The sequence below is a fragment of the Actinia tenebrosa genome, unplaced genomic scaffold (genome assembly GCF_029948245.1).
Source record: "Actinia tenebrosa isolate PJP-AT-01 unplaced genomic scaffold, QUT_ActTen_1.0 PGA_scaffold4__44_contigs__length_22323623, whole genome shotgun sequence".
NCBI classification, from domain to species: domain Eukaryota; kingdom Metazoa; phylum Cnidaria; class Anthozoa; order Actiniaria; family Actiniidae; genus Actinia; species Actinia tenebrosa.
In genome coordinates this window covers 6,507,917-6,796,274 of record NW_028292581.1, presented here as the reverse complement: position 1 = coordinate 6,796,274, position 288,358 = coordinate 6,507,917, and the positions used below count along the sequence as shown (strand labels likewise).

The 288,358-nt window shown below is 36.8% G+C and overlaps 14 protein-coding genes and 2 long non-coding RNA genes across 21 annotated transcripts in view; 9 read left to right on the top strand and 7 right to left on the bottom strand.

Moving 5' to 3' along the window:
• Window positions 1–30,016, top strand: part of LOC116288075 (uncharacterized) — a 160,771-nt gene extending 130,755 nt beyond the window's left edge. The window contains 28 exon segments of the mRNA XM_089036454.1: window positions 1–46; window positions 123–189; window positions 482–666; window positions 1,114–1,426; window positions 4,727–5,008; window positions 7,954–8,042; window positions 8,044–8,199; window positions 8,201–8,240; window positions 9,498–9,609; window positions 9,778–9,978; window positions 10,443–10,581; window positions 11,125–11,254; window positions 11,389–11,437; window positions 11,708–11,734; window positions 12,415–12,567; window positions 12,737–12,782; window positions 13,295–13,369; window positions 13,542–13,779; window positions 17,983–19,992; window positions 24,546–24,642; window positions 25,223–25,423; window positions 25,850–25,988; window positions 26,718–26,835; window positions 27,010–27,085; window positions 27,360–27,512; window positions 27,818–27,863; window positions 28,181–28,264; window positions 28,685–30,016. The exon segment at window positions 1–46 is cut by the window's left edge and continues 65 nt beyond it. Of these exon segments, the coding sequence (XP_088892580.1) occupies window positions 1–46; window positions 123–189; window positions 482–666; window positions 1,114–1,426; window positions 4,727–5,008; window positions 7,954–8,042; window positions 8,044–8,199; window positions 8,201–8,240; window positions 9,498–9,609; window positions 9,778–9,978; window positions 10,443–10,581; window positions 11,125–11,254; window positions 11,389–11,437; window positions 11,708–11,734; window positions 12,415–12,567; window positions 12,737–12,782; window positions 13,295–13,369; window positions 13,542–13,779; window positions 17,983–19,992; window positions 24,546–24,642; window positions 25,223–25,423; window positions 25,850–25,988; window positions 26,718–26,835; window positions 27,010–27,085; window positions 27,360–27,512; window positions 27,818–27,863; window positions 28,181–28,264; window positions 28,685–28,792 (5,380 nt within the window). The 3' untranslated portion in view covers window positions 28,793–30,016.
• A 2,564-nt stretch (window positions 30,017–32,580) lies between these two features.
• On the top strand, window positions 32,581–42,858 carry LOC116288077 (death-associated protein kinase 3). Its single transcript, XM_089037227.1, has 10 exons — window positions 32,581–32,740; window positions 36,224–36,347; window positions 37,461–37,537; window positions 38,100–38,238; window positions 39,214–39,334; window positions 39,676–39,751; window positions 40,534–40,686; window positions 41,190–41,235; window positions 41,853–41,933; window positions 42,577–42,858. Exons 1-10 carry the CDS (start codon window positions 32,643–32,645, stop codon window positions 42,661–42,663), a joined length of 1,002 nt encoding a protein of 333 aa, XP_088893353.1. The 5' UTR covers window positions 32,581–32,642; the 3' UTR covers window positions 42,664–42,858.
• Window positions 42,859–50,661: 7,803 nt separating this feature from the next.
• On the top strand, window positions 50,662–62,669 carry LOC116288101 (hematopoietically-expressed homeobox protein Hhex). Its single transcript, XM_031694839.2, has 3 exons — window positions 50,662–50,991; window positions 59,952–60,092; window positions 60,515–62,669. The coding sequence occupies exons 1-3, from the start codon at window positions 50,769–50,771 to the stop codon at window positions 60,838–60,840; spliced, it is 690 nt and encodes a 229-aa protein (XP_031550699.2). The 5' UTR covers window positions 50,662–50,768; the 3' UTR covers window positions 60,841–62,669.
• An 8,692-nt stretch (window positions 62,670–71,361) lies between these two features.
• On the bottom strand, window positions 71,362–77,573 carry LOC148906927 (uncharacterized). Its single transcript, XR_016121179.1, has 2 exons — window positions 77,006–77,573; window positions 71,362–71,502 (listed from the first exon to the last, which is right to left on the bottom strand). It is a non-coding gene; the product is annotated as an uncharacterized LOC148906927 (long non-coding RNA).
• Window positions 77,574–81,798: 4,225 nt separating this feature from the next.
• On the bottom strand, window positions 81,799–87,893 carry LOC116288080 (forkhead box protein A2). The gene is given in 3 exon segments (XM_031694812.2): window positions 81,799–82,688; window positions 82,690–83,501; window positions 87,739–87,893. Coding segments are annotated over 2 exon segments (921 nt in total). The 5' UTR covers window positions 83,428–83,501; window positions 87,739–87,893; the 3' UTR covers window positions 81,799–82,505.
• A 31,079-nt stretch (window positions 87,894–118,972) lies between these two features.
• On the top strand, window positions 118,973–123,336 carry LOC116288081 (eukaryotic translation initiation factor 3 subunit K). Of its 2 annotated transcripts, none has more exons than XM_089036711.1 (9): window positions 118,973–119,078; window positions 119,481–119,529; window positions 119,906–119,955; window positions 120,516–120,636; window positions 120,800–120,874; window positions 121,454–121,520; window positions 121,619–121,696; window positions 122,318–122,443; window positions 122,995–123,336. In XM_089036711.1, the coding sequence occupies exons 1-9, from the start codon at window positions 119,026–119,028 to the stop codon at window positions 123,024–123,026; spliced, it is 651 nt and encodes a 216-aa protein (XP_088892837.1). In that variant the 5' UTR covers window positions 118,973–119,025; the 3' UTR covers window positions 123,027–123,336. The 2 variants fall into 2 exon arrangements, with proteins under 2 accessions (XP_088892837.1, XP_088892836.1); XM_089036710.1 differs by having other exon boundaries at window positions 118,974–119,078; window positions 119,906–119,958; window positions 120,519–120,636.
• A 2,492-nt stretch (window positions 123,337–125,828) lies between these two features.
• LOC116288074 (dynein axonemal heavy chain 7) lies at window positions 125,829–180,114 on the bottom strand. The gene is made up of 88 exons (XM_031694792.2): window positions 179,894–180,114; window positions 178,368–178,533; window positions 177,691–177,859; window positions 177,230–177,332; window positions 176,968–177,072; window positions 176,698–176,776; window positions 176,502–176,574; window positions 176,253–176,378; window positions 175,681–175,800; window positions 175,041–175,224; window positions 174,251–174,346; window positions 174,037–174,120; window positions 173,699–173,764; window positions 172,960–173,046; window positions 169,103–169,162; window positions 168,883–168,936; window positions 168,543–168,670; window positions 168,355–168,433; window positions 167,303–167,386; window positions 167,087–167,227; window positions 166,553–166,699; window positions 166,289–166,425; window positions 165,845–165,980; window positions 165,055–165,318; window positions 164,496–164,644; window positions 163,826–163,957; window positions 163,370–163,424; window positions 162,934–163,020; window positions 162,587–162,693; window positions 161,902–162,100; window positions 161,203–161,343; window positions 160,668–160,824; window positions 159,936–159,991; window positions 159,747–159,856; window positions 159,310–159,478; window positions 158,705–158,807; window positions 158,079–158,206; window positions 157,535–157,618; window positions 157,325–157,453; window positions 156,612–156,710; window positions 155,782–155,916; window positions 155,520–155,633; window positions 155,294–155,443; window positions 154,634–154,723; window positions 154,438–154,530; window positions 153,807–153,986; window positions 153,283–153,414; window positions 152,877–152,972; window positions 152,361–152,486; window positions 152,058–152,117; window positions 151,356–151,493; window positions 150,548–150,700; window positions 148,747–148,844; window positions 147,369–147,566; window positions 146,609–146,756; window positions 146,178–146,246; window positions 145,645–145,961; window positions 144,974–145,115; window positions 144,283–144,515; window positions 143,667–143,847; window positions 143,037–143,266; window positions 142,441–142,507; window positions 141,783–141,905; window positions 141,410–141,550; window positions 140,856–140,973; window positions 140,494–140,579; window positions 140,152–140,294; window positions 139,748–139,820; window positions 139,427–139,534; window positions 139,207–139,277; window positions 138,511–138,625; window positions 137,944–138,107; window positions 137,337–137,490; window positions 136,680–136,813; window positions 136,204–136,261; window positions 135,727–135,860; window positions 135,392–135,524; window positions 134,463–134,665; window positions 133,966–134,041; window positions 131,919–132,097; window positions 131,479–131,545; window positions 131,262–131,354; window positions 130,167–130,343; window positions 129,564–129,725; window positions 128,962–129,162; window positions 128,378–128,539; window positions 127,427–127,981; window positions 125,829–127,007 (listed from the first exon to the last, which is right to left on the bottom strand). Exons 1-88 carry the CDS (start codon window positions 179,906–179,908, stop codon window positions 126,366–126,368), a joined length of 12,030 nt encoding a protein of 4,009 aa, XP_031550652.2. The 5' UTR covers window positions 179,909–180,114; the 3' UTR covers window positions 125,829–126,365.
• Window positions 180,115–182,125: 2,011 nt separating this feature from the next.
• LOC116288096 (RAS guanyl-releasing protein 2-A) lies at window positions 182,126–193,338 on the bottom strand. Of its 2 annotated transcripts, none has more exons than XM_031694832.2 (18): window positions 193,189–193,338; window positions 192,611–192,766; window positions 192,095–192,200; window positions 190,929–191,018; window positions 190,510–190,641; window positions 189,832–189,988; window positions 188,870–189,043; window positions 188,370–188,486; window positions 187,515–187,612; window positions 186,817–186,994; window positions 186,227–186,322; window positions 185,640–185,759; window positions 185,135–185,250; window positions 184,346–184,484; window positions 183,998–184,034; window positions 183,766–183,843; window positions 183,161–183,306; window positions 182,126–182,505 (listed from the first exon to the last, which is right to left on the bottom strand). In XM_031694832.2, exons 1-18 carry the CDS (start codon window positions 193,202–193,204, stop codon window positions 182,335–182,337), a joined length of 2,127 nt encoding a protein of 708 aa, XP_031550692.1. In that variant the 5' UTR covers window positions 193,205–193,338; the 3' UTR covers window positions 182,126–182,334. The 2 variants fall into 2 exon arrangements, with proteins under 2 accessions (XP_031550692.1, XP_031550693.1); XM_031694833.2 differs by lacking the exon at window positions 193,189–193,338 and adding an exon at window positions 192,844–192,955.
• A 334-nt stretch (window positions 193,339–193,672) lies between these two features.
• Window positions 193,673–200,667, top strand: LOC116288070 (uncharacterized). 2 transcript variants are annotated; one of them, XM_031694788.2, is made up of 10 exons: window positions 193,673–193,855; window positions 194,141–194,235; window positions 194,312–194,408; window positions 194,513–195,083; window positions 195,344–195,499; window positions 196,154–196,271; window positions 196,753–196,880; window positions 197,461–197,731; window positions 198,336–198,408; window positions 199,070–200,667. In XM_031694788.2, exons 1-10 carry the CDS (start codon window positions 193,745–193,747, stop codon window positions 199,292–199,294), a joined length of 1,845 nt encoding a protein of 614 aa, XP_031550648.2. In that variant the 5' UTR covers window positions 193,673–193,744; the 3' UTR covers window positions 199,295–200,667. The 2 variants fall into 2 exon arrangements, with proteins under 2 accessions (XP_031550648.2, XP_031550647.2); XM_031694787.2 differs by having other exon boundaries at window positions 196,750–196,880.
• A 47-nt stretch (window positions 200,668–200,714) lies between these two features.
• Window positions 200,715–204,447, bottom strand: LOC116288071 (AP-2 complex subunit sigma). The gene is made up of 5 exons (XM_031694789.2): window positions 204,388–204,447; window positions 204,071–204,220; window positions 202,474–202,587; window positions 202,012–202,071; window positions 200,715–201,825 (listed from the first exon to the last, which is right to left on the bottom strand). Exons 1-5 carry the CDS (start codon window positions 204,388–204,390, stop codon window positions 201,724–201,726), a joined length of 429 nt encoding a protein of 142 aa, XP_031550649.1. The 5' UTR covers window positions 204,391–204,447; the 3' UTR covers window positions 200,715–201,723.
• A 159-nt stretch (window positions 204,448–204,606) lies between these two features.
• On the top strand, window positions 204,607–208,671 carry LOC116294726 (uncharacterized). The gene has a single exon (XM_031702377.2). The coding sequence runs from the start codon at window positions 204,809–204,811 to the stop codon at window positions 208,445–208,447; it is 3,639 nt and encodes a 1,212-aa protein (XP_031558237.2). The 5' UTR covers window positions 204,607–204,808; the 3' UTR covers window positions 208,448–208,671.
• A 5,104-nt stretch (window positions 208,672–213,775) lies between these two features.
• LOC116288068 (uncharacterized) lies at window positions 213,776–252,237 on the top strand. The gene is given in 33 exon segments (XM_031694778.2): window positions 213,776–214,266; window positions 219,174–219,231; window positions 220,533–220,636; window positions 221,025–221,096; window positions 221,494–221,610; window positions 222,012–222,099; window positions 224,116–224,198; window positions 224,389–224,516; window positions 224,634–224,765; window positions 225,307–225,381; window positions 225,501–225,619; window positions 226,283–226,427; window positions 226,802–226,909; window positions 227,755–227,781; window positions 228,786–228,937; window positions 232,559–232,703; window positions 233,217–233,324; window positions 233,722–233,852; window positions 234,228–234,266; window positions 234,558–234,871; window positions 235,112–235,253; window positions 235,738–236,063; window positions 236,944–237,085; window positions 240,126–240,653; window positions 244,730–244,843; window positions 245,665–245,706; window positions 246,599–246,695; window positions 247,147–247,210; window positions 247,720–247,794; window positions 248,983–249,015; window positions 249,017–249,068; window positions 249,988–250,073; window positions 251,405–252,237. Coding segments are annotated over 33 exon segments (4,080 nt in total). The 5' UTR covers window positions 213,776–214,053; the 3' UTR covers window positions 251,426–252,237.
• Window positions 240,890–243,877, bottom strand: LOC116288072 (uncharacterized). The gene is made up of 3 exons (XM_089037187.1): window positions 243,276–243,877; window positions 242,158–242,222; window positions 240,890–242,067 (listed from the first exon to the last, which is right to left on the bottom strand). Exons 1-3 carry the CDS (start codon window positions 243,584–243,586, stop codon window positions 241,997–241,999), a joined length of 447 nt encoding a protein of 148 aa, XP_088893313.1. The 5' UTR covers window positions 243,587–243,877; the 3' UTR covers window positions 240,890–241,996.
• A 1,999-nt stretch (window positions 252,238–254,236) lies between the features above and the next one.
• LOC116288084 (uncharacterized) lies at window positions 254,237–265,847 on the bottom strand. Of its 2 annotated transcripts, none has more exons than XR_004196141.2 (3): window positions 265,702–265,847; window positions 257,417–257,574; window positions 254,237–254,854 (listed from the first exon to the last, which is right to left on the bottom strand). It is a non-coding gene; the product is annotated as an uncharacterized LOC116288084 (long non-coding RNA). The 2 variants fall into 2 exon arrangements; XR_004196142.1 differs by lacking the exon at window positions 265,702–265,847 and adding an exon at window positions 260,545–260,661.
• On the top strand, window positions 259,600–274,934 carry LOC116288083 (uncharacterized). 2 transcript variants are annotated; one of them, XM_031694817.2, is made up of 7 exons: window positions 259,600–260,672; window positions 267,729–267,823; window positions 269,237–269,393; window positions 269,836–269,899; window positions 271,768–272,087; window positions 272,533–272,710; window positions 274,213–274,934. In XM_031694817.2, the coding sequence occupies exons 1-7, from the start codon at window positions 260,064–260,066 to the stop codon at window positions 274,440–274,442; spliced, it is 1,653 nt and encodes a 550-aa protein (XP_031550677.1). In that variant the 5' UTR covers window positions 259,600–260,063; the 3' UTR covers window positions 274,443–274,934. The 2 variants fall into 2 exon arrangements, with proteins under 2 accessions (XP_031550677.1, XP_031550678.1); XM_031694818.2 differs by lacking the exon at window positions 272,533–272,710 and having other exon boundaries at window positions 274,213–274,400.
• A 1,579-nt stretch (window positions 274,935–276,513) lies between these two features.
• LOC116288085 (putative Bax inhibitor 1) lies at window positions 276,514–284,383 on the top strand. The gene is made up of 10 exons (XM_031694819.2): window positions 276,514–276,721; window positions 278,812–278,920; window positions 279,802–279,892; window positions 279,985–280,014; window positions 280,847–280,895; window positions 281,484–281,581; window positions 282,016–282,095; window positions 282,703–282,803; window positions 283,330–283,402; window positions 283,768–284,383. The coding sequence occupies exons 1-10, from the start codon at window positions 276,660–276,662 to the stop codon at window positions 283,789–283,791; spliced, it is 717 nt and encodes a 238-aa protein (XP_031550679.1). The 5' UTR covers window positions 276,514–276,659; the 3' UTR covers window positions 283,792–284,383.
• The last annotated feature ends 3,975 nt before the right edge of the window (window positions 284,384–288,358 follow it).

Here is a 288,358-nt window from a genome sequence, read left to right as displayed (position 1 = left end):
GGTAGGCAGCTCCATGGCCAACGCCCTCGTACTTCACACATTCGAGGTAAGTTCATTTTAATTCACGACCACACCTTTAGAAAATGTACAATTCTAATTTTTAAAACCTTTTCCCCTCATAGACAAAGTCGACATGGTCGAAGGAAGCTTGGGTGCGAGATCTCAAAAGACTGTTAAAACTTGATGTTGGTAAGTTAAGAAAATATACATTTCTGCCAATTTTGTTTTTATTCCCGTCTCGCTTAATTTCCTTAAAGATTGTTACACTCAGTATGAAGGTGCAAGCTGGATACCACTTTCAAGATAACTTGTCTCTGATGTTGTTGTTAGTGGTGTACTGCTGGTTTCTTGTTGTTGTCTTTGTCTGTTTTTTTTTCTTCGCTCTTGCATAATCGTTGTTGCCCGTTTTGAGGAGGATAACGAACAAGATCACCATTACGCATTGTTAACTCCTTTTCCCTAACGTTCTTTTTTTAAATAGAAACAGTAACAACCCAGCGATCCCAAACTATTACAGTCGAACAGAAAACTGAAAATACTGGCCCACTTGTGACGGCATTCAAAGAAACTGTCACCAGCTCTGCTTCGTTGGACATCGTTGCGGAGGTAGAAAAGCAATACGTTGCTATTACACCTCCTGATTCGCCTGAACCTCCACCAAACTTGGTGAGTACCAAACTTACTAATGGTAATCATATTCGTAGAAATATCGTACCTCACCAACCGCTCCCTATGGATTCTTCGTACTTTGTATAGGAGTACAAGGAATCTTAAGATTAGCGTGTTCCTAACGTTACGCAAATAGGCCTGTCTGTACAGCCATTGCTTACAGATAGATAATAATAATCTTTATTCAAGATTACATAAGTGTTTTACGGTAGGGTCCTGCAAAACTTAAATAAATTGAATAATCAAAAGATAAAAACATATTGATATCATATATGAATTTCCTCCCTCTAATCTATCATGCTATAACCTATACCCATGACTCCTTAAGCGTGTATGTAAATCTCTTTAAAATCTTTAGGTATATATATATCGATATTAAAAAATCTTAAAATTACAGCATGACGCAGTTCTTCAGATTCATTCTTATTTCTTTCTTTCTTTTAGAACGTCGAACTTGGTGGAACATATCAAATTCATGAAGACACAATTGAAAAAGACACCCAGGAAGTCGTGATCGGACGCGGTGAGACTGTCCGCGTGCTTCGCTCAGGAAAAGACCTCTTCTTTGTCCAAACCACCGGAGATACAAAACAAGTCAAGGAAGGTTGGATTCCAGCCTCCTGGTTGGTAGGAGACGATCAAAAGCAAGAATTCCAGCTTTCTTCGCAAATTCGTACGGGTATGTCAACGTCAACGGATACCCTGTCTTCCGAGGCGTCCGAACCTGAGCTCCAGAAGCTAGCCGAGTCAGATGAATGTACGTAATACTGATTTTAATATGTGGTTAATTAGACGTTTGTTGCGCAATAAATATTATATAGCAAAGGAATAATTTGCCTTAGAAATATGTTGATCATATCAATTATCATTGTTTTAAGATAATTTTAGTATAGATAGATAGTAGTTTTACTAAAGCAATTGCAAATTTCGACAAAATTGCAAAGAACTCAGAAAAAAACCCTAAGGAATTTATTGCATCAAATATTCATTCGATTACAATTAGGAATTAGTAAAAAATAATTTGGATTATTAAATCTTTGTCGTAAGAATTTAAAACAGTTTTTTAAATAATTTGCTGCGGATCTTACTGCCTCAAGTTTCGCAACAATTTGTTTAAGAAAGGTACAAGAAAAGCCATAGATTGACCATTTAATACATTGATATTATTAGCTTAATCTCATTAGTAAGCAAAAAATGGATGTCTTAAACGCTTTGCTGTGTTCTTACTGCCTCAAGTGCACAACAGTTCGTTCAAGAAAGCGTCCCCCGATAAATTTTCTTAGATGTCATGAACTAATACATTAGGATAACACAAGAATTTTTTGCACAATTTTCGCTCTGATGTATTTTTTTGCATTCCGACCAAGTAATGAATGATGCTTCGCTTTTTATTTATAGAATTTCCGTAATCTTAGTAAAAATGACCCGCTTTTTATAAACATTAATTAACACAATTTTGTTGAGTATATTGAAAATAAAGAAGTATGAAGAAGACAACGATGTGGTGGAATTTCTATCCACTCGTTCATTCGTGAATTCAATACGCGATCCATACTGACATTCAATACTGACCTTTGCTATTAATATCTTTATTTTTATTCTTAGTAATCATAGACTAATTTTATAATCCTTGATTTTAATTCACTGGGTTGCCTGTGGCGCCCAACTCTTTATACTTGAATCATCAAAATCTTATTTTCTTACCTTTCAGTTAAATCAGCTCTCGTACTTCGTTCATTTTTAACGATAGTAATATCAATTTGGATTAAGTTGATAAGGAAAAGATGCATAGACTAATGTTATCATTCTTCACATTGATCAGTTGGGTCGCCTGTGGCGCCCGACTATTCGTACTTGAATCAAAATCTAATTTTCTAACCTTTTGTCAGTTATATCAGCTCGTACTTCGTTCATTATTTAACGATAATAATGTTAACTTGGAATAAGTTGATGCAGTGCATTAAAGTCAACGAAATAATATACAATTTACGAAGGTCAAGATTGGCCCATTCGCATACGTATTCACTATCTGATAATCTAACCTTTCGTTATTTCAGTTCATTCTTTCATTCTTTCAACTCATACGTTAAAATTCAAGATGATGCAGTGGGGGGGGGGGGGGGAATGCAGTGGAAGGGGGAACAAGATGTATAGGTTATCGGTTTAAAACAAAAAGAACATAGATAGAAAGGAATGAGAAATGTCTCCAGACCCGCATTGGGAATCATAATTTATAATAGTCGAAGTAATCCTTCGTCAGCTTTCAACTAACTCGTACAATTGTACATATTCCACTGTTTTGCGAAAGTCTTTTCGCTCATTCATTCATTTATACTGCATTCGTTACGAATTCACTACAATTTATGATTTATAGCTATCATTGTGTAAACAATGCAACTCTATGGATATATAGCTCACTTATTCCATGCATATATACTCTTATAGAATATTTAAGATATATAGTGTGCGCTGATTGGATGGCTACCATGCTTATATCAGGATACCAAGAAACGCCCGCGCATAATCGCTGCTTTTATCTTAGTATTATGATATAAACACTCTGGGAGCTCATGTTTCTAAGCTTGCTTCGTCTCGTGCTCTATAGCTCCCAGCGTTTCTATATTACAATACAGACACACGCGCGTTTTAAACAGGTTTTTTCAGAGCGCAAGCAGGTAAGGCAGGACAAAAATATCCAAATGCATCATGGGTGATTATAAACATATGCCATTGTTTGATGTGTTTAGAAACTAACATCTTGAATAATTCATAATTGATGTAATCTAATTTAAGTCAGTCTTTCGTTACGAGCAAAAAGTATGATGAAATATCAATGCTTCGCTGTCTGGCGGATTCTTTTCTCATAAAATTTTAAGGCCACGTTTTAATCATGTTTAAATTTGGTTGTTCTCATGAACACCATTTTTAGCACCCCATCAATGAAACAGTGTCAGTTTGTCCCCTAAATTAAATCTGCATTGCATTTTACTGAATCCTATCGTGCCGTGACTGGCCCCAAAACAGAGAGAAACCAAAATACCCACAGAACAACGGTCTAGCCCTAACTCTCTTGCCTCAGTATCAGCCACAAGATCATTAGACAAGTTTCATTTACATATGGCCTATTGTTCAAAAGAATTAAATAAAAATTAAGTACAGGACAGTTTTACTTAAAAGGAACCCTACAAAATCAATGTAAACGACAAAATTAGACTTCCGATAAAATGTGCGAACAAACTTTAATAATTTGGATATTCTCAGCAGAATGTTGAATTTTTCAAGTAATTTGAATATAAGATATAATCTACTCAAACGAGCTTATATACTCGCTTAACTGTGTCTTTCATAAAAAAGTACGATATATATGTGTGGTTAAAGCCATCAAAACCAGTCCAACTGGCTTTCACAATCGCTTGATATTAGCGAGTCGTCCACTTGAAATTTCGTGGTTATCATTCGACGTTATGTAATAACAACATACATAATTTAGATGTTCCAGGCTACTACTCCCTTTGTTTGTTTGATTATCTCATTTAGTGATTTCTTTTATTGTGTCATCTTTCATAAGAAGGGTATTCAATCAAGTTGCGGTTCTGTTAATAATTCATCATTACATTCGGTGTGTCCTTCATCTTTACATACAAATCTGTTGTCCTAAAATCGTTAGTTTTACACTCTTCAAACATTTTCCTTTTCTAATATTCGTACTTATTCATGGATTGTCATGGAACATCACCTTGAATACTCTTCTTCCAGTACGTTAAATAATCCGTAGCAAACATATTCTAGAGTTTTGTTGTTGTAGAAAATAATGAGTGAGATAATATCAACATTCCAGAATGGTTCTCGTCATGCACGTCTGATTTTTTTTAAGAAGTCTGTCGACTAAGAATAAGTAATACTTTTTAAAACTGTTAATTTCAACTTAACCTTTTTTGAAATTATCTCAACTACTGAAGCGATGTACTTATAACTTAGAAGTAACATGTAATATGCGATTATATAACGGTAGACAGTTTTAACAATGCTAATCTTTGAACGTAACCCTCTCTTGCAGACGAGCCAATATTCTCCAAAGAGCTCGAGGATACTCATGCTAACGTAGGAAACCCAGTTCGACTCGAGTGCCGTAACAAAGCCAAACCAACGCCCAAGATCGAGTGGTTTGTCGATGAAGACAAGATAAAGGAAGGGAAGAGGTTTACTTTTGTTTATGAAGAACCGGATGTTTATGCTTTGTGCATATCTGAATGTGTCATTGAGGATGAAGGCGAGTACATGTGTAAGGCTACGAACAGGCGTGGGACGTGCATGACTGTTGCCGAGCTGACAGTGGACGGTAAGATGATACCTTATACATCAACCGTTTTATAAATTCTGATCTTAATTCCTAGACTTATAAATAAATCAAATACTCATTACTGGCTCGTTAGGGTTTAACTGAAGTACATCACTTGACAATTCCGACCTCTTTGTTTTTAAATCGAAGATTCTGCGTTATTATATTTTTCTCCGCCCAGGAGGCTCCGCACATCAACACATAGTGCTTCTTTGATATTTTCAGTCTCTGTTTCGCTTTCCTGTCACTGGTTATTCTTTGTTTAATGTACCTTTATTTTCTTTCATTCAATTTATTTTGTTTATTGAAATCCATACATTCCAATTGTATTATGTTTGAAATGATGAAAACAACCTCGCAGTCCTGAGTGGCTCACTCTAAGTAAGCAAGTTAATGAAGATGTTGACAAAGCTTCCTTCAATTGCTTTTCATCGTGTCTTTTTGTAAATGCTCTCGACTCCTGCTAATTAAGCTGCTTACAGGAACGGAAGGAGTTAGGAATTTAAGGATTTTTATCCTGGCATGACTTTTTTTGGACAGAAAACTGAGGCATTTCATTCATGGACTTGAACGGAGGGTTTTAAAATTTGTTGCTGAGAAATACTTAATTTCTTTTCTTTTTTTTTTTTTTTTTTTTTTTTTTCTTTTCTGGTAGACAACACGTAGCTTTACATATTTATTTTATATGTTTCTGGTTTACGTTTGGCTTATGGTAAACAATCCCTCGTAAAAAAATCGTAACATGTCTTATCATTGGTGTGACATTAAACTAGATTGCGTGACGTCCAATGAGAATGAGGCTCCCAAATTTGGCGTTGTTCACCATGACAGGCGTGGTATACATAATCATTGATTACATGCACTTGATTTCCCGTGCTCCTGTTCTCGAGTTTGTATATATGATCAAGAATATTCTGCTTTAGCCTATCTGTGCTTCTCTTCTAGGATTTTCAGCAAAATGTCCGCATGTGAGTAGTATAACAGGCCCTATCAACGTCCATTCATCCCACTCTTTCGTCAACCCATTTAGCCAGATTTTTACCCTCTGTCGTACACACGTCCTAAGTACAATATTTGAAAAATTAATTCTTTTATTTCTATATGTATATGCTTTACCCTTTCCTTGTCCGTTTTCTTTCTGTTATCTAAACATTGAACTAAAGATTTAATTGCTTAATTTTATTACAACAATTTTTTTCGGTCCTTTGTAGTTTCTGATTGTTATTTGAAAAAAGTCATTTTTTGATGCCTTCATATATTTTCAGAGGCGTCATTTATAAATTACTGCTTTTGGTAACCTTGTTTTCTCACTGTGAATTTACTAACAGGGTGAAATATCAAACAGCACTCCACGGTAACCATATTATTCGCTTAATCTCAAATAAGTCCGTTTAGAAACATTGACACAATAGCATTTGATATACTGGTCAATTGCTTAAGCCAATCTTCCAATCATATAGCGATCTGAATTCATTGTAGTGCAAAGAGTGTCTCTTCAATTAGCCTTTTGTTTTTGCTTTGTTATTATGAATATATGATCTTTTCTTTGTTGCTCTTTTTTCTTGAATTCTTCTTTCTTACGTCTTCTTCATTTCCTTTTTTCTTGATTTTTTCCTTTGATTGTTTCTTCGTTCTTTCTTTCTTTCTTTTTACCTCAAGGCCAATAATAAGTGAAGACTAATTAGTTGTCATAAAAAGTTTGATATGTCTTCAAAAAAGACATGTCTCTAAAAGCAAGGTAATACAATTGAAGATTCCTAATAAGTAAGGCATGCAATTTTTAAGTGTGACAATTCTGAAACGTCAGACAGAGAAATAGTTTAATTTCATGTAAGGAGCATCAAGTAGCCAGTTGTGGAACTATGAATGTACATGTAACTTTTCAAATAAAAGTAATAGTTTTCGTTTTTCGTTCGCTCATTTCTTCGGGAAATGAACAACTCCTATAAAAACAAGTTTTGAAACTTTTTCTAGTAAGACACTAGAATAAGAAAAATTGCCTCAATTTCTTGTGGAATTCAGTAGCCAATGTGTAACTTCCCGAATAAAAGTAACATTAAAGAAAACAACTATTGCATACGTGGATATTCTCAGTCTATAGATCGGTTGGAGTTTCCAAAATCGTATCGTGTTCTCTTCTCTCTAGGGGATTAAAAAATATATTCCAGCAACTTATAATTTTTTGTTTCAAGTTGCTGGACAAGATGCTTTTAAAAGATAACACTGGGGGTAAATCACGGCACGTGCCGTGTTTGAGCCACGTATTTCGGTATCTTGCTTTGTCTGATTATTGGACAATTTTAGTTTTTATTTTTGACAGAGATCTCTCGGGTAGCCTCACAGGCGATAATTGCTGCTTTCTTTAGTCAGGGGACCTCATTCATACTTCGACTTCCTTCACTCGTTTTCAAACAAAATACTTAACTATTTATAACCTTATAGCCTGATTAATACTGTGCTAATTCTCTCCTGTGGCCTTGCATTTAAATTGTGCTAATTATTTGAAGAGCTCTTTTTTAGTTGAACAAAACACGATTCATCGAAACATCAATTTAAATTGTGCTAATTATTTGAAGAGCTCTTTTTTAGTTGAACAAAACACGATTCATCGAAACATCAGGGGTTATTTGTATACAAATATATACGTGCATGAATACAGTCAATGTAGCTGCCAATTCGAATACAGTGATCACAAACGTTGTCCGGCTTAGTTATTAGAAAGTTTTACCGCAAGGCATTGCAACACAGTGTTCAGGCGGTGTTTATCCGGCATTGATCTCGGTTTTTATCCGCTTTAAAACCAAACCTGGTTTACAAAACAATTTTGAAAATATTGCAAGAGTTCTTTAGAATCAGAGCCATGACACCAGAGGTATTCCTTGTCCATTCAAATACACCTTTGATTGTCAATTTGTTTAACATTTACTTCAATGTTTTATTTTCAGCTCCGGCAAAAGTCGAGAAACCGGCAGATCCAGTAACGGCAGACGCTGGCGGTAAGGCAGTTATTGAATGTTCAATATCAGGAAACCCAGGTGCCAACTGCAACATGGTACAAGGGTGACAAATGCTTGCAGAACGACAGTCGTATTCAAATCCAGACCCAAGACGATCGTACCACCTTAACAATCACCAACGTTCACTTCAGAGATGAGGGCAAATATAAATGTGTCGTTAAGAACGACGGAGGACCATGACACTTGTCATATCGAACTCATTGTTGATGATCCAGGTGAAACGTTCATTCATATACGCCATTCATCATATAGTATCCTTCCTTTTTTTGAAATACTTTTTTTCTTTAAATCCTAGGATTAAAATAAGGAAAATCTTTACAAAAGTCGGAATTTGTTTAGTAAAATGGTCCAATGCCATCTTGTTTTATTACTCGTGGAAGGATTTTTAAATCTTTGATTATTCGCACTGATTCTTTTAAAATTAAAATTATTGATTTATTGATTTATTCCGTAACATTTTGGATTTGGCGGTAATGTTTTCAGAATGAAAGAAGTTAACAGAATATATAAAATTAAAAATATAACCCAGGTAAACCAGCAGCAAAATGATTTCAGCTTTTACAAGGCTAACCAGGTTTGATTTTTCAACATTGTAAGCTGATCTTAAATGCTAATCAGAATTGTATTGCATGTTTCTTATTCTTACGCCTAGGTGCATGTTTACTATGCTTATCCCAATGCATGTTTGCCATACTTACGCATGTGCATATTTCCCATACCCAACTGCATGTCAGTTTTAATTTCAATCTACATTCAAATGCATTTTTTTCATTCCTATCCCACTGCAAATCTCCCATTGTTATCTCATTGCATGTTTTCCGTTTACATTGCATGTCTCCCATTCTTATCCCACTGCAAGCCTTCTATAATTAACAAAACCGGGATTTCGTGCTGATAGTTTTAGCGTACTGTTATGACATTTATGTATTGTTGATTGCTTTATTCACACAACGAGAAAACAAGACCTATGATTACAAGGGCGGATCCAAGGGGAGGGTCGGGGGGGTCGCGACCCCCCTGTCATTCCTGAGTTCAAATGGGCTTCCTGTGGTAAAAATGCGACTGGGATTCCTTTGCCCACAAAATTTACCCCTGAGACCCCCCCTTCAAAAAACCCTGGATCCGCCCTTGGATTATGCATGTGTATTGTTCAGATAAGAATAAAAATATCTCAATCTACCGGCTAAACTTGGGCACAATGTTTTCCTATTTCACAAGCCATGAGTCTATATTTATGTCAATGTATCTTTTGATCCGTTACTGGTGAACAAAGAATTGGTACTGAATAATAAAAGACCCAAGCTGAATGGGTCTGTTTATAGCCTATCTTTTTTTAAGTGAACTGAGTATATCGGCAACAAACTCAATCTCTATTAGCAACAGTACGTACCCCAAGGAATGGGACAGGGATTCGAATACAGTATACAGCTTTGTCGACTCTTCTAAATAATTTTACTATTTCTGAAATTCAGATGACGAAGATGTCGATCCAAAGACATTTGACCTGCCTAAGCGTGATACAATCTACCTTGCAACAGACAAAAAGTTTGAAGAGAAGTACGATTCCCTGGCTGAGCTGGGAAAGTAAGCGTAATTTTTGAAGTGTAATCTCTTTATCGGCACTTAACAGATCTTACGCAAATCAGTTTGCGCACTACACTACGTTCAATGCAAAGTATTGAAGTACAATTTAAGTATATTAAAATTATCAGTAAAAACATTGTGATTGAGTTTTATTTATTTTTTAAATAGGGGTAAATTTGGTGTCGTGAAGAAAGTAAAAAATAAAGAAACCGGGGAAGTCCTGGCTGCAAAATTCATAAGAACTTCAGCAGAATCTAAAAAGGAAGTATTAGGTGAAATGGAAATGATGAACCATCTTCACAGTCAAAGGCTGATCTACCTGGCCGATGCATTTGAAAGACCCGGAGAAATGATAGTAATAATGGAGCTGTGAGTACTTTTGTTCTTAGCGCCGTTTGGATTAAGTAAGATGGGGTCACCATGCACTCCGCTATAGTGTCCTCTTGGTGTCCTTACGTAGGGACCGCCCTACGTTAATGGTTCGTCCTCTCGAAAATATAGTCACATGTGCGATGTACCTCGGGCAACAGTGTCTCACCGGAGCTCTCCGAACTAGTTGCCATATCAAGAAAAGAGTACCTTAAGAGCAGAAAGCTCAATGAATATGATCATAAAGATTAAAGTTCAGACTAACACTGTCCGTCATGCTCAGTTTTTAAATAGTTATCTTTGAACTGTTGTTTTTTGAAAGCAAGTATCGAATAGAATCTGAGACTGGGAAAAGTTGTATTATATTGCCTGATATTTATATTTCCCCTATTTAAAGGGAGTCACTGAGTCATATATAGAGGATTAGTCATGTTTGATGCATTCTTTTCTTTATTCCTTTAAAGTGTGACCGGTGGAGAGTTGTTTGAAAAGATTTGTCAAGACGACAACTTGACGGAAAAAGAAGTCATTCGCTACATGAGACAGATTCTACAAGGAGTCGAACACATGCATCGACAAAACATGGTTCATCTTGATTTGAAAGTAAGTAACCATGAATGATAACGTACGACCTTTTCAGTATCTGGCATTGGTAAAGGATCGTAAAGGTGGAACTGAGATGGGGTGGTTGTGCACAAAGGTGGAAATATTACGTTCAACATCGGCAAATAATTGCTTGCTAGCCACTAACAAATCACGATATTTTATTCAACCTCGTTTATCAAACATACCAAGTCACAAGGAGGCGAGCCAATGTGACAAATGCATCGTTACTGCGCATGAGCAGACTATTATTTCCAGGTAGTTATTTGCAGTTGTCTTGGTCAATCAAAACGACGGAAAATATAATTTAAATGATAAACTTCATTGATTTAGGTTGAAAAAAGACTACGGTTTATGGCCAATAAGGGGAGGCTTTTGCTAGAGTGGATAGTGAAGAAAAAGATCTACTCTACGTGGTTTGCCCTCAATTCAATAAGAACACACACAAAAAAAAACCTCGCCCGCCTCGTTGGTTGTCACAAAAGTGAATTAATAAATCATTTAATGTAAATTTAACCAACATTGTGTCCTTTTCCTTTCAAGCCTGAAAACGTGCTGTGTGTTATCCGACCAGACGGGAAGGAAGATTTAAAACTCATTGACTTCGGAATGGCTCACATTCTAGAGAAGGGAAAAGAGCTTAAGCTTGCATGTGGAACACCAGAATTTGTTGGTACGTTTGCTGTTTAATTCTAATATACTAGATATATCATTTTGTTAAGAAACAAGTTTTGTGTCTTCATTTCATTTTTTTTTTTTTTTTTTTGTCTTTCGTTTTAATTGTTTTTATCTCGCGTGTTTTTATAGCCCCGGAAGTTATTAGCTACGAGCCAGTGCATCTCTCCAGTGACATGTGGTTAGTAATGAAACTATGTATCCATTCTATACTGAACTTCAAGTGCGAATCCCCAAATCCACATTTTTTGAAAATAATAAATAAAGTAGGAACAGGATAAATAAAACTAAAGGAATAGATGTAGTTGAGATGAATGGAAACTGAACTTGAAATTGTATGAAAAGGCATCCATGGGCATACTATTAGCTCTCATGCATCTCCACAAATAATCGCCAAGTACTTTACCTTTACATATTCGTGGCACTTACATTGATTCTTTTATTTGTGTAGGAGTGTCGGAGTTATCGCCTACGTCCTGTGAGTAGTATACTAAATTTATTATTTGTTTTATATATTCCCCTTGTAGCACTTTGGAATGCGGCTCAATCTGGGGGACAGGAAATTGGAATTCTTTTCTTTTGTCCCCCAGATCGAGCTGCTTTGACGTCACATACAAGGGGTCTATATATATATATATATATATATATATATATATACTGTATATTAGTACTTCATAAGAAGGCTGCTTTGATAAAATATTTATGCCTGCTATCATTATAGCAAGTGTGCAGGCAATCTTAACCCCAATCCGTAGTTCGATCCCAAGTGACCTCAGAAGATTAATCTATTTATTACTTTCTTCTCATCCATTAAGCCTTTCTTTTGAATATCCTTTTAAACAGAGTACTGAGTAAGGGCGATAGTTCGAATTTGTCAATCAGTCTAGCTGGGGCTATCGTATCAACATTATATAGAAAAGGGTTTCACGATTCTCAAGCTATAGGGCACTAAAAGCAATAGAAATTTCCTTTCGATGTAAAATGTAATCTTTCTTTTGTTGTTGTTGTTATTGTGCAAAAGTATTCTGGAATCTCTCAGTTCCCAAAAAAAGTGCCCACCTTGACCCTCTGTATTCTTAACTCTTCCCCTTTAACACGTTTTTAATTTGTAGTTACTGAATATGTATATTTGTTTTTCGGACTCCTGTTATTATACAGATTGAGTGGTTTGTCTCCATTCATGGGAGATGACGACAACGAAACCATCATGAATGTTTCAACAGCAGAGTGGGACTTTGAAGATGAATCATTTGACTTAGTCTCAGATCTTGCTAAGAAATTTATTGAAGAACTTTTACTCAAAGACCACAGGTAGGTGTGGCCACCCTTATCATCAGTCAAATGCAAGGTCCAACTAACTGTCAATCAAATCTTAATAAGCTATTTTTACGACTGCTTAGGAACACCTGCAATGGATATTGTATGTTAGCACGTTTTTTTAATTGAATTTTAAGTGTGTTTTCTTCTTTATTACAAACAGCAAGAGAAATGACATTCACCAGTGTCTTAGCCATGAATGGCTCAAGGTAAGTTCATAAAATGCAGTGCACTTCTTCAAATCTCACTCTTCGACCAAACAAAACATCAACTACAGTTATCATCGAATATGACCCTGCATCATTTCTTTATTCTCGCGAACACGACTGTTTAACAGTAATCTAAAACTTTACGTCATTGTTTTCTCAAAGTCATCCAAATTTTAGTCTTGAAACGCATGCATGCAATCATATGTTATTAAAAAGAGGAAAAATGCCAAAAAACTCAGTAAATCAATTTTTTAAGTACGATACTTCGACTAGCCAGTACTAGTCTTCCTCAGGCGCTTTCTAATGATTTAATGACATTTGTATGTAAAGCAAAATCTATTAGCTTTCATTCTTTTTAGTCACCTATATTTTACTATTCTAATCACTTGTTCAAGAACTGAACCAAAACGCCGTACGCGCCATTTTTGGGTTTCATCTTCAGTTTTCTGTGTTTGTGCCCGATGCATTCCTGCTTCGTAATCTTCTCTTGACAACAATGTTTTGAATAACAGAAAGGAAAAACTATGGAGGCTAAGAAGCTGAGTACTGATAACCTGAAAAAGTTCATTGCAAGACGTCGTTGGCAGGTATGATGTTTTTTAATGGCCTTCCCTTAGTTCTCTCCGTGCCGCCCCCCCTCCCTTCCCCTCATTATTCCTTCCTTCCTTTTTTTTCTTGCCTGCGTGCTTCCCAGTCTGGCAGCTATGCTTCAGAGTTCCGATCTGGCTTGAACTTGTCATACTTTTGTCTTGTTTTCAGAAAACATCCAATGCCCTTCGTGCCTTAAGTCGTTTGGGATCCCTTGGCTTAGGCGGCGGTGCTGCATCAGGTGGCGGCGGCGGTGGACTTCTTGGAAAAATGAAAGGTAAACTACGAACAAAGCAAGGCGGCCATCTTACGCCGGGAGAGTCGCGTAAGCCTCCCGAAGTTTCAATGGCTGGGCGTAGAAGTCCTACGCTGAGTGGTAGACGTGGCCCTGTACAACGAGAACCAAACTGTAAGTGTAGCACTCCCAAACACCTCTCCACGAACACCTTAATTTATTAGCAGCTAATTATTCACCGCATGTGACTTGTGGCTCAAAGTGATTGGTGTGCTAAAATCTTTAGGGGAGTTCCCAACTCAATTATTTTCAATACCTAAGCATTCATTTTGTATCTAAACAAAGGCAGCTGAGCTTTATTTTCCATAACAAGGCCTGTGTCTGAAGCCTCAATGTTGGCCCCAGTCCATATTCAAGTTACAATTGTCACGCTACGCATACTCAAATGATTGACTTTGTTTTTTGGCTCGGTCCCCGTCAGATGAGTTTTCCGGTCGCTTCCCAGACATTCTTTCTTCTGTTAAAAAATCCCAACTTGACCCCGTTTAAACGAGCCTAAACAATATGACCAAAGCTTGTTCCGTGTGGGTGAATATATAAATTTATCCTGAACGGTTTTGAAGGATATCTGAATTAGACTTACAAAACCTTTTAGAGATGGTGCTGGACACGAAAGGAAGTTCATAGTATTTAGCCTTAAGACATGTTAGTCATCTCCAAGCTCATAATAAACTCCAAAGATTATCCATATCTGATTACTAACCCCCCCTAATATTTTCTTCCGCGGCTGTATTTCCCTTATAGTTTTGTTTTTCGTCTGCTAAAATGGAAGTCTGAAAAATCTCCCTAACTTGACAAACCCATTCAGCGATGAAAGGTCTTTCTTTTTATGCCGACATGTGACGTTTTTTGAACTGGAAATCCAGGCTCTCGAGGCCAGACCACAAGATCTATCTATATATATTTACGGATTTCCTAATGATCTAGAAGTTTATTTTTACCCTTGGCGAGCGTCAATAGACCGCAATTGGTTCCCCTTCTTTGGAAGGTCTTTTAACATATGTGGCTACCGCACCCTTGTGGATAGAAAACGATTGTCTATCAATCATCTTTTCTTTATATTGTGGACATTTGTGTTAAACATTTGTCATTCATGATGTTCTTCGTTTAAAAAAGGGTGGAATGGAGTAGTTGCAGGCTGTTACCTGTTTTATGTTGCAGGAGTTTCGGTAGACTCTTTTATGGTTTGAAGAAGCTGCTTCAATACTTTTCCTAAGCAAATTACTTAGTTGTGACTTCAAACGATGACATATTTCTTTTGCTCAGAAAACCCCGCTGATTCTTCTCATAGAGTATCTCATTACCTCAAAAATGTGATTTCGTCTTTCAAGGCTATTCTTATCTCAATTGGTTGTAGTACTTCCAGCCAAAAAGCAAATGACGTCTATCTAATACTCTCAAGCTTTGTAAATATTTCGCCGTGTTTATTGTAAAAACACATTTGCTAAAGCGTTACCTTTGAACGCTTTAACAGAATGTTTTGTTATCCCTATCCTGATTTAACCTGTGCACATAATCATTAATACTATTTTATTAGAGGCCAATCAGTCCATAAGTTTTCGTGCTTATTGTCTATCTACACCCGAACAGAACGACTTTGTTTTAATTCCAAACTTGAGACGTGGAACTAAGAAGGCCGATTAGCAGGCTGATATAGACGCAAGATCCATTTCTTGCACTCTGTCGTGAAATACAGCAGAGTCAAGAGCCTATTTCGTGGTGCTGAGGCCGTGAGTTGGTGTCATTTGTTTTGAATAAATGCTTCTGTCTTTCTGCACCTTTGCTCGAGCATAAGTTTTCAGATTCCAGAGACATTCCTTATCTTTGGCTTTTGGATTGTCCACTATCGGGAGACTGTAATTACTGAAATTGTCAACGTGGGCTTGCTCAATAGACAAGAATGGTATGTGTCACGCAAGGACTAAGTGACATGTGAATAAACTGCTGGCGTCCAATGCTGTCAATCTTTTTGGCTGTGATGTTATTTTGCAGTTCGTATTTTGCCATATATAGGTTGGATTTCCAGTTCAGCATCATCGTTAATATTATTGCTGCTGAGCGCCGCAAGCATCAAGATTAAAAAAGTCATAAGGTTTGGCTACTACGTCGGCTTATTTACGTGTCTTGAATAACTTCACCCTCAAAGGTCGCATCGAATTCTGTACTACGCCTCTAATCAACAGCATTTCCGTTTTTGGCTTTGTCGTTTCTACTCCGTGGAGAGTTTGGTGACGAGGCGATTCAATTATAGGAATTTTGAAAATATCGGAAACGTTCAAGTCAAATTGGTGCCTTAGTCGCTTCATAAGCTTCAGAAAAAAAGCATGTACAAAGGGAGCCGTTTCTCAAATCGGGAGAGTTCTGTTTCTAAGAGCGATTCACATGGTTAGTAATGTTAATCTATGATACCTTATCTTATGTCTGTGCAATGTGAAGCAACTGGCATCTGTTCACTCGAATACATAGACAGAAGAATAGTCTTCGTTATGTATAACTTTTTTCTATAACATACTAGATTACAGTTTCTTTATACACGGTTCTTATTCAGAGTCTTAAGCTTTTAATGAATTGGTTTGTTACGGATCGTTGTTGTTTTTTCTTTTGTAAGTAGTATTTGTGTTATGCTAATTTAAAGTATTGTAAGTAGCAACATAATGTTGGCTCGCCCACCAGCGTGGATCATCTCTGGATGCAATGTTCTGTTCCATTGATTTGGTTATTTATTTATCTATTTATTCGATTCATTGTGATTGATGCCTCCATGCAAATTGTGTTGTGTACATAAAAGTGTTACGTGTTACTCACTGGAGCCCAGTTGTCTACATCTAAAGGAATACAATGAACTATTCAAAAGTGATTGCTTAAAGTTCATTTAAGATCTTTTCTTAAAGAAAGAGGTCGTCCTTGCGAAAACAGAACAAATCACGGAAACCTTTGGCTGGAAGCTCAAGTAAAATTATTTTCTACGTAGGATCGAAATGCGTTATATTTTCTATTGACCTTTGACCCTAACTTGTATGATTTACAAACGTATCATGTTGGAATATGAAAATGATACATAACTATTCCAGAACTTTGGCAAAATTTTTGCTCCAGAACGTCACTTAGATCTTCTTTTATCTTCTTCTTCTTTTATGTTCCCTTGCTTCTATTTTAACTGGCTCATTTTGCAACACATTCGATGTTTTTGATTATTTGATCCGATTAAAGTTGAAAACTCTATACAGAAAGAACTGCATTTGGTGAAAAGGTCAGTCCTGGCCGAAATGACAAAACCATTGAGTTAAAATATAACTCATAGAACTTATAATTGATATTCTTACTAAATATTTTCGATGAAGAAACAACACTCAACATTGTTTTAAATAGAAAAGCAGCTGCAAGTCAAGAGATTTTTTAGAAATATTTCAAACCAAACACTGAATAGTCAAGTTAAACGTTCTCCAATCAAAAACCCTTTGGCGCGTGCGCCTACTTCAAATTTCAATCACTGCGAGAAGTGGGAACTAAAAACTTCCGTTCTGTTGCCATACGAAATTTATAAAATTTGCAAGGCGGACTCGTACTTGGTACATTTGTGTAATTCAAATGTAGTTTTTTTGTACTTCGAAAGCGATATACATCCCCAGGACGTAGTTCTGGATGTGTACAGAGCTGCAGACAAGTGTAATTATTTAATCATAAAGCAAGCCATTCATTTTTTTTAGCGTGCTAGCTGAAGAACTTAGAAATTGTATTAATTCATGGTAGCTGAAATCTTAACATTCAAAAGAGGTCAGGGTTGTGGCACGCTGAATATGTAGACGATGAAATTACCAAATTGAATTTTTCTGTTTTGGTAACGAAATATTTGGCCTTTTCATTTCCAATTGCAGTAAGCATAACAGCCTGCAGCTTAAACAACAGCGAATAAATTCGATATATTTATAGCTGTATGGACTTAGGTACCACAATGTAGCTTCTACACATCTGAAGCGCACAAACTAAAAGAAATTAAAATCGATATAAAAAAGGAAAAGCTGAGGAGATTTTGCCAGTTGCTTTACATGCTTTGTTTTACGAATAAGTACACAGTAAATCTCTTGGTGCTATACAGGCTAGCTTATTGAATGTTTTGACACCTTTTTATTCAGTCTGCGAAAACGGAACTTTCAACATTGAATGTCGCCTTAGGGAAAAATCGGCTTCTACTTTTGCTACTTGACATTTAGCTTTACAACTCCCCCTTTAACTACATTTCAAAATGGGAACTCCCCTTACCATACCAAAGCACTTTTTTGCCACGCATTTGCTAATTGATATGTTATTGCTGCATAGACGGCACTCCTGCAGGTCCGCCTTCGTTTAGGTTGCCTCTCAAGGACTGTGAGATAGTGGAAGGCACCGCTGCTAGATTTCAATGCCAAGTAACTGGAAACCCGGAACCAGATGTAGAATGGTACAAAGACGGGAAGAAACTCCGTGAGAGCAAACAGTTAACCTTCCTGTACGATGAAAATGACAATTGCAAGCTTATTATCACAGAAGGTAGACAAAAAGATGCTGGAGAGTACAAGGTGGTAGCTGTCAACCGTCACGGGCAGGTGTCTTGCAGTGCTAAGCTGATCATCAAGGAGCATGCGTCAAGCGACGAGGAGTCAGGTGGTGAAGCAAGTGATTCAGAGATATCAGATGATGCCACTGATGACGAAAAAGACGTAGGAATACGAAGTGGCAGTATAACCAAATTCTACAAGATAAAAGATGAACTTGGGAAAGGAAGATTTGGTGTTGTATGCAAATGTTCACGTATTAGTGATGGAAAATGTTTTGCAGCTAAGTTTATTAAATGTTCTAAGGAGCAAGATAGAAAGGATGTGAAGCATGAAGTTGAAATCATGAGCGTTCTTCGGCATAGAAGGCTACTGAGGCTTGCAGATGCTTTTGAATCTCCTACAGAGATAGTCCTTGTGATGGAGCTTGTGACAGGTGGAGAACTCTTTGAAAAGGTTGTCGAGGATGAATTTATATCCGAAAATGATGTAATACACTACATGAAGCAAATCATACAGGGTGTTCAGCATATGCACTCCAAAGAGGTTTTACATCTCGATTTGAAGCCAGAGAACATTATGATAGTTCGACCACAGAGCAGACAGATTAAACTTATCGACTTTGGCCTAGCAAGAAAGTACGACCCCAAAGAAAACTTGAAAGTTATGTTTGGAACACCAGAGTTCGTAGCTCCAGAAGTACTTACCTACGACCGAATCACTCCAGCTACAGACATGTGGTCAATTGGAGTGATAGCATACGTTTTGCTAAGTGGACTCTCGCCTTTCATGGGAGATAATGATGCTGAGACTTTGGCCAATGTTCAAATGGCCGAATGGGACTTTGATGATCCTGTATTTGATGACATTTCCGATGACGCCAAGACTTTTATCTCTAACCTTCTGGTACTCAAAGCAACCAATAGAATTACTGTAGAGAAATGCCTAAAGCATCCATGGCTTACAGAGAAAAGAGAAACCGGCAAACGACTAAAAACGGATCGGTTGAAAGCATTCACCGCCAAAAGAAAATGGAAAAAGGCGCTAACTGCCATCCGCAGCACAAATTTCCTGAGCAGGCTAATGGGAAGTCGTGGGGCATCTGAAGCTATCAAAAAATCTGACGGGGAAGAAGAAGGCGGAGGAGGTGGTGGAGGAGGTGGACTTTTAGCTAGAGTAAAAGCCATGCACTCAGCTGGTGTTCAAGCTCCAGGAAGTGGTCCTTCGTCATCCCCTTTCTTGTCGCCTTCTTCCGCTGAAAAGGCAAACCCTTCAGCTCCTGCAATGACAACAAAGAGCACTACACCCAGTAGTAAATCGCCAACCACAACTACTGCACCTTCTGTAACAAAGAAAGAACCTTCCACAACAAAGAGTACGACACCTAGTAGTAAATCGCCAACCACAACTACTGCACCTTCGGTAGCAAAGAAAGAAACTTCAAAATCTGCAGCAAACAAGACAGAAACAAAAGCCTCAACGAAAACAGATTCTAAAGCCACGACGTCCAACAACGTGTCCAAAGAATCTAAAGTCACGGATACCAACGGCGTGTCCAGTAAACCAACTGAATCAAACAACAACATCTCCAACAAAGAGCCCGAGAAAGCAAATGATCTTACAAAAACATCTACGCCTGCAACGTCTCCACCAAAGACAACTGTAAACGACACAAAAAAGAACTCGGATTCTCCCGCATCCACCAATCCGAGCAAGACTCCCACATCACGAAAGGGTGCTTCCGGCAAGCTTCCAGTGTGGCCACCACCGCCAAAAGAAAAGCCTCAAAAACGAGGTCTGTTAAACAAAACGTTATAAGTCACTTGAGACTGATGTGTCTCAAGTGGTTTAAAATGTTTGTTTCTTTCTTTTTTTTTTAGATTTTGATATATTCTTATATAGTTTTATGTTTGTTTTGTTTTGTTTTTGTTTTTGTTTTTTTTTTTTTCGTCGTTATTGTTTTGTATCGTGTAGTCTTTCGTATCTTACGTGTACTAACTCGCTATTGTTTTTGCAAGTGTCTGGTGGTAAGTAAGTACCTACTTCTAAGGAGTGCTATACTTTAGTGTTTGTTAGTGTCGTTGATTTTTGGCTTCGTTTCTCTCTCTCTCTCTCTCTCTCTCTCTCTTTTCTTTTTTCTTTCTTTTTTTTTTTTTTTTTTTTTTTTGTATTCGTTTCAAACGTATTTCTGAAGTTTTTTCCCAATCAATTTTCGTGCTTTTTACCTAGTTTGAGTCGGTTTCCGGATTCTAGCTCTCTCCAGTTTTCCTTTCCCAAAAAACGTACTCTTCACTCGCTTAGATATTCAACATTCTGGGATATCAAAGCAAATCATATCATATTTTCTTGTCAAAAAATAATTTCGTTGATGCTACTGAAAAATAGAAATATCCTGCATTTTGATTACACTCAATTCTTTTTTTACAAATCAAAACTTGCTTATGTTCGTGCTCTGGCTGTTCTTGTTTTCCATTTTGCACCTGTTTTTAAAAAAGTCAATCATTAGTTAGATCTTACCGTATATTATTTCATTTGGTAATTATTTTTTACAAAATAGTTTTTCTGTTTAATCATTACATGAAAAAAGCTGTTCGGCAAGTTCGGCACCTGTAAGCTAAGCTTCTGAATTTGCTTTACTCATGCGTACAAGACTCGTACTTGTTGACATACTCATTCTCATTGTCCAATAGCCATCCATGACGTAATATCTCGTTACTATTGACGTCGAATCTGCTTTTTCTTCTCTCAGGGAAGTAAATCACCATGGCTTCAACAAGTAGAGCAAGTTACACCTTTGGCTGCTGGATAACGCCAATTCTCTTGTTTCTATAACAATATAAACTTTCTTGTATCATATTATTATCTTTTGTAGCTCATAGTGTGAACTATGTGATCCGTTAACAATTTGGTAATTTGAATGAAATCATATAAAAGAATTGAGAAAACATTTTACTTCTAGCGAAGATCATTTCAACCGTCTCGAATTATTCCCACTTATGTAATGTTTATGTTTTTGTCACTCGTATGATTGGAGGTATTAGTATTGGTTGCCGGAAATATTCGGCTGATATTTAAAACGAGTTGCTCCAGTTTTTGTATTTTAAGAGCTTATTACGGGCTCCAGAATTTCAATGTTCTTATTGTCAGATTGATTTGGATAATTCGTTTCGTTTTTGTTTTTGTTTATATTGGTGACCTTATGACATGATGTTATTGAACGTATTTCTGTTCAGATATATTGATTGCAGCTTCATTAGTATAAATGTCAATTTGATTTAGTTAATATAATAGATTTATTGATTCTTAATCTGAGTGATTCTGCTGTTGCGTCTTGTTTAGCTCTTTGGGACAGTAGTGGGCGTGGTTCTCTCTAAGAAAGAATCTATATATAACCCTTACCCACCAAAATGAAATAATAAAACTGCCGCCAGTCATTGGCTATGCAGATATATAATTCCGATCGGTCTCTGGGAATATTGCTTTTCCCTTTTTTCTTAATGTGCAAGCACCTTGCAAATCAAGAATTCATGACCCAAACTAAAACGTAAAATGTTAGCTTCGAGCCATTCATGTACTTGTTTTTAGAAACAAAGACACCTAGAAAAGTTACAACTGATTTTTATTGTCAATTGTATTCGTTCCTTGAATCTCTGTGTTTACAATGAAGAATAATAAAACATAAGTATGTCGCAGGCTCATCTGACCAGATATAGAAAACCCATGTTGAGCAGTAAATGGAATAGTCTCGATCAAAAAGGGGAGGCTAAGTTATGACAGTTCTTGATCCTCATACATGACAGTAACCAAAGTGTCCCTGTTACTTTGCTATACTTGCAAATAAAAAAATATACGGTCTTGTGAAAAACATTGATGATGATATTCTTTTTGGATACATTCATGTATAATTGTATGAGATGTGACGTCTTTATTTCGTGTGTTGATCACATATTAGTAGAAAGATGGTCAATCTAAATCATCCAGTACCGATTCTAGAAAGTGACGAGACAACAGAATGTGTCAACCATCTAGCAGATTCGATCTAGGATGTTTCGGCTGTAGACAAGTAGCGTCTTTTGGTATTTATGAAAGTAACGTCACGAACGCATACCGCTGACATGTTATTGCGGGCTGTTGTGAAAGACCAAAAACATTTTGGCCGCACTTCAAATGCTTTATCTCAGCAATGCAATGAAGAATTTGAAAAATATAACTTTTTTTCGCACATAGATTGACATCTCAAAAATTGTTTGTGCATCTTTGAATCAAAGCAATACTTGAAACTTTCTCCTTGGAAAATTTTTCTGGAAATTCTTCGAGGCAACTTATTATTTTTTGATAAAAGAAAAATACGAAGTTTTTAAAATCTCCATTTATTGCCATAGTGGTTGGGAAGTTAGAGATGGGATAAGAGTATGTGACTGTCCCCCTGTCGCATCCCTAATGTCACGCGGAAAGTTAGCAAGGGACGGGGTTTAGGTCGTGTTTTTGTCTCCTGTCATCAACTCTTATCTGTAGCTCACGCACTGTGGGAATTCACAGCCAGAAAATGACTATTTTAACCTTTGACAATTCGGAATGCAGACAAGTTATCTTTTCTAATCATCGGAATCTCGTAATGGTTGGCTTATGTGTGCTAATAGTATGTAAAGATCCACAAAGCTGTTGACGCTGTCCAACTCGTAGTATTTTGAAATTCAATTTCATTTACTCATTTTCGTTTTGACTGTCTTTCATGAATTACTAGATATGGTTGTTTTTATTTAGAAACACATTTTAGGGCGAATAGACATTGACAGATTGCGAACTCGGTCATAGGTTTGGATTGCGTGACCAAAACGTCTAAGCTCCTTAACTAGAAAAACAAAGGGGTTGTATTTTCATTCTCTCATCAGATAAATCCATACAAACGATGTTGGCAGCGGAAGCCACGCCGGTATCGACGAAGAGGTGTATTTCCTTAGTGCTTTACGATGTTGTCGTGTTTCGTCAAAGGGAACCCAGACAGTAGTACCACTATTAAGTGACTTCCATATAAAAACGTCGAGCGTTATAAAAACGTCACTCTACTGTAAATCGCTTAAGCGGCATTTTCAATCGATTTTATTGATTGTGCGGATTTCGTATCTGAGTTTATATATTTCTTTATATATAACTATCAAATAAATTTTCATTTTCACTTCTTTCCACTTTTGTTATTCATTTTTTCTTTTCTTTTTGAATTCTGCACTTTTTTATTTGTAAATACTCCAAATTTGGAATTGTGTTTCGTTTTGTGTCGTTTCGTTTTGTGAGTTTTGTGTCCTTTAATTTTGTGTTGTTTAGTGCTTGTTTTATTTTGTTGTATCTATATGTCAATATGGCTGTCGCTTTATCTCAGTCGGAAGAATTTAGATATTTTTTACAAAATTCATATGTATTTTTTAATTTTTAATATACTTCCTAAATTGACAAAAATCTCAAAGCAGGTTTCCCTAACCTGTCAATCTAGTGATAAAAAATATATGGCAGCCATATTTGCAGTGTGTAGATTTTATGTATGTACACTATCGTAATAGAAATCTATAGAAGTAAAACGGTAAATAAACGTCATATTGACATTTTAGGATACTTATGTCTCGAAAATAAATGATAATGAAACAGCCGCCATCTTGGTTGATCTATGGAATGGCTGGAGGAATGGCTCGTTAGTGTCAACCAACATGGCGGCTATGACGTAGCATGCACCCCTAGAATGCTCTGGTATCAACGACGTTTACAAACATTTTTTACAAGCCAGGGTACAAACCATACAACTTATAGACCCCTTACACTAATCCTAATCAGGGGCCGGTTAAGACGAAAGTGTTCCCTTCACTTAAGGATTGAAATATTTTATTATGTTAATATAGTTTCAGTTGTTTTGACCTCCATTTGGGGATTTAGTGCGAGGGGTCTATATTTGAAACGGCTGTTTTTGTGGTTTTTTTTTGTGCATTATGGCGTCATTACCTATAACAGCATAACTACCAGAAACCCTGGTACGTTTTATTTATCCAGTTAATTAGCAGCAATTGTCTTACTATTCTCATTAGAAAATACAAATTTGAATAAGAAAGAAAATTCGCGAAGCATTTTGGTAGTGGTAGTAAAATGACGCCATTGCATCGGCGAATGGCCTATTTCGGAAACCAGAGTGAATTGTATTTGTTTTTTGATTCTCTTTTTCTTTCTTTTTCCATTCTTCTTTTTTTTATTATTATTTTATTTATTTATTTATTCATTTATTTATTTATTTGTTTGTTTGTTTGTTTGTTTATTTTATTTATTTATTTATCATTCATTCATTCATTTATTTTTATTTTATTTTAGAAATACAAGTACTCGTAGAAAGATACAGCATGAGCGGAATACCGCTGACAGCCGATAACCCAGAAACTGAATATGACATCAAAGATGAAATTGATAGGTAGGTAACCGTACCATTTGATTCAACTAATATTAACAGTGTAGGGTTGTACGTTATTGTCAAAACTGAGGTTCTATTTCCCATCATTCTTGAGTTCTTAAAAGAAGGGTTAGTAGCAAACGTTCCCCTCCCGCATGGTAATATGACAGGGTCGGACTTAGGGGCGTTAAACGGTAAGCTTTTTATATGTCTCTTAATTTTGAGGTCGTAAAATTCATTTTCACAAAGAAGCGTTGGAAATTTAGGTCAATATTTACACCCATTTTCTCAATTACCAACTCAGCCCAAGTCGTCTGGGTTTTTGGCTTCCACAATGAATCAAAAAAACACGAATTCAAACGGTTGGGAATTTGATTGACTGGAGTCAAAAACCCAGACTTCTTGAATAGACCATTTTCGAGTTCAAAATTGCCACACAGTGTTCCTTGATTACAGACTCATTTACTAAGAGTTAGTCGGCACAAATTCGAGGCTAGCCCTGAGCAACAGAAAACTTGGAACTAGAGTATTAAAGGTAGTTGTCTGGGGCGCGTATTTATGAAAACAGATATAATTGTTACTCTTTGTTATTTCATTGTAGAGGAAAGTTTGCCGTCGTAAAGAAATGTGTCGACAAAGAAACTAAGAAGGCATTTGCTGCAAAACTGATAAAGTTCGATGAGGATGAAGAGAATGAGACTGTACAAGAGTTTGATGTCCATCGCTCCCTAAAACACAAGAATCTGGTTACGCTGTTCTCGGCTTACATTGTGCAGAAATACTTGGTGTTAGTTATGGATTTGTAAGTCTATATCGTTATTCAGTACTGATGCGCACTTAATGTTATATGAGAGAATCCTTTACTAAATGTGACCGCCTTCTTTGGCCCTGAACTACAAAAGCTCTTTGCATTTCTTCGTTTTGCTTTGTTTTTGTTTTGCTTTGTTTTGTTTTGTTTTGTTTTTTCTTTTTTTCTTTTTTCTTTCTTTTCCTATCTTTTCCTTTCCTTTCCTTTCCTTTCCTTTCCTTCCTTCCTTTCTTTTCTTCACTCCCTCACTGTTTTATGGAGCAACTTGAAGTCTGAGCATTAATTCTTACCATTTCTGTTATACCTATCTTCTATATCCTTTTATGTCTCTTTTCACAACTTCCCGCTTTCCCATTCTTTCATTTCTCATTTCTGTTTTGCTTGTTGTATTCTCCTAACACACTTATCTCATTAATGCAGGATTGATGGTGAAGATGCTTTGAGTTCCTTGGCATCCAAATCAGAAGTGACAGAGAATGACGTCACTAGCATAATCAAGCCAGTTCTGGATGCTTTGGATTACCTTCATAACAAGGACATACTGCATTTAGACGTAAGGGTAAGTATCAACCAGATTCCGGAACCGTAGCATATACTAAAAAGCCTATTTGAGACGAATATAGTATAGTATGTATATATATGTAAGTATCAATAAAACCACGTGTTTTTGTCCTCAAGCGTGAGCCTTAAATCCAGGGAAGGAAGAGCTAACCAGTTGTCTTCTTATGCCATTGCTGAATTGCATATTGGTCATAAAACTCTTACTCCATGTGCCCTGTGGAAAGGAAGCAATTACAACCGCCGTTTGGATGGAGGGAGAAAACAAATGAAAACAATTGCTGACAATTTCATATGCTGTCTCCTTCTGCGGCTTTCTTCTACCATCCTTTTTACCATCCTTTTTACCATCCCAAACTATACCAACCATGGCAAGTCAAATCTTGCTTAAAGAGAACCCAATACCAGTATCACAATTGTTTATAAGTTATTGCGATTTATATTGGCGACTACTTGGCAAAAAATATATTACTTATTGGCTAGAGTCTTTTAGGGTGTGTTTCTTGGTGGAAAAGCACAAGGAACTTTGGTTATGAGAACGCCAAGAATACGCTCATATAGACCCCTTGTGTGTGACGTCAATTTGGGGAACGAAACAATGAAAATGAAATATCAAGAGAAGAAAACTTTTTTTTGACCCCAGGGAAGAGAATTACTGCAAGGCCTCTATCATACAGCTTTTCTCTCATTAAATACAATAATTAAAGTCTTGATCTGTATATCTTCACAGCCTGCAAACATCATGGTCAACCAAAGTACCGTCAAGTTGATTGATCTAGGCTGCGCACGCAGACTGACAAACAAGGAAGGAGAGGTCGGTGCAGTGGTTGGCAACACTGAGTTTTCAGGTATGATGGAGACAATCTTTCATCATGAGAAATGACAAACCTGTGCAATCTTATACTTTGTACCTAATGAGGTGTGCTTAATGAGGTTATTTTGAGGTGTGCTTTTTTTCCCCTCTTTCTCTCTTTTATACAACAGACTCATTCATATTTTTCAATCTTTTTTTATCTATTCAGCTCCGGAAATGTTATCGTTTGAACCTGTTAACTCTTCTTCGGACATGTGGAGTCTTGGCGTGACAACATACCTACTGTAAGTAATGACATAATAACATGGGGGTGTGGGGGGGGGGGGGGGGAGAGAATAAGAGGACAAATCGCGGGGCAAATGACATGACCTCCATGTTGGTTAATTAAAAAATAGAACAGTGGTCAAATATTTTGTTAAAATCAGTCTTTGACTTTGATCTTGAAAAACAGCTGAGCTGTTATGCTTTTTCAGTTTCGTCCTTTTTATTAAAAATCATCTTATGACAGATGTATAAACCAATTTTAAAATATCTTTACCACTAAATACCGTGACACAGGTTGAGTGCAGAGCTGCCATTTTCTGGAGATGACGACGACATGGTGGCAGAAGCTGTAAAGACTGGCACCATCATGATTAATGACGATCTGTTTCCCTCGACAACACGACAAGCTAAGGATTTCATGAAGAAACTGCTCAGCAAGATTCCAAGGTAATTTTAGGCAAAGCTCGACCTAAGGTTAAAAATATGAGGGGCAAAAAAGACCCCAGTTTCCTGTTGTTTGTTTTCGTTTTTTTTCTTTCTTTCTTGTTTTGTTGTTGTTGTTGTTTTGTTTGTTTTTTTTTACTTTGTGTTTAGTACTAGTACATCGGTGTAATGAATGAAAACTAAAATGATGTTGAAGCTAAAGAGTTCCCGCCATTCCAACAAACACAGGCACAATTCAAATTCTTATAAAAGAGATTAAAGCAGTGTCAAAATTGGACTTATAACATCTTTGTCTTCTTCTCTCATAGAAGACGAATGGATGCAGCCTCAGCTAAAACCCACGACTGGCTCTCGGTAGGTGGTGTTGATAATAAAGATTCAAATGCAGCTTTACTTACTACCTCCGATAGATATTTTCCTGCACTGGGCGTGATGTTTTTTCCATTTCAGACCACGTGTCACTCTCTTGAGAATAAGATTCTTTGTTTGAGTTGTATCCATATTCATGTGTCTTCTCATACCCCAACCATTAAACAAAGAAATGATAATCTAGGGAATGTGACGTGGTCTGAAATGGAGAAAAAATTGCTTCCGGTTCCCTCGACGTACCTTGCTGTGACCTAGAATCATTCGTCTAACTGATGTTGATTCATATTTCTATTTGCATTTAGCCTTCATTTGGTCGTGAGCGCAGAAAAACACCCGTTGCAGAACCGAGAAAGTACAAAGACGTTTTCGATGAGCTTCTCTTTCAGGTAATTTAAGCGTGCACGAATTGAGCCTATGAGCCTAGAGAACTTGGTCTGCTGTTTTTTACTATGCAGCTTGCGTATAAACACTAATTTTTCCATCTTTGACATTGATTAAGCAACAGTTTTTCGTCAAGTGGCTATTCATTTCTATAGGCATGGTTTCCGCAGTCACTCAGCAACGTATGTCACGATGCGATCTTCTATTCCATTGCGCATTAGAGTTTCTAAAACGTTATTTCTGCTGCGCTTATGTTATTGTTGTAGATTATCGTTCTATTTTCCCGTCTCGATATGCTTCATGATCTTTACTTCACATTAAAAAATACCACCAAAAAATGTTTTTTTACATAAATGATAATAATGCAAGAAAAAATACTCGTTAATCTTTCTTAAAAGGATGACTACTGAATTTTACGCTTACAGGAAGAAGACGAGTTGATAACTGCCTCTTGCGTGCTGAGAACCTTTGAAGAAGAACCGTATGATTCACCAGAAGAAGAAGATGATAATGATGAAGAGGAAGAAGATTAAAAATTACTGACTATGTACATTACTGATGATGATAATCAAGAAGATTGAAAATAACTGATGATATTAGATCTATGAACCTTTGAAGGAAGAGGAACCGTAAGAATTACCAGGAGAAGAAAAAGAAGAAGAAGATGATGATGATGAAGATGATAAAGAAAATGATTGAAAGTGATTGACTACAGCAATTATCCTAGTAACTGCCTCATAATAGGATACCTTGCGCATAATAGAATACAGATGTCTCTATCAAATGTGTAAAGACGAATCATGACTAGAATTGTCATAACCATGCAAGAACATCTATTGGACTTAATGATGAGGATGATGATGATTGAAAATGATTGACTATACCTAGTAACTACGCCCATTATCCTAGTAACTGCCTCATATTAGGATATCTTGCGCATAAAAAATACAATGTCATACAGTGCCATATAATCAACAAACTCGATAGGGCTTCCAAATAAAGATATAGGTTTTTTAAAGTAGTTGTAGGTTTCCATTATTACATATTTCCAATTTTTCTAAGCACCATGTCATATACAATCTTTTGTAATTGTCGAAACTCTATTAGAGTAAAATTAAAGCTAAGATGCACTTAATGCATCATCATTTGCAATATCTGCCATATATTATTTCATATATAATTATTTTATGTTATAGCATATTCTCGTATTCCATTTATCGCCAATTAGTTATATTTATTATCACTATTAGTATTAGTGTGTATTAGTATTAGTATTAGTATTAGTATTAGTATTCTATTACCATTGTTTATTGTAATCAATGTTATTAGTTTATGTAGAGGATTACCATTTTAATGGTAAAGCAGATTATGTCGAAATAGCTAATTGTAATTACTGTATTACTAATAATCAATAATTTATTCACTCTAATAGTTTATATTTCCGCCAATTTTCTTTGTTTTGCTTTAGCAAATGTATTTGCAATTAGAAATTCAATTGCACAATAGCAGAAGAGCTATTAATTTATTACTATTGAATTATTGACATAATCCAATCATGAGGAATTACAATTTTATTATCAACTGATTATTTAGTATTCTATCACCGCGATACCATTGGTCAGCGGTCAAACATTGCCAAAAAAAGTCTACGTTCGTATAATAGTATCTTACAAAGCATGTATTTTCAGCACTTGATTATTTATTGATTATGTTTACGTGAGAAATGATGATGAATTCAATAAAAAATTACGATACAATTTTGTTGGCATTTCTTTAACTAAGTAAGAAATATGAATTTACAAAGTTTGAGTTTAATTCAACGTGGCAAAAAAGCAACAATACCTATTCAGAAAATTTTCTATAATTTTTTTCCTATAATTTTCGGTTACGTGTGATATTTCATAAACCTCCAAGGCATCGCTAAGCAAATTAAATCTCTGCCAGCTAAGGGAAGAAAAACATTCTCGATTTAAAATTTTAATGAATGGCTAGCTTCTGAAGTGGCATTGGATATGAAAACACAAGCGACAATACAGTTGCAAGAAACTTGATCAATGCAAGGTGTTCAGTTTGCAAGTCAATTGAAATTAATAAATTAACCAGTTATTTTGATATAGATAAGATTTTAATTGACAAGTGCATCGATTTCCTGGTTTTATTCCTGTTCTTTTAAGCATTTCTTAAGAGTATCCTTGAACTCCAATTTACATAAGTACACTCCAATGTGTTGGTTTTATCAGTTTCCTTTATTCATGGAAAATCGTCTTACATCAAAACAAAGCCAGTGCGAACAGATTCTGAAGAAGACTATGAAGCCTTGGTACAATAGTCGTTTGTACGGTAAATTCTTCCAATGCCAAGCCAGGCTATCATTCATGGGTCACCCAGTATCTTTTTTTTACCAAGGGGAGGACGGGAGTTACAAATAATACATAACCAATACTAGGAAGATTACTGATGGCGTAGATGCACTACTCTTTCCCTGGGAAGTTATACGACAAAACGTGGGCCATTACTCTCCTATACCGAACAGTGCAAACAAATTTTATCATCGTCAAAACTTTAGATCCGATGACGAATACGAGTTTTTAACTTTTAAAGAAAGGTACTATCATTTTGTAGTCGTGGTCGTACACATAGATTGAAACTTTAGATTGTAAAAAATCGGGAATTTACTACGATTCAATGTTAACCACGCGCACAGGATCAATTTTAAACTCGTACTAGATCTAGTACTCGTCGTTGGATCTAAAAGGTCGACTCTCATGCGGCCACTACTTAGTAGCGATGACAGACAGACAGATTTATTTTTTTGGAGTTTTGCCTAATTGTACATCAACTTTAGTCCAAATATAACGAATAGGACGTTTGCATGATGGCTTCATTTGACTCCCACTACCAAGATGCTTTGCGAATTTTCTTTCTTATTTAAATTTGTATTCCCTCATGAGAATAGTAAGACAATTGGTGCTAATTAACTGAACAAAAGAAAGCGTGCAAGGGAGTCTGGTAGTAGAGGTCAATGACGCCATCGTGCAAACGTCCTATTACATCGATTATTAATACTAAATTTCAAATCTACTGATACATAGCTTTTTAATCCCCCCATCCCTCCACCCCTCCCTCCCTTCCTCCCTCCCTCCCTCCCTCCAAAATTCTCGTGGTGTCTTTCCTCCCGAACTGACAACTTTTTTCTAGTATATTATTTACTCCACTGTAACTTGGTATGAAATAGTATTATCACTCTGTTCTCGGCGATAAAAGAATTTTTAGTACCATTATCTTAAAAACCTTCTGAGTCTGTTGAATGTTCTTCATTCATGGCGTGATGAATGAATAAGATGTAAGACCCAAAGAAAGGCCTCACAACTGGACTACTTACATCAAGCATGTACGCTTTTATGGTTCAACAGTTATAATGATACGTAGTCTTGTGAGAATTAGACATGTTGAACATGCGCAGTGCTTAGACTTGTCATTCTTCTGAAATGAGTCAATGAGCATCTGACTCCTTGAATTGAGAGAATCTGCATACATATTAATAAGAAGTCAAAAGGGAAATTTGCTGTTCTTCGAATTTCTATTAATAGCGGCCTTGAAATCATATTCTATGATACAGCGAGGTTTTTGTCACCGAGAAAAAGAATTTTGACTCGAGGAGTTTTGATTCGAGTAAAAAAAGACCGAATTTTGCGACAGCAGAACCTCGTACCACATGACACGTGATTCCTCAGTGGAGTTTAAAAGGGCGTGGCTTTGATTCTCATGAATAAAGTCTTTCACTGTTCTTACTAATGCTGATCTGTGACAAATTAGTCTTTTTTGAATAGAATTATCAATTTCAAAAAATATATGATAAATTTCTGGATTTTTTTTCAATTCGTTCAAAGGAGCAACAGGAAAGCTAGCTTATGATTTTGAAACTCTGGGTTCCATGACAAAATCCGATAACATCTGAGCTGTAGCCTGTCTTTACGTTAAGAACATTTGAGTGACTTTTTCAATATTGTTTATTTTTTTCGAGTAGACAGAGAAAAAACATCTTACTCCCTGGAAACTTTGTCATGATATGACATATGACAATCATTGCGTTATGAACATTTAAAAAAAAACTTTTTAAATATTGGATTTTTCTGTCTAAAATTGTCTATCTTAAATTTGTGATGATGGATCAATATTAAATTTGCCAAGATTTCGGGCCATTTTCATTATTTTTATAAAATTTTTAACATAGCTAGAAGCTAGGAGACTGGGCAATGTCACAGACTGGCGTGACTGAGCTATAAATATTTTCATTTGGGTCGGTGAACTGTCAACAACAACACTTTTAGTCTGTCTATCAGCAAGTAGAACGCGGGCGTCAAGTACGAAATAGTATCCGCAATGTCTAATCTAGCCGCAAAAAAGTTTGGCCCGCAGACGATGGAGCTGAAGAAGGAAAGCCCGGAGACGTCCTACCAAATTAAGGCCGAAGTTGCGAGGTAAAACCACTTATTCTAGCCATAGTAGATTAGCAAGTAGGTAAGGGTGTGACAGATTGTTGCTTTGAAGTTCTGTGACAAAGAAAAGTCCCAAAAGTTTGAAACATCTGCGAAACTCTAGGTGATCAAGGAGTAGCCATTACTACAAAACTAGGAGAGGCTCGCGTTTTAGGGGTCTTGTCTTTCATTATGGGGGGAAAAATTTCTTCATTTTCGCAAAGAAAAATCTATAAAATTCCAGACTCAGGTCACTGCTCGCTGCATTTGATTGTGTGGAAATACTGTTGTGTTATTTGTGGTTGAAACTCGTCTTTCCAAGTTTCTCTTGCCCATAATTCTCGCGTTCTGGGGATGGTTCAGCGTTGTTGACCTTTCTAGGTTATATTTACGAGTCTTATTAGGCGTCTAGAGCAAGAGTATGTTTTCCTGTTTCTCATATTTGCACAACTCTATACAGAGATCATTACTTGCAGTGAATGGACTTAAGGGCTAGATAAAGCGATCATCAAATATTCTTTACTTCTAACAGAACGTCTAAACAAACTCCAGGATGATTCTCGTCAATGTGAGCGACTTACGCTAGCGTAAAGCTCTCATCAGTCAACAGCAGTGCGTATAAAAACTATGCAATACATTTACATATCTTGCATACTGACTTCAAACAAAGAAACACACAAAAATCTCAAGATTTCTCGTTTTCAGTCAGCACGATTTGTTACTGATAAAACGTCGATTTTTCACTTTGTTCAATTTTAGAGATTTTTTTATTTTATGCAAGCAAAGTTTAGTTTTCAGCAAACATATTATTTAATCACATTGTGTATCACGCCAATGACCTCATTCAAGCAAACCAAAATAACCCATGATAGAAAATCTTGTCTTTGTGTTATTTGGAAGAGATTTGATTGACTTCTATAATCTCAAGGTCTGCTTGCAAACCCGAAAGCAATAAATTGTCGGGTAAATTGTTAACTACTCTACCTTTGGATGCAACAAAAAATACACCAGAAGATTAGTGACCAATGATCTGCATTCTTTTGGAAATGAGATATCTTGGAGTAAATATGGCCGTCACATTTCACCTCATTAAGTGGGATATTCTTAATAAGGTAATAGTGGAAATGTTTGTGTATCGATACTAGTGACATTATTAAATGTAAAAGAACAGAAATGTTATCCCAGGCAGATACTCTAGAATTGCGTTACGTGTTCAAGAATTCATCTTTGAAAAGTTTGTATCGTCAACACAGAAAATGAAATGTCGAACAAAATACCCCATGAGGGGGTCTTGTCAGTTGAGGGTCATTGAGCTCACTTGGAGTAATTCCTTGAGGGTATATGTAGATAAGATACAAAAAATGGCATAAATTAAACCAATACATTTTGATAGCGTGAGATCAATTAGAGGAAATAGAAGATTGATGATATTACCGGTAATTATTTATCTATTATAAGCACTGGTAACTGTAATTTGTTTATACAACGTTTCTGTTATTAAAATTCAATTAACTGACTTCGTTGATGAAGCGCAACAAAATTCAGTTATGTGATTCATGTAAGTTGTGAAGAATTCACCAGTTTCGCATTCGATGCTTACGGCTGTTCTTGAAGACCACAGACTCAATTACACAGGCTTAGCATCGTTTATGAGTCATTCACAGATACCATTAAAAGTCCGTGGGATTTCTAAACATTCTTTACATTACAGTTGACTTTTCTCAGTACAGTAAGCAAGGCCAAGCCTGTACAATGAAGTCATAAAACACAGCGGTATTTACCAAAGGAGAAAAAGGGACTCTTCTAATGACAGTAAACAGAGAGGGAAACGTGGCTTCCTGATTGACAGCTTAACTTTTTGTAAGACTTTTTTGTCTGTCCTTTTTATATGTTTGCGGGACAACACCCTCTTCATACCACAGGATGCCCAATCTTAGGATACTCTTGACCTTAGGAGCAGACAGCGAAAGAAAATATTTGGATATGGATTATCACAGTATCAATATGTACATCGAAACGTAAACAGTCAAGCTTATTCTTGTTCGTATTACAAAGTAATTACTGGTCGACAATCAAAATTAGAATATAATATTTTTTCAGTGGCGAGTGGTCAGTTATCGGCCAAAGCTGAAGGTAGATTATTCGTAGTTGAATAAGAGATACTGCAATGCACCTATTGGAAATTAACTAAGTATTATTTCCCTTCGGGTATTTGCATTAGGATCAACTAATCGAAATTTAGAATAGATTGTAGTAAAATAATGAGTTTATTGTAAAGATGGCAAAAAGACCAAAAGAAAAATGATGGCAATATTATTTATTAATAATGATATAAATCTAATAGTTATATAATAATAATGATAATAATAATAGTAATAATAATAATAATAATGAAAACTTTATTGAGTTTTTCCCGAAATACAATCGTAAATCTCGCTACTTATAGATAATTTACAATTGCCTACTTGAATCGAATACAAAATGTGACAAATAACAAAAAGAAAAAGAAAATAAAATGAAGACTATTAATACTGTATTAATAATAATAATAATAATGATAATAATAATAATTACTTAAATGTTTTCTGGTTCAACGGAAACCAAAAATAACATGATGGCAAATGTTTTATCGATAATCATCATCATCAAATCTAATAATATCTTCAAAGTGTATATGACACGAAAACATTCCATCATTTAAAATGTATAGTTTGTTAGTAATAATAAATATATCGTAACAAAATTTGTTTCAAAAGCTTATTTCTTGAGATATTTGCGAAAGTTAATCCCAATTTGTGACGTCATTTTGTTGACACGTACTCTAGATTCAGTAGTAATGTACTAAATATAAATTGTAATTCATATAAATTAACAACAAAAGACATATTTTAGTCAGCTTCATTTGATAGCTTACGTAGTACTCTTCCAATGTTGGGAAATTGAAAAGTGTACTACTTGAAATTAAGATTCTATATTCAAACATATTTCGTGTATTTGCAACTAAATCTGGAGACTTGTAAACAAAATGACGTCACAACTCGTGCTAAAATTTTTTGAATTTCTAGACTGAATACGTTTTTGAAACAAATTTAACCGTGATATTCTTATTAATGCCAATAAACTACACATTCTTAACATTAAAATTTTTTCGTGTCATATACACTTTAAGTAATATATACAATATTCGTGTCCGTGTTGTATCTGATATACAACCACGAGCCGAAGGCGAGTGACTATTGTATATCTGATACAACACGGACACGAATATTGTATATTACTTATGAAACGTCTAAGTGTATACATTCATGTTCTACTATAATTTTGAAGAAAAAATTGAATTTGGCTAAGAAAATTGGAGTTAAAGTTTATGCAAATCAGGACGATTGTATCAGATATACAACCTCCTCCACGGACAATGATTTCTATTGTGTTGTCCTCATTAATTATTCATGAGTTTGATAATAGAGTTAACTGTTTGTGATTCAGGGGCAAATATGCCGTCATTAAAAGATGCATGGACAAGAAGACCAAAAAGAATATGATGGCAAAGCTGATCAAGTATGACAGCGACACGGAGAAGCTTGCCATCCAGGAGTTCGAGATCATGAAAGTAAGTAAGTCAGGACAATAAAGGTTTTCTTAGTTACAGAGCAAGAGGTAGCTATGTTGACAACTGCGTGTCAGTGGGGGGAGGGGGAGGGATAGTTGAATAAAAGCCAAAGCGTCATCACTTGACTTGAAGTTTTGTGTTGGGACGAGCTTCTGCAACCCTACCTCACTAAATACCCTACCTCAAAGGACCCTCAATAAGCAATTATTGGATGAGGTTGAGCATGATATCGTAAATTATCAATACGACGTGTTATCTGCTGAAGCCGAATAATTGCTTATTTTCATTTTGTATACTGGAAAAAAATTAATTTTTAATTTTTAATTTTTAATTTTTAATTTTTAATTTTTAATTTTTAATTTTTAATTTTTAATTTTTAATTTTTAATTTTTAATTTTTAATTTTTAATTTTTAATTTTTAATTTTTAATTTTTAATTTTTAATTTTTAATTTTTAATTTTTAATTTTTAATTTTTAATTTTTAATTTTTCATTTTTTCATGTTTACATTTTACTTTAATTTTCCTTTTTAATTTGTCCTTTTCCTTTTTAATTTGTCCCTTTTAATTTTTCAATTTTTAATTTTAATTTTTCCTACTTTTTTCCTTTTTAATTTTACTTTTAATTTTAATTTTTAATTTTTAATTTTTAATTTTTAATTTTTAATTTTTAATTTTTAATTTTTAATTTTTAACTTTAACTTTAACTTTAAATTATAGAGACAAGAATTATGAACGCCATGGTGTCGCGTGAAAAACGCAATATTTTTAATTCAGAAATATTTCGAGAATTCTTCATAAAATATATGAAAATAAGTTAAGGATTCCTTAAATAATTGTTTTTGTACATAATTCTGGAAATAAATACACATAATGAATAAAAACAAAGCTACCACAGCGTGACCTTGAATGAACTTGACATGATAAATGTATTATCTGTAGGAAAACCTACAGATAATACAGTTATCATGTCGAGTTCACACGATATCAGGGATTGGCTGAGGGCTCTCGACCAATCAGAATTGAGATACTAAGTAAAATGTATAATAATACGAATTCAAGGAACAAACATCGTTGACTAATCGTTGATTGAACAATGACATGTTTGTCTGCAGGACCTCAAGAACGACAAGCTCCTCACTGCTCGAGACGGTTTCCATGTCAGAAAATACGTCATTATCATGATGGACGGGTAAGTCTGTCTTAATTAACATCACTATGCATCATGTGTTTAAATCATTAACACTGTGGATAAAACCACGGAAATACGGATGTGCTGTTCCGTTCCGTGTCCTTCATCTTGACCATGACGCGGCGTTGTGTCAGAATTTTTCTAATTGTATAAGAAGTAAGCTTGCGAATGTTTGTTTTTGTTGTAAATCCGTGACCGTACCGTGTGCACTTCCTTCCGAATCGTGTCCACTAATGGTTACACGTATTGGTCTGGATGCTTCACATACTTCACTGCTTGCCGTTTCAACCCCGTTGGGCTGTGCCACTGCTGTACTTTGCGGTAGTGATTCTTTTTTTGTGTGTGTGTTGCCAAAGTATTATCATATACAGTTATAGAGTCATTGCTACTACGAGCTTAGAGATTTTTTGTCACCGATATTTGCGGTAGTGATTAGGGTTGATAATTTGTTTTTTTGCGCCATCTTTGTTGAGCTAGAGTATGATCATATCATATTACACTGGCCGATACAGTCATTGCTTCTACGAGCTTAGAGATTTATTGACAGAGATATTCCTTGTAGTGTTGAGGCAAAAAACGTTCTGGAATTCCTCGGAGAAAAACCACGGGCAAATGAAGAAGACGTCGCGTTTGTGATGAGACAGACCCTTGACGCCCTCAAGTACCTCCATGGCCTAAAGATCGTCCATCTTGATGTCAGGGTAAGAACGATTACAGGTTCCTTAGCGTTAATGCACTTCACTTGATCTCTTCTCATGAAGCTATTTCAAAAAGGGTTGAAGGGGCGAATGGTGATAGGCAAAAAGCGATAAGTCCTTCCAAGAATCAAGAATACCTGGAATGACTGCTGCTTCTTATTATCACTCTTGTCAATAACACAATTAGTTGTTATTGCTGAGATATTTAGTTTTGTTAAGACGGAAAAACAAAAATTTCCAATACCACGATTATTCGTGTTTTAAATGTATACCCACAGTTCAAGTCCTTTCGGTCATGCAATCGCCAATCACCGATCCCCATTCACCTTTTCCCATTCAACCTTTTTTGCAATAGATGTATATCTTGCCGAGATAATGTGGATAGTCTACTTATTTATTGCAACTTACGATTTCTTACTTCTAAAACAGTTTATAAAGTAACTGTTCTAAATCTCGCGTTCTGATTGGTTGGGAGCGCGTGCTTTATGAGAGCACACAGCACGCGCGTGCACTTCAGTTTCTTCATTCGTGATATTTGTATTTTATAAAAGAAATAAAAAACTTGCTTGCTGTGCTGTGTGGAGTCACAAAGTAATTGGGGATTAGCAGAACACTCGAGAAGCGTCGAGAAGCACTGCGCTACGCGTCATGCTTCTTCTTCTTCTAGAGCATCGGTAGTACAATTCCGAAGGTCGTGGGTTCGATTCCCAGCGAAGTCGGAAATTAATTTTTCCCAATTTATTTCCAAGGGTCTTTCGCCCGGAATAACCTCGTTCCCAAGCAATATAACTTATCTATATTTCTATATTTTGTGCTTCTTCTAACACTTCTCTTGTGTTCTGTCAACACCCGCGTGCTTTATAACTGCACACAGCACGCGCGCGCGTTTTCTATGTCTTTAATACTTGCCCTATAGCGGATATAAGATTGAACAAAAAGTAAAGAGAATGTTTATAGCATGGTATTTATCTCTATTAGCCCGCAAACATCCTGGTAAAGAAGGACTACACTCTCAAGCTGATCGACTATGGATGTGCTCGTAGGATCGTCAACGACACTGGAGACTTGGTGGATGCTATTGGTGTCACAGAGTTTTCTGGTACGTGAATGAATTATACTTTGTATATTATCAGTAATTATATTTTATATTACTGTTTCTGAGGTCTGTATGTATATTAAATCCCAAAATCCCAATACACTCGCCCTTACTGAGCTTGGAGGGGAAAGTGGGACCGCTCGCAGTCTAAAGTAGCCCCAGTTATAATAGTCGCACCGTCAGTGTCAACCTCGTTAAATGAAGCCTCTTCATCTTATTTCATTTCAATAAAAAACCTGTGGAAATTCTTCAAATTTCCTTCTTTTCAGTTTTTATTTTCTTCTTTTCCTTCATTCCTTCATTCCTTCTTTCCTTTTTACTTATTTTGTTTCTTTCTACTTCAGCGCCTGAGCTTCTGAACATGGATCCCGTGTGCTGGGCAGCTGATATGTGGAGTATCGGTGTACTCATGTACATTATGTAAGTAAATGATATCGTTCTCTGCAAAGCTGTTGCTGCGTTTCAATCAGCTGATAAAGGTCTTCAAATCTGACCGCCATGTGTTGCCATCCAGAAAACATTCTATTGTCGTGCCGTTCGCCGTTTGAAAATTGGCTTAAAATTTCAAACAACTTTCCGTTTATCAAACTACCTTGTGCGCATGCCTAGCTTTTGTTAAGAAGTCTTGTTAAATGAATAAAACGCCTCCCACATGGAATAACGCGATCGCAGGAGCTTGGACGCCAGAGAACTTTTTTTTAAGTCGCTGGTCATAGCAAGGGGTTCATCATCTATGGTCTAGGGGCCGACTAACCTCTCCCTTAGGCTTCGGCCGAGCTCCCTGATCAGTTAATGGATAGCGGTGTCGGGGTCGAACTCTCCGGCGTAGCCGTAAATGCTTCGCGCTGCCATACGACGGTTCAGCACTCGGTGTCTGGAAGTATGGTCCCTAAATGATCAATAAAAAAATCGTTTAAAAAAATCAAGGGCTGTGTAAAGGTCGACTCTCGCCATTGCGATTAGTGTTCGATTCATAAACTCTGTAACCCATGTGAGAAGCTAAGTGTTTGTATGGTGTCTCTCTTGATTCGCGAGTTTTTCCGGCTTTCCTGCCTCCGCAAAACCCATGATGCGATGCGTCTAATTTAAAATTCATTCGGCATATGTGAACCGATAGCTTACCAATTCTTAACAGGCCCGGACTTCACAAATTGGGGTTCGTTTTTGTCATGTTAACAGCTAACGGACTTCTGTTGTATTAGGTTGAGTGCCACTTTGCCATTCACATCAGAAGATGAGGATGAAATTACAGCGGCAGTTACAGCAGTGGACTACGACATGCCCGCAGACAAGTTTGGAAAAGCCACCGATGAAGCCAAGAATCTTGTCAAGAAGTGTCTGGTGCGAGTCCCTGAGTAAGTTAGGAAAAAAAATGGAACGGGAAGAGGAAAGAAAGGAGGACCGAGGGAGGCAGTGAGTGGTCAAGGAATGGAGAAAAGGAATGAAAGAAGTGAGGGAAGCATGGGTGCGATGGGATGGGACGAATATAAGGATGGATGGATTGGAGGGAATAAATGGAAGGATGGATGAGAGGGGATGAATGGAAGAATGAACGATGAAGGATGAATGAATGGATGGATAGCTGGAATGAAAGGGTGGACATAATTGGCTATATGATATCGGATGAATAAAAAGATAAAGGATGAATGAGAGATGGATGTATAGCTGGAATAGGGTGGGTTTGGAAGAATGAACAAATAAAGAATGAATTGATGGTTGGAGAAAACGACAGATCGATATTCTAATTTATTTTCTAGGTCCTCTAGACCCTCTTTGTATAGCATCTAATTACGAAATGGCCCAAGATTGTTGTAAGTTGCAGTTGAATCAACTAACCAATCTATTCTGTTAATTCCAGGAAGCGTCCCACTGCTGTTCAAGTACTGGAGGGAGATTGGTTATCCGTAAGTAAAAGCTATCTGATTTACCTTTATCAAAATGGAGGCAAACTTTCCTTATGGTTAGGGCTTTTGGCTCGCTTATTTCATGTCTCCCTTCTCTACCTTAAGCTGATCAAGTTTTTTTCAGTCTCAAAAAATTACAGTTCATTTTACTTTATTTTGATTACTTCGTGTTAAATTGTTGTTTATTTCTATGAATGGCAGTTTTCTTTACGATCATCTCTCTTCTTCTCTGAAAAACAATTTATTTGGTAAAACAACTGCAAAGTAAGACCGTTTGATATACCTAAATAACATAATCCTGGCATGTGACTAGCTTTCAGGGGCACATCCAGGCTGATCATAGAGTGACTCCCTTGTTCCAAATGGTGATTTCCTTGATTTTGCAAAAGTTTTTGATAGAGGGGAGAGAAGAAAAAAGGATGATTTGTGGAGATCGGTGGTGTGAGAAATCCCGGAAATCCTGGAATGCGCTCTTAGTAGTTATTACAATGTACAAATATTAATTCCTCACATAATCATTAAACTAAATTCCTGGTACTGTACTATCAACAATCTTTTTTTCGCACTTATGTATATCTGCAAATGGGATTAAATGATAATTATTTTGTTTTCTTTAGAATAACAATTCTCAAAGAAGGAAGACAACTGATATTCCTTCGAGTAAATTCAAGGAACTGAACCAAGCTCTACAAGACGCGGTAAGTGGAAGAGCTTCTCCGAGAACACCGACACAAAACACGTTAGGTTTTTTTCCTAGAGCAGTTTTCGCATGACTGTGAAAAGGCTCACGGCACGAACACGTTCTTGACACGGCTAGGGATACGCCAGACCAATCACATTGCTCGAGAATTCACTCTCCATCCAATCAAATACCCAGAACACGGCATAAACACGGCGCGGACACGGTCACGCCAAAGTCACGGCATTTTCAGACCAATCAAATTGCGCGAGAAAAAAATCAGCCAATTAAAATTCACGGTCACGGCACGGCACTGAGCTTTTCACAGTCATACGAAAACTGTACTGTTTCTATTTTCGTGTCATTACCTGGACTATTGTTTTCTTTCTTTGCCAGTAATGGTGTCCTTTTGTAGTTTAATAAAGAAGGAAAGTTTGCGTTTACAAAAAAAAATTTGTTCACAAGCTTTTATTAAAATCATTATTCTTTGTTCCGTGGTGCGTTTCATTTATTTAAAAAATTCTTTCTTACTTTCTTTCTTTCATTTTTTATGATAATTTTTTTATGATTCATTACTATAGTTATTTGACGTTAAAAGAACCAAGTGAACGTTTACGATCTTTGCGTAGTTTCTTATCTTGTTGCTCTTTCTGTTATTCCAGGACAAGGAAGAGGCTGTCGTTGCGTCATGCACTCTGCGCACCTTCGAAGAGCAAGAATACGAATCCCCAGATGAGGACGAAGAGTAAACCCAACATCTTCACTCTCCCCTCCCTCCCTGGAACGAAATTTGACCCTGCAACAAAAACATGACTTTTTGATGTTCTTTCAAAAGAGGAAAAATTTTCAAGATATTTTTGTATTAGAATGAAATATTTCGGCTTCTAATAGCTAATGAAGAAAATTAATAAATATTTAGCTAATAAATATATATTCTTGTCTTAGTGAGGTTCAGCCTGTTGATAGATATGACTAATTAGTATTTTAATAACCTTTCCTGTCTCTAACCCCAGACACTTAAAGAATAAAATAATTATAACACTTCAATATAAGAGCATTTTGTCTCTGGTGTTGTTCATTTTGCGCTTTTTTCTGGTGGTGGTGGTGTTGGTGTTGGTGATGATGGTGGTGGTGGTGGTGATGGTGGTGGAGGTGGAGGTGGTAGTGGATGTCTTAGAAAGGGGGAAGTGTTAACTCCTTCAGAAACAGGCTTGGCCTAGTACCCTAGCGTCTCTAGTATGTGTCCAGTGTTACCAGCCCATTTCACTTTGGACGTAATTGATTTGGATTTCAAACCATATATAATTCTCAATTCACATGATCGTGTATGATTATAAAATGTATAAGTCAATCGGCCGGGAACTAATTGGTACTGCGTCGCGCATCTTGCTGCGCACGTCATTTCAGTAAAGTTAATGGATACTAATTACGAATATCAGAGGAAAATTAATCCTAAATGAACGTTTTTCGTTTTTATTTTTGTGTTTAGACTTGATGGCATAGAGTAGAAGCATGAGAACTAAAACCCACTTGAACATGTTTTAAAAACTAAGGAGTTTCTTCACGAGAAAATTATGAAAAAGATGACTAGGAAGTAAGACACGTTCAGTTAAGCTGCGACGGCGTAATGTAAATGATAGGAACCGCTATCATTTATCCGAAAGTGAAAAAAATAAGTTCAAAGAAAAGATTAGAGTGCATGGGGGAACGTACGGTACTATGTTACGTTACAGCACGTACACGCGGGTGCGGAATCTGGGTTAACACTGACATGGCTTCCCATAGTTTTCTTATGAGTCGTACGATATCATCCTGTAAATACATGGTACGAAACGTAAATCTACGCTATATATATATTTTTTTCGTGTCTTTTACTGTCGTTTCTTTTCTTATTAGTCTTATAAGAAAACTGCATGCATTATCAGGTTGCTTATGTAGCTTTTTTAAAGGTCCCCATTTCTTCTTTCTCTCCCCCTCTCCCTCCCTCCAGATCTCATTCAGAAGATATAACCTTCACCACTAAACAACAATGTAATATGCAAAAAAATATAAAAAGAAAATTAAAACAATGTTGGGAATGATATCGATATATAGCCACAATGCAATAGTTTCATTATAGAACCAATTAGTAAGATTACCGAATAAAAAAGACTAACATATATAGTAATAATAAACTTCTTTTGGTATACAAGCTATCTGAAATAACCGTAAGCCGGATAAACAAGTGAGTTAACCACACGAAATGTCACTGTTTGAGTCTGTGAAGCCACGAGAAAAAAAAACTGAAAGCCCATCGGAACTAACTGTTTCACAAATCGATTTTCCATTTTGTCTAATTTTCACTTCAACTATGAAACGTAGCATACAATTAAAAGCAGGTCTTAAAATCGCTATTGGTGGCTGCACGTCAAAAATGACGCTCAAATATTGACACAATGGACTAATGGGCTATTACGTCGGGTATGATGCAAATTTCAAACAGTTTCAGTTGATTTTCCGCCTTAAACGTTCAGCCCTGTCGTTCACTTGGCTGATCATTAGAAATAATAAAATCAATTGGAAATTGAATGGAAACTATTTTGGAAGTCTGACGTGGTGTTAATGTCAAAGAGGTGGAAAGCCAAACACATTTTTGCTTAATTGAACTAATGTGTTTTAAAAGTCAACTTGTTTTAATCGAATGAAAAGTTATTAGGACAAATAGTCAACCAGTTTCCAAGAAACCCGAGAGGTTTTGCCAAAATATTTGGGATGGGTATATGCAATTTGCCTAGATATTTTTGCCCTGTGTCAGGTATGTTAGGATCCGTATGTCATTTTATTTTCTTGTCTCTTTTCTTCTATATCCTTATCTTCTCTCTTCATTTCTCATTAACATTAAGGCACAGTGCTAAATGTGAATGAAACACCCGGAGTATAGAACCATTTCGTTTTTATTTAAAACGATGTAAGTCTCAATCAGGCTGTTAAATAGCGGGGTGTAAGAAAGACCCATGTGATGAAGATCTGAGCTTAGAAAACAATATGGTTGATGCATCTACGACCAAACTATTAAAAAAGCTTTAGCCTGTTTTTTTTTTTTTTTTTTTTTTTTCCAGCTTGTCAGAAAGGAACTTGACCGTCTAGTAACCATGACTTGCCGCCCCATCAACTTATTGGTCATTCTCCTGCACTTGGCTAGCCTTGCATGTTGCTAGCTTTTAACTCTAGACAGCCACCACAACCCCTTTGACATCTGTATTGTTTACCTACGACAACCTCTTAATTTGCCGAGTAAACAAGAATGGAAAGAAAAACAAACTTTTAAATAACTAGTGTAGTGACGACTTCCGTTTAAGTCCCCAGTTGCTTTCCAAAACCCTTGACCCGGGTTCAGTGGGACAGTTTTAGAATCCATTCAGCTGAAATGTTCAATGGGTCAATAATATTCCATTTGGTTGGTTCTCATCATTGAATGTTTTATCAGTTTTTACGTCATTCAAGAGACACGAGCGACATCTAATCGTGCGGAATTATCTTTTTCGTATGTCCTGTGCAGCTTTTACATGCTGCAATAATTGATCATATGGTGCTTGCAACATTACCGCGGTAAATCGATCCAAAACCAGCTCCCAAATCATAATAATTTAATTTTATCGATATATTTGTACGGATATACTCGGCTCGTGCTTTAAAATGTTATGAACAAAATTTAAAGCTTATCGGTAACCTTGCATTTATTCAGCGGTGAACATGATCCAATCTAGTTTAAACTATAAGAGAATATATTTTCCAGGTTCGCCTCCAATCAGCCATGATAGGAGTCGCATAGGAGCTGTTGTTATAGAAACGTAAATTTTTCCAAACGTTTTTAAGATAATCTACAGAAAAAGAGAAGGTGGAAAAAGAATAACATGCTATAAAGTAATCTTGACTTTTGATCAGTATTAATGCGAAATAACCTTTTGTTGGGTTTATCAAGAGGAAACAAATATCCCTTGCTTTTCATCGAGAAAATAAACCTTGATTGTGTTGCGAGTCCTTTCGCTTTTATCGAATTAGCTTATCATTGTGTAAACTACTGGATGGAATGTTATTTGACGTCATAGCCTTGACTCAAACTCCGAGTCTGACATATCTACATCTTACAAAAATATCTCACAGCATAATAGAATTTAAAATGAATCTTTATAGATTATGTATGCATGGGTGTTTGCTTATGCGTCATAGTATTATGGCCAACTATTCAAGTTACTCAAGTAAGGAGCTTTATGTAGATGTATTTCTACGATTACTCTCCCAGGCTTTAATGGATTCTGACATATTTGAGTGATATGTGGCCATAAACTCTTCACTGTTGGCTGCGTGCTATCTGAATTTCAAGCGCCAGCTTTGTTTAGATTTGTTGACCTGACTCAAGCTGGTGGAGGAACAAGTTACAAGCATTGTGTTTGTGCCGTGTAGCTTGTTGTTGGAGCAACAGATCACTTGCAGCATTTTTTTATGAATGTAACTCATTGTCTGTGACAAAGAAATGAATAAAATGATCCTATTAAAAATGAAGTCTGTTTTTGATAATAAGTACTTTTGTATTTTGTTTAAAACTACTTTGGGAATTGGGGCGACGTGGAGTCGATAGGTGGTCCAAAAACTGGACAATTTAGTATACAAGACTCTATTTACAGGTGAGCAGTTTGAGCTCAGTCCAAAGTGAATAACAAAAAACTATGAATTGTAGAGTTTAATATCCATGTTGAATGATAAAACTAATAAACCAAACATTACTGCAGGATTTTATGAATTGATACAGTTGGCTAAAGTACGGACAACGTCAGTGCAAGAAGTAGGGCTGGGACAACAAATGGCCCGGCAAAGTCGTTACCCCTAACACTGCAAAGCCGACATTAAAAAGAATCTGTCTGACAATGCCAACTTCTATTGCTTTAATTCCCCTCCTTTCCCCCCCTACATTCGTCATCATGGCTAGTCACCGGACACTCCTCAGACATGTCAATACCAACCTTTATTCCCTTATCGAGCAATCGCTTTTATTCAACACTTCCGTTTTCTATCTTGTCACAAGATCCATCGAATATGTCTTACCTCCCTGAGCCACCCTATGTGTTTTTTCTGCGGTCGGAGGAAAGGAAGTGGTTGAAGTATCTTCCTTTTCTTTCTTGACTTCACAGCACGTGGCAGAGTGGACCTGATCGAGTTCTTGTCAAAAACAGAAAAGAATTTGCAGTTGGTCGTAAGCTCCAAAAGATGTGGATGGTGTAACCTGAGTGGCTGTCGAGGAACGTCAGTTTTTATACTGAATTGATGTTATCTAGTGTTTTCACTTGCTGTTAGTGCTATCTGATTCTGCTTAGAATCATTAGTAACTTTAGTAATTGACTTTTAACGAGTGGAAGAAGTAGAACGAATCTAATTTGATAGTGTACATTGTTGCACTCGTTTTTAAAGATGGTCTGAGAGAAGGAAAATTGAAGGACAAAAGAACCAATTAAGAACAAAAAGAAGAAGATAATATGCCATTCAACTCACACCTGATCACGTTTGTCAGTCACTCATTAGTGCCTTGCATTCGTACTTTGTTTGTGTGTTTATCCATTGATCGTACTGATCCCACGCACAGAATTCATTCTAACTCCACTCTGACGTGTTCCCACGATGTCACATCACATACAACAAAATGTGACTTGGGCTCCGTTTCTTGCTGAGTATCGATTGCCGATTTTCGTTTTTCTTTTGTTAAAACTAAATGTTTTACTTTTTTGTCGCTGTCCAACATTGTGGAAGTTCTGTTTATCGTTTTGCCAACGATTAGAAAGTATTCAGAACTGAACACTTTAAACCTCGTTTGGCCTCGTTTAGTATATCTATATTTACTTGCAAGTATTCTTATAAAACACACAACGAAAAGAAAAGAAAAGTTGAAAAAGCTAACTTTATGGAACGAAAATTGATATAGTACAAACAGTGTACATTTATTACAGCATTGATGTTTTCCATTTTATTCTTTATCGAAGTAATAACTCTAGAGGCAGATTTTAAATAAAAAGAAACTAGACAAACCTTGACAGATAGTGAGACTAAGCCTTGAAAATAAATCAAAGAAATCTATATAGTTGTGTCGTAAAGAGTGACTCAGCTTTATCTCTCTACTGTGTTCAACTCTTCCTCGTTTTTTTGATTTATTTTCAATTATTTCTATGACAGTATATCAAACTTGATGACCATTGTGGTATCAAATTTCCTTTAAAAGAGAGTCAACGCCAACTTTGATCAACACTTCAAACATTTTACGAGTTCAGTATTTTTTAACCTAGTAGCCCTTACTCTTATGTCCATTATTGTAAATAGCCATCTAATAACCACAAGTACTGAAATAGCTGATGATTAAATGTAAAGAGCAATGTTGATGGAGGAGTAGAACCTTGATATCTTCGGTATTTTCAATTCAGTTCGACCGCTATGGCTTAAAACACAAATTTTCTTTGAACTCGATGAGAATGAAAAGGTTTGTGTATTTTTTCGTTGTTCTTTCTGTTTGCCTAAGTACTGTATGGATAATGCTCCGCCTCTCATTGCCATAGTTGTGGATCCAAGTCGTTCAATTCCCTGGATCTGCCCCATTCAGTGCTTCTTGGTTCTTCTTTTGCTTCGAGGATTTATCTCCGGGCTCCCCTGTTTTCCTCCCTATGCCCAAAAACAAAAACAAAAACAAAGCAAAAAACAAACAAAAAATATCTAAATTCCAATTCGATCTGGCCTCAAAAGCCCTTAACACGAGCTTCTGGTTTGGGAGAGATTGAGCAATCACTCCCTACACTCTTCGACGCTGAAATATAAAAAGAGGGGGTTTTGTGCAGTCCTGTAAATCAATTGTCAGTCGTGGTCCTTTTTCTTTATTCAGTTGCTATTTGGTGTATAGAGAGAATGTTTAAGGGTATTAGTGTCTGAACGACATTGCCTTGTTTTATCAGTTGTACTTTTTACAATAATTATCCCAACTTAAATAAATAATTAACAATATATTCCTAAGTGCTTTTTATATCCTGTCAAAAATGTTCTGAAAAGACCGTTTAACGACAATGTGTTTCTCGGTACTCTATTGTGGAAAATTAAGAAGTTTGTTACCAAAGGCTTCACTTTGCTTTGGTCGGTTCGCGCCCAAATACTTGCGGGCTTGCTGGGCGGGAGCGACTTTGAAAGTACGACTCAAGCAAACAGGATTACAAACGTTTTAGCGGGAGAATGAAACGGTTTTCCAAGTATTTGGATATCCTGATAATAATCTTAAATAAATTCACATAGAACAATAGCTAGACTATATCTCGACTCAGTCTTGTCTTTTGATAATATCATTAGTCTCCGTCACTTGATCACTTTCTTACAGTCGCCCTAATACATCGAACTATAAAACGTCCAAGTTGTCTGTCTTGGGGAGTTTGACTCATTTTCCCTCATAAATAGATACACAAATATAATCCATTTAGGAGCGAAAGTGACATTGTTATTACCCCAGGTGTGATGTGTGATCGCATAACGACAGAATCGTCAAGCATTTTGACGGATAAAGCCGATTATTGCAGATAATCTTTGGCCTGGCCTCACATCTATATCTAGCGATCGAGTGAGAAATCTGTACACTCCGAGCTACGTTCTTCTAGTCATAACACTAGAAACATTCAAGCTCATGTTAATTAATTGCTGCTTCAAGGTTTAATTGTTCTAAAATAACCACTTAGGACTTGAGAGCGTGTTCACGTTTATCCCACTACCGATACACCAATACTATACGTGGCTTAGAAGTCTCGTAAGTGAGTGCTTGGATTGAATCAGAAGTAGCTTGATTCAAGTGATCGTATAAATGGGATTTAAGCTATAGCTTTGTTGTCTCAACAGCAGGAATCACAATAAAAAAGGCTTTTATTTTGACTATGTTTTCAGGGTTCTTGAAAACAGATACACTATAAAAGTCTGCCATTATCCACGCGTGCTTTTGTCAGCGTGCGTCCGATAAGGAACTACAGAACCTTCTAATGCGAAATTAAACGACTTATCGAGTCATCTATAAGTAAAAACAGGCGAGTAATGAGTTAATTAACCAGCCGTAGCGTAAATACTGTTGTTCTCGTTAATCATCACAGTGAAACATGACTCGACTTCTCCAAATAGCTGCTAATTGTAAACTTTGTTTAAAGTACCACCCATGACATCCCTCACACCAACCTAGAAACAACATTAAAAAACACGCTAAAAAAACCTCCATGGAAAACACTTCATGGAACTTTTGCTAAAATACATGTACATAAAGGACGGGGGTTGTTTTTATTTTCGTACACTATATAGAGAGGAAGGAAGTAGATTTATTCACGATTTTGCCACCCTCGTTGTACGCCTCTATTATTAACTAGCCGTTTCCTATGTTTGATAATCCAATTTTCGGATTACATCCCTTGTTATTCCGAATCACTAGACATTATTGGTCTCTAATCCGCCTCAGCAACGAGCACGCCAATTTAGCAGAGGATTACGACAAGCTATAACACTAAACTCCTTCTTGATTACAAACGATATCCATCTAACCTAGGTCAGGCTTTTTTGGAGAAGCAAGATCTTGTTTTAAAGGATATTGCATATATCAGTAATAAGTATATGTCTGCCCATCAATATGATCTAAATCAACAAATCGTCATCAATGGCATATACCCTGACAATCAACATTGCCCTGTCACTCTCACCTCACCTGGAGGCTTTGAATTGAGCAGCGGCAGTTGAAGGGCCTTCTTTTGTTCTCAGTCCCATACATAACTTCCCGCATAACGAGAAGCGATTTCAGCGTGCTCTGATCGTCCTGGCCAAGAACATGACCGCAAGAGAAAACAGCGCGCAAGAAAGACGTGTTTCTTCGTTCCGTATAGACGATATTCTAGCCACACCGTCTGAGTCGCGGCGGACCGAGACACAACATGCTGCCGATGCAGACCCTACTTCTTCCAGTGATTCACTCGCACAGTTAAGCTTTGGCGTTGACCAACTTCTCGCGAGTAGTCGAGAACCAGAATCAAGAAATCAGCTCCCGTGTTATGGTAAGGTTTAATTGCCCAGAATTGAATGTAGCGGCCATTTTGTGTTCAGTTATTTGGCACATCAAAAGAATTTGTTATATTATTATATTTGATTGCTAAGTGTGATGTATTATAGATATCAGCCATAAGATACGCGATAACATTGCTAAGGCTTACTCATTTAGAGCAACAATAGAAAAAAATCGATCGTTAATGCCATGACCTCGTTCAGTTCTCATACAAGCAAATGATTGCCGCGAAACTGGACAAAATACATGAACCTCTGATACTAAATGACTAGCTGAAGCATCGGAGCAACATCCAACCGTGTACATGTTTTATGTACAGCAGGAAGAATTGACCTAATTCTTCAAACACATTAATAATGTAGAATCATCTTACATAATTTATCAATTCCTACATAGAAGCAAACAGCTAGAATCGATATAGTTTATAGGAGGGTTCCATTTTCCTACGAGTTTGATAAGATAAAACTTCTCGGTCTTTGATGTTGTCTTTTGTATAAAATGACCAGGTTCAAAATACCATAGCCACTCGCTGCCAAACCTAATACAGTCACTCAGATCTTAAAGATGATAGAATTAGAGATATCTATCTATGAATCGGAGGTCCTTGGTAGTAATAAACGCTTGGGTGAACGTGAGAAGCAGGCAACATTGTTTTTACAACGCTGTGTTATCCTTACTAAAGAATAGAAGGCGGGCTGTTTGTGACAACATGTCGACGTCTCATTACTTTTATTGATCCTCATAACTTCTCCCTTAAGAAAAGAATTCGTCTATTTTTACGATGGGAACTATTTTGAACCCGATTCTGACCATTTCACTGTCTTTCCTTTCTCGTTGATCAGAGATGATGGTCGAGTATGCATAAAGAAGACGTCTTGTACAACAAACAGTATGTCTACTCTTAGTATTGTATCCGAAAAGAACCATCGGAAGTCAAGGCTTCGCTGTATAATACCAGTGAAGTGCTTTAAAACAGCAAATCCAATATGGTTCTTTTTACAAGGCATTTTTAGGTGAACGCGTTTCCCCATTAGCCTCGCTTGTTGTCGCTAAAATGACCTTATCTTGGGTGTTCTTTGTCAACTAATAAAGATCCTACTAATTCAATTAGAAAGTGTTATTCCCTACAACAAACTCAACATACAGCTGTAAGTGCTAAACTAAAGATCCTTTGCTTGGACTGATCTCTCGTATCTTTGGATAAAAGTACAGCAATGAATCAGGATTAAAAGCAATGTGAATTGAACTCAAGGCCTTGTTCATTTGATGCACTCTTGCAGCACATTATTAAAGGTGTAGTTTGATCATTTGAGTATCCAAGGCACCCTCACGCTTCACGTCCAAATAGAACTCTTAAAATCTGTTACCTTTCATTTACCAACAACGATAGCTTTCAGAAACTCTAGTTTTTACAAAAATCTGAAACTTTGAGAATTTTTTCAAGGATCGTGTGAAACAAAAATTTGAGACTTTTTTCAAGAGTCGAGCCGCGCTAAAAGAAATTTACAATTTGATCAATAGACCATTTAGTGTTTTAAAAATCAGTCAATCTTGGACTCAACGCAAGATCAGAGGAAAAAATCGAAAGAGGAGGTTTGATTTTGTTAGTGAGTCTCTTGCTATCCCATCTTCGAGGATGAGAATTCACAAATTAAGAAGTTTTAGTGAATTGTTGTGTGTCCCCCGCCCATGGTCCGTGGCTGTAACGTTGCAAGAAGTAGCCATTCGACCACAGTGTTTCACGCTGGGTACACGATGGACTCATACCTATTTATTTCAGCTCATTCAAACAGAACAAGAAAAAAAGAAGGAATAAAAACTAGAATTTGCAAATCAAATTTTTGTCACTACAATATTATTCCTATTCATATTTTCCCCAGAGATAAAATCCTTAATGATGTCCTATTTGCTTTATATTATATCCCAGTATAATAGTGTGTGAGTGTGTGTTAGTCATGTCTGTTAAAGGCTGGTCGGCTGCTCTTTGTCCAAAAGCACACAACAAGAATTTTTTCTAGTTGGAGAAAATAATTCCAAAAACAACTTGTATCCATTTGTCTGTGTTGACTCTTTCTTTGTTTAGTTTCTAAAAAAAAATAATTTCTTAAAACATGTTATTTTAATGGTTGGAGTCCAGCAAGCAGGTGTAGTTTGGTTCATCGTTTTTAACTCCAGAGGGATTTTTTCCATGATTCGTAGTTGAGATTCATGGCACCTAATGAATAAAAAATCCCCTGAGTCCTCCCTACCTGAAATAACTATTCAACATCTTTGTTTCTTCTACTTTTACATCTTAGTATTAATAGCCCCAAAATGACTGAGAATGACTTGTTCTAAGAATATAAAAGTAATAAATATTACCATGCAAACTTTGGCTACAGCACCCACTAGTGGTCCAATCGTTTTATAACTTCTTGGTGTAACTTGTCTTCATCTTCCATTACAGGTATAAACACACATATAAACATATAAATATATTTGTTTTATTTTTAACACCTTTTAATACCAATAATATACTGAACATGAACCATAACAAAATGATGTTTTATTGGATAGGACCGCGTATATAGCATTCATAGATCACTTTAATAGACCTTTGAAATCTCGATATTCCAACTAACTGCCGTAGGATTATTGTGGTGCAGTCAGTACATATTTGATAACTAACATTGCTTTTTAAATCAAAAAGTCGGAAAGCTAAAGGCCACGAGAAAAAAAAAAAAAAAAAAAAAAGCCGAGAATTTCTTTAACGGCGTTGGTTGTATACTTTGTTTTTGAAGAAGAAACGACATTTTTTTCACTAAGCAAAAGTACAGGGCAAAACATCACCCCTTAAACTCCACTTTGAAATATTTTGCGTTCAAAAAGTTTATTACTTTGATAATTTAAAAATAAGACGCTACGATTGGAAGAGAAAAAGAACAGTTCACGTAGGTTCTATTAAGGTGAATACTGGATGACTGAATACCTTATAAATTGTATTTTATACGATCTTTAGTTAGTTATGCTTATAATAATGCTTCACGAGGTTTTTCCAACCCTTTGCCGGTCATAAAATGCGTCTAGCAATGATCTAGTAACCATTGTTTTTGCTTTTTAACAAGAATTTTCTCGTAAACTCTCGAGACTTTCATTTGCACCACGAGTATATTGTATAATAACATTTCAGCATGCTTATTTTGGGCAAAAATTGTCCATGGTTTCTCGGATTCGGAACCATGAAAAACAGGAAAAGTTTAGATGTGAGGGCGATAATTACTATGCGTTGCTCTTATGTCTCTTATAATAGACTATTTACGAGAGAACCAACACACCCATTAACCGTTATTTCACTTTATTGCTCAATTTATGTACATTACATGTATATAGATATATATATAGACATATAACGTACTGATGATATACAATATAACAGAAGCTTCATTGAGTACGATTACAGCTGATTTACATCAGAGAAATATGAAAGCAACTAGCAAGATGATTTTTAGTTATATCGATAGGTTTTTCCAAGGCCTTTTGTTGCTCCATTTTCTTGGAGCTGATCTAAAGAAAGCATTAAATTGACTGTCAGTTTATTTTAAGGACAAAATGGTGTGTAACAGGGTGTAGTGTTTTCGCATTTCCGTCGTTATTAGCAGCCCATCTAAAACATTCAAAAAATTGTTTTGATTTAAAAATATATGAAGGCATAATCCATCTTTTAGAAGCTAAGTGAATCTTAGAGATAAGGGGGATAATGATAGTAATAGAGCTATGATAGTTTGGAGACTACGTTTCCGGAGTTTCATCAATTGTTTTAGAGAAAATTATCCCTTGGGTGAGAATGACTTCAAAAACGCTGAACTAATTGTTGATGTGAATTGTTGATGGGATTAGGAATATCCTTTTTTGTTGAATTAATCAATAAACACGGGCCATTGATGATTACTTGGGTAACTTTAATTGATGTCAATTGAACAATGAAAACTGTTGTTCCTGTGCAGAAAGGGTTCCTTCCAATCCTTCGAAACAACGATACAATGTATTTGTTGTACAAACTTTGTAGATAAGAACTTTGGACTCGGACGCTCACACACAATGCTAATTAAGGACTTGAAGAATTAGAAAAGCAAAGAAACCTATGCATTTAAAATTGTCAAGGAGGGGTAATTGTTGAAACCCGGTAAATTTTTGAAGAGCGACGAAAAGCCTTTATTCCTCTTTGGATAGATTTTCAAGGATGTGGCAATAAGATAAACGCATTGGCCAGACATCAGAGGCGTTCAGCCAACAGAACGACGGCAGATGACACTAAGCTACGCTTTTTCTCCCATTAGCGGCTAAATGAGCCCTAGTTTACACAAATATGTCGTTAGACATCTGAAAGCCACCTTCGTGGTTGGTGGATGGCGATGGATTACAAAGCCATATTGACGCATTTTCGCTCTCAATAGCTTTCAATGGAATTTGTTCAAAAGCTTAATGCTTCAGATAATGGCTCTTGAATGCTCTGGATTTTTGCTGTGACACTTTCAAGTGGTTTGTAAGGCTTTTGGTTCCTAAATTTGACGAGTATTATGTTTCAAACTCAATTCAAAGTTCCTTGAGCTGTCACGTTTCAAAACCCAATGCATTTGATTAAGCCACGATATTAACCTATTCTTCTTCAATACTCAAGTTGATGAACTCATCGTCAAGATGAAACGGAATTTGTCCAATTCTAGATTGTGGGTCATTAAAGAAACCAAGCATACCCCCTTGAATTCAAAGTAGCCTGCCTTAAATATACATAGAAAGACAAAAACGCGGCTTGTACACAATAGCACGGTACAGAAGGGAGTGCATTTTCTATGTTTGCACTGATGGTTTATGCATTGCGATAAAGAGTAGACATGCAATCAACTTTCATCACGATCCCTAGAGAACATCTGAAATGTTCAACATTACACAATTCCTTTTAATAAAAAAACGGTGCAGAGTCCCAGTCAATCATGTCTGAATTTATTCCACAGTTTTTTTCATATGTCAGGGAGTTGTCAACCTTAAACTATGTTAAATTAACTGCGATTCACTTTATAGGATTAATGAACAATGGTTGGACACGACCACCCATCGTGCTTATCTGCGAGAGCACTGATCATGATTACAGCTTATCTCTTTTATAAAAAGCTTTTGTGCTATAGATAAACTTTATCTTTTTGGGGTAATGGTTTTATTTTGCCATAACAACAACCTCGATGACTCTGAGATCAAGGCTTTTAGGACTTGTTTTTCTTGTACAGAGTAGCCTGCTTTGTTGTTTGATTTGAGAGAGAATTAATCAAGCAGTGGTTATTGATATAACTCATCTTCAGATTACGATTAACAAGTGCTTGTCTTGAACTCCCTCTTCTTCGAAGTCTTTTATTCCTCGAGAATATGAGCGATTACAGATTCGTGGTGTTTAATTTCTTTTAATTAAAAAAAAAAAAAAAAAAAAAAAACTTTTGATGAAAGTGTGTTTTATCGAAGTAAATTAAGAAGTGTAGAGGAAGATTTTGAACAAATTGGCACGAAACTTTATTCGAAAAAATCAATCGGATCCAAACAATCAAGATAGCTCAGCAACTCATGATGAAAATGATTAAAGAAAATTAAAGATATTTATAGCAAGTAAATGATATTGCTGAAATAAATAATGCATAAGATTGCCTCCCATTGCACGCAATATTCTTACTTAATTGTTTAAGATTCGTCTGACAGGGTAGTATCAACCTTATTTATCTATCTATTTATTTACTTATTTATTTGCTCATTGCTTTGTTGATTCATTAGTTTTAGACTGAGATATCGTGGTGATGGATAGTTTCATTAGTGGATGAGATATCAATGGAAATGAACGAAAGGGAGAGATAGATGGGAGAAAAGTGGTAAAGGATGCATGGGATAAGCAACAGAAGGATAACATTTTTCTACGATTACAGCATGTTGCAAAAAAGAAAGAAAGAAGCTAGAAGGAAAGGAAGAAAGGAAGAATGAGAAATAGAAAAAGAAAACTCAAATCTCCGTAAACTATCAACAATTTTAAATGGTTTATGCTTTAGAGGAAAATAAAACGAAAACTAGAAACATAACAAAAATGTTGTTTCAAGGGAGCGCATAAGAGAAAGCTGGAATAAGAAAACCAAGTGAAGATTCGCTTTTTCCGCCCAAAACATATAGCTATAGTTGCCTTTCGTAGGCTTCAGTTTCACTTTTATTATTATTATTTATATATTATGGTTTTATAATGCCAATAAAACACTTCATTTTTTAGCTTGGATGGGCCAGGTTTCCAAATACATTAACTTTACAAGAAGGACAAATAAACAAGGAGAGCATGAACACCAGTTCTAGACATAATACAGTTTTAGACGAAAAAGAGCAGTGACCGCCACGACACTTGCGAGGGGTAAAAAAACGCCTTCTCATTTAGATGAAGCAATTCATGATGAATCCATGCGTTTGAAATTCATTGAACAGGAATGAACGATAAAAACAGATATGTTTTCTTCTTATCAACTTATAAAGTCAATTAATATTGGTATGCAGACGTTTGTCGCAGAGGAGTCTGTCAGCACTCTTTGGTACTTCATAGATTTGTGAAACTGATTATGAAATAAAACTACTACTATGAATTTGACCACGAGAAAGCTAACGTTTAAAACGTTTGAAAATCACAATATTTTCTCTTTCAAAAAACCTTCAGTTCCATCATATGACTGCAATTGTAAAACATGGTGACTTCGGAATTCGTAAAAATATCAAAAGTGTCGTAGCCGTAAATAACTGGGGAAACATAACAGAAATAGGAAATTCTAAAGACCGTTTGTTTTAACGCTTTCCATGTTTCAATGTTTGAATGTAAAACAAATAATTCCTAGAAGTGTTTTTTTTCCCGGTGCTGTTTGTTCGTACGCAGGTGAAATAATAAAAACCTTTTAAACCAGTCTACAAACTAAGAGAGCATCTTTACTCAGAAGAAAACACGATTTTTTAACAAGTTTCCTCTATTCTCCAGAGTTTTTTCGTTTTCCCCCTTAAAGCACTTCAATTTCCTCGTTTTTATAATTTAGTTTTTAAGTAAGTAATTATATACTGTGTTTTTTAGTGGTGAAGATGTAATGTAAGCTAAAACTTACGTCAATGCCATCCTGGCCCAACTAGAATCAGTCGAGTAAATGGGTGTAAAAACGGGCCTCGTGTTTTTTTGTTTTTTTTCAATCATTTTCTGTCCACTTTGTTGTCCTCGTCATCTTACACACCCTCCCCCTTCCTCATAGAACATGACGAACTTGAATACTAAGATATCAAGTTTATAAGCCAAATTCAATTGAACCCTTAACTGCATTATTGAAGAAAAGATGCGTTGAATCTCCAAGTTTATCGAATATTAATAAAGCAGCCTACTTCAAATTGAATTGAATCGAAAACGCTAAGTTAACATGGTTGCATTGTTATTAAATTATTGAAGAAGAAATGCGTTGAATCTTCAAGTTTATCGAATATTAAAACTGTAGACTTGACAAAAAAACCGCATGAAAATTGAAAGTATCTTTCTAAACCTCGTGCTGCTATTTATAGGTCGTTGAGCAGGGTATAAGGATAGCCAGGAGCTAGCCAATGACGAACACAGAAACCATTCTAGTGTCATCCTTAGTTACTTCAGTACTAGACACTTTTCAATGATCTGTGCGTTTGATTTGTTTGGAAAAGTTTCTTGGATAAAGTCTTGCTTTTTCATTTCATTTGTGAGTCAAATTTTCACAAGGGAAAGCAGTATTTTCTTTCTTTTAAATGATTTTCTATTCCTTTATATACAGGGTTAGGAATGACCCTAAATACTCAAACAACAAATCCAAAAAATAAACACCAATGCGTAGCGTAGATAATCAAAATAAAAACTCAAAGAAGGATTGAAAAATCTTACATTGTTTTTCTTTAGCTCAAGTTAACACCACCATTATTTTCGAGAGGGAACAATAAATCGGCTATTTTAAATATGATTGAGTCTGTAATATGTAACAAAATTTTACAGGCACCCAAAAACTCTGAATCTGTTCTTGAGTTTTGGCGACCTTCAATTGGTGATTCAAACCATATAAAACATAGAAGAATAACTGCAATTCTATTATCAAAAAACGTAAGCCTAAACGAGTAAAATAAAACGGCCAAGAATAAGTCGTATAACTTGTTATAAGCTTTCATTTCTGAGCTAATATCAGAGGTAACACGATAGTATGTTTTTGTCGAATCTTCATGATGTTTGCACTTAACACATCTGACAAGCTCTACTGCAGACACCTGCGTGTACTGACGATGGCAACCTGCTCTTATGACGTTTTGAACACTACTCGAGAGAGAGATAGTTAATTTAAATTTGTTCAATGAGCCCACAGGGAAAGATAACAATAACAGTCATCATAATTCCAAATATAGTTGTTTGGATTTTCTCCTTCATTTTGGAAATTTGAAGGAAGGTTTTTGTAAAACTAAATTTTTCAAATTTTGGTTCAAAAATTCAACATGCATTGGAAAATTGAAAGAAAAATAAATGATTGTTTACTAGGAAAAAAAAAAACCCCGGGCTTTTGAAATTCGTAAAACGGAAAATAATTACCATAGCTAGAAAGAGCATGTTAAAATCATTGAAACTTAAGTTCGAAGGACAAACAAGTTCAAAACTCGCGAAGATATGATTTTTTGAAAAGTGGTGTATCTTGTGAATGTATACAGGAATATTCTGGATAAAGTAGAGGCTAAGTCTGAACAACATCCAACAACATCCAACAAGTCCCAACAACACGCAACATGGTGTTCAAACGCTCTCAAATATTGGGCCAAACAATGTTGGATGTTGTTGGCCAACGATGTTACGTGCGTTTGCACAGGCCTTGAGCAACAGCAAAGTGTTGGATGAAAATATAAATATGTAATACATATTTCTTCCTGCAGGGCCATGTGATCACTACCCTTCGACATACTGGAGTCCAACCTTATACACTACAAACGCGTATGGCTGTAGTCCATTGTCTGGATGTGAGACATGTTATAACCACGCCTCCTACCCTTATTTGGCAACAGTAGGATATGCAGGTTAGTGGGGAAACTAATGAATTTAAATGGCTTTATGAAAGTACTGTCATCCTTTAAAACAACGACGTGGTTAATAGTATATGGCATGTAAGTCTTTTTCTTTGGTCTGAGTTACGTCTGTCCGGTTGTTTGGCGAACTACAAACGTGCCAAACATGGCTACACAAGCTAGAGTGCAAACCATATCCGTTAAATAGTACTAACTTATTAGTACAAATAGCACCAATGGAACAATTGAAAACAATAGAAATAGATGTGTTCAGGGCTATATAGTTTTTGTGTTATTTCACGGTTATATGACTTGCACCTTAGTCGTAAATTGTCACCCTCAAATTTCCTTTTTCGAAATCAAAAGCTGCCTTCGAAGCCAAACAGTTCTATTTTTGCTTGAAGTTTGACACATTTCTTGTTTTATCTCACCAGGCATATACGAGTATGACAGAGCAGGGCTCGGTAAAGTTCACATCGCCAGCCCAGTTCTTTCCAACCAAAATAAATCGCGCAAACCAAGAAGACCCTGGACTCGAGCGGTGTTTTCTAATCTTCAACGCAAGGGCCTCGAAAAACGCTTTCAAATTCAGAAATATTTAACGAAAGCCGACCGCCATCAATTAGCATCAATGTTGGGACTGAGTGACAATCAGGTAAAAGTTTGGTTTCAAAATAGGCGAATGAAATGGAGACAAGAAGCGAGAGAAACGGTGACAGGAACAGATGTCAAGACAGATAGTAATTCAACTGTATTATAGATTGTTATACTCATGCCAACTTATTCTACCTCTTATTCGACTACCTCATCATCCATTTTCATAAAAAGAACAGGCCTAAGTCATGTGTATTACTAACGTACATGTGACGTCATAGCCGCCATGTTGGATGGATGTAAATGAGAACTTTGTTGTGGGATGCTTTTTTATATCATCCATCATGGCGGCCATGTTGTCCGTTGTTTCATTCTCTTGAGGATGATCGAACCTTGCACCTTAAGACAGCCGCCATGTTTGATGGATAAACGGGTATATCCAACACGGAGGCCATATGCTTTGCCATTTCATTCTCTCGTGACTCTTGCGCCCAAAGAAGGTTATGGTGTCAAGATAACACGGCTAATCACGTGACTAACTATAAATAGCCTAATTTATGAGTATTATAAAAAGTAGCTTATAAACTTAGACGGCGATATGACTGTTGACTGGTCATGATGGTCATGCCTGAACAACTGCACTGTACGCAACCTATCCATTGTTTCTCATTGAATGTATTGTATAGCCAGATATTCTGTAAATATTTCATGCATGTAGGGATCCAGAATGGAGTTATATTATTACCCTTCTTTTAAAATGCCTGGGGGAATCAGCCCGCCTGTAAAGAGGTATTTTTTTACAGGAACGATGCCTCTGATCCTCTCCCCCGCATTTGAACACAGGTGATATTTTGATACCAACCGCAACCCTCGGACTGAACCAAAATTACAATCAAAAATTTCAAAGAAAATTTGAAAAAAAACTCTGGATCCCATATACAGTTGATACGAAAGAGATTATATCTCAGAAAGTATTCTCATATGTGAACTCTTGTTTCAAATAGTCCGCGTTTTCAAATTGGGCGTGGCGTTTTTCCATTGCAGACTTCATGCGTGGTAAAACGTTCCTTAAATAATGCAACTTTTAAAGAAAAATAAAGAGTTATACTAAAGGGAATGACACGTTGCCTGGAATGGAAAAACATTACGCGTTATATTTAAACTAAAGCTCGATGTTTTAGTAAAAGTCACAGAAACCTTTAGTAAGTGGGTATATGTAGGACTAAAAGAGACTATTTCTAAAGTCAGAGACCATTTATTTTTCAAAGGAAGGATTAATTGTGGAAAGAAAGGGATAAAACAAATATATATATATATATGGTCTATGTGATTGGTTAGTTAATGAGAGGCAAAAATCAAACGGGGAAGCCCTTTGAGTGTTTTATGATTACTGCTATGTTTTGTGTGCCTGTCCATTTATTCTGGGTGTTGTCCCAATGCGAATACTTGTATTCTTGTTAAAACATTTTATTGCAAAGTTAAACGATAAAAGTAGACGGTGTCCCAGAACGTCCCATTTCAGACCATTCATGATTAGGGAATTAGCGTGAAAAGAGTTTTAAAACATTCCTTGCCCAACACTCGTGAAAATTTAAAAATCAGATAACTGGTCAGCAGGACAAGAAGTTTATTGCGCATGTGGTATTAGTTTACGCAGTCAATAACGGGGGAGGGTAGCCATGATTGGCCAATCAACCTCAAGTAATTCTTTCTTCTGCCTTTCAATGTTGCGAGCATTTCTCCCCCTCTCATTTTTCTCTACCCCACCCCCGCAAGAGCAATTGCGCATATAAGGTACTGGAATGGCAATCTTCTGGTCTGGTACGGGGCAACACTCAACATATTTGTTCAGTTCTATTTACTGCCTCACTGTAAATTAAAGTCAAAAGCTAATAATGGTCAAAGATTCCATATTGAAAAAATATACATGTCAATATACCAAAGAAATATATATAGTGTTTAAGAGAAACAAGTAGATAGAAAAAATAAATAAAAGGGAAGAAAATATAACTTTGTTCTTGATGAAATAGTTTGAAATACATTCGTCCCTCACCCCGACCTTACCCTTCTCCTCGTCATTTCTTTATGTACATCACATGTTATGGTATTTCAGAGGTTGACCGAGAAAACTAGGTATTCACTGTTATAAAAAGTTGTTTTTAAAGTGTTTAATTGCACATCATTTGGTGCTCACTTTACGACGCAGTGTGCAGTAATGTGATGTTATGTGAATATGATGTGATGTGATGTGGTGTGAATGTGAAGTGAATGTGATGTGATGTGATGTGAGTGTGATGTGATGTGATGTAATGTGGTGTGAATGTAAAGTGAATGTGATGTGATGTGAGTGTGATGTGATGTAATGTGGTGTGATGTGATGTGTGTGATGTGATGTAATGTGGTGTGATGTTAGTGTGATGTGAGTGTGATGTGAGTGTGATGTGATGTAATGTGATGTAATGTGATGTGATGTGAATGTGATGTGAATGTGATGTGATGTGATGTGAATGTGAATGTGAATGTGATGTGATGTGAATGTGATGTGAATGTGATGTGAATGTGATGTGATGTGATGTGATGTGATGTGATGTGAATGTGATGTGATGTGATGTGAATGTGATGTGATGTGATGTGATGTGAATGTAATGTGAGGTGATGTGATGTGATGTGACTATGTGCATGTAATGCAACAAAAGCGCTAATTCTTATGATGGCAGAGTATGATGTACATGTACAGCCAACTTTCACCCGATGCAATATCAAGCATGCACGGTGCGCAAGCCACGTGGTATTCACATTTATGACGTATTATATTGCCACAATACTGACGTTAATATAACTTTATGACGTGATATATATATATATATATATATATGTACATCTGGCGTGCTTATGTAATTATGTGCTGTGTCCACAATGCGCAACATTACTCGACCAATGCAAGATAGCTGCTACTTCACTTGATGGTGTAGCATGATATATATGCACTTGTGACGTGTGCGTATGCAATTCAATGGTAGTATGCTCAGTGCGCAACATTACTCGACCAATGCAAGATAGCTGCTACTTCACTTGATAGTGTAGCATGATATATATGCACTGGTGACGTGTGCGTATGCAATTCGATGATAGTATGCACCAACGCGCAACAATATTCGACGAACTGCAAGACAGCCACTACTTCTATGCATATTTAAACCCAGCATCCATGATTCGTTGGTATGGACGGGTAGCCTGTGGTCTTCAGATCTCTTTCATATTTATAAAAATATATGACCAGCGTGGAAGACAATACAAAATGAAAGGAGTTCAAGCACTGTCGATTGAACCATTGTAAGCAGCTTAGTATCATATGTATTTATTTATTTATTGTGCCTAGGCTTTGTACTCCAAGCGTCATATGGGACTGTGAACAGGTATGCTTGTGCGCATTCCATGGGATGTGCTCACGGTTGACATCTCACAAAAGTCATGGGTCATTCTCTTGAGAATAAGAGTTTGTTTGAGTTGTATCATATGTCATGGGATGCGCAAAAATTAACCAAAGAAACGATACACAAGAGAAGCAAGTCTAAAATGGAAACCCATCATTACATCCAAGCTAAAATAGATATAATATGTGATATCTTTGGCTGCACTTTCTCTTAAGTTTAAGTATTAATTAATCCAGATTCAAATCCTAATATGATAATCTCACGTATGTATGCCTTGCACATACTGTAGCGTTTCCTATTATAAACTTCAAATGCTATGGAGTGCTTACAAAGTTAACGCGTGAGCGCAATGCATTATGGTATTGGATAGTAAGGAATGTATGAAGTGGAAATGCATACGATGATGTATAGATGGAGGTCTGATCCCGGTCCAAAAGCTGTTTAAAGTTGCCCAAAAAGTTGACTTGAACTAAGTTTAAGTTAATTAAATTTAAAGTGCGATGAGGGGCGTGGTAATACGAGACTTTTTCATTGATAGATATGTCTCAACTTATTTTGGGTGTATATTATTTATATGAATTGTTTCAAATCACTTTTAATCAACATGAGCATGGTAATACGAAGCTTTTTCATTGATAGATATGTCTCAACTTATTTTGGGTGTATATCATTTATATGTATTGTTTCAAATCACTTTTAATGAATATGGGCGTGGTAATACGAGACTTTTTCATTGATAGACTTGTTTCAACTTACTTTGGGGTACATTAATTATATGTATTGTTGAAATTTATAATATCAATATATGTACGAAAATGAAAAATAGAGGGAGGAGGGGGGGGAGGGGGGATGGAAGATAAATGGAAGTGGTACGCCAACACTGACAATAGTACTTGCATCTTGCAACAAACTTACGTCTACAACTTGAATTAAATATCAACAAAATAGAAATAAGAACAAACAAAATACAAAAAACACCAGGAAAGAAAAAAAGACAAGAACTCAAACAACTTCAATAGCTATATAAAAAAAAAACAGCTATAACAAAATTCCTTTATAAAAAAGAAAAAGAAATGAATGAAAAAATGAATAAAAGTAGTTGTGAACACGAGAAATATTATTATTCATTCAAGTTTGTTATTGCAGTTTTTCCATTTATTTTAGTTTCCAAGTATTCAAATCGAATCAAATTATTCCCGCACTATTTGTAAACACAGCGGTTTTTGATTCACGTAGCATCCTGTGGGCTACCTGTGTTATGTGTATATTGACACGTTGCCAGTCCAACGGGCTTCCTTCTGACAAGGAAATAACGTCAGATTTCTTTCTAATTCCTACCGTTACAAACCCTCGAGCTTATTACATTGTTGGCATATTTGTATTACTTTTTTCCCATTCCTATTAAAAGTAAATAGCTCATGGATTTTGTAAGTTTTCCAAATTCAATACAAAATAGTTTATTTTACCGAGGCAAACAAACCGGTAGAAAATGTCAAATGTGATGTCAATATGAGAACCAGTCGGACGCCACACCATGTTCTTGCAGATATTATTCACATCACTAGATATATATTTGCTGTTCACCAATAATTTTCCACCAACAAAATTAGTCTTAATAAACTTGACTCAAAATTACTGCTAACAATGAGTTTATTGAATATTTCTAGTTTTCATTTTTAGTTTTGAAAATTAGTCTCAACTCTCAAAGTATCCATATTTTTTAACCCTAAACTTGAATAGTTTTTTATGAGAAGAAGAGTAAGATACTGGAGTAAAATATAGATAGGTCGTGCAAAAGTGATAGGATTTTTTAGGGAATTTTGTGGTGGGGATTTTCCATCCGTTTAATTGAATATCTAAAAATCTTCATTAAAACAGACTGTCCATTTGTTTGCTTGGTATTGTTGAAAGTGGGAATTTGAAAAACAAGCAATATCCCGTTATCAAACAGTCATAAGAACGATATATCAAAAGCACTAGAAAATAAGAACAAAACTAGCAAAGCTGAGATTTTTTACATGATACTTCGAAAGATAGCAGTATACGAAAAAAGTACGTAGGAAAGATGTGATATTTTGTTCATTGGGGTAAAGTATTGATAAAACATAAAGATGGCATTCTTGTTATTTTAAAGATTGGTTATGTTTAATAATTGATATTAAAACAAAGACAACAAAACTCGAATTTCCTTAAAGAAATAATGCCATTTACTTTGAGCAAAAGAGAATGTTGATTTAACTTATGAATTGTGTTTCATAAGATTTATTTCTGATAAGGCTATTGCCATTAGACTTGAAATATTAGTTGTTAACGGGACCCAGAAACATTATGAAAAGTAAACAAGTCAGAGCTGGTTGTTTGTTATGTTTGGTTTGAAAAATAAAACCCGTAGCACGCTTCGTGAGCTTTACTTATTTTTCCCGCTCTTTTGTCAAAGTTTTTGTCACTTTATATTGGACGTATTTTGGTTACTAAGATACGGGAAAGAAAGTGTCTAGTAGCTTTGGTGATTTTAAAAACTTTTCTTCATAAAGTTATCTAATCTTTTTGTGAGTGAAGAGCATTATTTACGGATTCTTAGTGAAAATGCTCAAGAAGTTGGGAACAATTTTTGGTGTTCGGGACGTTTGACGAGACCACTGGAAGTTTTGAAATCTATTTTTATAACATTCTGTTTATCACAAGTTTACCATTTTAACTGCAACATGAAAGATTGAACTATAAAGTTGAAGATTTTTAAAGATCATTTTGAAATATTCCTCGAAAAATCAACATAAAATATAAGCTTACACATAGCAAACGTACGGCTGTAGTAGGTCAACAGAACAGAACATTTATGAGTTTATTTTTCAAACTTGTTTGAATTCTTGCTGTTCGCGATATGAAGAGAGATCAAACAAAAACTACAAACTACCCAGAGCTGAAGATAGCTAGTTTGGATATTTAAGTGCTGATATATCACAAGAGTAGAACACGTCCTTCTAATTAGTATGCGTTCTCCCTACCAACCAACCTCTCGGTTTGGAATTTTGGTAGCATTACAAACACATCAAAGCTGGCTGTCAAAAGAAGAAAAAAATTTGAACGCCTCTTTTGCAATCAACGAGTGAAGGCTATTTTGGGCACGGAGAAACCGATCGCGGAAATGAAAGAAAACTACTTTAATCCTAATGATACAAATCCTGAGGTCATTAAAAATGAAAACCAGTGAAAAATATTTCTCCTTTGCTAAAACACCACGTACTTTATATCCGTGGCTTTGTGAGATATAAAAGACCGAGTAACAAAGGATCTTACTAAGTGTCAACCAGTGATCAAAGCTTTCGATTGATTTAGGAAGGTGCGTAAACATTGGGTCTCCTCCATTAATTTCAGTGAATTGCTTTTATGCAAAATCTGATGGCCAAAAGGATGATGAACTAGGGGGGCTCGCGGAACATAATACTCAGTGGCGCGCGTCAAGCCCAATGTCAGTAGTTCCCACGCAAGCAATTTACCCTAAAATAAACAAACGACATCAAAACAAAGAAGCCTTTTGAAAAAAAGAAGAATCGTTTGTATCGTAAGAGAGATAGTTTAGTTACAATAGCAGCAGGATCTATTGCTTGGATATTAAATCTTAAGCTTTTATTGTACCAATTTAAAGTTGTTTTTAGAGTACTCCAGAGTCCCTTGGTCAAATGATATACCTAGGAGTCAATCAATCCAGTTTGTAGTGTTGTTTGTGCATAAGGTATAAGCATACATCCAAATCCCCTCGTTTGCGGTTAATACATATGCAATATTTGCAACCTCTTTTTTTGCTTCTGTTATCCCCAAAAGACTAAACAAGAAGTGTAATCCCCAATCTTCGCGAGTCGAGATAGCTCGAACCATCAGTACGGCGCGCCCTGTCACGCTCAGAGCGCTTGACGATTTTGAAATTCTCGTTTGGGAAGCTATTGGGGGAATATGCCAGACATTGGTGGGGTATTATGCAAGAATTTTCTTGAGAGTTCAGTCAGTTTCCTTGAGGTCTCGTAAAAGAACATACATCTATATGCTTGGGGCTCGACAGATCTTGACAGCAAATGTCGGATGGTCTTTAAATATGTTTGTCTTTAAAGAATCAGAATTTGTAAATGAATAGAGGTCTGCATCGACGATGAATTGTCTCCGTATCTTGTGTGCTCTTCAAAGAATAGAAAGAACAGATTACTTTTTTTGATAGGAAAATGCTAAATTATAATCGTTCATTATAGATTTTGAAATAGTTATATCGATAATAAAGCGTGTCATTTTCTGATGCCTTACGGGCTCTAGTTTAATTTCACGTCATCTTGAGTTATCGACAGCCGAATCCCACAGAAAATAATAAAATTAACACTTGAAAGATTTTCGAAAAAAATTTCCCGCACTATTTGTCCTCCGTAAACTCATTGATGGTAGTCTCTAAGGCCTTCGCACCGGAAGTACGGAATCCTAAGATTATCGTTAATTCCACATTTTTTTAGTTTGTTGCTCAGTGGATTAGCATCGTCAAAAACAGGCCCGTCATCTCAATCTTCTTTTCACTCATTTATTCCGCGCTTGACTTGCCTTCAGATGGCAGAAGATAAGCTCTAAGTTTTTTAAAAATTACTGTCTCTCTTTCAGTTTTAGAACAAGTGACTCAGTGTTCTCCTGGGGCAAAAGAACAAAAAGATTGAATACGATTGAGATATTTTCTCAGGTTGTAAATAAGTCGAAGAAAGGTTCTTTGTGAGAAGGCTTTTTGTGATAATCAAAAATAACACGGTCATTATTAAGCAACAATTTAGAACTCTTTGAAGTAAGATAATAGAACAATTTTGTAATTACGAGTGCTAGATTAAGTTCAGAACAAAAGAGGGATAATTCTTTGGTATCCACAACACTTCTCACACCAACAAGCGACAAAAAATTATCACAAAAAAATCATAATCTTTTTCAGAACAATCAATATCAGTTTCATGTCCAAAACTGCGACTGGGTGTCTCATATCTTTATCGTTTGTTTCTCTGGGAGACTTTAAATTAGTCAATGATTACAGCAATAACTTTAATAGTTTTAGCATTTAAAGATTTTCACAGTTTTGATACGAAAGATGACTAACGAATCCAAACGTTTATAATTGAACCCATTTGGCTCTGTGCTCGAAAGTCGTTTTTCATGTAACTGTGAATTCACAACACCACAATGCACTCACAAAACAAGACACTCAAAGAGAATCAAGCCACACGTATTAATGGTGCAATTTGAAGGGATTCTTAAGTACTTTAAACACTCTATTTTATTACGGAAAATTTTTCCGATTCATCTTCGACACTTGTTGCCTTGATATTAAGACATTGCTATGGGAATTATGGAGACCGCAGATAGATTTTGGATTCCCAATAATCGGACACTAAGATCTTAGGATCACAAGCTCTTTCTTATGTGTTTTCTTTTCTGTAAGTGATTTATGTAAGCAGCTGTAGAGTTCCGAGTGAGACTCACAATGGAATAGCCGTTGTTAGGATAATTTGAAAAACAATACTTAAAATCTAAAGAAAATGTTGTAAAACGTGATAGTGACATGCGCACTGAGGAATGTTAAAGGGGGAAAAACAAGACAAAGATGAAGAATACACAACTACTTGAAGAACAGGAAAAATAATAGGAACTTCCAAGATATCATCTTATTCATCAAAATTACACAAAATAAATGAGGGCAAACCGTAGACGTTTTCTACACCTAGTTCCTAAATATTCGTTAGGCTGGCCTGATAACAGTAGAGAGGACTGATTAATGTTTATCAATGGAGACAAAAGATTGGCTTTTAAGAGTTCACTTTAAGAACAAAGCCGAGTCTCGAGAGGGCCAACTTACGAGGGATCAGTTTACGGCGGATTTGTCCGTGCTTTTGGACATTTCGTCAAGACAGTAGTAGGGTTAAATGACAGTTTTCAGCCGGTGCAGGCGATTTGTTCGACGCTTTATCTAAATATATCAGGTCTTTGATAAGCACGCATCACACTCTTCAGTGGTTTGGCATTTTTGAGGCAAAAGCTCTCTACCGCCGTCACACAGCTTCTAAGTCTGGTGATCTCCTTAATGGGACTCGAAATTGGATACCAACCCCAGACATGGTGGACTTTCCTCTTCCGCTCAATTTTTTGTGTTTTTGACCTTTCCACTTTAAATTGCACTAGCGAACCAATCAAAAGCTAATGAATCTTTTTTTTAAATATTACCAAAGTATTAGATGGCCCTGCAATTCAAGCGCAAAGTAGTTTTGAAGAGCGCAAATTACGGTGGAAATAGCTAAAAAGGTTTCTCCAAGGTAAATCATATTAAAAAAGTCCGAAGCACTCTTTGAAAAGCCCTTGGTGTAAAATTGTACTCATAAAACAGAGAAAAGACCTTATCTGTCACACTGTACAAATAAAGGTATTTTCTAATTTCCCTTATAAGAGTAAGATCCAATTCAGAAAAGTAACGATGGCAGAAGAAAAGGGTAGTTTAGTGTGAATTTGACTGACAGACCTAGTTGTATTCTCTTTTGGAGAGAAGAGATATTAAGGCTCTTCCGTTGCGAAATCTATATCAGGGCAACAAGATAAATTGACGGTGAGCTGCCCAACTTGATTAAAATGTTTGAACTGTTCTAATTGCTCTCGGATATTAGTTTTTCTAAAAAGCCCCAAATGAAAGGCTACCCCAAGGACCTAGTGAAAATAGGGAATGTTCAAAGAGATCTAGATAACAACAAATCGATATGTGACAGGTTCGGAGACCCGATCTACCAACACAAATCGTACACGTACCATATTCCCCTTAATCATCATTTCGGTTGCAGCAATTAAAAAAAAAATTGGTGAAAAAAAAAAAAGTTGAAATCGCAAAAGAAAATAGATATTTTTTCTACTTTTTACGAAGACAAGACAACATTTAATATACATATATATTATTAAGTCGATTAGATTTTTATTATTTCGTGTTTTAAGTTTTGCTTTAGTTCAGTTTAAATTGCCTCATTTCTTTTTCATGAATGAAAGTGCAGAAATTAATGTCAAAAACTGCAAGACAAACAAGTTGATTTGTGCGGCAAAGATATTTAAGATTTGTGGAACTAAGTTAATATTTTTCCTTTCAAGGTATGTTTGTGGTTTTGGGTTTTTGATTACGCGAATCAAGAGAAAAAAAGAAGTCAAACTCAACCGAGAGATAAAATTACCACTATAGGCGAAACAGGAGAAAGTAAAGAAAAAAGTTAACAATGTCTTTCTTAAATTATATTTAAATAGCTCTTAAAATAACAAAATATAAACAGGTTTCTTAGCCAAAGGCGAAAAGCTGGTTCTGTTGGATGTAGTGTCGAGGTTCGCACCGATGGACACACCGCTAATACATCCTGCAAAAAATAAATGAATACATGAATAAATGTCTGGTGGATGCGAATAAAAGAGTGGAAATCTTTATGACCTTGAACGGGTATACCTATCGTTTTCAATGTGTCAAAAACATGTTGAACATTTCATTTTATTTTAACGAGCATGTGTTTTTCTGAATGAAGGGTCGGGTAAAATCCCGATGGAAAAATATCTTTACATCGAGAGAGCAGTTCGCACGAGGATAAATTCGACGTTTCTACCCAAAAACTTTTCGACGTTTTCAAACACAAAAATTTCCTGCGAAAAAAGAAGTTCCTAAGGAAAAAATAGTCAAGCCTTTAGGCGATACAACATAGCGAAAGTCGTAAAATAAACACAACGCGCTTTGGCTCTGTTTACGTACCAACGAAGCAAGGCGCTCTGTACGAAAAAGCAAAATTGGCGCCATGACAAATACAAGCTTTTCTGCCAAATCATACACCGAACACACGTTTAAACAGTGAAACGCTAGACGATTGACTAAATAAGCTTACGAGCCATTCAATTCAACACATCGATAAATGTGTGCTTTTCTCGAGCAATATTGACCATTAAAATTTCCCAAGACAGTTGGTGAGTTTAGATAGGGTAAACAGGTCGTTCGTAGTCGATTCATTGCCTACACTTCAGCACTGTGGTATTCAAGAATAAACCAAGTGAAGAACTTAGTCGACAAAATGTTTACTCGCTCGTCATATAGTGGGTTATAAGACTGAATCATCGCTTGAATTTATGAATGGCGGGCATATAAAGCAAACAACTACTATGTCAACCATTTTCTCGTTCAACTTTGACATAGATTCCACAAAACAAGCAAGATAGGGGGAATTATCCCATTCAAAAAAGACAAAATACACAATGTCCTCTCTCGGCAAAAGATCTCAGTGAAAAGTTTACTTGTAGTTTTCTTATCTCTCTAAAAGAAACGACACATGAAGAAACTAATTACTAATGAGTTTAAAACAAAACAAAATAATGAATACTTTCAAGCAAGAAATGACAAAATATTTACAAAAACCAAATCGCCATGTAAGGCTGGAGTCGATAGATTGGCGCGCCAGTGTAGGCGCGCGCCGTAAATAAGATTATCTTTTATAAACTCGAACGAGACAGCATCAACGTTCAAATGCTTCTAAGACTTTGATTTTCGGTTCCCTTTGAATAAAACAATTTTAATTCGTTTAAAAATAGGGAGTGATTTTGAAATTCGACAGTAATTACTGGGCGGAAAAAACACTCTAGTGATTTTGATCGGAGAGGGTGGAAATTGCTTATCCGCTTTTGACTTTTGATAAAAAATCAAGGCCACAAAAATCTTTGATAAATTTACCGATAATAGACTTGAGGAGAAATCGATTTTATTGCTGGCTGATTCGATGGTTATGGATATGTACTGTCTTATCATGATCCAGCTTTTCTAGCAAATCTTTTCGGAAGGACGAATCTGGAGGGAACTTGGCCCTTAGGCTGTTAACTTGTGGGTTGTTTTCTTGTAAAGAACTGTATATCTGTTTATTGTTTAGTCCTTTTCTAAATAACATTAAACGTATAAGCTTCTTGGCCCGGAACTACGAAATTCATGGCGACGGATCGACGGAAAGGTTAGGCAAATAATTTTCCGTTCAGTAATAGAAGACGAATTTCCACTGAAACCTTGCTATCAATCATCAACCACACCTGCTTCAAGCTGAACATCTTTACTTAGGACGCCTTTTATTTCTATTAAAACCTAAAACTATTTGAGTATTTTCGTTTATATTGAGTTCGAGAACCCTTTCTTTCCATTGGAAAGTTCCATTCAGTAAAAGGGCACGATGAACAAACAAACGAGAGTCTATGAAAACATGTTAGCATGAACGTGTTTTCATATCTATTATCGCTCGAAATTTGAGTGAATTGAGTCAAATTTCATATCTGTATTTATGGAGTAAACAGACAGTCTAAGGCGTCTTGGTGAGTCGGATGAAATTCAGTCATCGAGATCAGTTTTTCCCTTGTGGAAGAGTTACCCACAAAAGCTTACTCATAGACGCGTGGCGCGGCTAAGCGGACTAAAAAAAGTGCATTTGAAAATAAAACTGGGATTTTTTTTCCTTTCCATCCCAGTTAACTGACAACTTCCAGACACTGAAAATTAGTCGGGAAATCTCTTTTTAAGTTTGAGACTCGATCTCCGACAAAAAGATCACTTGCTGCATTAGTTCTGCGGTTAGGATTTTAAGGAGATTTTCTACGGTTTATGTTAGAACACTCCAAGATAACGCTTTATCTACCAAGCCTAAAAATAGTTCTGATCCGACCATCTTGACTTTATAAAATGAAAAAATATAAAAATGAGAAACAAAAATAACATAATCACAAAGGCTATTTTACTTAGTATTTTGATCGAAAAAACCAATAAAGCTGATAACATAAACAGACACTGGTAGTAATTCAACATTCGAAAAGTTATATTCAAATTTCGTCTTGTTTCTAGTTGACAAGTTGATGGTTGGATTAAGGCTTTAATTCCATTCTTGATTTGTAAGAAAATTACTGTCAGGAATGGATTTGTGTCAACACGAGCATTGCTCCACGTTCAAATTGCTCTCGAAAGATAAAAAGAATCACCATGAATTATATTTTTGTTTTCAAGATTTTCGAACAGTTTCTGGCACGATAGTAAATTTGTTTGTAATTTCAGGCATCTTCATGTTTGCTGTCCTTGGTGTCATCTCAGCTGACACAGTCCAAATGAGTTTTTTGCATTTTACTTGCAAATATCTAACCAAACATCACAGACTCGGCAAAATTTGCTTCAAAAATTTTCAACGGACGAATTTTGTTCGCAATTTTTGGTGGAAAAACTAGCTGAAAACAATAAATGAAAGTTTCCTTTGTATTCTTGGGTGTGCCAAAATGGTTGCCAAACAGGTTGACACTAAAAGTGGAAACACTAATGACCGAATGAAAGATGAAAGGAAGAAAAAAAAAAAGAAGGGAAGATAAACGACAATGATTAAATTAAAGAGTAGCGCTTTTGGAGTTCTAATAATATAGAAGTGTAGAGTCTAATCCACAATCTTATGAACAGCACTGTTAATGCTATTTTGTTAAACTTTCCTTTTCAAGTATATGTACATTTATCAGATAAGTTCTCGCTGTAATTAAATTTCCAACAAATATACATCCCAAACCGAAAATCGCTTTTTCAGTCTTAACTCATAAATCTTTAAACCAGGAATTTTTTCGAGAGATAAGAAGAAATATAGGTTTGGAATTAAACGAAGTGGATGACTAATGGACGGTGTACTTTCGGCTTGACCCAGGTGGGAATTGCACTCCGGAGTTAATTTATTCAATAAGTTTTTAGTGGTCCGGCATAAAAAGCCATAAAAAAGTAACGATTGTATCACACAGGCCTAAATATTCAGTTAAATCTGAAGAAAAACACACACTAGTACCAAAGGGAAATTAAAAGGGACTTACGAACCAACTGCAGATGGTTTAAAAAATAAATGAAATGTCAACTATTTAGTTCAACTCTCATTCACTTAAGAGTATTTCTGCATTCGAATTATTTATATCCCCATTGATTTTGTTTTGTGTCTCGAGATTTTGTTCAAATGTTCTCAATAGGGATAGTGGATGAAAAAGTGTGGAAATATAGGCTTTGGTTGTTTGTCTCTCCTGGATTGAATGCTAACATCCCCATGACAGCTGCGCTAACTTCTCTATCCTATTTCGACAGTTCTTTTAATAATTCTGCTAATCACTATTTACCTTGGAAAGCCTTCAGCGAAAATGTAGAGCTTTCTTTAACCTTGGTTCCTGCGTTTTTACATGGGATTCCCACGAGAAACTTAGTAATTTTTTAAAATTAAACCTTAAGATTCTTTATCCTCCAAAATACCTTGCGAAGAAAACAATTTTCGTAAATAAAAAATTAAGTTTTTTTTTTCTTCAATATACTGAACTTATTTTGCCTGCTTTCGCATATAAGCTCCAGGCTATTTTCATGTTTTCTAAAAAAAATGATTCCACAACTTTATTCAATTCGAATAAACAAAAAATATGTAGACAACACTGATAATTTTCTGAAAATTCAAAATTGGAATTCTACATACAAGGCACAAAAATTACAAAGATAGACTTTTTTCTTTAAACTTCACACAATTAATTTCTTCAAGTAAACAAGGATTTTCTACATTTCATTTTCTCCAAGGTTAGTTTTGTTTTGGTCCACAAAGTTTAGCAAAACTCATTAATGAAGAAGGCTGCAGTAGGGACTCTATAGTGCAGAGGACAGAAAGACACTCGGAAATTGTTAAACAATTTTGAAAGATATTTTTTTCGAATTTATATATTTTGGTATGAAAGCTCAAGCAATATTGTAAATCCATGAATACAAATGAACAATAAAACTATGAGAATCTTTGACTTAAATCGGATAATACTTAAATGTTGGGTATTGTTGGTTTGCTAATGGAAAATGACTCGCAATCGGTTTAACCTAGACTGCAAAAAAAGCTCTTCAATAAATTTTGCAAGTCTCCCTAAAATGTCGAGATTACAAAACTTTTTTAGATGGTTAAGCTTGCTTAATCCAGCCGGCAATTTTAGTGTCACAATAAACTACTGAGGCAGCTTAAATTGTCACGATGTTGAAGGGCGGCAAGGCTTTCAAACAGCAAAGGGAATGTTAAGGGTTCACTTTTTGTCCAAGTAGAACCGGTAGAGCCGTGAATATCATCCATGGTTGATTCTTTTGAAAAGCTGGAATCGCCGAAAGCGCTCCTAGACTAAACCAACGAAGGAAAAAAACAACAAACAACATCTGCAAACAAATTAAAGAAGCCAAAAAGCATCTCTTATATCATTGAAAATTTAAAAAGTTGGGCTAATTTATACTTGATATTTAAGAAGTTTCCTTTCGATTTTTCACAATGCAACGTTTTTCTTTATTATATTAGTTTACTCTCTGCCAAAGTCTTTAGCTTTTGCTAAATTCTGAGAAAGATTGTAAGAGTTTAGGCAGGTAGATTTTGCGTAATTCCAAGTTCGGTCACAACCTCTGAGGCAGACAAAGTTGATGAAATGTGACAAATCCCTTTAGTAGAAGCAAAGTTTAAGGCCCGTTGGACAAAAGAAAACTGCTCTATCCAAGATCAGAATATACACATCAACAGTCAACTTTTTCGTAGTTTAGCAAGCACACTGTTGATCGAGTAATCACTTGTAGCATGTGTACGTGTTGACAGCTAACAACCTCAACAACAAAGACCACAAAAAATGAATTACTTGGCGGGCAAGACAAAAATAGTGCAGACCTCAGGAAAGTGAGGAAAAATCCTTTAATTTTACTCAATGATGGGATTTGTTTTTCGTTAACAACAAATACCTACTTCACTTAGCATTTTTGGATCGCTAAAAATGGTTGATTTGTTGGCAAACAATGCAACATTGGAAATAAACGTTAACCTACAGATACTACGCTTTACTCACGTTCGCTCGCTGTTTTTCAGCTATGCCACAAAGCGGCGTAATTTCATTTCCGTCATAGAAGTCCCTTTAAAACAATCCATAGCCACAGAAATTTTAAGAAATCGGCCAAGTTTCCTTCGCGATTGGACGCTATTGTAGTAAAGATAAAACGCAGAGCCCAAGGCGCCTTCCTTGGCGAAAGTGGTGCCTTAGATTCGAACAGTACAACCACAAACACAAGGATAGGAAACAAGTCGAAATATGACAAAAAGATTGGCCTAAAATGATATCCGTCAACATTTGTCGGACTCCTAAACTTTTTGGCAATGATTAAAGATGAGGTACTATAGCAATAATTTGTGTTTGTGTAGCTATATTAGTGACTTTTCGGACTCTGGTCGGAAAACACCGGTCAACTGTGTAACATGCAAATATTTGACCCATCATGTCGAATAAGTAGTCAGTGGAGCTTGTTACAGTAAACTTATAAAGCTAGTTTAGTTAGTATCGACTGCTACCATTTTTGTTTGCCAGAGGCAAAAATACAAAACAGTTGTAATCGAAATTATCGAAACTATTTCCTGACAGTAAAATTAAATGTAACGAAGACAATTTGAAAAAAAGAACTTAGTGATGTTGTTGCTGAAGGAAAACAAAAAGATGATTCTAAAACAAACTTTTAAACATGATAGTTTACCTTTGGAATTTTTTCCAATTCTTATTCTTCAACTATCACAAATAACTTTAGTCCTATTCTTAGCTACATCACAGAGTAAAGTAATAAGTTTTCATTCTATTTGTTTGCTAGGGGAAGTAAGAATTTGATATTTTTTCCTAGTTCAATGAGAATAGGATTGCCTCAGGGCTAGCCTGCTGAATTTCCCGCGCAAATTTAGCAGATTGAAAACTAAGCTGACTTTTCTTTGCAAAGTACAAATTTTATATTTACTGGTAACTGCAAAATGATTGGTATTGCGATCGGAAATTCTTTGCTTATCTGTAGTGGCTTGCTGACAGCCGACACGGGTAGGGTGTTAAAGCCCATCTCAAACCCTCCCATACTCGTGCATGCATTTCTATATTTCCTGCAGATATTCTTCTTTACTTCCTTCCTGGCGAGCTAGAAACTAAAACCTGCCATCCTAAAATACACTCCAACATGAAACACATGTCCCTACTCAATGACGTACAGAAATTAATGTTTTTACAGGGAAAACTACCCTGTTAAATTAAGTTACAAAGAAAATAAGAAAGGTTTCTCTAATGCGAGCTGGGTGGTCCACTGGTGTTTGTCTTTTAAAAATACTATCTCCGTAGGCACGCGTGTCTTTGTACGCTCAACCCAGAGCCTAGGAAATAGTTTAATAAGACTTTTCCACACATTGACAAAGTTTGAATCAATTAGGGGACATAAAAGTTGTGATTCATGAGTTTGATTGGAAAGGCAAGGTCAATATTCATGGCGGAAGACTAGGTAAAGTCTTTCTGGCGCTGTTCGAGCGTTCGGCTAAGTTGTTGAAAGCCAACGGGGTTTAGCATTTCAAACATGATGGTTCAGTACACTTTACAGTCTTAAAGTAAATGAAGGCAAACATGAGGTTACGATAAGATCTAAAAGAAAAGCGACAGGGGCGATTTTTCACTGACTAGGTTACAAATCATAGCAAGTATTTCTTAGGTTCATAGATTCTCATCTCTCTCAATAAAAACCGATCCATGACTCATTATTGCTGGAAAAGATTTGAGTGAAAATTACTGAGGATTTGTTGTTGTGCGATAGGTGAAACACAAATTATTGACGTGAGTCTCGCTCGTCGGAAGATAAAGATAACAGAGAAAGAAAGGCTGATTTTTATCTTGAAAGGTCTATGAAATTGGCCGGTCATGCTTTCCGGTGGACGAATCGAGTTCAATTGAATACTAGAAAAACACAATGAGTTATTTGGCCGCATCTTGAGTGCATTTAGATCTCTGTGCAATAAAACTCATAATACACAAGATAAAATTTTACGTGATATTCCGACTCTGATATCTGTTTTGGTTATCAGTACACCAAAACACTTACATGCGGGGGACGCCGAGAGAAACCTACGTGCGCCACTATCCCTTCCTCCAAATATTTCAAAAAATAAAAAAAATGTCAAATCATATATAATTTACTATCGCCTAATAATTAAAGCAACGATGATAAAGATATATATAGTATATGTTAGTAATCATATATCTTCTCTAAAAATAGTCGAGGTACAGAAAAGGAAAAAAAAATTAACAGCTAACCTTAAAGGGAGTTGCAGGAGTCCCCTACGGCAATACGACAACTTGTATCAAATTTTGTAAATAGGTCGTATTTTTGTGCTTTTGTTCTAATATCTTCTATATACTCGATAAATAAAACTAGAGGATATCAGAAAAGGCGGGTAAAGTTATATTTTCACAGGAACCTTTCTTATGCGTGAGAGTGCCTAAGATGTCTGACTCAGAATTCTAATTTGCGTAGTTCCAATTATAGTTCGTGTACACTAACAGCCATCATACAAAAGCCGTATTGTGCTGTCCAATCTACAAGCGGACACAAGTTACAATTCCGACTTCTTTAAAATCCGATTGAATTCTTTTCAAACCAACGCAAAATGCCGCCACAACCAACGTTAAAGTCAAATGTAAAGGCAATTCATTAAAGACAAGTTGGAAGCCGGTATCTTTTGATATATGAGTGTGCGAGCGGTGATTTTCAATGACCGAGTTTCACAGAGACTTGAGAATTTCGTTGTGAAAACCGGCAGCATTCTAAATTCGGCGTCTCAAAACTGAGCCATTCATTCAAAGTATAATCTTTTCAGTTTTTCTAAAATCACAGTATCCCTGTGAAATTCCAAGCCTCAAGTTCTCCGTCCTAATTGATAAAAGGCTTATAAAAAACAATGAATGCTAAAATCTCTTTTTCCGGAGCGACTTAGAAGCTAGGCTACGCCGAGACGCGATGTGATAACTAGCTTACAGTTTAATGACTCTTGAACTTAACTTAGACACAGCGGGGACTCTTGAAGAGAGAAACTCGCTACACTGAGTAATCGAGCTATACCACATCCATTACATTACAGATACAGTGCTCTTACAGACAAAAGGTCCTCTTACATGTGATACTTTAAGCAAAACCTATGTGTTACTTTTATAATCCCGGCTTCATTTCTTGTGGCACATGCCATGATTGAAGATCTCAGATTTCTATGGTTAGAACTTCTGTTCAACAGTTTAATAGTGGTTAAATCATATCCTAAAACATTCAGTTATTGGTTTTCCTTCTCAGGAAAGGGCTTTGTTTTATTAAATTAACGACATGGCTTCCTTTGTGAGGCTGCTTTTCAACTCTTTAGAAATCTCCAATATACGACCACATTCAAACAACGTTTTCTTCTGGGCTTACTAGAAATCACGATCTCTCACAAAAGCTCTGCTTGTTAGTGTTACGCTACCTAGCTATCAAGTTTTACGATTTAGTTACCCTGTAATCCACTTACAGTACGTTATTCCTTAGCGAATAAACCAAGAACAAACCACAACAAAACTTACCAACAGGAAAAAATGCATGAGTCCTGACCGACAAATCCCGTAATGAACCGATTCATGAACCGATAGAAGCGTGCAAGAGTGTGAAGTAAACGCTTACCGCTTTGGCTTCTTTCAAAGAAATCCACCGCCTTCTGCTAGCCGACAATAAGCAAGGCGGCTAAATGGTTTCTAAAGAAGTGTGAAGGCTAGTTAAGAATTGAATACCTTATGCTTGTACGGCAACACCATACTAACAAGTCAATCCGTTCGACGCCGTGCTTTCTGTTGTTGAGCGGCTCCCTCTGTCACAGAGCTGGACGCATGGACAACTATAACACTAAAAAACGGTCTCCCATAATTTCCTATCGACCACTGAGAGTGTATTCCTTCTAGGCGAGTTCACTGTGTACATTACCGTGTTTGTACTAACAGTTCGACTGCCCGATTTTAAGAAATTTGATCTCTTCTATAGTTTAGCACTTTTCCAAACACAGGTTGCAAAGTTTGCTGAAGACTATGTTTGTGACTGCTTTACTTGTTGATATGAAAATGGTTGTTTGTAATGGGTAATCCTAAATGATGAACCAAACTTGTTAGCGGCTCAAATATGTGAACTAAGAGTAAGAAAATAAATAAGAATAAAGTTGTTGCTCTTGATTTGGCGTTACACTTTTCATCACTTGGACAGGGGATTTTTTAAAAGCATTGTAACATCAGGGTCACCAAATCTAAACTAGTGCATGTCACAGGGGGAATATGGGAGACTTAAGCAAGGCCGCAGGAAAAAAAAAAAAAAAAAAAAAAAAAATGAGGAGTAAAAACTGGGCGGTGAAATTGAAGTAAACTCTATTAAGATCAATAAGCGTTGAGAGAAGAGTTTATGAGAGGTTGCCGCCTTCAAGTTGTGAGGCCGTTTCACACTTTGGTTTTTCAAGATGCGTGCGGCACTTTTGCGCGGTGAAATAAACGTCGCGTAACAAAGTCTAGATAGGTTTGCTCCTTGGTGACTAAACGGCTCAGTTTGCTGTCCACACCATGCGTACAATTTGCGTCCTTGTTTGTCGAAAGTATTTATAAGTAATATCGATGAAGTGATTACTTTAATTATAAGCGCCTGCAGTTCTTAATGTGGTTGGCTCCCCTCTCGGTGACCACTCAAAACTAATGCGCTTACTAACTCCTGTTTGTCAGCGCTTTTGGCTCTAAAACACGCTCCTTTCAGCCGAATTGCCCTAATCAACAGTGTGGAGAGAATGACAACAATATTGATTCGTTATAAATTTATTTCTCTTGAACTAACAAACAGCTATTTGGGCAATGACTGCAAATTTACAAAAACCTCTCCCTAGACTAATATAAATAAAAGTAATCGTGGTGTTAAATACGGGGTTGACATCAAAACAAATCTAACCAAACTTGGTCACTCTCGCATGTATTCGATGTATGGAATGACTGGTTTACTGACTGTGATAAAATATGGTCTAATCTGCCCGGCAGTTAGATACCCAACAATATATCAACCTTAACATAAAATATACTTACTACCTACTTCGATTTCTTGAACATTAACTATAAATCATTTCTTGTTGATTCAATTTGAAAATATTTTGATTTACGAAGATTCATTTTCTTCAAAATACTCTATAATCAATGTAAAACTTGTTTTTTGTATTTTATCGATATAGTTCCTATTTTACAATATTAATTTGATTTGGTTTCTTCATTTGTGTACGTTATTTTATGTGGTTTATGATGAACTAGAGCTTTCAATTTAGCTCTCGTGTTTAAAGTAGATCAACATGTAATCATAATAAAGTTTCAAGCAACATGTACATAATAAAATACGTTCGCGTAACTTATTTCTCCAGTGCATTATTATATATACATCAAGTCTCGTAGTGTCTGTAATACATATATATTCTTGCATCCACGCTTGGCAAGGTCACATCATTTGAAAAGTTATCTAGTAAGTTCACGAAAGGTTAGAAATACCAGATATTCCTGTGCAACTCGAAGGAGTAAATACACAACCTTGATAGTATGGATTTGAATCGGTTGATATAGGCTGAGGATCGTACGCTGATTTTGGAAGTCCCATCGATCCCATGGACTGGGATAGAGCCGTCGGATGGTAAGGACTGAAGTGCATCGAGTCAGTAGCCTCGAAGATCCGCTTCGTGGTCGTTGGCGATGATATTCTTGATGGCAAATGGATGGTTGAAGGATTTATTCATAGCCATCCCCATGCCCATAGTACCCATACTGCTCATTCCGCCCATATGACTCATACCCATGGGTGTCCCGTACGGAGATGGAGACAAATAGCTTGGTGGTGCGAGAGACCGTTGTTGCGATACCTTGGACATGCTCTGTACACTGATAGGATTATGAACCATACTGCTTACTTTGGTTAGGTGGCTAAGGTCAGGTTTCTTCTCTGCCTTGAAGCGCTTTTGTCTACGTAGGTAGCATCCATTCTCGAACATATTCCCGCAGTCTGGATGAAGTGTCCAGTAGCTGCCTTTTCCTGGTCGGTCAGGAGAGCGCGGGACTTTGACGAAGCAATCATTGAACGACAAACTGTGTCGTATGGAATTCTGCCATCGTTGTTGGTTTTGTCGGTAGTACGGAAACAAGTCCATTATAAACTGGTAGATTTCACTTAGCGTCAGCATCTTGTTGGGGCTCTGTTGAATGGCCATCGTGATAAGTGATATATACGAGTATGGCGGCTTCGCGTGAGTGTAACTACGTCTGTATGCCTTATCCTTTTCTTTGGCTTTCTTCATATCGTGAGGATTTTGTGGATCCTGCATGCCCTGTTGAATTCCACGCTCCATCATCTCCATCTCTAGAAGCTCAAGCTCAGTAGATACTTTAGTAGGTTTATACATTCTTGCCACGAAGATTTACTACTAGTAGATGAAACGTTCGTCCTTCCTCGATCGCGAGTAGTGCAGATTACCTCCTAGTAATAAAGAAGTTTTATTTTTAGTGACAGTGCGTCAACAAGCTTACCGTGACAGAAACTTAAGCTCCTCCCTCTCTATTGTAATCAAGGGAAGGGTTTCTTGGGAGTCTAACGTTTGTTTGCATTCAGTCCTTTGTAGCGACCACTGGGGAAACCATTTTATTAAAATTTATCCGGGCCATTATCACATGTCCATCATAGTGGCTTACAAACATATTGCCGTTTCATAATTCATGAGCAAACACAATTATTACGATAGGACTCTTTATGGCTGGGCCCTATCTCCTATCCCTAATGTCAATAGCGCGCAAAGCTTACAAGTTTAGCTTAGTCAAGGGAATATTACCCAAGTTAGATTTTAAAGTGCTGATAAGTCCGTATCACAGGAAGGCTACAGATAGGCCCGATTCGCGTTGCACACTTAACTAGAGCATCTAAAAGCAAACTCATTTAGAGTATGACTTATCGGGTTCTGACGTCAAAGATTGCCCCGCTTCAGTCCACTTTGAAGCACTTTAAGCATTCTTGTGGAACTGCCCTGTAACCCAGCTCTTGTCACTAATATCGGATCGCAATTTGCATCACAAACGTCACCAAAAATAATCACAAACAAAAGCAATTACCGCTGGAAACTCAGTTAGTTTTCTATCCAAAACCTTTCCTTTTCAGGGAACTTTTAAATGTTTATTTCATCAAAATGGAAGCCCCAGAACAAATTGTCGGCCCAAAACGTTATGCACCTGTTGTATTGTCTCTTTATCAGCTCCATTTTAGTAACGACTATGAACGTAATTATTTGTGCATTGTATGTTTATGTCTGAGGTTTGCCACTCTCATTAAGACTTGTACGAAGGGTCGCTCCATCAACGGCCAACAGAAACTTGAAATTCATTTAATATATGTTGGCAAATTGCTGTCACATTCGGCTATCGAAATGTAAAATTGTTTGCTTCGAATATCCTTATTTAACAATCAGCTATTCGGGCCTAGTTCAGCACAATCAATGAACTATTCGCACAGCAACATTTGTCTAAACTATTTCTCCATTTTCGTGAGAAAATATTTGGCGGGATGATCTAGTCAGCTATATTGGTAGCTATGCACAACAGTTATGCGCGCGCGTGGGATGGAGAACTTGGTACAGAAAATTTGTAGAACCCTTTTTCTCATTTCCGGAAGGTACTGCAATTAATTAACAAATTTGGTTTACGTCAATCACTTCGACAAAGAATATATTCCAGGTGTTTTCATAGACAGCTGTAAGACATTGTCCTTCTACAATGGCAAAAGCCCCAAATTACCCTTGCACATCTAGTTTGAAACTGACTTTTATAGATTGCGCCTTGACTTGGATGATTTCTTTAAAACCCGAGCGAAGACAAAACAACTCTGACTTATTAATTTCAATAATTGTAAGGATCCCTAATCCCTATTGCTCTTTTTCTCCCCTGTCTCTGATATTTGACTGGGGAGAATTAAATTTCCCTTTGATTTGATTCATTTTTTTTCCTTTTCTCTCCCGACCAAGTGAGCAATCACAGGACATATTGACAGACCAACTTATCAGTGGACGACCCGTAAATACGAATTATTTGGCTGTTTGCGATTCGCAGTGTTTAAGCTTTCTACTCTAAATGTTTGCGCTAACGATCGTAAAACAAATGTGAAAACTGTTAAGACAAGTTTTATTGCGCAAAGAAACATTTGAAAAGGGAGCAAGCGGTATGGAGTAGCCCCTATTATGCCTAATTTAACCTATTTACACACAACGGAAAACAGTATACATGTGATGAAAGGAGATTTATTGTAAACTGTTTGCGGCAATTTCTTTTTTATTACCTATCCATGTTCTAAAGAAAATGCCTTTGTCATTGGCACGATCATTAGTACTAAGCTTTGTTTTCCTTTCGCGTACATTCTACAAAGGATTTACCCTAAGACCGTGTAATCAATCTTGCTTGTTGATGCCGGAAAAATCATTTCTTGGGCTTAGCAAGGTTAGAGGAACGATCTTCCTTCGAAAGCGCGATTGCTGTAAATACCCTAACACAACCGGATTCAAATTCCCCTGAGGCAGAAACCTGAAGTGATGTTATTGTTCAAATTATCTGTTAGATGTTTTGCTTTTCTTCTATGTGGTTATTAGTAAAAGGACGCCCCTTTTTTCTTTCAAATCAACTTCATTATCCTTGCCGCCTTCCTTTTGTTTTCCAAGGTTCTATTGTCCAGTAGGAATAAATATTTTGCAGTAGTAAAACCAACATAAACATTAAACTTACTGCAGGCAAGTGTTCTCTTCTCTTCTTCGGGTGTCAACAGGTCGATGAAAAACACTAAGAAATATCCGAGGCTAGGAAACCAAATTAGAAGAAAACTTTCATTTCATATTCTTATTCAGCCAAACACCTGTTTCAGCAGTTGCGTTAATGTGGGATTACTATTTCTCTTTTTATAACACTGTTAATTTACTCTTTCATATTTTAGAACTAGGATACGGCTTAGATCTTAAATAGATTTTGAACAGTTTTCTTTTGGAAACACCTTGGAAATCCTAGGGCATCACTCGTTAGTTGGTGCCTAAATGACTATTACTGGTATAGCCTTGGGGAAATAGTTCCTGAATAGATAGAAATTTGAAGTCATTTTTTGTGGCACGATTTAGTCCAGGGAAAAGAAAGAAAAGAAAAGTCTCGTTGATCGAAGCGGAGCACATATTGACGCTAGTTGTATTCTCAAATCAATAGGTTCAATACACTCTTCGTAGGTGTGTATCTGCCTTTTACCTCTCATGCGAATAAAATCTGCAAATAAATATCTTAATCAACTTTCATAGCATTTGACTAAATATTTCCTTCGAGTATTTACTAAAACACTGAGTCATGAAACCTTAAAAAAGCGCCAGTCCACTTATGAATCCCTCAGAAAATTTCTTGGCAGAACACTTTGTCAGTAGGCCAGGCCAAGTAAGAATTAAGACAACATCTTATTCGAAGGTAAAGCAATTCAGTAACCCCATGCATTAAGAACTGAATATAAGAAAAACATCTAAAATTGGCTATGCTATCCTTTAACGACCCTCTCTATCCTTTTCTTTGTGAAACAGTGAAGAAGTAAACTCCTTTAAAGACTTTGTAAGAACTTGAAAAATTCAAATTATTTTATTTTTGAAAACGCAATTATCCTGAGCGATGACAGTATCGATCTTTGAATTTAAAGCCAGTGGTTTGTGCATATTTTGAGTATCATATGCTCTCCACAAGATGGCAAATAATATTCAAAAACTGCTTTCTTTTTTAGCTTTCAGAAAAATTCTCACGCCCCAATCGAAATAAGTTCGCTTCCAGCTTGAAAACCGACTTTCAAAACGAGGAAGGCACACAAGACGTTATTGGAAGTTCACTTTTTTAGTTTGCTCTTCGGATAACTATCAGACTAAATCTACAAATATCTAGCTAAATTTACTCAAGGTCATTTTCAATTAGAAATATTTAAACTGTGTGCTCAACCTTTTTCGGGTGACTTTCAAAACTCTTCGCATACACCCCACGATACAAAACTAAAACCGAAACGAATTTCCTTAAGGTCTGAAGTACAACCGTTTACTATCTCGGTTGATGGAACATGCATGTTTTCGCTGATTGATGAAAAATCAACAGATATTCGATTGATAGTAGTTTACTCTATCAGTGACAGTCTTGATGAAAAACTTTATCAGCAGTTTATTTGACTGTGGGAGCCGGACTTCACTTAATACCGACTAAGGCCAACTTCTAAAAAAAACACTCGTAAACAAACGATCGCATATAAGATAACAAGGTTGGCTTCTCTTGATGCGAATTTACAACCTCGTGCTTGGATCTTATATATTTAACGTTTATCTAAGAAAAAAAGAAGACAGATACCCGGAAAACATGAGAGAAAAAAGCCGAATGTCACTTTTTTGTGCCGATCCAATTATCAGTTTAGATAAGGCCGAAAATGTCGTAAATGTCGAAAACTTTAGCGAAAAAACAAACTCAACTGGTATCCACTTGAAGGAACGTTCGTGACGGATAATTTCGTTAAAAATATAATCAACAAGAGTTTGAGTCAGCAGTCTGCTTGCTTCTGTAAGGTTATCCTATTAAAACATATGTTTAACCTTGTTTATATCCACATATAAATATTGTATAACTAACAGTGGGAGAGCCTAACAGTAACCGCTTGCTTAGAGCAGTCGCCTTTAGAGACTAACCTGAGTTCAAAGAGTTGAAGACAGTTTTGATCGACCAGAGTCCTCCGGATCTATAGCCTGTGGTTAACCTCGGTTCTTGTGAGATGTGACTTATATACCTTCGACTAATATCATCAAGGCTTTCTAGCTAATTTAAATGCGTCACCGTGCATACTTTTGTGCCATGTTGTCTTCCTGGTGCGAAACCAATCAACCAATCGCGTCGCAGAACCATATTTACCCACCCTATTTTCCGCTCTTTTGATTGGTTAAAAGCTTGTCGTATTAGGATGCAAAAGGAGTCGGTGTCTTTCCTTCAAGCCACCGCTGGCTGCTTTTGTCAATGTTTAGTTTCTAAGCTTACATATATATTATGAGCATTATCTGTGAAAACCTCCTTTTTCAACAACCCTTTTCTTGGGTTGTTTATATTTGAGGAAATAACTTTGCATTTCACTTAGCAGGGTTCCCTTGAAAGTCACTTCCCTTCGCAATTTGAACGTCACAACTATGTTACGATTAGACACTGTTTAATGTGGTAATTTCGATATTCTTTCGTCAACCCAGGGCTGCGGTTTTCATTCGGTAACCGCACACACCAGCATTCCTAATGCCCGGTAGGAAAAGCTTCAAAATTAGGAAACCAGTTGAGGTGTTTTTCTTTCATTTGGTTGTAATCCTGCCCATCTTTTGAATCTCTAATTAAATTCCGCGCACTTTCTTATCTTTTATTGTTAACAAGAAGAATGTATCTCCCAATCTAGATTGACGCTGGACTATAATTGAACTCAATCGCTATTTTTGATGTTTTTTTAAGTCACTGATTAAAATTTTCTTGGACGTTATGATTTTGATATTGCAGCGCGCATTAGATTGTCCCGATCAAAATAAAATTTTGTTAACCAAATACTACCATTGACTGTGATCGCTCATTGATAATGGTAGTTTAGGAGACACAAAGAGTTCGATACTATTTCATTAATCCTTTCATAACTTTTAAGTACGCTTGTCGATCCACTGGTAAAAAAAATAATGAGAAAAATAATAACTTCTATCAATATAATTTATTTTCTTTTGTGTACCGCTGTTGCTCATTGTTCATTATTTCCACATCGATTCCGATTCAAGAAAACCACAGCAAAAATTTCCGATTGAGAAAATTTTCAAACAATTATGTACTACGACCGAGTCAAAGATCCACGGTATTTTTAGAAGCTATTTGTAATTATGGCTTTTTGAACAGGCTTAAGAATTGTGCGTTTGTTTGTTCTTGCAAAACAAGTTTGTCTTAGTTTGAATGACAGTGTGTCAGCACAATCTGTCTGTACGTGTTTTAACTCGAGTTCAAAGACTCTTCCATCTACCACGGTTTCCTGTTTTCTTCAAAGGAAAAAAAAATGTTCTAAAATTTTATGCATCTTATCAAATAATGATAATGTGGTTGCTTCATTTGTCTTACTAATTTTTCTCATCTGTCAGTCCAAATTTCCAAACAAGAAGCTCAGTCCAATGATCCTTTAACTTTCTTTCTTCATGCAAATACGAAGCCATACAGAGTTTATTTCTATAACCCAAAAACTCAATGCAGACCATATGATCAGCATATATATCCCCCCTTCAGTTTCGTCGGATGAAAATTAGGGCGAAATTTCTTATATTTTATCGAAAACGAAAAAATTGTTTCATTGCTAAGATCGAAAACTGCAATCTTCAAACGAGACCGACATCATTTAGAAAGTTTAATTGACTTTATGTTAATTTATAGAAGATACAAGTTTGACTTTTAAAAGCTTAATCTGTCATAACATTGACCGAACTCAGTGGCTTTGAAATTAGATTTCATAACCTCATAGCTTAAAGACATTAATAATGGCTTAGCAAAATCATCGGTCACTTCACCTATAAACAAGGCAGTTCATTGATAGGTCGCAACTTGGGATCGAACGACAGTTAGAATGGATCAAAAGCCCTTGATGAAGGAATTTTTTATTGACAATAAATGCGTAAAACGTCAGTGAAAAGTGTTTTTTTTTTTCGAAAGCAAAAGAATTTTGCCAACCTATTTTGAGCGATAGCTTTAAGGTTCAGCTTGTAGAGGGTTAATGTTATGTCGGAGATTATGATATGTTCACTGAAGGGTTGTCTTCTGTCTTACGTTGATTCTAACTCAATGGTCTACAAATTAAACACACTGTTTGCACAGCCCATGGGAACAAGTCATTCACGAAAGGCACTACGATTCAGCCACGTATCAACCACTCATTTCTGAATAAAATTACCTTCCAGGAACAAAAGCTTTTCGTTTAACATCACTAAAATCGTACAAAATCATAAATAAGATTTATGTTTGAGAAATGTTCTTGGTTGATTTCTGTTCGGGGTTTGTGTTTGTCGAGTAAATCCTTAAGTCACCATAATTTTCAACACGACATCATTTACGTATATAAAGTAAGTTGACGCAAAGCTTTTGTTTGGACGAGGGCTAGACGAATGCATCGTTAGCACTGCAAATTGACTGTATGCAGAAGACTGTCGTTCTAGTTATGTTGATTTAACCCGCAAAAACTTTAACGGTTTGCGCCCAATTTTTCTGGTCCGATCAACTGGTTAATAAATAAAGAGATGATTTTGAGCATCTTAACATTAAGAGTTACACAGTAAGTGCATTCAAGTTAACTTGTTTAAAAAACTTCCTTAGAACTGTAAGATAGTACTGTTTCTAGTTCATTACAGTTGAATAATAGTTAGATTACTAACTATGCTTTAATTTGGAGCAATTTCCTGGAGTTTCATCGAGGTTAATGTCCGGACGGCATACAGAAACGCGTGCCTGAGAGGTAATCTTATCTTAAATCATGTCCGTTCGTGGACCAACCCGCTCCATGTCCTACCACGGAAGAAACAAGAGTTTTCCTTATCATATTGGCATGAGAATCAACATTACTGACAGTAAAAATCCTAACCTTTGGCTTTATCGGGGATTATCAAACACACAGTAGATAAAGTATTTTTTTAACATTAATGGCTAGCAAAATATCAAAAGGAGAAAAAAATTTAAAAAGGGCCAAAAAGCAAACAGATAGGAGAAAAAGATGCAAGAATGTCAGACTTAAACTGGGATTATCAGACACAATAGTATTTTACCCCGCATTACCTAAAATTAGATAACAAATATTATTAAAAAAAGAAAATAAGAAAACATAAGGGAAAAAATAGGAAAAACAAAACATGCATAAACGAAACAGAAACGAAGGAAGGGAATAAAAAAGAACAGCTAAATAAAAACTGAAAACACTAAGGAATAAAAAAAGAAGAAAAAGTAAGAAAGGGAGGAAAACGAGAACGAAAAAAGACAAGATAAGAAGAAAGGAAGAAAGAAGGAAAGGAAGGAAGAAAGAAAGAAAGGAAAGGAAAAAAGAAAGAAAGAAAGAAGGAAAGGAAGAAAGGAGGAAAGGAAGAAAGGAAGAAAACAAACGAACCGATCGAAACAAACAGTGAATTAATAAGAGATGAAAGGTAAAACAGAAATAAAAACACGGCTGTATTTTCCCAACGCCTTTCTTTCAGGCATAATTTCATAATAGTAAATTCGATTCCTATTAAAAAAGTGAGTAAAGCGCACACCGAAGAAAGTTGTCAGTGTTGACTCAGCTGTAGAAAGTAGAAGTCCACCCACCTAGATGAGCTTGCTATTTGCTGATCATTTGAATACTAGGTCTAGATCTGCCGTAAACAGCTTTTAACTAAAAGCTTAAATTTGTTATGTTTAGTTAAGAAACCTGATGCTCTAAACCAGGGGGGACGAGGGGAACGAAAAAAAGTGAATTAAAATTTCTTAATGAGGCTGCATTTCTTTATTTTAATTTTTCATCTATTACTTGTTTTTCCCCAAGCTTTTTATCTTCCTTCCTTCTTCATTATTGGTCGCGATAGATAACGGTCAAGTTTAACCGTTAAACGGCTTGGTAAAAAACGTAATCAAACAGTTATCTGTGAATTGAACAGTTATCTATTCTAGAGCCCACGATATTTTAGGTCAGTTATCTCTGCGCGTGAAATTTCACTTTTTTTTTTTTTTGCTTGAGTTTTCGATATTAGATTCAGACAAGTATTTCCGGAGTGACAAAGATATTTTAGGTCAGTTATCTCTCCGCGGGAACTAAGTTTACGTGTTTTTTTTTAAGCTTTCGAGATCAGATTCATACAAGCATTTCTAGAGTGATAAAAAGTTATATCTCCACGTGAATTTTTACATTTTTTGCTCGAGTTTTCGAGATTTATATAAGTATTTCTGAAGTGACGAAGAAGAGTTTTATTGCTTTTACTTTCGCTTCTAGTGTTTTTTTTTTTTTTTTTTTTTTTTTTTTTCGTCAGTTTATTTCAAATTAATGAAATTTCGTAATTACTTGGGTTTGGTCATCTAAACAAACCAACCTGACATTTACTATTGTCTAAGTCTTGTTTGATTTTAGTTCACTATCTTTACTCACTTTTGCACACTGACCCGATTGATAATTAAAGTAAACAAGTTAGTTAAATATACATTAATAAGAATTGTATTTTTATTTCATATCAAAGCTAGTATCAAATCTTGTTGATACAGAAGTAGAAGAGAAAATTGCTTTTAAAACCCCAAATCCAATCAATTTGTAGACGGCTAAGTAACACGACCAGAAGTTCTCTACTTCTTTAAACTGAAAATATTTAACATCGTCAAACCTCTCTAACCGAGAAAAACGTTTTTGTTTTTCAAGTCTAATCGACTCAATAGATTAAACGTTAAACTGTTGAATCCCATATACAGATTAAACGATGGATTTAAAATTAAGTTTCACCTCGTTTAAAATATTGTTGGAAAATTAAAAGGAAAAAAAAAAAAAGGAAATTGAGAGAGTAAAAAGAAAGAAGAAAAAGAGGGTCAGAAAAAGGAGAAGGAGAAGGAGAAAACGAAGAAAAACAGAAAGAAGCTAAAAGTCCTAACAAAGAATGTTTTACATCACTATTTTAAGGAAACACGCACATTGCTGAGCGGAGTAATAAAAGATGATTATGGGCTTAGCTATCTACAACATACGAGAATCTTTCTTAACCCTTAAAGATGTTGAACCATGAAGTTACGGAAAAACAGTAATAAGAGTAGTAAGTAAAATCCAGCACTGGCAAACCCGCTCCCTAAAACTAAATTATACAATAACTGAGTATCTATTCATGTTGTTTCGTTTGATTCATTCAAATCTGTAAAGTTACGGATACGGTAAAAACCTAGGTACGGTTACAGCACGGGCAAGAGTTGTCGTATCGTGTCCCAATCCTAAAAAACCCGCTCCCTTGAAAACCATGCAATAACTGAGTATTTACTCATGTTGTTTCGTTTGATTCATTAAATTCTGTAAAGTTACGGCTACGGTAAAAACCTAGGTACGGCTACAGCACGGGCAAGAGTTTGTCGTATCGTGTCCCAATCCTAAAAAAACCCGCTCCCTTGCGGAAAACTAAATCATACAATAACTGAGTATTCACGTTGTACGACATTGCACAAATGTTGACTCAAATATTCTTCAATTGAGCAGAGATTTACTGAGCTTAAATACTCCTATACCAATAAAAACCTCATCAAACAAGACAGTAATCAAATCGATAAGTTCCAATAAACACTTTCAATCGCAACCAAGGTATGTCCATTTTCTTCACATCAGTTCATGAATAGGAGATTTAGACTAAGCAGTAGGAATCAGGAGACCACTTCTTGGTCTCTATGAAATACAGCTCTAGATAACCTACACATCCACTGAAAATTCCCAAATCAACTATAGAGAAAGAGAAAAGAGAGTTATTCATGAAGGAATAGAACCAGGGGATTCAAAGTAGTGGTCGTTTCGTAATTTTATTTAACCACCAACATTTTGAAGTGTTTCGGAACAGGTGCGCTAAACGACCCCACCTCAAATGTCAGAGGGTAAACCGTCTACTTTCTCATTAACTGACAAAAAAAAAAAAAAAAAGAAGCGAACCTTCAAAGCTCCATCAACCGAGAGAAATAAAATAAAAATAAAATGGATTGCATTTCGTTAAGAATATTTTAAGGTTTTTTTGTATCTTCAATTACAAGTTCTTGAGTTGAAGATTATCTTGAAAAAATATATTAAGATTTATTGAGGCATAAAGAAAATGTATTGCCGTCTGAAAAGGTTTGATTGTACGGAGTTCTTCTAGAATATTCGAGTATGAATAAACGTATAAACCCATATGGAATATGCGTGAATATGTGGTACGCATGTTTATATGTAAAGTTAAGGTTCGTGATGTGAAAAGATTTAACCAACCATCTAGACATTTAGTATCCAATGGCAAACAAGCCGCCAGTTCGCTATATAAATACAAATATTTGAGAAGTGCATCGATATTAATTTCCGCTTATCGCACTAAAACACTGAATCAATAAAGAGGAGGTAAAGTAGATCAAAACGGTAAACACTAGAAGTGAGGTTAGTCCAGCCTTAGGGGGCGGGAAGGAATAAGGACAATCATTTGTGATTAACCGCCGTTGGTTCGGTGAATGGATAGCAAAGCAACCGAACGAGCGAACACTGAATTTCAACAAGAGTACAGGGATGTATAAGTTAATAAGAATCTATAGGAGGCAAAGAGGATCCTTTGGAACTTGATTGAGGGATAGAAGCCAGTCTGATGAATATCCACGATAGCTTAGGGGGAATATTGTCTGTAGCATTTCTATGTTACCTGCTTTGTTTATTTTGAAACAAGGAACAAGATCGAATGAGAAGATTGAAACTGGACTAGCTCTCGCTATGTAAACATCTCATTTATAAGAAAAATAAACAAAGAGCATCGGCCTTGGGATTAGCTCAGCAGAAACTATCAATCTCCTAGGTAGATCGTTAATAATATCGTTAAAACTAACCTTGTAGATTGTCTTTCAAATGTAGCGTCGAAGGGCCAATTCTGGGCCAGTAGAACAAAGGAAGTTCAACCCAGTTATTTATTGTGGACTGGTCGTTAGTATCCTTTGTAATAAAAAAACTGGTAAACACCGAATTCAATTTGAACAATGCTAGACCGGTACTGTGGTGGTAGGTGCTGGCAAAGCAGCTCGAGGAAAAATACCTCAAACTGACATGTAAAGCCTTGCAAGCAGTTCCAATGCTGTCAATATATGCTATCTAAATATTAGTTTGTGAGAATTGATTGACAAGGATCTCGTATTTGAACTGTGGATGTCCTGCTTTCAGCCAATCAGAGTCTAGCCATGTCACATGTAGAATCACGGTCGGCTAAATGAGATTTTAAATTTTAACGTGGTTACCAGTTCAGAGGAATACATTTTTATTGCTCCACGCTTTGCAACAATACAATTCAATATAACGCAGTTCGACCACATTTGGCCTTGACAAAATGACATGTGTTGATATTTAAATCTATATTTAATTAAAGATTATTGCCTTGCGATTAACATTTAAAAACTTTTATTGTGAAATGCTTGAAACTAAAAAAGCAAGGAAGAAAACTTGAAGAGGTGACACAAGCAAGGACAGTCCTAAATGATATTGCTTTTTTGGAAAAATTGCAAAAACACTTACATTTTTTTGCACAATTTTTCAAAACTACTTTTATCTTTGGTGCATCAAAAACAGATCAGTTATGCGGTTGAAAAGTTCATTTATAGTTTTGTTGTAAATATATTTCGTTTTAATTACTTTCTCTCTGTCGATAAACTTGTTTCACCCTAAAGCTTAGAGTCTACCGTACTTTCTACCACTTATTGCCAGGATTCCAATTAATCCTGATGGATTCCATAAACAGAAGATCCAGGAAAAACGACCAAAATAAATAAGACACCTTTGAAGCGGCAAACAAGAGTCTTCTTACGCCTTGTGTTGTCAATAGATAATGATTTATTCAAACAATCAATGTGTACCGTTAGGGAAAAAGGCGAAACCGTTAAATAATATAGAATGTCTTCCAAACATTGCCCCTAATGTTCATAGAGAGTACATCAATTAGTCGCAATCTAAAACAAAAGGTTTTGCAACAACGAGTTTGAGGAAATTACAGCCTATTCGATTTCACTCCGTCATTAAAATACGATGACTCTTGTTCACTTTTCTTGTAAAATGGTAAACCAATTAGAAGTGAAATAAGGCGATGTTCATAATTCGAAAAGGTTGTTCTTTGGAATGATATGAAATCAAATCAAAAAGATAAGATTGAAAAATCAATTGCTAGGATTATCTGGCAATCTTCTACAGGTTTGAAGGAGTTTGTGAGCGGTATTGTTGTTGGATGTCTTGCTAACATTGCGTAAAATCAACCGACATTGACCAAATGCTTGATCGATTTATTTGAAACAAAACTATAATGGATAATAATAAAAAGCGACCAGAAAAACATGATACCGGTTAAAAAAAGGATTATTATTATTATAGATGTATAGGAGCAGTCAGTGTGTTGTTTGAAGCCTTTGTTGGTTGTTTTGGCTATAAAGTTGACCTGAACAAATAATTGAAAAATTCATGAGAATTCACTTGTATTTACTTAAACACAGCAGAAACCTTGTACGTATTAGATTGTCTGCAACTGCACAAAAAGAAAAGTTGCCTTTAATTTACAAACAGAGAATTTCTTTTCTGACCTCGAAAAGGAGAAAAACTACTAAGGAATAAACATGTAGCGACGTGCGAGAAAGCGGCCCTCTTTTAACAAATGGTTGGAGACGAACAGGAACAGGTTAACTGTAAACCACCTGTGATTAGCAGCTAGTCGCCGCTTTGTCATGTCAGAAACCCTACTCTCCACATCGTGGCATTTCTACCTTCTATTGTCGGACGACAGAATCGAATATATTTGACAGTAACTTAGTCTTTTAAAAGTCATCCTGGATCGACTCTGACATGTCTTCCGAGGTTTCGAATAAAGTGAGTGACAATTGTATATTAAAAAACAATTATGGACTATGGTAGCATCGGTTTACATATGTAGAGCACACAAGGAAAAAGTTATATGGAAAGTCATTGTCCAGAAACCTACGTTCGCAAGAAACTTTATCCTTCAAAAAACTTTATTTTTGCTCTCTCTTTTCATTCTTTTATTATAACAATAAACCTATCTTTGTATAGATCGCCGTGATAACTGAAGTGTGTCTCCACTTCAAATGAATTTAAAGTTCGAAAAAAAACCCACTGTTAACAAAGTGTTTAGTTTGCAAACTCAAGCTAGAACATAAAAGAAGAACGTATAGAAACAAAAATAAAGGAAGGAATTAATGGAAGGAAGGAAGGAAGGAAGAAATCGGCGGAAAATGGAAAGGACTAATATTAAATAAAAATAGAAAGAAAGAAAGGGAAAATGGAAAGGGAAAATGGAAAGGGAAAAATAAAGAACGAAGAAGAGAGGAAGACAAAGAAAGAACAAATGCATGAAAGGAAACGAAAAATAATGAAACTAAAAGACATTTTAAAAATTGAAGCCATTGCATATCTAATCCAGCCCGTGGATTCATTGAATTGACAGACCAAAGCCATATAATTTTCTTCGGGTTAACACTCTACAAGACCGATAGTTAGCCGTTTAAAGACCAATAAAGAGTTCTTTAGGGCCTTTTTTGTTGGATGGTAGACCAATTATACTTTAAGAAGTGAATGATAAATTATGTAGATAACGACAAAGGCCAAGGCGTAACGGAAAAAAGGGATCTAATTTCACTTCAGTTCTATATTTGGTTCAGAAAAGCTGATAAAGTGGAATGTTGTATGACACAGCACGACCAAAAGAAAACCTGTGATGTTGGTCAACCAATACCATTGAGCTTAGTTAAAATTAGTAATACAATAATGAAGACAGCCGCCACCACGTGATATCCAACGTCACTAATGAACATCCCTAGTCCTAAGTATTTTTTTCTATATTATCATTTTATTATAAATTCATTATCTATATTTATTGTAACGTTTTTCCATATTATTATTTATATTTATTATGAATTATAAATATTATTAATATTTATTGTAATTTTTCTTGTCTTTGCTCCACTTTTCACAGACTTAATGACCAAAACGGACCAGTTAACCATTTTAGTTATAGCCTGTACTAAATAAGTCTTTTTTGATTATATTATGTCAATTAGTCAGCCAATTTTTAGTGAATAAATAAATTATTGCAATTGTCATTAAGTAACAACGTGGCCGAAGAATGTTTCATGCGACTTTAATTTTTTTAAAGAATTTATTTAGTTGGAAACGGAAAGTTTAAAAAAAAAATTATTATGCAATGGATTTTTTTGGTTTTGATGTCCTACTCTAACAATTTTGTTTGAAATTGTGTTGAAAGATTCGCTTCTTTGTTATTATTATTATTATCATTATTTTATCAGCACTTATTATTATTACATCAACTTACCAGTTCTAATATCAAATAAAAAGAATGACAGCATCAGCAGCCGCGCTTCGTTCAATATTACAGCACTGCGCGTGTACCATCTAACCTATATAATACCTTTTATTCAATTTTATTCAATCGACCGTCCGCGTATGGTTTATTATCTTGACTCTGAAAAGCCGGCCTGACGGAATATAATATGGCCGACTCAGCTTGAGCAACATCATAACGCTGGTCTCCAACCATGCACAAAAGGTTTTAAATTTCATCAGTGTTTTCCAAGATGCAAGAAAACGTTTAACCTATTTTTGGAGGCCACTGTAAATGTTTTGGAAAGTTCGACATAAGATAAGTACTTGTAAGAGACTGTATTTTAGTTTGCATATATAGTTTAGTTTGTTTAAGAACTTTGTTTTAAACTCGCCTCCAAAAGGAAAGGAAACAAATTCTCGAAAAAAGCTGAAACTGAAATAACGCTTTCCTCTTAAAGAAGATTTTGTTTGAGTTTTTTTTGTATAAGATATCTCTAGTCCGAAATAGTTTTCGACGCATAAATAGATTATCAGTGGTTTGAACCGGTTGTAGAATAGATACGCCTTTGTCTTTATTTTACACCTTGATGTATTATAGAATATAGCTTATGTTGCTATTACTGCTTGGCATTTTGGACAGACTTACAGCAAAGTAAATTACTTTACTATTTATATATTTAGTATGCTATTTAGCAGTAAGCTTCCATTTTATTACAATACGGAGTTTTACATTGACTTTTTGAAAATGATTATTCCATATCAAGTGTATTGTACTTCAGACACACAAAGTACGACACACATAGTACGTACACAATTCCACCGTCACTTCTTGTGCCGGCATACATTTCAACTCTATGAAATATTCATCGGTAGATATTAATCCGCTCAAACCACCCGTTCAATTGAGTAAATACCAATGAATTTTGCTGTCAATTTTTTGTTTGGGGAGTGGTACTTTTGGCGGGAAAAAGTAGAGGACCTTGGATACGAATATCTCACTTCTTGCCAGATGGCATGGCCTTAGTACCAGATGGGGCGAACGAGTGTCGTTAGCATGGAACTGAGGACACTATCTGGAACTGGAATTGTAATGAAGCGGTAAAAACCCAGAATAGAAACGTAAAAGGACTGTTTTCAGTATAGCAATTGATGGATGGAAGGAAGGAAAGGAAGGAAGGAAGGAAGGAAGGAAGGAAGAGAGAAGGAAGAAAGTAAGGGCTTTTTAACAAGACGTTTGAATTAATAAAGTGGTTTGCAAGCCAAACACGTTTGCTTTTTTTACTTCTGTTATCGCTTGTAGACGCATTGAGACGGAAACGTAACAACCTCCGCACTTACATAGATAAACCTCGAAGAGACACTTTCACACCGACGTATTCTTACTCTTACTCACTATGACTATATGGCTATGGCTATGACTATGGCTATGGCCATGGCCATGGCTATGACTATTGGCAATTTTCACGGAATGGTTTTTTTCCCTACTAGTTTTACTCTAAGTTTTTATCAGTTATAGTCCTAAATCCAAACTCATACTGTATAGTTCTGCGACCAAACAAATGAAACAAGTTTGAAACGGTTCGTTCGAGTATGCACTCTGTGCTGTCACTTGTGAAACCAGCTCTAATCTAGGGATTCTTAACAATATATTAGACTTACTGATATTATCGGAGAGCGAATTCTGGGGAAAATTACTTGAAGCACTGTATGTCGTATTTACAATTCATTTTTGTCATGTACGTTTCGACATTATTATGAGTATTGTAAGAGGCAAGGACAACACCAAAAGCCCCCTCCCCTCCCCTCCCCTCCCCTCCCCAATGATGTTTTGTATAAGATACCTCTGATCAAATAGTTTCGACACATAAAAAGACCTTCAGTGGTTTGAATCGCTTGGAGGTAAGATACGCTAAATAAAGACTGAGTTGAATTAGCATTGTAGTGCATTGTGGGACTATTCAGGAAACGAAATACGCGCCATCTTGGAATTATGTTTCTCTAAAACAACTCTATTCCTCCTGGTCGTTTCTAACTTTGTATTTTTCTTACTGCGAGCTGAATAGGCGTCAATGATTCTAATATTGATCGTTTATCACTATACACTACTAAAATGATTGTCTATGGCTGAACAAAAAGCAAATATTTTGTGGAATCTTAGAAAACAAGACTCTGTGGGCAGGGTAGACTGGGATACCTGGAAGGGGGGAGTGGAGGAGCTGGTTTCAGCATGCATGTAGTACTTAGTTCAGGTGACCTTCCGAAAATACCAGTTGATCATGTAAAGTAGATATTGCATGCCATACATTGGAAAACGACATCGAAATATATGATGTGATTGCTGTGTATTGATCTAAATAACCGGCGTTGCCGGCGGTTTTTTCCCTTGTCGCGGAGGAATCATGCAGAAAAGGAAAGAAAAAAAACAAAAAAAAAAAAACAAAAAAAAACAAAACAAAACAAAAAAACGAAGGCTACCACAGGTATCCCAGTAATAAAATTTAAAATTATCTATCTTACTTAAAATTATACAAATTATTATTCTATAGTCGCACCCAAAAAGTTTCAATCCCAAACAAAGCACTGAATCAAGGAATAAAGGGGTATTGTCCGAGTTAGCGAAATTTGATGAAACAAAAAGCAGCGAAGGTAGTGTTTTGTTGGCGTCGTTTCATCAAACCAGAAGGCGGTCAGGCTCCATATTCTAGCGTTTTTTTTTTTAGAAATGGAATGTCTAGGAATCCCCTGCAGGTTTAAAAAATAACAATATGCAAATGAGCATCGGTACTTCACTTATGGTCAAGATATTAAACAATGCAGTTTTGCAGCAGCTGGTATTTTTTGGAACGCAACAGGTGTCCTAGGAATTGAATTTGTAGTATAGCATGACAATCATTCGGTCATCGTTATGCAACTTATTGTTGGCAACGAAAACCCTCTATAAAAACCAAACCTTCGATATAAACCTTTTGCAGTCCAAGAAAAATTGATTTATTTTAGTACTTGAGTCATTAGATCTAACTTGGGCAAATTATCTTTTTTCAAAAACAAAAAACAAAAACAAAACAAAAAAAAACCCTCCAAAAAACAAACAAACAAAAAAACAAACAAAAAAACTCCAAACAAACAAAACATATGAACAAATGAACAAACTAGAATTTGTCATTTGAAGATCGAAAAATGCAAGGCAACGACTCTCACCCATGGCTTCCCATTATTAAGAGTACAAGTTATTCATACCGCAGAGAAGTCGATCAATTCACTATAGATGGAAGTTTAAGGTGCGCACTGCACTCTCCCTCATTATCAGGGGCGGACCCAGCCAAAAATACAGGGAGGGGGGAGGGGGCTTGACCGAATTTTGCTTGATAAGTAACGGCTCATTTTTTTGTAAATCCATCACTTTGATCAAATAAAACTATATATGGCTTGAGGGGGAGGGGGCTACACCCCTCCTTTGCTCCTTCCTGGATCCGCCCCTGATTATTGAGGTTCAAGTTACACGGACTAGAGAGAACTGAGTCACGACCACTAAGATCCCGTCCACAGTTATGCGTTTTCGAAAGGCTCCGTTTTTGTCTTGCCGAAAACGCATCGATTGCTTTGCGTCTACGCTAGCGTTTTCATATCATTTTCGACTGTCCACACTAAAACGCTCGAAAACGCATACATTTTTCTTGCTGACGTAATACATCAATCTGCGCATGCCCGGTCGAACAGCGCCCGTGGTATTTGTTCCACCACGCGCTTGTTCGACCTAGTCGAATCCAAAATCTTCTCGGCCTTTGACTATAGTATTCGAAAATACTATTGCCCTTAGAATGGATGTTCATCTTTTATGTGTTGCCAACAGAAGGTTCAACAAAGCAATATTTAGCTCCAATCAAAACAAGTCAACAACATAAAAATGTGCTAGGGAATCCTGGAAAAGAGATCACGCAATGGTATTGACGTCATCGTTTTTAAAAGACTCCGTTTCCGACCATCCACACCAAAGCGATGTGTATCCGTTTTCATTTGTCTCCACTTTGGACAGCGTTTTCGATATATACGCTCATTGTTTTTGAGCGTCTTAGTGTGGACGAATGACCAAAACGCATCGAAATGTCTGAGTTTTCAAACGAAAACGCATTAGTGTGGACGGGGTCTAAGGTCGATTAACCCACTATCGATGGAAGGTAACGGTGCGCACTCCACTCTCCCTCATTATTGAGTTTTAAGTTACACGGACTAGAGAGAACTGAGTCAAGACCACCAAGGTCGATTAACCCACTATCGATGGAAGGTAACGGTGCGCACTCCACTCTCGCTCGTTATTGAGGTTTAAGTTACACGGACTAGAGAGAACTGAGTCAAGACCACTAAGGTTGATTAACCCACTATCGATGGAAGGTAACGGTGCGCACTCCACTCTCCCTCATTATTGAGGTTTGAGTTACACGGACTAGAGAGAACTGAGTCAAGACCACTAAGGTCGATTAACCCACTATCGATGGAAGGTAGCGGTGCGAAACGGTAAAACTGATGTTTGAGCGACGCTTTTAGAAAAGATCCAAAGCAAACAAGAATAGAACAGAGCGCCAACGAGTAACTCTACTCACATGAGTCGGTGGGTCCAGTGATCGAACCGAAGAACAAAGCAGTTAAAGATGGCGCATTGGCAGCGCACATCCCGTGTTTCTCAGTCTATGATTGATGTTATAGCTACTTGTTGAAAGACTTACTTAGCCTCTACTTGAACTAGACTTGTTCCAATTATGAATGATAACTGATCTTAGAATGGGTGGCAAGCTAATGTAATAATGGACGTGGGACACACTGTAGTAACCTATACTGTATCTTGGCTTTTGCGTAAACTAGTTTAGTGAATCAGACGCGCGCAGGTAAGACGCGCAGCAAGTAGTCGCGCAAACTTTAAACTTGATATGACTGATTAAAGATTGATCATAGCGCCCTGCGCTACTTTAATACCAACATCACTGACCGCTAATAAGGAATTGGATATAGTATACAAGGAATACCAAAAGGACAAATTAATCATACTAACCAGAGTATAATTAGCCCAATTAGTAAGTTATCTTTTAACTCCGCGTAAAAAGGGATTAATGAATTTCAATCCATTAGAACACAGTATCTTTGTAATATCAATTTCATGTCGTTAAAGATGCTTTCGCAAGTAAAGCTTTGGTCTTTCTTGGTTCCAAATTCATTACCATTGGCTATTGTGTTATTGTCTTTATGTCTCAGGTGCCTTGCTATACCAAGAAAGAGCAGAAAATGTTATCCAGCAAAGTCATGATAAAAACCAGCACTAGCGCACGATAATCGTTTAAATATTCATTGAATTTTGAAAGCAAATGAATATTGCCTGTTATACTGGAGTTTAATGTCTCGGTGTAACTATTATGTCAATATATTTTGACAGGTAGAGACGTTTCCCCTAGGTAATTCGCTTAGTAGTGTTAGGCATGAGGCTCGATAGGAGATTGATGCCTTATTTTTAATATGAATCATGATATACTTGATTACAGTGTTACAGCACGCGTTTACGTAATACTGATAGCAAGATAACGTCTTATTTTAAAGGTGTTTGTGCAAACTTCTGTTTAAGAAAGAAAGAAAGAAAGAAAGAAAGAAAGAAAGAAAGAAAGAAATGAAAAAAGAAAGAACGAAAGAAGGAAAGAAGGAAAGAAAGAAATGAAAAAAGAAAGAAGGAAAGAAAGAAATGAAGAAAGAAAGAAAGAAAGGAAGGAAGAAAGAAAGGAAGGAAGGAAGAAATAGAGAAAGGAAAAAGAAAGAAAGAAATGAAGAAAGAAAGAAAGAAATGGAAAAAAAAAAGGAATAATGAAAAAAATAACAAAAGAAATAACGAAAGAAAAAAAGGCAAATGGAGAAAAGGCAGAAAGAAGAAAAAAGGCACTAAGATGAATGACAAAGAAGAGAAGACAGGAAGAAAGAAAGGACGACAAAAAAGGTAAAAAAGCAGACATTCAAAAAACAACAAAGAAACGAAAAGAAAAATAAACAACAAACGAACGAAAAAATTACCTGATAAATAAGATGAAGTAGAAAAAAAAGCAAGGTAATTATCACCTTAGAGACATACATTTGACGCCTTAAAATTTGTACTTCTTAAGCCTAGACGAAGCACAACAATGACTCCTTTTATAAGGCGACTGCCCAGCATGCAAGGCCCCTCTTAGAACACTTATTATTATAGCTTTTGAAACTGGTTCATTTTATTTTTACCCTTTTTGTCTTTTGGAGGAAATTGTATTATGAGAAAGCAAAATGAGCTGGTACGACTCTAGAATTCCGATATTTTAGAGCCCGTTGCACAGTAGCAAGGCAAGGACATTATATTTAAAGACGTTTAAAAACAAGTGAGAAGCGACAAACGGCGACTTCAACTTTAATCCCAAGGAGAACTTGTTGCAAGTGTTGGTCTAGCTATATTTGAAATAAAGTTTCTTGAGAGCGTTGTTAGATTGTCGAATATCAATTTCTGATACGATTCTCTTGAAGTACTTTAACTTATAACAAGTTATTTCGATTACGGGCCATTTTCGAAAGTGGGCAAGCTAAAAGACTTGTTGTTTGCTGTCGTGTTTGATGATTCAAAACTAATTATTTCCATTCGAAAGTCATTTGTTTGCCAAGCAGTGGTGCTCGTGAACGAAAATTGGGCTTTTATCGTCTCAGGTTTCATCGCTCTTTCGAGCTATCAGGTTTCTGCTTTACTTTCATCATCGACAATTTATAGCAAGTGGATGAATTAAACGTTAGGTGCTAAAGTACCGAGAGAGATTTTAGAGTCTGTAATCGATTAGTATAACAGGATTTCCCCCCGAGTACTGACATTTGGATAGTTCTTGCCATGTATACAGTACGGAACAACTTACAAACATGATCAAGCGGTCGACGTAACTTTACTCAACTACCGGTGGCACAATACTACAATAACCAGAAAAATTGAGCCGAAAACTTATTAATAAACTAGTTTTGATGTCGTTGAAAATTAAAGAATGTCTCGTCATAGTGGCGTTTAAAAAGACCCCAGTCTTGCCTTATTTACAGCAAACAAGTGAATACTGGCGATCGCACGTAGTTCGAACAATCTTCTATTTGTTTTATAGTATAGCACTTTTAAAATAAAGGACTCTTAAATAATGCCTAAAAATGAGACTCTTGGAGTAATAACAGCTATTTAGATATTGATTATTTTACGGCTATTGACAAAAGACAAACATTTAGAAGTATCAACGGCCAGCTAGGCAAACAGCACGAGGGAAAAAAGTCTTTTCGTCAGTTGTGTCTTAACATAATCTAACAGAGTCCACAAGCCTTATATTAGTAGAAGTACTCTAACCGCTTTGGACGCAAACAAATATTTGCTTTTGAAAACTATTTCTCACGGTTTTCAGGAACATCGTACCAAGGTAAATAGAAGTAGAAAAATATAACATTGTCAATTTCTTACCTTTTGAGTGTGGTGTACCTTGTCGCTTGTTTGGAAGGGCAACGTCGACGCACGTCAATCGAGGCTTCTCTGCTCCAAAGGATTCTTTTATGGCGCTTTGTTTATGAGGTGATTGCAATTGGGTTCCTTTTTCTATGGGAACAGAAACAATTAGGATGAAATTTGTCTCAAATGATATCGAATTAAAAAACCTTCAAGAGAAGCAATAAAAGTGACTTGTGATGTTAACGTTCAACAGAGGATGACTTGTATTCCTATGTAAACACAAGCTCACTTATGATGATCAAGGTTTTTTAGGGGGGGTTTCAATGATACTGCTCATAAGTACCAGCTCAAAAGCATCGCCTTTGTGTCTGAGATTGTTCGAAAGTGCGCCTCACTTTGCGTCCGGCCGTCTGATTGGCCCAGCTCATCTAGTTGTCATCGGTACGCCAGTACTGTGGCCCTGTTCGGCGTTTTTTTGAGATATAGATAGTCGTCAGTGCTTATTTAAATACCGGTAAGAACGCGATTATTAGCTTAAATGTTTCACAAAAGTATCACATTTGCATCGAAAAAAATACGCATCGTTTTATTTCTCTTATCAAACACTTTTATAAACGCGAAATAAATATAAAGATCCCACAAGATCTAACCTAGATTCTTTTGGAAATACTTTAATTAGAATAACGCCAAAAGTCGACGAACAAGAATAATTGAGAGGCATCAGTGAATAGAATTAATAACTCCAAACGATCAACAAAATAACTTGATCGTCATATTTATTTGACAAGATATTCATTTCAAGCTGCATAAGACCCACCCTTGGCGCGACAACATTCGGCCATCATGATTGCATAGATGGTCAAGTTTTTGTTTGCTTTCTTCAAGGAGAGCGAAAAACAATCCGTCCCACTTGGCTTGCGAGTCCTTGTTTTACTTCCTCTTTCTGTTTGTCTGTTCTTGTTCGACGACGCAGTGGCGAAGAATGATTCTCTAGGTTATTGGTCGGATTTTTGGGTTTAATTTTTATAAAACTTGTTTCTCAATATTGTTTTTTAAAACTTGCCCCTTAAGATGGTCTTTTCTAATTTATATGTTTCAAACGTTCTTTATTGCGTGTCTTTTATGGCATTTAAGATCAAGAAAAACTATCATTGGGAAAACATGCCTCAGAACCATAACAAACAAACAAACAAAACAAAAAAAACAAAAAAAAAACAACAACAACAAGAGGAAAATATATAGAGTAACTCAGAATACACTGTAATCAAGGCTGGCATTATATTATACACTAATATCGTATTTCACTCATGCCTCATGAGGGAGACCAAAGCAACGTCCAACCTAGACTGAAACGCCAAAACCCATACTAAAATCAGTGTCAGCACGAGTACTACACTTAAAATGCCATTACGTTGAAGACCTTCGGTAACTCCAGTTACGACGACTAAAACAAACACTTAAGGACTGATATGTCAAGTATGTCGATGTTAGAGATAAAACGAGTACTGTAAACTGTTACACACGATAATACAAGTCATGCATTACATCTACACTTGCATAGAGGTTTTTTTACTTGTTTATGGTTTTAGTAAAACAGGGTAGCTATTTTGGTGACTGTTTCAGACTTGTGTCGGACAACCTACGAAATTAGAAGGTGGCGGGGGAGATAAAAGATAAAGATTGAAATAAGAGAAGAAAAAAAGAATGAAAAAGCTAAGAAGAAAGAATGACAGAGTAACAGAAACGAAACAAAGGAAGAAAGGCCGAAGATAGGAAAAAATAAGAAGGAAAAGAGAGAAAAAAGAAAGAGAGAAAGAAAGAGAGAAAAGAAAGAAAGAAAGAAAGAAAGAAAAAAAAGAAAGAAAGAAAGAAAGAAAGATAGATAGAAAGAAATGGAGAACGAACGAGGAATGAATAACAGAAATTAAGAGAGGGAAAAAATGTTATAGTGAAGTGCATATGAAAGTCAAAAGCATTCAATATAAAAGAAGATTTTGTGTTACAGGTTGATCGTAATTAGCGCATTTTAACAGGTAAGTTTTTAAATCAAGGTGGATTCAAACAGAACCTGATATCCTGTTTACATATGAACTGACGTTTATGAAGAGTAGGCTCCGCGATGGCCAAGGGTTTATCTCTTAACACCCGACCACTGATGCCTTAAAAAAATAGATACCAACCTAGACTCTCATAAGAAAAAAAGGTATTAATTAGAAAAATAGCAGCCTATCCAAAACTTATACAGTATGTATATAATAATGCCTAAAAAAATAGATACAAACTTAGACCCTCAGAAAACATTGTATTAATTATAATCATAGTAGCCACTCAAAAACGTATGTAGCATCAAGTTCAATCGCTTTAAAAAGTTTAATACTATTGATACTGTTTATCCTACGCACCTGATGTTTGTCTGGATCGAAAATATATTTGTGTATAGACTTATAAGGACAAATATAACACAGTTTTAAATATTCGGGGGGGAGTGGCACGGAGTCAGAAGAGTACTATAGTAAGATTTGAAACTGATGCAGTTTTAATAGATATAGGAAAACTGAACTTGCGTCCCAAGAAATTTTTCATTTTTTGAAGTTGAAAGTATAAAATCATTTGAACCTTTGAAGGGAGATGAAATGGCGCCGTTTTTCAAGCTATTACTTGCATCGCATTTTGTGCTCAGTCTAAGCTGGATTGGAAGCGTTGGCTTGAATGATGTTTTTGTGCGTCGTAAAAGTACTACACTTCACAATAGGCAAGACTAAGCCTATCATTTCAAGCTCATGTCAAAATGGCTTCCAAAGACTAATGTCATGGATTAGCCTAAAGTGTATTCCTCAAAAGTTAAACCGTCTTTAGTACAAGTTGGGCTCCAGGATAGCTGGCCATAAATGGAGTTATCTAGTATTAAAACTTAAGTCTTTTAAGTCTCAAAGCCGGGCTGAACACACGTTTGGATGGGCTTCTAGTCTTGAGAAAGGATTTTTTCAATTAAAAGAATCCGCCTTAAAATAATAATCACTAAATAAGGAAAGTTATCTATTTCAGGTTATGGTTATTCTCAAATTATCTACTTTGTTTTGTACAATATGCAGCATAAAAAAGGTTTCTGAAGGCATCTTGAAGCCGAATATGCTAGATATCTCGAAGTAGAATACTGATAGGGAATATGATAAAAGGGTACGTGCTTGTAGATTCAGAGGAAAATCTTTTGCGCGCCATGTGCCTAAGTAACATCTGCCTTTAACCCTGACGGCATCAAAAGCTGGGGGAAAAACGATTGAAAAAAAGTCGGGCTTTTGGTAATCTTTTTACAAGTTTTCCTGTTTTTAGTTTTATTAGTGCTTCTAATTTAAATTAAAGGTGCAAAAACTTCCTTTAAGAGCGGTATCCGTTTCACTCGCTCATCTTTTTATCACGTTTATTATTCTAATTTGTTTTGTTGTAATTGATGTGACATTGGAGTGGTACGAATCGCCAACCGCTATTATGATCCCTAGTCAAACCTCTTTCAAACTCGTGTACACTTAATTGGTTTATCGCACTCATCTCTCAGCAAATGCCGAACCGTTTTAGCTTTTAAGTGTCACATTGAGTAAGGCTGAATGATAAGGTTTCGTATTTTCCATTCAAAAATGGATTTTCTACACGCCTTTGCTGTTTTCGATTTTGCAAGCTTTTTGTTAGGACAAAAGGAGCTTTAATCAACGAACAAAAGAATATTTTACTACAGAAGATGTTGCCTTAGAATCTCTTTCAGTCGGAATTCTCAAAGCGGTTGATATAATCAACCAATCAAGGTACACTTAGGAATTACAAATAAGCACTAGTTAGAAATCTGTGCGTCGTTTCTTTGGCGTATCTATTAAACGACAATCGAGTTGGAAAAGTATAATTGCAATAGTAGTTGGAGTGAAGAAATTCAAAATTGTCACTCGAGACAAACAGTTCGTAAAACTGTACATTTTTTGTCCTTGTTTCACTGTATTGTAAAAAAGGGAAGAGAATAACAGCTATAGTTAGTTAAAAAATCGAAGTGATCTGACCAGTGAAAAATAGCCTTAAAATTAACGAGAACGAGTACTACAAGACAATGTTATAGTGATAGATATAAGTATATTTATATAGTTCTGACTTGGGAAGAACAGCTTATGAAACTATGGAATTCTTTCTCTCCGCTAAATTTTCTAATCTACGATTAATTCAAGAAAGCTTCATTTTTTCTCCCTCGATCTCTCCTTTTTTATACCCTTCTCTTTGACACAGACTTTCTTAGTTTAGTTTAGTATAGTTTATTGGAATTCGTCACATACAACATAAGTACAGTAATTTACATCAAATGGAAGAAACAAGAAAAATAAATAAAATAATAATTATAATAATAATACAACATTGATAAAAGGTGACTTTCTTGTTTTTAATTTAGTTATTCCTTCCTCGCCTTGTCGTATCCGTCATTAGTATTACTAACTGAGCCACGTCTCGGCAACTAAACCGGAATAGACAGAACCAAAATAATAGGGTTAACAACCGGTTGTAATACAAAAATTAAATGTTCGATTATAAGGAATGAGCCAAACAAATTCTAATAAACGGTCATGCCAATTAGGTGGTGTCAAATAAACAAAGGAGAAACTTTGGCTAAGTTAGTATATATATTGTACGCTTGCTAATTGTTGTAGGGCTTCATTACATGAATCTATTTGTTATGTGGCATCCCTTCTTATGGGATGTAAACTTTAGTGCCTCAAGGATTTTTGTTATAGGCATATTATTATGGAAGGGATATAGAAAGCAAAAACACCAAGTACTGACTTTCTTGCTTGTCATCTAACACACGACATTGTGACAATTAAATGGCTTTCGCTATTAAGGATTAATGAAAACTAATGGAATAGACATATTAACCAATGAAAAGAAAAGGTATGCGTCTCAGTCCGTCAATCATAATGTTTTCTAAGTACACGACATACTTTGCTGTGACTTTATAATGGTTTCCGCCTTATTAACCAATGAAAGGAAAAGGAATTTGTCTCAATCCGTCAATCATAGCGCTTTCTTAGTGAGCGTATATAGAGGTAAATTTTACTCGAGACGGATACACTTTGCTGTGACTCTGAAATGGATTTCGCCTTATTAACCAATGAAAAGAAAAGGAAGCAACTTTACGACCGTACACAACCATACATTACGACAAAGCTATCTACTTTTGAGGTCTTACTTAAATCTAGGTGTAACCAAAAGTGCAATAGAAACGGTAGAAAGTCTCCGAAATTGGAGGTCAAAAATAAAAGATCATAGTTTTTGTTTTAACGTTTATGATAAACATTATATCATTGCATATTTTTGAGTGAGAATCCTACAGGAAACTATACTTTACCTGGAAAGGAAGTTAACCAAAACAACTTTATTTGTTCAGTTTTTTTCGAAACAATATAGTTAGCTCAATGGGAACGTTAAATGGCTTTTTAAACGTCAATCATAAGGTGTATCCACGGCAACGAAAGCGCTTAGAAAGGGTGTCATTTTTCCCAAGTTCAAGGGTTGGGATATTTTGTGAATATAATATACGGTATCTATTCTGACATATGTAGTCATGTCAACCAGACTGTTCGTATAAGAAGCCGTTTTCTTTGTACAAGTCATTGTGTCTTTATTGTACTTTCTTTTGTCTTGAAATGGGCTTATAATTCTTATTTAAGCCGGCCTGATTCTCAATAGCCGACGCACGCCGACGCAAGCTTATGTTCTCATTATGAAAAGGAGCAGCGTAAACGCAAAGTACTTATGCTTGCGTCTGCTGTTCACGCTAGTGAGAACCAGGTTTTACATGCGTTTTGTTTTGTGTTTCGAACTAAGCGTTCGATACGCGTAGATTTGTTATGGAACTCTTTTGCTTTGGTTACTTGAGATCACGTGTAATTCTCTTTAGCATTATTTCTTTCATTGCAAAATAGGCCTGCAGTACTTCAACTACGTAAAAATGATATAAGATTGGGCCCTGGTGACTTATGGACTTCTTTGCTTTGGTATCAGGTGAAACTAGTAGTAGAATTTTAATTATTCAATCTATAAATATTTACTAAAAGCAAAATGGATGCCAAAAATCATGATAGAACTAATAAATGCACTTTTCAGTGCACAACACAATTTAGCTCATTGAAACTGAATATGCCCGAATATTATAATAATAATAATAATAATAATAATAATAATATTGATGATGATAACAATAATAATAATAGTTTATTTATCCACATAACGCCTAGGAGCATTTACCATACTCGTGTTTTAATACGCACATGCGAATATAAAAATATATAAAATCCTATATATAATCATAAAGTTAAAAAATACTAATAATAATAAATTGTAATAATTCTATTATAATAATTTAAATTTAAAAAAAAGATAAGATACGATAATAAAAATTATAAACAAAATATAACATATATAATACGAAAATCTAACGATATATTAATGGTACGAAATCTAATTTACGTATAATACTTTTAAAACTGTTGGCACTAAAACCATTTCTGGCATTAGATGGCAAAGTATTCCAAAGATGACTAGCTATGGGTACAAAAGAATTGAGGCGCCATTTACTATCAAACAAGATACTATTTCGATTATCTGTTGAGTGTAAGTATGCAAAATTGCAGAGTCTCTGTCGTAAATAATGCCAAAGCATAGAGCCTAAGACCGACAGCTATTCTGGGAAAATATATAAGTAATAATAATAATAATAATGATAATAATAATAATAAAATAATAATAATAATAAACTTAAGTTCCAATAATAATAATAATAATAATAATAATAAAGTTCCAATAATAATAATAATATTATTATTAATAATACTGAATTATTATTACAGAATATAGATCAGCATAGCCCAGGAGTTATCTCGCTATGCTGTTTACCATGTAAATTCAAACTCAATAAAGTGTCAATAACAATCATCATCATCATCATCATCATCATCATCATCATCATCATCATCATCATCATGAAATGCTGGTGAAGCCATTATGTACCCGGTTTAAAGACAACTAACTTCGAAATATTCAAGAAAATATGCAATACGTTTTAAAATTTATGAACTTCTAAATTTTGCTGCATTTCAGTGATCATGGACGAGGACCTCAGTTTGGCTATCATTGTATATAAAGTGTAATGACCCTAAAAACAATAACAGGAAATCTTTTTCGTACAATTTCAGGGAGTCATCTACCTACTACACTATCTGCATTTATAGTGCTACCTTAATTCGAATTCAGTCATGGAACGAGGTTTTCATGAAATAAGGATATTTATTTATTATTTATTTTATTTACTTATTTACTTATTTCAATATTTATTTATTCATTTACTTTACTGAGCATAGTGAGTGACTTGGGTTTCAAACACTGCGCAGCGAACAATATACATAGTGCGATGATACAATTATGCGATCGCTCGATATTGAATTAGAATTTCAAGGAGTGGACCCTTACTGATAATGATCCTGTATAAATAAACCAATTACTGAAGTTTCTGGCATGGACTCGTGAAGAACGGCTTGCTTTTCCACTGTGTCTTCACCTCTTAATTAATTTGTTCAGAAACCCACAAAACAAACACACTTTGCGAATACATCTCTAGAAGCAGCTCCACTTGTTTCAATTTATGAAAAAAAAAAAAAAACTATCTACAATGCGATTAGAGGATTCCCTTTTTTGAAGTTTTCTGAGTTAGAGACGGAAATCAAAGAAACTGAATAAACCATCTCTGACTGCTGCTGATTATTAAACACTGATAAAATATTGCTTGTCTAAAAATGAGAGAAAAGAAATTGGGGAGTGGAATTTCTCCTTTTGTTGCAAATAAAAACTTTTTCATTCTTCCCTTTTGCTGCAAATCGCGGTATGCGGTTCCCTGCACCGATTTTTGATCATCTGTTTTTCTCGCGTCTCTTCATTTCAAATATTTTTTTTCTTTTTCTGTGGGTTTTTTTTTCCTTTTTTCATTAATTAAAAAACGTGCCTAATAATGACCCACTTTTCTCTCTTCTACTTTCTCTTTCTCTTTTTAATCTCTCCGCAACACTGGGCTCTGCAATCTGTGTTGAAATTTGCTTCGTCTTTCCCTTCTTCCTTGCTGCAGTAACCTCCCTCTTCCAGACTATCGTTTTTTTATAACTTGTACTTCGTTTACCGTAGGTAGGGAGGGTGATCCCTACTGCTAGGAATAACTCTTTCGCTTTAGGTGTATCCTGCCCGGCGAAAGGAAGAAAACTGAAACCTCGTCTCTAGCGTTAGGATCACCATAACTTCATATAAACGAGTCCCCTGTTGCTGCCTCAATCGATCTTTCCCAGCCTGCCTGGGACTCAGTCAGTGTCTAGTAAGATACTACAACACGAATTCTTCAATACCACTGGCGCTTTTTCATAAAGTAACAAATATGTGAATAGTTAAGCCAAAACGAGGCTCTAGAATCGAAACAATGCTGTTGTAACACTGATGCCATGAACAAAGCGACTGAATTTTAAGTCTTTTTTTCCACCGAGTTTCAATAATGATGTAAAACTCCCTCAAATTTATCAGTTTTATTAACAATTAAACGAGTTGAAGTTGTTCTAGCCATAACTAACTTCATCTATAAAGAAAAGGCAAGGTGGACGAAAGAAAAATCTGAACGCATATAATGAGACAAATAATCACAAGCCATTTCCTAAATTTCCAAATTATTTTATTAATACCTTTACTCAAAAATATAAGACACTTGAAATGTGCTGTGTCGTCCGGTCATAAAAAGCCTACCGTAATTTAGCTATAAATTTACTCTTAGATCTCCTTGAATTTTCAGTTCGTGAATATTATTGTCCTTTGATGTTGGAAAGTATCTTAAAACAGAGGTATTAAGGACTAAGATAATAGGGACTTTTGAGGTTTTAAATAAGAATTTTTTGGATTTTTAGATCGGCAAGAGGTTGCAGGTGTTATGACCAAAATGACTGGAAAGGTCATCTATTAGGAAGAATTCCTAAATGAAATATCGAAAACTGTCAGGAAAAAATAGCACAGTTTTACAGTACACATGAGCGAACCAGGAATATCCAGGCGTTCAAATAAGTCTATTCAACATTTCAGAAAATTACTATAATGCTGTCAAAATTATTTAGTTTTTTGAATCCTTTTTTCTCTTTTTTTTTTTTTTGGTTTTGTTACCTCTTAAGGAAATTCGCAACACCACTTAAAAGGGACATTTTCCAGGCACTTTTGACTTTTAATTTCAAAAATAATATTCAATAACATTAACAGTTAATCTTAGCTTTCTTTATACATTCAGAAAAAATGTTTTTCACGTCTCAAGGATTAAAAAAAGTGTTTTTCCATGTTTTATCTTGATTTCCATCAGAACTAAAAGGCCCAAGGCAATTAAACCATCAAAGTGAATACTATGCTTAACGTCTAAAGGAAGTGTTCTTAATTGATTACAACCATGCACTGGCCTCTATAATATTGAATTCTGTAACACTGAAATAATCAATAAATAAACTCCATTAAAAATATCCTTCTTCTAGTCACTAAATGCTAACAAATTCATGTTGAGCGAAATCTTACAAAGTTGTAGTGAGTAAATAATCTAGGTTTGGCATCGTAGATACGTAACGTCAAATCAAAAATATTAGTCTTCATGAAATGAAATTCGTTCGCAGCAAAGAGAATTCTTTGAAAACTACGCGAATAGCAGTTTAAAAAGCTCGTCAGAAAAATATAATTATTGGAAAAAAGTATTCTTCGATGTTGTTGTAACGTAACTGCTAGGAGTACAAGAAAACTAGAGTATTTTGAGCAGCGAGAAGCTCAAATCTCAAACGCTTACTCCCATAGAAAAATCAAAACTGAACGATTTTCACTCGAGCTGTGAAAGTATAATACGGGATTTCTTTATCGCCAAACCCACTACTTACCCATTGTTTCCCGAGAATAAACTCCCTTTATCCACAAACGACTTCTGTGCACTTTCATTTTGTCAAAAGAACAATCCACGCAAAAGACTTTGGCCGGTAAAATAGCCCTTTTCGAATCAAGTTCAAAATGACCTGTGCGCTGCTCTTGGAGAAGAAACCCTTCTGATGTCAGTCATAGATAGTACGCATATAAATATCGGAATAAATATTGACTTAGTGAGCCAAATTTTGATAAGAAAACATCAAACATTCTCGGTAGGCAATAACTCTTCGGTACACAAAAAACTCGACATTTGAGCTTTAAACGAAGTTGACGGAAATATGCGTTAAAGAGGAATTGGATTGTAAATATTTACGTTATTTAGGACACTTCATGAATTCAGAATAAAGAGTCAAGTACAACAAAAGGTAAATACCTGAAGTAAGGTAAGAGTGTAGCTCGTATGTAGCCGGACTGTTTTAGTCGTTGAATGAAGACAACGCTAGTGGAGTAGCATTAGCCGTGATGTTAGAAAATGAACAGGTGAAGTTTCTACCAAAGAAGCTCAATTGAATTAACGCCAAATTGATTGGTTTAGTGCGAATTTGAAAGATTTGATGAGGAATCAAGGAAACTGTTCGCTAAAGGCTTTGGGGCAGCCTTGTTGAAATGAAGTACGGATTTACCGGCCTGAATTTTCTTGGAATTGGGACGCATTCTAAAGAAAAGCCCTATAGAAGTTAACACAAAATTAGAGTTTATACTAATTTTGGGTTTGTTGCAGCGAGGTAGGATTATTTCTAACATTATGACTGTTCATTAACATTTCTTGATGTTTACGTTCTTCAAACTGTTGAGTACTGGAGATATGGGCTAGATAACACTTGGAAAATACTGGAAATTAATGGAAATTCTACTTCTACTTCTATCAAAAGGTAGTCACTGACTTGGCTATGATTTAGCAACATTTTAAGATAGAGAAGAGAAGCTTACCAACTACAGGATACGTCAAGTCAGTCCTTTGTTGTCCAAGAAACCAATTTTCTTCGGGACAAGTTAAAAAAATAACTCGGTAAAAATGTCTTCGCGCTTTAAATTGTAAATTGTATTTCTGTATGTGATTGACAGAATTTATCGATTGCAATAACTTTGAATTGGAAAACAAAAAAATATCCGAAAATATAAAAGTTACTAATTTTTCTAAAGCGGCCTATGGTCTTTGATGTCATGGTCTATAAAACACATCACTTGTGAATCATTTTTACCTTTTGACACGACAGCGAACAATTTTACTTTAGCTGCCGACATTGAGTGAACAAGTTATTAAATTGGGCATCTGACTTGTGAGCGGAAAGATGAAAAAGAGAGAGAAAAGCCGTCTTAAGTAGCCTTAATTTCGGGATTTTCATCACGCCAAAATCCATTCAAATGTTCAGGGTTTGGCACAGGCAAGGAAGTCAACCGTCTTGACTCAAGGAAATTAAAACAGTTAAAACGACGACCTCCCAAGTATTCCGTTTAAGAATTAAATGCTCCATTATATTGTGTAATTATAGCAAAGAAAGTTACGTTGGGATATCCATCAATCAAGAATTTGACATTCGTTAGCTAATGATCTATTTTTTTACGAAACACTATAGTTTTTCTTTTCGAAATGAGAACTTCGTAAAACAATACAGCCTATAGATATATGAGTGCTTTCTAATTTCGGAGTCAAAGATAGCGGTTCGCACTACATCGACGAATACCGTGCCGCTAGAAGAGCGGTGACCATAAGAACTAACTGCGGCAACCCACAGTAGAATAAACTTCGATAGGAACAACGATTCATTCGAAGCCGGCTTGGACGGTGAATATATCAAAGTTGATGCGATAAAAGAGGTGTATCGGCCAATTCCGACTTTATATTTACTCGTATAGTGAATATCATTGGTTGCTGTTTGTGGGCTGCCGTTTGAGAATCGTTCTTTTGTATCGCATTCAATGAGGTATATTAGCCCTGCTGACCGCAGTAAAACACGCCTCAAAAGAATTAAATAATTAAAACTGGCCACATAAAGGCAATGTTTTTGATAATCACGTTGGTGGAAGTAACTACACGTGGATAGGTTACATGGGAAGCGAAGGCTGGAATTATTTAGCAGGAATACAGTAGTCTACCCCAGCGTTATTAAATAACGAGCACGTTAATTATCACATCAATTAAACGCCTACGTTTTAAAGCCGATAACCTAGCGTTTAAGATGCAATAACGTTTCATATATTTCTACTTACTTTACTAAAGCATGACACTGATTCCCACATCCTAATCTCGGCATTTCTATTTTACTCTGCAAACTAAAAACAATAGAAATATCTAAATTATTTTATTAAACGTTTTTAATTTGACAAAATCTCTGTAAATTCAAATCAGTTAGCCTATAGTTGTCGCAATTCACATTTTAAAAGTTGAACACAAACTTTTAATTTGCAAACTGAAAATAGTAGCAATAACAATTTTTTAAAGCCCATGCGTTTATTAGTTGGATACATTTTCTCTAAATTTTAAATTCTTAATTCTTATTCTTAAGAGTTCAAAATGAAAATAACTTTTGTTTTCTGTTGAAATTCTGATCATATTTTTACAAAAATGAGAACATTTTTAATCTGTCTTTTAAGCTAAAACTAAGATAAAATTTAGTTAGGTCTGGTAAAAAAAAGATAAACACACATAAATAAATAAGACTAAATACGAAGAAAAATTAATTCTGGGTTGTGAAGGATTAAGACATCAACTTTACATATCACTATAAGTCTTGGTAAAAATACATAAACAACTAAATAAATAAGACTAAAAAAACAACAATAAGACAACGATAAAACAAAAGACTTATTAAGAAATATGATCTGTTATGTTTGCACTAGGTTAAGATGAATATTCTGGTTCTCACTAAGCTATCAAGTTTAGGTTTCCAAGGTTATTGGTTGCGCTGGACATGAATATAATCGTGTTTTAGTTAGGATCATTTATTGCATATTCTTAAACCGTGAGATGCAAAGTCTGTCGTTTTTGACGTGTGAGCTTTGGGAATGAGAGGAAGGGAAATATTAATGAGGAAGTGAAGAGAAAGAGGAAGGGAAGAAAGGAGGGAAGGAGGAAGAGGAGAGGGAAAGGAATGGAGAGGAAATCAGAGCGTGGCAAATACTAATAAGCCTTGTCAATGAATAAGAAAAAGTTAAATGCCATTAAGATGGTTACCTGTGGTGCTCTGCTCCCTCGCTTGGGAGGACTTGAATACAGAATAAGCACCTAAAGATGCAATCATCGCCTGGGGAAAAAAAGACAGAATTTTAAATTACGATTTTAATGAACTACCACAATGCCGAAGACTTGCTGATGATGATCATAAGATCCGATGTGAAAGTCTAAGCTTGGGTTCCCCGTGGTTATGACGTCATTAGTTCCCACTCTCTCTCCATCCAGTTTCTTTCAAGTTTTCCAAGATGGAGGAAGAGAAGAGATCGTCTGTTGGAAAGCTTTTAAATGGAATAGACAGGTAAAATAAGACTTCATTTATCACCCTGTATCGAGATTTTTGAAAAGATCAGTTTAATTCTCCATTCCAATGATTTCTCGGATGATTTAACTACATCAAATGAAAATATTCACGTGAATTATCGGCTTTATAACACGTGGATTTTAAAGCCGAATTAGCTATGAATTTGTTATATCGATCATATTTTTGCTCGAAGCATTATATTTTAGTTAATTGATTTTTGATTCTTAATTTTCAAGATCTATTAAAAAAGTAATAATCGATATAGATTATAATTGATGTGCTTGTATAAAACGCTGGTGATCATAAGCTTAGTAATCATGTCAGATCAACAAATCTACAATTTATATTTTGAATAAGACGTATCATAAAATTTAACGTGAATTTCGTATTTTCTCGCAGATATAACCCTGAAAACCTAAGTGCTTTGGAAGATTATGTACATCAACAGGTATAGACACTCTTTTTTGTTTGTATTATAATATTATATACCTATTATTATTTATAGGTGTAATACATAAAAATCATCACGTTATAATAACTTGATATCACTTCAGTTTACTTGTTTTCTCCATCATATTCAGAATGAGCAAGTGAGCAATATGATATGGAGTGAATATTGAATAAAAACGATGATATCAGCCTATTAACATGTATTTTTTATTACAAAGTTATCTAGAGTTGATACAATGACATACTGTAACTTTTTAGTGTTTTACCCTCATCAATAAAATCTTATTATTATTACTTATAATTTATTATTATCATTTATTACTATTATTCATTATTATTTATTATTATTAATGTATTTTCTTACCTGTGTATAGGTACATGACAACTTTTATGATTTGGATGCAAATTTGGCAGTCTTAAAGCTGTAAGTATTATGGTTTATGATTCTAACTAAGGATGTCACTTCAATAGGGGGCATAAGGGTTCGCAGTGATGCAGGTGATTGCTTTATTTTTGGTGCAGTTTTGCAATAATTTTTATTTTAACTTGTGGTATTGCGGTTTTACAAGACTTAAAAGTTTACAGTTATCTCTCTTCCATTTCTTTTGTTTTAGTTGAATTATTTAAATGCAGTGCAAGTGTTTTGTCTGACAGTACTTGAGCCAGAGCCCATTATTGTGCAAGATTGCAGTATTGCAGTTTTTCTTTTTTCTTTGCAGTTTTGCAGTATTCAGACTCTACTTACAGTGTACACCCTTCCCTTCAAAGATTGAAAATATTTTCAAATTAAATTTTATAACACTTGAGTCTCTTCCTCCCTCAAAAAACATATATATGGCTTATTTCTGATGTCACAATTCATAATCAAAAATAGGTAGTTATTGTTATTGCTTCAGCATGATACCATCAACATCAATGCATGATACAGTTTACTTTTAGTTTTTAAATTACGTAATAACTTATATTGATGTATTTCTTATTAGGATATCAATTCAATCCTGCCTACTCTCAAACCACGATCACGTCACAAATCCTACTCAAGGCTCTGATGAATCTTCCTAATTCAGACTTTATCATGTGTCGCTGCGTAATAGATGACAGCATTGTATCCTTTACCCATAAAAGAGTATGCTTATGAATGAATATAATCTTTTTCAATCATGGAGATCTTAAAACCCTGCAAGAATATCTAAAAATTTTAGGAATTTTAATTAACAAACTTAAAAGTACTCTATATGAAATATCTTTCCTTGATGTATTTGAAACAGCAACAAGATCCAACAATTCAGAAAGTCATTACTTTAGCTGACCTATTAGAAACCTGTTCCTTTGCAGAAGCTTGGGTAGGTATATATTTGTATATTATCAAATTATCCCATAATTATTCCATGGTAAGAGATTAAATAGTTATACAGTACTTTGAATACAACATTAAACATTCCACTTATCACTTGCATTTCCTCATACATGCACCTCATACACTTGTACAAACAACAAATTACATGCCTTGTGGATATTAAATTCAAAGGCATTGTTTAACCAGATATATCTTAAGTTAGACCTGCAGATATGATAAGGCTACTTTAATTGGCAGATCATTGATAAGGCCAAACAAAAAAATATGTGCATTCCCTGTTGCGCTACTGACCCTAATTTTCTTGCCGATTTTTGCCGACCCTAATATTTTATCATTCCCAAATGCTCCACAGGGCTCCCAGTAAGCTCATTCCCACTGTTGTATCAGTAAAAAATAACGACCTACCAACCCTAATTATGTTTCTCATGCATCAGGAAACACACTTTTTTTGTTTGGTCTAATAACAGTTTTTAAAGCATTATGTGTATGAAGTTTCTTTTGATTCAATATTTATAACTATTTATTAGAATATGTACAAATATAATTTTACTTGTTTATACTAAAGAGATTTGTGGATATGGAAGCTGCTTTAACGGAGGGCATCACAGGATTTCATGAAGCTATTAGACTATGTAAGTACTTGTATCCCTTTATGCTAATCTAAATTTATTGAAATCCAATAGACTTACCAATTAAATTTGTAACTTTGGTTTTTGATTATTTCATACAGATGTGAGTTATGTCATTGGAATTACTTACCAAAATATTGATGCTGACCTTGCTTCAGAGCTGCTTGGAGGTGTTCAAGGTAAATACAGCATTTCCATACTACCTACAATGTATAAAGATAACTTTCCTCTTAAGAGAAAAAACAAAATCAGTCATTTGGTGCAGTCCATTTCTGACTTATTCTTTATTTTTACATTACATACATGTAATTGTGGCGATATTCGTGGTATTTAACAAACAGTTTAATTTGTTAATCTAAGATGCAAATCATAAATTTGGGAATGTTTATGACCATTGGTATTGAAACGTGTCAACCATTTTGACAATAGGTTTTATCATTTTGCTATGTTAGATTTCCCAATAACGGTATGTTAATTTCATGGTTAGTGATTTAAAAGAAACTAGTTGTAAAATAAATTATGTTATCATACCTCTACTTATTTACCATATCAGAAGATCGTTGAAGACTTTACATTCTGATGAATGGCTAACATCCGAAACACCAGTATAGTTACAAACTTTTTTACACAGCGTTTTTAAAGTTTTCTTATTCACTTGTTGTTATGCCCTAGGAACATAAGCCATACTTCAAATGAATATAAAAATATGGTTAAGAATACACTTTGAAAGTAAAAAGGATGTTACAGTAATTAACACTAACCTTCTGATTCAGAATGACTATGTATTTCTTGATCAACAGGTAACGATCTTCAAGAGTGGAGCAAGAAAATGGGCTGGAAATTCAACGTTGATGGTTCAATTTTCATAGCCAACCAAGAGGCACATATTAAATCTCGTAACATTGCCGAGAAGATTGATTTTGACAGTGAGTAACAAACTTGGGTTCTTTGCAAGTTGGGTTCTTTGGGTTCATGCACCTGCATGATTACTCAGCACTCAAAATTTCTTAAATTATTTCAAAATAATTCATATAATAAACTGCAGTACTTGCCTACTATAACTGCTAAAAAAATGTAATATCTTTCACTTATATATTAACATGCTGCCTACACAATATGCCTAATTATGTCACATTTTTGCAACACATAATCTATATTGTAACACTTGATTTTTTTTTGTGATTTTGTGTAAAAACTATATCGTAAGTCACTTTAACCTAATATTGCAATTTCATTGAATCAATCTGACATTCATCAAAAAACACATGAAGATCATATACAGCAGAGAGATTCAAGACAATTTCAACTGGGGGGGGGGGGGGGGGGGAAGAAGAGCAGTAGTCGTTACCATTGTTACCAGTAAAGACCTCATTCTTTATTCTTAATTTAAACACCAAAGGAGACTGGTTATCCAACCAATCTACCCCAAGCATTTACCAATCATAGCTAATTGGTTTTTTTTTCCATTTTTTAATAGGTGTTGCAAGTATAATTGCCTCGGCCAGATAAAAGTTCCTTTTGCTATTTATCCGTGACTCTCTTCCCTTGGTGTATAAGCAACAAAACAAGTTTGAATAATTATACATGTGATGTTTATATATATATAGTAACTGTTACTTTGGTTCAAATATCAAAATAAAAGCTAAGGTTCTGCCTTTTCCCATTCCTTTCCCATCCTTTTAATTTCCCAACCCTAAGTACTACAAAACTGAAAATGTACTTGTGAAATATTAAAAGATACTATGAAGAAAATTTTTTTTCTTGTGTTTTATCTGAATATTTATGTATCTTGAAAAATAAATGTTATAGCAGATCACAAGGTTGTAATTTTGAACATTATGTTCTTGTAAGATCCCACTTCTTACCAAGATATTTTGATTCCTGATTTTTAGAATTTCTCTATAGATTATTTCTCATTTCACCAAAAGCAGCAATCATGATGCCCACTTTCTTTATTCAATTGATCCCTCATATTTCCTTTAACTTTGATCCAAGAATCTATCTAAATTTAATCCCTGATCCAATCTAAAGCACCCATGCTGAATATTCCACGGTTTATGACCATTTCTCCCTGTTGTTCATTTCACTGCTTCCCCATTTCTGACATTGTGTCTTTCATTACCTTGAGCATTATTCGTTACGGTTGGTGCGGTTTCAACCGCACAAACTTTCAGGAAAAAAATATAAGAAAAATTTTAAAAATCTAAGAAAACCTGAAAACCCGAAAACCCTTGAAACCGGACCAACCAGAAATTTGTGGACACAGCCCTGTCATTTCTGTATCCCAATAATAATTTTTGGCTCAAATATCCAATATCCCTCTATTTTTCCTAGAATATCCCACTCTATACCCATCATACCTAATGAAGTCTCAAACCAAGAAAACCAATGAGACACACAGGCAACCCAAATAAGGAATGAATTGTAATATTTAGAGTCGTAACGGGTCAAAGATGCATGTTTTACTCACTCAGAACTATGTCTTATGCTAATGTTTCCCCCATTATTACTATAATATTCTTCAAATGAAATTTAAAAGCGTGACTTGCCTTCGAAAATAGGAGAAATCTTTGAAATAATCGTCGATATCCAAGTCGTTGAAGAAGCCATGATCAAGACTCTTGCGAAGTCTTCATCTTTCGTCGTGAAACGTCCAAAATAATAAAAAGTTAGCCAACAAAAGGAAGGTAGAAATATTCTTATAAAAAATGATAATGTTTCCTTTGCCGTTTCAAACATTATTTGACGCATTTTAGCTACGAAATTAAATTTACCAAGACCAACTGAGACTGCGACCTTTATCATTTCCCGCCATTTCGGTAGTTGCAGGACAACCACAGGAAGCCCAAAACTCATCTCAACTAATTCATTTTTAGTTGAGATGATACGACGACCGTATACCGTATCTCCGGCTGCGCAAGTTCAAGTTATTCAAGTTATTTTCATCTTTTCGGCTTTCTTATCCTTTTAATGGTTTCTGTATATGTCTTATCTCAAAGTATCATGTTAATAACGATTAAGAAAAATATCTAAATGCTGATGTTTTAGGCCAAAGTATTTGCGTAAATATACGTGGCGGATAGTTTTCGAAACACGCCCCACATGGAAGGAAGCGAGCATGGGAGCTTACCCATCAACTGTGTAGTCGACGTTTGGGTTTGCTGGTCATAGCAAGGGGTTAATCATTTACGGTCTAGGGGCCGACTAACCTCTCCCTTAGGCTTCGGCCGAGCTTCCTGATCAGTGTAATTTCCACGGATAGCGGTGTTGGGGCCGAAATCTCCAGCGTAGCCGTAAATGCTTCGCGCTGCCATACGACGGTTCAGCATTCGATGTCTGGAAGTATGGTCCTGGTTATTTAATCAATTAATAAAAAGATAATTAAAAAAAGAAAATGAAAAAACCCAGAAACTTATGAACTTTTGAATAGAAAATGAAATGGGAGCCGGAGTATTTTTACAAACTGCATGACAACGCTTCTATCTAGATCTAGTCTCCCCAACAGCCGCTTTCAGTGTCGTCACGCAACGCAGGGGAGAAAGCGTTGCGTGACGACACTGAAAGCGGCTGTGGGGGAGACTACTTCTATCCGGATCTACGGTTTTTCCTCCAATGATTTTTAGCCTGGAAATGATTTTTAGCTCATTCTTTTATACGTCATATCAAAGTGGAATCTCCACTGTGATTCTCGGTAGACTTGCAAAGTGGATGTGATAATTAAGAGGTGAAACCCAATACATGGTACTTTACTTGCTTGCATTATGGCCTGTGGACAAATTATTTCCAAATAAAGGTTTTGCGCACTCCTTTACTTCATATTGAAGTGGAATTTATCCCGAAGTTCTCAGCTTCTTTTGTTTAAACCTTCTTTTGTGATTGATTAAACAATTTTTACATTCATTGTAAGTCACGTGGATCATCCACTTGGTCATTCATTTTCATTCTGGCCGCCAACTTCTTTTCTTGGCACTTGATGAGCTGTTGTCGTGCAAGGAAGGCAGCTCTGATTCTACCATTAATACGTATGAAGTGGCGCAGAGGGACCACGCTTCCCTTTATATATAGTCTATTTACATATTTACAATTCCCTAGGGTATTCATCATAATATTCAAATAACTTTGAATATTATTTAGGACAACTGGGCTTTGCCAATATATAGATATGAACTTCTGGCTTTTCATCTTAGGCTGTGGAATAGAAAATTTAAAAACAAAGTAGGGCGGGGTTACAGTCCCCCAGTTTTACGGGCATTACCTCCAAGGTAGGGTACCAATATACATTCTTGAAACAAACTGGACAAAAAAAACCAATTTTTATTAAAACAAAGTCGTTTATTCACTCTCCGATATTTGAACCAGTACAGAGAAGACTATTTACAAAGTGCGCCAACACAATGGTTCGTGGTAAGGTGAACGAATTCCTGATTATACCGCAGGGCTATCGCTAGCGGTCCTGAGTACAATACATATTATATACATATTTTGATCGAGTAACGAAAGAAGCTTTCAGTTTAGGATGAACAGTACATAAAAAGATAAATTATCATTGAATTGCATCACCTATAGGTAATCTTAGAAGTCATTTTCACACTAATTGCGAAATACAGAACACACAAATGACACGCACTCTCTTTACTATACCATAAGTACACCACAAACAAACACCTTTTAATGTTCCAACGTTGGAGACGTTTAAAAAAAAAAAAAAAAAATGTTGACTCCAGTTTGCAGAAGAATATAGTGAAGACTTCTGATTGATTTGTATTTCAAATTTGGATATTTTACAAAAACAAAAATCTTTAAATCCAATTTAAGCACTTTAAAGTTTACACCGATTTGAACTTGGTTTTAATCGTCAAGTTGGCACAGCAAAGCCACGCCTCGCATGATCCAGTGCTCTTTTGGCTGGTCTGATGGAAGTCGTACTTCCATGACAAAGTTGGTCGAGTGACCAGTAGTAGACAAGGTACCTCTTCTCTCGCTTGTCTTGTACATAGGTGCGACATAGTGTGGGCGATCTTTGATGTCTTCTTTTTTACACGGTACCAGCCACATGACGGGCAAGGTGTCGAAGAGAATCTTTGGACGGGATTCCCCCACTGCTTTCGTTTCTCTGTCCCATCGAGCACCTTCTATGAAGAGACCATCAACATAGACACCATCTTCTGGGGGTGTGTCGTACTTTTTGTCCTCAAGGACAAAGTAGTCAAAAGTCAAGAGGTCAATGGGGATGGTGTATTTACGGGCAAAATTCTGCTTTGAACCTGTCAGGAAGGCTTGGGTGAAAAAGAATCCAGACAGCCAGAAGACAGTAGGGGCTCCGTTATCGTACCAATCTTGAAGGAACTTGAGTCTAGCAATCAGATCATTCACGTAGCTTCCCAAGGGTTTTAAGGATGGGTACGACTTCTTCATCCACAGAGATGGAATCTTGCCTTTCAACATGCTGCTGAATACTTCTTCAAGTTCTGAAGACATCACAACCAAACCCTAAATTTGACAAAGAAAAAAGGTTACTTTTTACCCCTGAATTCATACTAAAGGCTTTACGAGGTAAGCTTGTGTACCATCACCAGAGTGAATGGGGTATGAATAATATAGATAGAAAACGTAATCTAGCCATAATGTGTATAGAAAGTTCTCTCCTGTAGCTTAGGAATGGTTAATGATAAGGAACGAAACTTGTACAAAACTGTTTGGATAGTTGGTGTTGTTTTTTTGGTTTTTGTTGTAGTTTTTGTTGTGGTTTTTTGTTATAAACCTCCCTCCTCCCCATGCAACGTTTCTGTTTGTTGAACATCAAATGAGCCATTGGACCAACACTGTTGCGGGTAGTGGGGTGAAATATTTTTTTAGCTCCAAAAGAAGTAAAAAGAGAAGAATGAAGTCCGAACAGGAACGATACCCACCTTGATAGCTTTTTGTATATTGACCAGGCTTGACCGCACCACTTCTACCAGCCTATTAAACCTAACCATCTCCTGGACAAGTACAGTGTTCATACTCTGCGTGTAGGTTGTCGGATATTTGCGCAGCGCTGCTTCTGTATCAAATACGCGTGGCATCTTGCTCAAAATGTCCTCAGCGACTCCAGCTACAGTTTCGTCGTCGCATTTTCCGCCACCAGACGAAGCACGAGACAATGTCAAAAGAATGCTGTTGAAAAGGGACGTCGTTTCTTGTTGGTCTTTAGTGATGTCTGCATTCGCATGCATACCGAAGATCTCTGGATGATCGTTGATTGGCAGTTTCTTTGCATACTCGAGATAAGACTCGTAATCGCCGTCAGGCGCGGAGCAGTAATTACCACTGGGTGAGAATTTGTGGTCCGGTTCGGTGATGACGGTAGAATGGTAGAAACGATTTAGGATGGTGAGAAGGGTGCGTCTGTCACGATCATCTGTGACTCGGCCACCGTAGTTACACTCACCGGTCAAGTACCTCAAAGCATCGTACTGAACTTCCTGTTACATTTGAAAATAATAAGAGGGTAAGTCCTAGAGTTGGAAAAAGCTACAGAAAGTAGTATTCAAGAACATCATGGAAGTCCAAAGGGATGGGTTAACGCATCTGTGTTAACTGTGCTTAAATTGTGTTTAACACATTTTTTCCCGTTTTTTGGTGTTGTTGTGTTGTTGTATGGTTAAACATAAAACACAAGATCGTAAATTGAGATATCATGAAAATAAATGAATGTCAAAAAATGTAAAGAAAGGGGAAAAAGGGGGGTAAGTCGCTCGGTAAAGCACAAATACTGAAGTGGCCAAAATTGAAATTCGTTGTAAGGGCTTATAGACAAGGTGATTTCCATGCAAAAATAACAACACAACTATCAGGAAGAAGAAAAAAAATTTACTCACATCATATTTGTTCATGAACATGTGTAACTGCTGTACACTGATACGTAAATCAGTTTCGTTGAACTCGTAAGGGATGTTCCAACCAAGGGGACCGAATTTACGACGCTCTTGGACCAAGGCGTGGAAGAAGCACAATCCAAGCAGCAACTTCTTAAACTCAAACTATATCAAACATAAGAAGTTTGTTAGTGATTTAAAAACTTCTGAAACTTCTGAACAAAGGTAAGATTTGAGTCAGTGGATTAGTCGATGCTGTTATCAAATAAATTTATCCACTAGATAAGATATATCCGTCGGATAGCGCTATCCACCCTTCGTACAACCGGGCCCAGAAGCTTGAATCTAGTTTGGCAGCCCAATACACCGGCTACGAAAACTTCATGAGCAGCTTGAACTTTTCAAAGGTAATGCTAACAGGACGCCTATAGCATTTCCTTTATTTCCTGGTGAGTTCGCCCGTAAGAATGACAACTGCGGGCGCATCGACAAGTCCCGGGCGACATGTTCGTCTATAGCGAAGATCTCCTGCTTTTGCCCTCTCTTTATTACAAATACGTTCAATGTTAAAGTTCACATTTTCTTACCGATTTTTTACAGCTTGTAAAGAATTCAGGATCTGATATAGGATCACTAAGATATGACCTGGTTAGGTTAGCTCTTATTCCTTTAGGTGGCTCATTGGTCATTTTAACACCATTCTGAAGAACCGTCACAGGAAAGTTCGGCGATGGATAGCTTGTCAACCAGAGACGGAAATCAGGATGTGTCGTGTCGGGATTCAGTTCCTAGTGTAAATAATAAGAGATTAGGATAAGAATAACATTATCATATGATGGCCCATTTAAAATAATAGTGTAGATATTTTTATTTGCACTTAACTATATAATTTGTACATAATAATATTTATAAAAGAGAAAAATAAATAGTAATAGTAATTTCGAAGGTCTGATTATTTACATTAATAAAGAAGAGTGCCAGTAAGCTAGAGAGTAACTAAAGTTTCCGAGCCAGCTTACCATTTCTATGAAGAATAGAATTTTAAAAACGTGAATAGTCACGCAATCTATCAAATTAGAACTAATAGAATAAAATTATGATTGTGAATTATAAATATCTAAGAAAACAGATCCATTTGATTTCTTTTGAAAGGTACGTTCATAGACAGTACGTTCATACCAGTTCATACCTCACAAATCTTTTCCAATGTACTCATCCAAGAGGTGGCAAGATGACAGTTCTGTAGTACTACCCAAGTACCTTCCTTAACGGCTTTCTCAATCATACGCAAAGCAATGGGACCTTGACCTTGTCCGAGTGAAAGAGAACTCAGCTTAGGTCCTCCAAAACCCTAAGAAATGATCAGAACAAATAACAATTGACTTTAGCTTTCTTCTTGAATTGGAAATTTGGACGAAGGAGAAAGGGAGGGGGTGTTTGCTTTCTCGCGTGACACACCACGGAACATCCCACTTGATACTTGATGTATTTTCTTGTATAAACATCTATTTCAAAAAACGCTGTCGGATGCGAGATCCGAAATGGGTGGTCTGAGATTAAACGGATTTTTGTGCTTCTATGTTTTCTTGCTCAAATATGAAAAAATCACATTTCTAACTCAAAGGTTATGCTTCATATTCCAATCTAAAAGGAAACTACGTTGTTTGGCTGTGAATATATTACAATTTGCATCGTGCTACTTGGTCTCAAATTTAAGATTTCAGATCTCCAACCGATAGGTGTAAGCACAAGCAACTCGTCGATAACTTATTTTTATTGAAGCTTTTCTTACCTGATCATCTGCAAACTTGAGAAGTGCGGCAGTTGGATCTGATCCTGGAGACAGCACGAAGATAAGGGGAGCACAGGAGTTGGAGTCGGCAAATGCTTTACCAAGATCGAATGGTGGTGGCTCTACGTACTTCTTGCCAAGTTTTAAAGTGACGAAATCTTGTACACTGGGAGTAATCTGTATATACAAGGAGACCATTTGTATTGAACTTGAAATTTATGCGCATACTGATCGCGATTAGTCTAAAAGATTAGCTTGTTTACTTGCTTGAAGAATGGTCCCAAAAGTACAGGGATTCAAATAGACAGACAGACAGACAGACAGACAGACAATAGACATTCAAATAGGTATCGGTGTGTTGAACATTGGTTAGGTTTCAAGAGAAAACTGCCTCCCCCCCCCCCCCCCCCCCCCAACCCCTAAAAAGACCATGGACGTACATAGAGAACTCAAGCGCCGCTGGCAGGGTTACCAAAAGAAGAGAGTGACCCCAAAAAGACCAGAATAACGACCATGGAGGTATGATAAAAAACCCAAGCGTCGTAGAGTCTCGAAAGAAAAGTGGCACCAAAAGAAAACCAGAAAAGAGACCATGGACGTGTACAAAGAACCCAAGTGACCGTAGGGGTACCAAAACATAGGTCCCTCCCCCCCCCCCCCCCCAAAAAAACAAAGCCAGAAAAAAGACTATGTATGGTAAAGAACCCAAGTGTTGGTAGGGGTACCAAAACATAGGTGCCCCCCACCCACCCCCCCCCCCCCCCCAAAGAGGCAGAAAAAAGACTATGTATCATCAATTAACAATTATAACTTTCATACGTTAATGTTTATTCGGGTAAAATGTCAATGTATTTTATTATACAGGATACCGAATAAAAAAAAGTCTGTCTGTCTGTATGGTAAAGAACCCAAGTGTTGGTAGGGGTACCAAAACATAGGTGCCCCCCACCCCCCCCCCCCCCACCCCAAAAAGAGGCAGAAAAAAGACTACGTATGGTAAAGAACCCAAGTATTGTAGGGATACCAAAAGAAGAGTAGCCCCCAGTCCCGAGAGATTATTAAGTTCCAAGATTTTTCCATTATTTTCATTTTTACCTTGTCTGATCGTAAACAACGGAGTATCAGCATTTTCTGGAATGGGCCGAATTTCTCCTCCCATTCTCCTGGTAGAGGCTCTAGATGTGGTTCCTGTAGCATAAGAAGGATTCGGTTTCAAACGATTAATCACATGCATGAAAGAGATGATTTGAACGTGGTACATTAACTCAGAGGAGAACTATTGAACTGTACATAGCGAAGGAGTTGAACTTACATTGCTGTCGTAGATCTTCTTCCATCCATCAATGTTTCTTGGGAACTTTTGACGGAATCCCTTAAACCTAAAAGAAAATCCAGGGAGGCGGTTGGATTAAGTGTTTTTGGGGGCAATCTAGTATTTGGTGGGGAGTGAAAGCATTAATATCCTCATGAATGGCTATGGAAAGGGAAAATATACCCTACCAGCGTGGCGTAACAACAGAGAGTAGATGCCTGCAAATTGCTAGTGAAATTTCAAGGATTACGGCAAAGCTGCAATAAAATCGCAAGAGAAATTGCAAGAAAACAGCCCACTATGTAAGTATAAGATTCTGATCTATGCATGTGGCGGCCATTGTTTCTTTGAATCTATGAAACATAAAACTACCATAACGCATAAAATAATAATAATAATTAACGATTAAGATAACAATCCTGCATTCAGTAACAACTTACTTTTTCAAATCTTCCAGCCTACAAATTTCATCCCATGATCTGGCAGGCAGCCAGGTTGCAGGGTTAGCATGTGGATTGTCAAGACCTACGCCTCCTGTAAGAAGAAACCTCCATTCATCGCTGCACACATCGTGGTCATGCATGAGGATGTTCACACAAAGAACAAATGAAAACAGAAGCTGAAAACAAAAAAACAATGTGAATTCAATTTACTGTGGAATAGGAAGTAAAGAGGCATCAAAAATATACAAGGTGTAACCTCCATACCAATAGTCCATTTCACGGTTACCTGGACGCCATCTTGGATTTGCATGAAAGCGAGGCTGACCTTGAGTCGTCTGGAAAGGCTTGAAAAGTTTATACGGTAGTTCCGGTGACTGTTCAAGTAAAAATGAACTCAAAACGTTTGAAAAACGAAAGAAAAAGCGTAGGTCCGCAATGTGCTGCCTATTGTGTTACGAACGCTTTTTATAAGAACCCAGACTTGAATTTTTTCTCTTTCCCGAGTGACAAATCAAAGCGAAATCGATGGTGTAATCGAGAGAAAATATTTGCTCTTGTGATACTGACATTCATCGTTTAATGACTGTACTTGTTTCTGAAGTCCATCTACTTGCATCCTCAGCTCTTTTATAAGTTCATCCTGAGAGTTTTCTTGGTAGCCCTAAAGGTAAATTGGAGCACTAGTTATTAATCTCCAAAGCTCACAAAGTCAAGGGTGTAAAATTTATTGAGATGTAAGTTACATTGCCATAACACATTTACCTCCATATTATCGATGTTTTCCACTGGAACTGCAACATCCTCTTCGATATTACAACTAGTTACAAAATCTTCAGTTCTTTTGTCTAGTGTCTCAACTTCTCTTGATTTAGGAAGTGCTCTTTTGTTGGTATCTTTAGATTTACTTCATTGATGACCAAGTGATGGTTCCGCGTCTGCATGATGTAAATTTCAAAAACAATAGTAAATCTTTTGCTTGATCCGGTTTGCTTATAACACCATGAAAAAAGTTTACCTTTAAGCTTACCTTTTTTCAGTTTCTTGATCCCAGTTCAATGTTTTATCAATGTCTTTTTCCGAAAAATGACTACTGTAAACCACTGTTCACCTCGTGATATAGAAAACATCATGGCCGTGCCGTTTCTTTATAAGATTACACCATCGATTTCGCTTTGATTTGTCACTCGGGAAAGAGAAAAAATTCAAGTCTGGGTTCTCATAAAAAGCGTTCGTACAGCCATAGGCAGCACCGACATTGCGGACCTACGCTTTTTCTCTCGTTTTTCAAACGTTTTGAGCTCATTTTTACTTGAACAGTCACCGGAACTACCGTATAAACTTTTCAAGCCTTTCCAGACGACTCAAGGTCAGCCTCGCTTTCATGCAAATCCAAGATGGCATCCAGGTAACCGTGAAATGGACTAAAGGAACTTGTACAATTGGTAATTTATAGAGATGTGACGATGTTTATCGTATGATAAGATAAGAAAAAAATGCAGCGTTGCTGAAACGAAAGAACTCAGAAAACAATCTGAGTTACAGATGAAGGAATAGAAAACGCGCGCGCGTGCTATGTGCAGTAATAAAGCACGAATGAGGGAGGGGGGAGGGGGGGTTGGCAGAACACAAAAGAAGTATTAAGAGAAGCACGAGTCGTCTTTATAAAATACAAATTACAAGAACTGTTATTTTGGATATGAATTACTCAACTGAAAGTGCGCGCGCGTGTTGTGTACTACATAAAGCACGCGCTCCCAACCAATCAGAACGCAAGATTTATAACAGTTATTTTATAATGGGAGTTGGTGAATTTCACCTGCTAATTAATACTTTGACTGTATGTATGTTCCACCTGGCTTCATTTTCTTGTGTGGTGTGTAATGGGATTTGTATCACAAAATGCGGAAGCATGCATCTCATGATGCACTGCACTATTTGATCGTGACGTATAATAGTGTGAGGGTCATTGAGCCCGTGTGCATCAAAATGTTACAAAGAAAAAAACAATGGTTACAAAATGGAAGTTGAATAATGTTGGTATTACCTTGTCTTTCTCGAACAGAGATCTGCATACGTTGCAGTAGAGAGAGTAGGTAAAATGGTTCCTTAGGTTACCTAACCTGTAATATATAGCAACGAAACTGGTGAGTATCTTATCTCATCTCCAACTCTATAAGCAAGCCTTGCCCTGACTTTGATCAGCCCTGAGGTTGTTTCAGGGTTAAATGTGTGAGTTAGCCGTGCCCTGACTTTGATCAGCCCAGAGGTTGTTTCAGGGTTAAATGTGTGAGTTAGCCGTGCCCTGACTTAGATCAGCCTTGAGGTTGTTTCAGGGTTAAATCTGTGAGTTAGCCCTGCCCTGACTTAGATCAGCCAAGTGATCGTTTAAGGGTTCGATCTGTGAGTTAGCCATGTCCTGACATAGATCAGGCCAGAGGTCGTTTCAGGGTTGGATAAGATTGATGATTGGTTTGGTTTGAGGCAGTAGAAACAAAAAATAAGTAAATACAAAAAAATCGCACAAGAATTTTTGTTCGCTACCTGGTGTCTAAATCTTCAGATTTTTCAGAGTTATCAATAGACAAGATAAACAGGTTGATGAACCACGTCAGCGAGTACTGGTACATAGGTTCGATGTTCGCCAGGTCAGCGATGGAGAAGAACAGGATAGATGAATGAACAGCAATGGGTTTATAGCCCATACGGGTTTTATCGATCTTGATTTCTGTTTCCTCTGCGATTGCCTGTAAATAAAATGTTTTGTTATCACGATTAGGATCCAATACACAATACTTGTCACGTTAGAACACAAGGCAATGGTCCCTTCTTAAATTGTCTTGAATGCGAAGCTAACATGAAAATACAAAAGAAATGCCACAAATTTCATCGAGAAAAAGTGTGATTTCTTTTCTGTATCCATGGGAGCCTCGCATACACAATACTTTTGAAGAGGGTCCATTCTAGAGAGTTGGGATTAGGAGCTCTCAGTGGACACTTTTGTCATTATTTTAACAAAAGGTTGTATTAAATAATGTCATTTTTACATGAATTATTAGTCCAGTTTCTAGAAATTGAAGCCATTGAAAGTTTATGGATCCACTCTAGAATCAGTGATTACTAATAGCAGTTATGAAATTGGCCATCATCAGCATCACCACCACCACCACCAACAGCAACAACAACCAAAAAAAAAAACCGCAACAACAACCAATACGATCCCCGGTCATACCCAACCACGCTATAACTCCACCACTACTATCGAGATCAACTATTAAGTATATCAAAATTATTGATTGATTGGTTGATTAAATGATTGAATGAATGAATGATGAACTGAATAGCAACAGGAACACCACCATCATTAGCACCGCCATTTTATTGACAATGTCCCAGTTATTATAACCAAAATCATTATCATAAATTTATCTTCATCCAAAGCAATATTGATCTCATCTGAAAGTGAAACTGACCTGTTTCTCTGAGATCTCATTGGCCAGTACTTTGGAGGATGACAAGACGTTGATAGCTGTTTCGTCTTCAAGGATGTTCCCTTCAGAAGACGATAGAACCTCGAGGATTTTATCCTCGATCTCCTTCAGTTGTCTGTAAGCAACAAAAATACACGTTATCACAGACCTTGAATTAAGATCTAAAGAAGACGAAGAACAGGCCATTTGCATGATGACATTGAAAATATTACTATCCCTACCAGCCAAGGTATTTCCTTGCTTAGTAAAAATTGTATTGCCTCGTGCAAATAGTGGTAGAGGTAGTACTAAGGACTTGAAGTAATTCAATTAAGTACCTTTTATTCTCAGCACTCTGGATGATAAGTGCATTCTTTTCTTCCTCTAGTTCTGGTCGTTCACGAGCCACCACGATACCTAGCAACTGATCTTGTAATCCTTCCGGTGTGATCATGAAGTTGAGTAGTGTAACCTAGATATAGATTACAAAGTTTAAAAATCCTGTACTACAGACTTTGCGTTCCTTAAATGAGAAGGTGCTATGGTGATGATGACAATCCAAGGATGTCATCGACTATGTCCTGTCCGCAAAGTTACGGTATGTGGTTTCTCATAATCACTTGTATAGATAGAGCAGAAAGCATTGCTTTTAGTTAACGGAACTTTTTCTTCTGTATTAGGATTCATGTCAAAACATGGACCGCAAAATAGGAAAAAATCTGTTCACAGGATAATTTAAAGCAACACTGCCATCATCCAATCAGGATCAGGGTACGTCACAACCCATGTACCCTATAGTATAGGTTATACCTTACCTTGACCGCGGTCTCAGGAAGGTAATGAGGATTCCTTAGCTTGGTCGTGATATAAAACCTGACAAATCAGGATAAACAAAGTAGATTACTAACTATAGATAAAACAATCATCAGGGCTCTAAACAAGAACAGGGAAAATGATGCGAAAGGCCTTTCTAAACGCCAGCTGGGAATAAACTGATTTTACCATAGTAAATTTAGGCGGAAAAAAGGAGACTAGTCAACAGATGTATTAACCATCCTGTTATATAACAATGACTTTTTTAATACCATAGAGGACCATTTGCAAAAAAAATATAATATTAAAACATTTATGTGGTCTTGATTTTTGTATTTCTAAAAAGAAAAAACATGCTTAATCTATGACTGCAAAATACTAATATTGTCTAGTCTTCGGAAATATTTGTTATGTTCATCGATGACTGCCAAAATTCTCCCCCCCCCCCTCCCCTCCCTTAGGATAATTGTATGAATACCTGAAGTCCTTAGAATACTCGATGACACTGTCACCCACTTTGATACAGATACTGCCTCCTTGTTTAAAGGTCTGTTTGAGCAACAGGGGCTCCAACAAGGGATCCAACTCCTCACCTACATTCTCGAGCAGAACCTATTACCGTCAGAAAATAACAAGAGTATAAGTAAATTATTAATATTGATTATAATTATAGGACAGACAGTTGGGTTGTTCTTAATCGTTATGATGTAATCAACAGGTTTACTTGAAATATCACATGGTGATCACATCATCTTCATCATCATCATCATCACTACCCCCCACCATCATCATCGTTATCATGATTATCATCATGCCACCACCATCGTCATTTATATATTACTAACACCAACACCAACACCATCATCGCCTTCTCTGTCAACATCATTAGTAAACAGGCAGAGAGGAGCATTTGAAAGAACAATTTGATGATATTGCATTAAATATTCAAGATAAGGCGAGAGAAAAGAAAACGCCCCTTCACTCGAATGAAGCAAGCAAGTAGGAAAAAAAGATGTTTTGCAGATGGTGTGCCTACCCATCATTCCCTTGGTCCCTGTCATTTATCTTCAAACTTTTTTACCCACAGATCTTACTGCCCTAAAGTTAATAGTTTAAGTATCTTTAGTTTACTTACCGGAGTGCCAAACTGGATGCAGTTTTCCAAGGTTCTGACATAGTCAGCATCTGTTAGTTTAATAACGTGAAGGTTATTTTTCTTCTCCATGTTTTTGACCCATTTGTTTGCCTGTCCTTGTGGATCGATCATCAGTGGCCATCGATTAGCATTACTTAAAAAAAGATTAAACAAGAGAAATATTTAGACTTACTCTCACTGTTGATTATAAATAACTGCTCATTAGACTGACGGGCCTTGATTTAAATTTGTCAAGATTCAAATTCCCTGAGTAACTAAGGGAACGAGTCAGTGAAAGGTCATTTTGTCAGTGTATTGTTTTCTTTATGTTTTTTGAAAATTCCAGCTCCAGCTGTGTATGGTCCCCCATCTCTTATCAACTATCACTTACTCTTACCCCTGGACCACTGGGTGGAGTCGTAATAATGGCCTCGTAACCACAGACTCGTGGCAGCAACGAAAATCGTTTTACATAACAACAGTTTACATTTTTCACAAGAGTAAAGTTCCTGCGTTGTCTCACGAATTGCATTAGGAATGGCTCGATGGGTCTACGTCTCACCTCCCTGGTGAGAGAGTCATTGCATAACTCTTCTTCCACATTTACCTTATGATGATTCCATTTTCTATAGAGAAACTATCTGTTGGTAGACCACAAATGTTCCAGTCTCGGATCTGGACTGCTTCTCCTAGTGTGTTAGTGACGGAGAAGTCCTCTGAACAAGGAATGTTAATCTCTTTGCACTGATTGAGCCACCGAACTGATTGTTCCTGAAATTGAATTATTAGGTACCTCAGCCAACGGGAGATCAAACAATTTTATAATTAGACGAAGCAACATATCAACAATACACCTTATGGTAGTCAACACTGTACATTAGGCATTTGGCGCAAAACACGGCTGATTTCCAAGATGTGTCTCATACCGAACCTTAATCATACAGCGCCATGTTTATTCCCATAAAAATTAAAAACTTTGTTTCAACCAGCGTAAACCAGTCCTGAAACACTTGAATACTTCATTTCTAATTTTATATACAAATAAAGACTGACTAAATAGCTGAGGACTTATATCTGGGGTATGACTTTTGTAATTAAGCTGCGAGCTTGTAAAAAATAAACTGCGCACCATTTTTACGTCATTGAGAATCAAGGGAGACAATAGTACACTAACCTGTCTAAAAGCTGCTGTGAACGCGCCGAGGTAAGCCACTACTCCAGAAGATACTAGAACATCACCAATTAAGTTTTTGAAGCGAATGCCAAGAGCGTTAGCTACTTCTGTCCATCTGTTTGGTTATGAAATCAGTAAAAAGGACAAGATTATTATATTCTAACGATCCTTTGTCCCCCCCCCCCCCCCTTTGTTAAGCCCTGGTACCACTAGAATGCTCTTCACATAAGATAATGGTGTTAATAGACCTTTTGAGCTTGGACGTAATTTTTTCCCATTTCAAACCACGTGTCATTCCCTAGAGTATCATTTCTTTGTATAACGGTTGCGCACGATAAGATAAGACACATGAATATGGAAACAACTCAAACAAAGAATCTTATTCTAAAGATGATGACACGTGGTCTGAAATGGGAAAACAGTAGTACGTTCAAGCCAAAAAGATCTACTGGGCCAGCCATGTACGTGCCGTAAGTCAGTACTGTATGTTCCCCACTTACACGAAAACTGCTCAAAGGAGATTTGAAAATTATCTGTAATAGCATATCAGAACATGGATTAGGAGAAGGACGTAGACAATACTTCGGTCAATCCAAATCTTTGCTACTACTATTCAATGCATGCATATGCTACGATACACAATATATGTTTTCTCGATAGGGATTTATAATGGAAGTAATCACTTTAGTTACTGACCTTGTTTTTTCACCTCCAAGACCACCAATAAGCTTCTCGGCTCTGTCAAGCTTTTTGGTACAAAGGTCGACCTGTATTTTTAAAATTCAAGACAGGTTTTAAGTAAAAGCAACGACTGAATGCATTTTAGGTAACAGGGACTAAACAAGGAGCGGCTCTACTCGTTTATTTGAAGCTGGTGGAGAGATGATTAATGACTGGAAATACGATCATCACAAACCTGCTTTTCCAAGTCAGCCTTCTTCTTGACGTTAGCTTCGTACTTCTCTTGTAGTCTCGCAAGTTTGTCTTGTACCTCTTTCAGCGCAGCACGTTTTTTGTTCAAACCCTGCGGATAAATATTGCATCATTGAGAACGCTTCTATCCTTGAATATACTATGCTTGTACGACAGATTGAAGGGTTAGAGACTGATGTGACTGCTTAGCTTGTATGTGTGTGTTTATTGTAAGCACCCCTCTAGAAATCCCCCCTACAATGTAAATAAGCTACAGGGACTGATAGAGACTGTATTAACATGTTTAATCCGTGAATCTACAGACCTCCATGGCTACTGCTAAATCTGATTCAGCTTCTTTGAGAGCGATTTTTTTCGGAGCAACGACGCGAGCCACTCTGAAATGAAACAATTTTCGTCATGAGAAAATGATACACTAGAGAAACTCTATTAGGAATAACGGTAACGTAATCTACCAATCGACAAAATTTTATTAGACTGAACAGTTCGTAGGGGGGCAGGGGGTTTGAAATAAAACCATGCGTTGGACGAGCAACAGCGCGCGCAAGAATACTAGTCATCCTTTTACAACTACACTGAAACGTCCACATCTTACGATTCTTAAGTTTTACTACCCCATTCCCAAACAATGGGGAAAAAGTCAGCTTTTAGTGCCTTTGGCTTCACGATATTAAAACAAACCAAGAACTGAAACCCCGTGAACATTACCTTTCATAGGAGTCCATAGCGATGACCCATCGACACAAGCCTTCTGCTGCAGTAGACGCTGTTTTAATCTTATCGGGGTCAAACTCTGGGTTAGATGTGTACTTGGTGCGGATTTGTTTGATGGAAGCAGCTGGAATATTGTCCTTTGATGCAAAGAAAAAAAAACAGTTAACTATCATAGCGACGATTTTCACGCGCTTATCTAAGATGCATTCCTTGCATCCCTGCCTATTGACTATGAATTGGTAGGGAAGCACGGTTGGCGTAGTACCACCAATGCCTCAGCAATGTCCAATATTTGCGGTTAATCATTAGGTTACATGTTTATAGTTTAGGGTTTACCTTATCATAGGTCTGTAATGACTGCAGGAATTTCATGTCTCCAAGAACACGTTTCGAGGGACCCCAGAAGTCCTCAATTTTCTTTCCTGATAGAATAGAGTACGCAATAGATGAATAAAATATAACCTATCTTTACGAAGGTCTAGTAAAGATGCGGGGAAAATCTCGATGAAGCAGGGTGGGGGAACTTATACTCTTATAGGATATTATTATTTGTGTGCGCAAGAGAGAGAAGGGGATGGGGTGGGGGTGGGGATGGTGGTAAAAGGACCAACCACTTCATATTGCAGGTTTTTCAGTTTTAAGATGTGGAAAGGAAACGTACTTGAAGATATCACTTGAGAGTATGAACACCCACTCACCTGATCCTGATGGATCTGGAATCCTATCTGGTTTAAAGCCTTTCAAGATACAAATAGCTTCCATGACAAGTTTGACACCAGATGGAGGACTCTTCATGGACTTAACCACAGTGATATCCTATAAGGGTATGACACACACACAGTTAAGATAAATCAGGATATTGTCGGCTGTAAATACTCCAGTTTCGAGTTCTCTGTTGCTCAGGGTTAGCCTCGATTTTGTGTAGAATATCCACGTGTTCCAGTGAAGGTCCGTGGAATTTCAAAGTGTTTGTATTGTTGAAGTTGTGCATTCTTTACTTTAGCGTTGGTATTTGTGAATATTTAGACACTGATATGAGGCTAAGTCTGAGTAAATGGGTCTGTAATCAAAGAACACAGCGGTAACTAATTTGGACATCGAAAATGGTTTATTGACACATGAAGAGCGCATGTGTGACGAAGGGAGTCATAAGCAGCAGTTATTGCTCCCCCATACCACTATACGAAGAAGTGACTTACTTTCCACAGAAACCCCATGAACAGTTCGTTCATTCTCTCACTGACATACTTACAGCGGGTGTGAGTGTATTCAATGCAGCTAACGCACTCTCCAGGATAGGGATGGCTTCTCCAAGATCTCGATCACAATCATCTTTGATTGCTTTAGCAGCCATTGCTTGTTCGTTTGCCACAGCCTCGTCTGCTTTGACGATCTAGGAAGTACAAATACCCAAAACGTTAGACATTGCTTATAGCTTCCCTAAATAACACTCTCAAGCTTGCATTTAATTTGGATTCAGTGATTTAAGAACTACATCGAAGTAAAAAAAACCTGCCAAATTTTTCTTCCTAATATGCCTCTTCCTGTTATAGGTTTCCGTTTCTTTTAACTTTTTCACTTTATCCCATTTCCATGACATTGTATGAGAGTCCAGTATCACGTACCTTTTCAGTCTTGGCCACCTCAATAGAGTCTCTCTCGATGATGACCATGATATCGTCTACCTCTTTACCCGCTTGAATCAGCTGTGGCTGTAGGGCTTCCAGCTCGGCTTGCATACCTGAAACCTAAACATTTAACACTATGTTAGGATAAAAAGTACTAAAATCAGCATTTAATTAGTATTGCTTTACACTTGTGACGGACATCTTAAGGACGTTCATGGGCATTGTTCGCGCGAATCCTGTCTATGCATGAATTTAATGCGCGCGCTTATCGTGATGACGTCATTCAAATGCTTTGATAAGCAAAATATCTTGAAAACGTTTTTAATCCCTTATAGCTAAAGAAAGTCGGTCACCCCCTTTTTTATTTCATTTTTCGAAAGTACTTTATAATACCAAATTTTAGAGGACAAATAAAGGCTCAATGAAGTCTGTGACCCCCATTTTTTCCAGTATGATGTACTTTCATCATGCAAAATTTTAAAAAATCCGAAAATCTGAAGATGGGATCTTTTTCCCATGAACGTCCTTAATTACAGTATTCATCATCGTTTTACGGTCATCATCATCATTTTTCCCCCAAAAAATGCTTCTTCGTTGGCTTTTTTTGTTTCAAACAGAGCTTACACACAAGACACGTCATAAACTCGTAATTTACCTGAGATTGAGCGGAATCAAGTTTTTCGAGACCCACTTCGTATCTACGCTTGGCTTTGACCACCTCGCTGTAAAGAAATTAAAAATATCAACATCCATTTTACTTTATCCAACAATCGAGGGGCACGAGCTGCGTTTGCGTTTTTCAAGGAGAGGAGAGGAGAGGAGAGGGAGAGGAGAGAGGAGAGGAGAGGAGAGGAGAGGAGAGGAGAGAGAAGGAGTACGCTTATTCTCCTCTCTCCAGCCCTTCTCCCTCTCTCTCTCCTCCTCTCCTCTCCTCTCTCTGCTCTCTCCTCTCCCTCTCCTCTCCTCTCCTCTCCTCTCCTCTCCTCTCCTCCTCCTCTCCCTCCCTCCTCTCCTCTCCTCCCTCCTCCTCTCCCTCCTCTCCTCCCTCCTCCCTCTCCCTCCCTCCCCTCTCCTCCCTCTCCTCCTCTCTCTCGCCTCTCCTCTCCCTCCTCTCCCTCTCCCACTCCTCTCCTCCTCGCCTCTCCTCTCTCTCCCCTCATCCCCCCCCTCCTCCCCCTCCCCTACGAGAGATAGAGGCCGAGATATTGTGGCGCATCGAAGACGTTTTGATTCTACTTCTACTACACTTACATTTGTTTCTTATTCAGCAAGGTCTTGAATGTGCTGATAAGTTCGAGGTATGACGTCGGTGTGACGTAATTATGACGTTTCAACTCGTTCAGATACTTGACTGACAGTTCTCTAGTTCCAGTGTGGAATTTTTGACACATCTCAACACAGCCTTTTTTATTGTCTGGTGAAATCTCCACATCTTCAAGAAAGCGCTGTGCCACAACTTGAAGGGCATCTGCTGGCCAGGACTAGAAATATAACCAAAACAGCGAATTTGAATCCCATAGCGAAAAGATAGACAATAGACTTATTTGCACGAGTTTTACGAGTTATGCGATTTATGCGATTCAAATTTTCAATTATCCTCATTTTGCTCAAGGGAAAGACACGTGGTCTGAAATAGGAAAAGGGATTATGTTCAAGCTAAAGATATAATAGACCTTTTAAGCTTCGAATGCAAATTGCCCATTTCAGATCACATGACATTCCCTTGAGAATTGTTCTTTTATGACGAACATGTTAAAATATTTACCTATGAAAGAATCAACTCCCAAGAGTGGCATCACATGGGCAAAAATGTGCACAACAAACAACAAAGCTAAAAAGATCTATTCAGATCCGAATATTACTAAAAGTATCAAGTTGTACCTGGAACCAGTCGATGGTGCAGCAGTTAACAAGAGAAGGGAATTTCCTGAGTCTGTTTCTGAATGCATCACCAATGGGGCTCATAGCCAGTACGATATGTAACTGATCTCTGACACGATCAATGAAGTAGTTGAAGAGAGCCACAGGTGAACCATCTGTCTGCTTGGACTTGTCACGTTGTCTGGTACAAAATTAATGAGCCATTATGGACTTTGCATGTGGCCACTTCTAAAGTAACTATATGTTTATGCGATGATTTTTTGCATTGAGGCGCGCAAGAGCGGTAACAAAAACCCAACTAATCGGCTCACCTGACGCACTGTCGCTTTATTTTTCACAAACTTATTTTACAGTGCAACTAGTACTTGCCCCTATCCTCGCATTGATACATGCCAGAGTGACAATATAAGTATAATCAACCTCGCCTGTCCCACTGTAGCATCTTTTACAAAGCGACTAGTACTTGCCCCAATAACCTCGCATTCTGGCATACCAAAGTGACAAAGTACTGCAAAATCTTTACAGAAATCTCTTTTATAAAGTCATCAGTTGTTTAGCCCCCAATGGCTCGCATTGAGGAGCAACAGAGCAACAATAAAAGTAAATTCAACCTCACCTGTCCCACTGTCGCATCTTTTCACAAATTTCTTGTTTCTCATCAAGTGCAAACAGGTTTGGCACTTCACCAGCATTCAGTAGGTTATTGACGTCCTCTAAGAACGATTCTTCTTTAATCTGGCTGTCGGTAAACAAGAATACACCGCTGACCTCTCCTTCAGCAGTTTTTCGTAAGATTGCCTTCAGATCTTCTCGCCACTCAGTTGATGTATAGCCTTTACCGATCTCAACCTGAAAGGAAGTTTTCAAATACAGCTTTAGAGGGTAGTTCTAAACAGCGATGATTATAAAAGCTTGTATCAGCCTTTCTCATACTCATTAATAATGCATGAGGAAACCAGCCAATCAATGGGCTATTCTTGGGTCACATGAAGTTACTTGAAACCGGCCCTTGAAACCCGGTAAAGTCCTGTGAAAGAACTGAATTCAGTCTGTAGTAATTGGAACAAAATTAGTTCAGTCCTAGGACTGAATTAATTTTGTTCCAGCTACTCCAAGTCGAATAATTAATGAGCATGAGAAGTCATTTCAAAGCCTCCAATATCGGACTGGACGGGATTTCGAGTCCGCGCAATTAGTTCCAGTCCTCGGCTCCTGGAACTAATTGCTTGGATTTGAGATCCCGTCCAGTCCTCATTGTCGACTTTGAAATATTACGTCAAAAATACTCCAACAGTCTTTTAAGTTACCTGACAGAGATCGTAGTCAGACATATGAGCAGCGAGTCTTGTTAAACTCTGCCTTCCACTTCCTCCAACACCGACTAACAGACAGTGACCACGTGGCTGCTTGATGACTCGAGAGATTCGTGACACATGTTCAATGGCAAACCTAACCAAGATACATAAGCAAGTGACTTAGTAAAGTAAAGACTAGACAGATGACGGCACGTATATCATCTTCAAGGCTTTTCTCTTTATATCTTTCATATTTATTCATATCTTACACGTTGTGATCATAAGATAAGACCTTTAGATGGCATACAGGGGGAAGAAAAAGCTCGCGCCGTCGTCTTTCGTTCGAAAAAAAAAACACATTAATTTCACATAACCCAAAGTTAAGACTTTGCTCACTATAAGACTTCCATTAGCTCTCGTATAATAAAGGGTCTCAGGGGCGGATGCAGGAATTTGTTCAGGGAGGGGTGCTGCACACAACGTTAACCCAGGGAGGGATGCACCCCTTAGAATCAAATGGAAAAAACATTATTTTGTACTGGTTATCTTCGAAGTAGGGGCACAAAGTCGAACCAGGGAGGGGTGCGCACCACCTGCACCCCTCCCCTGGATCCACCACTGGGTCTGCCGTTTAATAAAGGGTGTCCACTTAGTCTTATCAGTGTAATCTTATCATTGTATACCTGAAAAGAACCAAGTTCATTGGCTTTTTGCTCATCAGGTTAAACTCCTCCAAGTATGTCTCCACCACACCACGCAGTTTAATAAGATCCTCCACTTCTGCGTATTGTCGCGGGTCAGCTTTAGGATCAATGAAGTCACAGAACATCAAGCTGCGCATATCATCTTCTTCAACCTTGCCATCACCATTTGAGTCGAGTTTTTCGAAAAGGGTGTCGAATTCTATACCGAGGTGGCTCTTAGACAAGTCACGCACTCTGCCGTATAACCATTGTCGATCATCGTCATCAACTAAACGGTCGTAGAACACACGGAATACCTTTCGAAGAGAAATGTTCAAGTTTTATTGAACACTGAAACAACCTCTGGGCTGATCAAAGCCACGGCACATCTATATAGAGTTTCATGAAGGACTATCTCAATTATCGTCATCACCCTCATGCCACTACAAACACGTTCATTGCATAATTTGTTCCGTTAAAATAAACTACAATCAAAGGGATAATTTTGTATTTTACTACATTTGATTACGAACCTCGTGAGTCCACAGTCTCTTGAGTTGGTTATGATCGACCATACTTTCTGGCGAAGATAGCAGAGTTCCCTGAAAAAAAGATGTTGAGAGATAACCTTTTATTACAAGAGGACACTGCAAATGTAACTGACAGCAAAAGCCTCTTCGCTAGTGTGGCCTACTAGCTTTGTACGCTACTTAGACGAGGCCTTGTCTTTATAGTCAACATTACTTAACTTTAACAATAACTAATAAAATGGCAGGATTATCTTAGATGGAATTACAAGCGTTAAGACGCAATAAAAGTACGGATTGTGCGCAATTGGATGTGATTTGCGTCATTCGCATTTTATATGATTTTTAACTCAATAAGGATGCGCTACTTTCTTTATCAAAGGCAAGACGCCACGATGAGTGGTATTCAGTAATGGTTACGTAAAAACACTACATACTTGAATGACTCTTGCAAAATCCCTGAGGTTAAACAAGTAATGGGACTTGGCTGGCGTTGGGAGTAAATTGTCCATAGCATTTCCGTATATCTCGAGGGTGGCGTTAATTAACATATCACCAACAGGACCAAAGTCTTTAGAGAATCCTCTGGAAAAAAAGAAAAAAAGAAAGAAACGCCAGGGTTAAAAATACACTCCCATCAGTAAGATATATAAACATATACTTCTTCATGATCATCAGTGTATGATCTTGTGTTATCGCACAATCAAAACCTTCAAATTTTTATCAGTACCCTGAAACGACCTCTTGCCTGGTCTAAGTCAGGGCACGGCTTATTCACAGATTGATACACTGAAACAACCTCTTGGCACGTCTAATTCACAGATTGATACCCTGAAACAACCTCTGGGCTGATCTAACTCAGGGCACGGCTAATTCACAGATCAAATTGAAATTTGATATTTTAGGCTTTGCAGAGGGACAAAAGCCCCTTGAATCACTGAAAAGAGATGCCGAGTCCTGGAATCAAATCCGAGACTCCAGAGGTGAGAGGCGAGTGTACGGTATGTTTGTAAAGGAATCTATGTCTTTAGAAAAGGCGCAAATAGCCTGCCTAGCGGCCCTTGGTAATCATGGGGTTAGGATTTGGAGGGGGAATGGAAAGGAAGGGGTTAGGGTGGAGAGGGAAAAGGGAGTCCCTCCGAATTCTTATCCTACGATTACTGAAGACCGCTACGCAAGTTAAGGCGCAAATCAAACCTTGTATCGAGATGCCAATTCATGATCCTACCGAAGATCTTAACCATTGTTTTATCATCAAACTTGGTGATACTGATGTTATTGAAGTGTCGTAAGAACCGTGGTGTGACAGGGTTACGGCCACCGCCGGGAGGACCCATAGCCGCCATGATCTGGATATCTACCAGATGAATGGGCGAGGTGTCTTTGAGATCATACCTGTGTAGGGAGAAATAGTTGATTAGTAAAAAAAATACAAGTTGTCTCTGACTTTAAAATCTTGAAAATATGGACGTTTCGGCTTCGCAACTGATGCCTTCATCAGCAAGATGGATTAAGCATAATAGTGTCCAAAAGCTATTTCTTTTCATTCAAAACTCTGTAAACGTGAGGCACGTGATCATGTTCATTAATAGAGGGTTTTTTTACAGAGTGCCATGGTTCCAGAAACATTCGCTTCGACCAATGTTGACAATGGTCGATAATTGGTGCATTCTCAATGTCAAATTCGTGATGAGTTCTTTCCTGAAGTTCAGCCAATAAGTTGATTAGTCTTAACTACTGAAAACATACTGCAATAGAAAAACAAAAATTCCAACATGTAGTGTCCAATAAAACTCTCTAAGATAGTGTTTCTGTTTTTTGTTCAGTTGCTTTTTGTTATGCCAATACAGATAATCATTAATGATTATATCGTAGCTACAATATAACACGAGGTCTAATTGTTATTCAGCATTCATTATAACTCGATGGTGTACACGACGACATGTACAGGATTCACCATTTTCCATACATTGGTTCACTGGTCAAACGCAAAGCGCTCAAGCGAGGCGTCAAAGGATTATTCAAATTTGAACCTTGCAACCTCGACTAAATGCTTTATGTTTGACCAGTGAACCGATGTATGGAAAATGGCGAATTAAAACGCACACCCGGCTATGCGAGTATTGTAGGTCAGTGCATTCGATGTAACGAACATGTGCTATAATCAGAGTATTTAGTCAAATCCAACAGTATTTAGTCAAATCCAACTAGTCTATCATCAATGCAGCGTTCTGATTGGATGAGCTACTACTAGGCTATAACTTATAGCCTTCTAGTAGCGAAAAGTGCCGGCATTGAAACCCAAAACATTAAATTTAACTTTAATTCAAAACTCGTTTGCATCTATATATTTGACCGTCTAGTTGGATTTCACTAAACCAATTACACCTCCAATGAGTCACGCAATGAGTCACGCAATAGCCTATCCGGGCTCGAGGACCAATTGCTACATATTTACAGTAAGTAAGTAACAGCTTGAGTTGGGTTACGAAATAGCCGCTCTAAATAAACAAAGGCAATAGTCATAATACAAGCTGCACATAAGGTTGACGATCACATGAAGAACAAGGCTTACCATTGCCAGTGATCCAGCCACTGTCTGAGGAGCTCGATAGGAGGCTGAGCACCATACACCTCACGAGCAGGCATGTTAAGATCATCTACAAATACAACCTGTTGCAAGAGGAAAATATAATTGTCAGCCTCAGCAAAAAGAGCGAGAAGACACCCATTACTTAAGGCGTACAATTTCCCTATTTCAGACTATGTGTCATTCCCTTGAGTGCTACTACTTTGTCATCATCTAACTAACCATGAAAGGCGCTTTTTGTGGCTTTATTTAAGGACTTTCATGGCAAAAGATTTTTTTAAATTTAGCATGATGAAAGAACATTATGCTAGAAGTAAAATAAGCAAATAAAAAATGGGGGCTCCCGACTTCGTTTAGCGGTCAGAATACATGGAAGTTCATCCTTTTTACGGTAAAAACGTGCGAAAGTAAACAGGGAAAATGTGTAATTTCGATTTGATCCCATCGTTTCATTTTTCCTCTAAAGTTAGGTATTTACGGAGTACTTTCAAAAAACGAAATAAAAAAGAGGGTGCCCGATTTCGTTTTAGAGCTATAAGAGATGAAAGACGCTTTTATGATATTTTGCTTAATCGAAACATTGAAATGACGTCATCACGGTGAGCGCGCGCTCACTAAATTCATGCGTAGAAAGGATGCGCGCGAACAATGGCCATGAACGTCCTTAAACCTTTTATTCAGATTGGGTTTCCTTGTTGCATTTTGTCTTTCCAAAATGGGTGATTTACACTTTCAGGACTTTTTGCGGAGGATTGTACTCACCGACATGTTATTTTTTTAGAAATTGCATGTCGCAATCTATCTGAGATCGACTGGGATATCAATTCCAGTATTTTTTTCGGAGAAATAGGTTGGAGACTGTTTTTTTTTTTAATTTCATGTTATTGATCGATTAACCAGGACCATACTTCCAGACATCGAGTGCTGAACCGTCGTATGGACTTACGGCTACGCTGGAGATTTCGACCCCAACACCGCTATCCCGGGGGGAATTTACAGACTGATCAGGAAGCTCGGCCGAAGCCTAAGGGAGAGGTTAGTCGGCCCCTAGACCGTAGATGATTAACCCCTTGCTATGACCAGCAAACCCGATGTGTCGCATGTGTCGCTGATGGATAAACATCCATGCACGCTCCTTTCCATGTGGGATGCGTTAAAAAAAACTAGCTGTGACTATGCGCATGCACATACACGTCCTTTGAAAACACAGTTGAATACGTCAGAATATCCAAAAATTTTCAGAGTACCACGAACAGAGTCGTTAGTAATCTGTGCCGAGGGAAGACAAACACTTCAAATTCAAAACTGTTAAGCAAAAGAAAATCGCTTCTCTGCAAAGATAAAATACTTTTAATCTATTAGAACTCTATTTTAGTTGAGAAATCGTCGAAAATTAAACTAAGCTCCTCTAGAACTCAGTCCCAATCGGCGAACCGTGCTCTCGTAGTGCTTATCGTTTAACATGCAGCAACTAGTTTCTTATTTGCGAAAACTCTTCTAACATGCAACAACTCTCCAAGAAAAGCAAAACCTCCAAGAAAAACAATGGAAAAGCGGTAGAATTTTCTATTTAGGAGTGAAATGTTTTGACTTATAATTCATTTCAATCGATACACTTCAACGTTGAAACTCTAGCGAATAAACTGATTTCAAAAAGGTTTGACATTTGGAAACATGATGATAGCAAATGGACCCTGCTCATAAATTCACTGTTATGCACCACAAAGTCTCACAAGAAAAGACAACCGACAAACGAGAAACACATAGAAAATCTCAGAAAACTTACAGTCTTTTTGCCCAATGGAGATCCATAAACCCCTTTTCTTCTTTTGTCAAGTTTAGACATGATAATATCCTGGGTTTGCTTGGCTGTGGTTTGAGCCGAGAAGTTAATCAAAAGTGGCTTGTATTTGTCAGGCAACTTCCTCAGCAAGAAATTCTGGAAAAAAGGTTATTAAAGCATCATTATGTCAAATTACAGTTTACTAAGGTTCTAATGTATTGCTAGTAGATATTGTATTTTGACAGTTTGATCCTTCCCAATGTAGATTGAGCACATAGTTCATTTGAATAGATTAACTTAAATAATGTTATCATAAGAATTTAAGTTTGGGCTGGCTGCGGTGAAATATAAAACTTAGGTGAGTTTCCCGGGGGGGGGGGGGGGGGGGTACTCTTGCCCGTTTAGGGTAGGGATGTGCCGCTGAGCCCTCTGAACCCTGACCCTGTTCCAGAGTAAAATCGCTGAAATTCATACCCTGTTCCAGAGCAAGATCGCTGAAAACCATACCCAGTTCCCGTATTGTGAAAATAGATACCCTGTTCCAGAGGAGAGAGCGTGATTTCATATACCCTGTTCCAGAGCGAGCGCGATTTTATATACCCTGTTCCAGAGTAAAATCGCTAAAAACCATAATCTGTTTGGCGGCACGTAACCGTATAGCGAATATAGGGGAGTACCCCACCCCCCCCCCCCCCCCCCCCCCGGGGTGAGTGCCACTGGATGATAGATAGACCATTAGTTGGATTTAACTAATAGAAAATTAGCAGAGAAAAGTGCACGATTCTTCAAGAGTTGTTATCATCATTCTTACCGTGATGTAGACTGATTTTCCAGTACCAGTAGGTCCAATAAACAGACATGGTTTCTCGTGGGTAACTAACTGTTCCATAAGGTAAGTATAACGAACCGTGTCAACTGTAGGGATGATGATTTCATTGAACGCCATTTCCTGTCAAAGAGAAAAAAGAATAGTTAAGATATGTGTTTTGCGCGTTTTCTTAGTCCAGTAGCAGAGTCTGGTATAGTAGTAATAAATTATGCGTTCGGTGTGTAATGAAATAGAGAGAATAAGAGAAAAATATCAAATGCTCTTGGCGGGAATCGAACCCACGTCTTCGGTATTCCAGCCCGATGTATTATGAACCACTACACCACAAGGACCAACCACGCTGGTAACGCAGCCGGAATATAAAATGTAGGGTACTCGTGAGGATCCCAGAGCGACATTTTTTCTCTTTAGGTAAGTTGAACACCGTAAATATGTACGCAAAGAATAAACATAGTATAGTAGTATTAAATTATGCGTTCGGTTTGTGTAATGAAATAGAGAGAATAAGAGAAAAATATCAAATGCCCTTGGCGAGAGTCTGATATATAGGGGTTTCGGTCAACCCACAGGTCAGGAAAAGTTTGACACCTTTCATTATTAGCTTAGCTATTATACCAACATCTATATTTGAAAATAACTATGAATGCGTCTGGACTAAGGGGAAAGAGCCTTCAGATAGTTTACCTTTGGAATTGGAGGGGCGTCTTTGATTTCTTCTGTCCATAACTCCCACTTGCCCATACCCTGTAATAATAAATTTATTGCATTTATGGAATAATACAATTCAATGAAATATTGCAGTTATATATAATGATCAGAAATAACTGAAGTTGATGATGATAGAAAAACAATATGAAACAATCAATAACAACAACAACAACAACAACAAAATCAAAAAAAAAAAAAAAAAAGAGAAAGAAAAGAATATGAGAATATGACAAAAATAGAAGACTAAAAATTCAAAGAAAAACAGAAAGAAGTATTTACTTCTTTGACAAACTTGTAGTCATAGACGGTTCCTTTGCTTGGGAATGGACATAAGAATGGTCGTGGAGGTGGATCAACGATCTCTAGAATGTGATATTTACTCTTGGTTTCCAACGAAAGAGCACCCTTAAAAACAAAAATATGAAAATCATACATAAACAAGAGAAATGAACTGGTTGGTTCAAACTATGAACTTGTTCCTTATACATTCTTCATATCAGAGAAAAATTCCTTTGAATGTAGTAAAACTGACGGTATGGTAGTGTCACTTTTCACTCCTTTTCAAAAAATCACAAAAATCACAAACTGGAGGGAAATTTTGGACTGAATTAAAGATTTATAGAGGATTAGAGGGTTAAAATCTTTAATTTAGTCTAAGATCTTCCACAAGATATTGTTTTTTTATTTTAGTTCTTTGATGGAAGGTCGTTAAAATGCTAGTCGGCAAGCGAGACATCAGACTTCGAGTCGCACTTCAACGATAATGGTAGTAATACGAACAAGACAATTTCCTACCTCTATAATTTCACGTAAAACTTTATCGAAGGCTTTTCGCCCAGATGAATCAATGGTCGCTCCAAGAGACCAAGCACATGAGAACAGGAAGATGCACTAAATGATAAAAGCAAAGACATTGTTCAGCAATACCGCTTCGTGGTCAAACATGGTTCACATGGTGGCAGCTTAGAGCGCCTTTGAACAAGACGAATCTTCTGAGGTGCGACTTTCACATCTCAGCATCAATGCTGCGAGAAAGAATGAGTACCCCCTCTCAAAAAACCTACGTCACTGTCTTCCTTTGGGTATAAGCCCAACGTATACATGGTTTACATGCTGATAGATGGATTACTTTGGTGCTAGAGCCAAGTTTCTTGCTAAAATAATTCTTTAAATTCAAGTTAGCAAGACCGAATAGACTTACTTCTAGCCATGCAGCAACTTCTCGTTCATTGAGCTCCTTGAATCTTTGCTCATCGTGAAACTCGTCCATCAATGTGTCCATTAGCATCATGTGAGAGTAGACAAGGTTTGTATCATTGGTTGGTGAAAATTCCTATAAAATTAATAAACGAATTTCTAAAAACGAAAGTTCGAAAAGAAGTATTTTATTAGACATGTTTCGGCAATACAACTGTTATCATCTGTAGAAATCAAACTGAAAGAATTATTTTAATGCTGGCATCTTCCTATCTCAAAAAAAGGAAGAAAGGAAAGAGGGAGGGAGGGAGGGAGGGAAGAAAAAGAAAGGAAAGAAAGAGAATAACTCGTATGTATTATTGGTACCGTGATATTCAAACCAACCAACAAATCAAAATGTGGTCACAAGGCAAGGTTTTGGAAGCCATTTGAGTGAATGGGAGAACAAGATTTTGAAAGCCATTTGAGTGCCGCGTTATACTGCATGCACGTAAGGGTGACGCATAGATATATAGGATATTTGAATACCTTAAAGCCTCCTTTGCGAACGAACTGCAGCAACGCTTCTTCCATTCTATCAAACAGGTCTTTGATCAGTTCTTTATTTTCTTCGTTTAGAGTCTTTGGTAGAGTGTTGAGCCATGATGTTAACACCGGCTTCCATCCTAACATATGTGGTTCCATGTAAATCATACCACAACGACTTACCTAATAGATGGGTAAAAAGAGAAAGTAAGGTAATGCAACAAAGCGCTGTCTTGCAGCAAGTGCAGGGTGGGGAGTTTCGTAGCACTGAAATGGCTTCTCAATGTTTTAGTAAAATTTATATAAGGGTACAGTGTGGACAACCGTACCGCTTGGTCTCATCATGAGCAATGCACTCTAACGTACCAAAAATCCCCTTGGTCTCATCATGAGCAACGCACTCTTATGTATCGAAAATCAATGTCTTGTGTATCAGAGGAATTGGTTGAGCTAGTTGGCAAAACTTTTATTGTAGATTTGCGCCAAAAGTAGCATCAGACGCGACTCATGTTAAGCGCCTTTCTACAAAAGAGGAATATTGAACGCGAAATCCTTGTCGATAAAGAACTGAATAATGGAATGCCAACAGATAAACAAGCAAATCTAATTTGATATGAGCGATTAAAGCACTTACAGTGGCTGGAGAGGCTACTTCTAAATCCATGGGCTCGAAGATTAAGTTGGTGGTGTTTGCCAGCTGGATGATTTCTCCGCTGTTCAAGCAAAGCTACGAAAAAAGTGATCAAGACAATGAGATCATAGGGAAAAAAGAAGATTATGAAGTTAGAGATGTATGACAGCAACGAGAAAGTAGTGAGTAAAGAAATAACCTTTTTGTTGTCGTCCAGCACGGTGTTCATGTTCTCGATCCAGACCGCGTCGACTGGTCCGTCAAAGATCAGCCACTTACGGTCTGGTGTCTAAAAGAGAAATAGAAGAAGACTCGGTCAATGACAAAAACACGTACAAAAAAATAAATAAATAAATAAATACGACAACAACAATGAAAGCAACAAAAGACATAAATTAGCAATAGTCCCCTTCACAGCTCCCTGCGCCATCTTGAAAGGAAGCCGTGCCTTTGCATCGAAGCGAGACGAACGGTGAGCATGCAATAATAGAGACATGTGAATAATTGTCCAAGGTGTTAAAAAAAAGGTCTCTACTATTGCAAGCTCACCGTTCGTCTCGCTTCGATGCAAAGGCACGGCTTCCTTTCAAGATGGCGCAGGTAACTGTGAAAGGGACTATTGAATTTTTTCCATTATTTCAGACAAACGTCTACTACTTCTTTAGACGATCTGAGTCTTTGTGTCTTGTGTGTATCATGGTTTTTTTATCTTTATTCAGGATGCCTATTTCCTTATAGGTTCTTTTAAATAGGGTCCTATTAGGTATTATCATCAGCATCATACACAATAACAACAAACAAAACAACGACGACGACGACGACAACAACAACAACTAAACTACGAGAAATGAGTTCTTACTGTAGATGAAGCGAATGCTCTGTAATTGACGGCTAATACACCATCAGACCACTCGTGAGATACTGGATCAAACTGTCCATACAACTGACCCATGGTTATGGACTTGGGGTTGATTACTACGATCTGTACTTTGTTTTCCTCCATCAAACCCTGAAAAATAAGGGATTTGAAGGACGGTCACAATGAATTGGGAGAGGAAAAAAACGATAGAACGATAAATGTTTACCTTTTCTGCGACATCACTCAGAGCTCGTGCCAGAACTCGGTAGCCACATGTCTTGCCACCAAATGGCTCTCCAACGATCATAAAACCATGACGTACGATCATCATCTCGTAGACCTAGAACGATGGCATAACAGGGGTTATTTTTGTTCAGGAATAATACAAATCCATTGATCGATGATTCTTTCCGTCGACTGGAGAAGGGGAGAAAAGGAAGGGGAAGGGAGTAGGAGAGGAGAGGAGAAGAGGAGAGGAAAGGACCTACCTGTAAGATCTTGGTAAGGAACTGTTCAGTCATTTGAAGGTTCATGGCTTTACAGTTCTCCTCGATGGCTGCTGTCAAGATGGTATAGTCAGGCTTAGGTAGTTTGACACCAGGGAACAGATCTGACGTGATACCCTGCAAATAGAAACCAATATCAATTCTGTACCCGTAAAAAAATAGAAGCATTTGATATTGAGTTAGGACAAGAAGAAGAAGACATTTGATACATGGTATGGAGATAATTTTGAACCCACTCCTGCAAAAGCATATATGCTGAGAAAAAGCAAGTCAACCTATGCTCTATAATTGACTTGCAAGTGTACCTTCCGTTACTTCTACTATGGAACTAAAGATCGAATGATTTCAGCTAAAAACTATGATAAAGCCCTGGCTAAACGAGGAAACATGTTTTCTTAAACGTTTCCAAAGGTGGCAAAACTGTCAGGAAACATCGGAAAAGATGTTTACTCAATATCGGTTAGCGCATGCGCACTTTCAAGATAGAGCTAGCGTTGCTAAGTAACGAACTTTTAGAATGTTGACTTTCGTGGCTAAATGAGGAAACATTGGGAAACATTGTTTCCATGCGTCTTGGAAGCATGAAATGTTTCTGCCGTACAGCAGAAACATTTTTGAGTCTTGGAAGCAAAATTTGTTGCACGTAGCAATGTTACGCATGTGGCTAAATTTGGAAACATCGGGGAACATGCGCGCGGTAAACATGTTTCTGGAAACTTGTTTCCTCGTTAAACCAGGGCCTAAATTAAAAGAAATATTCACATAGGAACAAAAGCGACATTATACTGCAACCATACAATCTCCAACAGTACCTCAAACAACGGCAAATCATGTGCCAAGAACTTGGGTAAGTTAACATCGTTAATGGATCGCAGCATCAATATGTCTTCATTCTCATCAGGGTATTTCAGCTGATAAGGAAATAAAAATACTTTAGGGAAAAGACAAAAAGCTTATAAAACACCGAGCTACTACGAAAGGGGAAGTATAGACCCCTTGCATTGATTTTATCCTTGCCCTGGGAGACAAAACAATAGGCAGCCTTTTCTTATGCAAAAAGAAACCAATTGTTTTGTCCCTCAGAACAATTCCTCTCGGGACTCAGTTAAAGGGGTCTATTGGTAATAATAGTAATTAATAATAATTCAATATTTCTATTGCGATGTTCCATTGGGAGATGCTCACATGCGCATTACAAATATTATATTACTGGTTTACAATAGGTGATATATAGTCTAAATATAGTCTAAATTCTGGAATATAAGGCAATGATTTACACTTCATCAAATTACTATCTTTATAGTTCAAGAAACTATACCAAATCATTGTTATGTACTACGATAAAGAGAATCTGGAATTTTTGTACAGTGTGAAGGTATGAAAAGACATATTTCACAATAAAAGTCAGATAATTTAATATGGGTTCAAGCGGCACTTGAAAATATGAAGTAATTATACTCAGAAAAATGAAGAAACAGCTTTAGTAATAGTATTTAGAAAGATTGCGAATGAGTAAAGAACTAACCTTGAGGTTCCCAGCAGCGGTCAATACAGACTTGACAGCTCTCATACCATAATCGTAATGAGCCTGCGATGATAACTGTTCTGAACATAACGTGTATGTAGTAACAATCTTGACGGCCAACGGTCGTGCCTAAAAATGAACCAAGCATCATTTCCAGATTAATATCTTTCTAGTATTACTGAATGATATTGGTAAGGAAAAGAAACTTACGTTAACGAATCCAAAGGAATAGAGCGAGATTTCCGCGATCAAGGCGTAATCTGGAACCATCATAGCTACAGTTCTGAATAATGCCTGATAAAGAAATAGAACAATATAATGAGTTGCTACAAAATGCAAAATAAAGCTAATTTACACTAAGGTCTTGGTTTTTGCTTCCCCTATTTCGGGGGGTGGGGAGTGATACTGCTTCCCATTCTCATAGATAATATGCTTTGTCGTCGCTGGCTTAAAATATTTTATTTTGAGAAGAAATAATATTCTTAACTAAGGATTGTTCTTCTTGACAACAATGTCTAGACTGGGAATCTTCTGGTTGTCACAACTCATCGGAAACAGACCTTTTGTTTTCGATAAACAGAATGCACTGTGGTCTAGCTTGCGGGGCAAACAACACTATATAAGGTACGATGAACAAATATGTTTGTATCCAAGCCAGACCACAATGCACTAAGTTGGCTTTCTCAAAAAGAGTCTAACATGAAGAAAGGTTTAAATTTGAAGAATTCCAAAGGATGGGTTGCATCAATATTACCTTAAGGTTGTCAGGTAATTCTGATCGACCTGCATATCCAGGATTCATGGTGATAAACACAGCACAACTGGGATCTAGTTTGATCTCTGTTCCTTCGAAAAGAAGTGTATCTCCTCCTGATTTGATACCTGATACAAAAACATCAAAAAAGAGTTGAAACCAAAGCTTCTTTTAAGAAAGAAAAAAGAAGTCAAAGTTAAAGTTACAGTAAAAGTATTCTTGGGGAGCATGTTACGTCATACAAAACAATTCTCATTAAGCTTCTCTCGTTAGATCATCCAACATGGCTGCTGTTTCATTGTTATTTATATCTCGAAGGGATTTTTCGGTCACATGGTTGCACTCCAAGAATAATCAAAACCACATTTACAGTGAGAGTTCTTGTAAACTCTAGAAAGGGGGAAGTAATCCAGGGGTGGGCTGCTGTGAAACGTGCAATAAATAAACCATAGAATTGTGCTACCAGTGTTTCGCATAACGTTTTTTAAGAGGAAAAATTCGAACAAAACTTAATAATATCCATAGCTGTTTTGTCTCCCTTATTTCCCTGCTTTTAGTATCCGTGGTTTTCAATCTTTTTCTGTGATCTTCATTCATTCTTTTGAGGGAAAATGAAGACGACTTACCCATTTGAATGGTGAGAATTTGCTGAGCGACGACAGACAAGACCTCAAGGTCAATACGATTGAACTCATCAAAACATGACCAAGCACCGCAAGAAGCCAAACCCTAGAAACAAGGATAAATAACAATGTAATGTGAGGGTCTGTCCATGTGGTCTAATTAAGAGCGCTGGTTTCTAGTCTCAACCTTTTTGGTAAGGGTGTAGTGATCTATCCTGTCAGACCACCACCAGGGGAGGGGGACAGGGGGCACGTGCCCTCCAAATGTTTGCTCTTGGTACCAAAATGTTAATTAATTTATGTGGGATTCCTGTGGACTTAGAGGTAAAATGGTACATTGCCCCCACCCCAATAATCGAGATCTCGCTATGTCCCTGTAGACCCCAAATCATTCCAATAAATTGCGTTTTTTTTTTTTTTTTTGTTTTTGTTTATTTACAATAATATTTTAGCAGGATGCTTCTTTCCTATGTTGATTTTTAAGAAGGTCCTGTAGTATCATTGCTTTCTAACAAAGGCACTAGGACTTTATACTGAGAGCTGTGGTCTGATCCACATGTCTGGTGTCCCACTCATTTCGCGTGGGCCCCAGTATTACTAACAATTACCTTGAAGAACTTTCCAAGAGCGATGTAATCAAGGCCATCGGAGCAGTTGAACACCACACATTGCTTAGCAACAGCTTTAGCCAAGTCCTTGGTTGTCTCTGTCTTACCGGTCCCTGCAGGACCCTCAGGGGCACCCCCAAGATGAAGCTGAAGTGCACCGAATAAAGTCCTAGAGATAGAAATAAATAACACTGAGCATCAGGGTGGAGGGAGGGGGGTGGGGATCAACAACGTTCGGTAGATGTATAGAACGACGCTTGTCATTGGACAAATTTCTTCGTGGGAATGGGGAGACGGTATCCAACTTTGCAAATCCCCAAGCTCATTTTGACAATCTTCCAAGTTTTAACCTTGCAAGTCCACATCAGCATTCGGATTCCAGAACCTCGACTTGGGTCACCAAATAAAGGTTGTATATAAACCTTGAATACGCTTACCTGTAACATCTGTCTGTCAGGGGGGTGATGACCAACCTTCCAGAGTTACCGAGGTACTCATACCCGTAAGCCAACTGAGCACTGATCATCCTTGTAATAAGGTGTTCTTCCTGAAAAATGGCAGTGAACAACTTTGCATTAGCACTGACTTGACATGTATGTAGATAGAAAAACCATACAATATATTACCTCCCAGTAATAGCGCAGTTGTGCGAGCCATTCGAAGTCATCTTCAGACGTGATTCCTGTAAGAAAAACAGACAAAAATAAAACATAAAAAAGTCATTACCTCCACATGATTAGGGACGTAAGCTTGAAACTGATAATTTTTATAAAATAAATATTTAAAATATTCTAAATATTTATTTTTTTTATGGAAAAGATGCTGTACGCTACGCTATCTTATGAAGATATATAAAGATGATTCATAATGATAATACTAACGACGACAATTTTGATATTAATCTTGGTGACAATCATGAAGATTAAACAAAGAAGATGTTGCTAATCCAAAATAACGCATGTAATAATTGATAAATGTTAGGGCAGTTTTCGCATGACTGTGAAAAACTCAGTGCCGTAAGCGTGCCGTGCCGTGACCTTGGCCGTGATGTTTCTAGAATTTTATGATTGATCTGACAGTGCCGTTACCTTGGCGTTGCCATGGCCTTGGCGTTGCCGTGACCTTGGCGTGACCGTGTCCACGCCGTGTTTATGCCATGTTCCGAGTATTTGATTGGGTGGAGAGTAATGTAAATGGTCTGGCATATGCCTTGTTGTGTCACGACCGTGCTCGTGCCGTGAGCTTTTCACAGTCATACGAAAAATGCTCTACAACACTGTTTTCACTATGGCGTTCTCTAAATACAAAAACAACTCGTCTCACCGCCGGTGAATTTCCTACTAATGACGCTTTCTTACCCATGTCACAAAGCTTTGACAACACATCTCTTGCATGGACGTCCAGTACGACTAACGCACCAAGAGTTGCACGATTTTGCTTGGACAATTTACCTCGCACCAGTTCTACAATATGATCGATTTGGTTGTTGTTTTGCTCAAGGTATGCCTCGATTTTCTGTGCAAAGGACAAAATTAGTCAGTTTTTTCAGTAACAAGATTTAGCAATATAACGCTGAGGTGCGTTTACTGAATACTAGACCACAAATTCTTTTCAGTCCACAAATTCTTTTCAACAAAAAATTCAATTTGCATCCGAACTCGCCAAACAGCTAATGTTGTAAAACTTGGTAGAAGAACGTACTCTACCACACTTGCAATAATGGCTAACTTTCTGTGTTCCAGTTTTCCGAATACTCGGCGTTACGACTGGTTAAAGGGATGATGCCATTCTTGTACTGCAATCCGATGCTATTCGAAGTTGTCCAAGGCCCTCTACTGTGCTAGACTTGTATGATGGGGAATATTTTGCAGTAAAATGTTCAATGGCTCATACCTGCTGTCCACCTCTGATAGACTGGTGAACTTCTTCAGTCCAGTATAACTGGGTAACGCATAGGACCGTCTGGCCAGGCCATGCGCGCACCCATTTGACTCGTTCTTCCTTGGGATAAGCCTCTTTGGCTTGGATGATGACCTGAACGCCAGACAGAATATAAAATGTTAATTATCGTTTAGAGGAAAACTAATCAAAGCGCGAAGGTTCATTGCTCAAGTTAAGGGGGTCGAGAACAATAGATTCGATGATGATGATGTTGGTCATGATGATTGTTATGATGATGATTGTTATGATGATGATGACGATGATGATAACGATGATGATGACGATGATTTTTATGATGATGATGATGACGATAATGTTGATGGTGATGATAATGATAATTGTCATGATGATAATGATTGTTATGATGATGATGATGGTTATAATGATGATGACGATGATGATAACGATGATGATGACGATGATTGTTATGATGATGATGATGACGATAATGTTGATGGTGATGATAATGATAATTGTCATGATGATAATGATGGTTATGATGACGATGATGATGACGATGACGATTAACTAAAGGTTTTAGTTTCAATTGTCAATCCAATGACTTTGACAATGTATGAGGTGTGTCACGCTTAGGGTTTTCGTCTTAGAAATACATGGTCAATACTGTAAACAGGCTCAAACAAGCCTTACCTTTCTAATACTGGCAATCATATCTTCTTGTAGTTCCAGGAGCCATTTTTCTACCTGGCCACGTGCCTTGGATGTCGAGATGACATCCTTGAGTTCCACGAATTCTCCTTCAGAACTCTGGAGGTGGGTGATGTCGAGAACATCGGTGAACGTCAATCTAGCAATTCCTTCAAAGCACTTTTTGAGATGCGGTTGAACTCTGGAAAAATATTCAGAATTATGAATTCGTGAGGATATTTTGTATGTATTTTAAGAACGTGTAATAATACTGGGTGGATGGTCTGAGATCTCTCGTGATGTAATTGGTCGTCTGTTTTATACTGTTACTATACAGTGTCACTACTTCACGTGGTCATAGTAAAAATCCTGTTAAGACATGAACCTCACTTCTTATAGAGGTTTTGCACTATCACGTGCCCACGCCCATAATACAGCTTGGGCTACCTGTGGTTGGATGGCAGAACAATAAAATCCATTTGCTCTTAAGGGATTAAATTATTTCTATGTAAAGCGATTGTATTGCTGCTGCCATCTAACATGGCTGGCGTCACGTGATGGTCCAAAACCTCCATTGATGGTAATGCACGGAACGCCTAATACCTGAAGCCCTAATCTCAACTGCATTCTATCGACTGTCTTCTACAGCAGGGCACTAATAAAGTAAGTCATAAGGACAACAGCTCACCTGGTTGGATCCTTTGTCTCTGACAAGATTTCAAGCAACTCGTCGTTCGACAAGAAGAAGAATCTTGGGAAATAAAGTCGTTTCTTCTCGAGGTATTCGTTCAGACCCTTGAGTAAATAACAAAGATATTAGGTCTACTCTAATGATTCGTATAGCGCGGTTTTCGTATGAGTGAGGAACGCAGAGTAAAAATAGCTCACAGTACGTACATGATGAGGTATGCTATAACAATGAAATTGCACAGCGTAGTCATGGATATGTTACGGTTACAGTATGGTTAAAACATTTCATTCACAATAAAAACTGACAATTTTAAATATCAGTTATTCAAAGAAACTAATAGTTACCTTCAAGATTAGTTCTAATAACTCGTTGGACTTTTTGAGGCGTTCAAGTAGCTTCTCAATTCCAATAACAGAAAGTACGTGTTTGTCCTTCGGAAAACAAGGGAGAAAATTTAAGGTAAGGAAAGGAAAGGAAAGGAAGGAAAAGGAAGTAACTGAAACGAAGGGATAGGAAATGAAAGGAAAGGTTAGGAAACTGAAAGGTAAGGAAACTGAAAGGTAAGGAAACTGAAAGGTAAGGAAACTGAAAGGTAAGGTGAGGAATGCAGAGCAAAGCAAACGAAAGGGGACCGACTTATCCGACTTTGTAGCAAAAGCTACACTACACTAGATACACAATGTAATTGAAGGACCTGACGGAGCAACCGTGCAGTTTATGATATTGAGGAGCGATTGGTCGTTTTAGACCAGAGATTTCTGTATATTTTATTTTACTCACCAGTACAGCAACTTTCATGATTTCTCTCCAATACTTGTCCACGGTACTGAAGCGCCTGGAAACGAAGGATTAAAATTTTACCATCAACAACAGCGTTAAGTTTGAAGTTACATTGTAGTTTGTAGCAATGATGCGAATGTTTTTCGTGCAATACGTTTTTACTATTATTAGCTTTCACTCTACAACTGACTTGGGCTTTTGATAAGCAATATAGTGCTTCCCCCTGTACCATAAAGGTGTGACAATACCGACAACAACATAAGACAAATTGATGCACAACACTACTGTTGATCGTATTTCCAACGTATGCGCCACAAAATTTCTAAGGTTTTGCCAAACAAACCTATTTATTTTTTCCCGTATACTCAAGAACTTGGGCACAGCTTTTCTCTTTCCGGACCTCCTGGCAGGTTAATCAAATATGTATATTCTATAGATAAACAAGTTTTAGCATACCTTCCTTCTTCTGGCATTTGCGCCATGATATCAGGACTGCTAAAGATCGGCTCCAAGTACAACCACGTGGCCTGTACTTTTAACCATTCGTCGATGATTTCTTGGGTCAACAATAACTTGCCTTCCCACTCTCTACACAATAGAATGAAAATGAAGTGAGCAAATAATAAAAGTAAAAAGGAAGGAAGGAAATAAGAGATAGAGGAACAGAGCGTGGGGAAATGGTGGATGGATGAGATGGGATGAATGGAAGGATTGATGGATGGATTGATGGATGGATGGATGGATGGATGGATGGATGGATGGATGGATGGATGGATGGATGGATGGATGGATGGATGGATGGATGGATGGATGGATGGATGGATGGATGGGATGGATGGATGGATGGATGGGATAGGTAGGGATGGGATGGGATGGGATTGGCGGACGGACAGAAATAAGGAAGGAAGCCAAGGAAGGAAAGAAGGAAGAGGACAGAACGGAGCAAAATGGGTGGATGGATGGAGTGAAGAAAGGAAGGGAGAGAGATGGATGGATGGATGGATCAATAAATAAATGTATGGACAACATTTAAGCCAAATCGGTAAATATAATGATGTAATGATAAGCAGCCCCTTTCAATAACATGCACCGTAGTTACTGTCAGCATCATTTCTAGTAGCCATACCTGATTTCATTCTCAAATGGTTTAATGAATGGTGAACCTCGCATGGTCTGTGTCTTGACGATCTGATCATCAAGTAGTGTCTGTATGTCATCAATAGATGACAGAATACAGGTGCCTGTTTCACGATAAGGTATCATTACAAACTCCACCTAGAAAACAAAACCACCAAAACATCAACGTTAAAAGGATGTTTTTGTTGGCCTATAACAGTAGCAGCTAACCTTTTTCTATTTTATAAACTCGTGTAATTTCTTTTAAAAACATATAAAGAATGGGCACCCAGTTGTCATTGTTGTCATGTTTGGGTGTTCATGTAGTTTTCACGACTATTCAAATGCGTAGATTTGAACCTCGCTTAAACCTTCAAATGTGCAACAGAGCCGATTTCCTCTGGTTGAAAGCCACGATAATTTCCCTTACAACCAGTCTAGCCAGTGGATGAGATGTTTTCGTTAAATGATTGGCGATTTAAAGTGATTACTCCTGAGTATATTTTCTTACGACAGAACTGGTCTGGTTTTTTTTTTGTGGTCAAAAAAGTACATTGACTCCTACTCACTGCATCCCATTCTCCAACCATCTTTTCCATGGCTTTCTCAAGAGAGAACTCCTTGCTAGCAGCCTCGCTAATGGTCTCAAAGTTCTTCAAATACGGCTCTAAGTTCATTTCAGTCATCTTGGCGAGGTTCATGTCCTCATCTGGCTTGAGCGGGAAGCCAAGGATCTCTGACATCTGTTCCCAGTGACGATCACGCAATCCAGGGTTGAACACGACTTGTACTAATGGCATGTATTCTTTGAATTCTTCCACTTTGGTTTTCATCTGATAGAAAAGAATATTTGTGATTATTCATAAAACTAAAATCATGAATTGTATAGGTCCCAAAACCAAGCTGTGAAGAACACCACAGTTTGGTTCCATCTTGAAGATAATTTTCATACGTGCGAGTTGCAAGTAAATCATAAACATGTTGTTGTTGTTGTTAATGCGTTCACAAAACTCCATATTTAACTAAATGCATTTTATAAAGGACCAATAAACGAGCGATGAGGTACACCCAATTACATTTCATGAAAATAATATTGTATGTGATAAGTGCTTATTCCATCAAGTATTACTCAATGCATGTTAAGCATAGGTCTCACTAACAAGCGTGATGAACAGTCAAGAATAAACGAATTACACATGAAGGGCAAATATCCTGTATCTGATAACAGGGACACTGTTTATCACAATTCCTCGTTTCTTTACGTTAAAAAAAAACATACGGTTGAATTTATCACATAGAGGACCTATAACCAAACTGTGTGGAACTCCACAGTATAGTATAAAGACTGGGTTTCCTTACCCTTACGGCAATCTTCTGTGAGGATGGCACATCATTCAACTGCTTCTCCAGTTTGTACAAACTCCTCCAGTAGTTTCCTACTTCAACTTCTACTTTGTCTGGGTCGATGCTTCCCCAAGGTCCTTCCATCCATTCTCTGATGACGTGAAATATGCAATGTTAGAATTCTTCTCCCTCCGAGGCGAACAGGTCAAATGAGCATTCATAGACCATTCATAGACCCATAGAAAGAGAACATCATGGTACATTGTGGTCTAGCTTTGGTACAAACGTCTTTTGTTCACCATGCATGTCTTGCATGGTGTTGTTTGTACCCAAGCTAGAACGCACCTTGGTGGTCCATCTCAGAAAAGAACTTCAAAGTTCATAGCGAATAAAATAGTATGGAACCGTAAATTCTCATCACATATCTGAAGGACATGTAAACATTTGACCCATACTTACTTATATTTGGTTTGGAATTCTACTGTAGTTTCGTAGAGTTTTAAGTAAGGATTAAGAGTGTTCATAAGCTGTTGGCGTTGTGGATATGACGTCACGTCCCAGCCGAACGCTTCTTCCTCAACATTGAATGTGGTAATCTAAACAAAAAAATATTTTGCTAAGGTTCGAAACAATAAAGAAACTAAAATGCACAAGAGACGTACTGCCTCAGAAATTTTGTTTCGTTAAATCATCAGTCAATGACGGGTCCCTAGAATCTATTACCTTGTCTGCAGCGCTTTCTAAGCGTTGATTCAAGGCCTGTGCCTTTTTCAGGTATTTTGGTACTTCAGACATGTCACCAAATGTCTGGAACTCCTCGAGTTGTTTGGAGTAACTGTCCAGCTCCTCCACGAAGCGTTCACGACGCATCTATGGAAAAGGACGATGGTAGTTAAGATCAAATCCATAACTATTATTATTGTTAATAGCATGTAATCGATGAAGAAAAAGACAGAACGCGCGGGGATTGCATGGCAGAACGCGAGAATATTGTCAACACTTCTCCAACACTATTTTGCCAACTTCCAAGTTATCTATAACTGCACACAACACAGCGGGCAAATATAAAATTTTATTTACATCTTACTATACAAATTTAAAAAACTTTCATTCTTACCTCAAAATGGCGCAATGAAAAGCGCACGCGCGCTATGTTCTCTCATGAAACCTACGCCCTCGTTTATCTATCTCATGTAAGGTGTCAAATAAAGCTTTCACAAAGCACATGCCCCCCCCCCCCCCCCAAAAAGCAATTACCTTGAGACTGTTTTCATACTGAAGGCGATTAGCATTTACGATCTTCTTGTGTTCCTCGAATACTTCAGGCATTCTGAAATGCCACTGGAAGACACTGTTATTCAAACGCATGTCAGCAGGCGAGAACGACGCGTAATCAACCTGTAAAACAACACTAGGATAAATATTCGGATCATACAATTTTTACATGTCTTTTACTATGGAATCGAGTCTTACCAAAAATCCCAGCCTGTTTTTAGTTTCTATGAGTCTTTTTTCCAGGTCAAAGATGGTTTCATTTTCCACTTGTTCTATATAGTTCTGCAGAATCAATGCAACAGTATTAGATCAGTATAGACCCTAGGTGTGTTAACGCAAACATTTGACCATATAATGTCAAAACATAGTTAATGCAACGGTATATGATCAGTATGGACCCTAGGTGTGGCACTGCAGATATATGACCATATAATGTCAAAACATAGTTAATGCAACAGTATATGATCAGTATGGACCTTAGTTGTGATAACCCAAACATTTGAACATATAATGTCAAAACATAGTTAATGCAACAGTATATGATCTGTATAGACCCTAGGTGTGATAACACAAGCATTTGACCATATTATGTCAAAACATAGTTAATGCAACAGTATATGATCAGTATAGACCCTAGGTGTGATAACACAAGCATTTGACCATATTATGTCAAAACATAGTTAATGCAACAGTATATGATCAGTATAGACCCTAGGTGTGATAACACAAGCATTTGAACATATAATGTCAAAACATAGTTAATGCAACAGTATATGATCAGTATAGACCCTAGGTGTGATAACACAAGCATTTGACCATATAATGTCAAAACCTTATAATGAGCTAGCAGGCATTTTTCATATTACGCTCCATTTTCAAGCGCGTACGTAAACGTGCAATTTGCTGTCGCTACAAAGTATGAAGTTTGGGAACGTCAAGTAAAGCCAGGGAATTCTTTGAGCACGTGCTCTTGACATCATTGTGTTTTATTGTGAAAAACGACTTTGCCGCGACGACAATCCCAAGGGTGAAGACAGCTATTGTGCGTAACATTTCACACACCCACGAGAATAAATCATCTCTCCGCCTCTGCAACTGTTTGGCGCAATTAAATGAAGCAATGCTTTCAAAGAAATTCTACTTTCCGTGATCCGTGAGAAAGTGTTTCCCTGTACACGTGGATGTTCTGAATCCATTTAAATTTTCGTTGCAGAGAATTACTTATTTGAGACAAAAAATAATATACTCACTTTCAGTTCCATGAGGTGTTCTGTGTTGGCAGGAGAAGTGAGCGCCTTTTCTGCTATTTTTTCGTACTCCTCGCAAAGCCTATTGTAATAGCAACCAAACATAATCAGTATATCAATATGTATCAGTACATCCCGTAATAGTCAAAGAAAGTTGCAGACGTTTTTCTATGAACAATGGAGTTCCGTACTTCTTATTCAAAACTTGATGCTCCTTGGCCATTCTCTGTAGCAGTTTGGTGCGCAAACCCTCAGCTCGTTTGGCCAGGGCTCTGACCAACTCGTCACAGTGAAGTTCAAACATCCCAACTCGAACCACCTGAAACCAGACAAATACAGATTAAATGATGCATTCTGCATTCAATTCCACCCAGTGACCGTGCCGTGCCGTTAAATTTCAAACATGTACGAATCTTTTAAGCATATATCACTTAGTAACCTTTAGCCAAGGTTACTAAGTAACAATTAAGTATTATTAAGACGCTGCCAGAGAAGTCTATCAAGACGCGCATTCTATATCATATAGTTTACCTTTCGAGAATTGTACTGGATGTCATCGACCAGCTTTGCAAACCTTTCCACTTCCTACAGAGATTTGAAAACAAAATGAAAATAGGACGCTATAGAACCTGAGTTTCAGACCCAGGGGGAGACCCACCACTTGGACCTGAAAATCAGGTTAGACTCTGCATTATGTTTATATGCTTTGTATTAATGACTAAAATCTATACGCAATATCGCTAACAAATACCTTCGCAAACCGATTGAATTTGTGACCTTCGAGAAGGAACTGTTCCACATCAGCGTTGGCCTGAAAAATTGGGCGTTAAGATTAAAAGAGAAAAGAATAATAAGCAATGAATCGCCACCAGGCTAAGACTTAATACCCCGATGACATGGTCGAAAATGAGCTAATGAAGTACGATACGGATTTTTTGGGCCTCCTATCAAAATGACTATGTTGGCTCATCGAAATGTTTTCAAAATTATTATACCTAAACTCTTGTAATGTTGCGTGATATCATGGGACTGGGCTGCTAATCCCATTTCGTCCATCACTTCCTTCATTCCCCTATATGCCTATCACCTCTCCAATCCCTTCCCACCCGTCACCAACCCCTCTTTCCCCTCTCCCTCACTAGACTTCCAACCAACTCCGCCCCGCTCTTGTTCGCACCATCGTTCCCTCCCTCATCTTTTCCCAACCCGCTCTCTTCCATGGACCACTGCTTCCCACACCCCCCCCTACCTTACAACCATATCTTCCGCCCTCCACTCTGCTTCTCTCCCATCTGCCTTTCACCGCAACCCCACCATCCACCCCTCGTTCTCTTTATCTTTTAATGCTCTCTCCAGAATCCTGCTCACTCTCTAGTTTCTTTCCCACTCTCCCCTCCCCCACCCCTCTGGCCCCCCTACCATCAATCCCATCCTATTCCCTCCCTCTTCATCCCCAACTCCAACACTAACTCCCTTCTCCTCTCCCCTGTTGTCCCGCATCTCGCTCCTCTACCTCCCTCACTCTAATTATACCCATATCCACTCACACACCTCCCCCATGCTCCCTTCTATCTCCGTGTCACCATCTTCCACCCAGCCTTGACCTGTTTCAGATCAGTACCTAACCTCTTCTTGCCCATCCACCACATTTCTTCCCCCCGTTGTCATTCCCCATTACACTACACTTCAACCTTCACACTTCCCCTAACCCCACCTCGCTTCCTCTTCCCCGAATGTACCACCCGATACCCCCCGCCCCACCCTTCCTTGTCATTCCCGCTCATATACCTTAAGTCCCCCCAGGTCCGGTCCGGCTTCACGGCTCCTCACCCCATCACGCCCACAGCATCCTCCCACACCAACACCTTACCCCCCCACTCGTTTAGTCTTTCACCCCGCCCCCTTGACATCGCGCTCAAATCCGTACTCTCCTTCTGTTCATTTCCTCACCTTCACCCCCTCCAAATTCACACGCACAATCCGCCCTTCGATCCGAGTCCTCACGACATCCCTTCCCATTCCCCTAACCTTCCTTTTTCATTCAACTACCAGGACCATCTCCACCTCTCATCCCCTCCCACCTAGTTTGTAAATCCTACAACCGACTCCTTACTTCTACTCCTCCACCACCTCTACCACCATACCTTCGACCAACCATCCCAAAATACTACGCCCAGTTTGCACAACTCCTACCCCTTCCGTTCCCACACCGCGCCTCTCACACTCCACCCCACCCCTCACTCACAGCACTTCCCTAAAGTTCCCTCCTTTCGTCGCGCTTCCCCTATCCCATTTTATTATTACTCCTCACCTTTGAATTACCATCATTTACCCCACGCGTTCCGCTACCTCCACCCGCCCCACCTGTCCAGCCCTCCATCCCCTCCTGCACCACTCATTCCTATTTTATACTCTCCCATTCATTGTTTTATCCCAAGTATACTATCTTACCTTCTTTGCTCACCTCCACTTAACCTCGCCAAATGATAGCACAATTTTACTCCTTTTCCTGCTCCTTAATCCCCTTATACACTGTTCCCCTCCTCTCCACCCCCTCCCTAGCCCGCACCTCACTTTCCACTCTCTCAACACCTCCGTGCCAATTGAGGCCCGCTCCGCCCTTCACCCTCCTCATCCTAATCTCTGGAAGGCCATACTCGTAATATTTCCCTATTGCCTCCGTTGTGCCTTTCTCCGTTTCTCATCCCACCCAAATTCTCCTCTCTGCACCCAACATGCACCCCAATCCCTCCACATCTCTCTCTGCGCACCTCCCACACCCTCTCTACCCTCCACCGACCCACCCGCTAACTCAATAGTATGTCAGTTTACTTTCTTCTTTCCCAGCTATTAACCCTGCCCTTTCATTCTCGAATCTATGCACCATATACGCCCCCACACAGGTCACCTGTCATCTTACTGCCCTAGGCTCCACCGTCATACTAATAATTCAATCACCGTCCATCCTACCTTCATACCGAGGTACCTCTCCGAGTCCGTACCTTCCCCAAAACTTGGCCTCCCCACCTTCCCCCACCCACTCTCCCCCACTCCAAGGCCCCCCGCATACTTTGTCCACCCCCCCCCTACCTCTTACCACGCAAACTTCTCTCCCTCCTCGCACCCCCTACCATTCCTTCCCCCCGCTCCACCTCACCGACCGTCACCCACCCTCACTATTAACCCCGCCACCGCCCCCCATCCCCCGCAACACCAACCACCACCCACATCTACGCCCCCACTACTCTCTTCCCTGTATCCTTTCAGAGACTTATACCACAGACCCCTACATCCCTCTTAATTCTTCATCCTAAATTCCCCCTCCCTCCACATTTCTCCTCCTCACCCCCTGTTTTCTATGCACTCATTTCGTCCCATCCTCCTGATCATACCCATACCACGCCCACGCTTTCCACCTCACTCTTCCGCCATCATGACTACAGCTTTCACTATCGACCACCATTTCACTAATCTTTGCAACCCCCTCATTATCTGCCAACTCCCAACCCCACGCTACCCCTAATTCCTCCACTCCACCCTCCTCACTATCCGCTCTCCTTACATCCATTTTTCACGACCCGCTTACCGTTATTCCACCAATCCCGTTTCCTCTACTACTATCCTCCTCCACACCTATACCCGCCGACCATAGCTGTTCTTACACCTGTCCTCCGTCCTCAAACATCTCCCATTGTCCCATACACTCCGGATCTCCTGCTGCCCCCTCCTTCCCCACCCGTCTCCTTCCCTCACCCCTCCCCCCCCTTCCCCTGACGCTGCCCCGCATATCAGATCCCCAAGCCTCTCCAACATTGGCCTTTCCTTTCTCCCTTTTTCCTACTGCATTCTCCGCAATTCGCCCCCACCCCCTTCGCTCACCCATTACCTCACACAGTACCACTACCGCCCACTTATGCCCTTCGCCTTCCTCCAACCCATTAACCCTTCTCCCGCCATCAGACACCCACGTCTCCGACCTCTACCCCCTCCTCTGCTTCTATGCCACCCCCAGATTCACTCATCCGCCCCTCTTTAGCGGTGCCCGGTCCTGGCGCCTTTGTGTGCTTCAGTCGAGTAGTTAGAGAGTGAGTCGAAGTCAGTTGTAATTTGTTGGAATTAAAAACCAAAACAAACAAGAAGAAAGCGTTAAGAAGAAAGCGTTGAGCTATTGTTTTAGTATCACACTCTTTTGCCACTATCACACGTTAAAGGCTGTTTTACCGATGATGAAGCGATATTAAGCGTAACAACATTTTTCATGAAACTGTTGATACACTCAAAGACCTGTGTTGATGGTGGCTATCGGGTGTGTAGGCCCAAATTCTTATTCTGATAACGATTCAATGAATCAGACGTTTGGAAGTGATGCTTAGCGAAAAACAGACGAGTTCAGTTACGTTAAAGGAATAGAATAGAATAACATATGAAAGTAGACAAGATTGGAAGAACGTCTGACTCAGAAAGATCTGAGCCCCAGACGGGAATCGAACCCATGACTCTCTGACTAGTCGGATGCTCTAACCACTGAGCTACTGGGGACTCTATGGTTGGCAAGGGTACAATGGGTGAAGCATATATGGACCACATCATGCAGCCACGTTCAGTTACCTTTTTAGAAATAAGGTCCTTGTATTTATCGTAGTACTTGAGATGTTCCTTTGGACCTGCCATCTCACGAACGATTACCTCACGTACCTACAAGACCAAATGCATCAGCCAATCAAATATCCTGATTCTGTTCCTCGCACACTTTATATCAGTCCGACATGCATATACACCTATTCCAAAAAACCTTGTCGCTCGGAGATCTTACATGGGCGATCTGAGACTAATCAGAATTTCTGAGCTTTTATGTTTTCTTGGGTTAAAACAAGAGAAAGCCCATTTCTATCATGCTTCATAAACAGTGCCAATCTAATAGGAAACTGCGTTGTTCGGCTGTGAATACATTTTGCAGCGTGTTACTCGGTCTTAGGTTTCAGATCACCGACCGAAAATGTTTTTCGAAATATGTGTATATTGTTATCGGGGAAGAAGGAGTATTTCCTAGTGGGTGCGTCAAAGCTGGATATGGTTTTCAGCATCAAGGCTGTAAATATAGCCTGATTAGCGACCATCTGTCCTTGGTCAGACCAGACAGAGAGCTGCTAAGCAGGCTACAATAAACAGCGAGTGCCATCTTTTCAACTCAAGTACTTTCTTGTACTCTATATCTTTAGTTGTGTGGCATTACTTCTATTGGCCTAAAATCTTAACAAGCTATTATTCTTCCTTGTTGAAGCGTCATATAAAAAACGAGTGCGCGCTGTTTTGAAGTAATCGGCTACCTAATGATGGTATGACTTACTTTTTCTTTTGCCTCGTTGACGATTTCCTCTGATATTACTGGTTTTAAGGTCTTCTTGATTCCAGACTGTGGAATAAATGTTGATTATAAAAGTCTTTAGCTAAATAAAATAAAATAAACCTATCCGAACCATGCAACTGCCGTGTGCTCATACGATTCACACCGTGCACCGTAAGGCCCTGTCCGCACTAAAACGATCAAAAGCAAAGATACAATCCAAAATGATGGACTGCTATTATCTGTGCATGCAAAAAAACAGACGCGCCGTGTGAATGACGTCAGTCACCATTTTCAACTGTCACCACTCCTGAAGAGATGTACTGTAGCACAAGACTCACCCATTCAGAGTAAAGCTTGGTTTCAACTCTTGGGACCACCATGACAGCTTTAATCATGACATCATAAACGTTGAGCAGAACAACCTGAAAATGGAACGATTAAATGATTATCTAGAACATAGTTAACTAAGGGGAATGCCCCTCCATTGACTATGTCTAGATTATGCAAATGGCACCCACCAGCTATTTCAAAGATCTTATATTAGCTGCTTACCTCAAAGTCTTGAAAATCCGGTTCAAATTTGACAGTGTCTCCTTCAAGAACGAGGCGCATTATGAACCCTGGGTGTTCCAAGACCCTCACAGATGACTAGAGAGAGGAAAATGAGAGAGGCTTTCAATGTAGACGGCGAAAATGAAACTTTTTGAAACACTCAAGTAAAAGGCAATATCTATCAATGGCTATGGGGATCTGCTAAGGAGAAAGTGTTTCAGTGTGTTGGTACAGATGACATCGCCCACGACAAACCAATGCTGAACCCTGCTAACAGGGCATTAGGTAGGGACTGCTACTGCAACAACAGCTTGTTGTGAAATTGGTTATTTGCTGCTGTCAATCAAAAATAATCAGTCAGTGCCTTGACATTATGGACTGGTGGCAGCAGCGAAAAACCAATTTCACAACAAGCTGCTTGAATGTATGAGTTCACAGTATATTGAGAATCGCAGTGACATTCCTTCTTTTTCCTTCAGAGCCAGTGAAGTCAGGTTTTAACCTGGTCAAGGATGGATGGGCAGTGGTGGAACCAGCTAACAATGTGAGGGAGGGGGGTAGGGTGCTTGACCGAGTTTTGCTTGTCTTGTAAGTAACAGCTAATTTTACTGTAAAACCATTACTTTGATCAAATAAAACTACATATGGCTGAAGGGGTGGGGGGTGGGTACAGCCCCCTTTTGCTCCTGCCTAGATCTACCCCTGATGGGGAATGAAGTATTAAAAGGAACACAGCAAGAGGTCAATGGAAAGAGGTAAGTTGATTAGGGGCAACTTGTACTGTACTTACAGCAGGAGGACAGAAGAGTTTAGTATAGTCTTCAATAGATTCCAACGCCAGGGTTTGCAGCTGATTGGTCATTAACACAGCAGCTGCATTGAAAAATGCTTCAAGTCTTTTAGCGTTCTGGTTGCTAGGCACCTGTTTACGCTTGTTGCCTTGGTAATAGATGTTTTGAACCTCTGGAAACCACCTGTGACAAGATGAATAGTCTGATAAGTTCCTATGGTTTTAGACATTGGCATGTATGACAGCACAGTTAATAGAGGGGTAGAAATACAAAGATATAGCTATCAAGCACCACATTTGTTTTGATTGTGTGTCATTTGTTCAACATCAAAATGTATAGGAATAGATCGTCCCTTTGAGTTTGCCAGGTTTTATAACCAGTTCCCTACTATAAACTATGGTGGTGGAACTCAATCCATTCTGTTTTACCACAATTAACTGTGTCTTAGAGCAGAAAAATGAATGAGTAACAGGGACTGCTGAGCCCCTTAGTTCCCCTAGCTCTGCAGTCCCTGAGTAATCGGCAAGGAAAACAGAGTCTCCTACACCCTGCACTTTGACTCTACATTGATAATGCTTTTGTTTGGTATTGCCTATTTTACACCAAGTACATGTTTATGAAGTCATGTTATGAACTTACTTCTTTAAGAGTGTGTCCTTAGCAATTTCAATGTGTCTCATAACAACATTCTGGAAGAGTGCTAACTCTAGAGCATCAGGCCTTAGTTGAATATCCTTGACATCAACCAGCCTCAGAAATCTATATGGACAAAGATATAAAACATTATTTATTTATTGCTATGATTGAAAACACTTAGTGGAAACATATAAAAGCCCTTTCAGTGTTATAGCACACTGTGCTAGTAGCAATGGAAAACCATTTCAATGTCATAGCATACCATAATTTTCACAACAGGCATACCACACTGGTAACAATGGAAAGCAATTTCAATTTCATAGCATACCATATGCATCACAATGGGAAGTCATTTCAATGTTATGGCATATCATACTGGTAACAATGGAAAGCCATTTTAATGTCATAAGCATACCATACATCTCACAATGGGAAGCCATTTCAAAGTTATGACATACCATACTGGTAACAATGGAAAGCCCTTTCATTGTTATTGCATACCAACAGTTGAATTAATGGGTGTAACTCAGTACCAAAAAATTCCCACTCAAACAAAGTAAAGGTCTGTGATTTACCTGTAGGTTTTGTGCCAAAGGTCAAGCACAGCTGCCATTGTAGGGTTAGTAACAAACAAATCTTGATCCATTGCTACTTTGGATGATACGTAAGACCTGTACCAAGGCTTAGGAACCTGCATCAATCTGAAAAACATTTAAACAAAAACTGAGTATAAAATCACTCAATACTTATTATAAGATTGATAATATTATTCAATGCATTTAATATAATATTTGACAAAAAAATTGAAGAAAACAAGGGCTTACTCTTTTCTGTGTTCCAAAACTTCTTCTTTTTTGTCATCATCTTTCTCCCTTGGGTCCTTGAGTACAAAGTCAACTAAAGATACATGTAAAAAAAAAACAAGTTAAACTTGATCCTGCTTGATCAGTTGTTGAGTCTTAGCCTTCAGTGTCATTATATGAATTCTTCAGGTTTTCTGATGGAAGCTTTTCACTTTACCTATGGCTTTCTTGACACTCAACAAGTAATCTTCCTTCATCTCATCAGAGAGATTCTCTATACATATTTCAAGGCCATCCTACAGAAATAATGCAAGTTAGCTAATTTCAGCAGCTATTTAATTTGCCTAGTTAATATAAACCTAATTAAAGTACCCAATCCTTTGTTGCTGCTCTACATGACAGCTAGGCATAATGGGAAGTAAGTAAGTAAAGTACCCAATATTTTTAACTAAGTCAGTTTAGTATTGAAGGAACAATATACTAGTACCTTTAGTACTGGAGGCACTAGATTTAGCACATGGTCTAACCAAGAATCCTCCATTGGGGCAACATGCTCTGTGTCAATACCATGATGGATGTAGTAATAGTAACGCTGAAGAAAGAAAAAGTCCAAAGTAGTATTTTTTAAAGTGCTGACAAACAACAGCTGTAGCAATTTCTTTTTACAGCTGGTTATCTCAAGTCAACTATCACTTGAATTTGAAATGAATAGAAAATCTGAAAGCCCTGGTTTATAATATCTCCCTTACCAGGATATCTTTTTCTGCAGCAGTGGGAGAACCTGTCCTCTCCAATGGAGGTAGTTCTGCTCCAGCTGAAGATGGTCTTGGAAGGGGAGCACTTTCATCTTGCCTGTCAATTAATTACAATCCATTTTAACATCAGTATTATTCAACAACAAAATATGACTTGTCAGCATGTATGTCATTAGGGACCTCAAGAAGCAACAAGAATTGAGAATGGGGGAGCTCACGTGACAACGTGATGACATTTTTAAAGCAGCTTTTTATGGACATGCCATTTTTCTAGGCATTACCATTCTCATTGGATTGTCAGTTGGTGTTATTTTCACATCCTAGAGAGAACAAGCTAAGGATAAAAGCAAGCACATGAAAAGCCACTTTAAAAACAGAGTCACACTATCGACCTTGGAACACTCAATTCTTAAGGTCCCTAGTATCTTAAACAAGATATCACTTGTGCTACATACATGATAATGTTTACAAGAGCATTACGGAATGCTTCCCTATCCTTTTTTGGTGCATAACTTGTTTGTTTCTTAATATTACTACCAGCTGGTGCTGCACTAGAGGAAGGTGACGTCCTTCCATTACTAGCCTCCCAGGTTTTGCTGCGTAGGTGCTGCTTTGGTTTCTTTCCTGGAAAATTGAATACAATTTTTTTTTTTTTTTTTTTTTTTTGCATTTTAAAGTAGATAGAAGAAATGTAATTCTCAGTAAGACACAATCTTTCAACTAAAATTTCATATCTGTAAAAGACTATCAAGTACATATCTGTGCAGGCCAAGCGTGTCAGAGGCAAAAAATGGGGGGAGGGAGAGGTTCCCTGCTAGCAGAAGTCTTTTTCTGCCCTCCTTTTTGGTTGTATGTCAAGAGAGCAAATTATATTAGATGAATTAACATATTTTTCCTCCACGACCAGCCTGCCGTTTAGCCCTACGAAGGGAAAAAAAACCTCTGCTCACAAGATAAGGGGGAGGATGCTGTTAAATATTAATAAAAGTCATTATATAGGTGCATCATCTATTCATTTAATACACTTTTAAAAAAGAAACCGTTTAAATGTCCCTTTTATCTTCCAAAGTCACAAAGATGAAAATCATATACTACTAACTACAATATTAATTACAGAAAATATTGATCATACCAGGGATGACACCAATGCCATCTTCACCATCGAAACCTGGCCTCTTGCTACTCAGTTGGAATGAAGGAGGAGCCTGTTGCCATGCCGGCTTGGCACGAGTCTCAGGCAACTGTGGCAAGAACCTCACAGGTGTATGTGGATCTCTGCCTTTGAGTTTTTGCCCATTCTAAAATTTTATAATATAATAATAGAGTTATGTACTACTGGTCAATAAATCAGCAATTTGCATTTCTTGAGCATATTTTTAGGACTGCAAAGAGTACATTCAGACAAGCCATGCCATAACTGTGATCATGATTCTAATCAGTGATCTTACATGCTGGAATTCATTCAAAGGATGTTGTTATTTCAGTTACTGTGGTGTGTTTTAGCCAAACCTGCTTTAAGGTGGCTCTATATAGTTTTTATACGCACAGGCGCCAGGTTGTGCATGAGCATGCACAGTACCAGAACTTGAAGATTTTTTATTTTGATCACGTCAAGAAAAGTTGGTGGCATGCGTTATCAAAAAAAATAAAAACTTGAAAACTATGTGGTCAAAGGTCAAGGCAACTGACGCAATATAAAAAATATTTGGACAATTTCCTCCGGTTTTCCATGGTATGTCCTCTTATTTAAAATAATTTTTGTCATCATTGTGGACTCACAAGGCATTGCCGAGGGTAAAACAAGGGTAAAATTTGAAAGAAAAACAGGGTTTTAAGCGTGCACATTGATTTGCTGACATAATTTATTGATATGTCCTTCTATTTCCCCTGGCTCTGGACCAATCAGAAAGGGAGAAAATTTACAGTAGTGGTAAAATGTGTGCTAATTGCTCTGTTTCTGCTACAGTAGTTCTTCCTTCCAAAATTAAAGGAAAAGAGCTATTGCATCTAAGACTCAAAATACACTTATAAGATGTCCATATATAATATTTTTCGGCCTTTTGTGAAAGCCGCGATTATAGCGATTATGCGCATCATCACACGCAATATAAAAGCAGGGTCAAAACAATCTTTACATGTAAATACAGTTAATGTTTTTTGTACAGATTGATGGACCCTCTTCTTCATCATTTGAGATTATGCCTCACCGATGAATAAAAGTAAACTACAAATTGAAGTACTTAGCTGAGTTCCTGGCCTTACGCTAATGACACTTGGGTGACTCTTGTGCATGGGATAGTGTATAAAATTTTGACAAACTTAGACATCTTTTGGTTAATAAGTAACTATCAAAATTGGTTTGAAAAGTTTTACATTTGGTATTTGGTATAAGAAATGCCTAGTAAAGTTTCTCGATAAAATGATGTACTAAAAATAATTAAAGATAGCTTGCTGCATACTTTGTGCCCAAAGTTTCCAGATCGGACAGACTAACTTTAGTAAGTGTGAACTTGAGCGCCAAAATATTTGAAATGCGAGATGTCAACCTAAAAGAAGCCTTTCAGATACAAGAATTATTTATCAACGTAACCCTTCGTTAGATAATCTTTTCAAATCCTTTTCTCAGGTGCAAAAGAACAAGCAACACAGAAACCTTACCGCTTGAATCTCCATGACTTTATCGTCTTGTTCAATGATTTTCCCTCAAAAATCTCTGAATAATTCAAGCGATCCAACTACATATTGAAGCACAACGGAGATATACGTGTTTTACTTGAAGTATTGGGTAATATAACGATAGCGAATTTTCCACGGATGGCAAACAACGAGCTCAACTAAATCCTTTCTTGTAGTTATGATTTTGTATTCGCCATCTTTGTCTCTTGTGGGTTTCCATAATCCTTGTTCCCATGGCAACTACAAAGTAAACTGGCGCTAGAATGCACATGCGCAGTAAAGGTCTTTATTTATTTTTTATTTTTTGCTACAGGAGCCCCATGCTTAGCCTTATCAGATTTCTGTGAGACTTTCAGAAGGGGACTGTTCAAACACTCTTGGGAAAAGAAATACAGAATTATCATAAATACGAAATATTGAGAGTGGCTAGTATGTAAATCATAATCTAGGAGGAGTTTTCTAGAGTTCGAGCCAAGTCCCTCTATTTCCCTTGGCCGCTGTCCGTCTGTCTGTCCAAGTTGATTGGTCGAGGTAGATAGTTACGAGTCAAAAGTTCCTGGGGGAGGGAACTGGGGAGTTGAATCGTAACCAATCTACCTCGACCAATCAACTTGGACAATCTTCCTCGACTAATCGACGCGGACAGACAGACGGACAGTGACCTAGGAGTTACCAATAATTGACTTTTCTTGTGTTAGCATATACCCAAGCTTACGATATGCGCCCGTCTTATTTAGCTCGATGAACACCATATTTGCCGCTCAGCGTTTACCCACCACAAAATTTTTGGTGACCGCCCCCATTTTCAAATCGTTTGAAGAAGAATATGTAATGGAGTGATTTTATGCCAAGTTATAAAAGAATTCTGATTGCAACTTCTTTACAACAGCAGCGCTAGCAACAACTGCTGAGTGACGACAACATTGACAAACCTTCACGGAACGACAAGGAGGTCCTGATACCCTGTACCCACTCTAACGTTGTTTAAGCCCGAAAAATAAGCATTATTCTAGTTATGATTTGTTTTTCGTCCTTTTATTAAATCGAACTGTTTGACAGTTTACATTTCACTAAATAAACATCAATATATATTATATTGACATCGATAATTACATAATACATTAAACAAACTGTACACTTTTAAGCAAAAATAATTCTGTATTTAGTAAAAAAAATTAAAATAAGTCGCGCATTCCTTCCCAAGCTAAAAGATATGAAATGTAAAATTTCTGCAATCCCTGCAATGTGCGATATATACAAACTAAGCTATTATTTTGGGGATAAACACGTATCCGTCAAATTCATTTCGGCGACAAATAAACAATGGTTCCAAGCTTCTGTGCAACGGCGTTGAAAATTTGGTGCTTTTAACAGAAAATGTACAATACAAGCACATATCTGCTCTACTACTATATTATAATTATCATATTATGGCTAGCTTTTAGGTTGTTGTTTTGTTGTTGTTTTTGTTTTTGTTTTTGGAGGTCGTTTTGACATGGAACCCGTGTTTTATAGCTGTCGAAGCGAAATTAGAATTTAAACGAACATGAAAAAAATTATTCTATTATCTTTAAATACATTTGCATGCGAATGTAGAATTTACACTAAGATAGATACATAAACGTAGGAAAAACGTTTTCATCCAATGTAAGAAAAATTATAGATATTTATAGTGCGATTTTACTGGCGAGCATGATTATTATAATGATTGATTGATGATAATCATATAACTAACAATTAACTGAGCAAAAAATGTTGTTTTTTTTTGGTGTTGCAGGATCTATTGCATTCGCATTCTGCTTTAATTGATGTTGTCGAACCGATTGCTTAACTTTGTAGCGATTCTATTTTCAGTTATCGGTCTTGACTGTACTCATACAGATATAAGACTAGGAGCAAACCTGATTAAAACCACATCAGCACTGTATACCTTAAGTACCTTGGCTTTCGTTCATGCAGTTGCTGCTGCCTTTCAAAACCAAAAAAGAGCCATTTTAATCATGATTATGAATGAACAATTGTGACCAGCACTAATAACTTGTACTACTGCTCAATAACGACGTATTTGCTTCTTTTTGCGATGGGGTTTCAGAAGAAAGTACGAAGACGTTATGTAACTACTAAAAGAAGTTTTGAAAAATATATGGATAAAAAATGACACTTTACCAATGCCAAAACCAGTTTGACATAGATAAAAATGAATAAATCGGGGGGGGGGGGGGGGGGGGGTGATTTCTTAGGTGTCTTTTGTATGCCCAATTTATTCTTCTTGAGTTTTACTAGGGGTGGGGGCATGACTTAGGGTAACCAATTTCTCCACATTACCAAAGTTCTCCCAAGCATTTGTGAGTACGACTGCATGTTATGGGCCTTGTCTTTCTTAGCATCCCACAGACACGAGGCCTCAAATCAGTCAGGTACCATTAAACAGCCGTGACCTTCTGCATCTGTAAGGCATCCATTTGTTCCAGTATAAAAGTAACAGTTTGTTGGCGTAATACGTCCAAGTGCTCTTGCAGGATACTGATTTTCTTGTCAGCTTCGTCCAGCTGGTTCGACAGGTTCGCGTTCTCTACGAGCAGGGAGTCTCGGGACTATTGGTGTAAAAAAAGAAACAAAAATAAAGATTCGACTTCACTAAAGGCACTATTATGCGGAGCAATCGTCTCTGCAACTTGTCTCGCTACAGCTTTGCGACAAAAGGGTTTAAACGGTGCAACGGAGACGCAATCGTAGATAAGAATCATTCTACTTTTCGCAACGATTGCTGCAACTTTTCTCGCAATATTTTCTCAGGCTGCGCCGTAGGTTACACGCAGCAATGTTCCATGCAACTTGTGTCGCAACGCCTTTGCGAGACAAGTTGCAGTGAGAGAAAACTGTTCTTTAATCGCGCACTAATAGTCAAAATTATATTGGGTATTTAAAATGCACTTAATCAAACAAAAAAATTTTTTTGTTGCTCAAAAGAGAATAAAAGCGATGCGCAACTTGATCCGAGCAGACGTGAGTTCTGACGATAACGCGCACGAACATTGCCCATCACACGAATCGCACAAGATAAAATAGTTCATTTTAGTTCATTTTCACTAGAGTTGCATGATTGAATCACCTCAAATTATTTACTGTATGCCATTAACATCTTGAGTCGATGGCGATTAAAAAAAAGTAGGAAACGTTGAATTTACAACCAAATATTACATGAAATGCCGGATACGACACCCATTTTTGACTGCCTCGTTGCCTTACCTCCTCCGCCTTTAGCAGCCTTTCATAAAAGTCTGCCGGTACGCTGACACTCTCTCCGTTCTGCAACTTAAGGCTCTCCACTGAAGGCTGCTTGATAAACTTCATTCTGTTTTTTATCCTTCGAAGTGTGTCACCTTTGCTAGCCACTGCGGAACGAGAAAGAAGATTTCGCATAAATGGGGAGCTTTAGGTTTTCAATCATTCCCAAGAGAATGAAATAACAAAACACGTGGTGATCATGTTGGTTCATACTTCATCCGAAGAACATCTTTCGTTAAATTCAACCAACATGGCCACAAGCATTTCAATCACAGTGATTGGACAGTTGCTTGTATATTTAGTCTTGATTTTGATTGGCTGAGGAAAAAATCCCTTTGATTGACGTCCACGAAAATCCCATTTTGTCACGATGGCAAATCGTATGATTTCGCGCAGCAAAAGGTGGGAATTATTGTTTTAAATGTCAGCAAGTGTAAATATAGACTTCTACACAGCTGCTACAAGTGTCGTCAAGTCACGCAACGATCTTTCCTCAATGGGAGTGAGCGTTGCGTTACGACACTAATAACAGCAGCATATAAGACTAGTGTCAATAAAGGCCTTACTATGTAACATTGGAGACTTGGTTCGGCATTCGATCACTATTTGTTTCTTGCAGCTTTTATGACAATTGACGTTGCAGCCTAAAACGATAGAAAAAAAATATAGACCCTTGCGTATGACGTAAATTCCATAAACGTGGTACTGTTTGAAATTCCAAACACACTGTTCAGACGTTGCGGACAGCGTTGCTGACAACACAAGTCAGTTAATATAAGATATCAATGATAATAATACCTTTGCACTTGTATCCTTGTTTAATAATTCCTCGTAACTGAAAATGAAAAAGTAACTGATAAATGAGAAGGGCCTTGGCAAAGACATTCCTATTGATATAATGACGCACTAAAGTACAATAACAATTTTCCATATTTTTATACAAATTACAGTTCGTTTACATACTATACATATTTCAATAGAGTTATCATAATTGTAAATATCTATTTTTCACTTTTTATTAACACTTACGATTATAAGGCGCATTTGATCATTTGCCATGGAAAATCGCGCTATAGAAATTATTAAATTATTATAACAAGCATGAAAGTGGATGTATTATCAAGAAGGACTGTTTTGAATACTAACCAAGCCGCCACAATGATAGCAGAAGGTGGGAGTAAAATAAGTAGTTTCTTGGAAAGTGTGCGAAAACTCTTTGGTTAAATTCTGACAATTGACCTTCAGAAAGTAATTTTTCATTTCCTCTTTAGAAATTACACCATCACTGAAAGAAAGGGAAAAAGAAAATCTGAGTGAGTGTATTAATGAATTTTAAAATGATTGACTCACTGACAAAGTGACGGACGGACGGAAAGAATATGTATTTACAACCACCACTCCCCATGCGGGGCTCTTCCGTGAGGTTCCCTCCACACGCACTACCACTACATTCTATATCTGCAACATACAACACTCAACTCACATGTTGCTTTTTACGGAGGGAGGAAACCGGAGATCCCGGAGAAAACCCTCGTGGCAAGGGAGAGAACAACACAACAAACAAACTCAACTCACATATGATCCAGTCTGAGCCAGGGCACGAACCCGGACCACAGTGGTGAGAGTCGAGCGGTAGGACTAAACCACTACGCCACCCAATGAAATGAAAGGATGGACGAATGGACGAACGGACAAGTGGACGAATTAACGAATTGACGAATGAAAGAATGAACGAATGAACGAATGAACGAATGAAAGAACGAATGACGAATGAATCGTTGAATCGATAAATCAATGAATCAATAAATGAATGAATAAAGGACTGACTGACTGCCTCTTTGGCTGAATAAAATTATAAATACGAATGACAGATAGTCTGCACATACAGTTAGCAAAGACAGATGAAAATCATATACCACAGTTGACTTAGCTTACCTATTGACATCGATCACCCCAAACGTATCAATGAAGGGGAAATTAGTGGCGATTGCATCGAACTCTTTGCCGCTTATCGTTCCATCTTTGTCTATGTCGTACACTCCAAAGACCGCCTACAAAACAAAAACGAACAAACAATTTTGCTTACTTTTGGGACACACCACGTCCGTTATACGATATCCTCTTGATATCTTCATACCCACCAAATGTGCGCAAATGGAAGGTCCAGTACGCACATCGTCGGTACTATATGTATCCCTATACACATGTTGTTGACATGTTGTCGTGATATGTTTTTTAGTGCCGCGAACCACAACAAAGTACTTTCTTACATCCATTTTTATAATTAAGCGACCCACACAACCAGCCACAATAGCCTTCCGTCAATCAAATTTCCAACGGTCTGAGTAAGCATTTTTTTTATTGACGGTAGTCGAAAAACAAGGGCTGTGCCAGTCGCATAGTCATAAAGATGGGTGTAATTCAATGCGTTACGACAGACCTCGACCATGGCAGCCACGTGTCTTTCTAGTACTTTAAAATCCGGTGCTCCATGAGAACTCGACGCCCAGTCACCAAACTCTATAATGCTGTCTGGGTCCTTTAACGATTCGTTTGGACACTGGAAATAAATAGAGTAATGCTTACTGATAGATGCGCGTCACAAACAAATGCGATGTAATATTTTTTTATTACATGAATGCTGCAGTAAAGGCGCACAATTATCTCTTAAGAGGTTCAAAATATTTTCACTGTGTGAACAAATAGGAGAATAACCGATATCATCTTAGATAAATCTTTGGTTCCTACAAGACATTAAAGATGCGACACCGCTGAGAGCAGCGCTCTTCTCTCTCCCTCTTCTCTCGCCCATGCAGAAATGCGCTTGATTCATCCAAGAAACCCAAATCGAAGCAGCCCACTTTTTTCTGGTAAGAAAATCCCTCTGAGAGGAGTGCACCTCTCCGCTTTCTTGCTCCGACCCGAAAAGCGTTTGCATTCTTTGATTCATCCAAGATAATGCAAATCTCAAAGACAAAAGTAAAATCTTGAATACTAATAGTACCAATAGTTATATATCTAACTTACTAATGAACTTGTGGACGTGTTGTTTGCGTTCCGAGGTTCTCTTGCTAACGATAATTCGTACAACTCGTCATCTGATAATCGCGGCTGTAATGACACCTGTTCAAAAGCACAATACAAATCCATTCAATTAGTAATGGATAATTAATTGTCATATATTTTACATCGATCGTGCAGTAATTGGTTGATCACTCTCGATCTCTTGAGTCAAAGGCTCATAACTACAGCACACATCACTGGACGCCAGGTGAAATTGGAATTTAGGAGTTAAGCGGAGGGAGGAAAGCAGGAAACGGAGAAATCATGCCGAAGAAAGCCTTTGAAGGTCAGGAGCGCACCATCAAACAACTCTATAAATTTGATGGTTCCCGGAATCTAAATCACATAAGCAGTTCACACCAGCTGTGCTTTTCAAGAGAGATATATGCAGTCGATAATCCAGCAAAGAGGAGTATGGTAATCCATAATCATACATTAGGATGGTGGTTGCAACAGAGAAGAAGGTAGAAATATTGTAGAAACAAATTATGAATTCATTTCACTATCTTTAGGAGGAGATAAGTAGTACTACTCACTTAGAAACCTCAACTCACCCGAAGCATATTCAGCAGTTCCATGTTCGGTGTAACAGGAGGTGATATCTTTTGTACAACCAGAAACTTGGACATAATCCCAGCAAGAGTGATAAGCTTGTGTACATTGATGAGATTGCCATTTACCATGTCTGGGAGAGCTGTGTTAGTGGCAATAAGGTCCTTGAGCTGAATGCCTGGTAGAACACACAACAAGAGTTCTTTATTATTGAAAACATTGGAAATTTAATCCAGGAAAAATGTTTTGCTCAGGCAGAAAATTATCACAACACTTACCTCTGTTAGTGGAGTAGAAAGAATTCATGAAATAGAAAAAATAGAAATTAATAAAAATATAAGTTGATGAAAGTAAATATGGTCTATGTGCATTTTTGTAGATTCCTTTTTTGACAGAGAGATGTGCATAGGTGGCAAAGCGAGGTGTGCCCTAGCACCCTACTTTACAAAATTACTTTACAAAATTGGTGGTGCTTATCACCATCACTTATTGGTTATTCATCTTCATTATACTGCCTCCTCTGTGGTGGAATCTTTTTCTAGCACAAAAGGTCTCTTGTGTATTTGTCTTTGTGTAATGAATGGTCTGGTTGAGTGATAACAACTATTAGTCACTAAATAGTACTATTTGTCAGTATTGCAACTTTGTTTTTTTAACTCATGGTTTTACTGCATGCGCTCTATTGTTTTGCAGTACTTACAGTACTGGAATATAAAATCCATTGCAACAGGAAACTCTTTTCCTGTAGGTGGAGTAGTTGTTCTCAGATGACATAAACTCTACAAGAAGGGTCATGTACTGCAATTACAAGAATGAAAATATTCATTTTTTAATATGAGGAAATCAAGCAAACTAATTTATGTGAATGATGCATGCAATTGGAGAATATTGGATTTTTGTGGTATAAAACTGCCTACCACTACTAATAAGGGTTTAAAAAGATTCTAATACTTTATTCTGCCATCTCTAAGGATTGACAAATAGACCAGTTTCGAGTTCCAAATTACCGCTGTGTTCCTTGATTACAGACTCATTTGCACAGGGTTAGCCTCGTATCAGTGTTTAAATATTCACAAATACCAACAGAAAAGAAAAGAATGCACAACTTCAACAATACGAACATTTTGAAACTCGACGGACCTTGACTGGAACACGTGAATATTCTGCACAAACTCGAGGCTAACCCTGTGCAAATGAGTCTGTAATCAAGAAACGCAGTGGTAATTTGGAACTCGAAAAGGGTCTATTAAAAACTAGTCAGCTAATCCAGCCCTGCTCTAATTAAACAAGCCTTTGAAAGTGGAAGAGATTTTCAGGTTATTGCAGAGCTTCAGTAAGATAAGCTGTCCTCTGGTCAAGATCACTGACTGGCCAATTTAGATTTAGCTCAGTCACATCTGTTTTCTTGCTCAACTTTACTGCAAGAATAACTGGCAAGTCAAATGTGACCAGACAAGTTCCAATTCTGGCTGGACATTGTCCATTTTTTAAAGCCCTGTTATTGTAACACAATTTTTTCTAACTCCTAAAGAAAAAGAACGAACAACATGGATACCTCTCTGCAATCCTGGGAAATACAAGCTTTTGTTTGCTGTAGTCTTGATAGGACAGAATTGGTTAGTCCCCCAGAAACAGCTAGCAAGCCATTGAAATTTTGAAGTTCTTTGAGATGCTGTAATAATAGGACAAAAATAAGCAAAAAACCTTGGGAAATAAACTTATCAGAAATTAGTATTAGAGTGCAAACAATTAATCCGTGAAACACTAATTACTAAATAGTACAAAATAGTGCTAATCAAACAATAGAAAACAATAGAATTAGCATGAAATTGTACTATTTAGTATTACTAAAGTTTCATGGTTATATTGTTTGCACTCTATTTCACTGCTATAGCAAATTTAAGTATTACGCAAAAAGGGTAGCTGCATCTAAGCGCCACAGTATTTCTTTTTTTATATTCTCTTTTTATATTTTAAACTGGTGGCAGTGAAAAACAAATGGACAACCTGCAGCTACCAAAAATAGCTGCAATACTATATTTGAGAATTGCATACCTTAGCAACTTTTTGAAATTTTTCTATGCAATGTGCTCTTTCCTCTGGAGTCCTGTGATTGAGCACCATCGCCTGAATCCACTTGGACAAACCATTAAGCATTGACACATACCTCTCAAGTAAAGGACACTCATTCATTTTTGACTTTTGAGCATACCCCTTCCATTCTGAAAACTGAAACAAGATCCATATTTGAAATGAATACAAAATGGAAGAGAACACTTGTGTTGATCACTGGCAAAAAGCATTTTAGGCTTATTTCATTCCTAATGCTTTTAGACAAGATTAACATGAAAACTAAATGAAGCTTACTGTTAGTAGTGGCAAGAGCATTTAGATTAAGATTTTTCTTATTTGCTCTGCATCATTGCATAAGTATAATCCTTAATGTTTATAAATGGGGTTACATCACTTGGAAAAGCTGGCATATTTTCTATGGGAGGAGGTGTTTCTTTGGTTGGTTAGTACTCTGATGTTACACACTAGTTTTGGCTTCACTAGGTGTGTACAAGGACTCTAGTGCTAGAGTTTGATTGGGCGTGCAGGGTGACAGGGCTAAAAATAACAGGTGCTCAATGGCTGGACATGGTGACCAGCTACATTAGACTGATCAACATGTGACCAGTCATGTTACTGGTCAAGAGGACATGCCCAAAACTCATTTGGCCAGACAGTTCAATGTTTATTTACTGCCTGTTATTTTTGATTGGGATTCACTGCTTAGGCCATGTTGTTTTGGTTGTGGTTATATATTCCCATTGTCCACGCTTTCTAAATTACCTTCTTTATCACTTCAATAAGAAAGAATACAAGGCCTAGGGAGGATAAAGAATATGTAGCTCTGCTTGAAGACCCTTTTTGCAAAAACAAATTCAAAATAGCTGTGTTCTTTACCACAGTTGACCATTTACCCCGCTCTTTTCATCACTAATTCAAAATATGTACTACTAAGTTATACTTACAGGTATTCTCCTCAGCATTTTAAAGTCCAGATAAGTGAGCTGTTCAGCAATTTCTTCTGGGGATTGATCAGGGAATGCAAGAGACACTTTACGACCACTTGATGATCTGTGGTTGGTGCTGACACTTAATGCACGTTGATTGACTTCAATGAGCTCCCTACAAAAGAAATCTCTTCTAAGTCATTGACATTAGACTAGCATTACCCAACATGACTTGATGTCTTGATGCCCTTGCATATTTGTTGGTATTACACTTTTTCTTTTCATTGTGTGCTGAAATTTTCTATCATGTTGGATGGTTGTTAGCAAGGGGGGTGCATCCGGATACACCCCCTCCCCCTCCCCCCTCCTCTCCAGAAATGCTAAAGCTCTGCTGACCTATTTATAATTTCTACTTCATATTACTCCATCTGAAAATGTTCTTTTTTTGATTCTGCAAATCCTTGGATTAATACCACTCCACAAGATGACCGTTAGTTTAGACATAGTTCCATTTCCATACCATGTGCACCTATAGTACCCTGCAAGACCCCTGGTTACACCCATGTGTTGTATAAAATTAAGTTACAAAATGGTTTCTAATAACTCACCATGGAACACCCTTGGACTGCCTTTTGTGACATAAACATGAAATGTCACTTAATTAAATCATTGTATAACAATAGTACTAATACTTACATATTTGAAAAATCAATAATGTCTCTCAATGAGCTATCTCCTTCTGCATAAACCAGTTCTTCCATCTCTTTGTGAACAAAAGCAAGCTTTTCATTTTTTCTAAAATCATTTTCATGATTTGACATCCAGTAACTGTAAAGATCAAAACAGCCCATGACTTAATTTCTTTTTCCTTTCCATTCTTAAAAAAAATGCAGGAAAATCAAAGGATGAAGCAATTCTTAACTTATGTGAATGAAACAGGATTAATACAAGTCCAAGAGAATTCCAGACAACTGGGTTTTGAAAAAAGTACTGAAGTCCTCAAACTATCAAAAGCATCAATAACAAATGGAAAGCTGAGTCCAGATGTCTGGAAGTTTCTATATCTGAATTAAATCTGCTATATATATGTATATAGTAATAAATATAGATCTTACTTGATGGCTTGGCATATGGCAAATCTCCTAGACTGCTGTAGTCGTTCTTTACTTGGATCTGAGCATTCATTTGTTTTGCTCTGAACATATCTAGTTGTCAGGTTAAGGATAAAATGATAAATATCTAGACATACAGTACTTTCAATTTTGAAACTAAAATATATCTGGATTTCAAAGAGATGGGTTGACTATACAACTTGGTTCTGAAAGGTAGAGGATCTACCAGGAGTCTGCTCAGCATGGAAAGTATATATTTATTTTATAGTATGAACATTTCCAAATCCTTCCTGCTATTTCTATTTTTATTGATTCTGTATTTTTTATTGGATTCTGTTTTCAATTCATCTTCTTAGATGCAGCTTTTTAGAATTAAAGACTGCCATCCATGGGGAAAATGTTTCATGAGAGAAATCCTGAATTGTTTTTTTTAAACAAAATATATGCAAATATAAACTCAGAAAGAAGGAGAAATTTGACAGTACTGTAAAACACTTTTTAAATGTCACTTCCATCAAACAAAATGATGCAAAAAGTAATGTGTAGTTATGAGATTTTGAGTGTCTGATGTCTGTTGTACAGGAAATTTATTGCGTTTGCCAAATGGAAGTTTCCCAAGCTTTAGAACACACTGGAAAAAGTAGGATGAAAACTGAAATAATTATTTTCACAACTGACAATAAAAAAATTAAAGTGGGATAAAATGAGAGTTCAGTTCAAAATATGTTTTTCTAAATTGATTCCAAAGTTAGGAACAGAAAAAATATAGGAGAAATTTTAGTCTTTTATCTACCTGGAAATCAATCAAAAAAAATGATTTAACTAATTATATAAAAAGAATTATCGTATTTATATGTACCACTTCATTTTTGCGTCTTTTAAAAAAATTTAAGCTTGACTTAAAAGCATGACTTAATTACGAAATTTACTCTCGAGTGGAAAAGAAAAACGCTGTACAAGAAAGAAAGCTTCCAAACCAAACATCACGTACATGTTAGTGTGGATGTTCTTTTGTCTAGTAACTAGATAATCCGACGCGATAGAAGACTTTTATAAAAGAAGATTAAAATCTCTTTCACGGCGAGATGTGACGACTGAAAGGATTTACGATTTTCGGTCATCAAGCCAAAAAATTAAGATGAACTTGAAAATTTGTACAATAAGGATACGCGTCCATAAACGCCTCCAACAATTTATCCGATTCTAAGAACCATTGGTGTGCAGTAAACAAGGCAGTCGATAAAACAGGTTCCTTATTAATGGGTCCATTTTCATCTGGTAATAAAAATAAAGAGAGAGACAATCAAATCACTGACATGCAAAGAGATAATAATATCAACCAGATATCGCTCAGCAAATGTAAACAACAGACAAAAGTCAACTCGACGTGACAAAAAGTTTTTTTCTTTATAGAAAATTACATTAGACGTGTTTTAAGAAATAGTAGTATTCTGTAGATATTAAAGCCATAGTGCTGATAGAAAGTGCTTGGGTTCTTTTTTAAACCACAAATTAGCACGATAGATTTTGAGAGGTGAGTTTGTTTCTGAGGGGATGGTATTAAATGACAATCATAAACGTGTACTTTACAAATGTCTTTACCCTTCCAAATCAAATTCCAATGATTACAAAGATCACTGTCACAGTAACGATCAATAAGATAGTTATTTTGTTAAAAAACATACCGAATTCATCTATACAAAACTGGACCAGTTTATCAAGGGTCGCAGCGCGTAAAGAAGCGCGTCGTCCGTTTGACTCGTCGTCTTCGCTCTCGATGTAATCCACAGTACTGGACATGCTAACTCTGTCGTTCACAGATTCACTTTCATTGACCTCTCCTGCCGTAGAAGAAGAGGTTTTATATTAGAAAATATGAATGCTGCAGTGATATATAAAGAAGAAAAAAATAAGATACCTCTTAAAAATGATTCTAAAGATAAGCTTTACAGTAATACTTGATCGGGATCACTGTCGGTGTCAAACAACTATGACGAGGTGACAGCTTCAAAATAAGATTCGATTCCGCGAATAGTAAGCGAAAAAAATATTCGAAATCACGGTTTGATATAAAACTGCTCTAAATAAGAAAAAAATAATAGCAATCATTAAGAGAAAAAGAGCCCCTTCTGGTTTCACAAATTAAAGTCAATTTGTCAATTTGTTCTCAAAACTACATTACTGTGAGTATAAAGTATTGACCTTAATGACTAGCAAATCACAGCAGTTTATGTTAATATTTTTAAAATTTACTGCAACCAACCTGAGGTGATTTTCATTAGTTACCTTGCTAACCTAAGGTTATGTTTTTTTAAGGAACATTTATATAGTATTCAGAAAGTAGAACATCGTCATCTACACAGCAGGAAATGCCAAAGCCGCACCGCGAGTGTAAGGGCATCATTCACTTACATCCGGTCGTGGGCTCGCTCCAATGATCGCGAAATCGTCGGATTTAGCTTCGGATTAAACTCGACGTCATTCGGGAAATCTCCGTTTAACGTCCAAAACCAGCAGGCGCCGGGGGGAAAAAAAAATCAACAAAAAAAAAATCCAATTAAACAATGTAAGTATTATTTTAAAAGATATTCGATCTACTAAATTATTAAAGTAAAGGAATTTAATGTAAGAATATAGTGGAAATGTGTATCAAGGGCGTAGTCAAAACATCATCGGCACGATCGATATCCTGTCGTGTACTGGACGAAATGAACCAATCAGTATGTTTACCAACGGTCGAGCGGTAACATTCGAATCAAAAAGATCGAACATCAAACGCTTTTATTATCTTCTTGATTTTGTTCTTATGATCTTACAAGATGAGAGATTTATCCTCTATAGATTTTAAGGACAATGTCAGGTTTGTTGTTCGTCGAGAGCTCAAAAGTATGGGACTAAAAGTTCCCAAGAATAAGTCGAACTCTAAGCTGGTAAGAACAAGCCTGGAAAAATATAACTCAATGACCTTGTTTAATTTGAAATCAATATCTTTGTTAGATTATTATTTTTACGATTCATAAGGATTCTGTTCTTTACTTTTATGTTGCAAAAAGTAAAACCATCAAAACATTTCATGAATCAGAAAAGACCAAGAGATGTTGAACACGTTTTGTTTCTTTGTCTCGTGTCCAGTTGATCATTTGGTGGGCACGTTTATGGTTTTTGTCAAATATTCAAACACTAATTTTTTTATATTTATATTATTTTTCTTACAGGCGATTGAATGCAACGGAGAAGGAGTCTTTGGTATTCTTCTGGACCAAGTTCCAACAAGAAACGTCGGAGAAGATTTTTATTGTGGTGTTCCTAAGTGAGTGAAAAAATTCAAAACTAAAAATAAGCTTATATGGACAATTATTATAACATATCAATGTCTTCTTTTTTAGATTTTTGGTTGATTCCTGTAGTTTTCTTCGCAAATATCTTGGTACAGAAGGATTATTTAGAAAATCTGGCTCTGTTCAAAGACAGAAAATTCTCAAAGTAAATTATTGTTCCTTTGGTGTGATCTTGAATGTGTTTGAATTCGGTATGTCTTTTCAATAAATAAAATCAATATGCATTACTAATTTTTTCTTTATTCACAGCAACAAATTGAAGAAGGAGAAGATATCTCTGCAGCACATCCCCACGATGTGGCAAGTTTGATAAAACAATTCTTTCGACATCTCCAAGAGCCATTACTCACCAATCTTTACCATGACAGCTTCATTAAATCCTTGAGGCAGGAAAATGAAGGAGAACGCAGCAGAATGATTTTGTATATCTGCTTAATGCTGCCCTTAACTCATCTGCAAACCCTGCAGTACATCATGAAATTTGCTGCAGAGGTTGCGACTCACTCAGAAAGGAGTAAAATGGGTTTGTCTAACCTTGCAATTGTCCTGACTCCCAATCTCATGCATAATAATTCTAAAAAGGATAACAGCAGTTCTTCAGAGAAACTTAAAGATCAGACTGAGATTATTGAGACTTTATTAAAAAATGCTGATCAGATTGGCAAGGTTCCAAATGATGTTTATGAGAAAGCAAAAATGATTGGAGAGGATGGAGACTATGCTATGACATCTTCTGGTGATGAACTGGAGGGAGAAAATCTTCAGAGAACAAAGAGCAAGAGAGCTCCAAGGGCTAGAACGAGAACTGGATCAATCACTGGTAAATTATTAATTAGCATATACCCACAATGTTGCATGCTCACAGGGCTCTGCTCAAAGCTGCAAATACAAATTGAATTGAATTGTTTACGTCCTTGCCACACAAAGCTAAGTAGTTAACAGCATGTGGAAGATTTTAAGCTCTGTGCATGCATGCCATAGATTGAAGCTCTGTAGACCTACATTAGTATGTTTGATTGAAAAATGATAAACAACTTGTCATATGCATTTAACCTTCATTTAATCTTTATTTCTTCAAAGGGTTTATTGGACATAGTCTAAATAAACTCAAGACCAACTCAAGTTCATCCAAGCACACCCCAGTGAACCGTCACAGAAGAACCAAGAGTGTTAAGGCTGACTTAATGAGGAACAAATGCAAATATGCTGAAGCTAATGATATTGTCATCAGCAAAGGTTTGTGGCTACTATCTCTAGACTGAAAATATTTAAGAGTTTAATTAATAGCTGTTATAACAGTAGCATGCAGATGAGATGCAAATGAATCATTATGCATTGTATCCACTTGTGATAGCCTAGCTATCCTTTAAACAAAAGGTTTTCTCATTGTGGGGTCAACTGTAATAACAGAATCTATCTGATATTATTATACATTGTACTCACTATTTTTATGACGGCTTCGGCCAATAATTAACACTTGCCTTGACATTGATAATTTCCGATAATTAAAACCCCATCCGATGATTGTTTATTGTCAATATCTTGAAAACAGAATATCACGAAAATTAATTTTCACTTAATCATATTTTTGGTTAGCAAATTCGATAGACAATCAGAAAAGACATTTACACACCAAATTTGACGAGAATCGCACAAATATCAGCTGAGATATGACCATTTGAATATATAATTACTCCATACAAATCACTGTATTTTCGGCTAAGTTCCAAACGTTTGGAACAAAGTCAAATTTGGTGTATAAACATCTTTTTTGATTGTCTATAGAAATTAGAGATCGAAAATAATTAAAGTCAAAATTTATTTTTTCATGACGTCACACTTGAGTACTCTATTATGAAATGATTAAAATATTTTGTTTCTAATTCTCAGATGATACAGCTTTAGATACTTTTGCTTGTCAAGCAACTGAAAGAATGAGTATGAGAATAAGTTCTAACAAGCGCAGGGTGGAGTATAACAATTCAGTTTTGTCACCTGCAATTAAAAGGTATGTTTCCCCTTTTAGTTTTTAAACTAATAATTATCAATAATATTTTAGCACCATTCAATATAATAAATCTGGCACTCTCATTGGTCTCTTGTTCTCTGTATGTGCACAAGCACTCTCAATTTTGTCAATGTGTGTTGCTTGGAGAGATAAACAAAATTTGAAAACAAAAATAAACTCTCTCTCAGTTATTTATTAATTTCACTTGCAAGTGCTAAAGATACTAAAACAATTATTGGCCTCAGGCTCAGTGAATATCGGGGAATATTTAGCTCACTTCTCAAAGGCTCGCATCTTGGTAAATATTCTCTGGATATTCACTTGGCCTTCGGTGAATAATTGTTAATTTATATTAATGTACAGTGATTCATTGATGAAAAATTATGTATGGTGCCAAACCTTATTTGGGCTGCTGCTGAAACAACAAAAGAATCCCAAATCTTTTTATGTATGTTACTTGCTTTGTATTTTGTTCCAGAAGACAAAGAATAGCACAACAGCATGAAGGTGATGCTGGGATTGGACATCCAAGGATTATCTCAAGATCCACACAAATGTTCACTACCACAATCAAACCCTTGACTCCTGTGAGACCTCTATCTGACATGGGTAGGTTTACAAAGAATTGTTTTTCTCTATTGTAGTTTGAATTAAAAATTCAGTACCCCCTTTAGCATAACTCTATTGGCATGATGGCAGGATTAGGATCTTTTTCAATCTGCAACCCATTTGGCTTGTCAAAATGGGTTCCTGCTGACACTTATAGACCCCTTGCAGCACATCAGAATGCAGCTCAATTTGGAGGACCTAACAATAGGTTTCCATTTCTCATGAGATTGAAATTCTTTTGTTTTGTCCTCCAAATTGAAGTGCTTTGACGTCACTTTGTCATCACATGCAAGTTCTATTCTATGGGTCCTAATGATCAAAAGCCATTGTCAATCCACCCCTTGTGGTTAAGTCCCGAGTCTTAGATGATACGAGTCATTAGAAAATTTTCAGAAGTAAAGTCAGATAAGAGTAGAAAGATTGCACAGCTTTCACAACAGATGATGCATCCTGACATGCAATATTCCTTACCAAAGAAGCATGGCACTTAATAATACTATGTAATAACTGGTAATAATTTTTACTTGCATGTGTATCTATCAAGAACTTGAGTAACATACTATGTAATTTAATATTTCAGTTAAGAGTGAGCATGCTAAGGTATTACTGTCTGAGGAAACAGAACATGTTAAAGTCATAGATGCCATGACATACGTTCCATCACCTGATAAAAATGCACATGAATACACAAGGCATGCACGCGTACGTATACGATCACCTCGCTCTGGTTCAACCACCCAATTATTAGGAGATGAAGGTTTAGAGTCACCAGTCTCAGGCAGACAAGATGCTGTGTACAGCAGGCATGGGGGGAAAGGAGGTGAAATGCAGAGAAGAAAAGTCACAAGAAGGTACAGTGGATACGTGTTGCACACAAAATAGACTACAAAATGTCATGGCAGGCAGCATCATCACAGCATGGAATATACCTTTTTAGCTTGGTTGTAATGTTTCCACATTTCCAACCATGTTATTCCTTGTAGATTCAAACCTAGCTAAATCCTTATGTTATTCCTTTGTCTTCTATTGGGCAAGCATTGAAAAAAGAATTGATCCTCTTTGGAACATCACATGGGGTGCATTAAAACAAATTTATTCGCTAATGGTAAGAAAAGAGCGAGAAACTTTGACATCTACCAAAAGAACCAAAATGAGCAGGAAAAGTAGACTACCTCAATCACAAGATTGAGTTTTCCAGGACTTTCCAATTGAAGCAATTGATGCATACCATTTGTTTTCCAACCGGAATTTCCAGTTTTTGTGGGTAAATGGTAGCACCCATGGTCTGAAATGGGAAACTTTTTACCCAAGCTAAAAGGGTCTATTGATGACACTTGTTGAACAAGATACAGCATAGGAGGGCCACCCAATTAGCTTTGATATGGTGCCATTATGTCAATGGCATGGCCATGACTGCTCTACCCATTACTGATGTGGGTTCTTATTTTAATGTAGGCATTCATCTGGTGCAACATCCTGCTTCAACTCTTCACCAAGACAGCGCAAGGGAAATAATGTGTACAAACAGGTAGATATTCCTGCTACATTATTGGAAGCAACTCTAATTGACTCCACATTTGAACCCAAAATTTTGTAGATGAACAAGTTTTTACACATTTAAACTTATAACTTAAAGTGCATATGACACGAAAAAAATTTAATGTTAAAAATGTGTATTTTATTGTCATTAATAAGAATAACACAGTTAAATTTGTTTCAAAAACGTATTTCTCTAGAAATTCAAGAAAATTTAGCACAAGTTGTGACGTCATTTTGTTTACAAGTCTCCAGATGTAGTTGCAAATACACGAAATATGTTTGAATATGGAATCTTAATTTCAGGTAGTGCACTTTTCAGTTTCCCAACATTGGAAGAGTACTACGTAAGCTATCAAATGAAATTGAATAAAATATGCCTTTTGTTGTTATTTTATACGAATTACAATTTATATTTTGTGCATTACTACTGAATCTAGAGTACGTGTCAACAAAATGACATCACAAATTGATATTAATTTTCTCACATATCTCAAGAAATAAGCTTTTGAAACAAATTTCATTACGATATATTTATTACTACTAACAAACTATACATTTTAAACGATGAAATGTTTTCGTGTCATATACACTTTAATCGAGTTGAAGATTATTTCGCTTCATATTCACTTTAAGATATGTTCATGTTGCAGGAATCTAGTTCCTGTGCAGCCAACAAAACCCCAGATCGAGAAAACATGAATCCAGATTTAGTATCTGTTGCAGTAAAGAACAGTATTTCTAGCACCAACAAGTATCAAAATCCAAAGTATTCTAGTACAGGAGATAAAATGACACCATGTAAACTCCATATTGCCACTCCACCACCAATGACAGGCCACAGAGAAATGAAAACACTGTTATCACAAAAAATCTAGATGCCTCTACCATCAGAATACATTGTATATAATTAACAAAGAGGTAAAATTTGAGATATATTTCAATTTATATAGGTCATACCTATTTTCAGAATAACACAGCTAGATGACTAGAAGAAACACAGATGTTTGATTTCTTTTTTTTTTTCCTTTTCTTTTTTTTCGTTTACTGTCATAAAATTTTCACAAACCTGAATTTTTTATTTTGACTTAATTGGCCAGATGCCTGGAGCTATTGAAGTTGTGTAATTATGAACATAGAACATAGATGTAGTCATTTTATAAACTAAGGATGTTTTTTAAAATAGTATTATTTTTGAATTTAGATATGTGCAGAATCTTTTAATAGTGTTTTTCCAGGAATACTCTTTTTCAATAACATACATGTATGCCTGGTAATTATAGTGACAAAGTAGCTTTTGCTGGGAGCAAATCAAGTCAATTCCAAGAATTTGTCAGGAAATGCAATCTTTTTAAGGGCACATGCCTATGGAATATCATAAAAATGCCTTGACTGACAACCATTAAAACTTGTTGCCATAGCAAGCCTATGATTCTATGCTTACTATTGAACATTAGACACTGTAAAAAAAACGTGAACCAGACTTTTCTAAATGACATGTGTCTTCTTTTGCAAAAAGAGCAGTGTAGTAAGAATATCTAATATAAGTTTTCAAGTTCCAGAAAAAAGAAATCTTGAGCTTTGTTCATGAACAAAAATTACTCTTATTGAAAAAAACTACAGTATAGCCTCAATAATGATGGAATACATTATGTACAGTGTATACTTAAAGTTATTAGATGATATTAGATTGTAACTGTATCACCATGACAGTGAAGATGATTTAGTGTTATTACAAGGAATAAATTAGAGTGATTTTAAAATAGGGGTGTCCAGATAACCTGGAAAAAAATGAAAATTTTGAGAATGTTTGACCACAGATTTTGAATAGGTTTTTAATTTTTTTTAATATGTGAAAGCCAATACAAATAAATTGTTTGAAAACAGTGGCTAAAAGATAAAGATCAACGTTGTTCCTTCATTAGTTACTAAATAGCAGCCTATCAAAAAGTCTGATCAGCAAAGATAACTTAATGGAACAATCTTGATTTTATCTTCTTTAAAGGAACGACTTTAACTTTAAGCACTTAGTTTTGTGCCATCAAAGAAACCCAAACCATTAAAAAACAAATGAAAATTCCTTAAACCCTCTCTTTCAAATAAAATTCCCTTAGGGAGTTTTAGTGTGCTTTGTATACATTAATGGAAAACAGACAGATTCACTAGCGTATGATAAATTTATAATTTTGTATTAGCTTTTTATGAATTATTTTAAATAAAAAATAAAGGGGAGAGTGATTGAACCTTGGACTTTTGTTAGTTTAAATAAATAAAAAATACCATCAATTACAATATAAATGAAAATTATACCATCAGTGTTTTTTTATTCTCAAAGATCAGATAAACACTACAACCTATTATATTACATTTATTGGTTTTAATGAAACGATAATTAATTAATATTAAGGTTATTCTTACAATGAAAAGGTTGGGTGGTAGCCCAGTCTGAAAGCAATATTGAATAATCTATTATAGACCCCTTGCAGCACTTTGGAATGTAGCTCAATCTGGGGGACAAAACAATAGGTTCCAATTCTCAGGAGACTGGAATTCTTTTGTTTTGTCCCCCAGATCAAGCTGCTTTGACGTCACATGCAAGGGGTCTATTTAGCCTGTGGGATAAGAAAAGATTTTGGGTGGCTTTAAAGAAAATATGTTTTTCATGCAGTTGTGAGTTCCTTATTGTTTATTGAAATGGTGTTTTAATAACATTGAAGAAAATGGATGGCTTTGAACAAGTTTTTGGATACAAGAACATCAATGATAAAATAAAAATTGATTTCCAATCAAGAACATGCCTAGCCTATTTTGTCCGAGTGCTAGTAGCCTGTGAAGAGTCTCTCTGGCACTGTTTCTCTCTCCAAATTATCCACCCACATAAGATGGCTTCTTTTTGCAGGCTAAAGGGCTCGTAAATTGGTCCAAAGCTATGAAAGCCCTTCATTATTCATCAATCAGGATTAAGGGATTACTGTCCTCTATATTCAAAACAATGGCATCAATTCACAATATTAAAATTAAGGTACAATGATGTTTTGGTCATCAGAAGCCAAAAAAATCATGTCTAGGAGTGAGAGGCTACAGAAGCACAAAAACATGCTGACTTGAAAGAATCTCAATCTATAAACAATCTGTCTATTCAACTCATCATTTCTATATTATCTATCTACTGGATATATATATATATATATATATATACTGTAGTCTCCTATCCTGCATATACATATATTGGTGAGATAAAGATGAAAGGAAAGAAAGCTATTGGCTTGTAGCTAGGTTCATGTTGCTAATATTCTAAGTTACCATTCTACTCCAACTGCTGAAGCATGTTTAGTTGTTTAAGTACTTTACTCTGACTTGTTTCTCGGATTTCTCCAGCTAAGAACATCTCATCGACCACTGAGTACACCTAGAATGTAAAAAAACCCAATAAGATGGTATTAGATTTTAGCAAAAATGAACTGTTACATCGTAGAATACTAAGGTGGAATAATATCTGGTATTGCAGAAAAAATTACACCTTTCAACCTAATTATAACTATGTAGCAAATCCAAAAGTCTTAAAATGAAAGTAAATATATGTGTATTGATTTACCTTATAAAAGTTAAAGACTAAATCCAGTTCACAAACATTGTGGAAAAACTCATTTAAAACCTAAAAAATAAAATAAATATATATGCACCTATTAAGAAACATAACAAACATATATATATACATGTACATGTATGTATATTTTGCCATTTGCATCCACCACATACGTTTTTTCACTACAGGTCAATGCAAGGAACCAATGCAAGACTTAGTTACCAATGAGCTTGATTTTCAACCAGACTACTATAACTAAGATTACCCCTCACAGATCGCCTTATTGCAAAAATCATGGATTTATTTACCAAAAAACTATATTTAAAAAGAAAGATATTTTAACACTTAAAACCACTTTTGGGTCAACAAGGATTGAACCAGAGAAAGAGGTTCCTTCTTATTGAAAAAGTTGTTAATTTAAGAATTTTGTTGATTCATCAGAGTTCAGTAATAAGATAAAGTTTTCATTACCTCTACAAAATTGTGAATGGCCTCCAAATAATATAAGTTGTTATCACTGACATCAACACAGAAGCAGAAGTACAACCCTGCATAACGTCTGTAGACTATTTTGAAGTTACGGAACTAAGAAGAGGAAAAAATGGTTGATGATTACACCTAAAGTATTTGAAACAGATGTACCAAAACACCAAGCCAACCAATAGTCCCTTGCAGTAGTAAGGTAGCCATGCCTTTGCATCGAAGGGAGATGAAGGTGGAGCTTGCAATGATAGAGACCTTTTTTTAACACCTTGAAACAATTATTCACATCTCCATCATTGCAAGCTCACTATTTATAGTAAGATGTATAAAAATTTTTAACATAGCCACAATATAATGTGCGCTCTGATTAGCTAATTAGTGTGCCAAGCATACGTCCAAAAATGGATGGTGCATGCTGACGTCAATAATTGAGTAGCATGCACTTTGCAATGCAGATTTTGTCAGAAAAAATATTTTAATTTTTCTCGATTAACGAAGATTTTTTACGCTTTTGCTATGTTATAAAAGCATGACTCTTATGCTTCCTTCATGCTTAGCAGCCTCCCGCATGCACCCAAAACTTGATGGATGCACACTAATCAATGACCAATCCTTTAAAGTTATAATGTAAGTAATAAATCTTATCCATTCTCTGATGCCCGGTACAACTGTCTATAGTCATACTTTGTGATCATTTGAGATATGGAAATTTACTTGTTCTAATCAAGGGTTTAAGATAGGTTTTAATGCTTTTGCTATCAAAATATATATACTTTCCTAGGGACTGTCCGTTTATTATGTCACAGGGGGGTCTGGTGGTTTTCATAGAAAGCATTGTTTTTAAAAAGTTACCCCCCTCAAAAATAAAGTCTTTATAAATTTACCCCCCTCCCTCCCTCCTCAGACATAATTCTTACCCCCACCCCTCCCCACAGCAAAACTTGAGTACCAGTCTCCTTCCTAAAGAAGAATCGCCAGGTTACCCTTTTTCAGATGGCGAATTCAAAAGTCACGAAAGAAGCTAACATCACTTAATTGGCAAGAAAAACGGTCAGAGGTCAGAAACAAATCTCTAAAGGGAAAGTTTATTAGAAGTTCTTTACAGTCTCTCGACGTTCAAGATCTGCTTGTTTGAGGAAATTCTGAATTCCATCACTATTCACATTGGCCGCCATATTGGATTTGGACACCACAGGAATCCCAAATCCAACACAGGAGCACCAAATCCAACTTAGGAGTCCCAGATCAAACAAACCCATAGAATATATATTTGGTTATATTGATTTTACGATTTTGTTTTCAATTTCTTTTCTTTTCAGTTGTGCTTTGTTGCTGTTCTTTCTAATTTACATTTTCCCCTCATTTTAAAAAATGGCCCCCCTTAAATAAGCTTTCAAAATCAAATTCTACCCCCCAAAAAAAACAATTTTCATAAAATTTACCCCCCCCCCCCGTGACATAATAAACGAACAGTCCCCTATAGCCCCCTCCTCTATAAAGCATATTACTAGTAACATAATAGATGGGCCGGGTACGTCTGAGTGTGCCCAACTTCTAAGATAATAAATGTCCGAGAAAACCTTACCTCTACGAAATTTGTGTGCTTTGCGTCTCGAACGGTAACCAAAGCATGTACTTCTTCGATTAACTTTTGCTTCTCGTCATCATCAAAGTTCATGTACCATTTTGCTAGTCTTGTTTTCCCCGCACGATTTTGAATCAAGATAAATCGAATCTGCATAATCAGAAAAACATACAAAAAAAGTTACCTCTTTTGGCGAAATAACATTTAAAAAATCCTTATATCTGCAAGAATAATCCTTAATCAACATTACTGAAAAATCTTTGATGATATACAGTAGATAATGAAGTAAAAAACTCTAAAATTGCCGAGCAACTCACCATCCTCTCCAAATTCCAAGATGGTGGATCAAAAGTGGGTATATACTTCAAAATGTAAGCAAGGAGCGATGGGATCGGTATGCCAACACAGGAAACCCAGTACTAGCAAATAAAAATTTAACATCTCTTTTTGATAGGTTACGGTACTTGTAGTATCCATAGCAACTAATCATGTATGATAATTAGCTAAGTTGTGAATAATAAATAGTTGATCTAGATATGGCGTCGAGTCACTACATATGGCGACGAGGATGGGATCTAAAAAACGCCGAAAAGAAGCAGAAACCAAGAAAAAGGGAAAAGAAATCAACTCAAGAGAAAGAAAATCAACTCAAGATAAACTAGGATCCGACCAGTAAAGAAGAAACAGCAGCGAAAGAAGAAAAAATCAGAAGAGTCATTCGAGCACGTGCAGAGAAACATGTCCGACAACGACGAAGACCCGACAGAACCACCAGCAGCAGAAAAAACAGAGATCAAAGTATTTACAACAACAAAAGCACTAAGTATTGAAAAGTTCAAAAACCCAGAGAATAGATTAGAAACGGGTAGAGCTTGGGAAGAATGGTTAGAGGATTTCGAGGAAGAAATATCCTACTTAGAAATTGAAAAGGTCAAAGACAAGGTCAGCGCTTTGAAAATTTACGGCGGACCAGAAATCAAGAAACTTGCTCGAAACCTACCAGAACCGATAGGAGAAGAAATCGAGGACGACTACGAGAAACTCAAGAGGAAATTAAACAACCATTTTCTACCTAGGAAGAACAAACACCATGCGAGATACACATTTAGCAAGGAGAGAATGGAATCCAACGAGACAATTGTCAATTACGCCGCAAGGATAAGAGAGAAAGCAAAGGATTGCGAATTCGGAGTCCAACTCGACGAGCGTATCCTAGAACATCTGATCCAAACAGTGTCGAACGAAGACCTCATTAAAGAATGCATTAGAAAGAGATGGAATCTGGATCGATTCATAGACGAAGCAAGCCAACGCGAAGACATCAGCCAACAAGTGAAAGACATGAAAACCGAACACAAGGTGGCGAGACTAAATCGTGGCAAACCACCAACCAAACCACGACAACAAAATAGAAGATCACAGCAAAGACCAAATAACCAGCAAGCAAGAAGACAACAACAAGCTAAACCCGGAGGATATAACAACACCGAAAAACCGTGTTACTACTGTGGCAACGCAGGAACACACAAACCAGGTAAAGACTGTCCAGCATACGGGAAGCAGTGTTTAAAATGCGGAAAATACAACCACTTCGCAAAATGCTGTAACAAAACACAGAGACAAGAAAAAGAGAACAGTAGAACCGCGAGACCCCAGAGACAAGTGAAAAAGACCGCAGAATCCAGCAGTGAATCCGACGAGGAATTCCTGCAGCAAACAGCCAGCCACATTGACCAGAGAGCCAAAAGCGTGAGATCAGGAGGAAAGACGAACACCATGCGATTAAGAATAGCAGACCTAGACGCAGACATGGAGCCCGACAGTGGAGCTAGCGCTAACATAATGGACGAGTACCAATTCAGAGCACTCAAGCACAGATCTCAAGAGATACAGGAACTGTTTCCAAGCGAAGAAAGAGTAAGAACCTTACAGAGCAAGCTAGAGGTCAAAGGAGAATTTCCAGTAACGCTGAGAAACAAGACCAGAGGAGTGAAGACGAAATTCCTAGTGATAAAGGGGAAGATGGACTCACCACCACTCATAAGCAAGAAGACACTACTAGACCTAGGAATGCTCAGAATTGAACCAGACGGAATACTAAAAGAACCCAACGACCTGAGAATCAAGACCGTTAGCACAACCTCAGACGACATCGAGAGACTCCTGACAGAGTTCGACGACGTATTCCAAGGAATCGGATGCTTCAAAGAGAAAGATACGGGAGAGAGCATGCAGGTCAAGCTTGAGATGGACCCAGACGCGACACCCATAGCACAGAAACCGAGAAACGTACCCTATCACCTGCAGAAACCCCTGAAGAAATGGCTAGACGAAGGGATAGAGAAAGAGATATTCGAGAAAGTCACACCCGGCGAAGCGATAACTTGGTGTTCACCCCTTGTTGTGCAGCCCAAACCAAAGTTTTCAGAGACCAAGAAAGATGAGCTAGAGCCACACATGATAAGAGCCAGCATTGACATGAGGATCCCCAACGAATCCATGAAAAGAAGCAGATGTGTACAAGCACCGAAAATCGATGACTTCATATACCATCTCCATGATTGCAAAATATTCTCGAAGCTCGACCTCAAACAGGGATACCATCAGATGACACTGGACCCAGAGACGAGAAAAGTAGCGACATTCAGTACACCATGGGGGAATTATCGACCACGAAGACTGATTTTTGGAGCCAAATCTTCTCAAGACGTTTTCGATGAAGCGATGTTCAAAGTATTTGGAGACATCCCGCACTGCCTCAACCAACGAGACGATATTCTGCTAGGGGGAAAAGATAAAGAGGAGCACAAAGAAATTCTGCAAACAGTACTACAAAGAGCCAGAGATCATGGAATCACGTTCAACAGAGAGAAGTGCGAATTCGAAAAAGAGGAAATCGAATTCTTCGGTCACGTGTTTACCAAGAAGACATTGCAGAAACTATCTCAAAGGATAGCGAAAGGTGACTGGGAGAAATTCCGAAAAGACAGAGACATAGAACCCTACACACACATAAAGCAAGAACTATCAACAGCGGAAGGATTGATCTTTAGAGAGGAAAGAATTGTACTACCAGAGAATCTTCAAAGAAAAGTAGTGAAGATAGGACACAGTCTAGGACACCTTGGGAAGACAAAGACAAAGAGAATGTTAAGAGAGAAGTATTGGTTCCCGTATATGAATCACATGATAGACAACGCTATTGACCAATGTTACGAGTGCCAGGTTGCAACGAAAGACAAACAAACAGAACCAATCAAGGCTTCAAGTATTCCAGACAAGCCCTGGGACACTGTATCACTGGATCATGGCGGACCCTATCCTGACGGACACTACAACCTAGTCATTATTGACAAAAGAACAAGATACCCTGTCGTAGAAAGAGTATCATCAACTTCTTTCACAACCAACAAAGAGAGGTTGAAACATGTATTTGCGACATACGGGACACCAAGGAGGATAGAAAGCGACAATGGACCACCATTCAACTCAAGAGACTTTGAAGACTTCGCAAGAAAAGAGGGATTTCAACATCACAAGGTAACACCATTACACCCTAGAGCGAATGGAGAAGCTGAAAGGTTTATGCAGATGCTGAATAAAACAGAACAAATAGCGCACCTACAAGGCAAAGATAAACTAGAAAGTCAGAACGCAATTCATGACATGCTCACCGCATACAGGTCAACTCCACATCCAGCAACAGCAGTATCACCCTACGAGGCGATGAGGGGAGTAGCTGTAAGAACGAAGCTCGATTACATAGCACCCAACAAACAGACATCAGAAGAAGACGAACAGATAAACAAGAACGACGCAAGATACAAGGAGAAGATGAAAGTGCAGAGAGAAAACAATCGAACAAAGGAAAAGAGACTGCTACTCGGAGACTACGTGTTAGTCAAACAAGAGAAGAAAAACAAATGGAGCACACCATATGAACCCATATTCTATACAATCTGCGATATTCAAGGATCCAAGATAACAGCAAGAAGAACAACAGATGGACGCACAGTTTGTCGGGACGCAAGTTACTTCAAACTAGTCAACACTGTCATCAACACAGCAGATGAAGCAGAAACGGTTGGACCAAGCCAGGAAGAACCGAAGGAGACAACAGACACCAAGCAGGAAGACCCTAGAGAGATAATTCTGAGGGAAACCAAAAGTCATGAGGATCGGAAGAAACCACCGAACAACGAAGAGAAACAAGCGGAGCTGAAGGAGAAATCATCAAAGATGACTCAAGTTAAACAGGAGAAAACCGAAGAGCGAGTGGAAAGAGAAAAACAACAAGATGAAGGAGAGAAAGCAAGCCGACCAAGAAGGGAAAGACGAAGACCCAAGAAGTTTGAAGACTACTATATGTACCCTTAGGGATAGAGGACATGGAACATTGTTATAGTTGAGTTTTATTGTACTTGAACATGAAAAAAAAAAAAGATAACAGTATTTAGCAATGACAGTAATTAGGTTATATAATTCAGTAATCATACGAAAGACACATGGACATTTGGAAGAAAGGGAGAGATGTAGTATCCATAGCAACTAATCATGTATGATAATTAGCTAAGTTGTGAATAATAAATAGTTGATCTAGATATGGCGTCGAGTCACTACAGTACTCAATATACTCAATGATATTTACTTAATAATTAGCGATTAACCTCTTTAAACTATACATCTAAATTATTTTAGGCTTGTTTTAAAAACCCTATTCCAAGCTAGGATATTTTTTCACTTCATTTGCCCAAAAGTTAAGATTTTAGAATTTTTTTTAAATTTCCAAGTCAAGTTCAAGCTTGACCAAAACAACGTAGTCCGCATCAGTTTCCTCTTCGCAAAACGTTTTCGAGATATTAAAATTGTAAAATTCTCTCAGTTAATTTCATTTATGAACTATATTCAAGCGCGCCATTCAGTTCGTAGTTTAACCCAGTCTTAATCGAAAACGTTATGAAAGTCATGTTCATTTTAGTAACGATGTAAGGCGTTTGTTCTGAGTCATGGGGGCTCCATGCCAGCTTCACCCCAGGTCTTCGCCTGAGGACTTGGAGTGGAGCTGTGCTGCGGTGCTCTTGGCTTGGAGGAAACGTCTTACGTTTTTTTTTTTTTTATTTTTTATTAATTAATTTATTTTTTATTTTTTTATTAGAGATTCCTTAATTTTATTTATTTTTTATTCACGTTTAGTTTGTTGTTAAATTTTGTTGATTCATTTCCTTTTTTTTTTTTTTTTTTTTTTTTTTTTTTTTTTTTCGATTATGTATTTTTTAGTATTTCTTAGTTTTTTATTGTTTTAATTTTCAGAGGGCCACTGGGTTTTCAGTACGATGTGTTTTATTGTAACTGTTGTGTGTCCCCTCTTTAAATAAAGTTTTATTATTATTATTATCAATTATTTACGCAAAAGTTGTGACTAACGCGGTTCGTACCGTTAGTTATAGACCGAAAATTGACCAATCACACATAGCGCGTGAAATTACCTTGTCATACAATAAAAAATCCGTATCTGGATACGTTGGGATTCAAACTCAACGACAGAAATTGGAAAAAAAATCGATTCCACTGTGCCGCAGAGCTGAGGCGTCGTATGGACTTCGGACCTGACGGCATTTAAGGCCTTCTGCCCTTGGGTGTACGAATTACGCAAGAAAATGTTCTAGCCGAAGCATCAGGGGAGAGACCAGCCGGCCCCCAGACCATATCTACAGCTAATCCCTTGCACTCTGCCACGCACGGAATCGGTTGAAAAATTGATGTTACAAAGTCTAGTCTATCTGGTGCATTGTTTTCACGACTATTGTTATGCTGATTCAACGGGAACCGTGGTCCAGCGGAAAAAACGTGGGCTTCCATGACATTGAGTCAAGTCCGGTTGAGTGAAGATGGTACCAGGATGGGCGACCTGAAACCAATACCTGCTTAACTTTTTTTACAATATTGTTTGCTTAACTTTAACTGAGTGTATTAAAATTCGTCTAAGTACGAGAATGCGTGGACAATTTTTCTTCAGAAGTTGATAACCCTTGAAGACGCTAAAGTGACCTAAGAAATAAGAGTGCATTGTAGCCAATATTGTATAAAAAATGATATCAAATAGATATAAATTTCTTTTTGCATAAAGATGAATGCATTAAAAAAATTTTTTTTTCTGAAAGGTTGTTCCTGAGGTGCTGCAGGCTCCGCTGTTCCGCGGGCCGTCAATCCACAGTTACCAACACCACTGACCATAGTAGGTATAGTGCTGTAGAGTGTTAACTAGTAAGCTGACCAGCATATATAGTCTACCAAAACTTTCTTAATTATTGTCAAAGGTAGTAGGAACGTCGTATATGATGGTAAATTATTTTATTCGGCTCAACAAATGTTTTTGGTGATCCAGATTTTTGTACCATACATGAACTGTACCATATTACTAAAGCCTCGCAATCAAATATCCAGCTTGGCCTATTTACACTGTAAATGAAACTTGGCGAAAGAATAGTTTTGGATGTGCGTTTTATCAATTATTCATTTATATAAGATTCAAGTCCTATAGTTTTCAAAACAAACATCATCGTATCTAGGGTACTTGAACAAAGACTTTCAGTTGTGGGTTTTTAAAAAAAAGTTTTTGTGGTTTTCTAAAAGCGTTATTATATTTTTGCACTGGAATCGTTACGTAGTTTTTGCGGTGCATTCACCCTCGGGCCCAACTAAGTTGAATAGAAGATTTGAACAAAGTAAGTTTTTATCATAAGCATAACTAGATTGATGACCTACAAACATATGTATGCTTTGTACGGAAAATTATAATTTAGTATGTATAGCATTCACCTATTCATATATTCTCTTGCCGATAAAGTTGTATCATATATCCTTCTGATCTCCGTGCTGGATCGCTAAGAATAGTATAATCTGTGCGCTGCTATAGCCTCGGGCGGGCATAAAAATTTAATTTTACATTGTTTTATTTTCTTCATGAGGTTAATTGGACTTGTAAATAATAATTTTATTAGCGGAAAAACGAACGCAAAATAATTACTACGTTTAGAAATCGTCCCGATTTCATTCTTAAGTGAAATTCAGGAAAATGTTTGAAATATAAATATCACTGGTTTATGATGATTATTATTCTTTTTAGATCAGTACCGTTCTTTTAAAACTCTCCACTCAAATCAATGACAAAACATCGAATAGTAAACTAGATAAAGTCCTACAACATGAATAACTCTCCAGTGGGCGCCAGCACCTGTGGGCTATTGAAGACCATTCAACACGAGAGGTCTTCGTTAAATCTGTTCGGTGAGTGCAACTCAGACTACGACGTCAGTCCACATAGTAGTCCGCTTCCTCCTCGATTTGACGCGACTCGGGTTACGAAGAAAAGAAAATATTCTGTGCTCGAACGCAAGGAAGTTAGACTGGCCGTGAGACAATTTCGAAATCTTTTACACAGAAAAAAAATTGGAGTCCCACGTATTCGTTATGGAATAATGGTAAGTTATAAAACATATGATTATATTAGAATCCAATGAAAAAGCATTTTTTTATTTTACTTTTTTATTTACTAATACGCAAAGTTCCGTAGACTGTTCAGTAACCTAAAGCCTAAACTCACGCTTTTTATTGACCCTTTGCTGAATCTAGTCGATCTGCGTTTACTTGGTAAACGTGATCGGTAAACGTTACTTTAATTTGTATAATTGCTTTTGACGCATGCGTAAAAAGAACCTAGCCTCGTTGAAGTCGAGAACGCGCAAATTTTTTTGAAGTCATGACTTTTAGCACTAAGGTGGGAGGGGTTGTTTATCCATCATCTAAATCAATAAAAACTGACTCCCTTTTTGGACCATTCGGTTTTGACCTTCCCCTAAGCCTGACCGTTTTCAGATGCTATAACAATTAAATGACAAAAAAAAAAAAAAAAAAGATACAAAGCAGAAATTTCTAATATGTTTGAGAATATGTAAAAATCAGCTCCACATGCTATCAGCGCGTTTTCATCCTTCTTCTCACGCTCCTCCTCCTCTTCCTTTTTTCTTTTTTTCTGTGACGACGAAAATGTACCATCAAAAAAGAATTTTTATTGGAAATAAGACCTTGGAATATTTTACTTTTTGAATAATACTAGATATAATAAGACAAATTAAATAGCCTGCATTATACCAATAGGGCCGTATGCGCAGGCTAGAATCAGGCTAAAGCATTTCCTAGGAAATGAAAGACAGATGGGGTGATAAATCCAGCGATAGATGGTAGTGTAGGGTTCCTCAAGGAACGCATATGTATGTAAATACTGCATATATAGATAAGGACCGTTTTCACGGATCTAATTATAAGTCATCCCATAAAAAGCGTATAATCTAAAAAATAAAAAGAAGTGTGCACCATGCATTTTTTATGTTATTTTAGAAAACCAATGAATATTTGAAAACAGAGCATGCGCAACGTGACATGATACGAAATTTTCCAATTTTATTTGCAGCCATATTAAAAAAAGGCCTTGAGACATCTTGACGATCACGTTTTCGCCCACTTTGCTGCTCTTAGTCCACTTACCTTATAATATAATATAACTTAATTGCAGATTACAAAAACCCGAGATACATCAATAAACTAGCTATTTAGGAAAACGAGAAGACCATTCAAAAGAAAACAAAACTGAGAGCAAATAGAATCACGGCTTCATGATAAACTGGTATTCGTTTATGGCAATCCGGTATACTTGGTTCAGCCTAATTCATAGACCCAAAACTAAGATGGTAAAATAGACTAGTATACTTGGAAGTAATTAAGGGAAAAAAGCAACCAGTGTATGATTGATGAAAACTAGCCGAATTTGTGAATAAAAGACTGGACTCAGTTGAGTATGAATATGTATTTACTACTGCAACATCTTGATGATGAGGTTCCTGTTTATTTCAAAGTTAATGAGTTAGTTAATGAGCTGGGTGGTGAGAAACTGGTCTTACTGGTCGGTTTACTTATAATAAAACTGGAAATACAAAATCTAAAGTCTCGAGCTAACAAAATAGGCTAGCAAACCGGAGAGTAAACTGAAGAAAGAGAGCTAGTAGTTTTCATGCAAGACGATCGAATATCAAACTGATTTTTCTTAAAAAATCAGTTTTCAACTCAGTGAGAAAACGAGTTATATTTTTTAACACGCTTTTGACGCCGGTGACTTTGTGACTATTTTTCTGAATGGATCGCCGCGGCTCCCAGGAAAAAGCTAGAGCGAGATCAAAAAGATTACGTCGTTTGTTTTCGCATTTTTCTTGTCTAATTCGCCAGCAGTTTGGATTTAAAGGAAACTGGTTCATCCTGGCCACTCAATACGACACATTGACAACACGGATGCTGTAAAGCCATATTATATTAGTGTTAACAAAAAGTAGTTCATTTATAATTGTCCAGTCTGCCAGTACGTGTACAGCTAACTATCAAGAGAACTATGGTACAATAATATCTGTGTTTTGATGCCATCAACAATCAATTTTTCAATATATATCTCGAGACAATCAATCAATCATGTCAATATAAACATCTGAGATGAACTACTTGAGAGATCAATTAATTAACACGAGATTTATTCAAAAGGAGATAGATCATCTTAAGGTATCCATAGCATAGCATCTAGAAATGCAAAACAAAAAATACTCAGCTCGGCGTATCCTCAACCATAAGTAGTCCTGGCGCTCATCTCTTCAGGTGTATTATCAGAAGAATTCTCGACAGCCAGACATCAACTGATAAACTAGAATTTAGATTTTTTGGCTTGGGGACAGTTTTTCTAGCCCAGAAGTGAGGATTACAGGAGTTTTCAATAATTGTCAATTAATTGACAATTTGTCACGAAACTTTTGGAATAAGACACCAGCCCTGCCTGTTGGGCGTGCGCGAATTTTCCCTAGCTACGTTTAACCAAGTCCATATTGGAGCGCCATATCCTGAATAAAAGGAGAAGAATTCCGGACATTTTGGGATATCTTTGTGGTATGGATCGAGGAAAGTGCGAAGAGAGTAACCTAGGTGTCTTTAGGTTTCGAAAGGCCCTTATAGCTGTTCGTTTCGTAGTAGCTCTCGCGGACTCATGTACATACCAGCCGTCAAAATACAATGCGAATCACCACAATAGACTAACAAAGAAGCTACAAGCTGAAGAGCTGGCAATACAACAACTGTTGAACAAGTCAAGGTGGGATTTACAGGTACATTTGGATTTTAGTTCTGAGACGACAACGTCATCTGATGTTTTTTTAGTTACTTTTAAAGCGATTTTTAACTAGATTTAAATAGATTTTCTGGCTGATGTGTGGATTGTAGAGTTAACCTTTCATCTCTCAGCAAATAACATGCTTTACTTAAAGCTATTGAACAACCAAAATAATCATGCCTCGCAGAAATACTGATCAGTGAGTTACAACTAAATACTGGAATTGCAACGATTTACGGAAGTCGATCTACCAATTTTTTTCCCAATCATTTTGAAAATATTTGAATGCCTATCAGTACTCCCCCTAAAGCAAGCATGCGTTTTATTCATTAGAAGATAAAACCAAACCTCACAGTAGACGTACGATATTAGCGTTTCTATTTCAGCTTCTTTTATTGAAAAAACATCTGGTGCCGTATTTTAGAAACAAGCCTAGGGAGACTTCCTCGGAATAAAGAGTCAGTGAGTTTCATCCAATTAATTAATTTCCTATATGACAATATCTTGCTAGGGGCAAGAATAAAAAGAGCTTTTTACTGATATATAGACACAAGCCGGAACGATCCAAGACAAAGATCTAGAAATAAGAACACTAATCAGCAGTGGGTTTTGAAAGTATAACGTTAATGCGATTCTTTTGAAACGATTGATGAGGAAATTCTCATTGCCTTTTAGAATTTAAAGAAAATTCGAGTAGTCGCAAAAATGAAAAATTCCAATTATCATTTAAATGTTATATCTTCTTATTTAAATGTTCACTCGTTTGCCAGTGTGCAGTAATTAGGCACCATTGTAAATAAGATTTTCGCTCTCACATTATCTCGATCGCATTTAGATAAGGGTCGGGTGTATATTTTAGTGAGCGATCCGAAGAGGACGCCTGGGTATGTATAGGCAGAACCAGAAAAAGGCGCGCGACAATGCACAATGGTATTTCTTTATTCATTTAATTTCCATTTTACTTGTATTAAAGGACACTATCTAATTTGACTTCTTCTAAAAATATTCAAGAAAGTGGGTTTTTTTGTTTGTTTTGTTTTGTTTTGTTTTTTGTTGTTTTTTTTTTTTTGTTGTTGTTGTTGTTGTTTTTGACTTTTCTTTTTATAGTTCTTTATCTAAAGGTGGGCTTTCTGTGATATGGTTCGCATATATATTTCAGTGGTCTATATTGGTAGACCCTGTGGAAAAAAGAACCATGTGATCTGCTTGGCCCGGTATTCTCCCTCGTTTTTCGGCGCTCCTGCCTGATTCGCAGAACTAATTCGGAAGTTATTACGGTGGTAAGATTGAAAAAATTATGCAACTTTCTTTTCAATCACCCGAACCGACTTTTATTGAGTTCGTTTATATTTAACTTTTAGTTCAAGTAGTCAACTAAAACATAGTATCGCAAGTAGATGGAAAAGGGGTAAAATGACCACGTGTTTAAGAGGCGAGTTTTTCTACACACGTTGCATTTTGTTTTCTTGAAAAATCAGCAAATCAAGAGAATATTCTCTTGAGCAAATACAACTGACGTATCCTGCTACAGCTAACGTTAACAGAAACAAAAATTTTAAAGCGGAGACTGATGGAAAAAACTAGATGATTTGTAACAATACAAGGAATGATAAGGGTGGAATTCGTGAACCAATTTTAGTGCACGGCACATCTTTTTCGTGATATATCATCTTTCCGGCCACTAGAGAAAATGAGCTAAGGCTAGCTTGCACTTTAATCTTGCTCCGTCTCTCTTCTCTCTCTCACTAGAGCTCTCCCCTTCCCTCCCCCTCTCTGTCTCTTTCTCTCTCTTTTTTCCCCCTCTTCTTATTCTCGAAACCTTCCAATTTGATAGCGCGTAAAACTAGGGAGCAAACCCCCCAGTGGCCGGAGAGTGCTCTCTTGGTACTGCCAAGGTTTGGGGACGTATATATCAGCTATATAAAAGCGCTTGACCCAAGCTGAAAGGTATTTGGTCAACAGTTATGAATAATCGAATGTGAATAATGAGGAAATACACGCATAATGAATCTCTGAATACATATTTACATTGATCCTAAGTAGGCCAATAGTGTACTGGCGGCCAAGGATGACAACCTGCCGCAGATCGGCGAGTGACTGTGTTCTGAATATATATAAATGTCTCTTTGCAAAGGAAAAGGAAAAAGAAAGGAATTAAAACATGCAGATAACAAAATAAAGGGATGAATTTAATATAAAGCTCTATGTTATCTATTTATTTTATAAATGCACTCTCTTAAGTAGTTTTGGAAATTATATATGCGCGGGTAATATTAAACGGATTAAACGGCAGATGTCGAGTACATCCGTGAGGCTCATAGCTCATGCCGATATCTTTAAACCCAAATATAAGCTTTGTAATTGTTTCATTTTAGTATTTTTGTCATGGCAAGACTAAAAAAATAGTCTTAATGTTTAAATTTTATGCATCAAAAACGTTTTTCTTCAAGCGGAGCGAATAACGAGCAACAATCGACTTCAGTCCGGCCGTCACGAGTCCTTGGCGTTACCATAGAAACGTTGTACTTTATACGAAAAATCCTCAAACGCTTTCCAAGTTAGTTCGTTCCTCGAATTTTTCTGTTTTCCCCAGTACCTATGGTTTAGGAATCCTTGAATCATGTCTAAAGGAAAAGCCAAGGAACTCCAGGTTAGTTTACTTCAAGCAAATGTTTAATCGATTGACTGGTTGGCAGTTGTTTGGTTTACTACAACCTCGGCATAAAATGGCTGACAAAAATGGGACCTAAAAAAATTCACCATTTGAGATTTTTGGATTAACATCATCTTTTATTTTACTTTAAGAAGTAGGTATTCTTCCTATTTTTCATGTCTGCGACAATTAACTAAATCTCTTATCAAAGAAAACACATAAGTTCCGCAATAAAGTGCTGTGTCAATACACGGTTTTGTCCTTTGATGGCGGCCAATGAAGGAACCAACGTCCTCATTACGGCCTCAAAATCTTATGCTAGTTTGTTAGAATTAATATTTTAATCTTGCCTGCTGAAAAAATTCACACCTGAGGATAAAATGTCTTTAAAAAGGCTTATTGAAAGTTGAAATAAGAGCCTCAGTTTGCGTGAACTTATGGGGTCCCATGTCAGAATGGATCTTGTCAATGGCTGCCTATAAGAAAGTCGAGGCTTAAATTTTACGCTTTCTGTTTTAATAATGTCAAATGATATTATCCTTGGCGAGAATAATAATTTAAGTTCATCATTATATGTATTAAGAAAATAGTTTTATAAAAAATTTTTTTGTTATTTTTGATTTCCCGCCGCGACGACAGTGAATATTTGCAAAGGCAAAGGAGGAATTCAAAAATTAAACTTCTCAAATTTAATTTAAATGTTAGCTCATATAACACCTTTCAAGAGAACAAAAAACAAAGTATTTCGAGGCATATCACGCTAGGAAAATATTTGATTAGCCCGATCCTGCTAAATATTAACCATATTCAAGAACTTGGCGTATAATTAATGAGCAAGGCAGCCTAGAAACGGTCGTGTATACAGAAGTCGATCCAAGATGGCGTACATCAAGAAGAACCCCGATGCCCAAAGACCGCTTACAGGCAAGCGAATTTTGTACGCTTTGGCTTATGTTAGTATTCTTATGACCTTTTTTCTTTATTTCGGGTCTAAATTAAGGGTATCAAGGTGTTAAATCGGTTAAAATGTTGCAAGATTAGTGACTCAAGTATGCATATCAGAGATACACTCTCCGCCGCATGGAGACAAAAAAGTGTGTCATTTTTCGATTTTCGACACTTACTAGGTTAACCGTGAAACAAAAGTCATTGTTTTGGTATCAATTCCAATCCATCAGCTAAATCTCAGAACAATTTAACTGGCTTTCTTGATGATGCGGTTGTATCCCGGGGGAATTGTTGGTCAATTGACCAAATACTGTAAGCTTCAATGTTTTCACATTTACTTAGTTACATCCCCCTTTTATAAAATTATAACATTGATACTTTCATTCAACTTAATTGTGGATGATCAGGAAGTAATGAACAATTTTCGTGATGCACAGTGAAAGCTGGAAATATTGCCGTTAATCGCATATATATAGTTTCTATCATCTTTTAAGCAGAAGTATACAAAAAGATAAAACATAAGAATGGATATCAGAAGAAAGATAATATTATCATGGATCATATTGCAAGCTGAGGTAAAAACATTGGTCATAATTTTGATTAATTTCAGAGCAATCTATTAGTGTAACACAAAAACATTCACTGAAATAATTAATGGCAGGGGTGATTTACTGTAATGATGGTGTGGATAAATGTAAAATACCTCATTAATAATGTCAGTTAAATGAGTCACATCTGTGGTGCAGAGTTTTATTCCCATGGAACTTCCAGTGACCAATGCTTTTCTGCCTTTTCAAATGATTTTTCTTCAACTTCTTTTACAATAATACTTTGATACACTTAACATACTTTGATACTGTTTGGAGTTGCAAGATGATGGTGTTAATTGAGCAAGTAAAGAAACAAAAAAGAAGATTCTACTGGTGGTATTGAGACCTTATTCAAAACCTAAATTTTTTATTTACTTGAATAGTTACAGAGTAGATGACTTGACATGTGTTAATTGTTGCAAGTGTACTGTTGGTGTATGGACAATATGTATAGCCATTGATATCAAGGGTGACTTGCACGTACATGCTTTACCACTATTTTCATTGCTACCCAATGATCATGACAATGGTCAAAAGGAGAATCAGGCAATAAACACAATCAATGAAATTTTATTTGTTTTGTACCTTAACTGTAAACGACTGTTGAGTTTCGATCAGTCAGTGTGTACAAGCTCCCTATTGCACTCCTGGTGGCAATATTAAGTGATATCCATTTCTTATACTGACTACTTGATGTTGATATTTAATTAGATTGAAGTCAAGACCCAAGAACAATGGGATGAACTAATGACAAAGGAAGGACTCATAGGTATAAACATGGCTCATAATATTTGGTTTAAGGTTAAATTTTTAAGAAATATTGACACAAAGTCCTTGAGCTTTCCTCAGCAACCTCAATGACCTCAGGGTTAATCTAACAAAGGGACAACAAGCTCCTTTCACCTTTATAGTACACTCAGCAAAATTACTCGACTCTGATTGGTCGAGAGGAGTACAATTATACCGTTAATCGTACTCCATAGGAGTACCAAATTAAGTCGCTATGGCAACACGGCCAAAACAATGTCAAAACAATTATTTTCTATCATTTTGTACTTAAAAAACATATAAATCAAATTTTAAAGCCGTAACAACTAATCTTTTTTATGCATTTCAGTTGCGCGATGGACTGAAAATCGGCCGACAAATAGACAAAGATGAATGGAGTCGCTTCGCATTTTTTACTGAAATTTTGTTGAGTGAACTATAAACAAAAAATCGCACGATCTTCTCGTACAATTTGGAATTAATAGACACTCGTAATGTTTTGAAAGTTCTTGTAATTGCATGAGCCTTTAGGAGAGTTTAATTGCGCTCTCCTAAAGGCTCATGCAATTACAAGAACTTTCAAAACATTACTCGTGTCTATTAATTTCCAAATTGTACTCGAGATCGTGCGATTTCCTATACTAATACATTGAGTTCAGGATTTGAGACCCCAGGCAGGTTACATGGGAGTACATGTACACTTCTACCGCAACCTACCCTTGATTTCCAGTAGTCATGCTTTGGATACTCAAAGCTTAAAATAATGGCGGATCAGTCACTGATCATAGTCGCCAGCCAAGTTAGTAATAGCTATAATTCATTACTTTATTTCTGGCTCAACATTACTGTTCAAAATAACTGTAGGCAAGGCAAAGATTTGACTGGACAAGCTCCAATTCTGTGTGGACATTGTCTGATGACCAGTGTTTTTTAACATGGCTGACTACTTTGGAAAAAAATAAACAGAAAATTGAAACTTTTTAACTTTTTATGAAAAGAAAAATGGAGTGTCCAGAGCTTGTTTTGAGATAATCAGCATTTGATGGATACCTAAGCACAAGTTTTGGAGCAAAAATTCGCTACTGGAAGTGATCAGAAAAAAATAAAGATTCAAAGGATAATAGTTCTTTGAAGATTATTCAGCAGGTTTTTGAGCACACACACATCGTGAGCTCAAATGTAGCATTCAAAAGTAGTCAGCCACCTTAAGCCCCAATGATGTGTTAATTGTATAGTTCAAAATTACTTCAAAATTGTGCAGAAATTGACTATTATTGATATGCCATTTTTTGTTCTTTATAGTTGTTGATGCATATTCAGAATGGTGCGGTCCCTGTAAAGCTATAATTAGCTCCTTCAAGAGACTGAAAAATGAAATTGGAGATGACTTGCTTATCTTTGCCACGGTATTACTACATGCACAATAATTCCCACTGTTTTCATTGCTTCACCCAGATGAAAGACAACAGTCATGACAGAGATCTTAATTTGCATAAACTTTAACTTGGATTTTCTTGGGCAAATTCACTTTAGTTAATTTAATCATGAAATTGTTTTAGTGAAACACAAAGAAAATAACCTAGACGTTTGTAAAGCAATATACAATATTTGTGTCTGCTGTCGTATGACTATACACAACACAGCAACTCATACTGTATATAAAACTTAAAAATAAAAATAAAAACTTATTACTGAGGAAAGGTGTTGCCTTTGTAATAGTATTATATCTGCAAATGGTTAGAATTTCAATTTGTGAAATTATAACAACTAATATTTGTGTTTTGTTTAATGAAGGCTGAAACTGATGGTATTGATACACTGGAGAATTACAGAATGAAGAGTCAACCAACATTTTTGTTTTATGCAGTAAGTACATCATTCATTCATTCAGTATTATTTACCGCCATCATCAAGTGTTGGGAACAACGTTTTTAATATTTATTTAATCTACATATATAGATCTTCAAGTATTCATTTTCGGTATCATATGCATGCCTTGCCGTGGCTTAATAATGTTATCTAGAATTTTGATTGGCTGATCTTTTACTTGTCTAATGTGATTGGTTCTAGCAGTTGTGTGAAATTGGTTTGACCTTGTAATGGCTTGTTTCCAACATTTGATTGGATTAAGTGTAAATGTGCATGCGATGTGATTGGTATGGCATACCGCTTGCCATGTCATGACTGTGCCATGAGCTTTTCTTTTCTGCTCTGTTGTACATGCATGTAACATTTTTGTATGTAACCTTTGGTGTTTTTCAAGGGGAACACATTGGTGAATGTCATTAGAGGATGTCACTGTCCACTATTACTTAAAACCATCAAAAAGGAGTTAGAAAAAGAGCACAAGGTCTTGGAAGGTCAAGCAGAAAGAACAAGGGTAAGATACAAAACAACAATACTGGTACTAATGAAGAAATAGAAAACATGCATAATACATGTATAAAGCATGCAGGGGTTGGCAGAACACAAGAGAAACGTTAAGAAAAGCTTGATGTGTAGCATAGTGCTTCTTAACACTTCTTCAGTGTTCTGCCAATCCCCAAGTGCTTTATAACTCCATGGCACAGCAAGCAAGTTTCTTATTTTTTTAATGAAATATAAATTATTACAATAACCGTTATTTTGGACAGGAGTGAATCATGCAATTGAAATAGTCCAGCAGCCAAATCAGCACGCATGTGATCATAATTATGCATATGGAATATGCACATTATTATAATTATCACAAAAGAGCTTTATTTTTGAAGTTGGCTGAAGGTTTTCATTTCTACTGAATAGTTTGTTGATGAACAAGTAGAGCAAGGTGAAGCGGAGGAAGCACAAGAGGAAAAGCCTCCAACAGAGGAAGAGGAGGAAGAAGAAATTGGTAAGCTGATCAAATTATATTTCATAGAATGTCCATTAATTATACAGTCATTATTACCTATAATAATGATGAAAAGGTAAATCATACACCGTGAAAAGATGAAAAAACTTACTGACGTTTCGGACGCTAGTCCTTCATCGGAGGACGAAGGACTAGCGTCCGAAATGTCAGTAAGTTTTTTATCTTTTCACGGTGTATAATTTACCTTTTCATCATTACTGTTTCATTAGAAACACCGACGCAGCTCACACTAGTTTTTAGCTAGTTATATCTTCTTATTACCTATAATAATTGGCCTCATAGCCTAATACTCACGTGGCAGCCATGTTGACTAGAACAATAGATTTTCCCAAGCATAGCATTTTATTCGAGTGCTTTTAATTGGAATAAATTTAGAGAGATTAAGAGAAATATATCAAATGCCCTTGGCGGGAATCGAACCCACTCTTCGGAATTCCAGCCCGATGTGTTAACCACAACGCCACAAGGACCAACCATGCTGGTAACGCAGTCGGAATATGAAATATAGGGTACTCATGAGGATCCCAGAGCAATATTTTTTCTCTATAGGTAAGTTGAACATGTGAAGACGTGGGTTTGATTCCCGCCAAGGGCATTTGATATTTTTCTCTTATTCTCTCACTGTTGGAGCAGAACATGTGAAATGGCTGTGAAACACCTGTGAAATTTGGGAACATGTGAAACGGAACATGTGAAATTTCATGAGTGAAAACTTGAAACATGTGAAATTTTGAATCATGTGAAATCTGACATGTGAAATTTTGAATCATGTGAAATCTGACATGTGAAATTTGGGAACATGTGAACAGGAACATGTGAAATTTCATGAGTGAAAACTTGAAACATGTGAAATTTTGAAACATGTGAAATCTGACATGTGAAATTTTGAATCATTTTTTTCACATGCATGTGAAATATAAAGAAAATTTCAAAGCCATATGTAATTAATGAAAACCGTATGAAACTTTTAATATATGTTGACATTTTATAATTTCTACTTCATTACACACACTGAACGCATAATTTATTACTACTATACTGGAATAAATTTATACAGTTTAATAGAAGGTTCTTATTCTCATGACAATAAACATGGCTGCTGCTGTGTAAGGTCCATGCATATCAAATTGTTGTATAAATAGCGGTATGTACGTGAATACCTTAACAATGTATGAATGTTTTCTGTGCAGTTGCTGAAGAAATGACTAGATATAGAAGTAGTCACATCTTAGAAAAGAAACCTAAGAAGGAAGTATCAGGAGGAGAAGGTAGTGTTAGGCAAACAGGTAGATAGTATATAGCCTCTGGTAGTACAGATATTTAAAAACATGTCTGAATAGCTTACTTGTTAACCATTAGAGCACACCAATTTCAAAAATAGGCTCTGGTTGCTCGCAATGTCAACCCATTCTAAAACTTAAGACACATAGTGGAACATTGCACACAACATCACAAACGTACATGCAACATGACTGTTGCAGCGTGTCTACCCCTGAAACTTGTTGCACACACTTGTTTACACGCAACATTGCATGCAACAAATATGAAGTTGAATCATGCTCTACTCTTGCAATATTGTAGGCAACAAATTTCATCATGTGAAAATGGGTGCAAAATTGCGTGCAACATTTTGAAATTTCCAGCCAAACAGCTTGCACCAAATTTATAACCACTCACCAAATTTCTTAGCCTAGAGCACTGACACAAGCGATGTTGTGTGATTTTGTCCCAATGTGTGTCAACCTGATTCAAATTTGTTGTGTGCAATGTTGCATGCAATGTTGCACCATGTGTTCGCACCTTAATATGCATTGTGACTGGTTTGTGAACTTGTGCCAGTGATAAACTTACACATTGGCTGCAGATCAAAAGACTTGGATATATTCTGCCGCTAGAGCAGCTATTTAATGCAACTAAAAACTGAATACATATTTTATGGTTGTAGTGCTTAATTCTTGAAAAGTACCATTGATATCATGGCCTTTTTCCCCACAGTGCATGTACCCAAACAGGTGACAGTAGCTATCATTAAACCAGATGCTGTCAAAGCAGGACTTGTGGATGACATCATCAAAAAGGTTAGTCTACACTAGAGAAGAAGTAAAAAGATGTGTCATGCTTCTACTAACATTGTATTTCATGTACTGCCATGACCCTCTGTATATTACAACTGCAAACAAAACAGCTACCCACACCTCATGTACTTCAATAACTTTAATAACCTTTAGTCAGATCAATGGAGTTTTGTGTTTCATATGGTCCAATTAGGTGGAAGAAATGGGAATAGAAGTCCTGAAGAAAGAAGAGAGAACATTAACCAAAGAAGAGGCCGCAGAGTTTTATAAACAGCATGAGCAATCTGAACACTTTGAACAGCTTACTGAATTCATGTCAAGGTACAGTTAAACAAAAGTTAAACAAGGTCTGATGATGATTGCAATGTCATTAATATTGAAATGAGTTTCCAGAGTTATATTAGAAAAATAAATTCTTAAATTCAATTCTCTTATCAGTGGTCCATTAATGACGCTGGTTTTGAGTAAAGCTGGCGACACTCCAGATGCTGTTGAAGGTGTGATTGACAGCTTCAGAGAGTTGATTGGTCCTAAAGATGTCAACACTGCTAAAGAGGAAGCACCTGACAGGTACAGTGCTAACAGAATTCATATTTTATAATTATTAAATGTGCTAAGTAATTGTGGCTAAAAGATTATTTTTATTAAATCATCAAAGACATCATTAAAAGACATCATTCATTTGCTGAATCATGAGTAATGTTACCAATAGGCATGCATGTTCAACTAATTCATAGGACGTTGGGGCAGCTACTTTGTCCAAAGACTCCATCTGCTCTATCATGCAGAAATATCTTGTGTTACTGACAAATCCTTCAAAGGATGTTAGTAGAGCTTACCATTGATGCTGCCATGATGTTTCACACGCAATGCAGCTCGATCCTAAATGGTATGCATTGTAACTAACTGCAATGTTGTCATGCATGATCAAGTATTTAGACTGGATGACCAGTGAATTCATGTGCTGTTACTAATTCAAAGACTGAATGTCTTCAATTGTGACATTGCTTTGCCTTTTTATAGACATGGAAAATCCACCCATTTTATACTATCAGTAACATTAACCAATTAGTTATTGATATGAAACCATTAATCTTCTATCTACATTTAGCTTGCGAGCATTGTATGGCACAGATACAGTGATGAATGCTGTTCATGGATGTGACTCAAGTGAAAGTGCAGCAAGGTAATTACTATTTTATCCTTAGTTGACATTCATCAACTTATTATAAGTAATTATTTTCAGTGCTTTTTTATGATTCAATCAAAAAATAATATGTCAAATCCATCCATGTTTGATTTTAGAGAGCTTGCATTCTTCTTCCCTGACTTTGTCGCACCAACTGTTGTAAACAAGAGAAAGAAGAAACGCCTGCAGAGAACATTGGCCCTCATCAGACCTGATGCTCTCAGAACCAGAAAAGGTAATATTGGAAAGTGAAATTATTAATATCAAGATTTAAACCCCATGGCATTTCCTTAAACCTCCTCTGAAGGCATCTCTTTGCTCTTTTCTCTATTTCTACTCGTTTTCACCACAGGGTACCCAGGCATCCCTCTCGAACAGTAACAAAAACCAAATCAACATAAACCTTAGCGAGTAGCCATTGGAGAAGGATAGGCGTTACCTTTAAATTTAGCTGCAAAATTGGATTGCACAAACAGCACTTTATGTCTGCCATATTTGCAATGTCTTTTACTAACTGCAGTTTTTAATATTCTACAACTCTGATGTTTCAACAGATATTTCGATGGCTTTTTGTGAAGCTGATTTTTACTGCCCCCAGTAATACATGTAAATTTAGTACCAACGTACTGATTGATTATCTTTTATTGACATTAGGGAAAAACAAAATTTCAATGCGCAGCCTACAACTACTAAGTTTGCAGAATATCAAAAACAGCAGAAACTTATACACTTAGAAATTAATTATCAGATGATAGTTTTTTGGAATTAAGTTAATTACACTAGGAATTCCAGTGCTGGCTGTCTGATTGAGTAGCGCTGACAGTATGTCATACAAGCACTTTAATTACCACTTATGCTCAAAAATGTGATACAATACATTATCTGTTATCAATCTTAGATTCTATAATAGAAAAGATAAAAGAAGCAGGATTCATGATTGCCATGTCCAAGGAGATGCAGCTGACTAGAGAGCAAGCTGAAGAGTTTTATTCCGAACATAAGGATGAAGAATTCTTTGAACCATTGGTCAACAATATGATAAGGTAAAGGATGTTTTAAATAATATTATCTTCTAATATTATGGCATCTTCAATCAGTAAATCTAATATAATTGGTGAATATACATTATCTAATATTGATAATATTATATAATAAATTATATATCTTCCTATCCCTCCACACACCCTACCCCTTAGAACTCCTTTCCCTTATTTCCCTTCTTTTTGTTCCCTCCCCTTCCCTTCCTTTCCCTCCCTTCATCTCTACTCCATTTCCCCATCTTTCCTTGTCTCCCTTTCTACAAAATCTATATGCTCTAGCACTAGTTATAGTCATAAGCTTTTCATTTTTATCACGTAATCATTAGATTTCCAGCAATTGAATACAAAGTGATGTTGCTTTTTATTATTTTGTTTAGTGGTCCTATGATGGCACTTTGCCTTGCAAGGGAAGAAGCTGTTGAAGGTTGGAGAGAAATGCTAGGTCCAAAGGAAGTGGCAATTGCCAAGGAAGAAGCACCAGATAGGTATGTAATCTTAATATGTTGATCATTTATTTAAGTAATTATTCACTTTAACTTATGTTTCGAAATAAAGGTGACAGAGCATTAACTTGATTGACGAGTAATTTATAATTATTTTCACATGTTTTTGAAAAAAAAAATTTTTTTGCTAATTGTTTAATGTACACCTACTTGCAAAAAGGTTGTCATACAAGAATAAAACATTTGTAAATTAGTAAATTAGTGATTTATTAAATTTACCGATTAGGAATAAATTATTACTGACATCAGACTCGGGTCACCCAATCAGATCATACTAGCAGATCAGAAATGCCAGGCAGCACTAGAATTCATAGTTTTAGTTACGTTAGTTTTCCCAGTCTAAAGGGAAATTCTTTTAGTATTGTTATTATGTCAACCTGTTTATTTACTGCATGATAGCCACAATGTTACACAAGCAGAAACGTACAAAAACGAATACTGATCTTATTTTTAATTTATTCATTTTCGTTTTAACTTTGAAATACATCTTCATCTGCATGCTGGTTACATTACAATCAGCAAATTTACTAAATCACTAATTTACTAAATTACAAATGTTTTAATCTTGTATGACAACCTTCTCGCAAGTAGGTGTACATAGGATGCATACAATATATGTTGATTTAAATGTACTAGAGTACCTTTAAAATGCAACCTCTATCCGCATCAAAAATGCTAGTCGTAACCAAGCAATTCTAACTTCCTAAATCTACTAACTAACCTCCCTACCACTGACACACTGACATCTTGACATGTAATAGTACCATCAACTTCACATTTCTTTCATATTTAATCAAATAAATATTATTTTCTTGTCTGTATATTAGTACCAATGAGCTTGGCAGTTCAGTAAGGTAAGGGATAACGTTTCATCATTAAATAAAATTAATTATAATGCTATAATTAAAAATAAAATATCCACACACCATTGAAATAAATAATTGGGGGTGCTCATATGGTATAAAACTACTCATCTTAATTAAGTTAATCATTGTAATTAATATAAGACACTAATGATTGCTAATTTATTAGAAGTGTTGCTTTAACTTGTGTAGTTATAAAGGGCAAAAAATGTATGGTAGCTGTTAAGTAGGCAAGAGGTGGTTGGTTATTGTAAAGATGGCAGCGTGCTGGTTGGTGAGGTATTGGTCAGTGGTTGGTAGGGTGATAGACAGGTGTTGGCCAGTGGTTTGTAAGGTGACAGACAGGATTTAGTCAGTTGTAGATAAGTTGTCAGATGAGTGTTGGTCAGCAGTTGGTAAGGTGACAGACAGGTGTTGGTCAGTGGTTGGTAGGGTGACAGACAGGTGTTGGTCAACAATTGTGATTGTGACAGACAGGATTTGGTCAGTGGTTGGTAGGGTGACAGATAGGATTTAGTCAGTGGTCGGTAAGGTGACAGACAGGTGTTGGTCATTAGTTGGTAAGTTGTCAGAGAGGTGTTGGCCAGTGGTTGGTAAGGTGACAGACAGGTGTTAGTCATTGGTTGGTAACATGAGACATGTTTTGGCCAGTGGTTGGTAAGACAGACTGACAGCAGACTGTTGTTAGAAACTCTTTGTTATTACTGCAAATTTTCCTCTGACTATCTGGTTGCACTGCATTTTAGCACTTCACACTATTTTACTGTCGCCAAATATTTATTCAATGATATTTTAATCAATGATGAATAATAATAAATGAAATGCATTAGGCTAAATCAAAGTCATGAGATTAGCAGCGCAGCTCTTCTTTATAATCAATATTTTGGTTATTTTTTATTTTATGTATAAGACATAATATAACGGTTATGTTAGCTGGATTGCCTTTCTAAATTCTGCATCAGCTTTTGTAATTACATGTTTTGCTGTGTTTGTAGTTTGCGAGCACAGTTCCAGGTTGAGGATAGTCCTATTAATCCCCTTCATGGTTCAGACTCTCCTGAGGCAGCAGAGAAAGAGATCAAAAAATTCTTCCCACTGCAAAGTACAGTGGCTGTCATTAAACCTGAGGTTGAACCTGATCAACAAGGTTAGCTATATCATTCCATGATGATTTCTTTGAAATTTGCAAACAACATTGTTTAGCTATCATGCATTGTTGTGTTGCATGTGTTGCAAGTTGTCAGCCCACATGCACACCCTAAAAGAGGCTCACTTTGCAAAGTTTGCATACAGAGTGGAAATATGAGCAACTTTCATTCTGCAGCTTGAATAGACAACTTCCACTAACAGGTCACACAAACCTACCTCCCTTAAAATGGACAACTGTGTCAAAATGAACATCAGGAATTGTAAGTCAGAGCACTTCAATATTAGTACCCTTGGGAAATTTTTTTATACTTAACATGTAATTAATCACTACTTAACACATGTAATTGAGAACTACTTAATATGTATTTAATTTGTATTTTTGCTTTACATTTAATCACTGCTTTATCCCTATTTATCAAGTACTTAATTCTGTCTTGCCAGCTAACTAATGTATATTTCATCCATACTTTAATTTTTGACTTAATATGTATTTAACCACCTACTTAATATATACTTAATGATTATAAAAGGTACAACAAAAATTGCACTTAAAATGGCCTTAATAACTACTTGATATATATTTGTCACATATACTTAATATATACTTGAATTGTATTTAACATGGCATTATCAAACTAGGTGTATAATGGATTGCTTAATCACTACTTCATCCCTATTTATCGAGTACTTAATTCTGTCTTGCCAGCTAACTAATGTATATTTAATTCGTACTTGAATATTTGACTTAATATGTATTTAAACTACTATACTTTATATATACTTAATGTGCAACAAAAATTGTACTTGAATTGCCTTAATAGCTACTTAATATATATTTGTCACATCTACTTACTATACGATCTGGATTTCATGATTCCTATCACAATGCTATGCGCCATCTTCAAAAATTTATCAGAAGAGTGATTGTTCCTTAATTCACAATTAAGGATTCTTTAGATGGCGAATCATTCACTTCGGGATGGCTTCGTGAATCCATTGCATCAATTGAAGAAGATAACAATACTAAGTTAAAAAAGTCTCAATCAGATACGAACCAAATCGGCACAAATAAACGTGTCGTATTCCATGCTCCTGGCGTTTCTTTTTGTACGTTTTGTTTCTATTACTATTGTGAATATGAAGATTTATAGTAGACTTCATTGATGCGGTATAAATTTGGCTGCATTTAGTCCCTCCAGCTCAGTTATCTTGGCCTTGTCATAGGTATAGTATAAGCCGTTGGAAAACGGAAAACCGCGTATCGGATCGTAAGTGTTCAGTTCTTGGAATCCTTTTGTTTGTAGTGTACTTTTCATCATATCATATAATTCTTCATGTTATGTATCATCTTGGCCTCTTCTCTAGTTCTGTCCGTCGTTTATTATCGTCAAAGCAAGCAAATTGAGTTTCTCCACGGGCTTTTCTTCTTGTTCTTGTGCTGCCCATTACCAGCCATAACGTATATTATTACTTCGGGGATGAAACGGTTTGTCTCTCATGTTCTGATTATGACAATAACATGGCCGGCTTTAGCTTACTGTTTTGCAGGCACGGTGTACTAATATATTTCCGTATATACTGACAATCTTCAATCTTCAATCTTCATTCTAGCAAAAGTAAATCTTTAAAGTAGTGCTTTGACTAGGTTGTGAGTTCTGCATATATTGGCGGACTATTCTAATGAGCTTTGGTAAGCACGCATTTAGATTTTGAAATTGAGGATTGGATTTCTTAGCCAATCATGATAAGCAGATTTATTGAATTATCGAAGCCATGCACTGTGCTCGTGATCAAAGTAAATAAAATGAAATCCGAGAAGCCACAACAATGCGCGCGAAAGTCCGCCAAGCATGTATCTTGTTTGGATTAGAAGCCGTCCCAATCTACGGCAAAATGCTGCCTTTTTTCTGTCTTTGCGTTATTCAAAGACATTTTAATGGACGTTGAAAAGTTTTATTCGTGGTACAGTGATCTTTTCTTATCGTAATCAAGCTGCTGAACTCCGAATGCGCGGGTTCTTAGCAGCATATTGTGCGAGAACTTTATAGGGCTTGCTGACAATAGGTTTCGAGAATTATAAGAACTGCTGACTTCGATTTAAAACAAGTCCAAGTTTTATGAAGAAGAATTCAAAAGGTATATTTTTTTACATACGGGATGTAAACTAGGAGGTTTCGAAATCCAACGTAGCCACAGAATACAGTAGTTGAAAGCCGGCTTGCCTTGACAGAAGATATTACATTACGAGCAAGCTTTCTTCGACCAAACAGTAGATTTTGGAAAATGTAAGGTAAATATCTAAGTCATTATTGCAGATATATAACTTGTGCTTCTATGCTACCTTATTTAGGATTAACGGCATATATTTACAAACATGTTGCGCTAAATGTTTCAGTTGTCGCATCAGTATGCAGTGATATTGTGCAGCTTGCTAGCATCGTTCGTAGACATACTACAACATATCAAATTTAAACTATAATAATATGTCTTTATCGCAGCTTTCAAGCAACGATTTGTAGCGCTGTGTTATCCATGCTTTACACTGCAAAATTTTGCAATTGTGCTGCAGCGCGAGATTTTTGGCTGTAGCAACTGTACTTTAAAATACTAATTGAGTACAACTTTAATTTACATGGGGAGGGTGTATAAATACGGATTAACCTCATATACTTGATATGTATTTGATAATATAGTAGTTGTTAAGTGCGGCACAAATACCTATCAAATACCCTACTTAAGTACTACTTTAATTCGAATGGGGAGATAGGGTGTATAAATACGGATTAACCTCGTATACTTGATATGTATTTGATAATATAGTAGTTGTTAAATACGGAACAAATACTTATCAAATACTCTACTTAAGTACTACTTTAATTCAAATAGGGAGAGGGGATATTCAAATATACATTAAGTACACTACTTTAAGTGTAATTATTGAAAAAGCAGTAGTTAAGTACAGATCAAGTAGCTTAAAAATACTCTACTTAACTTGAGGTTGAACAACTGAGTTCCTATTTTTGTGTATAAATACATTTTAATCCCTGTATAGATACATATCAAATAAAAGGTGGATTTAACAAAGTTGTTAAAATACAAGTTAGATACCTGTTCAGATACACATTAAGTCAAATAAATACACATTAAGTATTGTTCAAGTATACGTTAAGTAACAAAATTTTCCCAAGGGTAGAGTGGCGGAGTTTTAGCTCATAACAAACTAAGGAAAAAGGAGACTGAAATGGCATTTAATATAAAATCAAATATTTTTTAAGGATTTGTATGGGAAAACATGCTCTTTGCCATCCAGCGCATCTTCCCATACAAATCCTTATAAATATTGGATTTTATATTTAATGCCATTTATCCTATATCAACGTTATGAGCTGAAACTTTGTCCTATTACTAATGTTGAGCTGCTCTTTTCATTTGCCCTGACTTTGTTCAGCCCAGATGTTTTTCCAGGGTTTGATAAAAATCTCATTTTTAATTACTGATCAAGACTTGGCTTCAAATTTGTTTGACTTTGTTGAGTCTGCAACACCCTTAGCATGGTCTGGTGCTCATTGATTCTGCCTGTACCATTGTCAAGTTACATACAACATATCTTCATCTATAGAAATCATAAGGCAGAGAATAAAAGAAGCAGGGTTCACAATTCAAGCTCAAAAGGAAATTACTCTGACTAAAGAGCTGGCTTCCCAGTTTTATCATGAACATGAGGGAAAAGAATTTTTTGGAGATCTTACAGACTACATGGCAAGGTAGGTCAAAAAATACTTGCCTTCATTTTTTGCCAGAGTACAGTCATTTAATCCAGGCTTCGGTATCTAATAGGTCCAGGGGTTTGTTAGCTAAAGACTCTTAAACAGGCACTCTTGAAAACAAGGACAATAATGGTGTAATCCATAGATGCAACATTCCCTGATAGAGGATTTGCACCATCACTTGATGGCAACCATGACAGGAGGCACAGTCTTTTTCCTCTGGAAAACTAAATTCTTTCTCATGTGAATCAGACTAAGACCAGATTTCATTGTTCCTGCCTTTTGTCATGGCTGTCATCATGTGATGGCGCAAACCCCCTATATTTATTTATTATTACTATTTATTTAGCTTGTTTGCTTCAATTCTGAGTGAATTTAATTTATTTAAAAGTATAACCCGAAGTTTTTAAGTAGATTTTGGGTTAAGGGTTGGTGTGGGAATCTTGTAGGGGACACTGTGTCCTATTGTTACCTAACCAGTACTTTTTTGGAATTTCTTCTTTCATTCAGTGGTAAAACAATGTTCATGGTGCTTTCCAAAGAAGATGCCGTTTCTGGATGGAGGGCATTGATGGGACCTACAGACCCGACAGAAGCCAAGGAAGCAGCTCCTGATACGTAAGATTGTTGTCATTATTACCCTTTGCATTTTTTCCCCCATTCAGGTGTGAAAGTCACTGAGGAGTGCATGCAGTAGATTGCTCAAATCAGTACTACCTTAGCTTAGCCCCTATCCCTCCTTCAAGGGACTATTTCTGCAAGGCTGTTTGTTTCTTCAATTATTCATCATGTGTGAAAGCATTGTATAGAGTGCTCACACATTAAATCTGTATTAAATAAAGTCAGTGCTACCTTTAGTCCCCTGCCCTGATATTTCAAGATTGCAGAAACAAGACAGTCATGTATTTCATATTGAAATAAGTCCCAATAACTAGCAATAATTGTGTTACACCCACAGTCTCAGGGTCAGAGGGACACACTATTTGTACTAATAACTGGATGGTTACCTGCACAGGTTGAGAGCCCAGTTTGGAGTTGATAAGATGAAGAATATTGTGCATGGCAGCTCCGACCCTGAGAAGGCAGTTAAAGTAATCAAAGAGTTTTTCCCTGAAGTAGAATTACTTCCAGATGGCACAGTAAAACGTATGTAACAGTTAATCATCACAATCATGTCTTGAGTCTTAAGTTCTGAATACTTAGTTATATTTAGTTCTGAATACTTTATACTGTTGTTAGGATATGGCACAGACATGTAATGCTACATTTGTGTGAATTGTCTCTTGAAGTTTTGCACACAAAAAATCTGAAAAGGCAAACAAGGACATGTGAATGACCATGCACTGACAACATGGCGTTAGTGTGGTGTCTGACAGTGTTAGTCTTGAGTGGCAAGAAGTAATGTCAGTGTCTTGCTGAATGCCACCTGAAGTTACATGTATAGGTGAACCCAATGCTGATCTAAGCACATTATTTAGTGACATTTATTAATTCCTAATTTGACCTCCTGTTAATTTATAGCAAAAGAAGAGCCAAAGAAAGAAGTAGTCAAAGTGGAAGGTAATGGTCACTCTTACTGTCGAAGATGAAATAGCACCAATGTCATTATGCCATGAGACCAGCACAAAACCAACACAAGCCAAATAACTGGTTCTACAGCAGCATACAGTAATACTTCCTTGTAAATGAAGCAAAACCAAACAAATTTTAATTTGTTTAAAAACTAAGCTATGTTTTTCATATAGGACAACTTTTGTATAGGTCTACTTTGTTTGCTATAAATCTTTACATATTAATATATGAATAATATAATTATAATATTCTTGTATTAATTTTGTGAAATGTCTACAGAGAACTTCTCTATTGCACTTGGCTTGGAAGATGGTAAGATCCCAGATGATGCAATCACTGCTTCCTCAATCCTTGATGATGCCCATGCTGCGTCAAGCTGTCGACTCAATACCAAATCTGAAGATGAAAAGAAAGGTGCATGGGCTGCTAAAGACAATGATGAAAACCAGTGGCTACAGGTCAACCTTGGCCAGTGCAGTAGAGTTTCCAAAATAGCTACTCAAGGAGAGAATGGGGAAAGCACTAGCCATGTAAAGAGTTACAGTCTATCTTATAGCATAGATGGAGAGAACTTTGTTGATTATGATGATAAGGTAAGAAGATTTAATAAGGGCTTAAAAAATAGAGGCTGGTCATCAGACAATGTCTGGTCAGAACTGGAACTCTTTCTGTCAAATCTTTGCCTTTTGACTAACCTGGCTAGTCATATGAACATTAGGGAACTTATACAATCATTGTCTCTTGCAAGAGAAATGCCTTTTCTATGCATGTACTGTGCAAGCCAATCATATAATGATCTGCAGTTAATGCCATCTTGTTGTGATTTGCTGTAGGTGTTTGATGGAAATACCGACCAAGACACAGTTGTCTCAAATGAGCTTTCACAACCTTTGATTACTCAGTACATTAGAATCAACCCTAAGACCTGCAATGAACAAATAGCATTAAGAATGGAGCTGTATGGATTTGATGCTGGTAGGTACATACATCACTACCACAAGTAAATAAGTGAGCCAGATAACCAATAGCTGCTCAACATAGCTCAGCTATAATGGCACACTCTACTCAAGTACATGTATTGCAATTGGTTCAATGGGATGTTATTTTTGGAGGGAATGCCATTCTATGGCAATGGATTGACATGCAGCTTCCAGAACCAACTGCTGACTACATTTGTGTACCAACATGGCTTTGATGTTTGCCATGCTTTTCATAACTCATACACAATTTACCCTCTACAAGTACAAGGAAGCACAGCCTTATTAATGCCCAATTCTTGTTCCTGAGACACTTTTACTGTTTGCCAAGCCCCTGATAATTGCACAATCATTCATCTGTGCATCGCCTCGACAAACATAGTCAGACCATCACTGCAGTAACATCAGATTATTATTACTACAGTATAATAACTTATAGTTAAGTGTAACATAATGTAATCAATGCCTACTTCATATTCCAGAAACATTTACGGAATCTCTTGGAGTTGCTGACAGCAAGATTCCCGATGATTGTATCAGTGCACCATCAACCCTTGATGACAACCACAGTCCATCCCAATGCCGACTTAACACAAAAGAAGAAGGCGAAAAGATGGCCGGTTGGGCAGCTAAGGATAATGATGAAAATCAATGGATTCAAATAGATTTTGGAAGGCTTGCTGAGATAACTAAGGTTTCAACTCAAGGAAAAGGAGGAGAATCAACTCATCATGTCACTAGTTACTTGTTGTCCTTCAGTACAGATGGTGAAAACTTTGCAGTATATCAAGAAGGTGGTCAAGACAAGGTACAGCATATATATTTTTCCTAGAAAAGTTATAGAGCTGTTACTCTCAAACAGGGTGGTACCACAGTTAGTAGGGGTCTCCCTCTGCTAACTGTAATGGTTCTCAGGAGTTATGTGCGATGCAGGATTCTGGCTATAAGTACATGATATGTGGAAAAAAACAAAATGTAGAGATTGATTTGTGGATAGTTTCCAGGTTTACCATTAAGAAATATGGTTGAGCATAACATAATGCCCCCCCCCCCCCTGCTTAAACTACTATCAAACTCAAGAAAATCAGTAAATCAATGGGATGACTGTTTGTTAATTTTTAATTGGCTTGGAATGGGACCTACTCGAGTGTCTCCAATTCCTAATGAAGATATAGGTCAGGAACATATATTTTCTTTTTTCATACCATACTGTCTTAGTCTTTTACTGCAAGCCATCATAACTTAAATTAGATAATGATAACAATGGTGTAGAGTAAATATAAACTTCAAGGTAAATAAGAACACAGGATATTTTCCTTGGTTAAAGTGATTAGTAATTAGGCACTAGAATAACTGTAAGTATCCAGGAGCACTACCTTTGCTTTAAATAAAATAAGAGCCCATGTATTTGCTAGTGTTTTATAGAGAAAACCTATGTACTGCAGATTAAATTAATATTCTATAGTTTTTAGCCTCCTAATACCTAAAAGGATATAAATGTCCAATGTGGTGCTAGGAGAAACAAGTTGAAGATGAATTTTTGTCCTTTACAGTATGTTACATTTTGATCAATACTCAAAAGCTTTATCATCATGACTCTGTTATCTATACTGCATTGAATTAAATTAAGTCAAAAGTTAAGGTTTTATTTAAAAAAAACTCATTAACTTCCAATCCTTATTTTTCAGGTATTTGATGGTAACTCTGACCAAGAAACTGTGGTGTCTCACTGGCTGGCCCTTCCTCCCGTTAGTCGTTATGTTCGTTTACATCCCAAAACCTGGAATGAACACATTGCACTCAGACTTGACTTTGCTGGAAGGTTTAAAGGTATTATCAGACTAGCATTTTAATTCTTACAAATTATTATTTAAACACATACCTTACATGCCATCCTAGGGCACCCAGGAGGGGTAAAATTCTTGCTACCAGAGCAATAAAACTTTACCCCTGAGTTACCGAAGATGCTTACGTACTAGCTTGGGGTCCAACTATAGGAGGGTCAAATCACTTAATCATAAGAGCCCCAAAAACTAGAACTATTGACTATCAAAGCTTAGTCAATGTATTGATAAGTAAGAGCATTGTTAAATTAATGGATTTAGAGTTGCACAAATCTTCTCCCAGACAGGAGAAATATTCCCAAGGGGTCTTATCTCAGTACTATATATCTTTCTTTATGAAAATACATTATGAAGGAAGGTGACAGGGTTGGTGTGTGGATAGTTTATGAATGAATGGGAATGAAGTAATGAAAGTAATACTAGGTTTGTGGTAAGCTAATGTCTGTGAGATAAAGAGTTAAAATGCATTCTCTAAATATTAACATGCATGACCTTATTTAGTGGCATGAATATTTCGTTATAATGGATATACCATAATTGAATTGACAAATTAAATCTAAATTGTGCTCTCTTGCTGTGCTCTCTCTCTCTCTCGGTGAGCCAGCACTATTAATAAATTAATTACACTCAAGTATTAACCCTTTGACTCCTGGGGAAATAGCGCGCGGACTGCCCCCTGTCCCTGGACATTTTTCAAGAATGCATAACAAAAAATAACGCGTAAAATAAACCCTATGCGCAGTAAATACAGACAAAAGATATAGCTTCCAAATAAAGTTTATTCAAAAATGAGGTGAACAGAGGACCAAATGGTGCCAAATATTTTACCAAAAATATTTTAATAAGTCCAAAATGAGAAGTTCAAAAATGCCAAACACAATTTTTTGACGAATGTCTTCCAACTGTCAATTTCGTACGAGCACTAAACAAAAGCAAATAATATCTAAACATCGGGTCAAAACAATTCCAAATCACATCCAAATTGAAGGAACAACAGTAAATTATTTCGGTTTGGAGTTTTAATTCACAGGAGTGGAAAAAAAGAAAATAAAGACTAGAGAGATGAAAGCAGCTCAGCCGTCTTGCCGTATTCAGTCTATCATGCAAAGGCATATTTCGCACTGAAGGAATTCAAAGATAGTCTCATTTGGTCGTCCCTTGGGTGTTTTTTCTCCTCTTTTCTTCCACTGGACACATCCTTTTTTCCTCCCATTGATCTTCTCAATAAATTGCTTACCTGCATTATCCGGATGAAGCGAAATGTTCTCTTATTGGTGTGAGACGAGTCAACGAAAAAAACAGCTAATGGCGGTTGCTTTGCAAGACTCGCTTAAACTTACCTGTCTTACCTTAGATTACCCATTGTCTAACTTCAAAAAAATGAAATAAAAGAAAAGAATTTCATATAGGGACCTCTATGAGGAACCAAAATGAATACCTATACGAGTTTTACGAAAAGAACGCTGAAAATACTTCTCACTAAAGCGCGTAAACTACTCGGTGAATTTTGCAAGACGAAGCGTACACGGGAAGGCTGTCAAATTCTGTCGTTCGTAAAGGTTCGTTTCGGCGACATTCAGATCAAATAAATCATCTCCAACAAAGGATGAGCAAACTTCCATTTCTTGTGGTACGGCTGGCAAGGGAAAGTTTATTCTTAAGTCATTTCAAAGCCTGGAAATTGTAAGTCCGTTCGTCCATTCTTCTTCATCGGGGTCGCCATCTTGTGAACTTGAATCCTCATCTTCTTCTTCGCTCTCTAAGTCCATAAAAATCCACATCTGAATCGCCTAAATGTTCCCTTATTCCTTCTGCTTCTTCTTCAAAACCACATAAGCTGCTTTCATCTCATGAATCTTTAAATTCTGCCTCTAAATTAAATTTGTTTTCAACACTATTTGCTATGTTATGGTTGTTTTTGTGTCTCCGCGCGAGCGCAAAAATATTTTGAATTCACACCTCGTGGATTTCCTAATTATAGTGAAAAAATATGCGCAAAAGGCGCCATCTGATTGGTTAATTAATGACGTTTATTGTTATGGCGATAAAAACAAACAAAAAGCCTATGGGGGGGAGGGGGAATTTTTTTTCTGGCGCGTCCTTTTTTCGGGCGGTTTCGGGCGTCGTAGGAAATACGGACGGTTTTTGTTACGGGCGGTTTCGGGCGTCGTAGGAGTCAAAGGGTTAATACTCGAGTACCAAGTTCTTAAATCCTTTTTCTAACAACTACTTCATCTATCACATATGATCCATCCTTTTCTATCGTCATGATTATAAACTTTACTCTTGACTAAACAAGCATATCACTTAGACTGAAAGAGCATCAAGCATCAATTAAAATACTCTTTTCTCCTATGTATAATCATGGTAAGTGCTCTTTTTCCTTATAACCATATTGTTCTTGAACTTTAAATTATCATTGTGAGGTATTAACACTCACTCAATTATTAAAGTCTTTTTCAATTGTTTCATGTTAATACTAAACATTACAGAACTTGACTCCACTCAATTCAACTAATAGAGACCTTTAGATCCAGCGACGAGTAAGAGTACAAGCGAGTACAACGAGTACAAGCATGGGTTTTTAACTTTTAAAGAGAGAGGCACTATCATTTCATAGTTGTGGTCGTGTACATAGATTGAAACTTTAGATTTAAAAAAATCGGAAATTGACACCAATTCAGTGTCAACCATGCTCACAAGACCAAAACTCGTCTCATACTCGATCTCATACTTGTCATCCAATCTAAAGGTCGCTTATAACTTGCTCCCTTCTTAATACAGTCATAATAAATTAAAATACCTGACTAAACATTTTAAGATTTAAAACCTGGTAAATTCACTAACTACTAAATCTTAAAAAAAAAGTTAATGCAATGCAGCTCAATTACTGTCTTAATTTCTCAAAGTAAGGCTCGAAAATAAAAAATATTAAGATACTTGTACAATTCATATTAATTCTTTAAATTTCTGTCCAATTTTGTTTGAAATGTTTGGGGGCTCTAATTTGATTGGTTACTTTAAAGTTTTAGAACAAGAGGCCATAGAGAAAACTGAAGATGTTGATAAAGCTTCAGCGGAGACAAGTGAGGCTGTGGCTGCAGATGGTCAAGAGCAACCTCAAGAAACAACAGAACAGGAAGCACCTCAAGAGGGGACAGCTGAAGATAAAAAAGATGAACCTCAAAAAGAAGGTGAAGAAGTGAGTCAAGAAACACAGGAACAACAAGATGATTCAGCTGAGAAACCTACTGAGGAATCGACTGAGAAACCTTCAGATGATTCTGCAGATAAGCCTGCCACTGAAGGTGATGCTGCAGCTGGTAGTGATGCTAAGGATACAGAAGATGGAGGCGAAGGCGCTGAAGCAAAACCTGAAGATGCCCCTGCCGATACTCAAGCAGAGGCTGAACCAGCACCGGAAAAATCTGGTGAGGAACAACCACAAGCTAAAGATGAAGTAGAAACTGGAGAAAAACCAGAAGGTGGAGAAGAGCAAACAGGAACTGAAGAGAAGAAAGATGATGAATCCAAACCAGAAGGTGAAAATGAAGGTGATGGCGACAAAACCCAAGAGGGAGGGGGTGAGGCAGTCAAACCACCTGAGGGGGAGGGTCAGGGCTAGTTTTTCATGACTATTTATTTTCATAGTTTAGTCGTTTGTTTTGTGTTATGGTAGCATATATTATGCTATAGCTTTGAGATGCCTTCAATTGAATCATCAGTATTTTTAAAAGGTGCATTCAGTGACCACTTTCTGTGTGTACTATATTAGGAATAATATTCAAAATAATGAAATATGGTTTGTATTTATTTGTTTATCATTCCTATCGACTGTACATATGTCATAATTTAACATACTTAGCATTTTATAGATGTCCTTGTATAAATTCTTAAATAACCGGTTTTTATAAAAAAAGTACAAAAAAGCACAAGAAAAAACTAATATATATTTAATAAACAAATATAAAAAAGCCAATAGTTTTTAATTTATTGTCATATCTGAACTTCTTTTGGATAAACCATATACACCAGTTTCATATTCTCTATTGCTGAGCCTTAACAGACCTTAGCCTTAATGTTGTGAATATTCCAGTACCTTTGTTTCAGTGAAGCTCCATCATCAACTCAAGTGATTTTGCTTTTCTCATCCAGAACGAATTACCATCAGCAAACATTTTGTTCAAAGCTTTTAAGCTTAAAATATTTCCTATTTTCTGGTTTTCAGCTCAATAAACAGCAGCTTTTACTCAAAAATAAAGGGAAAAAGACTTATATGCATAAAGATTCAACAAAATATCTTTAGCATAGTATTTTGTTTGTGGTGGTGGAAAATGTTTAGTTTTGACAAGAAATGAAAGAAAATGCTTAGGAATTTTTGCTGTGACAAACAATGCATTGTGTGTCTTGATTCCAAAAAACCTGGATGGAATTTCACTGAAAGGGTGCTAGTGTCTGTATTGTTATAATCAACTGTACAAAATAATGTTAACTGTGAATATTTTGATCCTGAGTTGAGGCTATAACCCTGTGTAAATAAGTCTGTACTAATCAAGGAATACAGAGGCGGGTCATGAATTCAAAATTTGACACAACTGCTAAGGGCCTAATCATTTTTTGAAACATTAGTCAGTCTATGAAATACTGATTGGTTAGTTGAGGGTTAAGCTCTACTTTCTTAAGGTATCAACACCAAGTCCTTTTAAAGCTAAATTTCAATCCATCTGCTTCATATATTAATGTTCTTTTTATTTTTATTATTATTATTATTATTATTATTATTATTATTGTCAAAACAAAATATACACATTTGCCTCATGTAATGGCTAAACTTCCATTTTTTCAATAACTTGAATGAGCTGAATTTCTTTATGTCAGTGGATTATGGTAGAAAATGTCATGTAGCTGGCTGTACAGTTGATTCATTTGTTGATGAAGATTCTACTTCTCTCTCTTTACTTGGAGGACCTAACAATATAGAAAATAGTCATTGTTGTTACCCAATGGAAAAACACATAAAAGTATTTATTAACAACTTGACAAAGAAACTAAGCTTACCAGATACCATCCACTTTATACCAAAATATCCAAATAGCATTGTTAGGACTGCTATCACAGCAATTCTGTCATGAAAAAAAGCCCTGATAATCATTGATTTACTTTGTACATTCCACTTATGGCGTGTGAATGGATCAACAGCACATGAGAAGAAGCGCAAGCTATAGCAGAGTGCTTCTCAACACTTCTGCCAATCCCCAAATGTTCCTAACTGCATATGATTAGCAGACAAGTTCATCTTTTCTTTGTAAAGTACCAAATTGCAAATAGCAATTATTTTGGACCATACAAAGGGTGAGATCTATAGAAAGTGAATATAAAGCATGCTGAGTGCTTATAAAGCTCATGCCTGCAACCAATCAGATTAAGTGGGGTCGATAAGAGGTTGTGAATTTTCTGGCATGCCACTGACGTTTATTCTACTCATGCATCTCTGAGTATTAACCTCCAGTGTACAAAGAGTTTATTAGAGTCTAAAGGTCTGTTTTGTGCCCTGTTTCTTCACCTTGTCAGAAAGAAGTTTTGACACAGGCAAGTTAAAAAGAATCCTGGAGGTTGTTTTGATCTCTTGTTTTCTGGTTTGATGTCGTGAAAATAGTCAAACACAATAGTTTGAGGACTTATTTTTAGCCCTGTATATCTCGCCAAGGAAGGGTAATAGATGATTTCCAAGATGCGTTGGTACTTTCATAAATATCACAGGTGCATCTTGGAAAATATCTGTTGGAGCCCTCACTCCACTATACAGGGCTAAAAATAATAACTGGTCGAAAGACAATGTCTGACCAAACGCCACTTTGGCAGGCCCTATTGACCAGTCACAGTGACTGGTCATATGTCAATCAGTCTGATGTGGCTGGTCATGTTCAGTCAATGAGCAGTCATTATTTCTAGAGCCCTGGGCCCAGTACGAAGCCTGGTTAGGGTCTGGCAGATAAATCTTATCAAGTAGATAAATCTATTGGAAAACAGCATCACCTTATCCACTGGATAAGGATTTATCTGTCGGATAGCGCTATCCTGGCTTCATACAACTGGGCCCTGGACCAATGATAATATCCATACACCACAGGGATCCCAAATGTACAATTCTAGTATATATGGGGATGGACTAATACCTCTTTTCTGAAGTCTTTAAATATCCTAGTCTCTCTTTTGAATGTTGCCATGAGTTCTTAGTATCTGTCGCTGTTGCATTACTTGTCGTTTCAATGGCTTGTGTTGTCCCCCCTGACATGACAACTGATTCCTGATCGGTCTTTCCTCGCTGCAAAACCTCTTGTACATCAAAATCACTTATTTTGGGATTCCTTCTGTTTTTAAACTGCTTGAGGTACTTGTTCTTTGAGCTGAAAAAACGTCTCGTAAATAGATGAAAATGAAAATTTCTCGCAGCACAACGTACACAACCAAAAGATCTAGAAGCCATCTTGTTTCTATGCCGAAGTTTGTCCGAAGTATATCTCGAAGTTTTGACGATAAGTTATTGACTTTACCTTCATCGGTGACTTTTTTTCGGAAAGCCAAAACAGAAATAGATAAAATGTTCAACGATTTTCTCAAAATTCAAGTCTCCCCAATTAAAAAAGAATTAAAAAACAAAGCTTTTTAAATTCATTTAAAAGATTTCGTTATGATCGCAGTTGTATCGATTCAAGTCCGTTACCTGACCGACCTCATCCGAACATTACCGATGTTGGCCTTCCAGTCCCTCTTCCAGTTCGCTTCCACGCTGTCTTGTTTGATTGTCATGCTGGGCGGTGCGAGTTTTCAAGCTACCGACTCATTCATTATAGATGTGTAATGCAGTGTGTTTTGACAAGGACCGGCAGATGTCTTTTAAGAAGCTCTAACTTTTGTCTTGCTGGAAGAACTCAAATTGTCAAACAGTTGCTTTCATTTAAGCTTACTCAGTTCAACAAAGGAACTTTAGGTAAGGTAGGATATTGTTTTCACTTTCGATTTCTGATAGGTTTCCTTGGACTCGAGAAGTAAATGTCAAAGATCGACGAATTTAACTTAAAAATACTGTGAATAATAGTGGTGTACGAAACTTACGATCGCTTCGTTGCTGTGAGGATTTTGAATCACATTTTGTCATATGTGTTTGCTTTGGGCCGTTTGTTTTTTTACTGAAATCCTACATGTAGTTTGGTGAAGCCGGTCAGTCGTGAGATCATATCTTGCGATACCAAAAGGATTTTTAAAATTTCTGGATATGCCAATCATCGTAAAAAGACATTATTAGAATCCAAGTTGGAAGCGTCCTGCTCGGGCTGGGGTAAGATATTCAGGCAAAATTGGTATTTCTGAGTAAATACTAGTTCATCTTGAAGATTTAAAAATGTACGTTCATTTTGACAATCTTAATTCTGTCTTGTGAAAAAACAAGCTTACTTCTACTTCAAAAATGTTTCCTTCGAATTAAGTGGATTTCCTCGTTAATATGTGATAAAAATATTTAGATGAGCAAAATAAAAATGCTTTGTTAGTGCATTGTAAGTATGATTAGATAGGTGCGGTTTATTCCTATATCTTACAATAACGCATTGTCTTTTTGTTGTATGTACAGATAATATGAAAACCAGACCTTTAGTGCTATGTGGGCCCAGTGGATGTGGCAAAAGTACTTTAGTCAAGAAGTTGATGCAAGACTATCCTGATAAATTTGGGTTTAGTGTTTCTCGTAAGTGCATTAATTTGACATTTTAGTCTCCTATGCAGCTGCCACTAGTCTCGTCACTCAATGCTCACTCTCCTAAGTAGCTAAGTGTAAGTGAGTATTTTGTGACAATACTAATAGCTTAGGGGAGTGATCATTGTGTGATGGCACTAATATCGGCTGTGTAGGAGACTACTCATTATAAAGACTTGTCTTCCCCTCCCTTAACAGTTCCTCTTAGAATGGGTATGAATGTTTATAGGGTGTCAATACACCTCCCATTCTAGCTTGGAAAGGCACTTGCATCATATCGTCATTTACTACCACTACCAAAATTCTTCGAACACTTAGGGGCTGTTTATATGGAGCGAGCCAGCCCGGTAAGCGGGCTAGCCAGCTTGGCCGAGATCTCGGGACGAGTTAATATGCTAACGAGGCTGGATGATTACATGACTGATTTCATCCCAGTAAGCGGGCTGAATTTTCCCATATAAACGCAATCCAAAATTCATCTCGGCCAAGCGGGCTAGCTCGCTTACTGGGCTGGCTCGCTCCATATAAACAGCCCCTTAGTCAATAATATTAGCAGCAATTGTCTTATTATTCTCATGAGGAAATAAAAATTGGAATAAGAAAAAAAATTGCAATGCATTTTGGTAGTGGTAATAAAATGTTTCCTTCATATAAACAGCCTATTGGTTGGATTAAATATTAAATATTGTTAATTGCTCATAATTAGATACTGGTTGATTGTTCTTAATTTTGGTGGAACCCCCGAATTCCAATATTTGGCCATGTTCTGGATAATGTAATGTTTACCCGTATTTTATTTAATTCTGATATAGATACGACAAGATCACCAAGACCTGGAGAAGTTGACGGCAAAGGTGTGTACCAATATTGTCAGTTTATAGAGTACAAACACTAGTAGATAGAAGCATGCAATGCTTGATTTGCACTATTTAGCATGAAATAGAACTAATTACAGTGTGAATTGAAAAGCCATGGGCACCTAGAAATATTTCAAGAATGTTCAATAGCCAATCAGAAGCATTATTATCTTTCCTCTATCTTGTGGTTAGAAAGTCAATTCTGATTGGCCAAAGAAAAATGGAACATTCCTAGAATATTTCTAGGTGCCCATGGTTTTTCAATTTGCACTGTAAGCAATAGAAAACAATAAAATTTGCACAATTTAGCATTATTTAGAGTGCATGCTTTTAATTTTCGTACAATAAGAATATTTGTTTTAAGCCAATAGAACACAGGCAGCCCAAGCAGTGTTCTTGAGGCCTAAATAAGGAAATTTGTTTATATACTTCAAATTATAAAAATTGCTGTCAATAAACTTATCTTGATGTAAACTTACCAATATATAAAGGTTTTGGCACCCTCCGAAGTCATTTATAGGTACTTTTAACAGTGTAAGTTTTCGTATGGAGAGAAGTTACTCACACTGTTAAAAATTACATTGGTGATGTTTTCCAAAATCAAAATAAGGCCACATGTCATGCGGTTATTTGTTGAAATTGTATCCATATTCATGTGTCTTCTCATGCTCAACTGTTAAACGAAAATATAATACTATAAGGAATGATGTCATTGGAAAATGGGAAAACATTATGCCTAAGCTATAAAACGTCTATTTTAGCGTAGCAAGTAAAGGCAATTTAACAGTCAATGATATTTTTCAATTCAGTTTCAAATTTACCCACTCAACTTGTTTATTGTAATAAGCTCCTGTTTTCAAGTATATTTACATAGGTTTTTCTGGAACAGATTATCACTTTACTGAGAGACAAGTGATGCAAAGGAGTATTGATGCTGGGGAGTTCATTGAAAGTGCAGAATACAGCACAAATCTTTATGGAACAAGGTATTAATAATAATAATCCAGAAGTTTACAAGTTTCTGGTCATGCAAGCATTCAGTTATCTGACACTTCTACTTTTAGTTCTTGTTTTATTTAAGAAAAGCTTAGATGCTGTATGCTGGTACAGCACTAGGGAATTTAAGATTTGCAAATTTGCAAAATCTCTGATGGCAACGTCAACTGGAAGTATAAATAACTTCTCTTTGAAGTTCTGTTCAATGGAGATTTCATTCAAAACATTGTCAGTGAAGTCAACTCATCCACAGGGAAGACAGACGTTGAAGGCGCGAAATCCCAAACTGAAGTATATTTACACTTCTGGTTGATGTCGCCGCTGTAGGGGTGCTTTACTGTAGCTCCCCTGGCCCCTCTTGCTCTGCAATCCCAGAGTAAGTGTTTCAGTTCAGAGTACCTATGATGATCTCAACACTCTTTTTTTCTATAAATTTTTTAGTAAAAAAGCAGTAAAAGATGTTCTTGATTCTGGTAAAGTTTGCATATTGGATATTGATATGCAGGTATGTTTGCAAATTCATGCCAAATCATAAATCTATCGAAATCTAATGTGTTTACCACTGCTGGGTGGATGGCTTAATTGCATAAATTACCACAGGGTAGACTAAGTTACAAATTAAAACAGAGTACAGTATAAATTTCAGTATGCAATCAAAGGAAGGAGCATTGTTTTCATGCAGGATTATAGGGCACACACATGAATTTGCACAATTTGCCGAGCTGCAAAATAGGGTTTTGGTAGTGGTCAATCAATCTCACCCCCCCTTCCTTCCTCTCCCTCCTGTGCTTAGAGAAAGATAAAAGGGAAAAAATCCAAAAATCCAGATTTAGAGTAAAGCTTAATTTTTCTTTTTAGCTTGTATTATTTTGCACACTTTTTAGCTTCCAACCTATTTTTCCATTAATTAAGTGAAAAATTTTCCAGGATTTATTTTTGTTTAGAACTTTGATCTAAATTGGGCTGCCTGTGGTCCTATTTTTTTTTAAGTGTAGGTATTAATTTTTGTTTCAGGGTGTAAAGAATATGAAGAATACTAATATAGATTGTTTATATGTGTTTACAAAGGCGCCTTCACTGGAAGAACTAGTAAGTGATAAATTCTGTTTAATGTTATCAGACAGACCTATAAATCAAGGTTTTGCATCATCACCTGATGGCAGCCATGCTAAATGCACAAATAATACAATCATTTTACATGAGAAAGAATTCAGTTCCCGAAAGCAAAGGGTTTTTATTGTTCTGCCATCTAACCTCAGGCACCCCAAGCTGTATTATAGGCAGAGGCTCGTGATGGTGGAAAATCTCTGTTCTTATAATAAGTATTTCAGTCGCTTATCTAGTGTATATTTATGTTTAAATTTACAACCACCACTCTCCATACAGGGCTCTTCCGTGATGTTCCCTCCACACACAAGGGAGAGAACAACAAACCAAACAAATTAAACTCACATATGATCCAGTCTGAGCCGGGGCTCGAACCCAGACCATAACGTTGAGAGGCAAGTGGTAAACCACTACGCCACCCATGCCACCCAAATGTAACATTCCTTAGCATATACCAACTTGTGTACTTCCTAAGAACACTGCACACTCATTGGTTAATTGGAGGTGAATATTGTACAATATTCACCTCTGAATCTTGGAATATTGAACAAAATTGGCAACAAAATGGCTTCTGCCTGCAATCGTTGTGCTGCAATTTCCAATGAGGAAATTGAAAAAATGAGAGTAAATACCATTCCTATCAATACTAAAAAGGCAACGAAGTATGGCCTAAAAGTTTTGCTAAACGTTTTGCTGTGAATTTGTCAAGCAAACTAAAAGTTTCTGTTTGTTTGTTTTCATTGAATTATTGCATATAGAAATATTAAAGTTACTCTGTACACAAGTTGGTATATGCTAAAACAATTATTCACCTTAGGCTCAGTGAATATGGATAATATTTACCTCGCTGCTCAAGACTGGCATCTTGGTAAATATTCCCCGATATTCACTTCGCCTTTGGCGAATAATTAGAGAGTTTTAGATTGACATTCACAGCAAACAGTCAGTAACGTCAGTTGATCGGTGAAAAATTCTTTTAAATAACTGAAAATGAATCGCAAAAAAATCCAAGTAGTAGGAAAACAAAAGAATATTTTTTTGTAAAATGAAAGTTTGCAAGAGATTGAGTAAAATACAGGAAAACGATGAAAACGTGGTCACATTTGCCATAATTGTGGGAAGGAAAAAAAATTCAATCTAAAACTCTCTATTGCAAATTATTTCTCACAGGAAAGAAGGCTTCGAAAGAGAGGAACTGAAACCTGATGAATCTGTACAAAAAAGATTAGAAATTGCTAGTAAAGAGTTGGCTTATGGTGAGTCTTACACTTTGTGTGCCATCACATTTACCATACACATTGAGCTTTAAGCAACATTCCTGTCATCCTTGTTATGCAAAGTTTTACTGCACTTTTCGATATTATGTGAACTTGGTAATATTACAAGCTACACACTGAAATTTATTTTCAAAAATAATCAGTTGGTAGCTTTTATATTTATGACTGACGGCAGTACAAACTAACTTCACAACAAGCCAATAAAATGTCTGAGATCTCAGAATATTGAAAACTACTGTAACTATTACTGATTTTTCTGTTAGATAAAGTGACTTACTGTAACCTCTGAAGAAAAAAAAAAACACCCTGGGCTAATACTGTAAAATCCTGGTTATAAGCCATTCCTTGATTTTTTAAAAGCTGCCCCTGTTATAAACCCATTAGTCTGTAACACAAATTTCCTATTTGTTACAAGCCCCCATCCCCATCCGCCTCTGGATTTTGCTTATTTTGTCCATGGAACATAAAGAGATGACTGTGAACATAAAAAAGAAATAGCCATTTTCCCTTATCTCTTTTCTCTTTAGTTATGAGCCCCCCTTCTTCAATCCAAACATCCAAACTCTCATTTATCTTCACCACCCCCCCTCCATGAATGTAAGCCCCTCTGGTCATAAACCTATCAAGAAAACCTTAATGAACAAGTGAGCACAAGTCCATGTTTTATAATCAGGATTTTATGATATTTGCTCAATTGACCTTTTGGGTTGGCAATTTTTTTTCAGGGAGAAGTTTGGATGGAAATTAATTGCATAATTTAAAATATATATCTGGATAATTTTTTGTTGACATTTTGTTCTCAAAATATCATATTTATTGTTGAAATCTGTCTTAAAGAACTACTGCATATAAACATAACATCTCTTTGGGTTTTTAATGTACTTTTTTTGCTTTGCAGCTGCAGAGCCAGGTTCATATGATTACATTATAGTAAATGATGATTTCGAGGGGGCCTACTCAGAATTTAAGGGAATAATAAACAAGGTAAGAAATGAAATAATCGCTAAAATATTTGTTTGATTATTAAAAAAGACTAAGTGTTTTAAAGTAAAATTAGAAAGTTAAACGTTTTTGACCAAAGTCATCACCAGAATGGGTACAGCTCATAGAAGCATGTCTTTTCAAATTACCCAAACAGTTGTGCAATGAAGCACATTGTCTGTTTTTTTCAGCGATGGTAAACTTGCTTCATTGAAGAACTGCTAAGCGGGTAAATTGAAAAATTACTTTGAATCATTTTGATGATGACTTCGGTCGAAAACATTAAACTTTATCATTTTCCTGCAAAATCCTTAGCCTTTTTTATAATCAAAAATAAGAAGAGGAATTCTAATCGAGGTTAAAGAAAAGTAAAAAACTTGTTTAGTTTGTCTGGGTTCAGTTCAGTTGGATTGGATTGGATTATATTACCTTGTACATTTTTTGACAGTTGCAGACATTCCCACTGACAAAGAGGCAGTAGCCTAGAAAATGTCAGTCTGGCAAAAAAATGTAGTGCTGTGTATCTTAATATATTTTACTGTAAGTCTACATTTACTTAATATAACTGCAGAGTTGTTGTGTACATTTTGTGAGCCTCTCTTTGATTATATTAGCCGAGATGTCCTATATTAGCTGGACGGAATTATCTGTAATGAAGAATGACTGATTTGAAAACTAAAAAGTGGAGAATTTAGTTTCAAGTTTGAAAGGAACAAACCCCATATATTCTAGTTCAGATTTTACCAATGACAGGAATTTTATTGAAAAACCAACTCTTAGGAAGGAAATTGGATAAATGAGAAAATTTCACTTAAATTAGATCACTAGCCTTGAGAGCTGTATGGTGCCATTTGTCATATTTTTTATGGATGCTGCTCAGAATTATCCAGAGGCTTGTATAAAGAAAACAAAAAAGGAAAATCACACTTTTTCTCTTGGAATTGTTTTCAAAGGGTTTTTCACTTTTCTGTTAGCCTCACATTTAACAATATTTTGAAGTCTATCAATATAGAGATTTTTATTAAAAATTTCTTTATAGATTTCCAATCTATTTTTATTATAAGTCTAGACTTTGATACGAAATTTCTTAGAAAAACAAACGCAGCAAGATAAATTGATTTTTAGTTTTCGAAATTAAAAGCAGATTTTTAATTCACACACTACACACTTGGCAAATTAATCTGCACAATGTTTGTTTTATTTATTTAACATTATTTATTAAATTTTCTTTAGTATGGTTAGGTTCCTGCATTGAACGGACTACTCAGGTTTAAATTGAAATATTCATTGTTATTGAAAACTCTTTTTCATTACTTTTTTCCATCTTTGTTTAGGAAATCGTTCCATTATCGTGAAGAAGCTTACCACGAAATTAATGTATGTAATCATTTCCAATATTCTTTCAAATACTGAACAAATACTTAGAATGTGACAACTGCATGATGAACAAAGTGCATCGCTGGATAATGAAACAAGATCTTCATGAAAGGCAACTTGAACCTTCTTGAAAACGACAGCGTTCTGTTCCTGTATTCGAACTAGGTGTAAAGGGTCCAAGAAAGCTCTCTTAGATATTATGCCTCCTACGTTGCTCTTCAATAGTATTGTCCACGACTTTACGACTCAGACAACTGCAGACATCTTAAGTTGTAGCTTCCTCATTCCAACCTACGTTATGAAGTGTTTTTTTTGATTGAAAGAAAGAATTCCAAAAATCGAGTTGTCTGCAGTCTTCTTTGCGTATTTTATCCAATACCGAGAATGCTTTTTCTCAGCTGCACGAGTCTTTCCGCAATTTTTCCTTGAAAAAATTGAAAATCGTAAAAGATTTTTAATTTATTGAGAGAGAGAGAGAGAGAGAGAGAGAGAGAGAGAGAGATAAGAGTTTCTACTCGCATTGGGTACCAACTAGACGTTAATCCATTTATACGTCTTTTAGAATATTTATACATGAATTAAGTATATTACATTTCCAACAATTTTGAAAACTTCCAAACATCATCACTCGTAACTATAAATTCCGTATTGTACTCGAGATCGTGCGATTTCCTATACTTATACGTCTTTGAAAATTCAACACGAAATGTTACATTTCCAGCTGACTTTAGCTGTTTTAATCATTGTTAGATGTGTCTGTAATAAATAAAATCAGTTTGGGACAAAGTCATTTACTAAACAACTGGGTTTATGGGCTGTTCAAAGGACTCGGAGTGAAACTGTTCCTGCTAAAGAGTCTCGGGGCCACCCTTTTTCTCAAAGCCCCCAACCTCCCCCCCGAAAGAAATAAACGCGGGGTGTTTTGTACTTGTCAGAATCAATACAACAAATATGTCAAACCCTGAAACAACCTCTGGCTTGATTAAACCATAGTTAATAGAGGGGAATGGTTATGAAACCTATTGTTATATGTCTTTGTTCACTTTTTTCAAGCGTGACCGTGCACAATCCTTTGTTTTACTATTGTTTTACCATTGTTGGCAATGGTTGAGCGAACAGACAAAAATCTTTCTTTTCGCTGCTAGTTCAAAATACTTAAAAACTTATGAGAGATATTTCAATATTCCTTATCATAATCCCATAGACAAAGCTTATGTTAACTTATTTTGCATTTTCGGACGAGCATAAATCAAACATTGTGCACGGTCAAGACCGGTTCAACATCAAAAGCGAACAAAGACAGATAACAATAGGTTTCTTAACCATTCCCCTCTATTAACTATGATTAAACTTAGTAAACGACAGCTACTCATAAATTTACCGCCTTTTATGAGTTTCTAGCCACAGTTTGTTGACATCTTAGTTCATTCACTGACCGAATTGGAGAAAACAAGACAAAAAACTGTGGGCTTTGCAGAGGACTGAAACCCCGAGAAAAACCCTCGAATCGACTGAATTAAGGCAGAGGTGCATGAAAATCTACTTGAATGTGAGCTAGCGAGCTAAAATCTAGATCAGGCGAAAGATACTTGCAGCCATCTTGCGAGCTTGACAGGAGTTTTTTTTTTTTTTTTTTTTTTTTTTTTTTTTTTTTTGCTAAGACCTCGAAAGATTTAGTTAATATAACTTCGTTATGATTGTGATTATGAGGCTAAATTCCTTTTTAAAACACATTTCACGCACTAAAAACGACTCAATTAGTGCCGGATATAATCTTACGAGTGCAGAAATCTTTCTCGCTGATGCCCTCGCTTGCTCCTAATCACACAGCAAGAAGATGAGAATGTGTGGACCGCGTAGCACTTATGAAATACATGAAGATATAGAAATATAGATAAGTTATAGTGCTTGGGAACGAGGTTATTCCGGGCGAAAGCCCTTGGAATTAAATTCGGAAAAGTTAATTTCCGACCTCGCTGGGAAGAAGATGCTTAAGTTTGTAATTATTAAGACGATTGTTAAGCTACTTTTGATTATTAAAACAATCGCCACTAACACCCTAACTCGAGCACAGGTAGCCCATACTCTGTTTTTTTGTTTTTGTTTTTGTCTTTGTTGTTTTCTTTTCCTATTTTTTCCGGACCTCTAAATCTATATACGAATCAAAACTAAGCATTCATTCATAGGCACGCTAATCAAAGATCAAGAAACATAGAAGTTCTGTGTCGTTTGTTCTGATGATAAGGAATCCCAATTTTGAAACTTTTCTTATGACTCTCCACAACGACACACGTTAATTAGATCTAACAAGGACGTTTGCATGATGGCATCTTTGACCTTTACTGCCAGACTCCCTTGCACACTTTCTTTTGTTCAGTTAGCACCGATTGCCTTACTATTCTCATGAGGGAATATAAATTTGAATAAGAAAGAAAATTAGCGAAGCATCTTGGTAGTGGGAGTCAAATGACGCCATCATGCAAACGTCCTAGCCCTATTCTAAATGAACATTTGTTCCCTTTTTATACATATTTCAATAAAAGTTAGTCACCTGAAAAGCTCCAAAGCTGAGACCAGCAAGGATTATGGGTAGATACTTTTACATATTTCGACCGCGGTTACAGTCGATCTCGTTCCCAGGGTCTTCTATTCTCGATTTTTTTTTTCAAAATAGAGGCACTCGATGGGAAGATATTTCCTTCGAGCGCCGCCATCTTAAAAAAAAACGCGAAGAAATAAGGCCCGGGGAAGGAGGTTCCAGTTAACCTCCTGTGAGTATCTTCAAGCTGCAGTTTTTATCAAAAAGCTTTACCAACTTTATTGAAATAAGTTAATACATCTGCCTCAATTACAATTGTCTACGGAATGCGACACCGAACAAGTCTCCGCCTATGTCAGTGAAGTGATCATATCTAGATTCTTGTCATTACAACTACTTAACTTATCAGTACACTCAACAAAACTGCTCGATTCATATTGATCGAAGTCGTAAACCGCTAATGTTTTTCATGATTGACCTTGCTTGATAATACGATTTCCTATACGATATATAGTCATTACGAACATAGAACTATACTCTATTTATAGAACTACTTCTACTTTTATGCGTAATTACTGTCTGACAAATTTCACTTCTCAGAGTTGGTCCTTTTTCCTTTATTAATTATTTTTAGCTTTTTTGTTCCTTCTTTCCCATTACAAGACTAATTCCGCATTGACCCGCCCGTCTGCGAACTACACGGGCTGCATCGATATCTCTCCATATTATCGCTGTTTAATATTAAATAGTAGTCAAATTGCAAACCCCTTCCCTTGTTCAAAAGGCGTCTTAAAACAACTTTTATTCCATCATCACCCAACGTTCCGTCTTAAGGTCTTCCAGGTTCCTTCGTTACCCCGAAATAGCTCTGTTAAATAAAAATCAATATATTTTTTGAGCAAAATGAATGTCAGGTATAACACAATTTTGTTTCCATCAGCGGGGGTTAAGAACCCAAGCGGTAATGCACGCTTTAATTATCAGGTCTAGCAGACATAATAGAAAAATAAAATAAAATCAATCAATCACAGAACATTGGGAATGCAAAATAAGCTGTTGCCCTCTCCATGATTAAACTTGAATTTAGCAGTGCTAATTTTCGCCAAGGAAGACTGGGAGAATCCAAAGAAAAATCCTAATAGCACAGGCGCGAATCACTACAGTATAATCGAGGACTCTACTAATATATATATATATATATATATATATATCTTTACCTTCCACTGCTAAAAACCTCTTTGTTATTACTCCTCGTACTTCTCACGTCTATTTTCTTCCTAAGATTCACAAAGCTAACAACCCTGGTCGTCCTATTGTTTCTGCTTGTAGTTGTCCTACCGAACTCATCTCTAGCTATCTAGATTCTCTCATGTTGCCTATTGTTCAGTCTTTACCTACTTATATTAAGGATACTAATCACGCTCTTAGTATTTTTAATGATTTTCGCTTTCCTGATAACTCTTCTAAGCTTTTGTTTACTATGGATGTCAAATCTTTGTATACTGTTATTCCTAATGATGAGGGCCTTCGTGCTCTTCAGCATTTTTTCGATCTTCGTCCTGTCCTCGAGCCCAGCACTCCCACTTTGTTACGCTTAGCTGAACTTGTTCTTACTCTTAATTGTTTTTCTTTCGGCGATCGGTATTATCGGCAGGTAAACGGTGTTGCTATGGGTACTAAGATGGGCCCTAGTTATGCCAATTTGTTTGTTGGTTATATCGAAAACCTTGTTTTTCAACAATATACTGGACCTAAACCTGAGTTTTTTGGACGGTATATTGATGATTGTATTGGTGCTACTTCTTGTTCGCGTAATGACTTAGATTCTTTCATCTCTTTTGTTAACTCTTTTCACCCTGCCTTAGACTTTACGTGGGAGGTTAGTGAAACATCAGTCACTTTCCTTGACATCTTGCTTAGTGTTAATGACGACCGTCTTAGCACTAGTGTCCATTACAAACCTACTGACTCTCATTCTTATTTACTCTACTCGTCTTCTCATCCTAAGCACACTCTTAACGCTATTCCGTTCTCGCAATTTCTTCGTCTTCGTCGTTTGTGTAGTGATGATCTTGATTTTTCTGTTAAATGTTCTGAGATGCGTTCCTTCTTCCTTAAGCGTAATTATCCTGCTCATGTTATTGATCGCGCCATTCGTAAAGTTTCTACTATTGATCGTACCACCGCTCTCACTCCTCACACTCGTCCCTCTAATGACCGCATTCCTTTCACTCTTACGTATCATCCTATTAACATTTCCATTAAACCCATTGTTAACCGCAACTTTTCTCTGCTTGACTCTGATACTCGCACTTCTGCTATTTTCAACAACCGCCCTCTCTTTTCCTATAAACGTGATCGTAATCTCCGTTCTTTCTTGGTCAAGGGAGTTCTTCCCTCTAACAAAGAACCTGGTACTTTTCGCTGTTCTCGTAAACGTTGTTATACTTGTCCTCACATAGCCTCTCACACTTCTGTTGTCGGTCCTAAATCAACTGTTAAAATCACTGACCATTTTGTTTGTACCACTTCTAATGTTGTATATTGTATTAAATGTACCCGCTGTAATCTTTTGTATGTGGGCGAGACTGGCCGCCGTCTTGGTGATCGCATTTGCAATCATCTTTATGATATTCGCAATAACGATCCCACCAAACCAGTTTCCCGCCATTTTAATCTAGCTAACCATTCTCTTTCTGACTTCATTGTTTTCGGTCTTTCTTTGCTTAACGGCAACAATGATTGTCGCAAGACCAAAGAAATGCGGCTTATTCACCTATTGGGCACTCTTAGTCCCAACGGGATTTATGAACGCTTTATTTTCAACTAACCTTTTCTTTTGTCTTTTGATTGTTTGTTTTTATTTCCTTGCCTACCTTGCTCTCATTGGTTTCTTTTGTCTTATTCTATCATATATACACTCCTTTCTACCACTTCTTTCTCTTTTACTCCGACGAAGGACTAGCGTCCGAAACGTCAGTAAGTTTTTTCATCTTTTCACGGTGTATAATTTACCTTTTCATCATTACTGTAATATAGAATAACGTGTCTAAGGATTGAATCAATGATGATCACAGTTGGTGACAGGCAGCACACACTACCCATTATTTCCATAAGAAAGGTGCGTGCATTTGCGCAGGATGACGTAACCGTGACAACGTACAGCCGTAAAAGGCAGGTCACACACGCATGCTTCCCAAAAGAAATTAAAGAATCGAAAGATTGAGAACAGTTTTGTTTACTTCAGTGCTTCACGTCCGACTTACACACACGAGGAGAACTCTTAGATCTAGTTGCAAAGTTGCATACCGGTAATGTACACCGTTTTCATGATGGTGCACGAAAACGAGGTCACTGATCCAGTCATTAGTTTATAATATATATAAAAGCATATGAAATGCGTTTATGGAAGAAAAGTATAGAAATTGACCTTTTGTTTTTTGAATTCCTGCTATCCACCTTCATTTTGAATGAGCAGCCATGCTCTGCCTTGAAAGATTACTGAGTCGCCTCCTTTTCGTGCGCTCGTCAGCCATTATGAGAACGGTGTATGACCGTCCTGTTTCATACATCAGTGTACTTAAGTTCCTATGGGGGGAGAAGAGGAGTTTTTTAATTCTGTTAGTACGACTGCGTGTGTAAGTCAATGGAAACATCACAATCGACATATTCCCAATTGTTTTGTTAAGGACCTATCAAAAAGTCGCACTAATAAGACTAAATAAACGTATGTGAATGTTTAACAAAAGGCTTTATTGTAACAAGCTGCATGCACAGGAAGTATGAAATATTTAAGGAAAACTGCAATATCGAAAATTGGATGAACTTACATTAGCACAGACACAAACAAAAATAAAGCTCTAAACTGTCTAAACATCCGTCATCATGAAATAGTTTAAGGAAAACTGCAATCAACAATGTCGGAAATTGGATGAATTCACATTAACACAGACATAAATAAAATGCTTGGAAAAATGCTTTTAGCGAATTCTCTACAGGCGATTATTAATATTATTAATGGAAAAGACGGAACTGTGCATGGGGTTCCTGTGTCTTCATCGATTTGTCTAAGTTGGCGTCTGATCGCAATCCTAGACTGGATCATTTCCGAAGCTGGTGCCAAAACAAGCCACTACTCACTTATACCTTAGTATATAATTGTTCTAGCTATGTTTTAATTGACTTACATAAATAAATTGGACTGAGTCCGAGACGCAACTTAACCAATACTTTTGTACCAAACATAAATAAATAAATTTATATAAATAAAATATCTATATATTTGGCTATTTCTTTCTTTATCACTTTATTTCATTTAATAGATCCTACCACTGATATCTTGCTAGGTAAGTATGATTCAACAGGAAGATAAAATAAACTGACACGAACGCAATCTTTACCGTCTGGCTGGCATAGAGGTAGAAACGTGACAAAATGAGGGAAGCTACAACTAGTGGGAAAATATGTCACGAAGATCCAAACTAATTACATCAATTTGGATAGGAAATCGCACGAACTCGAGTATAATTCGGAATTTATAGATACGAGTGATGTTTAGAAAGTTTTTTAAAATTCGAGAACTTTCAAAACATCACGAGTATCTATAAGTTCCTAATTGTATGAGAAGATTGTGCGATTTTTTGTTTATAATACACTCAATGAAATTGAGCAGAGTACAATTTGGGATTTAATTGTACTCCTCTTATCCAATAAGAATGGACTATTTTTTGAACTTTTACTGATGACTCTCCCCTCTGAAGCTCCAGCCCTCCCCCTCCCCCTCCCCCTCCCCCTCCCCCTCCCCCTCCCCCAATAAAAAAGGTACCTCCCCTAACTGACTCTAACGACAAATTTCAGACTGATTGACCATTATCTATATTTCAAAACAATTGTACAGTTTGATAGAACATTTATTAATTGCTCATTTGTCGATGCGAACATTTAGAACGGCACGAAGACAACGATTACGATACTAAAAAACTATTTCCAAATTTGTCGCCAAATTTCTTTCTAAAATAATATTCTAAAATGAAACTTTTTCGCTAGATCTTAACAGAAGCAAAAACCAGTATTCTATTCGAGACTAACTGATAATTATCATCCCGGTGAAAACTATAAAAGTGTTTTCTTTTCTTTTAATTCTGAAATATTACTCAGGGAGCAGATGCCATTGTTTGTTTGTTCATACGATAATTTTGACGGTATTTTTTAAATTTTAACTTAACAGAATATATCCCACATTGAACACTTTATTTGACCCGTTAACAGCAATATGGTGTTTGCCTGTTTTATTTTGCGATGCTTCGTCATTTGATTCGTCTGATATTACTTACAAAAACGATAGAGACATTCGATCCTAAAAGCTTTGCTCCTAAAGAAAAGCAGTCTGAACTGAAAAACAAAATACAAAACTGAACGACATAGAAACGAATGAATAAATTTTTAGATAATATTCAAATTTACTTTTAGAAGCACCTCGTCTGACATTTTTCTGTTGCAGCCTTGGTAATTCTCTTTGGTATTCGCTTTCTGCAAACTCTGTTGCTAAGCAACACTCCAAGGCTATTATTATTTGAGGGGTTTCAAGGGGTCTTATATTAGTGGACACTGAGATCTCGACGAAAAACGAACTCCGAAAGATTACGACTGAGCTGTCATGACTCACTAGATTTATCTATTCCCGTCATCAAGATCGAGTATTCCCAACATTATCAGTTGTTCAAGTTCGACGTAAGTCAGATGGTTCACTGAACAACGCATGGTCCTCTTTTATAACGGCCTGAATTAGCTTATGCCATTTCATGCTAAGTTGACTTTACCACTGGTCGAAATGAATGGTACAAGCGGATTGCTCTTGCCTCTCGTGTGACAGGGAAAAAAATTGGCTTCTTTTAGTTTTGCTTTCTAAACAACATTCATCCTGCGAATAATCCTATATGAATCGATTAGTGAGCTTGTACAAGAATTCGAAATTCAGGTCTCGAAAACGAAGCAAGTGATCTAAGCCAGGTTTTTTTCGTAGTCCTACTCAGACTGAAGCTAAAGATTTCCTGCTACACAGTGATCAGCCCACAAACATGATTTTGTTTCGAAAAAAAGTTTTTCATGTCGGGATTACTTTCGCTGTGACTTTAATAACTAACTTAATTATTTTCGCGTCGTCTCGAATGAATGAAACGAATATTACAACTACAGCAACTCCAGACAACTCGTCGACAACTACGTCTCCATCAAAGCTTCCTCAACCACCATTGGCTCGAAGCTGTATCGACAAGAAAGTCTTGAACGTTTGTTGGTTAAAAACTCCACCTTATATTTTTGATAGACCAAGTAACAAAAGCATCGTTGAAGGAATACTATCAGATGCAATACTCGAAGGTTTTACGAAATGTGAATGTCAAGTAAATCTCAACTATTCTATACAGGTCTATGAGGAAGAAGACTTAATCAACTGTTCTAAAAATAAAGACATTGACATAGTTTTACCGTTTCCACAAAGAGGAATTAGAAACAATAACTGGTTTTTCAAAGTCGTCGATTCAGCTGCAATATACTTACTATTGAATCGCAAGAAAATCGAATCTCAAGCCAAGGCAAATATCATTTATGAATTTTCACAAGTTTGGACGCTTGCAGTCCTGACGATCCTACTGGCAGCGATTTTTGGCATCGTCGTTTGGTCTCTGGTAAGTCGGGAATATCAATTTATTTGAAAGTCATTTTAGTAAAAATACATAACTTTTTTTTATCTGTCTTGTGTTTCTGGGATCTTGGAGCTGAGTTCAAAATGCGCGCTTTTTAATTGGGAGTTTTGATGATTCAGCCCAGATGGTTTTCTTCAGAATGCTATTCAATTCATTTATTTATTCCTAGTATTCGCAAGTGCTCAAATTTTGAACCTAGAATAAAAGAACTGTTTGAACAAAACAGTCAAAGATTTTAAAGTTTTTTCTGATGCAAGATTATATAATGTCAGAAGCTGAAGAACACACCAGTTCAGTGTGTGGAGTTTTGGGATGTTAGGAAAACACTGACACTACAGAGCGAACGACGTTAACAGTGTAACGAAGTCCTTTTTAGGACCTCTTCGTTGCTCGATTCACTGTTCAAATATTTCATGTTTGTCAGTTTTAGTCTCTTCGGAATCATCACTTATATGAAATGTCAGTGGCTAAAGACAAACATAAAGTTTCGATTTGAGAGCACTTTAAAAGTCAACAGAAATCTGATTTCACAAGAACTCGATCGCGAAATAAGATCTAAGCTACTGTCCTATCAAGTAGTTTCAATAAACTTTGAAATAGTTATTTGAAAGGTTTTGTTTTTTGTTTTTGTTTTTGTTTTTGTTTTTTTGAGGGGAAAAATAGATCTTGTCTTAAAACTCATATATTTTTTCTGTTAGGAATTTTGCATAATTATTACAAACTATGAGAATGAATTACAGTTCTGACGTGTCGTATGGCATTATTTGTCACGCCCGGATTTATCGCTAACTATTTATATGTACTGTCAAAGTAGTCAACGTATTATAGCTTATTCAAAATAACACATGTACATGAATTCCACGTCAGACAAGAGTCAGAAAGGAAGAACCCAAATACCTTTTCCATAACTCATATCTACTGTGCTTTCTAAATGAAGAGACAATATTATTCTAATTCAAGACTCGCCAAACTCATGACAAATTGCCAAAAAATAATGACATCATTTCCTTGGTAACTTTTGAAGTCTAACAAATTTGTTGTATATTCTACAAACATAGACTTTATGACATCCGCGATGGAAACTCAAATCAACCATCTGATAGCCGCTAATTCTCTTGCAATTAGGTATCAGAATCATACAAATATTTCGATAATTATTGGTCGTACATTGCGAAATTACAGTATCAGTTTTACACTGACATATCAATATTGTTATTATTATTTTGGTTTTAATGTTTTGTGGCTACAATAAGAAAAATCGCATTTCAAAGAAAATGCTTCGTATTTCATTATGAAGGAAACTACGTTGTTTGCCGGCTGTGGGAATATTACAATTGGCAGCGTCCTATTCTCTGTATTCAGTCTCAGACTTCAGATTTGCCTATATATTTTAAAAAGTTTTAAACTTTAAATGTATTCATTAGCAAGCGACAGAAAAAAATTTATAATCTCACGACAAAGTAGTTTTTCAAAATAGCTTCGATTCGATTCAATAAAGCCGGTTAGTCAGCTTTTGTTGATGGCTATTTTGACTATTTTCTATGCCTGGAGGCTATATAAATGTTTTTAAAATTTATCATGTAGTAATATTAGATCTACTACAGTAAGCACTCGCTAAGCGGATGCAGTCAAAATAATTACAACTTTACGATGAAAAGCAATCTAGCCTATTGATAATTTCGAATCATCAAAAACGCATCTGAGGCTAAAAAAAATTCTTATCTCGTAAAAAAATATAAATTAACTGAAAACGTCTAGTTTAAAGGCAAGTTTTTGAAGCCAGATCAAAAACTTGCAACGTGTTGCAGAGTGAAAAATTGCGCGAAAAAATCTTCCTCGGCGCTATGTTACACGACAATGATTTTTCGTGCAACAGTGTTGCGCAAAAAATCGGCGTTGCAAGTTGGTCCTTGTAACACCACCTTGCAACACAAGATGAGGAATTTTCAGCAAATCGATGTGTGTAACATGTCCATCGCCGATTTGGCGCGCAACAAAATGGCTCCTGTACAGCAAGTACAGCAACTGCAATAATTGTCTAAACCTACTGAACTGAACAGACAAGATAAAACTTTTGTAGTTGATGAAAAATGATAAAAGCAAGAAAAGAAGAAAAAAGATAGCCGTGAGTGAGTTGGCAGCGCGTGGACTGAATACTAAAGTAAATGTTGCGCGAAAAGTTGTTCCGGTGTAACATGTCGAAAAAATCGACACACAAATGGCGCAATAGCGTTGCACGAAAAATCGGTGTTGCAAGTTGTTCCGTGTAACACCGTGTAGAATTAAAAAACATCCATTTATTATATTTGTTAATTGCTTTTATCTTAGACGGTTTAGAAAACAAGTAACTTTGGAGAAGATCATAGACTGCCAGCCGCACTCGCCCGAAAAACGATGCATTATGCATATGTGCAAACGACATCTATTGACGTGCAAATGTTGGAAATGATATTAAACCTGAAACTAACAAAGAAAGCAATAGAACCCTAAAACAACCTTTGGGTGGACTATATTGATTAAACTTAATTGAACCGGCTGGCAAAGCGATCTATGAATCTTTCATAACTTTTTCGGCCTGTTAACTTAACCATGCATATTCTAAATAGAGATAACTAGGTAAAACCTGGTGTGAGCTGCGTCGGTGTTTCTAAAAAACAGTAATGATAAAAGGGTAAATTTTACACCGTGAAAAGATGGAAAAAACTTACTGACGTTTCGGACGTTTCGGACGTTTCCACGAAGGACTAGCGTCCGAAACGTCAATAAGTTTGTTCATCTTTTCACGGTGTAAAATTTACCCTTTTATCATTACATATTCTAAATAGAAGAAGCAATTAAGTTTGGGAAACTTCAAAAATAAGATATAAGTAATAACAGGTTCGAGCAGGTTTTTTGTTGACAAAACTGGGTCAATTTATGTGGGATTTTTCATTAAAAGCTAAAATAATAGAAAACTTCTTATCAGTTACTAATGAGAAAGTATTATTACTTCACTTTGTTTCGCAAAAGTTTAATTTACTTTCTTTCGCAAGAGTTTAATTTATATCTTAGCGTTAAATTTTAATATCAATTGCCTCAAATCCATATTTTAATCAATTTTGTTTCTTAGGAAAAGATTGATTGTTTATGCGAAGCCAAGGTTACATCTCAAAGAAGTATCAAACCACTTGAGTTTTAAAATTTTCAAAACTAAAAATAAAAGATCTATAAGTGCAACGGCCCAAGGTCTTGAGGAACACTTTTTAAAGCTTAAATTAGTTATTATATTCCTTAAGTACATACGTATGTTTTTAAAAGTGTTTTTCACTGAAAGCGGCAGAGGAAGACTAATCACTTCATGACAGAGCAAACTCGAAAAAAGCTTTTGTTTAAGTCAAAATTGTTTTGACATTTGAAGACCTTTCGGAAATGTCCTTTGCACCTTTTTCCTCCTATTTTGAAAACCACTAGAAAAAAAACAAAAACTCTTCCTATCATTGAACACGGTAACTCAAGTAGGTATTAATAAATGAATGAAAAATCATTGAGTAAAAAAGACATTTGAAGCGTCATATGCATATTGAGGAGTTGAAACCATTGTTCGTATGCTTATAGAGATTTTAAAGTAATTTGAAAACCACTAGAAAAAAGAAAAGCTCTTCCTATCATTGAGTATGGTAACTCAAGTAGGTAATAATAAAGGAATGAAAAATTATGAAGTAAAAAAGACATTTGAAGCGTATTATGCAAAGAGGAGTTGAAAACATTGTTCGTAACTTGCAGAGATTTTAAATGTAACAAAAACAAACCTGGAAACCAAAACAAAGTTAATGAATAGAAAAATTAAGGTAATGAAAAATTCAAAGAGAAAATTTTAGGCGTAATTGATAACACGAGCGCAACCGCCCGCTCTAGATCTACATAATCGCATCGAAAAATATAACCATTTATTCTATTGATTTAGCAATTTATTATTAAACTTGATGCAGATAGCGTTATAAAAGGATTTGGTGCTATTTTTATGTGTGTTCTGAGAATGGGACTTGATGTTATCGCGCAAAATTAGTATATTATTTCTAGGGTTTCTTTAATTCAAGCATTCTGATCGAAAGGTTTTGCCTTTAGGACTTTTAATCAAACCTTCAAACCTCGCGCTTCAAATGTACGGAATTAATACTAATGTAGGACCTATGTTTCATTAGTTCAACATTTTATATCATAAGTCGAAGTAAATGTCAATGAATTTACATGCTTCCGATATTCTGATCAGAAGGTTTTACCTTTAGGACTTTTAATTAAACCTTCAAACCTCGCGCTTCAAATGTACCGAACTAATACTAGAGAGTTTTAGATTGACTTTTTTTTTCTCCCCGCAAACGGCAAACGTGACCACGTTTTCATAGTTTTCCTTTATTTTACTCTACCTTTTACAAACCTTCTCACCAAGCGCAAATACTCTTTTGTTTTTCTACTACTTGGACTTTTTTGCGATTCTTTTTCAGTAATTTAAAAGAATTTTTTACTGGTCGACTGACGTTTCACGTTCGCCGTGAGCGTAAATCTAAAACTCTCTACTAATGCAGAACTATGGTTCATTAGTTCAACATTTAATTTCATAAGTCAAAGTAAATGTCAATGAATTTACATGCTTCCGATATTCTGATCAGAAGGTTTTGCCTTTAGGACTTTCAATTTAACCTTCAAACCTCGCGCTTCAAATGTACGGAACTGATACTAATGTATAGTAGGACTATGGTTCATTAGTTCAACATTTGATTTCATAAGTCGAAGTTAATGAATTTACATGCTTCCGATATTCTTGGTAATTTGCAATTCTCGGTAAAATTAGAATAATAAATACACAACAAAAATATCAACAAACAAAAAAAAGAAGGAAAAAAAAAAGAAAAAGAAGAAGAAGAAGAAAAAGAACGAAAAAGGAAAAAAGAAAGAAAACGCACACGAAAACAATAACGTGTGACAAAAACATACAAATCAAACAGCAAGCTAATGAAGCCGTGTTTACGATTACCTAAGTAACTCGTGAGAGAACATCCTGGGTAGCTTTGCTGAACACACGTTAGGTTTGATAGGAAGATAAACTACTACATGAGCCACTGACAGTTTTGTTTCTAAATAAACACCAAGATACGATCGATTCCATTTTTCCCCAACAAAGGTAAAGAAAATAACTTTGGTTGTGGGTGTCAAAAGGTTTTCAATCTTCCCATGCGTCTCGTGCAGATGTTTCTTTTTTTTTTTTTAAATCGTGCTATTTCAGTTGAGATATTTTAATCAAAAATTGTACTTTTTTCCACTAGATAGCCCTCACGGATAGCTATTTTTAGTCGATTTTATACTATTGTATATACACATTTCCCCCGCAATGCATTGCTTAAAAAATACTAAAAATACGTTCCTCACATCTCATCTACTCTCGTTATATGTACAAGTCACCTTTTCATGTTTGTTCTTGATATTTTCCCTTTTTCATCGAAAACAAAAAAAAAAAGATTATTTTCACACGTTCTTCAAACACAGCCCTGACATATTTACACACTATGTGAATTTTTGACTGACTTCTCAGAAAGCCAACTGCCAAATTTTGACACTTGAACTTCGTTTCTTTATTCAGCATCAAACAACATTGACACATCTTATAGAAATGGCCACAATTATTCCCTCCCAGATAAGATTACTTTACACCTTATCTCTCACGGACTTTGATCAAGTGTGGAACAGCAACATGACCCAAATTGTGATAAATTTACCGTCTTACTGATCTACTTTATCCGGTATTTGCATTTTCGTTCTTGCACACTGAAAAAAAGAACACTGTTCTCTTTGTCTTTCTGTCATTCTTATCCTAAAGACAATGCGTACACTGCGTGACGGATAGCAGGAAGCAAGCATGACATAACTCTAAACTGAGTACTACAAATGGCCCAACGCTATTGTTAGCCAGAGGCTAGGAGTTCCGAGCGAATACTTTACAATGAAAGTCTTTACAATGTTTTCTAGGGGTATTTTGTGGAAAAATCAGCTTGGAACGACCGATGAGAGCATGAGCATAAGCATAAGATCGTTATGTTCTAGTGAAAATGAATGTGACGGAAGCTTGAGAAGAAAAAAAAAGGAAGCCATTGTTTATGCAAGAATCCAATATGTGCAGGGGACTGAGTACGAGAATTCGATTGGCTTACCACTTTGTGCTTCTGTATGTTAGCGACAGAAGCATAATAATCTGGTTTTCACTAAGTAAGGACGGAAGCAGAGGAAGAAGCATAAGAAAAAGGAAACCTTCCATTCCTTCTGCTTCTGCTTCCGTTTCTGCTTCCGTCGCTAGTGAAAACCAGGCTTAATGGCTTTGAACCGATTAATGCTTACTTGTTAGAACACGCTTCTCCATGATAAGGCGCCAAAAACGAGCCACGCAGAGTGTAATTATATGCTCACTTAATCATTACCAATCATAAACTAAGGTCGTTTTTGACGTTAATTACTGTTACAAAATAATAAAATTGCGGCGCGTCATTCGAGTTTAAGTACCGGCCTGCACACCGTACTAATGCATATCACATCAATCATAACGAAGGCACATGTAATCTCAAATATATTACATACTTGACACGGTTTTCTATGTTATTACCCTGCTCATTACGACTTCAAGGGCTTTATCTAGATCAAGAAGAGGGCTTTATCTAGATCAAGAAGACCGCTTGAATGCTAATGTATAGTGAAGCTTTGCAAGAAGCAATACAATCGTTTTACATAAGCAAAGCGATTTTATTGTTCTTCCATCTACTGAACCACAGGCAGGCCAAGTATTATGGGCACCGGCACGTGATGGTGCAAAGCCTCTATTGCCCTTGAATGTGTAATGAGGTCAGGAGCAAGACGTAAATAAACAAAAAATACAAAACCAGTCCAGTGAGAGATCTACCCAAGTTTACAAGAAAAGAGTAAAGACCGAATGATAGAGAGCTACTGTATAATGTAGGCATATCTTGATTTCTTAGCCGTCATTTGGTCATTATAAATGATTTATATATGTTTTAGGATGCAGCATGGAATCGCAAACAGTTTCCACCTACGTTTTGCCCTGGGGCATTGGAAGGCGTTTGGTGGTCGTTTGTTACCTTGACAACAGTTGGGTAAGTAAAAAAAAAGTAAAAGCACTCTTTGCGTTGTTGAGAGTTTAGTCCTCTCAGTCAATCTCGTATCCAGAGCCTGCGTTTCTTCTGGCCTGCGACGAAGAACGAGGGCTCTGGTATAATCCATTTTTTGAGACCAGGATTTCTTGGACCTCCGGTATAACAGCGCACGCGTTCAAAGACTTACCAAAAATTTAAAATATTCCCCCCCCCCCCCCCCCCCCCCCCCCCGATTTTCAATTTTGACTATGATTTTGACTTTGATTTTGACTTTGGTTATTTTGATCGGTTATATCTAACTTTCCGAAAATTGCGCATGCGCCAAAAAATGGATTATGCCAGAGTCCTCGTTCTTCGCCGCAGGCCAGAAGAAACGCAGGCTCTGGGTACGAGATTGCCTCTCAGTCTGATCTCATTTCCAGAGCCTGCATTTCTCTTGGAACGGTGCTGACCAAGAGAAACGCAGGCTCAATGAGCAACCAAACTTAATCTAAGTTTGATTGATGCATATGTTCCCAATTTACTATTCCTGCTTTGAGGATTTTAATTTCCAGTGCCTGCTAAGGAAGTGCTAGGGAAGCACTGGTGGCGTGTGCTGCTAATGCGCCGCCTCTCACCAATGCGGCCCGAGTTCGAGTCCTGCCGATCTCGATGTCGTATGAGAGTAGAGTTGTTTGTTGGTTCTATCTCTCCTGTGCTTCGAGGGTTTTTCTCCGGGTTCTCCGGTTTTCCTCCCTCCCCAAAAATCAACTTCTAAATTCTAATTCGATCTTTGGGCTTTCACTTAGTTTGTAGCCTAGCTCTGTTGTGATTGTCTCTTGCTGTGATATGACAGCGAAATGCTTTGCAGATTTTAGATTTTAGATTTTAACGCCCTCGGCCACACATGAAACGTTTTCGCAATACATTCCTATCCCTTTTGCAGGCTTATCGCTAGCTTTACAGCAAGCCAAATGCGCATGCTCTATAGTCATGTTTTCGAACTGTTCCAACGTCGAGGTGTGGACGGGTTTAAAAACAGTCACATGACATTCAGATCACGTGTCATTTCCTTGAGTATCAATTGTTCGTTATCAGTTGCACTTTATATGAGATGCATGAAACTTGGAGTGTAAGGATGAAAACTAATTTAACTAATTGGCACACGTCATCTGATATGTAAAAACCTCCATCCAAAGGACACGTCTATCAAGATTCATTTGTAGTTCCGTGTGATGAAGCATTTCACTCTTCTCAAAAGTTAAAAATAAATTTCAATTGGTACTGTACTGGGAGTTAGCCGTGCCTTTTCGTTGATCAATCCAGAGCTAGGGTTGTTCAGTTCTGGGTATCGATAAAACGTTAAGGTTTTACGTATTCTCAAATGTAAAACCAATTACTTCAGTGAATCGCACGTATTTTTTGGGTACTTAGATATGGGGATAAGACACCGAAATTCCCGTTGGCCAGGATCTTCGCCATATTATGGATGTTTGTAGGAATGTGCATGGTGTCATTATTAACAGCTACACTCACCAAAACTCTGACAACTGGTTTGGTTGAAAACCGGCGTGAGTTTCACGGTCTTAAGGTAATGAATCATTCATAGTAGAAGAAGGGATTTGTGGTGTAGCAGGGCCTGGAATATCAGGCCTCGGTTTGTACAAGAGGAAGAGGAGAGGAAGAGAAAGAAAAGAGAAGCGAGAGAATAAGAGAAGCGAGAGAATTAAAGAGATGAAAGGAAAAGAAAGAAAGGAAAATTAGAAAAGGAAGAAAGAAACGGGAGAGGAGTGGACAGGACAGTGAGTGGATTGGGGAGTGGATTGGGGGGGGCTTGCTTAATCAATTCCTATGAGAGGAAAACAAGACACGACACGACACAACACGAGAGAGGAGTGGACAGAACAGGACAGTGAGTGGGGGGAGGGGAAGGGAAGGGAAAAAGGCAGGAGACGAAAAATTCGTGGAATTCAAAGTATTTGAAATAAGTAAAGAATCTCAGATTGACCAAGAAACCTTTTTCATCGTTGTAGATTGGAGTATTAAAAAGCAGCCACACATACGACGAGGCCGTTAAAAAGGGAGCAAAAACACAGAGTAAGTATGATGAGTGTGCGCAATGTAATATCTGGAATTGAAAAAATAGAAAACGCGTGCGTGTGCTGTGTGTAGTTATAAAACACGGGATTGGCAGAACACGGATTGGCAGAACACGAAAGAAGTGTTAAGGGAAGAACGACGGGTAGCGGAATGCTTAATGCTCGAGACTTCTCGAGTATTCTTCTGTCAATCCAAAAGTGCTTTCATAACTACACACAAAACAGCAAGCAAGATATTTATTTATATTTTTACGAGAGTATCACGTGATAGCTTGCCAGTGGTCACAAGTATATCACATGGTGGCTCGCCTGGTCACGAGAGTATCACGTGGTAGCTTGCCAGTGGTCACGAGAGTATCACGTGGTAGCTTGCCAGTGTGGTCACGAGAGTATCACGTGGTAGCTTGCCAGTGTGGTCACAAGGGTATCACGTGGTAGCTTGCCAGTGGTCACGAGGGTATCACGTGGTGTATCACGTAGTAGCTTGAGTAATAGTGCGAAAGGACACGAACAAAAAACGTCTGCGCATGCTCTATGTCGAAACGTCTTCAGTGATATTGTAAAACTACGTAAATTTGTCTTCCAAACATAAATTGGACTTCACGTACCAAAACTTAGTGTTCATGCTTGAAAATTAAGGCTTTTTTTTTTAGCATTGTTTTCATTAACACAATTTCTTGGTCTCACAAAAGTATACTTGCGAAATGTTTTTAGCTCGTGAAGAGCTATTGGAGTGGCTAGATTTCGCATTTTTCGGATAACGCTTCTCAGCCAATCGTTTTGGGTAATTAATTGGAATCCATTGTATTCGCCAAGTGACGTTGTTTGTAGAGGAAGCCATTTTGGATTTTCGATCACTTCATAATCAAGTAATCAGCAGCATATTTTGAGTATTCTTTGTTTACTTTATGCTCTTTTTATTGGACCTTGAGACATGAGATTGTCGTATTTTTCATCACGTTGGAAGGAGAATCCGAAAACAGCCTGGTTTGTCATATGTTGGATCGATTAGACTCGGTCCAGATAATCTCAATCGTAGAAAAAATTCGTAACCAGAAATCCGAAAAGAAAGGATTCTAGCCAATTTTTAATAGATTTTTTTCATATATAGTGTATTTCTTTCTAACCCAAAGCAGAAATTTTATTTGAAAATGAGGTTTAGGCCTTCATTTGCTTATTTCCCATATATTTTATATAAAAAGCCTGACAAAGCAAGATTCTAATACAAATGCAACAAAACATCGTTGTACAATTGAAAATACCGCTTCAAACAGGCATTTTATCATAGTACATCAGTTTCTAACCGTTAAAAATTTTTTTTGAGTGTTAACCCAAAACGAAAATTGGGATCAAAACTCATACGAAAGTCTAGTTTTTGGCCCTTTTTGCACCAAAGCATAACTCCGACTATCACCTTACTCGGGTCACAATACCCTCAATGAAATGAGTCACCAAGTGTCATTTGTTCATTGGTACTCAAAAAGCTTCACGAGCTTACCATGGAAACATTTATTTTTTCACTCTAACTCGTTTAAATTCTTTTAAAAACGTGCTGAAATGCACGCATGCGCAAACGTTTTTCTCTACTGAGTGTCTTTGGAAAGGAAATATTTCGCATTTATCCCTTATATAAGAATTTTAGAAATTATGTTGAGGGAAGCACGCTGAAGGACAACTGGAGAATCCAGGGGGAAACCCCCAAAGCAAGAGAGATAATCAACAACAAACTCAATTCACATAAGACACCGAGTATGGGAATGGAACCCTGGGTCCAGTGGTGAGAAGCCAAGCGTTCTCGTCGGCGGGCTACGCCATCCGTGCTTCAGTAAAATAACCACATAAAATTTTCTCTTTATCTTTCCCTAGAATACCTGGACTTGAAATCCATGTACACTGCTTTAAACAACGATGAAATACAAGGCATCCTGGTGGATATATTCGTGGCCACATACGTTAGAAATAACCTGAACGTATTTGGCTTTCAGGATAATATATTCGTTGCACAGTCGTACGACATTCAATACTCGATTGGGGTTTACTTTGGTTACGGGATGGCTATGTACGAGGATTCTAAACCGTTCAGTATACTGACCGACTGTTTAAGATCGATGTTTGAAAATGCGAATAGACGCATCGATGTATTTTCTATCGTAGAGAAATACATTCAGTCTCAGGAAATTGTGGAGGTAAGCTGACCAATCTTGAAACAGAAAATCCTGCGTCCTCTTATACTAAGGTCCGGCCTTATCCTGGTTGTTTTTACCAGCTTTATTGGGCGCCGTTCTTATTGGTTTCTGTTTCCAGCCAGGGAAGGTGTCCAGGAAGGCAGAGGTGCTTCCATTTAAACGAATCCATCCGGTTCGAAATTCGTTTGCTAAAGTAAGAAAAGAGCGGGAAACTTTGATTACCGGCAAAACGTGTACACGTGTCCAGCGGGATAAGTGGATTACCTCCATTAGAAGACCGAGTTTCTAGAAACCTGATTTTCCGGTTTTTCCAGATAAATAGTAAGCATCCCAAAATACTCAGCCCCACCCCGCCGCACCCTACCACGCGACCCCCTTTACCCTTACCCCTAATTTTTTATTCTCATTATTTTCACTAACTTTACCTTTGTAACTTCCTCTTTAGAAATCGAAGGTCTATGATGAATTCAAAATCGAAATCAATCTATTCTCACCGACATCTGATATCTTTCTCATGGGGCTGAGGACACTCTGCATCATTCTTGGCATTTTGGTGTTTTTCGGAATCATATGGGAGATCGTTCGCTGTCGGTGGAGAAAAACTATTTTTCTTCCAAAAACGCGTAAGATATAGTAGTCATTTGCAATTTGTTAATCATTTCTGGGGTGCAACCACTTGATAAACAATTAAATCCCTTGAGATTTAGATAAAACGATGAAACATATTGATTAATCTCACGAGTGAGGATAATCAATTCGATAAGAAATGCTTTGTTGTCGTCAGCCAACATTGCAGCTATGACGTAACATCATCCCAAGAATAGCTGCATCGTTTCAGGGTAGACTAGGCAGAATTTTCCACTTCATAACATGTGATATATTGCGGCTATGACGTAACCTGCACAACATCGCGGCTATGACGTAACATACTCAACATTAAGGCTATGACGTAACATGCATCCCAAGAATAGCTGCATCGTTTCAAGGTAGACTAGGCAAAATTTTCCACTTCACAACATGTGATATATTGCGGCTATGACGTAACATGCTCAATATCGCGGCTATGACGTAACATGTTCAACATTGCGGCTATGACGTAAAATGTACGGGCCCAAGAATAGCGGTGTTGTTTTAAGGTAGACTATGCAGTTCACTTCAGTGTCTTTCCATTTTCGTACCCAGACCCTTCTCACCAAAACATCGACTGAAATCTTCGATTTTTCCTTAGAAAGCTGAGTAGGCTTTGGGTACGAGAATCTTGATAATAATAATAGGACGTACTTGATGAGCGCATTTAAAAATCTCAATGCGCTTACAAAATCTAAAAAACAACAAAACTAAGAAAAAATAAATGAACTATATCTAGGTATACAATATTAATTTTCACGAGTCAGATGGCGAAGGAAAAGATAAGTCTTTTAAGTGCGGTCTTAAATGATGAGACGGACGGGGCTAGCTTGACACACTCGGGTAAAGAGTTCCAGAGTTTGGCGAATTAAGGAGAATGCCCTCTCGCCATAGTTGATTGTGTTTGGACGGCTAGAGATCTGTAATAAGGATTTTGCAGAGGAGCGAAGTGTGCGGGTAGGACAGCGAACCTTTACAAGATCAGATAGGTAGGATGGAGATTGGTCTTGGAGGGACTTGTAAGTAAGGAGTAGGATCTTAATTAAAGGAGTAATATGATATGGTCAAATAGACCAGCTCCCACCATCAGTCTAGCCGCAGTATTCTGACCCTTTGTAACTTAGTGAGTTCGGTGGAAGGCAGGCCGTAGAGGGGCCGTCGTAGAGGAGACTGTTACAATAGTCAAGATGTGAAATGATGAGTGCATTAACCAACCGCGCTTGAGTTCATCAGGGAGTAGATAAATAGTGTCTTTCCACTTAGCAACATGTGATATACCCTTGAGCATAATGTCTTTTATTTACCAGTAACTATTTGGTAATAATAATATCAATGAGATTACGCGGTCTGTAATGGGAAAACATGACCTATTTTTGATACCTTGTATGGACGTTCGCCTTTTTGTTACCTTTTTTTAGATTTATTTTCCAATGCTTTTCTTGTTCGGCGTGCTACTTTAATTAAAAAGGTCTGATCTTATTTATTGTCTCCTTTTCAGACGCAGAGAGCATTGCTATGTCTGGACACCAGAAAATGACAGCTGAAAACATCAACAAATTAGTCAAAAAGTTAGATGAAGTAGAACGAGCTCTCGGTAAAGTCATGGAGTTTAGAGAAATTTATGAGCATTGCAAAATAGATATTCAGAGATACGACTCTGGTATAGCTAATGGAAACCCTCACGGGATATCCGGGACACCGAACAGTGGCTATAGCAATAATGCTTAAAAAGCGAAGAACTTGAAAGATGATTTCAGTCATTCACATATGCGGACGTTTTCTAGACACCTCTTAACTGAGAACGGCCCAAGGAAAGTAAAATATACGTTCTTAGATGCACTGTGCAGAGGTTCTAGAAAATAGTTTTTGAATGTTGAATGCATGTTGTTTGTGGATTAAAATAACTTTTATCTTGTTCAACCTTCGACTTTGCACTTCATGAAAGCCACCAAGAATCCTAAGGAGAGCAAGTTTAAAGCAAGAAAGACGTTCCTAGATGCAGAGGTTCTAGGAAATAGTTTTTGAATTTTGAAGCCATGCGGCTGATGGATGTAGTTTGTGGATATCTTTTTCGATCTCGGTTTTGCACCAAGGATACTAAGAAGAACAAGTTCGAAGCAAAAATGACGTTATCAGATGCAGAGGTTATATAATGTAGCTTGTGAAGGTGGAAGACATGGATGTACTTTCGTAGATTAAATTAAATTTTATTTAGATTGACCTTTGCACCTCGTGCAAGACTTATGTATGATGTACATGAGGCCCGAATTGCAATATGGACCCGGTGTGAATGCGATAAGCAAAAGGTCACATTGCAACAATATGGAATTTTCTCAAACTTTGTCTGAATCGTTCAGTATCCGGCATATTTTCTTGTGCTGACATTATTTAAATATCAATGCAATATATATTTCAAGCTTAGTAAGCAACATGCAACATTCACCATACTTTTTTGAAATAGCTGTTTATAGGATTAGCTCAGTAAAGGCCTTTTGATATCTAGTAAAAATAATTACGCGATCGTGTGCAGTAAGCAAAGCACATGGGTTTTGACAGAACACAAGACAAGTGTTTGGTGTTCTGCTAATCCCCAAGTGCTTTATAACTGCACATATACCTTAGACTGCGGGCAGTCCCACTTTTTCCTCCATACTCAGTAAAGAAAGATTCAGGATTGCTTTGGACGCGCGCGGAGACAGAAGCCTAAAACAATTGTCTTTAAACTGAGTCTGGAGGGAATAGTGAGACTGCCAGCAGTCTACGTATACATCACAGCAAGCATTTTTTTCTTTTAAAACATACAAATTACAATATAAACACCACAATGATGCGCCCCAACAATAACCGTTATTTTGGATAAGAATTACAAAGCTTGGAAGTGTACGCCTGTAGTATGCGCTTTTATAAAGTATAGAGAAGACAGTTATCATAGGTACTGATAATAAATAAATTATAACAATAGAGTAGTAATAATGTGTAGTATATATTCAACGATAGATATATTGAATAGACCAGTCCTTTTCGCGACTAAACCTTTTTTCACACCTGATTCATACATCTATAAATATATATATAATAATCTTTGCATTTCCTTGCACGTATTGTAAATAAAATAAAATAAAAAGATTTGAAAATTGTGAGATGCATGAAGTAGTGGTGTTAGAACCTGGTAGTGGAAAAAAGAGAAAGCCTTTTGATGAAAAACCTTTCAGTTTCTAATTTTCTGTTTCTAACTGGGTGATTACATCTTGTTTGGAAGAATACTCTTCTATTCCAGTGAAGGGCAGTGGAGAGGAAGAGGTGTACGCAATAATAGTTTTCTTTTAATAGCGTGGGTAATGCTTTCCCATATCAGCTACGTGTCGTTTCCTAGATTACCATAACTTAGTTTAACGGTTGCACATGACACTAAGAATGTTATGCTCAAGTTAATAACACGTGGTCTAAAATGGGAAAACATTACGACCAAAGTAAAGAGGTCTATAGTTAGGCACCATTTATTTCCTATTGCAAAGGGGGGAGCTGGGCTGGCACCCTTTGCGTCTTGTATATTTTTTGACCAGCCAACCCCCCCTTCCCCCTCTGTAAATCATAAAGCAGCTTCTTCTCTTTACCGGACCCCCCTAGAAATGAATAATAAATGGTCCCTAAGCCCATACATTTTATCAATAAGAGATTTTTGCAAAATAGTCTTCGACAGACCCGGCTCTTTGGCAGTTAAAGCCAGGCGTTCCTCCCTCCAAAAGTCCGAACCCCTTCCGATGTTCACGCGAGGATAGTTCGATTGGCCAATAAGAAAGACGCACGTCTGGTCGGCCATCTTTGTTGACATCATTTGCTATTCTTGCTTTCGTTGTGTAATTTTGAACAAATTTCAGCAGTTTATTTGGAATATTAAACACAAAGACCGTCAGCATAAAGAAGAACTACTTCTACAGAGTCAACATGAACTCGTTTTTTGGCAACAGACCTATTTCTATCAACGCCTTGAAGGATTTTTCACAAATGTAAGTGAAGTGAGTGGGGTGACATTTCGTATAAACGATGTCTCTACATAAATTATTTCGTCTTTCCCCAAGGTTTTGTTTTGTTATGTCGAAGGGTGCTTGCACTTAGCACAAGAATGAGTTTCCCTCGTTCTAAAAAAGGTGTTTATCTTCATGCATTAGAACGAACTAGTTTATTATATGTTGTACTATATTCATGTACGTTAGCTTGCTTATATGAGCTTTATACAAGAAAGCTTTTATAACATTTCACCTACCGTATCGAGCGTATCAAAGGTTGCCTTTTCCTCACTATTCCCTAATAATCTGCACATCGACATACTATTTAAAATTGAAAAAGTTCTTTTTTAAAATTGAAATTGCTTCAACTTCAAAACTGGTTTCGTTTTCGATATCATGTCAATCAGGCCGGCCGTTTTTTCTGAGCACAAATACATGTAATTTCGTCGCTTCAGTATTCCTTCATACGGTTATAGGGCTAGACATATAGCTTTATATAGTTGCTATTTTGAATCTCCACGAATTGTGTCGTTATTAAAGTTGCATAACTTTTAATTTCTCCCCGAATTTTTCAAGTGGAAAACCAGCAAAACACACTGATTTAGCTTGAATAGTGAAATTATAATATTGTGTTATAAGATTTTGTGCAAGCCTTATAGGGGTTTTTTGGAGCAGTGAAGCATTTCAGAGAATTCCAATTATGCAGATTCATCTTTAGTTTTTTTAAATCTTGTTTTTAAACTGCAGATTTAGAAATGATTAAAATATGTTTGCCTTGTATCTAAGAGAATATAATGAAATTCTGTCAAAATTGCTCTAAAAATGATATCTAGTTAGGTTATATACAAGATGATGATCTGAATATGACTTGAAAGCCACTCAAAATAAAAATGCAGATAAGCTAAATATAAATATATTTTGTTGTGCTCAAAGAGTTATGGTACAAGATTGTTAATAAGAATATCTTTCTGTTTCACTGTCTTTCTTACTCACTTACTTACTGCACTTCCTTACTTGCATGTACTTCCCTCCTTCCTTCCTCCCTCCCTCCCTCCCTCCCTCCCTCCTTCCCTTCCTTCCTTCCTTTCTTTCTTTCTTTTTTTCTTCCTTTCTTTCTTTCTTTCTTCCTTCCTTTCAAAATTTAATTCAATATTTCATTCTTACCATTTCATTTCATATCCCACTTTCAATTGGAATTAAATCATTGAGACTAAAGAACAGAAATTTCGTTGTCATATATAACTTCAGTTATAATAATTCTTAATACTGATCAAACAAATAAGGAAACATCTTTCTCTAATAGATGTAATTCATTGCATGAGAATATTTTTATAAACAATGAAAGTAAAATTCGTTGTATTCAAATTATCTTCTTTCAATAGTTTCTAAAAATGATATTCTTTTAATACAGAAAACAGGTGCAAAATATATAGAGTTTTAATCTAGTTTTATTTGTTCACTTGACTCTTTAGAAAACAGTGATGTTTACTTATGAATACAGAAGTCTACCATACATGTAGTTTTGTTATTAGCATTGTTATGTGGCTGGGAAATCCTTGGTTGATGGAAAAACTGCTAGAAAATTCCCCAAACAGATAGAATTGGAATTAAGCATGTTGGGTTTTTGTTGAGAGAGGAAAACTGGAGAACCTGGAGAAAAACCCTGAAATCAAGTGAGAGACCCAACAAAGTCTACTCACATGTGATGCTGAATCCAGAAATCTAACCTGTTATCCCAGAGTTGAGTGGGAGGGTGTACTACTGATTTGATAGTTAGAAATAGGTATTATTGTCAATCAAATGCATGTGAATTTGTGTGGTACATTTATGAATTGTTTACATCTTTAAAAACATGTATTTACATACACATACATGGTGTTTAGGTTTTCTTCTTATTCACTTGTTACATGGAAAACAAGTAAATACAAGTGATAATCACTTGCATCCAGTACATATACATGTAGATAACTTTATTTATATTCAATATGTACTATGAGCCAAAGACTCATATTAGAATTAATACTTTGCATATATGTATGTAATGTTTTACTAAAGGTTACTAAATGTTATTTGCAATCTGTTGTATTTAGTAATCATCAGACCCGCCAGCATTTGAAGAATGTATATTCCTGCCTGTGCTTGACGATGCTTTCTGCTGCAGTTGGGAGTGGTATCCACCTCTTCACAGACATCCTTAAGGTGATTTATTTATTTATTTATCACAAGTTTACATATTTATAATATATATATTTTTAGGTTATTAAAATCATTATGATTATAAATTTTTTCATAGTTTATGTGCAACTGAGATAATATTTTTTACAATCATTGCTCGGGCCCAGTGAAGGGGATCATCCACAAATTCAAATACTGCTACTGTGTGGTACATACATGTACATACATTGTACAAGGTAAAGTACAATATTTACAACATCCAACTCAATTGTGGATATTTATGGATATTGGAAAATTTGAAAACTCAGTGCAAAACCCTTGTGGCAATTCAGCAATAATTAAAAACCAGGATACAACAGTTGTATATATACTATAGGCCATTGATAGATAGCACTGTAGCAGACTAGCATGCTTTACTTGTCAACTATGAAAGAGAATGAGTTTTGATCAGCAAATTTAGACCAATAATAGTAACCTATAAAAGTGGACATTAGGTCTTGCAATGAACAACTTCCCACTTATCTGATTGGACCATATCCTCATACTAAGGCCAAACAAAAAAATAAGTGTGTTTCCTGTTGAGCAACCGACCCTAATTTTCTTGCCGATTTTTGCCGACTCTAATATTCTTTTCATTCCCAAATGTACCACAGGGCTCCCAGTAAGCTCATTTCCACTGTTGTATCAGTAAAACAAAAATCCGGCTTACTGACCCCAATTATTTTTCTCATGCAACAAGAAACACACTTATTTTTTGTTTGGCCTAACATACCTCTATGTACAATGTCTACGTAAAAATAGCTGAAAATCCTGGTCTCACTTTTTTGTGGTTGACTAATTATGCATAAACCCAAATAATATTGGGGACACGCAAGCATGCATTCTAATCTTTTTATTCTTTCCAGGGTGGAATCCTGTCATCTGTGGCCTTGTTTGGTCTCCTGATTGCTTTGGCATTTACTCCGCATAATGGCAAAAATCAAACAAAGAGAGTTGGTGAGTTTAATATTAAAAGTATCAACACAGCTCTACATGAATTCAAATGGCTTACATGACTATATTTTCAACATGTTTTTTTTCTATTCTAGGTATTCTTATGGGATTTGGATTTTGTTCTGGTGAGTGTTATTACCTTAAAACTTCATCTTTTATAGGTTTAATAATAATTTAAACATGAAAGACAACAGTTACATTTATTAAATTAAATTGAAGATGTAAATTTGTTTCTTCAAGTTAATATTTTTGGAAAAATATATTTGGAAAAATATAGTTCTCCGGCGGGATTCTAACTTGAGACCTCCTGTTTCCCCCTGATAAATATTAGCTCAAGGAAACAAGTTTACATGTTTAATTAATCAATTCCAAGCGCATTAAAACATGCTTTATCAGTATTTTTCACGCAAGTGAATATAATAAATCTGGCGAGCTCATTGGTTACGATTTACTTCTTATTATAGCATAAATATAGCATTCATGCACATGCTTGTTTGCTGCTTGCAGGAATAAATAAAATTTTAATAAAACAACTCTAGTCTCCAATATTTATCATATTTACTTGTGTTAAAAATACTATAAAAACAATTGACTACTTCGATGATGTGGCAACCATCTTGAATTGCATATTGACTGAAAGAAAGTATGGACAGAAATCACTGAGACCTTTATATTCCTTTCAAATGTATATTTGATGGGTTGTTGTTCACAATTATTATCATATCAGTAAACGGGAACATTTAATTTAATTTGATTAATATTTAGCTACTTCAGTGATTTCTAACCATACTCCCTTTAGGTGCAGTAGCATAGACTGGAGCTGGTCAACAGCAAAGCTTTTTGAATTGACTGTGTATTGTTCATAAATTTCACTTTCTTTATTTTCTTGAAACTTTGTTATTGTTATACTATTTTTTTGGTAGTTATTTCACAAGACGTTTTTTTAATCCTTTGCAGGTTTGTGTCTTGGTCCTCTGATGGATAGGATCATGGAGATTGATCCAAGGTATTAATTAATTCTTTGATGGGACTACTACAGCAGTCTTATATTTTTTGGTTGTTTTAGACAGAGTGGAGTAGGGGCTACAAGCAATGCCTGATCCAGGTTAAAACGAGTGCATAACACATGAAAATAGCAAGATGTAGAGCATGATTGGTGAAATCCTGGGATAACCCTTTACACATTTCATACATATAGTACATTTAGACTACACTTACATGTTTATGTAACAATAACAATGACAACAACAATTTATTTGGCAGTATATATACAAAAGGTAAGGTGTACATCGGTGTTTTTTCCAAATAATCAGAAAATATAAAAGATATTATTTCAATTTCTAAAGCAAAATACATTGATGTATTTTAGATAGTTTGTCATAATTCAAGCTTCCTAGCTATCTTGTCTGTTGCAACATTGCCCTTCTATCTTCTTAGCATTTGTATATGTATTTTGCAACAACTTTTTGGATTTTTTTATTCAGGTTGATAAGAAAATGGAATTTATCAATAAGATCATTGATAGTCCTCATAAATTTTGAGTCCAGTTCAAAATCCTCAAACTGAAGACCTTATCCATTTATGATACTTTCAGCATTATTGTTACTGCCTTCTTTGCCACAACGTTGATCTTTGGATGCTTCACATTGAGTGCCTTGTATGCCAAACAGAGAAGCTTCTTGTACCTTGGAGGTAAGTCAATATCATACCAGATGCAAAACATGTTAACACACAATAATTATCTATACAGTAACAATATGCCCTTGATTGCAAAATAAATATACCTTATTCTTTGTTTCCCCCTCTTAGTTCACTTTTCATTCCCTTGAGAATCATTTCTTTGTTTGTCAGTAATGTGTTAGAAGATACATTAATACGGATGAAATGTGAAGAATCTTATTCTCATGGAAAGGACTTATGCAGGTCTGAAATGGAAAATTAAGGCACCCTAATGTATAAGGTTTATACAGATTTCATGTATTAGGGGTTGGGGGGTAGAGGGAGAAAATTGGGAGACATGAACGTTTTTTTAGAAGGACTCTCAATTTTAGAAGGCTGTTATTGATGTCAACGTTTAATAATTTGTCATTTGTTTGCCAATGCTATTTGCTATTTTATTGTACAAGGTATTCTTGGATCTGCACTGACGATGCTCTTCATGCTTTCCCTCATCAACCTCTTTGTTGGATCTTTCTTCTTTTACCAGGTAGTTTTTTATGTCATAGTTTCTAGATAATAGACCTTTCCCGAATTCGCTTGACTGACCACGAAACAATGGTTTGAAGTAGAGACTGGACTTGATTCTTTTGTCCATCAAGTTCAACCTAGACTTGAAACCATTGTTCATTGCCATTATTCACATATCCTGGAAAATACTTGCATTTATAATTATGCACACTAGCATTAATTATGCATGTAACTAACCAACTTATCCACACTTGCTCACTGCTGTTTGAGTAGAGTTATTGAGGGCCACAAGTTTATTAGCTTTTAGCTATTTCGTGCAACCCTCATTAAATAAAAGCTTCTATCTATCCATCTATCTATCTGAGTTTACTGTGGTTTTCAATATGCTGCGAACTTGGTAATTGGGAGCTGCATATTGAAATTTGATTTTTTGGTTGCTGTCATTCAAAAAATAATCAGTCGGTACCTTTTATGTTCTTGATTGGTGGCAGTGAAAAAACCAATTTCACAACAAGTTGTTGGAATGTCTGACTTTGCAGGATATGGAAGACTGCAGTAAGTTTTGGTTCATTATATTGTATATTGTATATGGTATAAAAAGTGATGATGTTCTGTCTTTCTTTTAGATCCATCTCTATGGTGGCCTGTTGTTGTTCTCTGTTTTTATTATCTATGACACCCAGTTGATTGTCGAGAAGCATCGCCAGGGTGATAAAGACTATGTATGGTGAGTGGCATCCGATATCCAACAAACTATGCAAATCTGCCTCTCGTCCACTAGACTGTTTTTGATTTACAGTTGCTTCTTCCCCTGGAGAATCAGTCAAGTTGGCTTTTGCCTGTCTTGGACAGGGACAGAGAGAAAAGATGGGGGGAGGGGAGGTACTTCAAACTCATTCTAAACCCCTCCAAGAAAAACAAGGACTTTGCGGATTCTTGAGGGAAAAGGGGGACTTTTAACACCTGGCTATTTTTATTACTATTTGCTGATCAAGACTACAATTGCAACATGAAATCAGCCAATACACTACCATCAATGAAAAAAATCATTAGAGGACAATGGTACATCGGCAGCATGAGAAGATACATGGGAATCGGCAGGTTATTGCCCAATTTCCATGTGGCACCTGTTGTCCCAATCAGTGCATAGCAATGAAAACAGGGGTAACAGTCTTCTCCTATTAGGACTATTCCCACTTCAAATCAATTTCAGAATATCTGTAATAAATAAAATAATTTTTTCTCCTTCAAAGGCATTCTCTTGACTTGTTCTTGGATTTCATCAACATTTTCCGTCGAATCATGATCATTCTTGCGCAGAACAAGGTAAGCTGTCCCTCTGTTGTTGATTTTAGAGTGTTTATTCTTGCTGTCATTGTTGTCTAGTTGTTGTTGCTTCTGCTGCTGCTGCTGTTGTGTTGTGGTTGCTGCTGCTGTTGTCTTGTTGTTGCTGCTGCTGCCTTTGTTGTGCTGTAGCTGCTGCTGCTGTTTTGTTGTTGTCGCTGTAGCTGCCGCTGCTGTTGTCGTGCTATTGCTGCTACTGAAAAATGTTCTTTTTACTCTCGTGATGGTAGATGTCTTTTTACTGATGATGATTTGTTATATTGTTGCTGCTACCGCTACCGGTGACTGCTGACATCCATAGCCTACTATTTTTGCTAATAAATCCTACTCCTTTGATCTCTTACCAGGAGTCCAAGAAGAGAAGAAACTAAACTTTCAACTGTTGCGATGTCACTATTAGATGTACCCGCTGCTAACTTGTTGAGCTATTATTTAAATGTCTTGAATTAATTTTAAACCGTCGAAAGTACACTGCAAACCCCCATGAAAAAGTACTAAAACTAAATAATGCTAAATGATTTGTGCAAAACTCGTAAATATTTTGGCAGTAATTAGTACTTTTTCTTGTGTTCATTGGGTGCATTATAGTCAAAAATAATGTGTTCGAAACTAAATGTCATGAATCTAAACTATATTTAGCTCTTAGAGTGATTTTATTTTGCCCATGAAACGAAGTTTATGATAAGTGACTAAGTGCAATGTAAAGTCACTCTATTGTGCTTATATGATTGACAGTGGGCCGTGAAATGGTCAAGGTGTCACTAATCAAATAGCAGATAGATGTATGTGTGTATGCACTAACAGGGCCTCTGGATCATTATGTAGATTTGTGAGAACATCCCTCGCTTTTGTCGCTACTGACATTCCATTTCACCCCAATCAACCTGGGGCAGCATTGTTAACTTGCTAAGCGAAGTGGGGGCAGAGTAGGAGGAAAAGCAAAATACTCCCTGTCTCTTATTCCATTTCTTGTGTTGTTCATTCCCCCCCCCCCCCCCCCCCCCGTCCACCACCACCCTCACCCCCCATAATAGCCAATCTATTTGCAGTGTAATTTTAGGTATGTGTCGTGCTGCGAGATGCACTTGTTACACTTACTACAGTTAGCTAATGCGTTGAGTTGCGCACTTATTTTTATTGGAATCACTGAATGTCATGTACTTTCTAGTGTAACCAACTACAGTTATAATGTGTTGGAACGTCGTATGTCAGGAACGGACTGCCTAATATAACCAAGTACTTGAAAGCTAACTAATGCATGCATTGCATTGTTACAAGCCAAAGCAATATGTTTTTGTACATGATATGAGTCACTTGTTCAAACAAAGAGTGAATCTTAAAGAAAGATTTCTGGTTGCCTTGGTGATCAAACCGGGATTATCTGAAATCAAACTTTGAAAAAACAGGTCACAAATTGTTCAGTGCTCCTCATATGCCGTGTCCTATTACATAGCAATTGGCCCTTTTACAGTCTCAATATGATTCCACTATTTCGCTATTTAATACTCGTGAAAAACATCTTTTGGGATGTCTGTACTTGGTATTTTTTAAAATTTGCAAGGTATAGAAAACGAGCTCGGAAATGGATGTATACATTATATAAACTAACAATAAACTAGTATTTGTCACGTATTCTACATAATTTTACCAAACTGAACAGTGCGAGCTATAAAAGCGTTCCTCGAATTAAGCCAAAAATCTCCGGTATCAACCAATCCGAATTCAGTAGTTGTGCTTTCTATTTTATAAAAATAACTAGAGAAACCTTCCAATTTTATCGATTGCCTGAAACATCTTGAGAGCTAGAAAGTCCTCCCTAAGCCAAAATCTCCGGTATCAACCAATCAGAATTCTCTAGTCGTACCTTTTATTGTTTTAATTATCGATTTCCTGAAACAAGTTCAGTTTCAAACGTCGCTCAATCTGACTCCTATATAGGTCTAGATCTGTCACTGTTATGGCTTCCTCTTTACAGACAGCTATTTATAGCCGGTCATCAAAAGATGAATACCACTTTCAGTTAATATGATATTATCAGTTCATTTCTCTTTGCTACATCAAAATCTACGTAGTAGTAAGTGGCATTTTGCTAACCTCGGTCGCATTCGTTAACCTCATAAAATTTATCTGTAATGACGTTCTATTTTTATACCTCGCCCGTGGTCGCAACAGTGTTGCAAAACTCTGCAAAACGATATTAGGTGTGCTTTTCAGTTTTCTTTTAACGAACTTAGGCAGTTTGGCTTGCATCGTCATATAGAGCCTTGCATGTGACGTCAAAGCAGCTCGATCTGGGGGACAAAACAAAAGAATTCCAATCTCCAGAGAATTGGAACCTATTGTTTTGTCCCCAGATTGAGCTGCATTCCAAAGTGCTGTTTATACTTATTCCCCAATATTTCTTATTTAGGATTTTTAAAAATTACATTTTCGGTCATTTTTTTTGCAAATTTACATTCCCACTACTTTCTTTTCCGTTTTATTATGTTATACACTTTCATCATTTTTTCTCATTCCTGTCAGTCACCTGAGCTTGTCGTGGAAAACTGAGCAAGCCTAGTATTTATCACTCGTTCTTACTCGGCTTATCTTTGAACAAGCTGAACAAGCCTTGTATTTATCATTCGTTCTTACTCAGTTTATCTTTTTTTGCACTGAATTCATTAGTAAAAAACGAGCGTGTGTCCCCCACCTAAAAGAATAGCAACCAACAAAGCGATAATTCGGATATCCTTACCTTTAAATTTATACCTTTAAATTGGAATTTTTAAAACGTTTAGCACAGGGAGGAAAACTGGCGAACCCGGAGAAATAGGCATATGGTATTCGAACCGCCTTTACCTTGACGCGTACAAATGATTGTTTAGCAGACTGATATCAGTTTATTACACCATCGTTGGGTGGCACATTTTTCAACTTTGTCATTTTACCACGTTTGGAGATATCGTAGAGAAATTCATGGTGATCTTGGTGCAAGGATTAATCTCCCCTCCCCCTTTCAAATATTGGTGCAAGGATTAACCTCCCCTCCCCCTGTCAAATATTGGTCTGATTAGACCGTGTAGGTGTATCCAAGATTTTCCATGAGGGAGGTCGCTCCCAAACGTCAAGAAATAACCCCTCCCTCCCTTCCCTCAATGCAAACTAAATGTTCCTTTAAAAAAAATTAATATTGTAAAGGGGTTACAGGTAACCTTAACAGACAATCCCTCCCTCCTCCCTCCCCTCCTTCAAAACAAATGGCTAACAGACCCCCAAGGACTAGCGTTGATTTTTGCCAGCACCCACTTCCTTATCGGGTTTTCTATTTTACATAAGTTACTTTTAAGACTAAATGTCAACATATTTAAAAGTTATGTTCTATGTTGATATAAAAAGAAACATCCTATGAGACAAAATGGTTCTCATTTTTGTGCCGGGGAATCTTAAGAAAATCCATGCAATTTATTACCTGCTGTTGGAATATGGTTAAAACGACTCAGTATCGACACATCGTTTAACCTCCCTAAGTGACTTATCCTTGATCGATTATGATCAAGTTAAGATTAGCTATAATCCTACCGAGTTGTTTTAAACCCTTGAAACGTAAACTCCAAGTGAGAGCATTAGGAATATTACATGCACAGAAAGATCGATTGATAGCCATTACTTGAAGTAAAAAAAAAAAAAAGAAAAGATTCTCAAATCAGTCCTGTTCATCATCGTAATGCTCCTGCTTTATTTGTACGTAATTCCTTCTTGATTTTCTTGGCGAGATTTATTTGTAAAACTTAATTAAACGTACCGGAGAGAGACAAAAAAAAAAAAAAAAAAAAAAAAAAAAAAAGAAACGGGCAACGAACGTCACCATTAAACAAACAAATAAAAAAAACAAACAAACGCAAACAACCAAACAAACAAAACAACAACCGCACAACAAGAACAACGACAAAAAAACCAAAAAAAAACCCAAAAAAAACCCAGACAGATAGCCAGACAGATTGATCATACAAAGACTTGGCAGAAAGACATACATTACAGACAGGAGAACACTGTATACTTAGACAAATAGAAGGTACAAATGCAGCGCTCCTCTCGTGGTATCAGTGTATTTAGTTATCTTGCTGTTGAATCAACAACATGCAAAGAGCAGGAGGAAAATGTCATAACTCGCCCATCGACATGTGATCTTCCAGTTTTTTTATTATTAAAGCTGACTCATGCGGAAGATCTTCTGCCAAGGGTATATGTTTTGGAACATATTTACATAAATTACTGATTACCTTTAATATGAAAACACTATTACTAAAGTGGTCAATACTTGAAACAGAAACGATTCAAATAACAATTAAGAACTCTGTTTTGTTACACAAGTTTTCGCAGAAAAGTAGAAGAAGAAAAAGAATGAAAAGAAAAAGAGTAAACAAACAAAAAAAAAAAAAAAAAAAAAAAAGAAATGAAAAAAAAGAAAGAAGGAAAGAAAGAAAGAAAAATGAGAAGAGACGACTGGGACACAAATATTAAAGAAAAATATTAGGAGGCAGTAATTAGTAAGAGAGTGATTTCACTTTGCACTTCAAATGGATGGTCAACTAATGATAAATAGTGACAATTCATAGTATCTTTTTCTATTGCTTTGTTTCCTTTCGATCGACTATCATGCACGAATACCGAGTACCAGATACATTCATCTCTGTTTCACAGGGAAAGTTATTCATTCATTTGACTTCCCTGGAACAGTGATTGTGAAGATATGTGATCTTATCTATAGAAAACATTAAATGTAATAAGAACTAGAAGGACAAAAAGCGAGACAAGTAAAGACAAGAACGGCTAAGAAGGAAAAGAAAGGAAAAAAAGAAGAAAGGAAGGAAGGAAGGAAAGATGGAAGAGATATAAGAATTACTCTTATATATCAACCTGTAAGTTAAAATATATGCGCGAAACAAGGAAGTTGTC

What these genes read in the sequence shown, in the direction of transcription:
- LOC116288077 (XM_089037227.1), top strand. Translation starts at nt 32,643, where the DNA reads ATGTCTAATCTAGCCGCAAAAAAGTTTGGCCCGCAGACGATGGAGCTG. An exon ending in TCGTCCATCTTGATGTCAGG is followed by an intron (nt 38,239 to 39,213) that starts GTAAGAACGATT and finishes TATCTCTATTAG; the next exon opens with CCCGCAAACATCCTGGTAAA. An exon ending in GGTGTACTCATGTACATTAT is followed by an intron (nt 39,752 to 40,533) that starts GTAAGTAAATGA and finishes CTGTTGTATTAG; the next exon opens with GTTGAGTGCCACTTTGCCAT.
- LOC116288101 (XM_031694839.2), top strand. Translation starts at nt 50,769, where the DNA reads ATGACCGCAAGAGAAAACAGCGCGCAAGAAAGACGTGTTTCTTCGTTC. An exon ending in AAATCAGCTCCCGTGTTATG is followed by an intron (nt 50,992 to 59,951) that starts GTAAGGTTTAAT and finishes TTCTTCCTGCAG; the next exon opens with GGCCATGTGATCACTACCCT. An exon ending in GGCAACAGTAGGATATGCAG is followed by an intron (nt 60,093 to 60,514) that starts GTTAGTGGGGAA and finishes TTATCTCACCAG; the next exon opens with GCATATACGAGTATGACAGA.
- LOC116288081 (XM_089036711.1), top strand. Translation starts at nt 119,026, where the DNA reads ATGGAGGAAGAGAAGAGATCGTCTGTTGGAAAGCTTTTAAATGGAATA. An exon ending in AATTTGGCAGTCTTAAAGCT is followed by an intron (nt 119,956 to 120,515) that starts GTAAGTATTATG and finishes TTTCTTATTAGG; the next exon opens with ATATCAATTCAATCCTGCCT. An exon ending in CGAGAAGATTGATTTTGACA is followed by an intron (nt 122,444 to 122,994) that starts GTGAGTAACAAA and finishes ATTTTTTAATAG; the next exon opens with GTGTTGCAAGTATAATTGCC.
- LOC116288074 (XM_031694792.2), bottom strand. An exon ending in CTGCAGAAAAAGATATCCTG is followed by an intron (nt 177,073 to 177,229) that starts GTAAGGGAGATA and finishes TTCTTTCTTCAG; the next exon opens with CGTTACTATTACTACATCCA. An exon ending in CATCAAGTTTTGAATAAGAA is followed by an intron (nt 168,434 to 168,542) that starts GTACGGAACTCC and finishes CTATTACAATAG; the next exon opens with GCTTTGCGAGGAGTACGAAA.
- LOC116288096 (XM_031694832.2), bottom strand. An exon ending in GTTTTGTATAGATGAATTCG is followed by an intron (nt 192,201 to 192,610) that starts GTATGTTTTTTA and finishes TTTTATTACCAG; the next exon opens with ATGAAAATGGACCCATTAAT. An exon ending in ACACGTCCACAAGTTCATTA is followed by an intron (nt 185,760 to 186,226) that starts GTAAGTTAGATA and finishes ATTTATTTCCAG; the next exon opens with TGTCCAAACGAATCGTTAAA.
- LOC116288070 (XM_031694787.2), top strand. Translation starts at nt 193,745, where the DNA reads ATGAGAGATTTATCCTCTATAGATTTTAAGGACAATGTCAGGTTTGTT. An exon ending in TTTTATTGTGGTGTTCCTAA is followed by an intron (nt 194,236 to 194,311) that starts GTGAGTGAAAAA and finishes CTTCTTTTTTAG; the next exon opens with ATTTTTGGTTGATTCCTGTA. An exon ending in GAAATAATGTGTACAAACAG is followed by an intron (nt 198,409 to 199,069) that starts GTAGATATTCCT and finishes TTCATGTTGCAG; the next exon opens with GAATCTAGTTCCTGTGCAGC.
- LOC116288071 (XM_031694789.2), bottom strand. An exon ending in AGCACACAAATTTCGTAGAG is followed by an intron (nt 202,588 to 204,070) that starts GTAAGGTTTTCT and finishes TCCTCTTCTTAG; the next exon opens with TTCCGTAACTTCAAAATAGT. An exon ending in TAGTCTTTAACTTTTATAAG is followed by an intron (nt 201,826 to 202,011) that starts GTAAATCAATAC and finishes TTTACATTCTAG; the next exon opens with GTGTACTCAGTGGTCGATGA.
- LOC116294726 (XM_031702377.2), top strand. Translation starts at nt 204,809, where the DNA reads ATGTCCGACAACGACGAAGACCCGACAGAACCACCAGCAGCAGAAAAA.
- LOC116288072 (XM_089037187.1), bottom strand. Translation starts at nt 243,586, where the DNA reads ATGGCTTCTAGATCTTTTGGTTGTGTACGTTGTGCTGCGAGAAATTTT. An exon ending in TTAAAGACTTCAGAAAAGAG is followed by an intron (nt 242,223 to 243,275) that starts GTATTAGTCCAT and finishes TTTTCATGACAG; the next exon opens with AATTGCTGTGATAGCAGTCC. An exon ending in TATAAAGTGGATGGTATCTG is followed by an intron (nt 242,068 to 242,157) that starts GTAAGCTTAGTT and finishes CTATATTGTTAG; the next exon opens with GTCCTCCAAGTAAAGAGAGA.
- LOC116288083 (XM_031694817.2), top strand. Translation starts at nt 260,064, where the DNA reads ATGATTTTGTTTCGAAAAAAAGTTTTTCATGTCGGGATTACTTTCGCT. An exon ending in AGTCTCAGGAAATTGTGGAG is followed by an intron (nt 272,088 to 272,532) that starts GTAAGCTGACCA and finishes CTTCCTCTTTAG; the next exon opens with AAATCGAAGGTCTATGATGA. An exon ending in TATTTTTCTTCCAAAAACGC is followed by an intron (nt 272,711 to 274,212) that starts GTAAGATATAGT and finishes TCTCCTTTTCAG; the next exon opens with ACGCAGAGAGCATTGCTATG.
- LOC116288085 (XM_031694819.2), top strand. Translation starts at nt 276,660, where the DNA reads ATGAACTCGTTTTTTGGCAACAGACCTATTTCTATCAACGCCTTGAAG. An exon ending in AAGCTTCTTGTACCTTGGAG is followed by an intron (nt 281,582 to 282,015) that starts GTAAGTCAATAT and finishes TTATTGTACAAG; the next exon opens with GTATTCTTGGATCTGCACTG. An exon ending in GATCTTTCTTCTTTTACCAG is followed by an intron (nt 282,096 to 282,702) that starts GTAGTTTTTTAT and finishes TCTTTCTTTTAG; the next exon opens with ATCCATCTCTATGGTGGCCT.